Source organism: Pogona vitticeps, chromosome 2 (assembly GCF_051106095.1).
Source record: "Pogona vitticeps strain Pit_001003342236 chromosome 2, PviZW2.1, whole genome shotgun sequence".
NCBI classification, from domain to species: Eukaryota; Metazoa; Chordata; class Lepidosauria; order Squamata; family Agamidae; genus Pogona; species Pogona vitticeps.
The window spans coordinates 245,371,383-245,625,745 of record NC_135784.1 but is presented as its reverse complement, the minus strand read 5'-3'; the positions used below and the strand labels follow the sequence as shown (position 1 = coordinate 245,625,745).

General features: G+C 40.7%; 2 protein-coding genes, 1 long non-coding RNA gene, 1 other non-coding gene and 1 pseudogene across 6 annotated transcripts; 2 read left to right on the top strand and 3 right to left on the bottom strand.

Annotated features, from left to right (window-relative positions):
- Positions 1-21,839: 21,839 nt before the first annotated feature.
- LOC144586980 (uncharacterized) lies at positions 21,840-31,682 on the bottom strand. The gene is made up of 2 exons (XR_013542095.1): positions 26,734-31,682; positions 21,840-26,245 (listed from the first exon to the last, which is right to left on the bottom strand). It is a non-coding gene; the product is annotated as an uncharacterized LOC144586980 (long non-coding RNA).
- A 19,285-nt stretch (positions 31,683-50,967) lies between these two features.
- On the bottom strand, positions 50,968-155,690 carry LOC110080577 (kelch domain-containing protein 3). Of its 3 annotated transcripts, none has more exons than XM_078386187.1 (19): positions 155,613-155,690; positions 143,537-143,605; positions 140,730-140,802; positions 140,330-140,372; positions 138,773-138,851; positions 128,855-128,943; positions 125,921-126,067; positions 124,617-124,668; positions 106,727-106,827; positions 105,442-105,527; positions 100,369-100,450; positions 81,613-81,698; positions 77,911-77,995; positions 72,665-72,713; positions 65,432-65,522; positions 61,399-61,499; positions 59,403-59,487; positions 58,846-58,950; positions 50,968-51,828 (listed from the first exon to the last, which is right to left on the bottom strand). In XM_078386187.1, the coding sequence occupies exons 2-19, from the start codon at positions 143,596-143,598 to the stop codon at positions 51,724-51,726; spliced, it is 1,521 nt and encodes a 506-aa protein (XP_078242313.1). In that variant the 5' UTR covers positions 143,599-143,605; positions 155,613-155,690; the 3' UTR covers positions 50,968-51,723. The 3 variants fall into 3 exon arrangements, with proteins under 3 accessions (XP_078242313.1, XP_078242314.1, XP_020652248.3); XM_078386188.1 differs by lacking the exon at positions 155,613-155,690 and adding an exon at positions 144,082-148,130 and having other exon boundaries at positions 128,855-128,956; XM_020796589.3 differs by lacking the exon at positions 155,613-155,690 and adding an exon at positions 144,082-148,130.
- Positions 155,691-155,734: 44 nt separating this feature from the next.
- Positions 155,735-203,368, top strand: SLC71A2 (solute carrier family 71 member 2). Its single transcript, XM_020796581.3, has 12 exons — positions 155,735-156,147; positions 165,989-166,081; positions 170,446-170,508; positions 175,461-175,588; positions 175,846-175,960; positions 184,320-184,538; positions 185,392-185,505; positions 187,766-187,837; positions 191,707-191,819; positions 192,767-192,864; positions 194,043-194,194; positions 201,747-203,368. The coding sequence occupies exons 1-12, from the start codon at positions 155,923-155,925 to the stop codon at positions 201,948-201,950; spliced, it is 1,596 nt and encodes a 531-aa protein (XP_020652240.3). The 5' UTR covers positions 155,735-155,922; the 3' UTR covers positions 201,951-203,368.
- Positions 182,968-183,121, bottom strand: LOC140705198 (U1 spliceosomal RNA; annotated as a pseudogene).
- On the top strand, positions 183,355-183,520 carry LOC144587646 (U1 spliceosomal RNA). The gene has a single exon (XR_013542818.1). It is a non-coding gene; the product is annotated as a U1 spliceosomal RNA (small nuclear RNA).
- Positions 203,369-254,363: the final 50,995 nt, after the last annotated feature.

Genomic DNA, 254,363 nt, shown 5'->3' with positions numbered 1-254,363 from the left:
TTGATAACAAGAAAGCCTGGATTCAACTGTGAAGTGTTTCTTTTCCGTAGAAAATCTGAAGCAGTTTTTCTGAAACTACCTGACGTGGCAGACCAACACACAAATATATTGAAAATATTAAAACAAAGTACTACATTTAGTTAAGACAGACAAAAAATTGTCTTCAATAAGCTATGTAAAACCTTTACAAATTCAAAAAGTGACCCTCGTTCTTAATGGCCAGTTGAGGACCCTGGTTGTTATTTCCATTTTAATTAGAATTGTGATATTGATATGTAAGAGAATGTATAACCCCCATATTGGTTCTAAGGCCAATTTTAAATGTCAAAAAAGAAACACATCACTTACTGTATATATCACAGATCACTAGCTGAACTGATGGAAATACCTGCATGTGTACCTATTACCAGGAAATTCTGATTTTCAGATATGTTTGCCACAAATGTGCCTGGAGCCTCTGGTCACTTACTGTCTCGCGGAATTAAGTATGTCTGGAGGAATGAAGCAAGCACATGGTATTTCCTTACCCCTCATGACATGATGTCGCCTGGAGTGTGGGAACAGGTGAAATGTAGAGATTTGCAAAAAAATAGCTTGCTGCAGTCTGGCAACTATGGTAGTAGCTCTCAGACTGGTACCAGTCTGCAGACCACTGCTTTGAGAAGCATGATTCGGAAGGATCAATTTGCATTTTATGCATTTCAGGAAATGGAAAGAGTTTTTATGTATGAAAAAAAAGACGTGCCTTCGTCTTACATATTTTCTGGGAATAGAAAGTCTTTGTTTATGTATGAGAAAGGAGATATGTCTGTTGATATGGGGCTCCTTCCCATGAGAGGTCAGGCTTCTCTCTGTCATATTCTGCAGGCAGGCAACAACTTTTGTCTTCAGGCAGGTTTTTTCTTAGTAACTGTCTGCCTAAGAGTTTGGCTTTTTTGTTTGTTTTGCTTTGTTTTCCTCCTTCGAGTCTGTATTTTTGCTTGTACTGTAAGCTGCTGTCACACACCCCCAGCCCCTCTGTATGTTCTCCCTAACAAATAGATCTGCCTTCGGCCATGATAGTTTCTCTTGTCTCCACTTCTGCTGCCACCAGAGGAAATCCTTCTTCAATTACCAATTAGGACCACAGAATCAATCGTGTCAAATATAAGTATTGTTTATTAATAGATTAACATATTTATGAATCAAGGAAATCATAGATGGAATTGTATTTGGCATTCATTAAACTTCATTTAACTTAGAAATATGCTGGTTACTTTGTATTTAGTTTCAATCACTTTATAACAGTTGCATTCAGTTCTCTTATACATTTCTTTCCAAGTGTTTCTTTCCAAAACGAATTCTTCCAACTACCTAACTCTTTCCCTGACTCCTGACTAACTGCCCTATCTCATCACTAACCGAAGCTCCTAACTCCTGGCTAACTGAATTCCTGACTCTAACTGAAACTCTAACTGTCCTCCATTCTCTTCTTACATTCCCTGGTTCCGCCTTCCTGCACAACCATTGGCTACTTAATTAGTGTTCCATTGTGATGGACAGGTGTGGTTTCAGGTCTGTCCGTCACCGCTGCCTTGGATCCTCTTGAAGAGAAAATTGTAGTGTAAATATTTTGAATAAATAAATATGATAACTAGATGTATATATCTTAAATACATAGATTAGTATTAATACATATGTTAATTTTGTTGATTTGTGCTGAATATTTTGAATGGCCCCTAGCATGAATTGATATTTTTAAACAGTTGTACACAGACACACATTACCTGATAGCCGTTAGTCTCAGATGGCTCTTGGATAGGACCAGAGTGTGCTCCTTACCTCATCACTTCCACGGTCCCAGAACAAAGGATAATTTGAGCTGAGTATTCTTCTGTATTTGCATGCTCCCCAAGAGATAGGAGATCAGCCTCCCCCAGTTATTTGCTAGTAGCCAATTAAGTACACAAGATATGTTTTCTTACAGTGTTAGGATCACAGAGCAACATAACACTCTACAGTATTATGTAAAATCATATATAGAAATGTGTTGCAATCAGTTAAGTAACAATAATGTATACTTTTTCCATGGCAAGCTCCCTCTACATTCCATATTGTTTCTCACATATCAGAGGCTGGGTATCATCATGGCTGTGTTTCCTTTGGATGCTGCTGCTCTAAGTGCTGATGTGTTGTACCCAAATAGCCAGTAAATTCTGCTTCTTTCTGTACTTATTTTTCTGTTTATTTTTCTTTGAATGATTTGCTGTAACAAAGGGTACGTTTCATTTCTTATTAAACAGCTGAAGTAGTTCTCACTCTCTGAATTTAGCATGTTGTATTAATATACATAGTAACTTTATTGTCAGCTTAAAGTAAGCAACATTTTGTGTGGATTTTGGCATTTTCCCATGAAACATTAATTTGAACGATCCCCCCCCCCCCAAGCGTGGTTACCTTTGCTTTTTGTGTTCCTTCTATATTGATCACATATCCTAGTCTGGCTGTTCATCTCCTGTAGCATGCATTATGGAAACACTGACCTTCTACAGAGAGGTCAGGAACATCTTACGTTATTAAGATCTGGTTTCTGTCAACATGATTATGAGGATCCACTACATAGTATGTTGTCGACAAAGCACTCTGTATGCCTGTATGTGTGTATGTATGTGCATATTATGTGTCCTAGAGATTTTTGCAATGTAGAAACAGTTTGCCACAGTAATATGATAATACATAGATGACATCTGTGCTGGCTGGGTAGCTCAGTGAGGTACAGTAAATGTCAGGCTGTGACATCAGAGCTTGGGAGTTTGATTTTCCACTTTGCATCCCAGCAGAAGAGCAAGCTGCACAATGCTAAAGAACCCCGAGAAGAAGGGAATGGTAAGCTACTTCTCAGTACTGTACTTTATACCCAGAAAATCCTGAAAAGGGCTGCACTAAGTCAACATTGACTAGATCACTGGTTCTTAATCTTGGGTTACTCAGGAGTTTTGGACTGCAACTCCCAGAAGCCTTCACCACCAACTGTGCTGGCTGGGGTTTCTGGGAGTTGCAGTTCAAAAACATCCGAGTAACAAAGGTTAAGAACCACTGGACTAGATGACATGTAATTGCTATTATTACAACATTGCTGAATATCTTGGTTCCATACTTGACATCAAGTTCTTTTAACAGTTTTGAGCAAAACTTACATGCTTAGTGAACTTGAACATGGCATAACAGGGCAGCTAACCATCAACTCGTAATAGACTTATCAACCAGGATAGGCTTACTGTGAGTTTCCTACCCTTGTGTCCTCCTCCATAAGTACTCACAGAAACAATCTCTTTATTAGCAGGAGAATTTGGAGTTGATATTGTCACCACCTTGATCCTTCTTGAGCCAGTAGAAGATAGGAAAGTTGTTGATCATAAAACGTGATGGGCTGTGAGATAGATGTTGAGAACCTCTGAATCCTCCTTCCAGAAATAGGCACATTCTTAAACAGGGTGGATAATTCTTTAAAAAAATCAAATTGATTTAAATTTTAAAAATGATTTTGTGTAAATTGTCAAAAATTCCTTTACAAAATTTTTAAAATCCTTATTTAAACCAATTTGATTTAGATCGTGATTTAAATCAGATCCACCCTATTCTTAAGGCAGGTGAGTGTTTATACAATATACTTTATCCCACCTTTCTTTCATTGGGTTGAAGATTATTTATCTGATTGTCCGCCTTAAGGTGTTATCCTTACAACTCTGTGAGGTGCACCAGATTGAGAGGTGTAATTGGTCAAAGGCCATCCAGTGAATTTCATGGCTAAGTGGTTATTTGAGCCCCGGTCTCTTGAGTTCTGGTTCAGCAATTCAACCTTTGCACCAACAGGTTGTATTTGCATATGTGCTCTTGTGCACATTTGTACAGAAGAACATAGTAAATATTTTTATTTAATAATTATTTTTATAGCTATAACATAAACATAAAATACACAAACCAAAACACAATTTAACTGTGCTCGCCACCACCATAGATGGGACCTCTTGCTGTAATCATCTTCCTCCATCTATATTCTTCTTCTTCTATTGTCCTCTTCTCCAGAACTGCATTGATTCTTGATTTGGAGCTTTCTCTTTTCCTCTTGTTAACACATATTCCAAAAATCTGCTCCATATTTCATAAAAATTATTCTTTTTCAACTCTCCTTTCTTAACCTTTAAATTACAAGTTATTTTATCATTTATAGCTATATTCTTTATTTCTTTATACCATTCATCGATTTGAAATTCAGATTTTGATTTCCATTGCCTAGCTATTATCAGTCTAGCCACTGTTAATAAATTGGTTATCAATTTTTAGTCATCTTACCTTATTCCACATTCTCAAATATTGCCAGCAAAGCAATCTTGGAATTAAATTCTATATCTTTTTCACATATGTCGTTTAATTCTTTAAAAATTTGTTTCCAAAATCTTTGTACTTTTTCACATTCCTATCACATATGAAAGTATGTACCAATTTCTTTCTCACATTTCCAACAGACATTGGGATAACTAGCATTAATTTTATTTAATTTTATTGGTGTTAAATACCATCTTAGACCCAGTTTAAAAAAGTTTTCCCTTATTCTCACTGACATGAATCTTAAAACCCTCATTTTCCATATCTTCCTCCATTCTTCCTCATTTATTCTTTTTCTAATGTCTTGTTCCCACACTGTCTTCAATCATTCTTTCTCACTTTTTTCTTCCTCTAAATCAAGAAGTCCAAAAATTTTACTCACTGTACCCTTTACTGAATCAGTCATCCGAATGTCTTCATATGATAATAAAAATTGTTCATAATTTTGTTCATTCTCTACCTTTATTATATTTATTTACCCATTCTTTAGTCCATCTTTCTGTATATAATTCAACCATGAAATATTCTTATTCTGAAGTATTTGTTTCATTTGATCTATCGATCTCATTTTATACAACCAATCTTTCAGTCTAATCACTTTTTTCTTTAAATAATTCCACATACACTTTCATATTAACAGGAAAATTCTCTATTTCCGTCACTAATCCAAGTGGAGGGTTAAATTGACATGAATTCTTTCTACATTTATACCATATGTTTAGCATTGTCTTTAAAAATGGATTATTAATTTCACTTATTTTATATTTCTTAAACATACCTGTGACGGACAGTCCAAATGTCATGCCTGTCCATCTCATTAGAACCCTGATGTGGGAGCCAATGACAAGACAGGAGGGCGGAACCAAGAAAACAAAGAAGAAAAAAGGAGGACAGTTGGAATCAGGGTGACCAGTTAGGAAAAGTTAGGACAGGGGAAGAGTTGGAGAGAAGAACAATAGAGCTATAGAGAGTGATAAATAGACAGGGAAGATAAGATTTAAAAGAGAACACTTGGAAAGTTAATGTATGAGAGAACTGAAAGAAGTGAAAGTTAGAGGAATTAAACAGTTACACCATGCTTGAAAATGAATATGAATGACCCAACATATGTGTCACATACAGCACTGATGGTACCTGTCTGTCATGGGTTTGGAGGGAAAGTTCCATCCTATGGGGAGTGGAAGGCGGGACATCAGGGGGGAGGAGCTGTACTGTATATATATTTGGGGGAAGTCCATCGTAGGAGAGCTGACGTGGAGAAGTGGAGTTGGAGTCTGTGGGTCAGACTGGGTACAACCGTTCGTCAGACAGTACATACCTGATAGGTTCAGGTTTCTATCTAGGTAGCCAGAACTGATAGGTTCAGGGTCTGTGCGTTACCTTAAAGTGTTCCGTGAGAACCAATCTGTTGTATGTGTATGATTGGGACTATACCAAGTTCCAGTATCCTATTTACCTGATCCTTTTATTTACCCTGTTTGTTTTTTCAATAAACCTTGTTCTTTTGTTTATTAAAATCCATTCCTGGTCTGGGTGACTTGGTAGAGCGAATGGTTGGTGGCAGCATAACTACAGGGTGGGATACTCCAGTAGGTCTGGGGTTGCTACATTTATTGGTGGCAGCGGTGGGATACGAGTGGTCCAGTTGCCCAGTGGTCCAGCAAAGCCTTGGCTAGTGTGCCCAGAGCAAGGGGGGTCTAGTCAGGGAAAATCTGAGGGCGCGTAGGTAATCTTCTAAGCTTACCTCATGGGGAGGTAGGCTAGTGGAAGAACGTGCAAACTCAGATTGGGGGACTAGATTAGGGAGCTCTGAGGCATATATTTGAGGCAACCCGTTTTGGCGGGAAAGGGCTGAGGCAAAGCTGCGTGAAGTAACAGTGATCTAGCCTGTCTGCTGAGAGGCCTAGCAGAGGGGGTGGATTCTGCCTAGCAACAGTTGCAAGTTGGTGCTGGAGGGACAGCAGCAGTCTATAGAAGGCTGTTTCTGAGGCAAAAGGGAAAAAGTCGTCGTTTTATTTTGAGGCGTGACTTTTGAAGGCAGCCTGTTCTGGGGGGATTATGCCCTTGACTCGAAGCCAAATGGCAGAAATGGGGGAAGTGAGAGAACCACAGGGAGACCAAGGTTCTGAGGAGGAATTTGGCTCAGTGCAGGATGAGAGCACGGGAGAACTGACCTCAGAACTCAGAAAAATGCTCCTAGCCCAACAGCATGAACTGAGGGTGAGGGAAATGGAGGAAAGGGAAAGGGAGAAACAAAGACAATTTGAAATGGAAAGGGAAGAGAAACAGAGACAGTTGGAGTTAGAAAGAATGGCGTTTGAGCTGAAGAAGCTGGAAATAATGAGTAGAAATAGGAATAACAATAATAATGAGGGGAACCCAGGGAATGGGGAAGGCAGCCTGTCTAAAACTGACTTGACTGACTAAAACTGACAAGGGAGATTGCCCTGAGGTGTTCTTTTCCCTCGTGGAAAGAGTGTTTGTGGACTTCTCAGTAAGGGAAACTGAGAAGATGACCATTATGCGATCTTTGATCAGTGGCAGCCTGGCAGAAGTCTATGCAGAGATGCCAGTGGAACTGCTGAAAGACTTCGCTGAGTTTAAAAAACTGGTGTTTGCCCGGCATGGGATAAATGCTGAACAGCTGAGGCAAAAATTCAGGTCACTCACAAAGAAACCAGAGCAGACTTTTACCCAAGTGGGGGCCCAACTGGTGAGGTTGCTAGAGAAATGGCTGTCTCAGGAGGGGACAGAGACCTTCCAGCAGCTCAAAGACCTGATAGCACTGGAACAATTTTATTCAGTCCTGCATGGGGAACTAAAGTTCCATGTGAGAGAGAGGAAACCTAAAATTGTGACAGAAGCGGCAGAGATCGCAGATTTTATTTCCCAAATAAGGAAGCCCTTAGGTGCTGAGGGGAAAACTGTGGGTAAGCCCAAAGAAACCTACAGCAGGTACTCTCAGGGACCAGGGAAAAACCAGCAAGGGGGAGGGGCCCATGTTGAAGGGAAGCCCTCTGACATGAAACCACCAAGACCTCAGATTTTGGAGGGAAAACCAAAAACAGATGAGAAAGACTCCAAGTACAGCAGAAAATGTTATTTCTGTCAAGGAAAGGGCCATCTAATCTCAGAGTGTGAGAAATTAAAGCAGCTAAAGGGAAATTTGCCTCATGATTTGAGTGGAACCAAGCCAAAAGCTGTGTTCTGTGTCCAGACAGAGCAAAGCTCCTTGCCACTGAGGGAGCCTGTTGCCATGGCGACTCACTCTGGACCAGTTACATCTGCTGATCAGGCTGGGGAAAATGGTCCTCTTGTGGAGGTCAAGCGCTGCTTACTAGTGAGGACAGATTCGCAATTGTTTGAGACCGCTGGGGTGGACGTAGGAATACTTGACCATCAGTATAGGGGGCTGAGGGACACTTGTTCCCAGGTGACCCTGTGCCATCCAGACATTATTCCTAGGAAGCATATAATCCCAAATGAGAGCCTGAAGGTGGCAGGGATTGAGGGGCAGGTGATCTCACTGCCAGTAGCTGAGGTACCGGTGAGCTTTCAAGGCTGGAGGGGAGTTTGGCGTCTAGCGATTTCATCGACTCTGCCAGCAGCCGTGCTCGTGGGAAATGACCTGGCTGAACATGTGAAACGGGTGCTAGTGATTACACGCTCACAATCTACCACGGGGACAGTTCAGGGGGGTACTGATGAGCCCGAGGCTGAAGCAGATGAGGGTAGTCCCGAAGCTGTGGCAGAAACCTTAACCACAGACAGCAAATTTGGCCAAGAGCAAAAGGCAGACGCCACTCTCCGAAAGTGTTTTGAAAAGGTGACAGACACCCAGCTAACACCTGGAACCCCAGCGAGATTTCACGGGAAAAAGGGAATTTTATATAGAGAGACCCTGATGAATATCTCAAAAGGGGGAGATGGGATCAGAAGTCAGCTAGTGGTACCTGAAAAGTATCGCCCCATGATCTTACAAAGGGGGCACTCTGACATGTTTGCTGCGCACTTGGGGGTGAACAAAACACAGCAGAGAATCACACAAAATTTTTACTGGCCTGAAATAGGGAAGCAGATCAAGGAGGTCTGTAAACAATGTGATGTGTGTCAGAGGCAGGGGAATAACCGTGACAGGACCAAAGCGAAGTTGTGTCCTTTGCCTGTGATTGACACCCCGTTCAAATGTATAGGAGTGGATATTGTGGGACCTTTGCCCAAGGCCACAAAGAGGGGGAACAGGTTCATTCTCACCATTGTGGACCATGCCACGAGGTACCCCGAAGCCATTCCCTTGACTAACATCGAAACTAACACAGTGGCAGATGCCTTGGTGGGGTATATGTCCAGGATGGGATTTGCCTCAGAAATAATCACAGATTTGGGCGCATCGTTTACATCAAAGCTCATGAAACGGTTATGGCAAATCTGTGGAATTAAACACAAGGAAACCACTGCCTATCACCCCGAAAGTAATGGGTTAACGGAGAAGTTCAATGGGACTCTGATGCGCATGATTAGGGCTTACTTGGCAGAGAATCCAAACAATTGGGACCAGAAGCTGCAATCCCTTTTGTTTGCTTACCGATCAGTGCCCCAAGCCAGTACCGGGTTCAGTCCGTTTGAACTTTTGTTTGGGAGAAAAGTAAAAGGTCCACTTGATTTAATCAAACAGAATTGGGAGCAGATCACCCAGGATGACCCACAAGATGTTGTGACGTATATAGACACTTTAATGAATGACCTGAAGAGAAACCTAGAGCTAGCAGCAGAAAACCTGCAAGCTCAGAAGGTCAGACAGAAAACCTGGTATGACCAGAAAGTCAGGGAGAGGCACTTTAACCCAGGGGAGGAAGTGCTTTGGCTTAGGCCCTGCAAAGAGAACAAACTGCAGCTCAAATGGGCAGGACCATACAGGGTCATTTCCAAGATGTCGGACCTGAACTACCTTATAGAACAGGAGGAACACCAAGCACGGAGGGTGGTACATGTGAATGCCCTGAAACCCTACTACAGAGGGGAACAGAGGGTTTTATTTGCCATAAAAGCAGCTGAGAGTGAGGAAGCTGAATTGCCCTTCTGGGAGGGTGGAGGGGAAGTGAAATACAACCCAGATGAGGTGAAGATCAGTCCTGCACTCACCCAAGACCAGCAGCAAGAACTAAAAGTGCTGCTCACCAAATATCATAAGGTTTTTTCAAATAAGCCGGGGATAGTGAAGGGAGTGATGCATCGGATCCACACAGGGGATGCACCCCCGCAAGCAGTATCCCCATACCGAGTGACGGGACCCTATAGGGACAAGGTGCGGAAGGAGCTGGACGAGATGCTTAGGGAGAACATAATCGTCCCCTCTTCTAGTCCATGGTCCTCTCCGATAGTCCTGGTGGACAAGCCTGATGGGAGCATTAGATTTTGTGTAGATTACCGGAAATTAAACCGCGTAACCACTCCTGATGCCTACCCAATGCCCAGGCTAGACAACCTGATTGAAACCATAGGGGGTTGTCGGTTCATTTCATCGTTGGACCTAGTAAAGGGTTACTGGCAATTAAGGATTGATCCCAGGGATCAGGAAAAGACCGCATTTTGCAGCCCTTTCGGTCTATATGAGTTTAGAGTCCTTAGTTTTGGTCTCAGAAATGCACCAGCCACATTCCAAAGGCTGATGGACCAGACCTTAGCAGGGCTCAGTGACTTTACTGTGGCCTACATTGACGATATAGGGATCTTCAGCAATACCTGGGAAGATCACCTGAAACACCTGGAGATAGTGCTGCAGAGGTTAAGTGCAGCAGGGCTAACAGTAAAGGCAAGGAAGTGTCAGCTGGGTAGCCCAGAAATAAAATACTTGGGTCACATAGTAGGGGGAGGAGTGATCAAACCCCTAGAGGCCGAGATAGAAGCCATTCGTGATTGGCCCAGACCCAACACCAAGAAAAAAGTCAAATCATTTCTTGGGTTGGTGGGCTACTACAGAAAGTTCATCCCGAGGTTTAGCGAGATGGTGACTCTGCTGACCGATCTGACGCGGAAGAAGACTGATGACCGCATCCCGTGGACCAGCGACTGTGAGGAGGCGTTCCAGAGGTTGAAGGAGGCGCTCATCCATTATCCAGTGCTGCGTGCTCCCGACTTCGACCGGGAGTTCATCATCTACACCGATGCGTCTAACAGCGGGGTAGGAGCAGTTCTTTGCCAGGAGGATGAAAATGGTGACCAGCATCCAGTGTCCTACCTGAGTAGGAAACTCCAGAAAGGTGAGAGACATTTGGCAACCGTGGAAAAGGAGTGCCTGGCCATAGTATACGCGATTCAGAAGGCCAAACCCTACATCTGGGGAAGACATTTTGTTCTGTGCACTGACCACTCACCACTGCAGTGGTTAAAGACAATGAAAACCCATAATAGTAAACTTATGAGGTGGGCTTTAAACCTGCAAGATTTTGACTTTGAAGTGAAGGTGGTCAGAGGGGCAATGAACTGTGTTGCTGACGCCTTGTCAAGAAGACCCGACGAGTGAAGACGGCGAAGAAACCATGGACTGTGTATATTTTGGTGACCAAAAGTTAAATGTACCTGTTTATTGAACAAGCTTGGTTTGTTTTAATAAAGGTAACTTAATGTATTGCAAATCCATTCCTGGTCTGGGTGACTTGGTAGAGCGAATGGTTGGTGGCAGCATAACTACAGGGTGGGATACTCCAGTAGGTCTGGGGTTGCTACAATATGTTTAAAGCAAAAGAAGTTTAATGAATTGCAACTACAATACCATCCCTGATTTTTTGTGTGTTTCACCTGTTAATCTTTAAATAAACCTTGTTATATTTTACTTCAGTGATTTTGTGTTCAGAACTGATAACTGAGGAAGAAATTCTCTGGTGGCAGCGTAATTAGGAAGAAAAGGAACAGTCATTCCCGAATCTGTCTGTTAGGGAAAACAAACAGAGTAGCTGGGGGTGTGTGACAATACCAAATAAATATTTTTCAATATCTACCTGTAATTCTGATGATTCCGTTTTCCACCAAATTAACCTTTCTGGGTTGTATATAATTTCTCCAAAAAATCTTAACTGATTAGCCAAATAATAATTTTTTGATATTTGGTAAACCTATACCACCGTTTTTGCTGTTTTATACCTATACTTTTTATTTATTCTAGGTCTCTTCCCTTCATTACAGTACATGTTAATCATTCCTAGCCAAAATTTCAAATCCTCCTCTGTTAACTGTATTGGTAACATTCTAAGTAAAAAATTAATTTTTGGTAAAATTTTCATTTTTATCAATGCAATCCTTCCGAACCAAGAAAGTTTAAAATTACTATATTCCTGTAATTTCTTTTTAATTGCTTCCTTTCATTTATTATAAGTATATTCTTTCATTTTTTTGAATATTTTACTAAATCTATACCTATTTAACTGATTTACGTATCTTAAATCATGTTTCTCAACAAACCTTTCTTGTTCTGATTTATTATGATTAAATAACATTATTTCAGATTTTTGTCAATTTACACATAGCCCAGTTATTTTTCTAAATTTTTCCAAGTGAATTTTAATTCTATCTATACTTTCTAATGGATGTTTCACTATCAATAAGGAATCATCAGCAAATAAATTAATCTTTATTTTATTATTTTCCCCCATACCTTAAATTAAATCATCATTCCTTATTACATTTGCTAACATTTCAATAATCAAACGAAACAGAACTGGAGAAAGAGGGCAACCTTGTCTAGTGCCTCGGCCTAGAGCAGTGGTCGGGGAACAGGGTAATTTACCCCAAATGGGATAAAAGTGAAAATCCTGGGGGTAATGAGCAGAGCACTACCCACCCATCCCCCACCCCCTGCAGCCAAACCTCAAATTGTAAGCCACCTCTCCCTGTTAATTCCTTGATTGTGGCATGGCACTTGTAAATCCGTTCTTTCAGAGATGGAGGTTAGCCTGCTTGATTGTTTAGGGTTTTGCAGCCCTGGGCAATCAATGTGGGGCTTCTGAATGACTGCTTCCTCCCCCCCCCCCGCCCCCGGAGATGCAAGCAAGCAGGAGGAGGGAAAGGCTTCAGTTAATGAGGGGAAAGAGATTGACAGCTTCACCAAGCTTCTTTAAATATACAGTATGTAGAAAATGAAGGGAGGGTGGGTGGATGTGTTTGTGTGTGTGTGTGTGTGTGTATGAGAGAGAGAGAGAGAGAGACTGAGACTGAGAGACAGAGAGAGAATAACTCAAAACTATGAAAAAAGGAACAGACAAGCAAAACAGAGGGCTTGAATTAAGGCGGGAAATAGGGTGGCTTTTTAAGATGCTGTCAAAGTTTGTCATCGCTTTCCTCCCGAGAAGCAGGCGTCTTTTAATTTCGTAGCTGCTGCCACCATCTGCAGTGATCATGGAGCCCAAGAAAGTAAAATCTGCCACTGCCTTCATAGCTTCCCCTTCTATTTGCCAGGAGGTGATGGGACCAGTGGCCATGATCTGAGTTTTTTGATGTTGAGCATCAAGCCATTTTTGCACTCTCCTCTTTCACCATTAAGAAGTTATTTAATTCCTCCACACTTTCTGCCATCAGAGTGGTATCATCTGCATATCTGAGGTTGTTGACATTTCTTCCGGCAATCTTAATTCCGCCTTGGGATTCCTCCTGTCCAGCCTTTCACATGATGTATTTTGCATATGAGTTAAATAAGCCAGGGGACAATATACATCCTTGCCATACTCCTTTCCCAATTTTGAACCAATCAGTTGCTCCATATCCAGTTCTGACTGTTGCTTCTTATCCCACATATAGATTTCTCAGGAGATAGATAAGATAGTCAGGCACTCCCATTTCTTTAAGCATTTGCCATAGTTTGCTGTGGTCCACACAGTCAAAGGCATTTGCGTAGTCAATGAAGCAGAAGTAGATGTTTATCTGGAATTCTCTGGCTTTCTCCATAATCCAGTGCATGTTAGCAACTTGTTCTCTAGTTCCTGTGCCCCTTCGAAACCCAGCTTGTACTTCTGCAAATTCTTGGTCCACATACTGCTGAAGCCTACCTTGTAGGATTTTGAGCATAACCTTGCTAGCGTGTGAAATGAGTGCAATTGTATGGTAGTTGGAGCATTCTTTGGCACTGCCCTTCTTTGGGATTGGGATGTAGACTGATCTTTTCCAATCCTCTGGCCACTGCTGAGTTTTCTAAACTTGCTGGCATATTCAATGTAGCACCTTAACAGTGTCATCTTTTAAGATTTTAAATAGTTCAACTGGAATGCCATCACCTCCACTGGCCTTGTTGTTAGCCAAGCTTTCTAAGGCCCACTTGACTTCACTCTCCAGGATGTCTGGCTCAAGGTCAGCAACCACACTATCTGCATATCTGAGGTTATTTCTTCTGGCAATCTTAATTCCGGTTTGGGATTCATCCAGTCCAGCTTTTCACATGATGTATTCTGCATAAGTTAAATAAGCAAGGATACAATATACAACCTTGTCGTACTCCTTCCCCAATTTTGTTCCATATCCAGTTCTGACTGTTGCTTCCTGTCCCACTTATAGATTTCTCAGGAGATGGATAAGGTGGTGAGGCACTCCCATTTCTTTAAGGACTTGCCATAGTTTGCTGTCAAAGGCTTTTGCATAGTCAATGAAGCAGATGTTTTTCTGGAACTCTCTGCCTTTCTCCATAACCCAATTCATGTTAGCATGTATTATTAGCTGTATCTTATTTCATTATGTCATAACCACACAGCTGTGTGTGTATAAATCCATCAGACTGTGGGCTATATTCTTCCATGGCACTGAACTTAGCCCAAGACTTTCCCTACCTTCAATGTGTTCATCTGCTTATCTATGTTTCAATGTATCAGCCACTGATCACTGCTCTATGAATGACAGTTAACAAGCACCACTTAGATCAGAGGTGTCAAACACAAGGCCCGCGGGCCAAATCCAGCCCGCCAGACCTCGTCTGATGGCCCGCGGAGCCGCCGCCAGCCTTGCAGCCTCCTCCTTTTTTCCCCCGATGAATTTACTCCGTGCCTGCACGGAGTAAATTCATTGAAAAAATAGCTCAAGTTAACAAGGCTATGTCCTCCTTCCGATTGGCTGTGATGCTGTCACTCCTTTCCTCTCCCTCCGCCCCCCGCTCCCCCTCCCTCCCTCCCGTGCCTGTTCCTCGCTCGCTCTCGGCCTGAGGCGAGAGCCGTTCCCAAGGCCGCATGAGGAGGGGGCTCCGCGCCGCCTCTGTCGCCCCCGAGGGGAAGGGAAGGGAAGGGGAGCGGTGGGAGTTCCTGGCCGGGCTCCGAGGCGGAGGGAGGCGATGCTGGGGGGACGCGGGAGGCAGCGGCCAGCGCAGCCCTGAGGAGAGGGAGAGAAGAGGGAACGCGGAGCGATGCGCCGGCCCTGCAGCACAACGGCCAGGTCGAACGGCCGCCTCCGACGTTGCCCAACCGGGGCTTAGGTAGGTAAGGGCGGCCGCCCGGGACCCAGCCGCGGAGAGAAGGGAGGGAGGGCGGGAGGGCTGGCTGGTTGCTCGCTTCCCTTCCCTTCCCGGCCGTTCCGTTCTCTCTCTTGCTCGAAAAAGGCCTGATTTCTGTGAGGGGCCAGCGGGCGACATTCCTTGGCAGCAGCTTTTCCGCCCCCGCAGGGAGGTTGAAGGGAAGTGGGGTGGGAATGTCTCTCTCTCTCTCTCTCTCTCTCTCTCACACACACACACACACACACACAGAGAGAGAGAGAGAGAGAGAGAGAGAGAGAGAGAGACCCCGGCACTTTCCCTTCCTTCACACACACATACGCGTTCTCTTCCTTCCTATAACTCTCTCTGTCTCTCTCTCTCTCTCTCTCTCTTTCTCTCACACACACAGTCACACACACACAGAACCCGGCACTTTCTCTTCCTTCACACACACACACACACGTTCTCTTCCTTCCTGTATCTCTCTCACACACAGAAATACACACGCACACACAGAGACTCTGGCACTTTCTCTTCACACACGCACGCACGCACGCACGCACGCACGCACGCGCACACACACACACACACACACACACACACTTTCTCTTCCTTCCTTTTCCCACCAAGCCGGATGGGGTCCTTGCAAGGCCATCAGTACAGATACAACCGGCCCTTTGATGGGGACCAAACTGCTGATGCGGCCCCCGATGAATTTGAGTTTGACACCCCTGACTTAGATCTTTATCTGTCATCCCTAATGGTTTGCTCTGATCAACCATCAGCATGTCAGACCTCTTGCATTTTCATTACATTTTATTGCCTATCCTCCCCATCATGATATAAATGTCTCTCTACTGAGGTTACACTCTATGCATCAGGAGATGGTGGAGCTTCTAATGTCAGTGGAATGGTGAATTTGTTCTATATATTAGTATGAGTGTTACCAGAGCTGTCCAGAGAGCTTAACCTTATCCCTTAAACAGGCTCTGCACCTTAGGTAGTTCATTTAAAATTCAGACTGAAAACCAGAGCAGATTCACCCAGCTCCACTTGCTAGGTATCTGAGGTTGTGGGCTATAGTGCAAAAATGTTTATGCTGACTGAAATGTTTAAGACATAAAGGTGCTATGGGACTTTTGCTCCAACAGATTAGCAAGGGCCTGCTTTATAAAGTTAATTCCTTTTCTAAAAACAAAACAAAGAAACCCTCATGCACCAGGAGTCCATGAAAAGGAGATTTTAGTTCCCCAGAGTCATATTTCACAGCAGAATCCACCAGAACTAGACTTGCAATGTAGACATTCTACAACACTATTGCTTGTAGAGGTGACAACAGTTTCCATAAAGCAGTTGCTCTATAAAAGGTTTCAAAACAAACATGTGGGGGGGAAATACAGCCATGAGAAAATGTGTCTCAACAAATCTGCTGCTCTTTGCCATTAGGGAACCTCTGTGTTCCAGCCAATGGAAGAAATTGAACAAAAAGTATCTTGTGCTACTTTTTGATAGACTGTGACACAGCAAAATAAATGCCATGCTATTGTCAGTAGTTTGGCAACATTGTGGGGACATTAGATTTTTTTTTCTGTCATGAAGATGTAAAATTGCCTGAAATCTTGTTGAGCAATCTTGTGATGTGATTGTTAGCAGCAAATCACTGTTGATTAAAGGCAATTTCAGGATGCATGTGACTTGTACAGCCTATGTGTGCATCCCAGAATCACCAACAAAGCCTTTTATCAATGGCAGTAACTGCTACTGTTAATATCATCCCCATTGTGCATGTGGGGGCATGCAACAGGATTTCAGTCACTGAGAATGAAGTCTATGATAAACCCTAATCTTAATCAACTTTCTAACCGGGACCTGCAGTACACATTCTTACTGGGGTCTCAAAATAGGCTCCTACTCACAAAATGCTAAATAAATGAATGAATGAATGAATGAATGAATGAATGAATGAATGCTACCAGGCACAATATCAGTTGTTTATATCCCATTGTGACAAAATTAATCACCACCTTTTGAGTAAAGATCCTCTCCACCCAGGGACTAACACACTCCATTTTTGTCCTCCCTGGAAACAATTTTAATCTCCCCCACCCCCACCACTAATACACTCCATTTTTGTCCTCCCTGGAAACAATTTTAATCTCCCCCAACGCCACCCCCCATAGATGCAACCATTCAGTTCAATGGAAGAGTTGTGCTTGGACACACACAATTTTATGAAAAGCTATAAGACTTTTGGTTTCTGTTGTGCTAAAACAGACCAACACAGCTACTGGCAGGTTTTTAAAATTTAGTCTTGTAAACTGTTTTGGTTTCTTTATTCAGAACTATTATCATAGCCTCCTAGCTTGTACTCTTTCATTCTAGAACTTATAGCCTAATTCATTATAATGTAAACTGCAAGATGAAGTCTTTCATTATGAAAAATATCTTTCAAATCTCTTTGTCTGATACAATCTGCACATATTATGGAAAAATTTCAGTGACTCAGTGCCTTACTTCTTAGATACAGTCTTGAAAGTACACCAGTTATGTTCATATATTTAGACATATTTTATAAGAATGTTATCAAACTCAAAGTCCACCTGATGTAGTACAATATAATCTAAGCAGTCTCAGAGGAAATATCCTCATTTTGGTTTTACTATAGTTTTGAAAACACAGGCAGCTAGATTGGTTTTTATTAGCTGAATCTTTGTTTCAGAGAGGTATTTCCTGCATAGAATCAGATATTTTCTATCTGTATTTTGTTCTGTAATTGGGTCGAGATTGCATTACTAACAGAGTACATGACTGAGATGCAGAAAGTCCCAAGATTAATTCTTAGCACCATTAGATAAATAATAATAATAACTAGCTAGCAAGGCTCAGAAACATGCCAATCTGAGTTATTGGAAAGTTCCTGTCAGTCCATTAGACCAGTGGCCCCCAACCTTGGGCCTCCAGATGTTCTTGGACTACAGTTCCCAGAAGTCTTCACCACCACTTCTGCTGGCCAGGATTTCTAGGAGCTGAAGTCCAAGAACATCTGGAGGCCCAAGGTTGGGGACCACTGCATTACACAACCTTGGGCTGGATGAACCAATGGCTGAAATCCTGTTTGCAGAGCTATTCTACATTATATTGATGATGTCATAAGACAGCAAAAAAAAAAAAAGAAATAAAAAATGTCTGATTCGAACCTCTTCCCCGCCCCCAACAAGGGTCCTGAGGTTTCCGTTGAATCCCTTTTGTCATGAGGAAGTCATTGGGGACTGAGGGATAGGAGGAGTCATTCATTTCTGAAAATTGGGACTTTTGTGGCTGATTGCATTATCAATCTTACATGGTGTAGTACCATAAACAGAACTTCAGCCACAGATTAAAGCCCCTTCATATTGTTACAGCTATAGGCTGACCATTTCTTTATTGGGCATAGACAGATTGGGCCACCATTCTTTTGCAGCATAGTTGACTGATACGAGCTCTGAAAACTACAAATAGCCTTCTCTCATTTCTTCTCCAGTACAAATTTAAAATATAAACATTTTTCATGAGTCTTTTGCAAAATAGAGTTTGTGCTTCAAAATGAGTGGCTCTTTTGGGAAATGTTGAAGGCTGCGGGAAAAGAGGAAGACCAAGTATGAGATGGACTTCCTTCCTAAAGGAAGCCACATGCTTGAGTCTACAAGAGCTGAGATGGGCTGTTGAGGACAGGACATTTTGTGTGTGTGTGTTTTTTTTTAATTTATTAACGAACATAAACATAAACTACACAAATGAAAATACAATTTAACTGTGTTCCCCACCACCGTAGACAGGACCTCTTGCAATGATCCTCTTCCTCCATCTATATTCTTCCTCTGCTTTTATTGTTTTCTTCTCCAGAACTGCATTGATTCTTGATTTGGAGCTTTCCCCTTTCGTCTTGTTAATACATATTCCAAGAATCTGCCCCATATTTCATAAAACAGGACATTTTGGAAACCGCTCGTTTATAGGGCTGTCATAAGTCAGAGGTGACTTGACTGCACATAACAATTACACCAGTCATGGCAGCCGAACACTAGAAGGTTGTAAGCTAAGATGTGATGTAAGTAGCACAGCTTTTTGACAAAGGTTTGACAACACTATGTGTTTTGTTTATTAATTGTGATCCAACATATGCTTGAGCATTCACTTTTCTGTGATGACATGGAAACCGGGCTTTATGAACCTCAAGCAGCATTTAATTTATACATATATTTAGCATACATTTGAAGTAGATATGAGATGGGGTGATTAATAGATACCTCATCAGGTGTTTGCTGAAGTCCAAACTCCATAAAATCTGTCAGTTTTAGTTTGATTTTATATTTTAATTCTTCATTTGTTTTATGGGGAAGAATCCTGCTGCACGTTAATCCTTGCACAAGGGAAATTGCACAGGCTTTGGTAGCAAATTTGTTGTGTTTTTGAGTATCTTCCCAGGAATGCAGCCAGCATGAGCAGAAATTTGCTACCAAGATTTGCACAGGTTAGTTTATGCAAATGTCAGATCAACAGTAGGATTCTTTTATTCCTGTAATTTGAAGTGTTTTATATTTGTAACAAATTGTACAACACATAGAGAACTTGGTTTAGAGGATGGTTTAAAGGTATATTAAATTTTATCAGTCTCAAAACCATTTTAAGTTTTTGTTTTAAGTGTTTGTTGCATATCACATACTTCATTTTAAAGAAGATACTCCAGACCATCTCTGTTCCGACTTTTGCTTCATGTTCATGTTCATGATCTCACTTTTCACTGAGCTAGATTCCAAGGTACTTGTATCTGTCAAAACAATCCATGTTTTATTTTGGTTCTTTAAGAGACATTATTGGGCTACTTGGCTTTTAGTGATTACCATGAACATGTTTTTCTTAACATCTAGTTTTAGACCATATTCATTGCGTTCTTTGCTGACTTTATCAAATAATTTTTGCAGACCATCTGAGTTGTCAGCTGATAAAACAATATCATCTCCCTATTGTATGTTGTTGATAACTTCTCTCTTTATAATAAGAAGCAGGTACACTTCTCTCAATAAATAAATTAATTAATATTTCAGTAAATAATAAATAAATATTCAATAAATATTGTGACCGTGGCCACCCAAAACCAGGACCATGATTTCAACACCAAAGGCACTGAAATTGTCTACTTTTCCCCAAATACAACATATCTTGTTCAGCCTCTAGATCAGGCAGGCATAAGGGCCTTTAACACATGGTACTATACAAAAAGTCTTGTCAATGCTGTGGAAGAGAAATCCAATAGAGAGAACTGTTCTCTTTTTCTGTATGTGGGTGTGCTAAATTGTTTATGCTTTGTAGTTTTGTTTTGGAGGGCATAAATGTTTGTTGCATCCACCCAAAGTCCTTTGTTTATTTTCACTAAACACAAGTCCACCCTCTGGATGTGTTTCCTCACCTCATGCTGCCACCAGGTATTATTCCCTCAATACCACATAGATAGATCTTAGACATGTGCTCCCAATACAACAGATGTATTGATCATATAGATGTTATGCAAACCACAGGAGAATATCACAGATGTTTAGGATTATTCATTAAATATCATTTGATTTCACTTTGGTTTGTGTGTGTTCTTATTCACTTTTACAATATTCTTTGAGTATCCATTTATTCTCTATAATTTTATTTATTTATTTATTTGTTTGTTTGTTTGTTTGTTTGTTTTATATGCCGCCCACACTACCCAAAGGTCTCTGGGCAGCTTACAGCATTTAAAATACAATAAAGATATGTAATAATTAAAATACAATTAAAATATATATAAAATTGCCATCGGACCCGCAGCTAATATTATTTCAGTTAAAAGCCTTCTGGAACAGGAAGGGTTTGACCTGGCGCCGAAATGTCATCAGTGTTGGCGCCAGACGAATCTCAGTCGGGAGGGCATTCCATAGTCTGGGGGCAGCTGCCGAAAAGGCCCTTTGTCTGCAAGCCATCCCTCTTACCTCCTTGAGGGACGGCTCTTTCAAAAGGGCCCCCTGGCTAGATCTTAACTGCCGGGTAGGCTCATATGGAAGGAGGCTCTTTCCTATTCTCTCTAGCATTCCACTTTCCAATCTCTGTTTTAACTTTCTCAATTCAATCTCCTAACTCTCTCCCTTCAATTCCCTATCTTCAAACTCTTTTCTCCAACTCTCCCCTCTGTCTAACTAACTGTCTAACTGTTCTTCTGGTTCCGCCCCTCCTGTCCTCTCATAGGCTCCTGCCTTTGAGCTCACCATGATGGACAGGAGTGATGTGGGGGTTCCACCACAATGTTATAAATGGATTTTGAACTACACGGCCCAGCACTCCTAACCTCAGTGTTGTGTAAAGGAGAACTGCACTTATACAAATTGAAGAGCAGTGACCAGAGTATACATCCTTGTTAAATTTCTCTGTTACATTCATCATGTGATATTAAGCTTTTACTTCTTTTTGTTTGCCCTTTTGCCAAAAGGAACAAACATTTCTCAAAGTGGGAGTGTGACTAATGACGAGTTATTAAGTCAACCCCCTTCATGTATTACTGTCTTGTCATGGCAAAGGGGCTTGAGTAATTCAGAGAAGCTATGAGCTATGCCGTGCAGGGACACCCAAGACGGACAGGTCATAGTGGACTAAACGTGATCCACTTGGAGCAGGAACTGGCAAGCCACTCCAGTATCTTTGCCAAGAAAACACCATGAACAGAAACAAAAGGCTAAAAGATATTACACTGGAAGATGAGCCCCTCAGGTCGGAAGGCATCCAACATGCTACCGAGGAATTGCGGAGGACAAGTACAAGTAGCTCCAGCGCTAATGAAGTGGTTGGGCCAAAGCCGAAAGGACACTCAGCCATGGACCTGCCTGGAAGTGAAAGGAAAGTTGGATGCTGCAAAGGAAAATACTGTATAGGAACCTGGAATGTAAGAGCTATGAACCTTGGTAAGCTGGATGTAGTCAAACAGGAGATGGCAAGAATAAACATTGACATCCTGGGCGTCAGTGAACTAAAATGGATGGGAATGGGCGGATTCAATTCAGACGGTTATCATATCTACTATGGTGGGAAAGAATCCTGTAGAAGAAATGGAGAAGCCCTCATAGTCAACAAAAAAGTGGGAAAAGCTGTAATGGGATATAATCTCAAAAATGATAGAATTATTTCAATTTGAATCCAAGGCAGATCTTTCAATATCACAGTAATCCAAGATGATGCACCAACCACCGATGCTGAAGAGGCTGGAACTGACCAATTCTATGAAGATTTACAACACCTTCTAGAATTGACACCAAAGAAAGATGTTCTTGTCATTGTAGGGGATTGGAATGCTAAAGTAGGGAGTCAAGAGATAAAAGGAACAACAGGTAAGTTTAGCCTTGGAGTTCAAAACGAAGCAAGGCAAAGGCTAATAGAGTTTTGTCAGGAGAACAAGCTGGTCATCGCAAACACTCTTTTCCAACAACACACGAGGCGACTCTATACATGGACATCACCAGATGGGCAATACTGAAATCAGATTGATTATGTTCTCTGCAGCCAAAGATGGAGAAGCTCTATACAGTCAGCAAAAACAAGACCTGGAGCCGATTGTGGCTCTGATCATCAGGTTCTTATTGCAAAACTCAAGCTTAAACTGAACAAAGGAGGAAAAACCACTAGGTAGTCAGGTATAAGCTAAACCAAATCCCTTATGAATACACAGAAAAGAGAAAAACAGAGATCTGTTCCAGAAAATTGGAGATATTAAAGGAACATTTTGTGCAAAGATGGACATGATAAAGGACAAAAATGGTAGGGACCTAACAAAAGCAGAAGACATCAAGAAGAGGTGGCAAGAATACACAAGAGGAATTATAGCAGAAAGATCTGGATGTCCTGGACAACCCAGATACTGGGTTGCTGACCTTGAGCCAGACATTCTGGTGAGTGAAGTCAAGTGGGCCTTAGAAAGCCTGGCTAACAACAAGGCCAGTGGAGGTGACGGCATTCCAGTCAAACTATTTAAAATCTTAAAAGAAGACACTGTTAAGGTGCTACACTCCATATGCCAGCAAGTTTGGAAAACTCAGCAGTGGCCAGAGGATTGGAAAAGATCAGTCTACATCCCAATCCCAAAGAAGGGCAGTGCCAAAGAATGCTCCAACTACCGTACAAATGCACTCATTTCACACTCTAGCAAGGTTATGCTCAAAATCCTACAAGGTAGGCTTCAGCAGTATGTGAACCGAGAATTCCCAGAAGTACAAGCTGGGTTTCGAAGGGGCAGAGGAACTAGAGACCAAATTGCTAACATGCGCTGGTTTATGGAGAAAGGCAGAGTGTTCCAGAAAAAGATCTACTTCTGCTTCATTGACTACACAAAAGCTTTTGACTGTGTGGACCACAGCAAACTATGGCAAATGCTTAAAGAAATGGGAGTGCCTGACCACCTTATCTATCTCCTGAGAAATCTATATGTGGGACAAGAAGCAAAAGTCAGAACTGGATATGGAGCAAATGATTGGTTCAAAATTGGGAGAGGAGTATAGCAAGGATGTATATTGTCCCCTGGCTTATTTAACTTATATGCAGAATACGTGATGCAAAAGGCTGGACTGGAGGAATCCCAAGGCGGAATTAAGATTGCCAGAAGAAATATCAACAACCTCAGATATACAGATGATACCACTCTGATGGCAGAAAGTGAGGAGGAATGAAAGAACCTCATAATGAAGGTGAAAGAGGAGAGCACAAAAAATGGTCTGAAGGTCAACATAAAAACCCCCTAAGATCATGGCCCCTGGTCCCATCACCTCCTGGCAAATAGAAGGGAAGATATGGAGGCAGTGACAAATTTTACTTTTTGAGCTCCATGATCACTGCAGATGGTGACAGCAGCCGCGAAATTAAAAGACGCCTGCTCCTTGGGAGGAAAGCTATGACAAACCAAGACGGCATCTTAAGAAGCAGAGACATCACCTTGCTGACAAAGGTCTGCATAGTCAAAGCTATGGTTTTTCCAGTAGCGATGAATGGAAGTGAGAGCTGGACCATAAAGAAGGCTTACCACCGAAGAATTGATGCTTTTGTATTGTGGTGCTGGAGGAGACTCTTGAGAGTCCCCTGGACTGCAAAGAGAACAAATCCATCCATTTTGATGGACATCAAGCCTGAGTGCTGACTGGAAGGACAGATCCTGAAGCTGAGGCTCCAATATTTTGGCCATTTCATGAGAAGACTCCCTGGAAAATATCCTGTTGGGAAAGAGTGAAGGCAAGAGGAGAAGGGGACGACAGAGAACGAGATGGTTGGACAGTATCATCAAAGCTACCAACATGAATTTGGCTCAACTCCGGGAGGCAGTGGAAGACAGGAGGGCCTGGCATGCTCTGGTCCATGGGGTCATGAAGAGTCGGACATGACTTAATGACTAAACAACAACAACAATGATTAAGTCAAAGGAAGAAAAACCAAGAAAATATTAAATGTATAAAATTGTGAATGCTTAGAATATTTTGCTCTTCTCTATTAGAAGAAGTGCAATAAGAACTCCATGGTTCTAAAAGGCAATTGAAGCCTTAGAATTATATTTATAAGAGTAGCAAAATGTCATAAACATGGTGAGCTCACCAGAAATAGTTTTAATTGTGGAAATCTTGTAATGAACAGGTGTACTAGAGAAAATCTGTAACATAGCTATATAGTCTTCCCCAGCTATGTAGAAATGGTTGCTGAAGGAAAGTAATTACCTTCTTAGCCTATACAGAAGTTGTCAACTTATTTCTGTATTCATCCTTTTCCAGAATGGCTCACTATAAAAAACTAGCATCTGTATTTCATTCAAACAATAAGAATACTCCTGCATCACATACTTCCCCAATTCAAAGCCAACTTTAAAGGCCATTACTTTAAATTAAATAATTAATCATTTTTATGCATTGGATCTCCTTGCTTGTTCTACCTTTCTTAAACAATGACTAAGTGGTCTGCTTATTAAACAATCCTTTTTTCTGTGGTCATTTCCTTTTCTCTCTGCATATGAACAAAACAATCAAACAAATAATAACCTGAGAGCATCAAATAGGGTATCTTGCACTATTAGAACAGAAATCTAGAGCTATAGAGGAAAATAATATACCTTTTTACTATGTGTTCCATGCTTAATATACCTTTTTTCCATGTGTTCCATGCTGTTATTATGGTTCAGGCTCAACGCTAGCAATTGTTGATTTCTTATTAAAATTATCTTCCGGTTCTCTTTCCAAACAAGCAGTTTTAGCCCCCCAAAAATCCTGTGAGGTTGGTCAGACTGATACCTGTGAAAAAGTCACCTACTAACCTTCATAGTAAAGCAGGGATTAACCTGGGTTACTTATGCATTGCATTCAGACTTGCTGACGCAGGTATGGATGTGCACAGAAACACAAACACACAGTACGTAGATTAATCTTGAGTTCATGGAAATTTAGAAATGTGTTTCTATGAGTTTGGTGGAGATACTGCACCTGTCAGAAGTCCAGCTAGTTACCTTTTTATTTTCCTTTGGGCATAAAAACATAGCTATACACACTGTGAGAAACAAAACATAACAGAAGGCCTATTCAGGTGTCCAAAGATTTTTTTAAAAAAAGACCTGATTGCAGTCTTCCCTTCGTCACCTGCTTTCCCAACCAAAGAGGGAGATAAGTGAGTTACCACTTCTAGAAATCTCCAGGAATGGTCATTCATCTTTTAAACAGGTCATCGTGCACCTTTTATAACTCCAGGATAGTTAATTTTCCCAATCTGCAAATGGACTTCTATTTCATTTTTTAAAGAATTGTTGTAGCCTGTGCAGGCTGGATAAATCTTGTGGACAGAAAAGTATTCCCTGAACCTCCAAGATACCATCATCTCTATGCCAGATCTAGCGCCATTGCTTAGTTTCAGACGACTGGATGACTTCTGGCATTATGGTGTCACATGTGAAAAGAAAGATTGCTGTTTAGAAGGTTTTTTGTTTCCATTTGAGGTTCACTTTCCTGTTCTTCAAGTGTCATCTTCTCCTTCCTTTTACCGACCCTTAAGCAGTTTGTAGATTTTATGGTGGCTTTTTCTGTGACGATAGAATTTTGTATCTCCCAAAAGTAATTTAAAAGATTTGACATTGGAGGGTGCTGGCTTCTACGATTTCTTGGAAACTCTCCAGATGTGTCCAAGTGTTTGTTGACTTCAGTGGTGTTACATTACGAGATTGAGCTTGGTACAAATGTTATAGATTTTCAAAACTCTTACAGCTGCGATAACAGTATTGTTTTGCTTTGTACAAGGAGAAATGAACTTACTTGGAGTTTTTGGGTAGCAAATGTTTATTCGCGATGGCCATAAAGTCTCAGCTGTTCTTCATCAGACACAATTTCCTTCATGCTTCAGTGTTATTTCTTCATTCCAATTTTCCCAAACCTAAGAAGGGAAAAAAAGCTCTAGTATTTTCATGTGGTAATACAAGTTGCAAACATCTGAGGTGTTGACTTTAAAATGATTTAGAACAAAATGCCAGTATCATGAATCATGGAAGAATGTTTCACTCTTTCAACAAGAAAATGTTTTTATGGGAGGAAGATGTCTATGGCTACATAAATCCCCCCCACACGCACCAAGCGCAGATTAATTCAACCAAGTGAGTTTTAGAGGTGTAATATGAGATCCCAGAATTACAGATGCTGCTTTTGCATTTTGTGGGAAAGGGAGGGGGCCTTCAAAATTGGAACCAGGTTTTTATTAAGCAGGTAACATAAATTGTTACATGTAGCTCCAGAGATGCGTAAGCAGGAAGGCAGAATGCAATGGTGCAATAGTAAATTTAGAAATGCATGTGCTCTTCATGACAGCCCTCCTAGACATCCCTCTAAATAAGCTTGTGTAACAAAACAAAAACCCACACACTTTACCTTAAACTCACAGATCTGGTGGTCCCAGAATCAGGACTAGCAATACCATCAGCAAGAGTGAGGCAATTCACTGCCTCAGGCAACAGATGCTGGGGATCTGTAGTAGCAACCTCCTGGTTTTGAGTGACTCCCGAATTCTCCAGTTGTTGGTTGTTCTGGGTTTTTCGGGCTCCTTGGCCTTCGCGAATATATTCTCCAGTTGTTCTTTGCTGTGGGAGGGCAGAACTCTGTCTGCCAGCTAACCTTTGCCAAGTCCCACTAAAGATGGCTTCTGGCTGCCTCTGGTGTGACAGAGGACATTACTCCACTAGCAGTGTGCAAGGTTGAATCAACTGTTGGTTGTGCCAGTTTTTATATATATACTGGAAAGTGAGCACCGTCTTAATTTTTTTTTCTTAGCAGCAAATTATCTTGGACCCAGCCCTTTTGAAGGAAAGGTGGCTGTTACTTTTAGTGACCAAATAGCTATGCTTCACACCTAGAGAGGAGAGGAACTGAGCAAACAGAGGCAGCTGCTCTATTGCTCTCTTCCCTTTCAACAGGTCTCCAGTGTTACAATACCCAGAGAGAATTAACATGAGAGAAGAGGAGGCAAGAATAGCTGTTACTTTCTAATGCTTACACGCTATCCGCATGCCTTTCCCCATCCCTTCCACAAAACGGACAGATCTTGCAGCAAGATGTGCTATTGTTATGCATGGGCTTTCGGGGGCTGCCTGGCTAAAGGCTTCCGGTGCCACACACACACCTTTTACCAGCTTTGCTACAACATCGGAGAAGAGAGGTGAGATCGTTGTTTACTGTCTGATTGCCTTCCTCACCATTAGCAACAGCTGTCGATTGGCTCCTTTTCCTCCCAAATAAAAGTGCCAGTTTGACTACCAGCAGTGCTTGCTAGGAATGCTGTGTATGGCTTGCTAAGCTGGGAATGAAGATACTGTGAAGGCTATTTTCAATCACTTTGGGGATTAATGAAGAGCAACCAGATTAGAGGTGGGTCACTGGGGTGGAGAGAGCAGAGCTTGGACATGGCTGGCGTGAGGATTCTGGGAACTGTAATCTAAAAAAGCAATTTTTCCACCAGCTTTTCATTCTCGGGGAATATTTACACACAAGATACCTCCTACAATGAGTCTTTTAAAAAAGAGAATTGCCTGTGGACAATCCGATGAAGGCTTCTCTACCGTTGTCTTCTCCCAGTCCCCACTATTATCCTTGTACCAGACATAAATAAGACTGTAAGAACTAACCTGCTTCTGATGATTTATTCAAATGGCAGTACTCAGGACCTCCCCTCAGCATGAAGGGTTGGGAGAAATAATATGATGAGTTTCCTACCAGCTTTCTGGGAGTAGTGGAGCTATCAGTGGGCTGCCCTGGAGGCAATGCCGTACTTGGCTGAGCACTGCGTTGACAAAAGGCAGGAGTGATGCACATAGCCCTGTCATGTGTTTCCATGACAACTAATTTACACCATTTCCCCTAAGTATCTTCCTATGAGATGAGGAACTTGTTTATTTGGCATGCCGAAAGTCCAGCAAATAATGTTCCAAGAGATGACATCATCCTCCCTGCTGTTAAAAAAGGGAAGGTGCTCCATTAGTTCACTACCTTGTCCTTGCTTCATTACACCAGTAGTGGAAGATGTATAAATCATGGGCCAGCAAGTCGCATTTGACTTGCCATGAACCTAATAAGGTTTTTGATGTATTTGAGAAATGTACGGAATGATTTTCCCAGTGCCACCCTCTAGTGAGTTTCCATGGCTGAGCAGGGATTTGAACCTCCACCTCCTGAGTCCTGGGGTCACTTGTGAAAGATATAATTCCTGTGTTTCCCCCACCCCCCACCTTCCATGGTAGTCCCTGGAAAACCTCTTTCAGGGGTCTGGAGACGTCTGTATAAATTGTATGATATTTTAAGAGGAAAAGGGATTTTATCAAACAGAGGTGCTTTCCATGATTCCACCCTTCCGTTTCATTTGCTCTGAGATACATCTGAAATTCTATTTGCAACAACAAGCCTAGAAGTGCTCTAGATGAACTGTAGTTATGTTAGGTTCACAATTACAAATTTGTGCAAGTCCCTGTGGAATCTTTACTACGCTGCACTGCAGGCAGAACTTGGCTTTGGAACTATTGCAGCGGTAATCAGTCAGGATTGAAGTCAAAATGAGGTCATCCCATTTAACTCCATTTCTTTTTAAAAGTGACCACACACTTCACCCACAGTAGAAGTGCAGATGCTGTTTTGAACTCTGCGAAATTCTCACAAACCATCTGTAATTCTTAGGAAATGGGATTATATTTTCCAGTGTAGCATACTGTTTTACTTGCTAGCCAATCATTCCTTTACTAGGAATGGTTGGCTAGCAAGGCCATTAAAGCCACCTTAATGAGTAGGGTGGATCTTTGAGTTCTATAATGAGGAACTGGGTGGCACTTTTCAAGCTGAAATTATTCAAATAGACTTTCCCCCATGTGATCAATCGTTTCTTTCTGCAAAAGGATCAAGGGCATATTTATGGGGTTACACAGGCAATTGGGGCATGATGTTTAGGGACCACAGTAACACCTTCCTGTGCAATCAGTCCCCCAAGTGTTCCCATTTAAAAAAATTGAATAAATGAGTCTAGCACTGAATCAATGCATTGATACCTTATACTAGAGATGGGGGTATTAGTACACAAATATCCCCGCATGGCTGTAGTTAATTTTTGCAGACTGTATTTTTCAGTGCTGGGAGCCAACTTCCTAATGTTTCGCCAGTCTCTCTGGCTGGCATCTTCAGCGGACAGGAGTAGCACTCTGTGCTCTGGTGCAGTTTATTTGTAAAAGGTCAACAAACTCTACCCAGTCACAAGGACCGGTGATCACTACACTCAAAAGACCAGCTAACGACACCCATCAATCACAGTGACAGCTAATCTCTCCTCCTTATAACAACAATACACCCACAACAAAAACACACTGATCACCATAATCACCCATCTCCTGAAAAGGACAAAGCTGATCCCACAGCTATAAATACTCAACTCCCAAACAAACTGCACCAGAGCACAGAGTGCTACTCCTGTCCTCTGAAGATGCTGGCCACAGAGACTGGCGAAACATTAGGAAGAATAACCTTCAGAACATGGCCAAAGAGCCCGAAAAACCCACAACAACCATTAAACCGCAGCCGTGAAAGCCTTCATGAATACGAAGAGAGGGGCCTTTGTCAGGGGCTTCTACTTTTTTGGTATGAGTTGGTGTATTCTGGTTTAGTCTGTTCCCAGTGCATGCGGTTGCTGGGAATGGACTAAAATCGAACCTTGCAGCTGTTAAAGCTGCCAAGGTGCCTTCTGGTTTGAATTTCCAATATTATGAAATGGCTTAATAAAGGAGCTGCTTCAGGATATCGGCAAATTGAACATTTAAGAAAGCAAGAAAGACACATTTGTTTTCCCCCTTTATTTCTCCTCCATTTTTCATGTGAGAGAGTTGTCTGTTGCATGCAAAAAGGAGGTGGAAAAGACAAGTTTAGCTGTAAAGCAAAGTGCAAAATGGAGACGGTGTGCATGGATCCACAGCAGAGTGTTGAGAGTCTCATTTATTTTAACATGGGCACAGAGATGCTGTTCGGAAGTTCTCCTGTTTGGATGCACATACATCCTTTCCTTTTTAATCTGCTTTGCACCCTCCAAGCAATTCCTTTCCCTCCCTCTGGATAATACAAAGTGCAAAGTAGGGGAAGGGCCCGTTCTTTTGTCTTCATTGACAAGATCAGGTATGGTGGTGGGAGATTGCACACACATCCTTCTCTGTGTGTTCCACTCCTTCCTATCTGCCTCCTCCCCCCCTCCAAACTCCTTGTAGCCGAACAGAAGTGCAAATGACGGACAAATGTCTGTCTGTTTTTTCCCCTTCCACCACCGTGGGTAGCTTGCTTCTCTCTCTTTAAGCCATTAGTTCAACAGAATCGCACTAAATGACATATTACTCTCCCCCCTTCCCCAACTGACCTTATTTAGATCACATCAGCCCATACCAAAATTTATTTATTTATTTATTTATTTATTGTATTTATACCCCGCCTATCTAGTCATTTCGACCACTCTAGGCGGCTTAGAAAGGGCTGGTCTGGACATGCCCTCAGTTTTCACACCTCTAAGAAACTTTTTTCTTAACATGAGTATCTCTACCACAATTACCACTCTCCATTCCTACATATAAGTAACAAAGAAAAGGAATAAGAATGGGTAGCAAATTCTGGATATGTACAAGAAACTTTGTATGTGGGCATTCTGACCACAAATATTACTCTCAGTTCCTTTTCAGAAGTAAGGGTGATAAGCAGCATGGTGTTGAAACCCAGACTGCGTATGTCTGTATTATTCAGAGCTAAACATAGGCAGAAAGTTCTGCATACCTGAACACTTATTCCTTTCCAAAGGATGATGGTGGGGCTTGTGGTGGCAGCGGCGGGGATTATGATGATAATGCACAGCTGATGGAAGGAAGCTAAATCAAAGTCACTGCAAGATTTTGAGTGCAAAACTATGGTGGTGATTCGCATGCTATATAAAAATATTTATTTCCAGCCACCTGACACTGTTCTAAATGTAATGCATGCGGAGAGGGAAACCAGGGAGAGAGTCCTGAAAAATAAGGAGAAATAATTTGGTTTCAAACAATTAAAAAAAAGGGGGGGGGGGAACTGACCACTGCTATGCTATCTCACAGCCCGTGTTTGCTCTGTGTTGCTTCAACAAGTGTGTTTTTTAAAAGCAAGCAAACAAACAAGTAACAAAAAAGTTCTGTTGGCTGTGGCTGCTTACCTGAATGCTCATTTTCCAAAATGACAGTTCCTGCACAGGAGGAAAGAGATGGAGAATTCCTCCCTGATGTTCCACCTGACTTCTCTGGAGAGTTCAGCATCTGGATGAGAATACTGAACACATATATCCCATGTACAGTACGTCCTCAGTGGCTGTCCTAGAAGCTTCCAGAATTTGATCAGGCCGAAGTGCAGGTGTGCACAATGGCAAATGGAGAAACAGGGGACAGTGCGGCATTGAATGTGCCACATTTCCTTGAAAAAGGCCCGCTTTACCTCTTTCCCCTTATTTTGGGCTCCCTTGGCTGGTTCTGCCTGTTACTGTACTTGCCTTTTGGTTTAGGCTGTACAGTGGTGCCTCGACTTATGGACATCCCTACTTACGACTGTAGCGAAACCCTCACGTCGTGCCTGTCCATCATTGGAAGCTCAAGGGGAAGAGCCAATGAGAAGACAGGAGGGGCAGGATCAAGAGGGGTGTTGAAGAGACAGACAGGAGACAGTTGGGGATGTGGAATAGCAGTTAGGGTTTAGGTGAGAGAAGAGGAGAGTTAGGGAATTGAACTGAGAGAGTTAGGAGAGTGATTTGAGAAGATTAATATATATTGAACAAGCGAGAATGAAATTATAAGTACTATAAGATGGATGTTGATTAAAAGTATATAGTTCATTTGTTCAGTCATTCAGTCGTGTCAGACTCTTCGTGACTCCATGGACCAGAGCACGCCAGGCCCTCCTATCCTCCACTGCCTCCCAGAGTTGTGTCAAATTCATGTTGGTTGCTTCGATGACACTGTCCAACCATCTCATCCTCTGTCGTCCCCTTCTCGTCTCGCCTTCACACTTTCCCAACATCAGGGTCTTTTTTGGGAGTCTTCTCTTCTCATGAGATGGCCAAAGTATTGGAGCCTCAGCTTCAGAATCTGTCCTTCCAGTGAGCACCCAGGGTTGATTTCCTTTAGAATGGATAGGTTTGTTCTCTTTGCAGTCCAGGGACTCTCAAGAGCCTCCTCCAGCACCACAATTTAAAAGTATCAATTCTTTGGCAGTCAGCTTTCTTTATGGTCCAGCTCTCACTTCCGTACATCACTACAGGGAAAACCATAGCTTTGACTATTCTGACTTTTGTTGGCAAGGTGATGTCTCTGCTTTTTAAGATGCTATCGAAGTTTGTCATCGCTTTCCTCCCAAGAAGCAGGTGTCTTTTAATTTCGGGGCTGCTGTCAGACCATTTTTTGCACTCTCCTCTTTCACCCTTATTACAAGGTTCCTTAAGTCCTCCTCACTTTCTGCCATCAGAGTGGTATCATATACCAGTTTGGAATACAAGTACTTGCAACCAAATACATAATCAAATCCTTGTTAGTACTAGATACAGTTCCTATGTGATTTACCTTTGTGATTTACTTGACAATAAAAGAATATTTGTTAATTAAACCTCTGATTCCTAAGTTCAATAAACCTTAGCTTTAGCAGCACAAGTATATAGCATACATAATCGGTATTAGGAGGATAATACCTGGTGGCAGTTAAAAGAGAAAAGGGTGTGAGCCTTTGTGAGGGCCAAATAAACAGGGGCAACAAGGTCGACTGCCACAATGACCATTTCGAGTTACGACCAGCTCTGGCTGCAAAATTTTGCTTCTACTTGCAACCGGAGCTTCCACTTACAAATAGAAAAAGGCAGGGGGGAAAGGTGGGAAATTCAAATTTCTAACTGTAGGTGGCGATGAGGGTGCTTCGTTGTAGCTCTTTCATCCCAGAAGTTAAAGAGTGTGCATCAGAGGAGGCTTGGGCTTGGCACTGCTTCCTTCTGCTTCTGAGTGTGTGTGTGTGTGTGTGTGTGTGTGTGTGTGTGTGTGTGTGTGTGTGTTTGCAAGGAGGCTTCAGGCTGCCTTGTAAGTTAAGGTGCTGTTTTTTGCTTTTTAAAAACTGTTCTGGGTGTTTTTGCAGTGTGGCTTTGTGATGGGGGGTTATGTTTCTGTGCTGTCATGGGTCTTGGGGGTTGTTTGTTTTGGGGTTTTCCCCCCAATTTCCAATGGGTCTTGGGGGGTTTGTTTGTTGGGTCCCCCCCATTTCCGATGGGTCTTGAGGGTTTGATTGCTTTTTGGGGTTTTTGCCCCATTTCTGATGGACTTGGGGGTGTTGTTTGTTGGTTGGCTTCCCCCCATTTCCTATGGTCTTGGGGGGGTTGCTTTTGGGGGGTTCCCATTTCCTATGGGTCCTGCACGCTTCCCTTGCTTTTTCCTTTTTTTTAATTTTTGCATTTCCGACCTGCCCTTTTTGTTCTCTGTGCATTTCCAATGGGTTTTGCAGACTTGATTGCTCTCCCCCCCCAACCCCCCGGCCGGAAGGGATTAATTGCGTTTCCAATGAGTCTTGCAGTGATTTTTTTGGTGATTTTTTTCTTTTGCCGGAACAGATTGATTGCATTTCAATGCATTCCTATGGGAAATGGTGCTTCGATTTACGATCATTTTGAGTTACGTCCCTCTTCTGGAATGGATTATGGTCATAAGTCGAGGCACCACTGTATGCTATAAGGAAGAGAGAGAGCAGAATTCATACAATAGCTAGCCAGCCAGTGAAAATCTTTGCTATTTGTCTTCAGGAATACAAGGCCATAATTCTAGCAATGGAAAACATTCCAAAACTTCCTTTCTTTGGTCTTAAGATCAGATCAAGCTGAAGAAACAAAGATGTACCAGACATGAATACTAAGTGTCCACTTGTGGCAGAATTCTACCGAAGTATGAGTAATAATATTAATGCAATAGAAGTATTTTCTTTATTATAGCATTTTGATTATTCTCTGGTATTATTGTCGTCGTCATCTGCCGAGTCAATTCTGACCGATGGTGACTCTTTCCGGGGTTTTCTAGATAAAAAGTACTCAGAAGTGGTTTACCATTCCCTTCTTCTGGGGGCATCCTGGGACTGTATAGCTTGCCCAGAGCCATATAGGCTGGCTGTACTCACAGAAGGCACAGCGAGGAGTCAAACTCCTAAACCACCGAGCTATCCAGCCAGCCTTTTCTATCATTTATAACTTGAAGCTAATTTCAAGGGAAGGAATTATTTGAATATTTGCAAACTGCAGTTGCTTGCCACATCTAGGAACTGAACAATAAAATACCCATGGGTTTTTATTGCCTGTTTCATAAAACATCACTTCTCAGGATTGTGATGGTGGTTGTGTCCTGAAAAGATGTTTTGTATCCATGAACTAAGACCAGTATGTCAAGAACATACAGTAGTTGCTGTCTGAATTGTTAAGGTGGGGGATGAAAAGAATTTTTTGGAATACAGTAGTTGAAAGAAAGGAAGCCCAAATGCTCATCTCTCATTTCTAGAGATATATTCTTACATTTGTGTGATGATAGTGAGGAATCCAAGTTAGATGTCTTCTGTGTCTTCAGGCTTGGGGTGGTAGTTGTACCTCTGAAACTCAAACAACCAAGTGGGGGAGATCAGACTTGACAGGTATAATATATATTGTTAGAGTTTACTGCTGATGTGATTGACCAGAAAGGAAAAAATATTTATCCTGATGGCAGACTTTCGATGTGGTCAATTTTCCATTGATTTAGCTTCACTTGGGTAACTAGATTACAAAGGGCATTGCTCTCAGGGAGGGAAAGTTAAAAGGACAGGTGTTGCTACATAATGAAGTCATTACAGAAATGAAAGGATTAAAGCAGCACTTAACTTATTCTTCCTCCCAAAGATAAGAGGCAGCGGCAGCTCAATATCTAGTAGATGGGAGAATGAAAGAACTGAACCTAAAATGGATAGACAAGAATGTTGACAAGTTCATATTCAGTTCACTCTTTTTCAGGCCAAGATGGCAGTCATAGTTACATGGAAGGGGATTGGCGATGAAACTGTCTTAGATACTTCCATCAAGGCTGAAAAGAGGAACAATGCTTTCATTCATTCGCATGAGGGAGCACTGTCACTGATGTGGCAGAATTTACACAATTTTTTGGTCCTGAATATCTGGCGTCCCTTGACCTCTGTTCATTTTTGTTTACTGATTGAGAATACCTACAAATTTCTGTTGGTCTTCATGATATGAAGTGGAGGGAGACAGAAATGCCCTCTGACAATGGACTCTCTTTCAAGCCTTTTTTCTTATTTCTCCTTATGCAGCTTCCTTGGCCCAAATATAACCGAAGCAGTGAAGCACTTGCTGTAGCTGGTAGGCTTGAAAATCAGAAATTTGGAAAACTGATGAGCTGGACACCCTGGTCTCATCTGCCTGTAAGAGCAAGGTATGCATCCTTCCTCTGTTGGGATTTAGCACCAGTACTTTTAGAGACACTTCTCCTGATCTCTCTGATTGACTAAAGACTTTTGTGAAGAACAATGGCTGTGAGAAGAAAATAGCAAATCAGCTCTGGTTGGATCTTCTTTCAGAGTGCGAATCCAATTGCTAATTTCTGTCCTGTCAAGACTTTCTCAGCCCTACTACTTGTTCATGCACGAGTGGAGGTCTGCTTCAGCGTGCAGCTACTTTGGAAAATACTTTTCTCTGAAATTGGCACAAGGTAAATTCAAAGTGTTTTTCAGTGATCACACAATTTAAAGATCAATGTGAATCAGTCCGTCTTTTTTTCCCCTTCCAATCCAAACTTTCTGCCTCTGCCACCGGGGACTTTTTTCTAACCAAAACAATTCAAATGGTGTTTTGCCTATACTGTATTCTCATTTGTTTTGTCCTACAAAAGGACTGGAGGTGTGATTTTCTAGTAACATAGTAAGTTGGGCCGTGAGATTTTGGGACCAAAAAAACACCCACCCCTTCATTCTTTCTCCCTAGTTATCCTGAAATATTTTTATTTTTATTTAATTCTTAAAACAAAACTATTGAGTTTAATGCTAAATTCCTGCATTGCTACATTAACTTAGCACTATATCACTGCACAAACAAAAGAAGATGATAAAATTCAATATAAAAATTTTAAAAATCCAATGAACTCTAACAGACTACAGTGTTTCCATGGTATGTGTATGTGTATTTGTATGGAAAAAGGTGTTTGTTTGCCCTATCACTGGGCAACCTTTAAACAGTGCCATTGGCTTGACAGCAGACCATAAGAGGAGAGCTGGGGATTGGCAGGTGGGCAGTATTAAAGGAAGGGTGACTGTGAGCACAGATCAACCCTTATTGGATTGATGGGCCAGGGCAGACACTGGCATGGAAACAACCCGGGGTTTTCATGTAGTCACCTAAAGCAAATGCAGTCACAAGAGAGAATGCAAATCAGTCTAAGGTAAAGCCAAATTACTCCAAATTACCTTGCTAATTTCTTTGTACCCTAAGTCTGTTTGTCTTAGTACACAATGAAATATGCCAAGACAAGGGGGTGGGATACAAACTGAAATGAAGCATGGTCATAATGCCATTCATTTCTAATCTCTTTGTCAAAACCTTGCAAGTATATTGGTATGATGCCTGAAAGGCAAAAAGTTGCAAACCTTCTTGAGGACAAGTGGTGTGAAAATTTCCCCACTCTCTCTGCTTTTTAGTAAAAAAAAGTGCATTCCACACCCCAAAACAGATCATAAGATTTTCCTTTCTCCGTTGAAGTCCTTAACTAACTTAAATGATCAGGCCCTAGATAGTTGGTATCTCCTATGTTCATATAGCCATGACAACTGTGTAATATAATGACACATACTCTCATTCATCAGCAGTGATGAACTCAGCATCAACATGCCAGCATCGTCCCCTTGCTATATCTGAAGACCTGACAAATAAAAGAAGGCATGGAATTTTGTTGATTTTTTTCATAATTCACCAGCAATTCCTCTAGCTAGAATTGTGGCAGACATAGCCAGAAAATCCAAGTGCTCTGCACATAACACTTGTGGTCCAGCAAGTTTTTCTCTTCAGTAAAACCCATTAACCTGAAAAGGAAGAAAGTGGGTGGGACTTGCTAAGCTCCATGGAAGATACAAGAGATTAGGGGACTGGTGGTTTTTTGAGAGGCACCCTGTTCAGAGCCTAATGAGCAGAGAGACTACCAAATCTAGCTATAGATTTGGGTTTGGCTTTATATACCAGCTCATCTGTTTCTATTTTTATAAAAACTCCACTGACTTTAAATATATTGCTTCCTTCTTTTATCAGCCACTTTTGCTGCTAGACTCTATTCCTTGTTGGTTGGGATTTTATATTGCTCATGGGTGTTAAAGATCCAAAAGTAGAACTGTAGTTTTATAACTCAGGAGGTAAAAGCACATGCAGATTAAGAAACTTGACTATTACTGACTGACTGTTAAGCATGCTGCATAGCAAACTGCCACATCAATGACACTGCAAGCTGCATTTTATTTCCTTCCAGACTGATTTTGAAAAGTCTCTGTAGGATTTCTAAAATATAATTTACATGTACAGTATTCCAGCATTCTTGAAGGTGGCAGAGAAAGCAGTATAAGGAGTTGATTGATCTTTTAATGTAGCCTTTTAATATTGTGGAAAAAGAAAACGCATCAGTAATAAATATACTAAAAAAAGGTAGAATCTGTGTGGGAGAGGGGTGCTGCCATGGCAATGAAAAGTAGGAGAAAGTAACAATTCTTTAATAGGAAGATATAATGCTATGCAATGGATTGCAACTGAACCAAACCCTGCATGTCCCCAGACTTCTGCTACACACAATATCTACATAATAATCAGAGAAAACCCAGTTTGTTCGTTTTTTTCATTAGTGGAGATCCTGTTGTACAGTTTCACAAACAACTTAACTCTTGGAAGTGAATTGCCATACATTAAGAAATCTGATGCATACTGCGTCATGTACGTAACTTGAAATGCAATGGATAAGGACTGTGGAGATTTCTTATGGCAGTTCATCTCTAAGTTATGCCATTTGCGTAACTGTGTAATAGGATTTCAGCCATTGTGCTGTTGTGTTTGTTTCAGTCTAATGACATAGAATCATAGAATTGTAAAGCTGAAAGGAGCTCTAAGAGTCACTCAGTCCCATCCCCGGCTGAAGCAGGAAATTCATAGCTAAAACATTTCTCACAGAATCTATCCAGCCTTTGCTTTCAAACCTTCAAGGAAGAATAGTCTACCACCATTCAAAGCATTCCATTGTTGAACAGTAATAATTGTAAGGATGTTTGTCCTTGTGTTTAGTTGTTTAGTTGAAATATCTTTTCCTATAATTTTGAATTGACTACTTCAGGATCTATTTTTGAAACTGCAAAATACAAGCTTATTCCACTTTCTATATTACAGCATGTCTAATATTTGAAGATTGCTCTCCTGTCACTGCTCAGATCTTCTCCAGGCTACACATATTTAACTCCCTCAACTATTCCTCAAACAGTTCAGTTCCCAGACCCTTTACTATCTTGATCAAGTTCCTCTGGACACATTCCAGTTTCCTGATATTTTTCTTAAACTGTAGTACACAGAGCTGGGCATAATATTCGAAGTGAGGCCTGATCAAAGCAGAATAGAGTGATTCTAATTATGTCCCTTGATCTAGGCACTACACTTCTGTTGATGTAAGATAAAAACTAATAATGCATTAGCTTCCCCTGCCCCCCACATCAGACTGTTCATTCATGTTTAGTTTGTAGCACATTAAGATTTCTAATCCTTTTAATATATATTATCTGCTCTCTTGGTGTATCAGCCAATCTCCCCCCCCCCCTTTATCTAAATGTAAAACATTACTTTTTCCATGCTGGAATTCATATTGTTTATTTTGGCCCTCCTCTTCAGTTTTGTTAAGGTCACATTGAATCTTAGCAGTTTGGCATCATCCACTAAAAACTGATGAGTGTGCCCGCCTCTGCTTCATCCAAATTACAGTACTGTATTTACAAAGATACTGTACTGAATAAAAGCAGTCCCTGCAGAACTCTACTTGTCATTTTACTCCAGGATGATGAAGACCCATCAGTGAGCACTCTTGTGCTGTGGCCTACCAAACAGCTGCAGATCCACATAACCATTGCATGTTCTAGCTCATGTGTTACTAGCTTAGCCAAAGAATATCACAGGAGAGCTTGATGAAATCAAGATACATTACATCCACAACAACCCCCTCATATGCCTAGCTTTTAACGTTCTGTCAAAAAACAAAAACAAAAACAAAACAAAACAAAAACAAAAAAAAACCCTTCATCTGGCATGACTTGTCTGTGATAAACCCAAGCTGGCTTCTGGTAATCAGTGTTTTATCTGAGGGCTGTTTTGGACTTAATGAAATGGTGTGAGTAGGTGCAACACATACAGTGAAGAAACATACACACACTTTAAACTTACGTTGCCGTGCCCGCTCTGCCAAATGCAGACTGGAAAGCTATGTTCCAGTTTCCATTTCCTTTTTTTGCTGCACATTTAGGCAATAGAGCTGTGTTCAACAAGTTTTTTTGACATTCATTTTTGTGGACTACAGGTAACCCACTGTCCTCAGCTGCTGTTTCCTTACTCACAAGTAAGCTAGGTAAACCTTGCTTTGTATGGATCTGTAGCAGGGAAGAAGAGGACCTGCTTTCCTTGTCCCTCTGTAGAGAATCACGGAAAGTGTGTAATTAATGGCTGATCAGACTACAAGGGTTTGTTTGGTGTGGGGACAGGACGATTGCACCAAATGGCACATTGCTCCCCCCCCCAACAATTCACCCTGCACCCAACATGGACAGGTTGGACAGGCCATGTTGTTTTTCAGGAATATTTCAGAGTTTGCTCTTAACTGGGAATTATTATTGTCTTCAGCTTTGTAGATATTGTTGTTTGTTATTCTTATATTTCCCCTTAATACTTCCATGTTTTTTTAACCTAGTGGTAAAACTTAATTACATAACAATTAGTATGAAAATGTTGCTGCAAGTGTGTTAATAACCATTTTACCCATTTGGGTGTGGGGGTGCATACTGCATGCTCACTTTGCTGCTTTATAGAATAACAACAAAACTATGAGACTTTAAATATGACTCTGGGAAAAAGAAAGGCGAGCGCATATTAAAGCACATGAAAGAAACTGCAGAAATGGGGACTCAAGTCACAGGACTTGCTGTCAAATCAGACTTAAGTCGCACCAGTGACTCAACTAGGGCTTGGCTCGGGTGTTTTTTCAATGAGTTGGACTCAATTCATGACTCAGAAACCCAGTTACCCCTCCCTTTTTTGGGGGGAGAAGCTTGTTTTTAATAGGGACTCGGGCTTGGGGCTTGGGACTCAGGTCTTAGTACCAAAGACTCAGACTTGGGACTTGAACCCATAGACCTGCCAACATCCCTGAGAAACTTTGCCATGGTTCCGCTATTCCCTGAACAGCCCATGTGAGTTTTAAGACTGAAGGCAAATGTTTCCTCCAATTCAACAAGCAAGACTAGATTGTTCTCCCCACCATCATTTATTATCTATTCATTTTCAAAGGTTTATGTGAATTTCTGTTGAGAAAGAAAATGGGAAATTTAGGCTAGTAGGACACTAGAACACAGGTCTACTTCTCTCATATGAACTAACTGGGAAACACCATGCCTCTTCCCTGTGAAATTGATTCTTTATTTCCTTTTTTTCTTTATTGCCTTTTTAAACCATAATCTTTCTTACTTTTTCTTCTGTCAATTTTTCTTGCTGCCCTTTCCCAGCCTGAAGCATGCCAAATGTGTTGAACCACAACTTCCATTGTACCGTGCCAGCACCCTGATGGAAGAGGAAAACTGGTTTATGCCGTATACATTTTTATCAATGATTGCAGGGAAGTTGTTACTTTCCCCTCAACTTTTTAGTGAGTTTCTCCTCTCTTGTTGCAAATAAGAAGAATAATTGGGGAATGTTATTTTGGTTTGTGTTTTGTGTGTGTGTGTGTGTGTGTGTGTGTGTGTGTGTGTGTGTGTGTGAATGCACATCTAAGAATTATGTAGAAACAGAACAGTCTTATCCAAACAGCCACTACATGTAAAGAAGAACGCCATGAGGCAATCACATGCCGTTTGGCGTGGGTCCAACTCCAAAGGCAGATGTGGCGTTTGCCTCTCCAGAAGCTTGGAATCAGATTTGGATAATGAGACTTCCAAGAGCACTCTGTTAGGGAAAACAAACCTTGGAGCCCAAGATAACAAGTTACACAGAGTCTCTTATCTGGTAGCTTCAAATCCTCCCGTTTATAAGCAGAGCAAAGACGAAGATGTATAAGGAAAAACACGGAGAGAGTTCTGATAAGACTTATAGCATAATATATTAGACTTGATATGTTAGCATTGGTCAGACATATATACATGGCATTATATACATAGGCTTGTGCATAGATCTCTCAGAGCAACATAACATTCACAGAAGTAAAGTAATGATCACCTGTGACGTTTACCCACATGGCCCCTGCCTGCTTCATCACACAAGGAGCTCACACTACGTACGTACGTCCCCCCTTCTCTCTCTCTCTCTCTCTCTCTCTCTCTCTCTCTCTCTCTTTCTCTCTCTCTCTCTCTCTCAGCTGTTTAATTTATTTTCCAATTGTTGTTTCTTATACTGAGCCTTTGTTTCTGTTCAAAATATTCTCCATTTTCACTGCTTTCAGTAATTTTTCTCTGCTTGTACTGATATAATCATTTAGGCTTCTTTTTCCCCTCCTCTACTATCTGCTGTATTTGCAGTAATCCACGGTATCTGATTTTTGGTGGTAAATACAATCTGTCCACATCACCTTTTGGATGTAATGAGTGATGCATGTTCATTAGTTTCCATGTTTTTCGATTCTAATTCGTTTTGAGTCCTATCTACTATTATAGCTGCGTATCTAATCACTGGAACTGCCCATGTGTTTATGGTTTTGATTGTATTTCCACCATCTAATTCTGTTTAACATTTTCCACAGTCTTTTGATATATTTCCTTTTTGTCAGTTTTTTAACTTCTGTGTGCACGATATCATCTGCTTCTAGTATTCCAATATTAGGGTCCTTTCCAAATCTGCAGTTCTGTCGTTGTTGTTGTTATTGTTAAAAAACTCCAGGCACAGTCAAAATTGTCTCATTCTTTGTTTAGGCTTCATGAAACCCACCAAGATAAAAGCTAAAGATTTTAAGTTTTGCAGTGACCTGTGCTGTCTTTCTTAGCAGAGCTTAAAAGTAACTTAGGTTTCTCATGAGTGGGAGGAGGAACAATGACAAGGGTGGTTCGTTTTATGTTGCTGCTTCACCTGCTTTTCTTTGTGGATGAGTTGTTATGGAATAAGTGAGAAACACACAGGAGGATATGACAAGACAACAGAGAGTGAGTGTGTGAATGGGCAATTAACAGCAAAGTCAAACCTGGGGAATGACAAGATGGAAAGGGCATGTGAACTGATGTGGGAGAGGCTGAAAATGAGAGGCAGAGGTAGTTTGTTGCAGATTGCCTTGATGGAATTGAATCCTTGTCTGCCTTGGTGAGCTATTTGTATTTGCAAGCTCACCAGTCACTTTTCCCAGGGTGATGGGGAAAGAGCTTTTAGGTTTTTGCTTTTCCTTCATGTCTTCGCAACCTCCCTGCTTTCTATCTCTTGGAGTGTACTCCAGAGTAAATCACAAAATGATGATCTCCAATCATTAACCACCAAAAAATCCAGGGTAGATAGGTTGTACAGTGGTGCCTCGCTTAGCGATGTTAATTGGTTCCAAAAAATTCATCGCTATGGGAAAACATTGCTAAGTGAAACATGGTTTCCCATAGAAATGCATTGAAAACCAGATAATCCGTTCCAATGGGAACGGATAGCCGTCCTTAAGCGAAAATCGCCATAGGAAACATCGCTACGCGAAACGCAGTTTCCCAATTGAAATGCATTGAAACCTATTCAATGCATCTCAATGGGGGAAATAAATTACAACAAATTGAAAAAGAGTCGGAACAAAGTCAAATTAGTTTAACACAGGTTTTATTAAGTGCACTTATGATTTCAAGCATTCTAAACATTTTTAAAATATTTTTAAACGTATAAAAAACAGCCAACAGGAGGCTGTCAAAACCATCGTTAAGCGAAACAGGGGGACCCAAACTGTCATCGCTATCCGAAAAAGCCATCGCTAAGCGAATTTGTTGTTAAACGAAGCGCTCGTTAAGCAAGGCACCACTGTAGTTTGCTATCAATCCTGTAATGCACACTGGAAATAATAAACCAAGTGATCCCAACGTTATTCTGACAAAGGTGTGTTAAACTGTTTAAAGCATTTGAGCATTTGTTATTGCTGTTGGTGCTGTAAATGCTGAATTATTAGTGGTAGAATATGCTGGCCAGAAAGGGAACCCATCAGACATACGAATATGGTAAGCCCCCCTTAGGCCACCTTCTTCTCTTTCTAGCACCTAGTTATCATCTGAGTCCCGTGACTTTGATCATCTCAGTCATCACTCTGGCCCATTAACTAACGTACAAAACCAGGAAAATGAGCTGGAAGAATAAGAGGCTAATAAGAATCAGTCAGAATGAAGATGTTTTTAAAAGCACCTTTGAAGTGATGAATGGCTGCCTCATAATATTTCATTGTAGGAGCCATTAGACCTAATGACTATTAGCCTTGGCTGTATGTAAAGTAAACAGGCATTGAGTTTAGGAGAACTGAGTAATGAAAGAATAACCACTGGGACAGTGAGGAAAACTGACAGGAAAAAAGAAAAATCATTCATTCAAATTGTGATATTAGAAAGGAGCTTTGCAGACAGCGTGGAGTACTGAAAGACAAACAAACATGACTAAACTGGGGCTATAGTACCCCATGACAAGATGGAACAGACAATAATGCTAGGAAAACTGGAAAAGGCAAAGCGTGCTCACGCTTATGTTACCGTCCCATAGTGCTTCAAGCACTCTCTGGGTGGTTTATGAGTTAATTATGCAGAGTACACATTGCCACGCCGCCGCCCCCCCGCAAGCTGGGTACTCGTTTTACCAACCTCAGAAGGATGGAAGACTGAGTCAACCTTGAGCCGGCTACCTGGGATTGAACCCCAGGTTGTGAGCACAGATTTGTCTGCAGTACAGCAATTTAACCACTGTACCACAAGGCTTCTGGAAGACAGTAGGAAAAGCGGAAGACTGAATATGAGGTGGATTGAATTAATGATGTGGCTTAAATGAAGCCACCGCTTTAAGAATTAAGCAGGGCTGGGTGTAATAGGACCTTTTGGAGGTAACTCATTCATGGGGTCATCATAAGCTGGAAGCAACGTGACGGCAGAAGACCACAGCATCAAGGAAAGGGGAGCATTAAAGAATAGCACTCTGTTACACACTTCTTCTATCTTGGAACTTGCCCTGAAAGAATCATGCTTCTTGCATGAATATGTTACCTAAATGCCAGTTCTTTACTGAAACTGCTGTTCTGAATGTCAAAACCCCTTGAGTATTCCAGATATATCAGTAATTTAGGTATGGAGGAAGGGATAATTAAAAATTATGCTCATCAGTTGAAAGAGCGATATATGCTATTCTGCTTCACCTTGAACAAAAATTCTACTAACATATCTGATTCTAGCATCCTGAGTTACGTTTTCATGCGCAGAAAAATTTAATACTTGAACGTTATAGATGTCTGCAGTAGATAGGCAGGTCAGTATGTAATTCTGCAGTAATATACAAATTTTTTGAGTTCTCGAGAACTTTTAATTAAGCTCAGTGTTAAAACCAGAATGAAGCTGGGGAGAAAAATGGAAAAATTGGGCTGAATGTTTTAGCCATGAGGTTTACAGTTAATTTCAGTCTTGAGATGGAGTTTGATGAGTCACTGGTAAGGCTGCAGCTAGCAGGGATGCAGAGAAAACACTGGGTCATTGTTATGTTCCTTTCCCCTGGCCAGACTATTAGAATTTCCAAGAGTTTATCAAAAAGTGATTTCAGTTAAATGGTTAATGTAACTCTTTTGTTATAAATATAGTAGCCTGGAGTGTTCATTTTTTTGTGCTGCATTTGTAATGGGAGGAATGAGGCAGGATGGGGAGTGTCTTTAAAATTAGGTGTATAAGGCCAATATTGTGTAGTGGACAGAGTAGTGGCCCAGGACTCAGGAGACCTGAGTTCTGATTCTGCCATGTAAAGTTGGAGGTGAAGTGGGACTGGTGAAACCACTCCTTAAATATCTCCCTTACCTTGAAAATCCTATTAGAGCCAGTTCTGACTCGAGGGCACATAATAGAAAAGATAATAATGCTGTGAAAAGTATTTGGAAGACCAAATACAAGATGGATTGATTCCCTAAAGGAAGCCACAGTCTTGGGTTTGCAGTTGCTGAGCAAGGCTGTTGAGGACGGGACATTCTGGAGATTGCTCCTTCATAGTGTTGCCATAAGTTGGGGGGTGACTCCACTGCAAAAAAACAAGAGCAGCAGTGGCAGCAGCAACAACATAAAGCCAAGGCTTCCCTGAACAGGACAAAATGTTTGTAGCTGGTGAGTTATTAGCTTGTATGTATAGGGGATCAGTTGCATTTCTTTGGATGTCTTTCAAAAAGCTGACTCTCTGATCAGGTCTCTTACTTCTTTCCTGGTTATGGGGCAAAGATCATTAACCCGTGTTTCTGTGACCCAGTTTGGAAGATGTCTGCTGAAATTTGTAAGTTCCTGTGTCTTGGACAGATTAGGGTATATTTAACTTAAATGTGTGTTTTTCTTCTTTTTATATCCTAATATTGCAGTCCTTCTGAGTCCCTCACAGTTTAAGACACAGTCTTTGGCTATGGATGAATTGGGCAGACTCGGAGGACATAGTTTTAACCTGGCTTCAGCCATTAACTATCCTACATGTGTGGTTGCCCTGGTAGGATTGCCCTGGTGCATGGCTGAGATCTTAATTACCAAAGCAAATGTTCTGAGTATGAAATTTATTTTATGGTTGAGGACTCCCTCTGTTGCAAAACAGTTCTTTCACAACAACAATGAAAGAGCAGGCTCATCGAAGTTCCTTTTCTGAACATAAGAGACAACACCCTCTAGAAATCTGGCACACCAGAGCTTAGAATAGATTTGTGCCCACCAAAATGGTTACCAACCACAGAAGGCATGGCTTCATTTTCGTGGCTGAAGGTAGGGGTGCTCTGGCTCCATCCAAACTTTGATCGTGTTTATGTAATGTTTATGTATTTCTGTAAACGGGCTGGCACAAAAACATTCACAAAAACAGCTTGCAGCTCATCACAAACCTCATGATCAAAGTCAGCAGAAGGGTTCACCCTTCAAAGAATACATGCCATTCAACAGCCAGTAGAAGGAGAGAAACACAGGATCTGGAAAAAGATATTAAGGGGGACTAGAGGGACTGTGGAGCTACATTATTAACATGACTACTCAGCAATGAAGGAGGCGTAAGTAAGCTTAAATGACTACTTGTTCATTTAAACCCCGTGTTTCCTGCACCTCAGCCTGAAAGTTCACAGCCAACGGTTGCTCTCAGGAGACTTGAGTTCCATTCCCTGAGTTTTTATTATCCCATCCATATTGTATAAAAATATTATAAATTGCGAGATACCATACTAACAGGAGCATGACTCACAGAACAAGCTAACTATTGAAATGAGATCTATTGTGTTTGCAGTTCCTTCCTCCTCAGTGGAATTTTCTTGCCATGCAAGATCAGTTCAGTACACTGTCCATAGCCAAGCAGATGCCTCAAGAAATGTTAGATTTTCAGTAACATAGAAATGTGTGACAAATATTCACTGTTTTCTATATCTAATATTTTCCTCTGTTAAACAGTGTGAACGGTACTGTGATAGCGTGACACAGCTACTGTAATATGAGCAGATATAAATGTGGTTGAATATTGCAGAGTTATGGGCCGGTTGAAAATCAGTGGAAATCTCATGAATATAGGCGTCCAATAGAATCTACAATGGAGAGCACAAGCAAGATACAGAATGAGTAAGCTAAGTGGGCAAGCTCCTAATCTATCTACGATTTTTTAAAGCACGAAAAGATGAAAATGGCAGGCTGGCAAATTATTCATCCAGAGCTCACAGAAATTTCCGTTTCATACTCTGATGTTAGGAGAGCATATAGAAACATGGAAGAAAAGCATTCAATAACTGCTGAACATGGGGACCCAGACTCTTCAGCAGTTAAATGCTTGTGACAGAAACACACGCCTCATGGTCTGATGCCCAGTGAAACTGTTCCTGCAAGACAAACAAACAAAAACATATGAACACATTTCAGTTTAGCCGGCAGACTTCATTTTGAGATTTCCCAGGATTTAAACAGCATGATGCTAACTGTGGCTGAATAAAGGCCGGTTCAGTTTAGAGGGCTATAGCAACTGGGTTTTTGGTTAGTTGGAATTTGGTGTTCGTATATGTTCAAGGAAAGCACTTCAAGCTATAAGATCTCACCACATTTTAAGATCTTACCATTAAATATTGGTCAGATGGCATACTAAAAGCTTGGGGCGGAATTCTGTAGACATCTGGAGTGAAAACCCCACAATCTTGTATTGTACTCCTGAAAAACTTTCCAACATTTAATTTTTTTCAAACATAGCATCTGTGCTATAGTCAAACTTTTCCTTTTCATTTCTATAAGTTTTAACTTGATTATCCTCAAAATCACTCGGAATAGCTCTACTGAAGTCAATAAGGTAACCCAAATGGAAATGTTCAGAGGTGGATAGCCATGTTAGTTTGTTATCCCAAAAAGAACATAAAGTCTTGTTGCTTCAACACGTTTTATTCGGCATGAGGTTTCTTGTTCTGTTGTTCAGTTTTTCAGACACATCTGATAAAGTGGACCGCAGTAAGAAAAAAAAGTGCAAAATAAAAAAAAATCTCTAGTCTAAGATTCTATTCTTCACTGTTTTTTTTTCAAAGTTCAGTTGTATATCTTCTGTAACCAGTGTTCTGCCTTTCAAAACCTCCTTAGTCTTCAGCAATCAGAACACCTCAGTTTTTACGGTGAGTAGTGCAGAATGTGCTTTTGATTTTTCTCCAGCTGTACTGTGGCAAGAAACTTAAAGTGGTTCAACCAGTCTGGAGGTGTGGTGCCTGGGAAACCAAGATTTCAGGGTGATGACATTCCTTCTGGAGCAGAAGTTCCTTCTTTTGTAACTGTTAATGTCTGCTGAGCTTTTACGTTCCTCAATGCATTGGCCAAAATCTAGCAGTAAGTCACAATGACAGTAGGCCTTCTGAATCAATAGAGCTTAACCTAGGTGCTGACTCTCCAGATCTCCACTAATTCAATAGGTCTACTCTAGTTGTGACTTACTACTGGATTTCAGCCATTGTTTCAGAAAATTCTATGTCTGCAATGCACTCTCCTCCAAAGCAAGAGTACCCTCTTTGCCAAGGATGGCAACCTCCAGAATTAAATCTGAGGACAACACAGTCCCACATTGAACCTTGGGGAACTATCCCTACTCCCCATTCACCCCCCCCCCCCAAGTATTTTTGTTTTTAAAATGCTCTTTATCTGGAAAAAGTCCTCTTCTAGTAGTAATTTTTAATTGACCAGCAAAAACAAAACAAACATCTACAGGTGATGGGACTCCCCGGGGGTGCTGGAAGGAGAGAAGAACATGGCAAAAATATCTCCCACTCTCAAGAGAGGGTGCAAGGTCTCTTTTTTCCCTTATAATTAAAGAGCATTTAAAAAAAAAACAAGTTTATTTTTGGGCTGTGGGGAGCTGCCCCTCCCCCAGGACTGCAGGGGATGCTTTTGGGCTCCTTGAGTCTGCATGTGGTCCAGGAACTACCCTGTGCCCAGCCGTGCTCTGTGCCATATGCCTCTGACTCCTACAGTGCTTTTATATGCATGTCCATTCAGCTGTAAGTTCTTTAGACTACAAAGACCTGCCTCCCAGGTAAAAGATAATAGGATTCTAGCCTTATTGTACCTTGGCTCTAAATATTGATACCTAATAAAAAATGTCTGGATTTCAAAGCTAGCAAGAACCATATGTAGCAGCAAAAGCATCATCCAGTGACAAGAAAGCAGGACTAAGGAGAGAGGTGAAAACCAGGGTTCCAGCCTTTCCTTAGTGAACCATTCATCTGGAGAATTTTGGGCAAGCGGCTGTCCTTCCTTTGAAGCTGCCGTGGTGCAAAATAGGAACAACAATCACCTCAAGTCCATAGATTATTGTAATGGTATGGTCAGGCAGCAAGGTCTGTAAAATGCTTTGCGTACTGAAGTTGCAACCTCTAAGCAACATTACCTTGGGGATTTGTCTCAAAACTGGACGTTGAGTAGGCAGGCAGAGAATTGTAGTATCGTGGAAATGAACATGAGCAACAACCAACTTGACTTCGATAAGGCCTACTTGTTTCTCTCGGGGCATGGGTTTTTTTGGTGCAGGTTGGTGCAGTCTAATTAGGGTTGTTTGAGGAAGGGGAGGGGGGAGGAGCAGTATGCCATTTAATACATTCCAAATGTCCTAATGGCATAAAGATAAAGTGGGGAACTATGTGTGTTGATGCAAGGGGAGAACAAGCAGCCGATCAAACGCAAACACCTGCCTGCCTTTTGTGCTCCCATTTGGTTATACTGTACCAAGTTTGCACAGGGGGAGGTGGAGAGAAAGGAGTGGGACATGCACAGAAAGGGTGTGTGAAATCTTCTACCAGCACCCTGATGTCTCCAGTGGCGCAAAGCAGATTAAAAAAAGAAAGGGTATGTATGCATGCAACCTTCCCAGCAGGATCTCTGTGTAAGTATAAAAAAAGAAACGCTTGACATTCTGCTGCAAATCCATGCACACCCTCTCCATACACACATTGCGTTCCAGTCGTGTTTGTCATTTCCTCCTCTCTTTTGTACACAACAGACAAACCCTCCATGATAAAAGAGGAGAAAAAAAGGGAGAGAAATAATGTGTCTTTCTTATGTGTTCAATTTGCCCTTCCTGAAGTGGTTCCTTTATTAAGCCACTTCATGATACCAGAAATTCAAACCGGAAGGAGCCTTGGCAGCTTTGACAGCTACAAGGACCGATTTTAGTCCATTCCTAGTGAATGCACACACTTGGAATGGACTAAACTAGAGGACACCAACCGTCACCAAAAAAGCAGAAGCCCCCTGACAGGGTTGGAATACCCTGGGGACAAATTGAAGCAAATTGGGCAGCTAGCTCATCATGTGGATGCTGGAAAAAGGAGTGGACCAATCCAACCCAGCAGTGCACTAAAATAAGGGGGGGGGGGGAAATGCCTGTGTGGACATGCTCTCACTCTCTATGGAAAGCTGGCTGTGGAATAAGATGGCTGCTATTCTGATCCTCAGACTACCTGCTGGTATATACGAAGGTATATTTGATTTTAAAAAAGATTTTAAAGGCGACTCTGCCAAAAACAACCGGATAAAATTTTCAAAGATAGTATAATATAGAAAAACAAATAATCTAGCTTTTCTCTTTTGTTGTACATCAGTTAGAAGTTGATAACTCCATATATATAAAAAAGCATGAACTATTCTGTTATTCCAAGAAAATGTTTAAATCATGAACATATTTAATTATTTCAAATCAAGATGTGTACAGATCTCTGCATGGGACATGAAACTCTTTGTAGAATTTTACTGGAAACCTGAAGAATGTTCTATCAGAAAAGTAAATATGTAAAAGAAAAAGAAAACAGGATGCATACACAGAGATCAGAGATACGAAAAGCATCTACAAAGCAACAATTTCTTTATATGCACTTCCTTTATCAATCCTATTTTTCTAAAGTTATGTGTTCTCCCTAGTTCTGGGTACTATTGCAAAGTTTCAAAAATTCACAGCCACGAAATTAGGATTGAAGCAGAGGTTTCCATAATCTCATTCATAATTTCATAATCTCACCACTTAAAAAAATCCAATATTCCAAACATTTATTTTTTATAAAAACAAACATATATACTGAAGTGTATACAAGTGTATAGATAGTACTTATATTCCTTCTGGTCATTAATTTACCATATCAGGCATAAAAATATGTAAATACAAGAGACTTATTGGCTCTCTTTTTTGGGGGTGGGTGGGGGGTGGAAAGAGAACACTGACTTGGAGACATGTCATGTTTTTAAAAGTGGGTAGGAATTTAATTGTGCCATGGCCCTAGGATTGAACTTAATGAGATCAGATTGCAGTCTGTATGGGAACTGGATCTTTGTTACACTAGACATAAGAGCTCAGTGGTTCAGGTGGCGCTATGTTGTTGCTGTGATCGGGAGCATGTGATCAGGCTTTGTTCAGCAAACTGCTCACATTCCTTTGAACTGCTGCATTATAGAAAAGAGCTGCTGATTGCGTTGGTGAATGCTTTGCTGTTCATCTCTCAACCTTTCCTGGTCATGGAGAATTTCCTCCTGTGACCAAAAAAGAAGAAGAAAAGTTTATGTATACTTCATGAGTCACAGGAAAGAGCTACAAAACATACGTGTGTCTTCTTCAGATTCAACCCAGGTCTTACCTAAGAGCCTAAGCATATGCTTTATTCATCTCTCTTTGATGAGCAAACTATCATTGTAAAACCAAATTCTGTATCTCTGTCAAGGGAAATTTTTTACTGGTATTGCTATGTGCTGTCAGGTTGCTCCTGACCTAAGACCCTAACAGGGTTTCTGAAGGTATGTGAAATGTTCAAGGACAGCTATTGTCCCCCCTCAAAAAGCTTCCACAGTCAGAGACTTGAACCCAGGTCTCCTGAATATTTTTCTGACACTCCATCCTTTAGGCTACATGGCTTCTTGAAGTCTTACTGGGAAGGATAAACACTACATGGAATAATATAAATAGAAGGGAAATAGTGTTGTGGTTTTATTCACAACCTTACATGCTGTTTGTCGTTTGAGTGACTGGAAGGGACTTTTCTGGGTTAGGGAGGTTATCTATCCAGTACTAACCGATCATTCCTTCCAGTTTTTGAAATTCAAAGAGAGTCCTGCCTCTTTCATCCGTTGGTGGCAGTTGTTTGTTACAGTTGATTTGTTTGGTTGATTACTAGTATGTGTGTAGTTAAAAAAAAGCAGTATACACATCTATAATTTCAAATAAAAGTAAGTAAAGAAGTTGTTTTACTCTTTCTCCTATAGATGTCTCAGAATGCGTTATTGAGACTTTAAGTGTCAGTTAATGAAAAAGTGGTGGACTCTGGGGAATTTATAGCTATTCTCCTCTGTGGATCTCTGTACTTCTACTATGTACCAAAAGGGAGAACTTTACCAGAAATTCAAAACTGCAAAAAATAGAGGACTACAAAATTTATACTGGGCCAGACCAAGCATCTACCTGGTCTAACACAGTGGCCAACCAAATGCCCTTATGAAACCCACAAGGAGGACATTACAACACTACTTTCTTGCTTATGCTCTCTGGCAGCTAATATTAAGAAACACTTGGCCTGTCTGAAGGTAACATATAATATAGCTATCATGACTAATAGTAATTGATACTATTAATCATAGTAATTGATACTACAGTATAGCCATATTTATTTGTTTTGTTCCTTGTTAAAGCAGTTCAAATCCATGCCCATCACTGCAACTTGATGTGGAAAATTGCACAGCTTAACTATGCACTATGTGAAGAAATACCTCAATCTTACCTGTCCTGAAACTGTACCATTACTCTTAACTGGATGAATCTGGATTCTGGGATTCTGCGGGGGCATATTCAGTTGTTTTGTGATTTGGAATGATGAGCAAAGTTACAAGGGAGAAGCTACTGTACCTCTTCCCTTGCTTTGTTCTTCCTTCCAAACAGAAGTTAATTTCAAGAGAGGTTCCTGATAGTGTGTAGCCTCTAGAGAGGAGCAAGAATCATGGAAACCCTAGATTCTTGCTCCTGTGCAGAGCCCATATGGCACAAGCGAACTATGTACAGGAGTCTACTGAACTCATTTAAATAAAAAGGGGGAAGACGGTGTGGTATACGATACAAAATTCAAATGCAAGAGTAGGCAGTACTTTTATAGACCAGTAGTAGTAGTAACAACAACAACAACAACAACAACAACAACAACAACAACAACAACAATAACAACAACGTACAATATATTAGCTTTCATGGATAAATCCCACTTCTTCAAGACACAAAGTACTAAAAGTCCAATTGTTCATGGCAAGATGGATTTCACCAAGCAGTTTTTTTTCCTTTTGAGATGCACCTTGTTTGCCTTTTCTTACTGGTGCTGGTCTGTTGTGATATGAACTGCTTGGGTTAAACTACAGGAAACAGGTCTGAGTGAAAGGCAGTGATTCCATGACTAGGATTTCTTCTGTTGCTGAATATGCACGTCCATCTCAGAGTATAATTAACCTCTGCAAAATATCATGGTTGATATATATATGCCTTTGCCAGTTTCCTAATTATTTTATGACCTTTCAAAAATGTCCAAAAGGGAAGTTTGCAGCCTGATCCCATGTGTTTACTGGAGAGTAAATCCCATTGTATTCAATGGTAATTACAGTTAGACATGCTTAGCATGTCTTAGGGCACATAGGAGCATGTTGTCAGATAGGTTGTTTATTTGTCACTGTACCAAGAAATGCCTGATGAAATCACAATGCATGCTAAGTAGGACTTGCCTGGCCAAATTGTGGCACAGGTTTATGATGGCACTAAGAGGAGAAAGAGAGCATATCGTCAATGTTTTTACCTACTGTGAGCATGCCAGGGACAAACTAATGTGTTACCTCATATCCACAAGGAAAAAGAATAATTCTCTCTTAGATCTGGAAGTATATACTCTTGATTTATGCATATATTCAAGCAGGCTTACTTTCAGATAAGTCAGCAGAGGCTCACTATGGACATTTCAATTTGGTGGGTGGGAATGTAATAAAATGCAGAAAGCTTGTTATGTAGTGTTAAATTACATACGGTACTTTGTTTCAAATGAACCAAAGAAATGAAGTGCAGAGCATCGTAAATTCAAAAAACAAACAAAGCAAAACATCCTGCCCAATATACTGTTCTTATGGAAATAGGTTAAACAGTAAAAGATATAAGAAGTTTTGTTTTGTTTGCGTCTTATGTTTTACAACTGAATTCTCAAAACAGGAATTATTAAACTGAAATCACTGATAAGAATGGGTCTGTCTGTAGAGATACAGATAATGTTTATTGCTTTGACCAAAACAAATAGTTAACCTGAAACTCTTGGCAGTAAAGAAAAAGCCAAAAACTCTGCCCCAGTCTCTCTCTCTCTCTCTCTTTCTCACACACATGATGGACACAGGGGAGGGGAGAGAGACCAGGAAGCTCCTGGCTGCACCAAATTACATTCTCTAAAAACAATTTTAACGCACTGAGTCAGAACTAGCAATACATGAATCATCACTGCATTTGTTTGGGGATCATTTCATAGCACAAGGACAAAGAAAAATGGGACCCATATGAGTGGTCTACATTTTGAAGCCGAAGTGGGCTTCTTGGTGCTGTTTTTATCTTGGCAGGAGGAAAGGGGTATTCTGCCTATTTTGCCAATTATACCGAATACTGTATGAGGTAATATTAGGTAACTTGATATGATAAAATCTCAAAACAACAACTATTGCCATTGACCTTAAATTGCAGTGGCTGAGAATGGAACTTCAACATTATAAAAATGCATCCAAATACCAGAAAAGTAATCATTGCATGGATTAGAGATGCCATTCTCCTGCAGCTCATCCCTGGATGCAGTAAAACTAATGCGATGAGAGGGGAAATAGGACTGGTGGCACCTAAGTAAAGCTGGCTGTGTCCACTAAAGAGCACCTTGAGCTTTTGCCTGCACAGGTTTCTCTACTAATTTGGGTAGCAGAGCAGCTCTGCTGTATGTGAAAAGAACAAGCATTCGGAGTTACTTCTTTTATGCATTGCTCATGGCAGGAATTTGACCCATTTTAGAAGGTTTTCCCAATAGCCACAATACACACTTAGGGTGCAATCAGGCATTTATCCCATTGTTTTGTCCACTGCAGGGGAATGTTTGTTTGCTCCCTTTTTACAGCAATCACACTATGTAATTGCTAGAGGGAACCAGCCTTTCTCCAGGGCGTTCCTATCTGTGCCTTTCTGTGTCCCTGTCAGGGCTTTTAATTTTTGTGTGTGTAGGTAGGATCATTCATATGCATATACAGTGGTGCCTCACATAGCGAGGTTAATCTGTTCCGGATTAACCTTCGCTATGCTGAAGCATCGCTGAACGGGGCAGGGATTTCCATTGGAACGCATTAAACATCATTTAATGCGTTCCAAATGGGCCAAATACTCACCGTTCAGTGATGCTTCAGGATGGCCGGCAGCCATTTTCGCGCCCTCGCCTCGCTTAACGAGGGTGCGAAAACGCTGCGTGCGGCCATTTTGGGCCATTTCCAGGCTTCCGGCGGCCATTTTGGCCGCCGAACAGCTGATAGTCGGGGTTCGTTTTGCGAAGATCGGTAAGCGAAACGCTTACTGGTCTTCGCAAAGCGAATTTTGCCCCATTAAAAAAACGTTGAGCGATCGCATTAGCTATCCGAAAAAACGGATCGCTATGCGATTTCATCGTTATACGGTGCACTCGTTAAGCGAGGCACCACTGTATATATATGCATATAAATGCATATGTGTGTGTGTGTGTGTAGCATCCTATATAGTATGCAAAGAACATCCTACACACACACACACACACACACACACATGCATGCTGTATAGGATACTACACACAGAGAGCACCACTTACAAATAAATAAATAAATAAAAATCCTCTTTGCATGCTATATAGGATCTCTCTCACACACATACACACACACACAGAGCGCCACTTACAAATAAATAAATAAATAAATAAATAAATAAATAAATAAATAAATAAATAAATAAATAAATAAAAATCCTCTTCCCAAAAGTGGGTGGAGAGTTTTTTTTCCTTCTTCTTTTTGTTGTTGTTTTCAACAGGCAGGCAGACTAAATAGGGTTGCTTGCAGCACATCAAAATATTTGAGCTGTGAGAAGTGTTGAAATTTTTGCAGCCTCATATGCTGCCTTTAGAACAGTGGTTCTTAACGTGGGCGATAATGCCCCCCAGGGGGCGATTTCATTTTTCAGGGGGGCAGTAGAACAAAAAAGGGCGACGTGGGGGCGCTGAAGCAGAAGGGGGATGGTAGGGGGGCGCTGGAGCAAGCCAAACCTGTGAAGATGGCTGCAGCTTTTTTACAGTGTGCATGAATATATATTTTCCTCCAATTTTAATTTAGTTTTAGACTTTTTGTCTTGAAATTTTTAGTTCCTGCATTTGTTTTTATTCCCTTTTTATATTTCTTTTTGTGTCTTAAAATTCACTTGCAACTAAATCATTAAATGTTACTTTTGGGGGGCATTTCATTTTCTTGGAATTTAATTTTGTTTTCAGGGGTCATTGGATTTAAGTATCTTAAATAAATAAATAAATAGATAAATAAATGGATAGATAAATAAATAATTAAGATATCATCACCGCGGGGAGGGGGGCGATGATAACTTCCTCAATGGCTCAAGGGGGCGTTTCTTTCAAAAAGGTTAAGAACCACTGCTTTAGAAGGTTCGGCTGGGAGGGACCTTTCTAGGCCAGGGTGACTGTCAATCTATCCAGCACCAACCAATCATTCCTTCCCTGCCTCTGAATTCAAATAGAGCCCTTCCTCTCTGCTCAGTGCTTTTTCCCTCTCAAGAGTCTGTTGGAAACACAGACATCAGTCTGTCGAGGCCTTTGCTGAAAGCCATTCAGCCATGTTTGTCAGTTTGCTGTTCAATCTGTTCAAATGTAAATAAATGAAACTTTTTATTCTTTATCTTACTGATGTCTCAGAGTGAGTTATTTAGATTGTAAGTGCCAGGTAATGAGAGACAGAGGTGGACTGATTAGAGAAACTTAAAGCTAATTCTGCTGTGTGAATTTCTGCCAGGCAGCAAGAGGAATGTAACCAAAATTCAAAACTGCAACAAGAAACAGGGATATTCTTGAGATGGGACTCATTGCATCATGCATATGTTAAGCACTGTTCACACATAAAGAGGTGGAATGTATTCTTTATGTGAGACTGAGTGTGTAGGGGAAGTCCTTCCTGTCTCCAGCCTTACCTCACTGCAACACACAGGTTTAACATGGGAGGAGAACATGGCCTTCCAGGTAGAAATTAATGGACTAGAGTGGATGGATTGATCACAGTTTTTGGACTACAGTTTCCATCAGCCCTACCCAGCAAGGCCAGTGAACTTGCTGCTAGGGATGCTAGGAGTTGTAGTCCCACAACAGGGATGCTAAGAGTTGTAGTCCCATGACAAACCTTTGTTCAGTATATCTTTTTTTTTTTTCATTTGCTTGCTCAATTCACTTTAATTTGACCTTTAGAGGATGGGTGAAATGTAGCCCTCAGTTGTTGTTGGTTGGGCTGAAACTCCAAATCCTCACATCTGACTGTGCTGACTAGGAATGATGACAGGTGTAGCATAACTGCATTTCAAAGGCTGAACTTTGCCTATCCCTGGATTGGATACGGGATGATATTGGCACCAGCGTTGTACTCTTCGGTGAGCAGAGAAGTATTTTGCCACATAGGAATTTATTGTATACAGTGGAATATATATCGTCCTTCCCATTTAATTGAAATAACATCAGCTGTGGGTCCTGGTAGCAATTTTAATTGTATTTTAATCATTTTATCTTTTATTGTATTTTAATTAAATTTTAATTGTTGTAAGCTGCCTAGAGACCTTTGGGGAGAGTGGGTGGCATATAAGTTTAAATAAATAAATAAATAAATAAATAAATAAATAAATAAATAAATAAATAAATAAATAAATAAATAAATAAATAAATAAATAAATATGAAATGGCTTCAGGGTAGCAAAACAAAATGGAAGTGAGCCAATTACTATTCAGGGGGAGAAATGGATACTACGTGGCCTGTTCTATAGTCACTGACAGTAAACAAATGATAAATTCTGGAAGCAAAAGATTTTTTTTTTAAACTTAACCTCAGCCAATGTGGTGTAGTGAACAGATTGATGGACTATGACTTGGAAGAACCTGAGTTCAGATCTGCAGAAACTCATGAGAGGGTGGCACTGCTCAAACCACTCCTTAAGTATCTCACAAACCTTAAAAACCCTACTAGCAACTTGATGACACATAACACGCACAGCAGATACTACACTAAGACTAGCATGTATGTTATCTACCCTACAATTCTGAAAAGAAAAACAAACATGTTGCATGCTGTCCTAACTATTCTATTTGTGGTTAATGTAGCTCCCTGGAGTATCTAGGGCAGAAAATGGGCTCCTGGAACATGTTCAATTTCATGGTTATGGCATAGGGAAACAATGTGACATTTCCTAGTCACTGTCCATGCTATCCTAATATTGTAAATATTTACCCTCAGTTTGTAGAGTTCTTTCCTTTCCTTGTCATTTTCTTCTGCTCTGGCACTGAGCCATGCTTCATTTTGGGCCTTGTGTTTTTCCAGCATCTCTTGTAGCTCCTGATTTAAAGAAAACCCATCTTTATAAGCAGTTTTTGTAGCCATACTCTTAAGGATATCAACCAATATGGAGAAGCAAAATTGGGTAGCAAGCCTAACATGTATTTAGAAGCTGTATTCCTTCATCCTAGCACATGCTTTTCCTCATTCTACACTTTGCATTTTAGTGTGTAACTTCCTGTGCTTATTGGAAGGCAGACCTGCACTTGATATACAAATCTGATTGCTGAGGAATATATCTTTGAGGATGTCTCTTTCTCAGGCTAAGATGAGTTAACTACAGAGAATCCACATTTTTCTTAATGTTTATTTTGATTCTGTAAACAGTGAAACATTTAAATTAGAACTCTGGTCTCGTATGCTCCAGTGATGTTACAACCAATCATAACTGACAAATGAAGTCAAGACAGCAGTTAAGCTGTGCCAGGTAAAAAGAACAGAAACCCGCTTACCTTCCGTTGCTTTTTAAAATGTATGCTGTACTGCTCCTTTTCATGTTGGAAAGCCATTGTTGCCTGGGTTAATTCAGCTTTTGCCCTGAGAATGAGCCATATAAGAAAGTAAAAAGTCAGATTTATCTGTGTGTTTTTTGAAGTAAAAACACATGCCAGTATCCTGTTGGTAATGAGGGCATAACACTGCCTGCACAACTGAGATAATCTTGTACAAAGGAATTGGGCATCTGTTTGCACAATAGTTCACAAATGCCCCCTTGTACAAGCTCCAGAAAAGTCCAGTGGCTTAGACAATGGGCCTTTGCTGCAGCAGGAGGAACTAAGGAGATCCTAGTTACGGATTAAAAGACTTACCTGGAACTTGGGCACAGAATTGGAGCACCTAAAATATCTTGATAGGGACATATAAAGATGGAACTACATACAATAAGAATCTGTTGGGCTGATATGGGAGCCCACAGTTTCTTCTTTGATTGTGCAGTTATTGTGGCACAACATGGTATCATTCACCAAACAAGGTGGCAGACACTACACACTGCATAACAGCACTGTGGCTCACAATGAATATAGAGCTCTCTCAATGTATTGAAGACATATCTCCTCTTACCCTTGTAAAAGAAAAGCAGAAGACGATGCCTCTCTCTGGTTGATAGTGAACAACCAAATGAAACATGTAAAAATGTATTAACTGTAATTGAATGTTCAGGCTTCACAGAACACGTATTGATGAAAAGACTTGCATGCTACATACCATGCCATGCTTAGAAATTAAAACAGTAACCGAACACAGCAACTTATATTTTATAAAGATTTGATCCTGAACATTTCCCTTTTTCTGCTCACATATATGGCTTTTAAACAACTCCTCATTAAGGCAACAGTGGCTCTGAAAAATTCAGGCCTGCTCTAATAGATCTGTAACACCTCCAAAAATCTTCCTTAGAGGGCCCCCTGGGAATTGCACTCCTGTGAGGCTACAGAGGACAATGAGCATACAGCCTCATAAGGCTGCAGCCCACATGTTGGGGGCAGAGAGCAAAACCAACTTCAGTTTCTTTTGACAATGCACCCCAAGAAGGATTCTCATTCTGATGAACAATAAGACTTGATTTGTGCTGTTGGTGGTTTTATTCTGCCTTAGAATTTATATTTTTATTTCACACTCTTACAGTTGTAGATTTTTTTTACTCTAAGAGAACATTAAGGTAAAGGATCCCCTTGACAATTTTTGTCCAGTCGTGTTCGACTCTAGGGGGCGGTGCTCATCCCCGTTTCCAAGCCATAGAGCCAGCGTTTTGTCCGAAGACAATCTTCCGTGGTCACATGGCCAGTGCGACTTAGACACGGAACGCTGTTACCTTCCCACCGAGGTGGTCCGTATTTATCTACTTGCCTTTGCATGCTTTCGAACCGCGAGGTTGGCGGGAGCTGGGACAAGCAACGGGAGCTCACTCCGTCATGTGGATTCGATCTTACGACTGCTGGTCTTCTGACCCTGCAGCACAGGCTTCTGCGGTTTAGCCCGCAGCACCACCACGACCCCAAGAGAACATTAGTCATGGAATAATCTTTAATTTTTGAACTGCGTGCCCACCCACCAACCTTTGGAAGAGGCATCTTCCTCAGGTGGAGGAAGCTCCTCTGTATCCAAGAATTAGCTGTCTTTTCATTCTGCCTGAAGGCGGTTTCTGTATAAATCAATTTCTGCCTACATTATCATTATTGTAAATTGGATCAGAAGTAGTATCACCAGTAATATGCACCTCACCTATGTTTCAAATGTATGGAGAATCTGAAGAAATGTATTATCTATATGAGGTGAAATATCAGATGCAGGGAGATTCCCCTACATAGTTAAATAGTGAGGACTGTCACCCAGAGTTATTGCCAGGAACAAGCATTTGATAGCTTTCTGCCTAACATATGCCAATCCTGGTCTCCTAGTGAACCATTAGATCAAATGGCAGTTCCAATAACACTAAATAATACCTACACATCGAGCTTTTGAAATTCATTGTCCAGCAAAGCAAAGGCTCTTGTGATCATGTCCATTGCTTGGTTACGCACAGAATGGAAATCTTGGAGCTGAGCTGTCTGTGGAGAAAGTCATTAGTTAACACTGCTTGAGCTGCTATAAAGAAGCGTAAAAAGCAAGAAGGCTTTTATCATGATTAACCTCTCCACTTTGATTGAGGACACCCTTTCAAAGGTAGCCAGGTTCCCTTTCCTCATGGCCCACTTCTCAGTTCAATAGATTTCTCCTCAGAGACAAGAAGGGGATGTTGCAACAATGTTAGTCCAGATGTAAAGCAGCCCATAATCTTGCTCTCTCATTCAAGCCTGCTGTAGACCAGTGAATGTATTACTACTACAAATCAGCGTCCTACTTCTGTATTTCTACACCGGGTTATCTAATGCAAAGTTCCCATTTCCAAAGGCAAGAGGGAAAATGCTTGGCTTTGATTTAATGCATGAAGTTATTATTAATTGTCATAAGGCAACATAAGTGATCTCTGCTTTTATAGTGTAATGTCTGCTGCTTAACAGCCATTTCTCAGCATTCAGTGCTAATTAAATCATTTGCCAAAGAGTATATTATGTAGACAAATATTTAATTGGTTGTGTAATTGCTAAGTAAATTGAGTACAGAGTAATTACTTTGCTAAATAATGGTGATACTGGGGTAATCTGGGAAATCTTTACAAGCAGGTGATTTAAAGGACATTAAATGGGTCCCCGCAGCAAACATGGTTTATTTTAAAATTGCATTTGAGTAATGTTTCCAAGCAGCAGTATCTGCAGGAAACAATATATGTAGGTCGCACACTAGAGAGACAGAGTGAGACCCAAATAGTTTCTAAGGGCTCATTTACATGGCAAGCAGTGCAAGCATAGCTTGTGCAACCATGACTGCTGTGCTTTTAATTTTGTTAATAACACTTATTTTTTACCTTTAATTAGAGAATAGTCCCAATGTGTATCAAAATATGCAATCCATTATAAAAATAATAAATATGCACAGCAGCCAATCACTATCAGAACTTCCATAGGCAGTATCCATCAGCTACCTCACTTTATTTCTTGTTGTTAAGTGCCACTGAGTCATCTCCAACTTATGGCAACCCTATAAATGACCAATTTCCAAAATGTCCTGTCCTCAATAGCCCAGTTCAGCTCTTGTTGACTCACGCTTGTGGCTTCAGGTTTGATCTTCCTCTTTTCTGGCTGCCACCCATCTTTCTCAACATTATTTTTTTTTTCCAGACATACCTCCTGTGGCAAAATGCCAACACATGACATCACTCCTGTCTGTCCATCATGAAAGCTTCAAAGGGGGGAGCCAATGATAGGGCAGGAGGGACGGGGTCAATAAGGACAGTTGAGTGAAAAATGACAGTTAAGAGTTAGAGAGAGAAGGAAGATGTCAGGAATTAGAGAGGGAGAGTTAGGAGAGTAAATTGAGAAGGTTAATACATAGATTGAACAGTTGGAATGATAAAGAGAATAGAGAAAAAGTTATAAGTAATAGAGAATAGATAATTAGTAAAAGTATATTGTTGTTCTGAATAAAAGTACCATCAAACCAATGCATAAACAAATCCTATTTAATGAATGATACCGAGCATCTGTGATTTACCCATTGTGATTTACATGACAATAAAAGAGCATCTGTAATTTAAACCTCTGATTCTCAAACTCAAAAGTTCAATAAACCTGTTATACTCGGCAGCACATGTGTCTGAAATACAGAATTGGTATTAGGTAAATAATACCTGGTGGCAGTGTGTAAGGTGGAAACGCATCCAGAGGGTGAACTTATGTTTAAGGGAGATTAAACAGGGACTCTGGGTGGATGTGACAAAGTGGTGGCAGCGAAAAGAGAAAACGATGTGAGCCTTTGTGAGGGCATAATAAGCAGGGGCCACAAGGGTGAACACCACACCTGCCTTCTCATGATTTTCACAACGTAGGATAGTCTCCATTTCTACTTTTTTTTTTGCCTCCAGAGATAAGTGAGGCTTGGTATGATGTAGGACAACCACAAACTTTTTTTGGCCATGACCATAAACATAATATGAGAGCTATATAGGCCAAATCAGGATTGTATAAGCTTCCTAACAATCCTTATAAGGTGGTGTGTGAAAAAATGTTTGCAGTCTGTGGACCCCTCCAAGTGTGTTGGGGCCCTCAGAAGGTCATGTGGCCCCTGAGAGAATGGCTGATCTAGGACCCACTTGTTTCTGGCAGTCCAGGGTATCCACAAAGCTCTTCTCTAGCATTACGTTTCAAACAAATCATTTTTTCCTGTCAGCTTTCTTCACTGTCTGTACATGGTGATTGGAAATACAAGAGTGTGGATTATCTTGGTCTTGGTCTCTAGTGACATATCCTTACTCTTGATTATCTTTTCTAATTCCTCTATCGCTGCCCTTCTAAGTCTCAGTCTTCTGATTTCTTGGTTGCTGGCTCCATTTGTATTGATGATTGAACAAAAGTATGCAAAATCTCTTTCAATTTCTTCATTGTCAATGCTAAAGTTTTGTAGATCTTCAGTAGTCATGATTTTTGTCTTCTTAACATTCAGCTACAGTCCTGCTTTGGCACTTTAATATACAGATCCAATGATCAAAGTCAGTGGTTCTGAATCTTGGGTGACCCAGGTATTCTTGGACTGCAATTCCCAGAACTCTGCACCACCAGCTGTACTGGCTGGGGTTTCTGGGAGTGGCAGTCCTAGAACACCTGGGTTACCCAAGGTTGGGAACCACTTGTCTAAGTAAAAGTCTGAAGTACTAAAATCAGGTCAATGCTGGCACCAATCTAATTTCCAGGACAAAGGCCAGCATAGAGGCCACCACCAAAGAGACCCTACTGGAAGCCTAGACTTTGTTAGGTGATACTGCAACAGGGGTTGGGCAAAATGTAGCCCTACAGCTGTCCAACTGCCATCAGCCCTCACTAGGATTGCTGGTTCTCTGAAACACCAAATACTATGCATCTGCTGAAGTTGCACAAAGGTAGAAGTGAGATCACTAGCCAGTTTATCTACAATTAAGCTGCAATTGTGGTTATATATCTTTGAATGTGTTTGTTTGCTTAAAGCAATTATATACAACTCTTCATCAAAATAGACATGAATGTGGATTGGAATTATTTTATTATACCCAGTGCTTAGGTGCACCATATATTATCTACTGTGGGGTTAATATAGTGATTATACACATACACAGCCTTTTAAAAAAGAAACACTTCCCACACAGTTCTAGTTTAATGCTAAACACATACAACAGTGCCAAAAGCTGCAGAGTGGATTCTGTGTGGGACAGGAGGCAGCATCTGTCCTTGCTGTTAATTGTCCTCTACCTTTCTGCCAGGCAAAAGCCACACTGCCAATAAATGAGTGGAGGTGAGGGAGAGTGGATCAGAGATAGCAAAAACAAAACAAAAACATTGCACTCCTCCTGCTCCTATGCTACCGGACGCAAAAATATAATAAATGTTTGTCATACCCCTAAATCTGCTACTTGAGACAGAAAAGCCACCTGTCGATCACTAACAATGAGCTGGCCTAGGTGAGGGGGAGAGTGAGGTGGTGGTCTGTTATTAAACCTTTCTCTCTGAAAAAGGGGACAGACTTTCCTTATTCTTCCCCAGGTACAATGTAGGAAATTCTCCCTTTTTTCAACAAGATATTTCCTGTGGGAGGAAAAACACTTAGAAAACCTTCAAAGGAGAAATCCTAGACACAAATGACAAATCCATCTGGCAGCAGGAAGTCTTTCTTTAATTACTATGAAATATGCATGGTACAAAAAAGAACCAGTCCCAAGGGATCTGGCATATTTGCTTCTGCCTTGTTGATCACAGTATATTTGAGGTGTAGCACTGGAGCATGAAACCTATCCTGCCAACCTGCAGCAGCTTAGCTGTGAGGTGAATTAGGTTTTCTTATACACCAAAGCTCTGGTATTAGGCTCAGAAAATGTTAAGCACACAATATAGCAAAACTGAAATAAGGTACTTACTGGAACAGGAGGTGGTGGAGAAACTGATTCAGTCACCAAAGGGGAGTCTGTTAATTCATATTTCACTTTGGGGATTTTGGTGGGTGTAAACCTGTACGTCCAAATACAAGTTATTAAAAGTTAATTCAGGATTAGTCTTATTTCACAGAATGACGGGGGGGTGACTAGAATTCACTGATATGTAATGTCCAGTCTTCATTTATAGATGCCAGTTGCACACATGACTGAATACTGGACATTAAATAACGGGCTGCTTGAGGGAATCATAGTTTTGCAGAACATGTTACATCTATATATGCTGGGAATAGCTGAGCTGAAAAAATAATTCTAATAAATAACAGTACTTCTCCTAAGGAAATGAATAGTGAAGACTGTTCTTTTTTCTTTTTGGTAATCTTTTCACAACAGCTATCATTCATTGATGCTACCATTCTATCACTCACTCCTGCAAGCTTCTGAAAACTTGCGATCTCTTTTTGTGGTTTTTATCCAAGTGGGCAGTTGTCAGTGGCAATTATATAGTGAAAGTTTGAATGTTCAATCCTCTCCCTTGGAGAGATTAGTTTTTGGTAGAAAATGTGATCCTGGAACATTTCTTGGGAGAAAACTGTAAGCAGCATATTGATACCCTATATGGGGCAGATTGATTAATCAGATCTTGTAGTATATAGGATCTGTCCCTCTAAGAGACAAGTTTACATAGCAGCTTCTGCTTTGTGAATGAGTGTGGTTTTGTTATCCACATTTGTTGGCTTATTCTTGTTAGGAGTTTCACTGATTTGGTCTCAGTAGCTTAGAATAGTTTTATCAGTATCCCATCTAACCTTGGTGATTTATTTCTTCCAAGTGCTTTTAGAGGAGCTTTCACTTCACTTTCCAGAACTGCAGGTTCTCCATCACAAAGTTCCTTTTCAAAGGAATTTTTCATGCTTTTTATCTCTTCTGTATAGTTCTTCAATATATTGTTTTCACCTTTCATTTAATCCTGAGTAGATAGTACGTTTCCCTGTTATCTTTTCAGCATTTCTAATCTAAGTTTAAAATTCCTTTTGATTTCTTGAATCTTCTGAAGGCAATCTCTTGTTTTACCTCTCATGTTGTTTTCTTCTATTTCTTTGTATTGGCCATTTTTGCATTTAGGATTTGGACCCTGTTTCTGTCAGGTTTTGATTTTGCTTCTCACATGCTTCTCACAGTTTGAAGAATGTGTTCCATCTTCCACCTAGGCTTTTCTTTTAATGACAAGAATAATCTTTCTGCATTTTTCCATAACAATATTTCTGATTTCAATCCACAGTTCTTCTGATTTGTAATAAATTGAGTTTATTAGTGCAAATCTGTTTTTTATGCAGACTTTAAATCAATGAGAACTGGTTAAATTATATTTAGGCTTTATGATCCTTTAATGTTTTTTAAAACTTTGCTTTAATTTTTGATATCAGTAATTCTTGGCCAATACCACAATTTGCTCGTGATCTTGATTTGGCAAAGAGAGTATGGCTTCTCCATCTACTACATCCAATTACACAAGTCCATTTGATTTCTCAACTGCTCGTCCAGTGATGTCCATGTGTACAATCATCTGTTTGGTTCCTGAAGTATGTATTTTCAATAAACAGATGGTTGGCGTCACAGAATTTTATGAGTTTCCTGCTTAATTTCTGACTCCTGGGCCAATTCTATGAAAATATTGCATTCTGATTTATATCCTACTTTTGCATTCCAGTTACCTATTATCAGCATATCCTGCTTTGGTGTGTGATTAGTTTACTCTAGGATACTTGAATAAAAACTTTCTATATCTTCTTCTTTTGCATCTGTAGCTGGAACACAGACATGAGTGGCAATTATGCTGATAGGTTTTCCAAGAGTCTGATATTATTCAGTCAGACTTTGTATTATAGTGCCTGCCTGTGCTATCTCTTGCCTCAGTATTAGAGCTACCGGCACTCCATTTCTTTTGAGTTTGTCATTTCCAGAGTAAAGCTTTTTGTAATTATCTGACTGCAAATGTCCCAGTCCAGTCCACTTTGGGTCATTGACATCAAACATTGCAAAGTTTAAACAGTTTCTTGCTTTATGGTTTCCCATTTACATGGACTGTATGTGTTGTACAACATCACACTTTCCTTTTATCTCTGTGTATGCTGGCCACTAGATTTCCTTTTAGCTTTGATCTAGTCATGTTACTAGTGACAGTGCTATTTAGACTTGTCTTTTGTTCTTCCCTAGTAACTGATTGAGTGTCAACTGAACCAGGAGTCTCATCTTCCAACACTCTCTGGTTTCATTTTAGATTGTCTCATCGTAGAGTTTCAAGCCAAGGAACATTTAGCAGTAGTTTACCATAACCTCCTTCTATGCAGTATTAATAAAAGTTACTTTAAATGTCATTGCCATAATCTGAAAAAAAAAGTCCACTAGTGTCACATTCAATTACAGTTGTTGCTACTGCCTAGTAGCTGTCCTCCGGAAGATTTTCTGTTTCCATTATTGTTGGAATTATCCATTCTCTTCTGCTGATGTCACCATTATTCCTGAACAGGGTTGGTGCATCTTAATGTGGTATCACAGCTTTCACCATTTCAGCTTGGGTGATCTTGCTAGACATCCTCCTGACTCATAAGCGAGTCTAGCTTCCTGATGCCATTGCTCTTAGCTTCTCTGACACAGTCAAACTTCGTCACTATGTTAAGATGTACAAGTTTATGTACCTGTTCATAGGACTCTGCTGAAATTACCTGTGTGTAAATGCTTGTGTTTTATTTCAGCTCTTCCAATGAATAGTAATAAGCTATATAAGGAATGGGTTATTAGTGGCATTATGCTATAATGTGTATATAATGGTGTAACATAAGGTACAAAATAGGTGCATCAATTTGACCATGTTTAGAGACAGGGGTGCATGTCCTGTGATCTAAATTTCTTTGCTTTTGATGGTATAGGTTCAACTATCATATTATGCTTTAAACACAAGTTTTTTTTTTTTCTGCTTTATAGTTGATTTCCAATTTGGCTGTTTCGTAAGTAGTAAAACTTGAAATGGGCATCTTGCCATGATTGTCTGTGAGTATACCACCAGTTTGGCTATTTAAAAAGTTTAGCTATTGAAAAAAAAAGAGCAACACACCAGACGGGGCAAATGCCCTTCTGAATGAGCCCTTTGATTAGCTCATGTGAACAGTTCCATTTATGCACGCATTTATTTCTGCAATACAATAAAACAAACAAATGCAAACAATCTAATAAACAGAAAAGTAGCACAACAAATCAGTCAAACAGAGAAAGTGAAATACTGTTTTTCTAAAAACAATGAAATCAATACAGAGAATGTGAAAAGCAACACTGTATTCCCAAAATATCAGAAGGACAAAAGGTTATGATGTCACAGGACATGGCAGGCAAGGGTCCAGAATTGCAACTAGATCAACTGACTATGGAAACCAGCACAAGGGGAATGCAAGTAAAAACATCCAGAATCTGGGTGAAACCTATTCAGTCAGATGATGTGGTGATATTGGGGATGGGAGGGGAACTGGCAGTCAGTCAGGCTACAAAATGCAGTAAACAGTTATAGTGGCTGTGACCAGTCCATACAATAGCTCACATCCAGAGCAGTGTTACCTGTCACACATATGATGTATGGATAGAGATGGGCATGAACTTTGGGTCAGAGGTTTGCACCAGTTCGTACACACAGCACCACAGATGTTGTGTCTTCCCTTCTCCTGCCTCCCCAACTGGATCACCCACTCACCAGCTGGTGCGCGCTTCTCTCTTCCTCCTCTTCAGCTGTTCAACCAGTTATTCGGCAGGAGCACAGGCTTCTTTGGCCTGCTTCCTTGGCTGATTGTCCACTTAGACAAGGAGGCAGGACAGACAAACCTGTGCCCCTACTGGGGACTAGTTGAATAACTGAAGAGGAAGAGGAGAGGAGTGCGCTCTGGTGAGTGAACTGTTGGCCCAGGAGGCGGGATAAGGGAATGCGCAGCACCGAGATTCTCGCCCACCTCTACATGTAGAATTTTTCCAAGTCCAGCATCGCTACTGTGATTTGGAGAAAACTCAGTAGCAGCCCACAGTGAGTTTTTGTTTCCCTACTGCTGCCAGGGTTCGTTTGACAAGAAGGTTGTGAGTTGTGATGCTGTTTCTATGTGCTGTCTTTTTCCTAATTGCATAATGAGGGCAAATGGCGCTCTCTCCAGTCTCCTACACTTATTCTTGGTGTTTCTATCTGACAGTGTTGTGTAAGTGCAATACAAAAAGAGCATCGTGCTGAGAGAATAAGCCCTTGTGCCAGCTAGATATACAGTAGATGGAAATGGGTTCTTAGCATTTAAAGTCACTTGACAAGAAGTTCAAACTCTCTCCTCCTCCACTGCCTTCCACCCTGAGATTGTCTCCCTGAATGGAGACTTGTATTGCCTGAGACTCTAACGAGCACCCTGAGACTTGGTTAGACAGTCAGACTGAAGTAAAGGGTAGCAGGGACTGTGTTAAAACTCCAGTATGCAGACTCTGCCCATCATGCAAAGTGCTGCTGGCTCATCCTGCTGAGATCCTGTTGGCTTTGTAGGACCAAACTAGAGATGGGGATGAATAGAAAAAATGGTGATTCATTGTGAGTCATGATTCGTCAAGGTTAATGAATCAACAAATACAAATTTACGAATATTCACTGATGAATCAATGAATTGATTTGTCAATTCATTTTCACTTTAAAATGCTACAAAATTTTAAATGTGAAAAAGTGAAAACCAAGCAGCTAGAGAAACCACATTTGCAGGGAAGCTTCCTAAGACGGTTTTCTACAAGTCCAGCAAGTTTGGTGAACATTGGATAATGGACCCCTGAATTATATAGTCCCCCAAGTACTTAGAGAATTCTAAATCACATTGGAGCTTCCTATGTCTTTCCCCAATATGCCTGCCAAATTTGGTGAAAATTGGATATCGGACATCTGAGTTATTTACCCACAAATTGCCCCCCCCAGGATAGTTTACTATGTGGCACAGAAGCAGATGGCATTCAGGGAGTTCAATTTGTCTCTGGCAGGCACACAGAGGCATGAGGCACTGGGGTAGAGTTTGTCTTCAGCAACATCACATTTATCAGTGATGTAGAGTTTGTGCCCTGGAGGCAATGAAGTACAGTGGTGCCTCGGTAGACGATTGCTTTGCATAACGACGAATTCACTTTACGATGAGGTTTTCGGAGCGATCTTGCGCTTCGTATAAAAATGTTTCCTATGGGTGATTTTCACTTTACAATGTTAGGGACCTTGCCTCGCAAGACGATTAAATTTTAGGTCCCTGTTTTTTGCTTTATGATGTTTTTGACAGTTTGGTCTTGCTTCTCTAGATGGGTCTTTTAATGGTCGCTGTTTCGTTAGATGGCTGTCTTCGCTTGGGAAAAGCGTTTCGCTTAACGATGTTTCCTATGGCGATTTTCGCTTTACGATGACAATCCATTCCCATTGGAACGGATTATCAGGTTTTCAATGCATTTCAATGGGAAAACGCGTTTTGCAAGACGATGTTTTCGCTTAACAGCGATTTTCGCGGAACAAATTAACATTGTCTTGTGAGGCACCACTGCATTTGTCACTGAGGTAGAGTTTGGCCCCATTGGGCACTGAGGCATGCCAATCAGAAGCTGTGGTCCATCAGGAGATCCTGGATTGGCATGTTAGGCAGCCAATATCACTGCTGAAAGGGTTGTGGGGGGCTGATTGGCACCAGCAAGCTCAGAGATGGCATAGAGAGGCCCCCAAAAGGATAACTATAGACGAATATTGAAGAATCAATGAATAAAACTGGGAAAATATTCATCAAGTTGTATTAGTCGGGCCTTAAAATTTGACAATTATGGATTGATGAATATACAGTGGGGTCTCTACTTAAGAACGTCTCTACTTAAGAACAATCCAACTTAAGAACAGCTCCATTTGCTAAATTTTGCTTCTACTTGAGAACAGAAATCCAAGATAAGAACAGGAAAAAAACCTTTCCTGCTCTTTTTTTAACCTTAGGTCATCTTAGGTTAAAAAAAATTTCTCCCCCTAGTGGTAGAGTACGTATTAACCAGCTCTGCATTAGTTCCTATGGGAACTAATGCTTCAATGTACAAATGCACCTCTACATAACAAAAAAACAGCCAGAACGGATTAATTGGTTTTCAGTCCATTCCTATGGGAAATTTTGCTTCAACTTAAGAACGTTTCAACTTAAGAACACCATTCCAAAATGGATTAAGTTCTTAAGTAGAGGTTCCACTGTAGTTTCTATGGACGGAAAAGAGCAGATACGGATTAAATGGTTTTCAATGCATTCCTATGGGAAATGCAGATTCAACATAAGAACTTTTCAACTTGAGAACCACCTTCCAATACGGATTAAGTTCTTAAGTAGAGACCCCACTGTATGACAAATCGGGTATATTTGTAAAAAATAGTGATTCATTTTAATATTCATCCCCATCTCTAGACCAAACTACTGGAGACAACAACTGAGTTCTGCAACAGTGCTTTGGGTTTCTCTTGTACAGAAAATAATTTTTAAAGATCAAAATTTAAAGCATAAGCTCCTTGAGAGGACATTGCCAGCATATCATGGACTATTAGTAGTTTTATGTAAAAATGAGAATGTGCTAGAATTAAGGTGCTGATGGTTTTTAAGGTTTGTGTTTTATTTCCTTAGCTGGGTACTATTCTGACACAATCTCTGAATATCCTAAAATTATTTTTAAATATATCTTACTATTATATTATGTTTCCTACTGTTTAAATATTGGATTTTTTTTCCTTGGGGATGGAGGTTTCTAGTTTATATTGTAACTGCCCCAGGAATCTCTCTTTCTCCCTCTCCCTCTCCCTCTCTCTCTCAATACTGGATATATAAATTATTATTCTCAGCTCAGGTCTACTCCAAAATAAGCTTCATGGGGTTCAATGGGGCTTATTTCCAGGGAATACCACCTAGAATTGTAAACTAAATCATGGAAAAGTTGGAAATTGGTAAAACAGTTGTTCATATTCATTGGATGTTAGTAATATGAGATGCAGGATGAATTATAAGTTTGAAATTATATATGAAATTATTATATGTACACATTATCCTATGAGCTGAAAAAATGATACAAAAAGAAATAAAAGATATGAAATGCTAAGAGGGAAAATGGTATAACAAGTCCCTCACCTTCTGGGAAGGGAAAAAACAATGTAAGAAACAATACCTGTTACTTATTCCTTGTATTCCCAATTCTGAAAAAATTTCCTTCATTACTATAATTAAGAACAGAAACATCTATTAGTTCAGCAGCTTGTTTTCACTAAAAAGAAGATGATTTAGCTGTCATAGAACCATTAAGAAAAAATGTAGAATGTATCACATCCCGGTTGATGCAACTGTAGTTATGTACATGATGCACTTTCAATAAATTGGCAGTCAAAATTAAAGTTCATACAGGGACTGGCTTCTGCTGCTAATGGCTGAGAAAAGGAAAAACAATGTTTTCTTGCTTCTTATACCTTGCCTGTGAATAAGGCTGCAACCAGACAATAGTGAAAATGTGAAAGGATCCACTGTGAAGAGAGAGAGAGAGGAGGAGGTTTTAAGGCCAATCTACACTGACTGTCCAGATTTGAAGGAGGCTTAGTTAAACCACAGCTACTTTAAAACTTCCACCTCTCTTTCTGCCCAGTCCTTGTTCACCCCTGCCTTTGGTCACCTAGCTGCCCTAGTGCTATTTAGCAAGCCTTGAAAAGAAAAGAAAAAGAAATGGGGAGATGGAAGCTGACCCAGCCACCAGGTGTGAAGAACAGAGGATTCAAAGTAGCACCTACTTTCTCTGCTGCCCTGCCTCTCTCACTGCTGCTGTAGTCAGCTGGAACAGCTTCAGATACAACAGCTACAAACCCTTCCAAGTGGGTGCAAGTTATCACACTATCTGAACTGATGTAAATGCATTCAGTTCCAAAAAAGGAGAGGCCCCAGTGGTGGAGGAAAATAGTACAGAAGTACAGTACAGGGGAAAACTCTAGGCTGATTCTCATTTTTACATCACATTGTCAACAGAAAATAATATAAACAAGACTGTCCCAATCCTAAAATATGTTCCATATTATTTGTCAATGTAGCTGCACCCTGAATCTCACTGAACCTTTACTCTTTCCTTCTGAAGGCTTCTGAAGTCTAATTCTGAGTAGACCTAATGGAGTATGACCCATATGCATTTACTTCAGAATAAACCCTAAACTAAAAAGAATTGACCTTATTTCTGAGTAGGTATACATCACTGTGTTGTTAGTATGCAAGCTAATGCACATTTGTCTAGGTATATGTTGAGGTTAAAGATTGGGGAGGGATTGAAAACATCTATATCCAGAGACTGGAAGTAACTTGTTAGAAATAAATAAATTGTAATTGATTCTTTCATCCAATAAAAATATATGAGTACAATACAGTTATTATTAAACAGGTGATAACTTCACTCCATTAGCTACTTTTTCAATACAGAGGAGATGTGGATTTATTATATAGTGGAGAAAAAGAATCACCTAGATCAAGTTCTTCCTTGTGTAGTACTGGAGGATTCTTCATGCTCTATTTTACTTAATGAGTAAGAATTTTACATGCAGCTGTTGGTTCTTGTTTATATTTATAGTGCAGTCCTATACATACTGTATAGTTTCTCAGATAGAAGTCTTATTCAGTTCACTGTGAGATATTCCTACCTAAGTGCATATACAATTGCAGCCTTGCTGTAGTGCTATCCTAGAGCTAATCTGCCTTGCTGTGGGCTAATTCATTATTAGTCTTTTTTATATTGGTTGAATAATGAAATTTATTATTCAGGAGTGTATGCTTTGAGAAGTGCTGATGGGCTTCAGTAAGCCCATAAATGATTTTCACTGATGCATCATAGAAAGGCCTCAAATCCAATTGATATTATTTGCATCTTAGATCCACTGTGCCAACATAACGGTGCACACATTTTTAATTTTTCCTAATTTATTATGGGAGAGCAGTGAAACTTTCTAAAAAGAAATCCACTTCTAATGTTCCCAACGAAATAAAACTGGCAGTTTTTAAAATCTGTATGTAAAATGTAGTTGACCTGAGAATATCGGGAAACACATTTGGTTTTGTAATGGATTTCAAAACTAATCTCAATTTTTTAATAATTAATCAATTTTATAGCACTTTCCAGATTCAAAGTGCTGTTCAAAAATTATTGTGTTATTTGCAAGACAGTAATAAGTTTTTAGAACCCGTTTCTCTGATAATCCCTTTATCATTCAACATTCGTGGAGGACTGGATATTTGCCCAATAGACATTCATTTGTTGGTGTTTTTTTCCCTCTAGTCTGCATCTGCTTTTAAAATATTTTTATTTAAAAGTTACATGCTACAACAAGCGCAATCTAACTAACTGTGTACATTACAATACGAACAACTTTAATAACAGTACGTAAATATAATCAAATAACCATAAAACACTAAAGCAGCAAAGAGGGGAAGAAGACAAAGAAAATTCAAACAACAAACATAATGTGACCATAGCAATAAAATACTCCAAAAGAGAGCACTGGTTATGGCTCAGAAGTCTCCAAAATGCTTTGACCATCCATCCAATGAAAAGCTATTATAAGGAGGTAAAATAGACAACTGTCTAGGGGGAATTCTGAGGCTGGGTGCAGCCACTAAAAATATTCTTTTTACTGGTTCCATTGTGGCATATTTCTGAGTATTATGGGATGCACAGAATGACCTCTGACAGGGGATCTTCATATGTGAGCAGATTCACATGGGAGAAGGTGGCCCTTCAGATATCCTAGTCCAATTGGGGATGTGGAGTGCGGGGAATAATATGATTGAACAGCCCACTCAGGAAGGATAAGTGTCAAGGGTCAAGCCTGCATGAATTCTCAAATTAGTGCTTTGGGAATTTTAGGTAGATTTGATCACTGCCATTTGCCACAATTGGATGTTGGCCAATGGATGGCGATATAAAAATATGTTTGCACAGTATCAGTAATGGTGTCCAAATATGTTTCACTTTTGTGTATGCAATATGAAAACTAAGGTTACAAGTCAAAAGATAAGGGTGAGTGATACCACTAAAACGTCATATACAGACACTAGCTTTTTCTTTTATTCAGGTTACAGGTGTCAGTATAGATATGTAAAATTGTTTCTGATGGTAAATCACTCATTGAACATCTCACAAAAACTCAAGATCACCATAACATGGAAGTGATTTGGCAGCATGTAACAATAACAATTTATTCATCATGGAATTTTTGCCTCCCACGTAGCAAATCATGTGACATGTTATGCTTTTATTTTTCTGTCACTGCGTCCACATGAAAACTGAAAACATTGGGCTGGATACATTTTAGGCATAAGTGGAAACTTGTGCCTACTCACCTGTGGGGCAGTCCCATAAGGGATCTTGGGTGAGCTTTGTAGGCATATGGCCAGCATGGGGAAAATCATATCAACCTCTTATCAAAGTAGTGGGAGGAGCCCACACAGTGGCTGACTCCAAACAGTGTGCCTGCGGTTCCTCAGTACTTGGGTTAAGAACCAGTTCAGGATATTGGAAATTGAACTCTTAATTGGTTGTCTGTTTGGCTGTGTTCTGGAGGTTTTTCTTCCTAGTGTTTTGCCAGTCTCTTTGCCCGGCATCTTCAGAGGACAGGAGCTAGAACTCTGTCTGAGTTCTGATTCCTGTCCTCAGAAGATGTCGGCCACAGAGACTGGTGAAATGTTAGGAAGAAAAACCTCCAGAACACAGCCGAACAGCCCGAAAAACATACAACAACCATCGGATGCCAGCTGTGAAAGCCTTTGAGAATCCACTGAACCCCTAATTGTCTGTGGAGAGTCAGGGTAGCAAAATTATTCTTTTTACATCTTCTAGATAAGGGGTCCTCAATCTCCGGTCTGCAGCCCCATGCTGGTCTGTGGGCTTGCCGGAATTGGGCCACAGATACAGATCTCCACTCCCCTGCACATGTGCGGTGGGTGTGTCACGCTTGCGTGGTGGGCATGTCGCACCCACACAGTGGATGTGTTGCGCTTGCAGGGGGTGTGGTAACAAAAATTTAGATGGCTTCTTTGCTGCTGCAAACAAATCTATCTGATGTTATTTATTAAAGTATGGTTAACTTAGCTTTACAGTCTGTAGAAATCTAAGTCATTGAAATCGGTTTTATGAGGCTGAATTAAATTGATTCATGAGTGAAGTCAGCATAGCATAATCAGCAATGAAGCAGGGTGAGTAGGGAGGTTGTGGGTAACTTTTCCTTTGAGTCTAGAAGAAAATTAAAAAGTTGGACAATTGCAAATTACCTGAAACTAGAGAACTCACCAGAATGTGATTTTTATGATTAGTGATGACTGGTGTCTTGATTGAAAACAGTAAAGCCAGGATCACCTAGACTCTTCCTATAATAACCTAAGCAGGACACAGATTTGTATTCCTGTTCACATAGCACACAGCTACAGCAGTACCTCGGTTTATGAAATGAATGCGTTCTGTTGGAGATTATGTAAAGCAAAAAATTTGTAAACCGGAACGTGGATTGCCATAGGAACATGGCAGCGCTATAAACCTCCAGGCACAATGCATCCTGGGGAAACTTTCTTTGTAAACCAAAACAAACAAACAAAAAATGTAAACCAAGGTATTAATTTTAATGGATTTCCATTTGTAAACCAAACATTATGTTAACCGAGGCGTTTGTAAACCAAGGTACTACTATAATACCTAAAAATTGTTCAGGTATGGTTAATTTGGGGGTGCAAGAGTGAACTAAGCTGTAAAACCAGTGCATCACTGCAGAAAATCAATAATATTTACTTATCTGTGTTTTCTGAGTAAACCCCATGGGATTTTACTGTTAAATAATTCTGTTATGTCTGTGAAGAGTCTCAGTCATCTAGATGTGGTTATCTGGAAGTTGAGTCATGGCAACTGGACTTCTTTCTTGTTCGGTTGAAACATTTTCCTACTCACCCAAGTAGCTTCAGTCTGAGGAGAGTTGGTAGGAGATCCTTTTTACATCCTCCACGTTGGTTTCACTTCACCCTGGTCTGAATAGGCTCGTTAGAAGGACAAAGGACTGCAGAAGTGGCATTATCCTTCACCCCAGTCCTTTGTCCTTCTAAGGAGCCTATTCATACCAGGGGGAAGAGAAACCAACGTGGAGGATGTATCAGGGATCGCCTAACAACTCAGACTGAAGAAGCTACCTGGATGAGTAGCGAACCGTTTCAACCTAACAAGAAAGTCCAGTTGCCATGAATCAGCTTCCAGATAATTAATTTATGTGTTTAAAACTATATGAGTTTGTCAGTCTAGAAGTTCTAGCAGCCCATAACTGGTACCTCACAAGGGCAGAAATTGAGGCAGCACAATGAAAATGAGCTTCAGGTTAACTGTGGATCATCAAAAACTCAGAACAAACTTACTAGGCTGTCTGTCTGAAGGATTTATCAGTTTCATTGCCACGAGATCATTGAATTCTTTTTCATTTACTCCACCAAAGATGTAGAGCTGTGAATACAAACAAATAAAAGCAATTAGTAATATATTAATTTAACATGCATTACACAGCAAGGTTAATATAAATGACATTTATGGAATCCATTGGTCTGTAGTATATTTTTTATTCTTTGAAATCCTGAGTAATCCTCTTTCATCTTTGGAGAGGCCTTATCTTCCCAGCCCAAATTACTGGAAATCTTTATTGTTCTCAAATCCATGGTTGAAAGCATAGGGGGCTTATGGACTGAAGGGGGAACCAGCCTCCACCAGGATTTCAGGATGAGCTCTGTGAGTCACCAGTAGCTGAAAGCAAATTTTAACTGGGGCTTACTTTTTGGGTAGGGCTTATATTATGAGCATCCTGAAAAATCATACTAGGGCTTATTTTCAGGTTAGGTCTTATTTTAGGGGGAACAGGGTAGTCAAGAAGGCAGACAGAAGCACGCAAATGTAGTCAACAATAGTGGAAGTACAGCCCTTAAGAGAATGTCAGTTTTGGTAAATCCTGTGTTCTCCTGGCACAAGGCAATAGCAGCAGCAACAATAACAGGTGGCAAAATGAGGTGGAATAGATGCTACATCTGGCAGAGTCCTTGGGTTTTGACTAGGCTGCCTTACCACATGCATATTACACCTGAGTTAAAGATCTGCACTGGTTACCTTGGCAACCAAGGGCTGTTTGGGCCTGTCTTACATATTATATTACTGTATTTCAATTGGATTCTTTTATAGAGTTGTTGTAGACCACTTTGGAGTTTGTTAAAATGAGAAGTGGTATAGAATATTTCTTCTACTCCTACTACTTTCTTCTTGTCATTTGTCCAGTACCTACATACTACATTTCTTGCAAAAGCTTTCAAGGACTTGGTGTCCTTACGTTTTCACTAACTTCCGCCAAACGCGACACATTAGATATCACTAACAAGCTGTGAAGAACTCCAGAAATAAGTTCTTTCCCATGATATTTCTTAGGACTCTCTTAACACATCTGGATTTATCCATGGATTTTCACTTCCCTAAACTGTTGAATTTGGAGGGGCAGAATCTACCTATTCCTGCATTTCAGGGTTGCCTTCTGAAGAAAAATGTCCTGGAAAATCAGGGTTTTGAACTGCCAGAGGGAGAGACTTCCCACAGAAGGCTTTCTGTTGCAACAAGGACCTTCAAAGTGTAGAGAAGAGCAGCACTGGAGGGAGTCAGAGCTAACAGGCTCGCCTCCATTGGCCTTCCTAAGATATACAGCCTACCTACCTGCCTACATTAAGAATGATTGAAGCTGGTTATATTTAAAAGTAACCCCCACTATGGATACTATCACTGACTATTCCATTAAGAGAAACTCTTCAGGATTAAAATACCCTTCTGAAAATCACTTGAAAATCTTTCCTGCACTAGTATGCAGCTCCGATCTCCATCTTTGGAGTGGCTCCCATTCTCTGTCAGCAAATCCCATGTGTTCTCCATTCCCTTCTGTCTTGAAGTGAAGCACATATGGGTTATGGCTCGTTTACTGGCTGCTTGTTTCTTTATGCAGCATTTTATGTCCATGAATACACATCGCTTTCTGATTTTTAATAAGCATTGAATCTTTTTCACAATCCTGACTCACCTTTTGTTGTTCGCTTCTAAAGGTCTGTCACCTGTTAACTGTTTCTTTCGAATATCTGCAAGATTCTTTTTTCCTTTCCTCCCAGTTGGCTCCTCCATTTGACTAAGACCAACCACATCATACATTATTCTGAGAGAAAGATGCTCAAGTGGCCTTGAATCTTTTGCATGCACTCATATCTGGCATCACTCAGATTCCCAATGTCAGAAGTGGTTTGGTCTCCAATTCTCATTAAAAACCATTAGTAGTATACTAGAGACAACATCCATCAGCCTATGTTCTCAGTTCTCCTGCCCTGTGTCATTAGATGCGGTGTCATGGACTATATCTGACTTGTTTTGCCTGATTTTGGCTGAATTGGTCAGAATCCAGGTAATCCTTCTCTTTTTCTTTTTCACATATTAAGTTCCTGATGACCTTTGGAATTCATACTTTGCTATCCTGCTAAGCATACAGCAATGTGCCTCCGACTCTTCCAAATTTGGTAGATAAAAGGGAATCATTGACAAGAAAAGCTACATACATCTCAATACATCTGTGCTATCAGAACTGCATTTAAAAAATAAATCCAAAGTCAGAGTGCTATCCCATCTATCTTGTGTAATGCAGTTGTGATTAAAACTCATAATGTCCTTTTGTTTTACCACAAACGAGGATTCAGAGCAGGACCAAATTATGAGATTTGGGATAAATTTCCTTCTCTTCCATTTTGTCCACTTATTCCTCCTCCATTTATTTTCATTAGTAAAACTTACTAGTACAGTCATGCATGCCTGTATGTTTTACTAAAGAAAGTAAACAGCAGTTTGTGGATTCAGAGCCAAAATGGTTGTCCTGATCTTGACTGCCCCCCTCCATAGAAGCAACTGTTTGGGGAAAGAAGGAATACCATGGCTATAATCCAATTGGTGTCTGTGTAAGTTTTGTGTAACTTGCTGTGGCCAATTGCAGCTAATAGATGAGGCCAACTGCATCTGGGGTACATCTCAGTTGTGCAGTTTGGTTTGTGGCCAAGCGTACAACTGAGATGTGCTGTCAGTACCTTTCCAACTAATACAGTACAATTAGATGTGACAAGATACACAAACCGTATGGGAACACAAATAAGATTCTGGCTAATAGGAGCTATTACTACAACATTCCCAGAATGCATCAAACTGGATGTAGGAGAATGATTTTGTCACCATCACGTGTTTGACATTTTAAATTAAATGTTATTAGTAGAGATGAAGGTATTCATATACAAATACAAATATCGCCGCACAGGTGGAATTAATGAGGGTCCGGCCCCTGGGGCTGGACTGTCCACTCATGTGTCCGGTGGTGGAGGCCGCCCTCTCTTCCTTCCAATTGCTCTGGAGCACTGCTCGGCTAGCCACTCAGCAGCCTTGCAGCAAGACTCATCTTCCCTTCCTCTACCAGGAGTGGCTAGCTGACTGGGAAGAGAGTGATTGGAAGGATGAGTGGGGGAGGCAGGGGTGGTGGATGTGTGAGTGGATGGTCCGGCCCCGGGAGCTGGACCCTCGTTAATTCCAGCTGCACGGGGAATATTTGTATTTGTATTTGTATATGAATACAAATACCCCCATCTCTAGTTATTAGTACAGTGGTGCCTCGCTTGACAAGAATAATCCGTTCCAGTGAAATCACTGTAGAGCAAAATCCTCATCAAGCAAAATAAAAAATCCCATTGAAATGCATTGAAAACCCGTTCAATGCGTTCCAATGGACTAAATAACTCACTGTCCAGCGAAGATCCTCCATAGGGTAGCCATTGTCGGGTGCCTGTGCAGTGAAAAATGCCTCCTAAAAACAGCGGGGAGCCATTTTGAGCAGCTGGCGGCCATTTTGAAAACCCGGCGATCAGCTGTTTTGATTGTCGTAATGGGGCACCACTGTATTTGTACAGATTTGTGCTTAATATTATTTTGAAACATGGTGAGGTGTTGCAGAATCCCTGCATTGAGACAGGCTGTAAAAGTCAAAGTTTTCTGGCTTCAAAATGTTTTTCACTTACATGGCTATAAAGAATAAATGCCACATGGTTTTGTCTGCAAGGAGGAGGGATCCCAACATAAAGTGGCATCTTCCATTTCATCCGTGCTGTGTGACACACACACACACAAACCCACAAAAAAAGAAAAAGTAATAAATAATAAAGCAAACCTATGGACAACAATTTGAACAATGAGTTTTTATGGTGAATTATGTCAGAGGTACTCTGAATATATATATCTTGTAAGAAACCATTGAAAGCTTGAGACCTTCTGTATAATTGCAGGGTGTGGGAGTGAAATAATGGTAGTAATGAAAGCCTCAAGGGAATCATTTATTTATTTAAAATATTTCTATCCTGCCTTTCTCTCCAAAAGGACCCAAGGCACCTTACATAATTAAAACAGTATTCAAAAGCTAAAAACAGTATGTATGCAAATATTTAAAAAGAATTAAACAAGTGTTACATTAAAATGGTAATTAAGATCAAAAGCAAAGCGTGCTGCTTATATACGGCTCCATAGCACTTCAAGCACTCTCTGGGCGGTTTACAAGTTAATTATGCAGGCTACACATTGCTCTCCCCCCCCCAGCAAGCTGGGTTCTCATTTTACCTACCTCGGAAGGATAGAAGGCTGAGTCAACCTTGAGCCGCTACCTGGGATTGAACCCCAGGTCGTGAACACAGTTTTGGCTGCAGTACAGCAGTTTAACCACTGCGCCACAAGGCTCATATAAAAAAAAAAACCCCAATACTGAGGTAATGTTTTATTGGTACCATGTTTCCCCGAAAATAAGGCAGGATCTTATATTAATTTTTGCTCCAAAAACACATTAGGGCTTATTTTCAGGGGATGTTTTATTTTACAGTCATGTCATCTTCAGGTTGCTGCTCAATGCTGCACAATGGTGGAGGGAGGGTTTTCACTTAACTACGTCTTATTTTGAGGGTACCGCTTATATTACAATCATCCTGAAAAATCATATTAGGGCTTATTTTCAGGTTAGGTCTTATTTTCAGGGAAACAGTACTTACAACAAAAGGGGGACATTCCATTAGAATTATTGTTTTCTTTTTTATGAGTATAGTGAGGGAATTCAATATTACTACAACTTCATACTAAATGTACCTGATATTAGTGCAATGAAATAAAATTATTTGAAAAACACAGGAAACGGGGGGAGGTTTGGGAATAAATGATAAAAGCCATCTATTATGCTGTTTATTATTACAACATTAGTGTAATAAATCTAAGTGCAGTGTAAACTGCCTTTCCTTTGTTCTTTTTCTCATAATGTTCTATACCTCTCTTTAAAATAATAATAAAAAATGAATCACTAAGTAGTAAATGATATTGACTCCATAATCTAAGCAGGCTTCTCCAACCTAGTGTCTACAGATATGTCAGTCTACAGTGCCATCATCTTTAGAGAGTATTGGTCACACCAGCTCATAATTGTTGGAGATTGGTGGCCAACATTTGTATACCATGTGTACAAAAGAAGATCTAGCAAGTGGCCAAGATAATGGTACTGAAATAGTCTGCTTCTGGTTTAAAATGGTCTGATTATATTATCATTTTAATTTGTTTAACCATGCACCCTATGGACTTTCCTCACCTCACTATATACATAGCTATAACTCTAATGTAGATATTCAGTCAGAAAGTATGTAGATTTGAAAGGATGATAGTGCCAGCCTCTGGCATGCTGAGGCTATATCCCCAACTGAACATGTGTAACAGTGTTTCGGTGATTGACTACTGTAAGTGAGCTCACTTGAGCTTAGAAGGGGGACAGAGCGTATCTGAAGTCTGAAAATCACCCTCACCATTTCAGCCAAGCAAACTTTCATCCTAAATAGGGCTCAGCTAGGCCAGGAGGGCCTGGCGTGCTTCATGGGGTCATGAAGAGTCCATGGGGTCATGAAGAGTCAGACATGAATAAACAACTAAACAACGAAAAGGCTCAGTAAGATTGAGAGAAAGAGGAAAAAACTGACTGATGGTCACATAGTATTCTCCATGGCTGTGTGGGGATCTGAATCCTGGTCTCCTCAGTACTGATCTATTATTCCTGCCCCCAGATACGCTCACTCTCACATTATATATGAGTAAACAATATCCTTAACAAGTCCCTAAATATACAGTGGCTGAAATACTCTTGTATAATTTTTCATTGTGCAAGTAGGATGACATCATCATTCTGTAATGATAATATTTAACTTAAATTAATTGAAAGTTTGTTTTCCCCTCCTTCAGGTTCTGAGGATTCCCTAGGAGTCCCATTTGCAAATGGGAGAGGCATTCCATTAGAATGATGCTTCTCTATTTTTATGACTAAATGTACATAATCATTAATGCAATAAAATAAATTTATTTGCAACATACAGGAAATGAGGGAAGGTTTGCAAAGGAAAGCCATTTATTATGCTGTTTTTGATTACAACATTAGTGTAATAAATCTAACCCCAACAGAAACTGCCTTTCCTTTGTTCTTTTTCTCAGAATGCTGTATCCGTCTCTAAAAAACTCTGACAATGGAATCACTAAGTAGCAAATGATATTGACTCCATAATCTAAGGCAGACTTCTCCAACCTAGTATCTATGAACATATTGGTTTGCTACATCATTCATCCTTAGCCAGCACTGGCCACACCAACTCATAATGGTTGGAGACTGATGGCCAACATATCAGGAGAATATCAGAACAGGGAAAGCTAATGTCAAATATTGCTAATATAGACTAGAGACAGGCAAAGTGTGGTACCCCAGCACCCTCAAGGGCCCCAGTGCCACCCCAAACATTAATTTTAAAAAAACATTCTGTCATCTAGGTTGGGAAAACCTTCCCCATCTTGTCCACAAAACACCATTCTTGCAGTTCTAGTTTCTGTTTCCCCACCCCTGCACAACTGTAGTTGGGTCCTGATGGCCACAGATGCTTCCATATGGAATGCTACTACAACTAGCAGTCAAACTGCTTTGTGCAGATTATCTGGCTTTTCCCCACATAATGGATTTCTCCCCACTAAATAAAATGTAAGAACTTAGGAAGCGGCCCTGTCTGGAGTTTGACCTTGGTTCATCTAGCTCATCACTGTTGTACTGACCAACAACAGTGTATCAAGTAGTTTTTCCAGTTCCTCAAGATACCAGGAATTGAACCTGGATTCTACTGCATAAAAAGCCTGCATGCTACTACTGAGCTAAGAAGTGGAGGGGAAACCACGGACAGTGGTAAAATGAAGATAAAATTATTTGATCTCCAGTGGTCAAAGCAAGTAAATGAAACTAGAGATGGGCATGAATTTAAAAAAAACGAATCACCAAATTTGTTCAAAAATAGTGAATTTGTCGAATCATATTCATATGAATCAATGCCCCCAATGAATACTGATCAATGAATTTTAGTGATTTTTATTCATCAATGTGTTTGGCTATAAAATGGTCCCCAAGGAATCTAGAGACACCAACATTTCGTGGAAGCTTCCTCTGACTCTTCTCTATGAGCCCTGAAAGTTTGATTTAGATTGGGTTTCAGATGTTCAAGTTGTACACCCACAAAGAGAGCCCCCCAAGAAAGTTTATCCCAAGCACCTAGAGACTCCAAAATCACAGAGAAGCTTCTAGTGATACTCCTCTACAATCTCTCCAAGTTTGGTGAATAGTGGCTTTCCCAAAGCCAGCTGCTAAAAGACACTTTCCTGGGCAGCCCACTTTGCGGGTATATAACTTTGATGTCTGAAACCCAATCTTCATCAAACTTGGAGGGGATTGTAGAGGAGCATCACTAGAAGTTTCCCTGTGATTTTGGTGTCTCTATGTACCTGGGAGGAACTTTCCTGGGAGGGCCCTGCTTGTGGGTGTACAACTTGGATGTTTGAACCCAAAACTTCAGCAAACTTGCAGAGTTTGTAGAAGAGCATCAAGGGAAGCTTCTCTGTGAAATTGGTGTCTCTAGGTGCTTGGGGGGCTATTTTATAGTGTTTTATAGTAAAAAATGAATTGATAAATTGATTCATTGATTTGTCAGGGAAAAAAATCCTAATTTGACCTTGATAAATCACAAATCAAAACAAAATTTTGGAAGAAAATACATTTCAGACCATTGTCACATTCCTGCCTGTCCCTTGGTTGTTTCACCAATCAAAGGCACAAGCTACGTGTTGTGTTGCTGCCACCAGTTGATTACATCAACATTGTTTATTATTAATCACAGCGGTCCAGGCAATGTGTCTGTGGCGATCCCCCTTGTTGCCCCTTTATTTCCTTTGGGCTCCACAAAGGTAAACATGCTTTTTTTCTTCTTTTCGCTGCCACCAGGTATTTCTCCTAATACCACTACAATTCCCACACACAGGAGCTGCTCATATAACTTAGGAATCAGGGGATTGATCAAATATTCTTTTATTAATGAACAAAATCATAAGGAGAATCAAATATATAACTGTTTCAGGTGTGCATATATTAGATCATGTATTCAATCACTGGTGTTTCTCATGTTTATTTATTTATTTATTTGATTTGTATCCCGCCTATCTGGACCACCGGACCACTCTAGGTGGCTTATGTTAAACTTATGTGTTCAGTCCTGCTTATCCACTATGTTTTACTCTTTCGATTTCCTTTCTTAACCCCTTTTTAGCTATTCCTAAACCCTAGCACCCTCTCCACATCATCTTGTCCCTACCTCTCTCTATCCCTATCTGATTCCAACTGTCCTTAACTGTCTCTTCCAGCTGTCTTAACTGTCATTCTGACTCCGCCCCTCCTGCTCTATCCTCTGATTGACATGCAGGAATGACATCATCTTTTGGGTTCCACTACAGTGTCATTTTTAAAAGAACCAAATAAATGTTGTTTATTGTTACAGGTGATGAAGGTAGAATCAATGTCTTTAACTCTTAACCAAACATCCTTCTTCATACACCCTCAACCACCAACTCTATCCACTCCCAACTCCAAACTCTTCAACTCCCCAACCCTAAAACTCCAATCTCTCAATCCTTCAAAACTCCCATCTCCAAAACTCCCATCTCTAATCTAAACTACTATTCCTCCTGCAGAGAATCTTCTGTCTTGTGACTCCACCTCTCCAGCACTCTCATTGGTCCATGCAGATAGCATATGAATATTAATGACCTGGATGGACGCCACAACCATTTTCTGATTTGTGTCCATAATTAGACCATTATGCTTGTATGGTAGAAGCAGCATTTGGGAGTAGCCCCATCTTTCCTGCAAAGGTTTCCTACCTACTGGATTGTATCTACACAAGGTGTGAAAGGTGAAAAACAGGCCAACTCTCCAATTGGGCAGACTGAGGGGAGAAATGCTCATATGGTGGATTAAACGAAGTGGTAGATCACAGCCACAAGGCTGTGACTACATAGAAGAGGGTAATCACCTTGTAAATTCAGTAAAACAAAAGGAAAACCAGTGGTATTGTTTATTCGATTCAAGAAAATCCATTGAGGCCTAGAGCAGAAGGAAGGGCTCACTAAATTTATTTATAAAATTCCTAAAGCTTATTTTCATATTTTAGGCCTCCCTGTTTGTCTAGCAAAGATGGAGGAAAATGAAAAAAATGAATCAAAATCAGAGTGAAGGAGGAGTGTAACAATATCAATCTAAGCATATGTGTAGAAAAGGCTACATTTGAAAATACATCTAGGCACGGTAGCTATTTGACTGTTGCCCTTCTCCTAGTGCAAATCACTTGTTAGAGGCATTGTGCTTTGTTCAGCAAAAATAACTAGGGCAGTCTATATATTAAACAACTTGATTTGCTGAAGGATGTGTGTTTGTGACATTTGTTGTTTTACTCGGGCAGTAAAATATCTTGAGCTAAACATATAGACACTTGAGTACCATACTGTAAATGTGAAGGCAGGTAGCTTTTGTTAATGCTGGGAGTTTACTATCACAGATATTCTCAGTGAAAATAAGGTTCTCTGTTTGCCCCTCAGATAAGGATCTGAGTAACACTTGCATTTAAAGGCCTTACTGAAATGCTCCAAACAGTCCATTGGTTTTGGGATGATAGATTCTTTACCTTCATCTTTGTTTTTACTAAGTCTCAGTTCTGCAAGAAGACTGAAAATATGCAGCCTGTCAATTTGATACTGAAAGGGTTAAATATTTTTGTTGTAATGTCTTATAGGAACAGCAAATTGTTCACGTTGTTCTGAAATATAATAGCCTGTGTATCTTGTGGAGAGCCATAGGAAAATCCCAGACTTTTTATGTATTACAGTATATGTCTTCTGAGATATCTGAGCTAAAAAGTTGGGAAAAGGCTTGTATTGAAGAAATACCACATGCTTTTCTTGTACTTTAATCTTGATCTTTGCAAGCTCACAGAAAGAACAGAAAATAGTTGTTTAGGTTGAGACCTCGTAGTTGTTGATAAGAAACCTAGTGAAGAGTGGAACTGGGGGAGAAAGACCTTGCTTAGAAGATTGTGATGAGCACCTGCAATGATAAAGGCACTGAGTTGATATCTCTTGGCCAGACAGAAGCCATAACAATAATAACAATAATAGATGAGAAAGAAGGTAAATAACCTTGAGTTTGAAACAGTTGCATTAGGGAGAATGTGCAGACCAAGGAAGAGGTCTCCATCGTGGAGCTCTGAAGAAATTTTAAAGGATTTTGAAAGAGACCCCAACAGTAAGAGCTTTGGAGTAAAACTCCCCAACATTTCTCCCCCTCCCTTGTTTATATGAAAGAAACGCAAGAAGATCCCAAAATGTGGAGTAAAATGATGAGGCTACTTGGGACAGGTAGATACTTCACTTTGGCAGGTATGTGTTCCCAGCATCCTTGTAAGTTTTACTTCCAAGCAGAGATATCCACAGAAGAAAGCTGACTCACCACCACCACCATCTTCACCACAGCTTTACTGTCACTTTTTCACTCTTGATATTCGCTAGACATTGGACTCAGCAATTCAGGTAACTCTGAATCTCATTGAGATTTTAGCTTAGATTAGATCTCCCTATACTTTATGCTAGTTTGGTAATTAGACTGATTCCTCAGATTGGATCTCAGAACTGGAATTTCCAACAATTTGAGAGGATGTTGTGAATGCTGTCAGAAAATGGCTGCCATCTTCCATCAGAAATAAGTAACTAGGCCATGATATTAAGTACAAGTTGAATGTGGGATTTGAAACCCAAATGCCAAATTACATATGTTGTTATTTAGTCGTTTAGTTGTGTCCAACTCTTCGTGACCCCATGAACCAGAGCACGCCAGGCCCTCATGTCTTCCACTGCCTCACGGAGTTAGGTCAAATTCATATTGGTAGCTTCGATTACACTGTCCAACCATCTCATCCTCTGCCGTCCCCTTCTCCTCTTTCCTTCACACTTTCCTAACATCAGGGTCTTTTCCACGGAAAAAATTATGGTACATATAGGCTCCCACAAAATATCAATTTCACAGAACAAATAAGAGAAATAAATAGAGGAAGAACACTAACTCATACTGGACCTCTACATAACCTCCTTACCAGGTCAGTACCATCAGAAAATCTTACCCCACCATAAAAACAAAAGAAAGCAATACCTCTCAAAATGTACATCACATGAAAAATGGATGCATTAGGCAAAACCAATTTTGTTCAAGTAAGTAGTTATGTTAATCTTTTGCAACAAAAATAGCAATAAAGCATGATTAGTCTTCAAGACTAAAATGTTTTATGTGATTAAAAAAAATTGTTGTGGACTGAAGTCCAGTTCTTCAGATGAATGATCTGTCTAAAGAAGTTCACTGCAATCCATGCATGGAAGCTTATGCTAAATAAAGCTTGTTAGTCTTAAAAGGACTCTTTGTTGTTTTTACTGGGCAAAATAGACACATGCATATGTAGGCAAAACCCATGCCACACCAAACAAGCCAGTTAACTTCTACAAAAGAAAAAGCCATAACACATAGGAACAAAACACATAGGAACAATAAAGGTAAATCATTTCCTTCTAGCCCTCGGATGTTCCTCTCCCTATTTCACCTGTGGGACTGTAGCCATCCTCTGCACTTCCTCCCCCCCCCCAAAAAAAAAGCAGGTGGCCATGCTTGGAAAATAAAGAAATCATCTGAAGCCAACCACTTATTTTGTTTTCTAAGAATGCTTCTGGGATTAAAGATGGTGGAGCAATACAGCAGCTTCTCAGTCTAAAAATTAAAAAAAAAACTTTAAAAAATTAAAAGAATCATGGTGCAAGGAGCTGGCCTTAGGCACCATGTTGGGGACTCCATATTTAGAATATTTCTCTGAGCTTTCTTAAGATTTCTTCTTGAAATTGGGATGAAGATGGAATGAAATTTGATTAGCTCTTTGTGTTCCTTGTTAGTTCCTTGTTCCTGAGTTTATGGTTTAGGGCTAGTGGTTCCCAACTTGGGTCCACAGACATTCTTGGACTACAACTCCCAGAAATCCTGGCCAGTACAGCTAGTGGTGAAACTTTTGGGAGTTTTAATAAAAGAAGATTTCGGGACTCAAGATTGGGAACTGCTGATAAGATATAGAGTTTAATTTTAGTTTTCATTTAATCCTTTAGGCTACTTTCTCATAGAAAATTGTCCCCGTTAAATACTAGATTTTACTATGCTAACCTTTTAAATTTTGTTTAATCAGGTTTAGTACCTCAGTCTAACTTCTATACATAACTCTTTAAGTGCCAAGTTTAAGCCTTCACATACTTAACTAATTATCCTTAATTAGTATGCAAGGAGGGAATTAAGTAGAACAAACCAAGCCCAAATTAGATTAAGCATATTTTAATTCAGCTTTTTAAATGCAATTGGAGTACAAGAGAGTGTTGAGATATCATATACAGTAATTTAACCAGCTATGCTTGTGGTCTGTTTAGTTGCATGGAGCATCTCAGAAGAAAGAGACTCTTTCAACACAGACAAGCATCAATCTTATATAGATAAAAATACCTCTTGAATGAGAATCAGTTTGTTGCATCATAAACGAGAGTAATGCAGAGTTTCCAAAGTTCAGCCTCAGTGAAGATACCCTTATCTTTCCATTAATCTTCGTGGCAAGCTGTCATTGCACTAAAACCTAGCTAGCCCTCTTCCCTGCATGTGGAAAAAGCACTTCATATCAATAAAATATCTTTTGTGGTTTGAGGCAGCTATATCCGTATTTTGCTGCTTGTGGGACCAGCAGTCACCAAGTTTTTCCACAGGGCCAAGAAGCTCCTACTTTATCCAATGGCATCAAATGCTTCAGTTAATGTCAGTTAGGTGAAGGATAGATGTTGAGAGAAGGTAGGTTGCAAACGGGCCAGCAGAACTATGTCACGAGGCCTTTGTTTTCTCTCTTCTCCATATGCTACTGCTTTCAACTGTTAATTATATTGCTTAGAGCCTACAATTATCATTGTCAAAATTACTGGTTCATGTAACCACCATGTTTATAACCAAGTTTGGCTTTTTTCAAAAATTTCAAGTGCTTCATGCATTCCAGTTCAATTCTGGCCTTGTACAGGCATTCATTCAAAACTGGATATACTGTTAAGTAGGAATAGCTAGCATACATCTTGCATTCCATTGTGAGCCCGCTGTGTCCCTGCAGTTCAGACTTTTCTGCATAGAGCAGCTATGTGTGTGATTGATTGATTGATTGATTGATTGATTGATTGATTGATTGATCAGTTCATTTGAATACAAGTGGAGCTCTCTAGCACAAGGTTAGGCAACTTCCAGTGGTCTGGGGTCTGAACACATAGTATATCCCAAACACTTTAAAAAAAAATAGAGGCGGGGGAAGAGAATTAAACTGAAAAGAAACCACCTCCTACATCTTCTAGCAGAAAAAAATAGTTACAAATGTGAAGAAACTGGTAAGTTAGGGGAGGGAATGTGGGAGATCTTAAGTGAGGCAGGAATGGGTCTGAGGGCATGATTTTTAGCTGTTTCTTTTGGAATTCTCACTTGCTGAGATCCAAGGACCTGCCTTCCTATCTCCTGAAGAAGACACTTCAAGGTCAGTTTTGCTCAGCCAGTCCTGGTCCTATTCTAATTAAGAAAAAATATTTCAGCTCAGTTGTAAAGGCAGAAAGAGCAGCTATTTCTTGAAGATTCTAAGGAGGTGGAACCTGATTGGCAAACAGAGGGACCATCTAGAAAGGAACTTTTGAAGTATAAAAGGGGTTCAGGAAGTTACTTTAGTTATGCCTCGCCTCCCTGATGGCAGGAAGCTTTATTCTGTTGCTGTTTTATCGTATTTTAAGACTATACTTTTGTCTAAAATCTTTAGACTTAAAATTGAGGGTCGTTTTATACACGGATGTAAGCTGAGGAAAGAAAACAACTGGAGGGGAAAGCAGGGATCAAAGTGATCCTGCAGGGCTCTGATCCCTGCTTTCCCCTCCACTTGCTAAGCCTTAGCAAATGGAAAGCAGGGATCAAAATGTTGCAGGATGGCTTTGATTCCTGCTTTCCCCCTCTGCTTACTAAGTCCCATGGGCCTTAGCAAAAGGAGGGGGGAAGGATCAAAGCAATCCCATGGCTGTATAAGGGGGAAATGGATCAAAATAATTGTGTAGTCGTGGAATTGCTTTGATCCCTTTCCCCCTCCTTTTGCTAAGCCATGTGGGGCTTAGCGCAAAGGGAGAAAGCAGGGATCAAAGCCATCCTGCAGCATTTTGATCCTTTTTATCCTTGCAGCCCCCTTCATAGATTGCTGCCCCTTCATGGATTGCTGCCCCTTCATGGATTGCTGCTTTGTCATGGTGAAGGGGCTTGAGTAACTCAGAGAAGCTATGGGCTATGACGTGCAGGGCCACCCAAGATGGACAGATCATAGTGGAGAGTTCCAACTAAACGCGATCCACCTGGAGTAGGATATGGCAATGCCACTCCAGTATCTTTGCCAAGAACGCCCCATGATCAGAAACAAAAGGCTAAAAGATATGATGCTGGAAGATGTGCCCCTCAGGTCGAAAGGCGTCCAACATGCTATTGAGGAAGAGCGGAGGACAAGTACAAGTAGCTCCAGAGCTAATGAAGTGGTTGGGCCAAAGCCGAAAGGACACTCAGCTGTGGACGTGCCTGGAAGTGAAAGGAAAGTCCAATGCTGCAAAGAAAAATACTGCATAGGAACCTGGATTGTAAGATCTATGAACCTTGGTAAGCTGGATGTGGTCAAACAGGAGATGGCAAGAATAAACATCGACATCCTGGGCATAAGTGAACTAAAATGGACAAGAATGGGTGAATTCAACTCAGATGATTATCATATCTACTACTGTGTGCAAGAATCCCGTAGAAGGAATGGAGTAGCCCTCATAGTCAATAAAAGAGTGGGAAAAACTGTAATGGAATATAATCTGAAAAATGATAGAATGATGTTAATACGAATCCAAGGCAGACCTTTCAACATCACAATAATCCATGTTTATGCACCAACCACCATTGCTGAGGAGACTGAAATTGAACAATTTTATGAAGACTTACAACTCCTTCTAGAACTGACACCAAAGAAAGATGTTCTTCTCATTCTAGGGGACTGGAATGCTAAAGTAGGGAGTCAAGAGATAAAAGGAACAACAGGAAAGTTTGGCCTTGGAGTTTAGAACGAAGCAGGGCAAAGGCTAATAGAGTTTTGTCAAGAGAACAAGCTGGTCATCACAAACACTCTTTTCCAACAACACAAGAGGTGACTCTATACATGGAAATCACCAGATGGGCAATACCAAAATCAGATTGATTATATTCTCTGCAGCCAAAGATGGAGAAGCTCTATACAGTCAGCAAAAACAAGACCTGGAGCTGATTGTGGCTCTGATCATCAGCTTCTCATAGCAAAATTCAAGCGTAAACTGAAGAGAGTAGGAAAAACCACTGGGCTAGTCAAGTATAATCTAAACCAAATCCCTTATGAATACACAGTGGAAGTGAAGAACAGATTTAAGGAACTAGATTTGCTGGACAGAGTACCTGAAGAACTTTGTATAGAGGCTTGTAACACTGTACAGGAGGCAGCAACAAAAACCATACCAAAGAAAAGGAAATGCAAGAAAGCAAAGTGGCTGTCCAACGAGGCCTTAGAAATAGCAGAGAGGAGTAGGGAAAGAAAATGCAGAGGAGATAGGGAAAGTTACAGAAAACTGAATGCAGACTTCCAAAGAATAGCAAGGAGAGACAAGAGGGCCTTCTTAAATGTACAATGCAAAGACATAGAGGAAAATAACAGAAAAGGAAAAACCAGAGATCTGTTCAGGAAAACTGGAGATATTAGAGGAACATTTTGTGCAAGGATGGACATGATAAAGGACAAAAATGAAAGGGACCTAACAGAAGCAGAAGACATCAAGAAGAGGTGGCAACAAAACACAGAGAAATTATATCAGAAATATTTGGATATCCTGGACAACCCAGACAATGTAGTTGCTGACCTTGAGCCAGACATCTTGGAGAGTGAAGTCAAGTGGGCCTTAGAAAGCCTGGCTAACAACAAGGCCAGTGGAGGTGATGGCATTCCAGTTGAACTATTTAAAATCTTGAAAGATGATGCTGTTAAAGTGCTACATTCAATATGCCAGCAAGTTTGGAAAACTCAACAGTGGCCAGAGGACTGGAAAAGATCAGTCTAAATCCCAATCCCAAAGAAGGGCAGTGCCAAAAAATGCTCCAACTACCGTACAATTGCACTCATTTCACACACTAGCAAGGTTATGCTCAAAATCCTACAAGGTAGGCTTCAGCAGTATGTGGACCGAGAACTCCCAGAAGTACAAGCTGGATTCCGAAGGGGCAGAGGAACTAGAGACCAAATTGCTAACATGCACTGGATTATGGAGAAAGCCAAAGAGTTCAAGAAAAATATTTACTTCTGCTTCATCGACTATGCAAAAGCCTTTGACTGTGTGGACCACAGCAAACTATGGCAAGTGGGCCTTAGAAAGCACAGCTAACAAGAAGGCCAGTGGAGGTGATGGCATTTCAATTGAACTATTGAAAATCCTAAAAGATGACGCTGTTATGGTGCTACACTCAATATGCCAGTGAGTTTGGAAGACTCAGCAGTGGCCAGAGGATTGGAAAAGATCAGTCTACATCCCAATCCCAAAGAAGGGCAGTGCCAAAGAATGCTCCAACTACCGTACAACTGCACTCATTTCACATGCTAGCAAGGTTATGCTCAAAATCCTACAAGGTAGGCTACAGCAGAATGCGGACCAAGAAGTCCCAGAAGTACAAGCTGGATTTCAAAGGGGCAGAGGAACTCGAGACCAAATTGCTAACATGCGCTGGATTATGGAGAAAGCCAGAGAGTTCAAGAAAAATATTTACTTCTGCTTCATCGACTATGCAAAAGCCTTTGACTGTGTGGACCACAGCAAACTATGGCAAGTCCTTAAAGAAATGGGAGTGCCTGACCACCTTATCTATCTCCTGAGAAACCTATATGTGGGACAGGAAGCAACAGTTAGAACTGGATATGGAACAACTGATTGGTTCAAAATTGGGAAAGGAGTACGACAAGGCTGTATATTGTCCCCTGGCTTATTTAACTTATATGCAGAATACATCATGCAGAAGGCTGGACTGGAGGAATCCCAAGCCGGAATTAAGATTGCCGGTAGAAATATCAACAAGCTCCGATATGCAGATGATACCACTCTGATGGAAGAAAGTGAGGAGGAACTAAAGAACCTTGTCATGAGGGTGAAAGAGGAGACTGCAAAAAACGGTCTGAAACTCAACATCAAAAAATACTAAGATCATGGCCACTGGTCCCATCACCTCCTGGGAAATAGAAGGGGAAGATATGGAGGCAGTGACAGATTTTACTTTCTTGGGCTCCATGATCACTGCAGATGGTGGCAGCAGCCACGAAATTAAAAGATGCCTGCTTCTTGAGAGGAAAGTGATGACAAACCTTGACAGCATCTTAAAAAGCAGAGACATCACTTTGCCAACAAAAGTCAGAATAGTCAAAGCTATGGTTTTTCCTGTAGTGATGTATGGAAGTGAGAGCTGGACCCTAAAGAAAGCAGACTGCCAAATTATTGATGCCTTTGAATTGTGGTGCTGGAGGAGGCTCTTGAGAGTCCCCTGGACTGCAAGGAGAACAAACCTATCAATTCTAAAGGAAATCAAACTTGAGTGCTCACTGGAAGGACAGATCCTGAAGCTGAGGCTCCAATACTTTGGCCATCTCATCAGAAGAGAAGACTCCTTGGAAAAGACCTTGATGTTGGGAAAGTGTGAAGGCAAGAGGAGAAGGGGACAACAGAGGATGAGATGGTTGGACGATGTCATCGAAGCAACCAACTTGAATTTGACACAACTCCGGGAGGCAGTGGAAGACAGGAGGGCCTGGTGTACTCTGGTCCATGGGGTCACAAAGAGTCGGACATGAGTAAACGACTAAACAACAACGATCCTACATTTGCTAAGCCCCACTTAGATTTCTTAATTTTGGATTAGAAAAGTGGGGGGCATCTTATACATGGAGCGTATTTTTCATGGAAAAACATGGTACTTTGCTGGATAGAATTGAACTTTGCATGTACTTAGAAGCTGTGCTGTCCTCAAGCAAGTACAGGAGTTCATTTAGCTTTATTGTTTATGTTGTATCTAATGTAGTCCGAGCTGGTATGCACATAAAAGAACACAGCCTTGCAGGTTTTGGCATCCCTGGAAGCAGATCCTGGTCAAAGCCAACTTGGGTGTACTTGGAACGGAGGTTTCCCTAAGGGTTTTTAGCCAGAACCTGGGTCTCCCTGCCTGAGACTCACACTTCAGGAAGTGAAAAGTAGTGCTGCAGGTTGGCTAGAGCAAACTATAGGTTCCCTCACAAAAATATTGAGGGGCATGGAATCCCCTAGGCCCACAAAACATGCAGTAATTGCCCTCATGGCAGACAGGGATATGCTGAGGGGCACATTTGGGCCCCTGGGAGTGGAAGTAACCTGATGGCTATATTTTGTCCACCCTGCCAAAACAGAGTCTGTGATTGTGTATGGAGTCCTCCTTGTATTCCAGAGAATTTGAATGGAACTCTCCGATGTTGCTCTTCAAACTGACAAGCTCTGAGCAGAGAGCACTAAGGCTAGTCCACACATTGTAATATGGGGTAGGCCAATATGCATGGTCTTGTGCTCCACTGATGTTTTTGCTTATAGTATAGCTCGATTAGAGTATTAATTTATGTTGATACTTGTTACTATTTAGACTTCGTTTGGTGACTGTGAGAAGCCTCTGTAATTCTACTGCAACTCTGTAGTTCTGAGAACCCTCATAGGTCATACTTTGAAACACAGAACTCTGCTCAAAGAGGTAACGTGAACTTGGTTATGGTGACTTCATTGATTTTATTTGAAACACTGAGTGTTGCATTTTTTCTCTCTTTCCCTTTCCCACCAAATTCTTTTTATACTTGAACATTTGGCTATGTTACCAGAAAGTTCTCACCAACCCTCCTTTATGTGAAGGACAGCAAGATGACAAAGCTACCTCTTGTGTTCTTGGAGCTGCAAAGAGGGCAACTCTTGGAAAGATGCAGTCAGGAAAGTCATCTTTCTCTAGATCCAAAGAGGTCACCTGGAGTGATTATTGTGGTCCAATTGGTCTAAATTCCTTTTGTTAATGTACAGGCTTCATACAGTGGTGCCTCGACTTATGAACGTCCTGACATACAATCATTTCGTGTTACGACCAGCTCCAGCTGCAAAATTTTGCTTCTACTTGTGACCGGAGCTTTGAGTTACAACCAGAAAAAGGCAGGGGGGGAAAGGCAGGGAATTTAAATTGCTAACCGTTGGTGGTGAAGAGGCTGCTTCTTTGTAGCTCTTTCGTCCCAGCGGGTAGAAAGTGTGCAATCGGAGGAGGTGTCGGACTGCCTGGTAAGGTGCTGCTTTCTACTTTTTAAAAACTGTTCTGGGTGGGTTTTGCAGAGTGGTTTTGGGCTGGGTCGTGGGATTATCTTTTTATGCTGTGATGGGTCTTGCAGAGTTTGTTTTTTTGGTTTGTTTTTTCCCCATTTCCAATGGGTCTTGCAGGGTTTGTTTGTTTTGGGGGTTCCCTCCCATTTCTGATGGGTCTTGCAGGGTTTGTTTGCTTTTGGGTCCCCCCCCCATTTCCGATGGGTCTTGCAGGGTTTGTTCACTTTCTGCTTTGCTTTTTTTGCATTTCCGAAGGGTCTTGCACGGTTTGTTTGCTTTTCTTTACTTTTCTTCCGCTGGAACAGATTAATTGCGTTTCCGATGGGTCTTGCAGTGTTTTCTTTTCTTTCTTTTTTGGTTGATTTTTTTCTTCAGCCCGGAACGGATTAATTGCATTTCAGTGCATTCCTCTGGGAAATTGTGCTTCGACTTATGACCATTTTGAGTTACGACCGGAGTTCCTGAACCAATTAAGTTCGTAAGTTGAGGCACCACTCTATGACTACTTATTCTGTGTTATGGTATCTGTTGCAAAAGACTGCTCCACAGTGTTGGGTAGGATAATTCGTGACAACCAGAAGATAAATATGTCATCCTCCAGGAGCTCACAATGACTACTCCTACTCTTTCCAAAAGGAGACACCTGCCAGTGGCTTTACCTGAAGATAAAACATTTCCCCAATAACCAATGAATGTTCTACTGGCAAAACATAAAGCTTGATCCTGCCCCCACACTGAGTCCTGTCTGTAGATAAGACGGCACATTAGAGATTTGGCATAATACTGTAAATGTACTATGTAGACTAATATGCAGAATTTAATGATGATAAAATCATTAATAGCTGTGAATAGATAAATTAAATAGGCAATTTATGTGCCTTTCTAATGCACTGCCATTTATGGTTATTAATTTATAAGCTTTATCTAATCTACTTAAATGGGAAATTAAAGGAAATCCCAGGAAACTGCCATCTCCGAAATCACAGTATCTATAGACATGAACATTTTCAAACAAACAATAAGTCAGTTATTACAATAATTCATAGCACATTTAATATATAGTACTACTTGAATTATTTGAGCTAGAGAACTTGCAATGCATGCAATTAGTTGATTAGGGTGTTTTATGAAATTGAGAAAAATGTTACCACCTTTCAGTTGCTTGAGACTAAGACTGAGCCGATGACAAAGCTGCAGAAATCAAGAAGTTAGCAGTGTTAGGGATTCAGGATGATCCCTCAAGCTGGCAAATTTGGCCCAACTAAGCATTGAGAGTCCCCTGTTGAAGCTTTCTTAACCCTTGTTATAAGCACAGCTTTTAGCTTAGTATCCTGAATTTCCATGATGTCCACAATCCCTTGGTCCATGTCAGAGCTCATAACAGTTATTTTTCTGAACTCTGGTCTGCAGCAAGTAGACTGGACCTGGGAAAATCCAGGTTGTAGTTCCCAATAAGTCATGAAACTCACTGGTCAACCTCAAAAATCAGTCACTCTCTCTCACTCTGACCTCCTGCACAAAGTCATATGAGGATGGAGTAAGAAAGAGAAAAGAGAGTCATTCAAAAGCTTGGCCCAGCCACTAAGTAATTTTTTCTTTTGCTGGCTAGACCACTGACATGAGTGCCTTGACCTTTGCTTTACTCTTCCTCAGGAGGGTCAAGATATGTTTAAAGGTTGCTAATTAGGAAACACTCATAAGAAATGTAATCATACTGAATCCAGAGCCAAAGTAACTCTATTCAGTGCTTGCAAAAAGGAACATTAGTGCATAGGTGCATCTTTCCCATGGTTAAACCTCCCCTTCAAAGAAATGAGTTGCATAAAGGAAAAATGATGATGTGAGAGGCACAAAAACATGGAAAGACACATTTCTGTGTTCACAAATTAAGCACTCTGTGCGATTCAAAACTCAGTGATTAATTAGACTATTTATAGAACTGTAGTTCATCTGGAGGCTCTACTGGGACTACTGCACCCTGGAAGCCAGTGACCTAAAGGTAAAAGGTGAAATCTGGGCAAGCACAACCTGGTAGGCAACATGGACCAATATGTTGGGAACCCACAGCCTTGTTGGGCACTGACATAGCTGTGGTCCCTCTGAACAATGGGAACTTTATTCCAAAGTGATTACCATCCCCTGAGAATCTGCCTCAGAGCCAGCCTTAAAGCCAAAGTCACGGTGTTTACCAACAAGCCACATAGGCTTTCATACACAAAGAAGGAATAGGATGCCACTGTTCAAATATCCTGCTTCCACACACTACTTTTCTTATGCAGTCACCTTTCGTCATTCACAGAAGGAGGTTGTGCATCTTTCATTTGTAACCTAGTTCTTTGCTTCTTTTCTCTACCATGTCAAATTCATTAAGGAAGGAAAGATGGAATTATCCTGTAATACAGTTTGATTGGTAGCACCAGCAGATGTGTGTATGCCAAGTACCCTAGGCCATACCTTTACAGAGGAGGAGGAGGATAGAAAAGGTGCCTTTTTTGCTGCTGCTGCTTAGAACAAAGATTCAAGAACAATATGTTAAGCAGTTGCTAAGTACTGGTTGACATGAAAAGTTATTACAAAACAAAAGATCCCTTGTACTATGCATATAAAATGTTCCTGGATTACTGACTTTTGTTCTTAGCAGCATTTTAAAAGAGAGACATTTCAAAGGAAAGCATTCAGTATAAGGAATAACAGTTGTGAACTGATGAACAGAAACTAAAAGAACCTATTGCGTTTTTAGGCTTAAGGGGTGTGTGTGGCAATTTTCAAACATAACAGCAAACACGTCTCAAAAGTATTAGATTGCACATAGGTCTTGGTAGACAATGTCTCTTACACTTCCCTTCCACTTTTTCCCTACTCACCTAAACTTAACTTCATAATATCATTCTTTAGTATTTTACTACCGTCATTAGACACAGACGTTCCTCCAAACAAGTAAATGTCCTGAAAGGAAAAACAAAAGCAGGTGTATCAACAGTAATGAATGTAACTCTTGAGATTTTTTCCTGTTGTATTCTTTCATAGCTACTTCAGTAATTTTTTTTAAAAAAATCCATTACTGGCTCTTTTCTGATTAACTGTTAAGGTACCAAACATCTTCTAACACCAAATTGTTTCTTCACAACTCCTTCAGTTGTTCAATGTATTTCAGTGCCTTTCAAATTATTTGTCTGTTTTACTTTTGGAAAAATAGTGATCTATTAATCTCTGTTTCTTTACCAATTTAAAAGGCAGATTGTTCTACACTCAGTTCACCCCACAAAACAAGGCACTCAGGAAATATCTTGATGGTTTTTAATTGTCAGTGCCTTGGGGTCTCCTATAAACCTTCCTCCTACCCTGCAAATCTTAGAAAACTCTGTGGAGACGCATGTGGTCCATTACTGCTGGTTGCCTTGGAAATGGCCAGTGTCTGCTAATTATGAATCTGCTAAAACACTTGAGATTGGAATGCCGCCAACTCCTCTGCCTATCTCTTCACTTCCCATTTCAAATGATTCAGAATGACAGGTGCAGTCTGGCAAACCAATACAGAGGCTTCTCTGAACTTGGGCCCAAGGACATCATAAAATAACAACTACATAACTGATCAAGGCAGCAAATACTAGGGAAGAAGGTGGTGGTGGTGGTGGTTCAGAAAAGGGAGCTGCCCTGGCCTTCTGCAGTCTTCCCATCATTCTATTTTAAATAGCAAATCACTATTTTTCCAGAAGTAATGTGTCTACACTAGATAGTTACAGCAATCTAATCCTGTTCTAACTTCTATAAATCCATCCCATTGAATCCTGAGTTTGTATTTTGGCTTCAACCCACGGAACCATACCAGGTCAACAGATGCATGCAGTGAAGTAGGAAACAACTTGATACAACATAATTTTGAGATAGTTTTAGCTTAGTGGATTGAAGTGTCATTGAGTTCAAATTCCCCACTGTGTTTCCCAGGAGACAGACCAACTGAGACTTCCTGGAGCATGTATGGCTGATGGGGTTACTTCTTCTGCTACCTGGGTAGCCCTGGGCAAGCTGTTAATCTGTGTTTCTTTGCCCAAACTACCCCCAAAGAAGGAAATACTGTAGTAAACAGTTTCTGAGTACTCTCTGCCTAGAAAATTCTGGGGGAGTTGCCCTAGGCCAGCCACTCTTGGCAGGGAACATATGGCTCCCTAGGGGGGGCCCTGGTACATTTGAAGGGGGCCACAGGCTGGAAACAGTTCTGCACACATCACATTATAAGGTTTGTTATGGAATTTATGCAATATTGGTTTTGCCTATATTTCTTTCCTATTGCGTTAATGTTCATGCCCCCCCCCCAAAAGAGGATAAAAATGGCTGCCCTAAATGATTTCACAGCACATTATGAAGATTATTATGTGAGGTACTGGTTGTAAGATGCAACTTGAGTAGGCCTATTCAATCAGTGGAGTTTCAGTGAGTTAACGGCTATGTGAATTCCACTGATTCAATGGGCCTACTCTAGTTGTGACTTACTGCTGGATTTCAGCTGTACTGTTATAGAATTTATCTGCCAGAATGCTATATTGCACTGCCTCGTGTTGCCAAGATTTCAGAGTACCTCAGCAAATGACAGATCCCAGGATGTCATAGGATGAAGTCATGGCAATTAAAGCTGCTGTAACTGTGTAATGCAGATATGGTCAAAAGACTTTTGAGAAGACTGAAGTTGTGGATGTGAAGTGGGACTACAACTTGCTCCCTGAAGGCTTCTTGAGTCCAGAGCTCAGTATTCAGTGAACTATCAGATGATGCCTCCTGCTTTTTTGGTCCCCACAACACAGGCTCTATTCCCTGTAGGAAGTGAGAAGCACAGAGGGCAAATCCATAATCTTTCTACATTGCCTTACCCCCTCCTTTTTTTCCTTATTTTTTTAGTATGGGTAGTAAATGGAATGGATCTTAGTGTGCCTTCACCGTTCTAAGGCTAGGGATGGAGGAGAAAGTAGTGCATGGATTGGCCATCTGCAACCTGGCTCCTGCCAGATCAGTTGGATTACAGTGTCCACCACCTCCAGCTATTGTTCGGAGATTGGGAAAACTGGAGTTGAACATAGCTAGAGATCAACAGGTTGGGCCTGCATGTCCTTCCCAGCATTTCTTTGAAGGACCACTTGCAGGCAAAGTTAAGGTAAGTAACACACAGTATAAATTAAACTGTAACCTAGAGTTATTTCTGGTAAATTAGTTTAAGATGTTGGAATAGCACGCAAGAGGCCTGGGTTCAAATGCCCACTTGGCCATGAAACTACTGGGTGAAGTTGGGTGAGTCACACTCTCTGAGCCTGACCAACCTTACAAAGTTGTTGTGAGAATAAAATGAGGAGGCGGAGAACTATGACTACGTCCTTGAGCTTACTGGAGAAAAATGTGACATAAATATAACAAATAAATAATGTAAAAAGGATCAAGTTCTGCCTGGGATGCAATATAAGTTAGAGCATAAACTACAATTAATATCTCGTTCTCCTCACCCCATGGAACACAGAGTCACCTTTGTCCCCAGCACTGCTTCTGCTTAGGAGGCACCTTTCTGAAGAGGCTCTTCAAAACCGTTTCACTTTGCAAGTTCTGCTGAATGTTTCCTCTTTGACCAGGGCTGGGCATACATGTTTACCCCAAAGAGCAGTGTATGATGAGGGATGGGAGGTTAGACACAGTGGAGGCTTGTGATTTCTATTTCATGGAAGCAGCAAATCCATCCCAGGTTTTAGTCCAAATTTTACAGGAGCTGTCCAAGCTCTTCAGCCCAGTCCCCCCAAGCGGTTCTGTATTCTAGCAAACTACTTTAAATTTCAGACTAAAATCTGGTGAGGATTCACCTCCTCTAAGAAGTTAAAGTCACCAGCTCTCGCTAGGCCAGCTGGTCATGATCCAGGTTCCCTCTCCTCCCCACAAACACATACAATACACATAATCTCACCACTCACTGGCTTTTTATCTGTCCAATGCTGCACACCCACACTCTCTTATCTCCCTTTCACAGGGGCATTTTCGTTAAGATCTTCAAATTCCTCCTAGGGGACATGACGTCTTTCTTCCCTTTCTTGGGAAAGGCGGCATGACTGGGCCACTTTACTCTTTGGCTTTTTTCTCCCCACCCCTTAAATTGTGTGAGAGAACCAACAGTGGATATGAGGGTCTTTCCTGATCTATCCAACTGTACTTCATGATGGCCATGTTAGTCTGCAGTCCAATTACAAAGTCTTGTGGTACCACAGAGATTAATACATTTTGTTTGGCATCTGAAAAAGTGTCTGGACCTGATAATGGACTGGATGAGGGTTAATAAATTGAAACTCAATCCAGACAAGACAGAAGTGCTGTTAGTGGGTGCTTCACCAGACAGGTTGGAGGGCCATTGCCCTGCCCTGAATAGGGTTGCACTCCCCCTAAGGGACAGGGTCCGCAGCCTGGGGGGTGCTCCTGGACCCCAGTCTAACTTTGGAAGCCCAGGTGGACTCGGTGGCCAGAGGCGCCTTCCTTCAGCTGCGGAAATTATACCAGCTGCAGCCCTACCTGGACGAGCAAAGTCTCATGACAGTTACACACGCACTGGTAACATCTCGTATAGATTATTGCAATGCGCTCTACATGGGGCTGCCTTTGAAGACGGTCCGGCGACTGCAACTGGTCCAGAATCGAGCTGCATGGCTGGTGAGTGGTGGAGCTGCTAGAGATCACATCAAGCTGATTCTGTTTAATTTACATTGGTTACCAGTTGCTGCCCGGGCCCAATTCAAAGTGCTTGTTTTGACATATAAAGCTCTAAACGGCTTGGGCCCTGGATACTTGAAGGACCGCCTCCTTCCATATGAACCTACCCGGCAGTTAAGATCTAACCAGGGGGCCCTTTTGAAAGAGCCATCCCTTAAGGAGATAAGAGGGAGGGCTTGTAGAGAAAGGGCCTTTTCGGCAGCTGCCCCCAGACTATGGAATGCCCTCCCGACTGAGATTCGTCTGGTGCCGACGCTGATGACATTTCAGTGCCAGGTCAAAACCTTCCTGTTCCAAATGGCTTTTAACTGAAATAATATCAGCTGTAGGTCTGATGGCAATTTTTAGAATATATATTTTAATTGCATTTTAATTATTTGCCCTTTTATTTTGCCTTTTTATTGTATTTTAAATGTTGTAAGCCTCCCAGAGATCTTCGGGTAGTGTGGGTGGCATATAAGTTAAATAAATAAATAAATAAATAAATAAATAAATACTTTCATCAGATAAAACTTGTTAATCTTTAAGCTATCGCAAGAATTTTGTTGGTGTTGTTCTGTCAATCCACTTGTGAGGAGGTGGATCATGAACCATTAAAACACATATTGAAATGACTCTGTCTCAAAGATTCTAGAACTTATTTTTCTTCCTTTGTTCTGTTTGTTATACAAACTCAGACAGATTAACATGGCTATCTCTTTGAAAATCCCCTCAAGAACGTTATTCTTGAGAAACTATGGAACACAACACACTAGAACAGCAATAAGATGTTCTAGCTCTCTGTACTAATGCTCTTCTGAACATTTTTCCCATGGGAATTTTTGCCATTCCTCAAAGAATTTGACAAAAAATAAATTCCCTCCAAAAAAATAATTTGGAGCCAGGGATGTAGCTCAGGGTTCTTGCAATTACCTTCTACGAGACAGTCGACACTGACTGGGTGCATGTTTTGTGTTTAAATTGTATAATTCTCTCTGTGGCAGCCAACAGGCTCCTCACCCCCAATTCCCACACTCCAATTAAGACTTCAATTAAAGCTTTTCAGAACAGGAAGTGTGGGCAGACAGTCAAGCTGTAGACTGATGATGAAATGTGTAGTAGAAAGAAGGAAAACACAGTCTCACCAGCCAAAACAGAGAAATGAAACTTGCGTGCTCTCTCTCTCTCTCTCTCTCTCTCTCTCTGTGTGTGTATATGTGTATTACCTTATCATGATGTGCTGTAAATGTATGATCTGACCTTCCAACAGGCTGTTCTCCTTTGACTTCACACTTTTGCCATGTTAAAGATACTTGGGCAAGGGAAGAAGAGAAAACAATGTAAACACATCTTGCATTCTTTGCTATTTTTCACTATTTGCGAAATTAGTTATTTTTCAGAGCCTTTCATACTTGGATCCATTTATTCTTATCACAACAGGAATGCCACACTGTGCAGCCCCCAAACTAGGCTGTTTTATGTAATTCTAAATGTTTCCTGACAGGACTCTTAATCTCTTTTATCTTTAATTTCACAGCTATAGCCTCTGGAATAACAGAACAGAGTGCAGATTTGTGGACAATTGTTAAGAGAAACAACCAAAAGACTTGTCAGTGCTGGCATTATTAGGAGAACAGATCCACATAGCCCTATTAGGCAAAATGAGAGCTGGGAAGTAATATCTTTTCATAATGTGATGCCATTCTGAAAAACATAAACTGTAAGAAAAGCCAAGATATCATTCAGTGAAGGCCAATGAGATAAGACTGAAATGAAAAATTGTATGTCATTTCACATGTTAACCTCTGAGAAAGCACATTAACACAGCATGGAAGATTGCCAGAAAGAAAGAAAGAAATACCTGAACAGGAAATAGCATATGCACCTATATATAAGGGTTTAGATCTGGACAAAATCAGTCACACTAAGCTTCTATTGAAATCCATGAGGCTTCAGTTATTTATGGCTGAATTTTTATACTGATTTAAGAGGTAGCTAAGCCAAACTAAGCAGGTCTAGACCCAGTCTGAAATGTCTACTATGTTTAATTTTAAATGAATTATTTCACTAATATACAACTTTAATGCTTTTAAAAAGCAAAATGATAATAACAAAGTGCTCGTCACTTATTCAACTACTGTTGCACTATCAGCCAGAACAGTGAGAATTATTAACAGCTTGGCTGTTACTGAGTAATAGAATGCTACTTTTTTTTCCTCTTTAGATATCCATACATTAACTTATTTTCTAGTTGAAGAATGGAATTAAAAGTTAATTTCTGTCTTCCTGGGTAGATAACTATCTGAATATCTCTGTTTTTCTCTGGAATTCTCTGAAGGTTGTTTCTATGATAGTCTGGGTTCATTACATTTACTTTCATCTATTTTTTAAAAAAACAAGTCACCCTACAACTAGCTCAAAACTGTAATTCAGTATAACTAACTCACAACATTTGCTAACTCAACAGGAATTCATATGCTGAGAAAAATTATCTTCAATAAAGATAGACACCTGTGTCCAATGCAAAGGTATCAGTACAATACTCATCTTCATTGGAGCAGCCTCCAAACATGTAGATGACTTCTCCAATAGTTGCAAAAGCATGGCCTGACCTGAAAAATTAAACAGCATTTGAACCAAATGGTGTGCCTTGCAGTTCATTTAAATAAATGTTCCTGAAATCAGTATACTATAGTGGGGTCTCTACTTAAGAACTTAATCCGTATTGGAAGGTGGTTCTCAAGTTGAAAAGTTCTTATGTTGAATCTGCATTTCCCATAGGAATGCATTGAAAACCATTTAATCCGTATCTGCTCTTTTCCGTCCATAGAAACTACAGTGGAACCTCTACTTAAGAACTTAATCTGTTTTGGAATGGTGTTCTTAAGTTGAAACGTTCTTAAGTTGAAGCAAAATTGCCCATAGGAATGGACTGAAAACCAATTAATCCGTTCTGGCTGTTTTTTTGTTATGTAGAGGTGCGTTCGTACATTGAAGCATTAGTTCCCATAGGAACTAATGCAAAGCTGGTTAATACGTACTCTACCACTAGGGGGAGAATTTTTTTAAACCTAAGATGACCTAAGGTTAAAAAAAGAGCAGGAAAGGTTTTTTTTCCTGTTCTTATCTTGGATTTCTGTTCTCAAGTAGAAGCAAAATTTAGCAAATGGAGCTGTTCTTAAGTTGGATTGTTCTTAAGTAGGGACGTTCTTAAGTAGAGACCCCACTGTATAGACATTAAGCTCAAGGAAATAAACATTGGGTTCACTCATCCGTAAAGATACTTCCTCTTTGATGGAGAAAGACTGAATGGATAATTCCTATCCATCTACTTCCAAAAGGTATATCTTCAACAGCAATACATTCTATCTAAGAGCAACCTCCCTAGTTTTGGAATGGGCTGAATCTAGGAAATGATTTTTACAATTTTAAGCACTCAAAAAATAATAATAAAAATCTAGCAATTACAGGAGTGCTACTTCTGTCCTCTGAAGATGCCGGCCACAGAGACTGGCGAAACATTAGGAAGAAGAACCTTCAGAACAGGGCCAAAGAGCCCGAAAAACCCACAACAACTAATTACATGAGCTATTTGAAATCCCAAGTTACTACATGATATTTGGCTGAAAAGGGAAGAAAAAGCAGAACACAGATATAAGGGAAAGAAACAACAGAAGAATCATCATCTGGAACTGAAGAAGTAGTCTACAGCCCACAATTCTACTCCAAATAAAACTTGCTAAATTTTAAGGTGCTGCTAGACCCTTTGCTGTTTTAATGACATAAGAGGGGATCTAATTATTCTAACTTAGCAGATACTCATCTAATCACCTGCTAACTAGAACTACGCCATGATAGACAAAACTGGGCCACAATATTGTTACCTTCAAGGAACTTCCATCAAAATATTTCCCTGCTTCAATTGATGAATGGTGGAATAGGGATCACCAAGGAACCATGTCTCTCTTCATTCCAGACAGAACTGACTGTGTTATTCCTGATACAAGACCTGTTTTATGGCTGTAAGCAGGGTATTATTTGTGTGTGTGCGTGCGCACGCGTTCTGCAGCACACTGTCATTCGGTGTGCACATCTAGTATGACATCCCTCCCTTACCCACCAAGGGTAGCATCATAAAGTATGCAACCTGAACAACAGGTAGAGTCCAAAGGTAAGCACTCTCCTTTGGATAGTTGTTTGCTGTCCAAAGCCTTTGAACTGTCATTTAGAGTTTTTTGAGCACAAACAGCAATATCAAGTACCCTATAAGAGAAACTGGAAATAGTAACCTTTTTCTCAGTAGATACCAGGAGTTGGTGGATTTCAGGGGTTGCACATTATTATATGCTTGATACCCAAATTGACCTCTTCCTCAGCCTGTGCTCAATATTTTTTTTCTCCAAACACGTTCCTAGTGTTTTCCCCTCTTCTAGGCTCATTTGCTCACTTCCCCTGTACCAGGGCTGAGGTGTCTCTGTTTTTTCCCCCCATCCTGTCAGCATAACCTCCCAACCTCTTCTCCCAGTGTTACTAAGAGAACTGGCATAACAGGTAGGCAGAGCAAAGTGAGGGGGCAGCTAGCTATTGATTTGGGAGGTGGGAGTCTTGAATTGACAAGTAGTAAATCCATACATTTTGAAATGTGTTGCTGCTTTACCTTTTTTATTCTACAAAAGGAACAGTATGAAGAAATAGCAGGAATAGGTTTAACTCATTAAATGAGGGGTAAACCAGGAAATCAATATGGATAGACAGGAATGCATTTGCAATATTCAGATCATTTAAAGCAGGGGTCTCAAACATGCGGCCCGGGGGCCATTTGCGGCCCCCCAGATGATAGTTTGTGGCCCTCGCCTTACCTGTCCCCCCAAAGCACCCACACATCCTCTACTGTCAAGAGTAAAAAAAAAAAGCCTTGCCTCGCTCGCCGGCTCTCTCCCAAGACAGCACCTCTTGCACCCTCCATCCAGAACTGCAGCCTGCCAGCCAGCACACCTGTCAGTCAGCTAAGGAAACTCCTGGGTGGCTTCCTCGGGCTCTTGCTCCGCTTGGCGGAAAATCTGATGCGGCCCAGCCTCACCCAGACTCTGCCTCTAGCGGCCCCCAGATAAATTGAGTTTTAAACCCCTGATTTAAAGCAAGACAGAAATGGCAAAGGTAAATGGTAGCAGTAGGAGATTTCATCAAAAGGATAATTCCATGATGTGGCATGAGATTCGGGTGACACCTTAAAGAGCTTTGTTAAAAATTGCTATAATTAATAGAAGGATGCTGTATCTTAAAATAATGTGTAATCTGTCTGTAGATTTCTTATTTTCTGAAGTCTCTGTGTTAATTTTTCCACAGGGACCAGATGCCAATGTCTAGATTTTTTGTACTCAATAAAGTACACCTCTTTTCCAATGAATTGTTCTTTCTGATCTTGCGACCTGACGTGTGAAAATAATACTTTATGCTGCAAGTTTTGATTCTTATCTTTAAAAAACAACAAAAGCACTGGAGGGAGGTAGAGAAAAGCTTATTGTCTGCTCAATTATTTTCTTTATTTCACTGAACATTTTCATTCAAAACAAGGAATTAGCAGCCAAGTAAGATTGCCAAATATTGGAAATCAGAATGAATGCTTTATACTCCATCTCTTGCTTGGTTTTCAAACTCTTGTTGAAATAATTAATTTTGAGCCAGGCAAATACCAATCATGTATCAGCTTGATGATATGTTTGTGAACACTAGAAGAAACTGATTTCATAAAAAAAAAAAAAGAATTGTACAAGGTGTAGTGCATAACTCATCTTTAATTTTGCTCTTGAGCTCTTTTTACCCAAATGTTTTCAATCACTAATATTGTTCCATAAGTGCAATCAAGCATTGCATTATAAATTTTAGATAGTTGATAATTTGAGGTCCAGTACACTTTGCTTCCGTATTCTCTGCCTGGAAAACTTTGAAAAGGGTCACCATAAGTCAGAACTGACTTGATGGCACATTATTATTATTATTATTATTATTATTATTATTATTATTATTATTATTATTATTATTATTATTATTATTATTATTATTATTATTATTATCATCATCATCATCATCATCATCATCATCATCATCATCATCATCATCATCATCACCACCACCACCACCACCACCACCACCACCATCATCATCATCATCATCATCATCATCATCATCATCATTATTATTATTATTATTATTATTATTATTATTATTATTATTATTATTATTATTATTATTATTATTATTATTATTATTATTATTATTATTATTATTATTATTCCTAGCTTCTGAGATGGGAATGTGGAGAGTACTTGAAAAACGTCTTTTTCTCAGCTATTTTCCAGGATTCCTTATGAGGTTTCTCCCTTCATTAGAATCTTTCCTAGCTTCCCACACAAAAAAAAGCTATGTCATCCCTCCCTCCCTCCCTCCCTCCCTCCATCCATCCAACTTTTCAGTGGTTTTTTTTAATGCAAGAAGCTGCCAAATTCAATGCAACTCAATACCCTTTCCAGGGAATCTTGCACAGGAAAGATGTCACTTTGTGTAGGAATTGTAATCATACCATGCAGAAAGGTATTTCTTCCAGAAAAAAAAATGACCATGAAAGATCGAAGAAATTCTACAAGTTTTCCTGTGGGATTTCTCAAGAGAGAGAAAAACTTACATGGAGAAATCTTTCTTGGGAAATTAAAAAGGGGATTTGTTTCTCAATTTCTCACTAAGTGAGAGGCTGCAAGAGTCACATCTCTAGCCAGGTATACCAGTTAATGGGAGGAAGATTTAAGGATGCTGTTCTTTGCTGATGACCTGGGTATGGTTGTCTCCGGTTACCTTAAAGAAATTCTCCATAGTCTTGAAATGTTGGAATTTAGAATTGGATATGAATAAGAAAAAAATTCAGTATCTTTGCAATTAACTGGGGTGACAAAAATAGAAAGTGTTTCACTAATTTACAACTGTTATGATTACCTCATCTTTTAAAAAAATCTAGGAATCATCCTTCCCACTTATCCCTCTAATATTATTTCCTCAAACTTTAAACCTTTCTTGCAACATACTGAATGTTGAAAAAGGTGGTATGAATACAGACTCTCCAAGTTTCAGCACATTGTCTCTCTTAAAATGTCTATTTTCCCTAAGTCTTCTTACCTATTCCAAACCATTGCAGTGTCTATTTCTGAATTCTGATTTTTACAATGACCAGATCTACTTTCCCACTTCTTTAATAAGCCCAAACAAAACAGGATCCTTCTGTCTATATTGTACAATCTTTGTCAATGTGGTGGCTTGAAGATTCCTAAAACCTTCCCATATCATCTTTCAGATTAGGTGGATGATTTAGTTAATTTACAATAATCAAGTGGAAGCAGGTTCTCCTTTTGAATACCGTATGAGTGAAATATGGCCCCATTACTGCCATATAAAAATATTAATGCAAACAGATCTATCAATCCCTTTTTGCATAATACATTCTGGATTTGAAAGCTTTGGCGAAAGTAATTTATCTCCTCCTCCCTCTTTCTTTGTCAACTTTTTTCATGGGACAAGATAAATTTAACCAATTTAAATTTGGGGAAGCCCAAGGTCTATTTCACCTAAAAAGCCTTTAGGACAGCATCTCTCCTAAATCAGAAATGCTGTTTGCTCATAATTACAGTCTTTTAGTTTCAGATTGGTTTCATCCAGTGCTCCCTCAAGTTAAAGCTCTTAATTTGTTACTTTTGTTCTGAAAAGGGATGAGACTCTTGTGGGATCTTCTGCCTCAGGGTCCAGTAATATGGCCATCCTTGGTAATTTGCACCTTGAGTTGAGGGGCAGGGATTGTTTGCTGCTCTCTCAAACAGCAAAATGTCTTGAACCAAACATATCCTCCATTAATTCTCTAATATTAATGATTGTATCAGAGTTCTACCCCTGAATAGTGCTGTAAAGAAGAACTGGAGCAAAGAAACTGAGTGGGATGGTTAAACTTGCTCCCCTTTTAACATGGATGACTCTTACAGTTCATGTCACATTTTATTGTTTGGGTGATGGGAGTTGAAGACCAGAATGTCTGGAGGCTACCAGGTCACTCAGATGCATGGAGTCATGAAGATGTAGGCTACAATCAACAAAAACATATGCCAAATAAAACATTTTAGTCTTAATGCGCCACAAGACTTTTTTTGTGGTTGCTGCTGATACTGGCTAATATGACTAACTCCTCTGGTGAAGTTATGGTCTGTGCCAAGTCTACTACAATATTTATGTTCAAATATTAAAGACTCAAAAGTATTTACTGGTTCCTTACCAATACGACCAGAGATGGGGGTATTTGTATACGAATATCCCCCCCACAGGTGCAGATAACGAGGGTCCAGTCCTCTGGGGCCAGACCGACCACTCACAATTCTGCCACTGCTGCGAGCTCCCCATGGAGCCTTCCTATTGCTCCACTGGTCATGATAGATTAGCCACTCATCCCACCTTCTGCCAGGAGAGGCTAATCTATTGCGAGCAATGGAGCAATAGGAAGGCTCTGTGGAGCCGGTGGCAGAGGAGAAATTGTGAGTGGTTGGTCTGGCTCCAGGGAGCCCGGCCCTCATTATCTGCATCCGTGGTGGGATAGTCGTATTTGTATATGAATACCTCATCTCTAAATACAACAGAAAGAAACCTGAGTCCTAAAATAAATGAACTAAACATGATTACCACATTTTTCCATGCAAAAGATGATACTTTCCCCTAAAATCATTGGAGGAAAAATTGAGGGTCGACTTTTACATGGATGTAAGCTAAAGAGAAAACCGTGCGGTAGCAAAACTGCCTACCCTATGCTCATCAGTGGGGTCTGGAGGCACCTCCGTGCCGGTACCCACCCCCTCCATTTCTGCTTCTGGCTGCTGCTTCACAGATCTGAAGCAGCGGGCGCTGTTCCTCCTCGCCTGCAAGTGGATCTGGAGTGGGGTGTGTCGGGATCTGCAAGATGAGAGGAAGTAGGGATCTTGCAGATGAAGCCTCAGGGCAGGGATCTTTCTCCTCAACCAGCAAGGAGGAAAGGAAAAGACGGGACACTCGAGTGTGGTTTGCAGGATGGGATCCGGATGAATACAGAACAGCCTGCCGTGAGGCACCTGTTCAGTGGGAGTTCTCTTCTTTTCGATCCAGCCTCCCCTCAGTTTATTGTATCCCCTACCTTTGAACAAGTTAATCAATACAGAGGTAACTAATTTCTTGAATACACAAAAGAATAACCAGAGTTAGAGGCAGCTAATTTCCTTGAATACACAGGCATCAGTAAACAGAGTGGTTGGTAAACAGACAGGCTGGTAAACAGACAGTTAATAGTAAACAGACACAGATAATGGTCAACAGATAATTTCCTGAGTACATAGACAAGTTAGACAAGTTCTTGAATACACAACAGTGTAGAGACTGTAACTACATTATCCAGAGACAATAGACAGCAGGTTAATGATCATCCTTACTGGAAACTAGTGACTTGCAGTTTTAGCATGAGGCCTGCCATTGTCATAGATATACATTTGCTACTGCCACAGACATATACATTGTAACAGCATAGCAGCATAAATTTTCCCCACATCCCAACCGTTTTTTATTTATTTTGTTGAAGACAGGCATGAAGTCAGGCTCATCTTCAGCAGAGGGCGGAATAGCATATTCCAGGCCACTGCAAATAAGGGAAGCATTCAAATAGCCAAACCTGCTTCCTTGTTGCACTGAGAGGCAAAACTTTTTCTTTACAACTTTAAAACATTGTTCTGATGGAATAAACCTGGAATCTTGGCAAGAGAATTAGATGGCATATTCTGATGACATCAACATTACAGTGTAGATTAAAGAAAACACAATATTGGATAATTAAAATTACAATTACAATAATGTTTGCATAATAAGAGTACTTAACAATTTTCAGGAAAAGAAAACATATTGAAAACATATTATGCAGATATATAAGCACAACATACTGCTAATGGAAAAAAGCAAAAAGTTTTAAGGTATACAGATTTTTTGCATAGAAATATGTGACACAGACAACTTCCCCACTGAAGATACACACACTATGAATTTCTTGTATGACACTTGACTGGAGGGATACATATAGAGCTTGGCAAAAGAACAGCAACTTATTTTGAGGGATGAGTAGTAAAGAATGATGCTGGTATGCATCTGCTTTGCCCTGGGACAAAGTTCTTAAACTGTACAACTGACTGAATTAAAAAAGTTGCCTGCTAGTGCCCTTAAATTTCCCCTGGACTGAAAATACGTTTCTATAGGCAAGCATGCCAGATGTATCAGCATCACAGTGTACAAAATTGCCTACTGTGGGGCCTACTTGTAGGGAATAATATGTTTCTCTGTCTCAGGGATAAACAGACAAAGTTTTCATATTACATTAGAAAATAATTTTCAAGGAAAGCTTGTGACATAGGAGAGAGCTGCAGTGAGATAATGTTAAATCACATGTTTTAAAGTCTCTCCATGAAGAAACCCAGAAAATGTAACTACAATCAAATATAAGAGAAGAATATAGATATTATATATGCATAACATACCGTGTCTACAACAGAATTAAATTCATCATTAAAAAAGCTCAAAGGCTAACTGCAGTTAATTCTGAGCAGTAAAACTAAAAATTGCTTCTTTAAAATTCAATACTTTAAGATCTGGCTAACAGAGAAAACACATGTTATGCACTCTTATCCTGCAGAAAGAAACACAAACATTTTTGACAATTTACAGCATTTGCAACAAACATTTTCTCAGGGATGTGACACTGTTACTCCTGGAAGGCAGAGACAGGAATGCAGGCTTGTATGAAGTCCCATATGCTCACAGCAATGCAAGGTATGATAGGATTTGTAGTTCTAAGAACATGGAACCTAGAGTGTGCAGGACATCATTTGGATCCTTACAAGTGGCTTGAGTGTAAACAATGCTTTCTCCAAATTGGAAGGTGATGGGGGAAAACTTTCTGGTTCACCTCCTCCCACCCCAATATGCAGCATTAGTCTCTCTACTGGCCAGGTGGGAGGCATTCTTTGGTGATTTATATAACTGCCATGTCCAGATGAGTAGGACTTTTCATTCAAACAGGATTAGCACATGGAAAAAGCAGTTCAAAACAATCTTCATGTTGGGTGTAGCAGCCACCCCCCTTAGATTCTGTTCTTCCTCCCCTTCCTTATATGATGCATCTAATGCTTGTAAAGCTGCTTTTGTACCCCCAGTCTATGATATCAAAGAAATCTGGGCCTGGGTCCCAATTCGCTGGGACATAATGCAACTTTGGCTGAACCGGCGGAGATACTGAGGTAGCTGCTGATTCTTTCAGACCAGCAAGGAAGGGAGTCAGGCATGCAGTTTGATTTGCTGATTGGAATGCGTTTATAGATACTCCTGCTGCTTGAGTTAGAGCTGTTGTCGTGAAGCTTTGCTGAACAGCAGTAGAAAATGCAGCTCCTCCCATAAACATTAGAGGACCATCAGGGGATGCACCAGCATTAATTTCTGTTTGCTTAAATGCTCTATCTTGAAGGCAAATGAGTCCTTCTGCTGGTGGAAAGGAATCTTTTGTCAAGGCCTTGCAGTCGTTAGACCATGGGGCAGATAAAGAGTCCATCCCATTGTCCTGGTTACTGCTTTGCAGTTTGTGGATGCCTTGAGCTGGAAACAATTCACAACTAGCAGAAACAGCTGGCACATCTCTCTGTGTTTCTGCTGCGCCCTCAATGACAGGAGGGGCAGAAATGACACCAGTTTCTGTACAAGCACCTGTTGTATCCATTGAAGGATGGTTATCACTCTCAGTTGCCTGAGGTGCCAATGCTTTTAATTCATCAGGCTGGTCCAAGGAGTTGTTCTCATGTTGCTCCAGGCAAGCCAAAGAGGCTGAAGGGAGTGGAGGCAGAATTTGAGGGAGTTGTTTGATTAGATTAGCCTCGAATTCTGGATCAAAAAAGATGTTACGTGTGTCTTGGAGGCAAGTACACACTACAAATTGTTCCTGAAGATTTGATAAAGAAGTTCCCATGTTGCTAAACGTGTAGGTGTCTTACTTGACAAATTCCACTCACCCGAGGGATCCTTGCGGATGATTGACGCGTCTTGGGGCCTGTGCCAGGCGAGATGAGTGCGAATTGTCGAAAGTTGACCTCAGTCCTACTCATCGGGATCCAGAGGATGCGTGCGCGCGCTGTAGCCCTTCCACACCGGGCGTGATGAGTAGGATGATAGGTGAATTACCTCAGAGAGGGCACCATTTTGTCGGGATCTGCAAGATGAGAGGAAGTAGGGATCTTGCAGATGAAGCCTCAGGGCAGGGATCTTTCTCCTCAACCAGCAAGGAGGAAAGGAAAAGACGGGACACTCGAGTGTGGTTTGCAGGATGGGATCCGGATGAATACAGAACAGCCTGCCGTGAGGCACCTGTTCAGTGGGAGTTCTCTTCTTTTCGATCCAGCCTCCCCTCAGTTTATTGTATCCCCTACCTTTGAACAAGTTAATCAATACAGAGGTAACTAATTTCTTGAATACACAAAAGAATAACCAGAGTTAGAGGCAGCTAATTTCCTTGAATACACAGGCATCAGTAAACAGAGTGGTTGGTAAACAGACAGGCTGGTAAACAGACAGTTAATAGTAAACAGACACAGATAATGGTCAACAGATAATTTCCTGAGTACATAGACAAGTTAGACAAGTTCTTGAATACACAACAGTGTAGAGACTGTAACTACATTATCCAGAGACAATAGACAGCAGGTTAATGATCATCCTTACTGGAAACTAGTGACTTGCAGTTTTAGCATGAGGCCTGCCATTGTCATAGATATACATTTGCTACTGCCACAGACATATACATTGTAACAGCATAGCAGCATAAATTTTCCCCACAGGGTGTACATACACACTTGCGGGCCTTAGGAAATGGAGGGGTAAAGCAGCGATGGAAGGGCTGCAGGATCAAATAGCTGCTTTCCTCCTCCACTTCCGCAGCCCCTTTGATCCTGCTTTTGCGGGACTTGGGAAGTGGAGGGGAAAAGCAGCAATCAAATTTTCTTATTTGGGGTTGGAGAAGTGCGGGTTGCCTTATACAGTGGCCTGACTTATACACAAAAAAATATGGGGACTTCCAGCTTCTTGTTCCAAACTGGAAGTGCCCTATTCCAGCACTTTAGTCAGAGAAAAATGCCAAATCAGTCTTGGCAAAGGAAAGGCATAACACCGTTTTGTACATGACCATGTCAAAGCAATGTGTCCTTGAAAGCTACTTATCTACAGTTGATAAACATGGTCCAAAATGCCTCCTGTTAAGCATTCCAGTAGCAATATTTGGCATGATTCATATTGTCCAGATTCCTGCTCTTGTATTTTCTGTCTAACTTCTGGGGTACGTGCAAGAATCCTGGCTCAAGCTCAGACTGCATCAGCTCAGTGGAGCTTCCTTAAGAGGTCACAGATGTTTGTTTATTCCAGCACTAACTTTCTTTAACCCCACAAACTGCAAATTAACAAGATTTGTGTGTGTGTGTGTGTGTGTGTGTGTGTGTGTGTGTGTGTGTGTGTGTGTGTGTGTGTGTGTGTGTGTGTGTGTGTGTGTGTGTGTGTGTGTGTGTGTGTGTGTGTGTGTGTGTGTGTGTGTGTGTGTGTGTGTGTGTGAGAGACTGACCATCAGGAGATAATCATAATCTTGGTTTGCAGCAGTGATCAGGCAGGCATAGCTGCTTTGAGGTATATGTCTCTGGAGGCATAATGTTTTATCACCATCTAACTGCAAAGCTGGCATCTTGAAAAGTTTAGTTCTCTGATCTTGCCACTGATTGATAGAACACTTGATAACTTCAGTTGATCTATAGCTAAACTCTTATCTGTACATATTTGTGGCCCCAAATTTAAGTATGGGATCTATGGCACGCAAAGTTTTCTCCATCTTTATTTCCGTTGATCTGGCGGTGTCCATTGCAGGTATCGTTGTAGGAACTTCATACCGGAAATGATTAATTATATAATTGCAAGAAACTGCAATGCACAACATTTTTGATCAGGAATGCCATAGTCTCAGCTTTCTCAGTCTCTTCCCTCCCTCCCCCATCCTGATAGAAGATACAATTTATTTTCCTCTTTTCTCTCTCCCCATCTGCACCACCATACCCAGCTGCCAGCTCTGAGTTGTGCCCCTAACCTGAATATCTCTTTCCCTCCTTCTCAAGTTCTCGCCTTCCTGTTCCAAATCATGTTTCCAACAGTTCAGTGTTCATGGTGGCTCCCTCCTTCCCTGGAGCTGTGGACATTCAGGTTCAGTCTGAAAGAGACAGCCAGCAGGCATCTCTCCCCACAAAATATCAAGAGCCTCTTGGATCAGGGGAAAGGCAGGTAGGCAAAAGAAGAGGCAGGCTCACCCAGAAGACAGCACTGGGGAGGTATGTAGGCTATGGGGAGCCATCCTCACCAGATGCCATTACCACTCTCAGCTGATTGCAATCAGAAGGTCCCTACCAAGCCATTGACCTGTGCTGCCCAGGACTACAGCCATGGCTGCTGCTGTGTCACCAACTACTTTCCACACACACCCAGTGGCATATCACTTATTTGACACAGAGGTGATCATACATGTTAGAACACAGACAAAAGTGATCTCAGCCAAACTGGAGCCAAATAAAACCACAATTTCTGACTGAACAAAAGAGATTATTCCCCCACTGGGCTCCCCTGTGCGAAGCTTTACGTCATGTAGTCACATTTTTACATTTGATTTTATCTATTGTCAATTCCAACGCAAACAGCAGAGTAAATGACCCATGTAGATGCCCCTTCAATCTCATCTGAAAGGAGCAGAGTCACTGAATACGAAATTCAGTTGCTGGAATTCAGTAGAAAAAAGATACACTGGCATACAGTATCTCTATCAATATATATTTCAGGTGTGAAGCACTGCAAATAAAGAGATCAGTGCAGGCAGTTGTTGTCATGTGCCAAGTTACACAACTAGTGTGTGACAACAAGTGTTGACAGAAACTTCTAAACTGGTGCCAATGTACAGCTGAGATTTACACTGGTGTAGATACACTGCCAGGATCCACAGGCAATCGGTTCCAACCCCCTGGTCCCATGGATGCCAGAAAGCACTGGTATAGAAACACCACAAGACATCACTGCTTTTTAATTTTACACTTGTGTAGCCAAACTGAGTTTTCAGGTATTTGTGATCATCCCATACAGGTAAATGACACATTATTTTAAAATGTCTATTTACAAAACAACACACACAAAAAATGAAAAAAATGAAGATTCTCATGCTTCTTTTGCTTACAGGGATGACATCCCCTCCTGCATGTTGCACTTCTGTACAGCAATTCCCTTTTGCCTGCCAGGATTATATATCAGAATTTTTTGAGGGTAAGGGAAAACAGCTACTAATTTGTCATACTTGCATTTTGTGCTTCAGCTTTGTGTTCTGTAATGGTTTTAAGTTGGGTGTAATTTGTCAATTTGAGGCATCTATGCATACTCCAGAGATTAATAAGCAAAGAATATTTCTCTGTACTCTAAGTGAGCAAAAAATAATTTTGTAAGTTTTCATAACCTGGGTTTAACACACTTTATGGTGGGATCACTGGAGGCAATTGATCAAGTGAAAACCACTTAGAGCTCTTCCAGATATCCTCTTTACATCAGTTAGAGTCATGGTTTCCTTTCTCATCTCCCCCCCATCCACATTATATTCTTATGTTCTTTTATATGAGGCATTCCCTTGAAATTCTGCAACTTTTTGTTCCTTTTGAGATGAGTTTCTTCTCTTGTACCAGTATATTCCATGGTTTTTGTTTTTTTTTTTTTTTGGCCATCGGTACCTACACAGCTACTCATTCAATATTGTGCTGGGTGGATAGTTTTTTCAAATTCCCCAATGTATGCTATGAGGGTGTTCTTTCTCCACACCAAGTTACATTCCACAATTTTCAGTTCTTCCACTCCTCGGCAGCAAATTTTCCTCCCTCCCTCCCTCTTTCTACCTTTTTCTTCATTTGACAAAGGTATGTTTCTGATTTTTTACTTTTCCAGATCGTTTTCCTACCCACAAATATGCTTGTCAGCTGCTCTGTGCTACTTCCCTTTTAAAAACAGTTTCTGGGCAAGTATAGATTATTGTTAAGAGTGTTATTGTTAAGATGTGTTAATGTTGTATATCATGAGATCTTGCATTGGCTCCCCTCTTCCCAAAATGGCAGAGTCCTGGTTTCCTTGCCCTGCCTCCTCCAGGCGTTCCCTCTGAGTGGGCGCCTGCCAGAGGAGGCAGGGATGGAAAGTACTAAAAACACATTTGTCCAAAGGATGAACTAGCAGAAACTGCCCATTCAGCAGTTTGTGCCCATCTCTAGTTCTAAATATTTCTACCAGTTGCTTAATTAAAAAAAATCACCACATCATTTGCTACATTAGCATATTCTTCGTATATAACATTGAAAAAAAATGTGAGAATGACAGTTCAAAGCCTTATATGGATAGAAGGTAATATTTGAGAAAATGTTAAATCTATCTTGATAAAGCAGATATCTGAACAAGTGTTATTTCAGATTTTTTATAACTATCTGTAATAAATATTTCAAAAAACCACAGATGACCACTGTAACTTGTCAAATCTCCAGTGTCCATTTTGATGCCGTAGATCTGCCCTATTAGAGATGTCTTTAGGGTACCTTAAGACTGGGATGTATGATTGGCAAGGAAAGCCTAGAATTTTTTAAAATATTATGTTAATTTATTCATCTAACAAGTTTACATCTATCAGCATCACTCAAAAATATACACAAGGCTTTCCTTCATGATTTCTTTGTTACTGAAAACAACAAAATTGTTGCTTATCTTTTTACTATACCCATTGATGTTCACTTATAGTTAATCTTGAAATCCTGGTACCCCAAACATATAAGGCATAAAATTACATATTGCTTGGTTCTCAATCGGAAACATTTTCAACACCAAAAAAAAAAACAAACCAGAATCTGTAAGCTGAGAATGACTAGCTTCATACAGGATATTTTTTGTGTATCATTGATTCTGTCAAGTAAGCACCATCTTTTCAAGGGAAAAATGTTCTCTGTCAGAGTTATTATTCAAGTAACAATGAATAATCAATTCTATTTGTGGTGGAGTTTTCATCCAGCACCTCCTACCTACAACAGGGCACCTAGGAAAATCTGTCCACATTTACCAACAAGCTTCCTCTGATACTATCCTGACAACCTTCAGATCTGTACACAACTCATGTGATTCTCAGAAAGACAGTCACCTTTAAGGGCAAAGTGACCAATATTATTATATTAAACAGAACATCATCTGCATGTCCCTTAGTCAGGACATCAGTGGCTGAAATCCTGTTGGTAAGCATAGAAAATCACAACCAGAGTAAGCCCACTGAATCAATGGAATGTACAGGCAAATTGACTCATCAATCCCCACTGATTCAATGGGCCTACTCTAGTTGCAACTTACTATGATAGGCAACTAGATTTCAGCTAGTGAATGCAAATGCCTAGGCTGCAATCTACCAAATGTAGGCAAAACAACAGCAACAACAACAACAAAAAACCCACCAATGCATGGTTCAGGTATCAGAGGTCTTCAAAAACCTCTAGGCACTTTAATTAATGACACTGCAGTCTATTTTGTCCCTCTATGCAACTCAAACATCTCAGATTCTATTCCATTAATAGAATGGAATAGCATGCACACCTTCATATGGTTTTCTTAAAGAACTGTAGCAAATATTTCTCTCACATTCACCTTCTCCATAAGGTCATAAATGCATCACCTTCATTCCACACAATCAAAGGCTTCAAGCGCATGAGGTGAAAGTATTGCCATTTTGTTTCTTTAACACAGTTATATATGCTTTGTGTATTGTATCAGACATTTGCTTACTTGGCATAAAGCCATATTGTTTTGGTTTTGGTTTTGTAAAATAATTGGCCTACATGCAAAGATCAGGGTCTTTTTCTGATTTTGGGATTCTAGCTATTTTCCAGGACTCAGATACCTCCCCTCCAGCTAGTTTTCAATTATACATTTTTAAAAGGTGTGGGTGATCATGGAACAAAGGAAGGCACTTAGCCTTCAGAGAAAGTGCAGGAGGTTGACAAGCAGATGTCCGAGCCAGCGGAGCCTCAAGGTAACGCCCTGAGAGCTCCCTTTATTGACTTAGCATGAGTTACATAGTATGTTGTGAGGATTCAGATAGGATACCAGTTACCTAATCGTAACCAGGATTGGCTGAGAAAACTCTTTGATCTAATGCTCTACCTCTAAGCGAAAGGGCAGAATGAGGCAGCTGCTGCTCCTGCCAGGAGTGTGTGCACGTCACTGGAACAGAATGCAAGCTACAACCTTTAGGCAGAAGTTTCCCACAAAAAGGTATGTGGCAACATCATCTTTCTATATCTTATAAAAACCAGCTGCAAAGCCACTGTACCCTTTTCTTAGATTTTTAAGTGCTGTTTTTATTTCACCAAGAGTTATTGGGGACTTAAGCTCTTCAGAGACGAGTAATTGATAATGAGCTTACAATTTTTTTGTATCTGTATCTGATGTTATTTATGATTCATACAATTCTTCATAGTGTTCCTTAACAATTGTAGATATCTGTTGCAGTCAGGTTACCATTATATTATCCTTTGTTTTTATAGAAAAAAATGTGTCAGTTTAGTGCATAAGTTCCTTTTTACTGCATGAGATGGCAATTTAGAGTTTGTATTTCTGTATTCATAAGAGCTTTTACCTATGAAGCCCTAAATGGCTTGGGTCCCAGCTTTCTCAAGGACCATGACTCCCTTTATGAGCCTGCTCAGGTGTTAAGATATTCAGGAGAGGTCTTTCTCTTTGTCACCACCACCTTCACAAGTGGGTCTGGTAGAAACATAGGAGAGGGCTTCCTCTGGCAATGCTTCCAGATTCTGGAATTCTCTCCCATGGGAGGCCAGGCTGGAAATGACATATTTGCTGTCATTCCGCAAGCAAACAAAGACCTTTCTCTTCAGGCAGGCTTTCCCTGAGTGACAAGCTGCCTGAGAGGCTTTTCAAAATATATGTTTGTCCCTTGCAGCTTTGAATGTATTTTTCCTTGTTGATTTTGCTTACTGTTTTAGTATGGTATTTATTTGTTCTTTTTAAAATATTTGTATACTTTCTATTTTAAACATTGTCTGTTACTGATGTAAGCTGCCTTGGGTCCTTTTTAAAGGGAAAAGTGCAGTAAAAATATTTTAAATAAATAATGAACAATTAAATATCTGACCTGCCAGTGATTAGGATAGAAATACCATCAGATCCAGTAATAATTGGAAATAAGGGAGAACATCTGGATTAAAGGCTTGGTATCCAGTGAGGTAGAAATGCAGAAGATTTTTGTAATACTGAGAAATGTACAGTTTTATTTTTGCAGCCTGGATTATTTCAGCAGCCATTTAATTTTCTCTTGGTTATTGTCTTCTAAAAGCAAGCTAGGTGTTAAAAATGGTAAGGCTTAGAAATGTGTTGTTTTCTTTCAGATAGTCCTGGCCAGAGTTCCCAGACTGGCTATCTGATCCAAGAGTAGCTGGATAGTCACTTTGCTATCATAACTGGGTATTTGCCAAATATTAAGAGGAACACGTGAACTGTCTCAGTCCTTCTTCTGTATTCTTTATTTGCATTAGTCATATGCCTTGGCAGACGGTCTCAGCCCTGTCAGGACCACTCATTCAGGCAATTGTGTGACTGTAAAAATGTCTTGTCTCATTCTTTGAAGGGCTCTCAATACTAGAAGGAACATTAGCATTGTAATCCTGACTGTGCTTTGCTAGTAAGTTCTTTAGTCTTTACCCTATTGCCTCCAAATCCCCCTGCCTTTTTTGGAAAAAAAATATCTGTTTCTTGGCAATAGACCTTGATGCTTCATGAGTTCATCCTAGAAGCCAATACTTGGCATTATCCATCCATTTTAGATTGATCCGTTTATTTATTCTATAAGGGCAAGCTTGGAGACAGTATGCTTTTTTCCAGAGCAACTGAGGAAGTTAGCAGTTGGACTGTGTCATAATAATATTTTAATATTTCTGTTTCTTAATCCCTAAAAAGAGTAGATTAAGAGAGCGAGCACTGTGAAGGGAGATATCAAGCCACTAGAAGCAATGAGGAAAATAGCAGGAAAAAAAACTCTAAAAGGACAGAGTTGAAAAAGAGGGAAATATTGATTTCTTGCACTGATACTATTTACATCTGTTTTTCCCAATGGGAAAGATTAGCACTGACAAAAGTGATAGTTAAGGTCAGGCTTATCCTGAACAATGGGGGAAAAGTTTGGCCTACTGAGCATAAACAAACAAACAAATAAGCAGTAACTAACCTTGCTCCAGGGGCCAAACCATATGTTTTGACTGGGGTCCAGCTTTGGGATACTGAAAGATAAAATGAAATATAGCAATGACAAAAGTACATTATGATGCTACAAACCATCATAACATGTTTTGTTATGAACAGTTATACAGTATATAAAAGTGACTTGAGTCATGCATATAAAGTTTATTCGAACATTTCTAAACCAAATAGAAAATGGACATACTGTATTCTTCTGCATTGTCATCTGAACTCTTTTAAATAACTTAAATTTCAGCTGTTCACCATGTATAGTTTTCTTTTAAAGAGACCAGCAAACTGCAGGGATCAGAAATATATTCCAAAAGCCTATTGTTTTTATGCCTCTGAGGTACTTTTTTGTTCCTATCAATGTACCATGTCAGGCCCAAATAGTCCTATTCTGTTTCCTGACAAACTGTGATGCAGGGAATTTGAAGTGGTGTACTTTGGTTTTCAACAGTTTGGCCCCATGTGGGAAGAGAATGGACGTCTTGTTGGTTCAGGGAATACAAGACATGGCATTGTAATAATAGTCCTCAATACACTGAACTTTTCATTGGGGTGAGAAAACACCTCATTACTCAAATTGATTTAAATTTTTTTTTTAATCATATTGTATGAGCATTAAACCACAGTCAAAGCCACAACAAAGTCCTTCCCCACAGGAACAGTGGTTTCTTTCGTTCTTAAGTACACACCTAACACCAACCATTTAAAAGCCTGCAAATATGAAATTTGGCATATTAAATAAATGACTATATCAGGAAGTAATGAGGCCCAACTTCTCCAGTCAAAGATAATATGCTGCATAGTGAGACAGCAATGAAAAATTAAATGGCAGCCTCTACATGTTTCAATCTGTACAGTGGTGCCCCGCAAGACAATGTTAATTCGTGCCATTGAAATAGCTGTCTTGTGAAAACATTGTCTTGCGAAAAGCGTTTCCCCATTGGAATGCATTGAAACACGTTTAATGCATTCCAACAGGGAAAAATCGTCATCGTCTAGCAAAAATTGCCCCTAGGGAAGCCATTTTGTGAAGCCGACAATCAGCTGTAAAGATCGTCGTCTTGTGAAAAAATGGTCCACGAATCACGGACCAAATAGTTGTCCAGCGAAATTCCCCCATAGGAACCACCGTTTTGCAAAGCAAAATGGCGGTCGCAAAACCTCATCATCATGCGGATTTGTCGTTTTGAGGGGTAATCGTCTTGCGAGGTACCACTGTATTTGTTTACTGGATGCAGGCCACATTGTTGTATCATTTTGGCTTGACTGCCCATCAATACTCACCTGTATTGAACACATAGAGGTCATCAACAGCTTTTCCACACTGTATGCCACCATATATGTAGATGTTTTCACCTACTACAGCTGAGCTATGTTTGAGAGTCTGAGGTGCAATACCATTGGTTGTTATCTTCTCCCAAGTTAAAGAACCTTAAGAAAAGGAAATAATTGTGAATTAGTTCCCACTTGTTTCTCAATGTGCTGGCAGGGAAATATACTCCCTTATTCTCCCTCTTCTTTAGAATACAACGCAAAGTTCACCTTTAAAAGGTTCTATAAAGTAGATATGTGCTTTAGATCCTTGCATGTCTCCCATAAATTGGATATTTTAAAGATTTATTTATATCTATTTATTTGCATAACTTACAGCTCACCTTTCTCCCAAGAGTGACCCAACATAGCTTAAACATAATTTTAAAAGCAAAAGTAAATAAATTATAACATAAAAATTAAACACATTCATAATTGTTGCTATGTGCCGTCAATTCATCTCTGACCTATGGCAACCTTATGAATGAGCAATCTTCAAAATTCCCCATCCTCAACTGCCCAGCTCAGGTCTTGTACACTCAATTTAGGGACTCAGTCCATTTCATATTTGGTCTTTCTCTTTTCCTGCTGCCTTCCACCTTTCCCAGCATCATTGTCTTTTCCAGACAGTCCTGCCTTCGCATGATGTGCCCAAAGGAGGACAACCTCAGTTTCAACCTTTTATTTCCAGAGATAGTTCAGGTTGAATTTGCTCTACGACCCGCTTGTTTGTCTTTTTGAATGACCGAAGTATCCACAAAGCTCTCCTCCAGCACCACATTTCAAACCAATCATTTCCCCCCCCCCATCAGCTTTCCTTAGTGTCTAGCTTTCACACCCATAAATGGTGATCGGAAATACAAGTTCTAAATAAAATCACTTTAAAATAACTTAAAGATAAATTTAAAAGATTCAAAAAACAAAACAAAACCAATAATAATTAGGTGCCATCAAGTCAAGCCTGACTTATGGCAACCCTTTTCAGGGTTTTCTAGGTACCATGTTCCCCAAAAATCAGACAGGGTCTTATATTAATTTTTGCTCCAAAATGCATTAGGGCTTATTTTCAGGGGATGTTTTTTTTTCATGTACAACAATCTACATTTATTTAAATACAGTCATGTCATCTTCTTCTGGTTGCTGCCGAATGGCGGAGGGCGGGATTTCACTTAACTAGGGCTTATTTTTGGAGTAGAGCTGATATTATGAGCACCCTGAAAAATCATACTAGGGCTTATTTTCAGGTTAGGTCTTATTTTCGGGGAAACAAGGTATACGTATAGTACTCAGAAGTAGTTTACTGTTCCCTTTTTCTACGTGGCCTCTTGTGCAGCTTGCCCAAGGCTATAGAAGCTGCCTTCCCCCCCCCCCCCCCCAAGATGCATACTGGGGAATCAAATTCTCAGTCTCAGACTTTGCAGGCAGACACCTAACTCACAGAGCTATCCAGCTAGTCTCCCATTAAAACTCCTTTCTGGCAGCAATTTAGTTATTAAAAGCCTGCTTAAAAAGAAAGGTCTTTGCCTGCTGGCAGAATGACAGCAAAGAGGGAGCCAGCCTGGTCTCTCATGGAGAGAAGTTTCACAACCTGAGAGCGGCCAACAAAAAAACCTCGGTCTTGTTTCCACACAAAGTGTGTTTATGAGGATCGCAGAGCTGAGAGAAACGCCTCCCCTTAAGATCTTAAAAACTGGGGAAGGCTCATACTGTAAGTCACTGCTGGTAAAAAATGTTGAAATCATGCTCTTGAAATGAGAGCCATTTGGATGAGTCTGAGAGATTCTCTAAAATCCTCTTTAAACCATCCACACTTAGAACACAGCACAGGTCTGGGGAAATGAACATTTGCCCTTCAGAAAGTATTTGTTTTTTACTGTAAAAAAACATGTAACTATCAAAAAAATAAGGCTGTGTGCACTGAAGTGTTTTACCTTCTGGAACTAATCAGTCTGAAGTAGGATTTAAAATATGGCGCATTATGAACTGGCATTCAGCACTGAGTAAGCCTTTGATTTGGAATGTTCTCAGCAGGGACTCTAACTAAGGAGCCAAATCACCTTCACCAAGGGAAGATATATATGAAAAGGAGCTGTTTTCAATACACTGCATTCCTGTACCTTCTGTAGGTGCCACAGGAAAGCAAGCCTCAGAGCTCCATGGCAATAGACTTAATCAAATGCTATTCATGGTTCATACGTTCAACCATGGCATAATATATCTGTGCAAAATTAGCTCCAGTTGTCCAGGAACAGAATATAAAATAAAGGTACCAGAAGAATATTATAAACCATGGAGGACAAGTCAGATGCCTAATAAGAGTGCTCACTGGAAGGACAGATCCTGAAGCTGAGGCTCCAGTCCTTTTCCATCTCATGAGAAGAAAAGACTCCCTGGAAAAGCCCCTGATGTTGGGAAAGTGTGATGGCAAGAGGAGAAGGGGACGACCAAGGATGAGATGGCTGGACAGTGTCTGCGAAGCAACCAACATGAATTTGACACAACTCCGGGAGGCAGTAGAAGATAGGAGGGCCTGGCGTGCTCTGGTCCATGGGGTCACGAAGAGTTGGACACGACTAAACGACTAAACGAACGAACGAACGAACGAACGAACGAAGCTTTTTAGTTCAACATTTATAATTTTCGAAGGGATTACAGCTGTAACCAAAGTTAGTTAAATTCCCAAGCACTGTTGAGGTAAAGATACTACTGCTAAGACAAGTTTGCTACTTTCAGGCCAGGATGGCATCATCAGATGCCATTGTTATAAGCTGACATGGTTGATTCTAAGCAGTAATAAATTAAGATAACAAATGCTACTTATGTAACACCAGCGAGAGCCCTTTTGACTTGCTATTAACTAAATGAACTATAAATCCCTGGCAATCTAATTTTATATATTTTACTCACCAAGATCAAATGTATAGATTCCTGGAAGGCAGCATTCAGCATTCTTGCTTGAACAACCTCCAAATAAATATATCTTGCCTTTTACTATGCTGTAAAGCAAAACTGAAATGTTAATAAAGAGACATTAAATATTTTCCCCAGTGCTTAGAATCTGGTATAGAAGAATATACACTTTGTTTCACAAGGGACCTTATGACGCTCTTATGTCCTTCTGTATCTACAATATAGATTGAGTGGGCATCCTTTCTGCTTTCCAGAGCTGCATAGGGTAGTGAAGTGATGGTGAACCTTTTTGAGCCTGAGTGCCCAAACTGCAACGCAAAATCAACTTATTTATTTCAAAGTGCCCATACTGCAATTAAAACCTGAATGCTGAGGTTTTAGTTTAGAGAAAATAACTGCTCCTGCACTGCAAGGGTTAAATGCTTGCCCCCCCCCAATGGGCGGTATTAACAAAGAAATACTTACTGGTCCTCCAATCCCCCACTGGGTTAGACCAGTAATGGTCGCCATTGCACCCCTCTGCTAGACCACTGCACCAGCAGAGGGGAGTGCCAAAATCCGGGATTGGAGGGTGGGTAAGTATTTCTCTATGGCAACTAATGGCTCGTGTGCACACAGAGAGGACTCTGTGTGTCAGCTGTGGCATGCATGCCATAGGTTTGCCATCACATAATGGGACTTCTTTGTAAATGCTCTCCTGCTGCCCAATCAAATAGAGCCAAACACAGTTGAAGAACATGCCAGAGGGTGCTCTTTTCAGCTGTTTCCAAATCTTAGTCAGCTGGGAGATGGAGCAGTAAGGAAGACAGTTGGGAGATGTATATGATCTGCACCGGGCTGTCCCAAGGCATGACACAGGACAGCAAATATCCCACTCCAAAAAAATGAGCACATTAATTATAGTGGTTCCTAAGGCAAAAATCCCACAAGTGCTCCACTTCTGGCTTTTCAATAAAAATACAATAACAACATATTTGATTATCAACAATTTGCAGTGAATTGAGTAAATTAATCAGTATACCAAAAAGTACTATAAATGAATCCAGTAAACCTTTGCCCCTCCAGATGTTTCAGAACGTAACTCCAAAACATCTGGAGGATAAAATATATTCTCCACTCCAGGTCTATCCTTACCTCTCCCCATTAAAAAGTCCTAAATGTGACTCAAAAGAAGCAAGATCAGCCAGAAGCCATTGACATTAAATCTTATCCTAGGTGTTGGGATATGGCGGGATCTACATTCCAGCCATTACGAAGTTAACATGCTTGTCTTAACTGAAGTGGACCTCACCTGGATGTATGACCTACTTTAGAGCCAATGAGTTCTGTCTCTCCTCTTGGTAAGGCTCTGCAAAAGGGTTAATTGCTTTTCCCTGACCCAGAGACACAACACACTGATGCAGATCAACAGAACAAGGCAGAGACTGCGCTTGCCATGGGTGCTGCCTGAGCTGCCACCAGCCTACTTGCTTTTACTATTTTGGAATGTTTTGTTATGTCGTTTTAGTAGTTTGTTGTTTTACTAGGAATGTCCTGTTTATTCTTTCCTAAGAGTCTTAGATAGCAATTATTACTTTTTACTTCACTTGCATCTCTGTGCCTTTAATATTTCCCATACTAGAAAAAACAGCTGATGAACAGCGGCAAATAATAAATAGGGCTGATTTATCAATGGAATCCAGTTTTGACAACTGGAAGTGGCAGATGTCAAGGCCTGGTGAGATATTTCAGTGTGTAGTTGTTTACTTCATGGATAAGGGTCATTCCTCTATGTTAGTGCAAACTCCCACCCCAAGATATGTTTGCAGTGGTGTGATGAAGATCACACAGTCTGCTTTAGGGAACTGATGATGCAGTGAGAACTGCCATGGGGAGCTATTTACAATACAGAATTTTTTTTTCAATGACAGCTTCCAGAATCTCCTGCTGGGATGTCTAGTCTGACCATGGCATTCTGTCATAGTTATTCAAGACTAGGTCTCCTGAGTCCTCGTTCTCTCTCTCTCTCTTTCCCTCTCCATGTATGTACCTGTGTTAAGGGTATGTGCATTAAGGGTGTAGTTAGACAGCTGGAAAGGTGTGCACCTGAACATATCAGAAAGATTCACGTAAATGGAGAAATCCCCTTAAAGCAGCCCTTCAATCTGTCAGGGAATTCCTCCAGTCTGGTCCCAAAAATTAATAGCCCTATAGCTCCAGCATGAGCTCTGATTGGAGTCAGGCTAGAGCACATTTTCCTACACATCATGTGATTGCTAGGAAACAGATCACCCTGGACAACTCCACAAGAGATATGGAATGCAATTTATTTCCCTGCATGATCACACCCTAATACATTTTTCAATAGTAGGAGACATTCTGTTGGATAAAACAAAACGTATGTTCCAATAAATCATCTATCTAAAGATACAAATGTAAGCATTCATGTAAAGAGAAACACACTGTTGTTTTTGGGATCAGTGAACCTTTTGGAGGAGATTGTCAGGTCAGAGAGTCTGATGCCTGAACATTTTCCTAACAGCTCTGCAGAACTTTATAGACCACTAGGGAAAAATCAGAAGCCCGTGTTAATCACAGCTGGTATTTATCCCTCAAAAGAGTTAATGAAATCAGACAATCATTTCCAATCATATCAAAATTCATTTGGGTGTCAAAGTTTTTTCATTCTTGCAATAATTCCAGGCAACATCAGATTGTCGAATTATACAAGCTTTATTTATCTACTTTGCTTCTATGTTCCATAAGCACAAAATAAAACCCCTTCAAAGTTGTTATAAAATTATAAAAGGCTTGCAGCTATGGAAAAATCTGTAGGGACAGATGCTTAAAAATATATGCAAACTAAAGTTAACTTACAGGCAAATACTTAAGTCAGAATTCAATCCAAAACACAGGAGCAGAAAAAATACAATAAAAATATGTAAAAAGAATGTTTCAGTTACATTTCTAAAATGCAAGAGCTTATAACCTCGAAAGGCACATTGAAAAAGCAGAGAATACAACTCTAAAACACATAATTTCAAAATAAAAAGCATTATAACTTTGAGCAAAGCCTGTAAGCATATTATAAATGACACATAGAAAATTATTCTAAGTGTTCACCCAGCCAAACCAGTTTGGATCTTCCCTTCTGCTAGGCTTATAACTACAGGATCCTGAATCACCAGGACATTTTGATAATCAAAATTTTTATCACATGTACTACTTCTAATCTTATAGCTCCTGCAAATCAGAATCTGACAAGCTGCCTCCATGGTGATAAGCATCATTTTTTTCAGAGCCTATAGATTTCAGTAGGTCAAAACTTACAGGGGTCTAGTAAAATACAGCAAAGCAAATCACAGGATCTGAAAAACCTTGGATCTGTCATGTTAATACTTTATATATTAAAAAACTGTTATTGGAATACACTTTTGACCCACTCCTTTGCTTACGGGTCTCATTTGTAAACATGTTCAACTGACAGGAATGTTATTATATAGTGACCTTGCTTCTAGACACAGCTGGAGAGCTGTCTAATTGTTTTGCAGTGGCTTTTAGTAAACTGCAGTTCAAACCTCATTTTAAAAATACTATGTATATTTCCATTTCTGCTTGTTCTACACTTTTCTTAATTATTTTAACACTCTACATATTCAAAATTTCACATCGTGACAGGATGGTGTGAAATTCTCTATGTGGCGTTGACAGCTGTCAGCTCACAAATGTTTGTAAAACTTTACACATTCTCATTTGTGCCATGATGAAGCTGGCAAAGATATGCATTTGATTTTCAAACACTCAAACCAAGAAACAACCAAAAATTGTAAAAAAAAAGTTTTTAAAACTTTAAATGGAAGAAAAATAAATAAATTGCCCAGTGCTAGAATATCCATAAGTGAAATATTGCCCAGTTAAGAAATGTTTTTCCTATATATTTTTTAATTGTGCAAGGAAATGAATCTATTGTAGAGGCAGTCATATAGTCAAAAGCCATAACTGGCTTTTGAAGAAGAGAAAAGGATTCATTTATTCTTCCTTAGAAAAAAGTAAATAGTTGATTTTCAGAATATTTCAATATCTATATATTACAAAGATACTGTATGTACTTATTAAAATTGCACATACAAGCCCCTTTATAGACCTGATACAACTGCTTCCTCACCTCCTTACTATGCTGCTAGATTCCAAGCATCACACCTGTGTCACGGGAATTACATTTTGACACTTTTCAGCTCTAGAGCTAAAGCACTGCAATGTTTGTTGTTGAAAATAGTGAAGATCCTTTTATTATACAGCAGTAAATACCTACCGTTGATTATCTAGAAAGTCCAAAGAAGGACAGTATATGAGGAAAGATCTTTTAAACTTGTTATACTAGAGTGGAATTAGGAAGAAGTTGGAAGTGATCTCAGAGAGAGAAAAGGTGAAAGGAAGCCTAACCGTCTCAATGTAGATGGGGAAAAATGAGAGGGGGAAACGTGTGGGACTATTTATCTGCTTCTTTCCTCCTTACCGCAACTGGTGCACATCGCTGGCTACCTGTTTTAGGGGTCTCTTCCAGCACCTCTTTCATCAACATTGCAACAAACTACAGGTTAGATTTAGCCATGAGAGCCCAAAACCTGAATGCCTAAGTCCAATCGTAGGCACTACTGCATTGATCTACAGTTACATATTCAGTGCCCTGTCTGTGAATGGAGAATACTGTACCAGACTTCTAAATCAGGCTCAGGTTTTTTTTAATGTATTGTATATTTCCTTCTTTAAACAGCAGTTAACTATTATTTCTTTGTGTTGGACTTGGTGCCTTAATTGCAACTGACAATGCAAACAGACTTCTGTGTCTCTCTTTATTATTTCCTTCCCCTAGCCTTTGCTGTTGCTCTTGTTTTACAAAATTGATATATAACTAAAGTGGTATCCATAAGGGCCACTGCCTGCATGGAAGGTAGCAGCATAAATCAGAGGCAATGTGAAAGACGTTTTTAGGGAATTGAACTGTTTAACATATGGGTTCAGTTAAATATGCATACGAGGGTGGACACAGTGAGTGATGTATGTTGTGTAAAATGGGGACATGGTGACTTGATCCTCTTTTCCTGAGTTTGTGAAGTTCTATCCCTGTGAGCCACCCCATGGTGAATATAAAGATGTGCAGCTGGAGTCTATGCACATTTAACTGGGCAGGTGTAAAGTTTTAATGAAACTCATCGTACTTCCAGACAAGAGTTTGGAAATGTAATGTTCCCCCAGGAATTTTAAGTCTCAGAATCTTCCAGCCAGCATGGCCATTAAAAACTGATAAATGTTGTTCTGTGGGGCTTGTCTATGCTGTTCATTTTAGAGCAGGCTGGTATGGGCATGATAGGGTTGCTTGGGACTAGGTGGAAGGGGAATATGCCATTTAGAGTGATCCTCACATCCAAATGGCATATCAGAGCTCAAGTGGCCCTATTTGGTCCAGCTCTTTCTATTTTGAATTTCTGGATTATTGGAAATTCAAAACAGATGCTGGGAGGCTCGCTTTTGGTTCATTCCCAGCATTCACATGGCCTGGAAATGGATCACGCCAGAGACATTTTTCCTGCACCAAAAAAGCAGAAGCCTCAGAAAGATGTGGGAAGGGAGGCTCTGTGGATGGTCTGGTTCACTCCAGCAGTTACATCATATGATCACCAGGAAAAAAAACAATGAACCAAGCTGTTCCTGAAGTGTACCAAAATGTGAGACAAATATCTGTCTAAATACTCTCACAGTTCTCATTGATTATTGATATGCTGATGTTCTAATAGTCATTGGCAACCTTGTTAATGTTTTAAGGAAGGTGGTACAGAATTGCACATGGAAGTCTACACCTCAGACCAGGAAGGGCAACCTCTGTGCACCTGGGAGCCAAATTTCTGCTCCTAGATTCCCCTGTGGGCTGCATAACTCCTATACATAGACATTTTTAGCACCCTTTTGGGGGGGGGGGGAAACACAGGAAGTATGTGGACAGGCATTTTCATTTTCATTTTTTAGATTTTTGGGAGGGAGGGACTTAGAGAAGCCATGCCAGAGATGATAGTGTAAAACCTCCAGGAGCAAAAATTGTTTGCTTGTTTGCTTGTTTTTTTAGAAAACAAGGGACAGAAACTTTTGACCCAAAAAGTCAAAAGGGAGGGAACTATCAAATAGTTTTGAGGGCTGCAAAGTCAGCCTAGCCTTACACTAGACTGACTTTTTCACTGAATATCATTACCTTCTACAACTCCATGTTTTTCTGTTTGATTGGTTGGTGTACTCATATAAGCTGTAGCTGTTTTAAAATTAAGAACTTTTGAAAGTGGAGGTATCAGGGTTTTAATTTGTACATGTATAGAGTGTTAAAATACAGTGGTACCTCACATAACGATGTTAATTGGTTCAAAAAAAAAGCGTTATGTGAAAACATTGTTATGTGAAGCACCATTTCCCATAGGAATGCATTGAAAACCGGTTAATCCGTTCCAATTGAAATGGATTATCCGGTTTTCTCCCTCCCCCCGCGGCTTGGATCTGACCCATGGCGGCTACCTCAGCCATGGCCGGACTCCCTAGAGTCCGGCCATGGCTGGGGTAGCCGCCGCGGCTCGGATCCAAGCCGCGGGGGGAGGGTGGTGGGATTGGAATGCCTTTCAGGCATCCCGGGCTTGGATCCCACCCGCCGCCGGTTACCCAAGGGTAACTGGCGGCGGGTGGGATCCAAGCCTGGGATGCCTGAAAGGCATCCCAATCCCACCACCCTCCCAGTCTCCCCCCACGGCTTGGATCCAAGCCGTGGGGGGAGTCTGGGTGCGGACACCCCCCCATCCTGCAGCCGCTGCTTCAAGCCTCCCCGTGTCGCTTTCCCCAGCCGTTCTCGGACTTCCAGGCATTCGAGAACGGCTGAGGTAGGCGGCGTGGGGAGGCTACCGGCATCGGGGACAGGGTGGGGGGGATCGGGAAGGCTTGAAGCCTCCCCGCGCCGCTTACCCAGGCCATTTTCGGACTTCTGGAAGTCCGAGAACGGCCTGGGTAAGCGGCGCGGGTAGGCTTCAAGCCTTCCCAATCCCCCCCTGTCCCCGCCGCTTAAAGCCTCCTTGCGCTGCCTACCCCGGCCATTCTCAGACACCTAGGTGTCCGAGAACAGCCTGGGTAGGCGGCGCGGGGAGGCTACCGGCATCGGAGACAGGGTGGGGGGATCGGGAAGGCTTGAAGCCTACCCGCGCCGCTTACCCAGGCCGTTTTCGGACTTCCAGAAGTCCGAAAACGGCCTGGGTAAGCGGCGCGGGTAGGCTTCAAGCCTTCCTGATCCCCCCCACCCTGTCCCCGATGCTTGAAGCCTCCCCGCGCCGCTTTCCCAGCCGTTCTCGGACACCTAGGTGTCTGAGAACAGCCGGGGGAGGCGGCGCGGGGAGGCTGCCGGCTGCGGGGACAGGATGGGTGTCCGGAAGCCTTCCAGGCAAAGGCCTGGAAGCCTTCGACACCCCCATACCCTTCCCCCGCCGCCGCTGAGAGCCTTCCGAGCTCTCAAAGGGCTTTCTCCAATATCGGAGGGGGCCCTTTGAGAGCTCGGAAGGGAATTGTCCGCAGGGGACGGTGGCTTCTGGGTCCTTCCGAGTACGCAGTCCACTGCCCACATTTTCCCCCAGCTGAGCGGCAGGGTTTCAAAGCTCCCGCCGCTCAGCTGGGGGAAAATGGTGCCTATGGGGAAAAATCGCAAAGCGATTTTTCCCCATAGGTAAGATCGTAGTGCGATCGCAAAAGCGATGGCAAAAAAGCCATCGCTATGCGATTTCTTCGTTAAACGGGGCGCTCGTTATACGAGGCACCACTGTAATAAAGGGGGTATATAAGAACTAGCCCTGAAAAATGTGCTTTTAAAATTAAGGCTTGAATAATAGTTTACTGCAGTCATTTCAAAACAATTAGTCAGCTCTCCAGCCAAGCAAGGCTACTGTACAATAACAATCTTGACAGCAGAACTGTTTATGTTGCAATGTGTAGATATAGTTTGCAGGTCCTACAGCTTCAACTTTTGGTTGTTCCAATATCTTGGAGCTTCAATAGTCTGGCATTCCAGGACCTTGCCATGATAATATCCAGGTGTTCCAGGACTCTGGTGCAACAAGTCTTTATTCCTCCTAAGCCAGTGTTTTCCAAGTTGGAACCTCCTTTTATAATAGCCAAGTAACATGTGATCCCACTGCCACATTTGCCAAAAAAAAAAAAACCACAACCCTACATTTTAATGGGGTAAACACATTAAAATAGATTATGTTCATAATATAATTCTAACCTAATATATTAATGTTTAATACCTAATGAGGGAGGTTGTAAATCTGCCTCTACCAGATAAAATTTGAGGGGAAAAGTCAATACACTTTGAGTTAATTTACTGTTTGGGGCATGGAAACAACCTTCCCTTCATGTCTCCTTCCCCACAAAAAAGCCCCCCTCAGTGAGGTTTCCCTCCCCCTCAAACTCCCCAATGTCCCCTGGTTCTCCTCCCTCACCTTTTTGCCCCTCTTGCCCTCCTCCTCCATGATTCAGACCGGGCCTCGAGGCATCTCCTCTCCTAGGTCCCTTCTCCCTTCACTGTGCTGCCATTGTCACACCCAGAAGAGTGGGAGACTCAAGTGGAGAGAAAGATGGTACTACAGCAGCAGAAGCAACTGTTCAATCCTGCCACAGTCTTGGGCATCAGCATTCCCAGCGTGCACTGCGTGTTCGCCTCACTCAGGCCTCTTTGAGCCAGGCTAATGCTCGGGTCAAAAGGGCTGACATCAATCCTCAAAAATGGATGTGAAGGAGCAGAGAAAAACAAGTGAGAACGGCTGTTCTGGAGGAGATGGTTTGCCGGCATAAAAGGAAAAAAAACACCCAAAGGGATACAGAAATGACTAAGAACATTAGGTTGCCCGGAATTCTGGTTCAGATTAAATTTATCTGTGGGCCAAGAGGATTAAGATAAAACAGCATTGTGGACACCATATTTAATATAATAAATATAAAAATAATTGCTACTAAAAATAACTGTGATGCCCAGTACTAACCAATTGTTCCCTCCTGCTTCTGATTTCAAAGACAGCCCTCCTTCTCCGCTGAGAGTTTTTCCTCTCTCTCTCTCTCTCTCTCTCTCTGTCGAGTCTGTTGAAGTTTGTTGCTGAAAGCAGTCATGTTTGTGAGTTTGCTGTTAGATCTGTTCAATTATAATTAATACAATATTTTATTCTTTCTCCTACTAATATCTCAGAGTGAGTTACTGAGATTGTACTGTAAGTGACAGCTGATGGACTAAGCTGGGGAACTTGAAGCTCTTCTGCTATCTGAATCCTTGCACTTCTGCTGTGCAGATAGAGGAATCTAACAAAAAATGCAAATCTGGGCAACAAAATAAAGCTTGTAGAATTAGACAAGCTGAGATTGCCTGGAAGCACTGCAAATATGAAAATATGTATACCTTGATATTGGATGAATTTTGGAATTGATTGTCTGATTTCATTCTGGCATTGACCCTTTTTGGGGATAAACTTCAGCTGTAATTATTTTCCCCTATATAATTCTGTAGGTCTCTTAGGGGTATGTTTAGACACCAGAATCCCTGGCCTGACAAAGGGACCTCATGCATGCAATTAGAGGGCAGTGAACAGTAAGGAAAAAGTTGGAAGGAACCCTGGGAAATCAATGGTCTTAAGTGGAGCATGATGATGCCAAATGAAACTGTCAAAATATTCAGTGAATGAGGCAGAGTGATGGCTTACTTGAGGTCCCCTTCGCAGGTTCCCTCAACCTCACTTCCAGATTCACAATAATTTTCCCTTGAGAAGATCACCCAAACTATGTCTATCCCTTCTTGTACCTTACCTCCAAAGCAGAATTAGTAATTTATGTATTCTATAAAATATTTGTCTTGCCAAAGTGCTTCCTTACCAAAGTGAGTGTCCTTGTCTTGAAGAAGGAATATGTCCATCCTGTGGTATTCTTTCCCAAGTCAAATCAGCAGGTGTAACTGAAAATGAGAATATTTTGAATATTTATTGTGGGGTATGGACCCACACCTACATCGGACAAATTCAAGGACTGGTATTGGTAAATTAATGAAAATTTCCAAACCCATAGCAGTTTGGTCATATGTGGTTAGTTCTTATTGTTACTATCACTGCTTTTCTTTGTATATTGAAGTTTTACCATTCCATGTATTCCTTTTATTGTGCTACTTTGAAAAAAATATTGGATTAAATATCTAATATTTTGGGGAAATACTCAAATTGTCAGGTCTGTCTGGCAGGTAGGTTCATCTCATTTTAGACAACAGGAAGTGACATTATCACTGCAGTCAGTTCCTCTGTACACCAAGAAAGTTTTTGGAAGACTTTGGAAAGACTACTTATCTGTACAACAACTCCCAGAATCCTACAGCTAGTCTGGCTCTTGGCCATGCATCAGCTGTTGGATGCTGGGAACTATATTCCACCATAAGGATTTTTCTCCTGAGCTCTGAGAGGCACATCAGACAAAAACAAACAAGCAAACAAAAGGAGAGAGAAAAAATATTGAGGCACTTTAAAGACTAACTTGAGGATGCAATACAAACTGAATTTCTGCAGGAAATACCTCAAGTATGAACATTGGTAGTTTTGCACAATTTATGGGAGGATTTAAATTAGCAGGGAAAAGTCTGAACCACATTTATTTGACAGAAGCATGTGTCTGAAACAATATACACATATAATTAACCTTGCATAAAATCAGTAGGTGGCATCACCATATCTCCTTCTGAATTTATTTCCTTATTTAATAGAATTTATAAAACCTTCTATGTCATTTCATAATGAGATGCAGTATATGAAAACAACCAAATAGAATAAATATATATTTTTTAAAAACCCTCAAATAAATTAACTGATAGCTGAAATTTATCATTTGGGGAAAATTTATGGAAATGGCTGTGAAGAATAATTAATAGTAGTAGGTGTTTTCATATCTACAAAAAGAGCACTCAGGTTTTGTACTTCTTCATTAGCCCACTAACATCCAGTGTTGGATATAGACCTCCCTTTTTGAATTCCATAAATTTATGTTGTGGTGTATTCTAATTCATGCCACTCTTGCTGATCGTTTAAAATCAAACCAGGATGGGTGAAGAAAAATAGCCATGTGGCCACACACACAAAATAATCTCAAGTCACTCTAGTCTTATTCTCTGTATCAAAAACAGTTCCGAACAGGTAGCAGTGTTTGTGTTCGTCTGTTGCATCAAAACCAACCAAGAGTCCTGTCATGCTGCAATGATTTGGTCTTTAAGATGCTACAGGACTGCCTGTTATTCTCTGTTTGGTTTAGAATGTGCTTCCTCAGTTTTATGGTGATAGCCCCTTTTTTGCATTACAAATGACTGGCCCCATTATAGTGAATTATGTACAACTCTAAAGGGAGGAATAAACCCAGGAACAAGCTGCCTGCAAGAAAAGATTAATAGCATCTCACTTGTCAACATGTAGAAGTCATTGAAATATGTTGGCTGATCATCCTGGGGGAAAGAGAGAGAGAGAGAAAGAGAGAGATTGAAGTTGATATTTTTATTTACATGGCATCAGTACTATCATCTAGATAGGGAAAGCTTTTAAAATAAAATTCAAGTTTAAGCTATCTCAAGTGACTACTACAAAAATATAATAGCTGAATAGTTATGCAAAGAAAAATGGCAATGTCTTTCAGGTGCACATTAGTAGACAATAACTGGAATGCAGTAATTCTTAAGTAAATACTTTTACACAGTGGAAAAACAAACAGCAGTATCTAAGGCATGGCACTTATGTTACAACAACAAAAGGTTGAATAGTAATTAAATTAACAAGGGAAAATACATGAAATGGCTGGTACTTACAGCAGTGTTATGAAAGGCACATCCTCCAAATATAAATGCAATATTTCCTGCAATCGCAAGTGCATGCCCATGTCTAAAGCACAACATGATATAATGGTGAGTAATTTAGGATATTGAAATAGCAGTGACTTTTTTCACCCACACTTGATTCTGGCCTCTCTACTATAGGTATTAGTAGTGATTTCTGATAATTAGTCTAACATGATAGGGTTTTCAAGGTTTGTGAGATGTTCAATGAATGGCCAGCGAGTTTCAATGGCCAAACAGGGATTTGAATCCAGGTCTCATGAATCTGACATCCCATCCATTACACCACTCTGGCTCTGAAACTTTGTGTGAATTAATATAGCTCTTTTAATACACCACAAGGTCGAGTTAAATCCAATTTCTAGTCCCAATAGTACTGTAGCTTCTATTATAAAATTATCCAATGGATTGTTACTACAGATGGACATGAACCACTTAGCGGTTTGTACCAGTTCGTTTCCCAGACAAACATGTGTCCAGCACCCACCTCCCAGCCCTGCCTTCTCTAGTTGGCACCCACTCAGAAGCAATAATACAGAACACAGATTATGAAGGATGGTAGCATTTGTGCCAGAAGCACTGCCTTGTTTCACCAAAATAGAATGACTTCAGTGCCCTCCATTAGAAGTTCATCAGTTTTGCCTTTGATATCAAAAATAATAAATTAAAGGAAATTGTGCCCATTTCAATATGTACTGTACTTGCTTGTGAAGGACTGAGGCCCATTAAATCAAATGTGACTTACGGTACATCTTGGTGTAGATGCACAGGAGTGCTTAGCAATCTTTACATTTCATTTATTGGTTTTGTTTCTAAATTTGGAAACATGAATGTTGCTACGTAGTAGAGGAAAACACACAGACCTCAAAGTGCCCCCCCCATTAGAAGAACAAGGAGGAGGAGCTGTATGAAAATGGGGGAAGCATTATTTCTATGTGCTCCTTTGGAATTGTTAAGATGACCTGATGCGAGAAGGAAAAATAGTGCCCTAGCAGTTTTAGTATCTCTGTAAATGCAGGAATTTCATTACAGTATACAAGTTATATTTGCTAAAATTTACTTTTCTACACTACTATTACAACTACAGAAGCCCTGTCCTCTTTTACACTGGCCATCTTAGGTTGCTTTTCCATTTCATTACAAGCCTGTGGCTTTTGCTTCTGGCTGTACTGGTCAGTGGTGGCCTATGAAATTTTATAACGAATTAAATAACTATCAGTTTCCTGCTCTTTCATGAGACCCATAATCTGCTGCTTGAGGCTGCCATCTCACTCTACCTAATGGTAGAACAGGCTTGTGATTTTGATTAGTTATCTTGCATTTGGTGGGCTTTGTTTTGTGACTTTGTTTTGTGACTGGAAGGTAGACACAGCCTTAATTAGCAAGTCTAAAGTCTAAGGCATTTTCTCAGAGAAAATCCTGTTGTGGGAGGGGCAACTGGTTAGGAGGAAATATGCATTTCCTTTAACAGATACTTTGATCCTCATTCTACTTTTCCTCCAGAACTGTTATGTTTTCTCATGGAAGGCTTATGCTACCAAACACAGAAAGGGGGTTAGAAAAAAAGAACTTTAGAGCCCTGTTCAGTTGTCATCAAGCCAGTTGTTACCAGCATACTTAGAAAGTATGTCCACAAGGAAAACATGTCTGAAGAGAAACAAGTCCTGATCTCATGAAGGCAATATGTTTGAGCAAAACCTAGAGTTTACATGAGAACAGGAGTCCCTCATCTTCAGACACATTACTCTCCAGATGGAGAAAGCAACAGAGGGAAGAGGCTAGTTGTGATTGTGATAACAATCAGCTGGATGACTACTGAGTAGGGTTTAGGAGTGATTCCAGGGTTATATTTGCTGGGTGAGGACAGGTGAAGGTAAAGATAAAGGTTCCCCCTGACATTTTTAGTCCATTCATTTCCAACTCTAGGGGGTGGTGTCCATCCCGTTTTCAAGCCGTAGAGCCAGCGCTTGTCTGAAGACAGTTTCCGTTGTCACGTGGCCAGCGTGACTAGGGAACGCCGTTTTTACCTTCCCACCGAGGTGGTACCTATTTATCTACTCGCATTTACATGCTTTCGAACTGCTAGGTTGGCGAGGAGCTTGGACAAAGTGACGAGAGCTCACTCTGTCGCGTGGATTCAATCTTACGACTGCTGGTCTTCTGACCCTGCAGCACCGGCTTCTGCGGTTTAGCCCACAGCGCCAACACGTCCCTTGAGGACAAGATCATTGTTAAATGTGCACTGGCATAAATGCATTCTGCCAGGATAGAGATTATCATTGCACAGATATTACAAAACACATGCACACTATATATGTAGAACAGATGTGGTCTTTCACATCGTTTTTCAAAACAGCTGTACAGTAAATAAATAAATAAATAAATAAATAAATAAATAAATAAATAAATAAATAAATAAATAAATAAATAAATAAATAAATAAATAAATAAAACAAAACACAACAACCACTTTTAAGGTAAAATTTACAATCTCTTAAACAGAGCTGGCAGAAAATATTTAAGCTATTATATGTGAAAATAACATGGCCATACTGACAGACTTTTACTCAGAACAGACTAAATAATGTGAAACTTAGTATATATCTTATGTGAAGCATATCCTGTTTATAGCTATGTTTTGTGGTTGTGCAAAAAAATAGCTGGTGTTCTCTAGAAAATAAACAAATATAACAATGTAATGAGTATTTTTATATTACATGTTGTTAAAATACAAACATTATGCAAGACAAAAGCTCATCAGCTCTATAAGGATGACATACCTAGGATTTGGAGGTTCCCCAGTCACTTCTTTCCTAATCCAATGTCCACTTGCTAATGCCATCTTAGAACTGGTAAAAAGATTTTATCAACAGAAAAAAGGTGTAATTTGTCTTGCTATGACAGATTTTTCGCAAGATTTTTAAATGGTTATTTATTTTGTATGGGACCCAAACTGCCTAATGTGCAAATGGAAAACACTCCATTCGGATGGCGGTGGAAAAGAGTGTCAGTTCTGCTTTTCCACTGCAAATCTTCTTAAGGTGTTTACCCAAAGTTTCAGGAACAGGTTTTAGAGGACATAATGACCTGTAGTAAGACACAGGGGATCACAGATGTTCAACTGCACATGAAGCAATCCTGTGGGGTTGCAGCCTGTTGCCCATCAATATTATCATGTTTATAAAAATGGTAAACTTAACAGTTCTATCATTATTGCAAGCCCTTTGAATGCTACTTCATTTTAAAAAAGTGCAAATAATAATACACAGCATGAGTCACAATCCCCTGCCCTCCCCCAACTTTATTCTCATCATGTTTCACTCACCTGGAGTGCCTCAATATTTCATTACAAGCTCAGGAAACAGTGTCCCTCCAAGCTCAACAAGCCGTCAAATATTAATTCTGCTGTAATTTATTCACTGGCTTCATCAGTGCTACCTTGATAACAGTTGCTATGACACCGGAATACACAGAGAGGAAGGCAGAACTCAAAGTCCCCCTTCTTATTTCACATTACTTCCGGGTTACTTGAAGTCATGGCAACACAAGCAGAGACAGATCTCATACTGTATATCCCTCCTATGCAATGTATAATGTTTCCGTCACTATGCTTGGAAAAACCAGGCGGATTTCTTAAGAGTCATAATACAGTCATTAATAACAGACTAAGAACAGAATGATACTTAGTGTGGTGTGACAGACTAGGACTTAGGAGAGCAGGGTTTGAATCCCCACTTGGCCATGGAAACCCACTGGGTGTATATACAGAATGGGTAGAACAGCTCTTTAAATATCTTTAAATATCTTGTTTCAAAATCCTCCCTTTGCACCGCCCCTTCTCCACTACTACTACTACTACTACTACTACTGCTGCTGCTGCTGCTGCTGCTACTACTACTACTACTACTACTACTACTACTACTACTACTACTTCTTCTTCTTCTTCTTCTTCTTCTTCTTCTTCTGGTCTCTTAGAGCATAAAGGCATTTTTGTTGCTTATGTTTTTCAACAGGAAATGCAAAACAAAACAAAAGCAGATTAAAAAAAGGAAAGAAAAAATAAAAATAAAAAGAAAGCTACAGTATTGTGGCACCTTAAAGACTAACTGCTATATTTTAATGTAATTTTTCTTGGAAAATGACCACTTTATCAGACATAAGAGTTAGAATATAGAGACTACATGAGAAAGGGACAATGGTGTTTGGCTGCATTTCATACCTAGTTATGGTTTACTGTTTATTTAATGACCACTCTTTGGTATTCAGTTCTTTTGAAGCCTGGTTCTGTTTTGTTATAGTTCAATTCTTCAAAACCTCTGGTTTATGAATGTGAGATATTGTGTTTCTGTACCTCTGATTAAAAAATCCAGGAAATGTCCCAATATTGCTGCACAATATCGTGCCCACTGAGCCAGCAGGAAAAAGGATGCCAAGCTTTACATAGCAAAGGGCAGCCTGAATGTTAGCAATATCAATGGCAGCACTCAAAATGATCTACAGGATACCCTCTTCTGCTAACTACCATTCACACTTGTTGAAAAGGGAGTCAGCTTTTAGGATTTCCCCTTGCATGGTGTCACTTTGTGAATGGCAGCGTTACTGGGGGACTCTTGTTCAACACCTTGACTATTAGTCTATGGAGTGTCTCGGGGTTTCATGATTCGCCATACTATTTCACATGTACATGAAAAACCTGAAAGAGGCTGTTGAGAATTTTATGGTCTGGTACCACCAGGGTGCTGACGACACCCAACAACATCTGCTTTTCAAGATCTTCCAGGAGATTCTTCTCTCAGTCTATTAGGTCCCCGTGTGTGGTCATCCAGACTTTTAAAACAGTCTTTATACCACACCGTGCAGAATATTATACTTGCAGCCACACAAACATTTTCTTGCATCAGTTATGTTTTTCTAGCCCCTTAGTACCAAGCTCATCATTTATTTCTTTTGTTATGGAAAACCACTGTATTTAAATGACTCTTTCTTTATTATGTCACTTGTATCTTTTTTGGTGCTAATCTCATTTCAACATGAGCAACTCCATCATCATATTCCTCTCATCTCAAATCACACTGAATTAAACTGGTGTATATGTCCCGCAGATTTATTTTTAATAGTATTACTCCTTGCCCTTAGAGAAATGTAGCACTACTTATTATTGTCTGTCATAATACATGGAGCGAAAACATTAGACCAGCCACAAGAATGGAGTTTTTTGGATGCAGGCCAGTGCATGATTTTGCATTTACATCCAGCCTTTTGACTGCACATTTTAATTTCCCCCCCAAATATGAGTCACAGCTTCAGCTATGGAATCATAATGGTAACATTTAGGAGATTAAGGTGCAGTTGTAAAATTAATTTCATTCTTAAATATTGGAAAATATCATTGTGTTGTTATGCTGAAGCAAGAGAAAGCTGACGTTTGCAACAAAAATAAAACTAAATGTTAGCTCTAATTAACATAAGTGTTAATCAAAGCAGTGGTCAGGGTTCTCTCCTAAATGGAGACCACTGTTCTCTGTGTAATGGAGTAATATTTATCACATGACTTTCCTCTGTGGATCCTCTAATTCAGCTGACCCCTGTGGGTGATCATGGAACAAAGGAAGGCTAATCGTAACCAGGATTGGCTGAAATAACCTTTGATCTTATGCTCTACCTCTAAGCGAAAGGGCAGAATAAGGGGTTACCCCACGTGCTGGCAGCTGCCACTTCCTGCCAGGAGTGTGTGCACATCACTGGAACAGAATGCAGCTACAACTTTCAAGCAGAAGTTTCTCACATATCCCCTTTTTCTTGTTTGTTAAGCAAAGGCACATATTCTTTCATATATTTGCGAACTACATATAAATCTTTTCAGCGAAGGCCTGAGGGCGAAGCTTTGAGACAGGTAGTTATTATGGAAAAGAAGATTGGTATACTTTGAATAAAACAACAGCAACTTATAAGGAGTATGAGGAGCATAATTCCAAGAATGAGAACACAACACAACAGTGTCATGGAGTTGGCATTCAGCTGTGAGATAATGACTGCTAGAAAAGTTTCAGGAGTATCTTGGATGTGATGCTGATTTAGAGGCTTTTTTGCATCAGCACTCAACTTCTTTATCATCCCCCAAATAAATTTGGACTGCGTGCCTTCAGGTCGGGCCAGGTGTTTCTGGTGACACGCAGTCATCTGGTCCCGCTCCAGAGCCATCGCTGGGTTGAAATCCGGAATCGGGTTTTGCAGGTTGGATGCCAACTCATTCTTCCCATGATATGGTCTCACACACTGAGCCAGGATCCACAAAGGACCTGTGGGAGTAAGCACAGCAGCGTAGCCATGCCCCCATGTTAGTAAAGGGGCTGGACCCTCCCACTGAGGGTCAGGAGACTGCTTATAAGTCACCAGCGGCCACTCCGTGAGGATTTCTTTACAAAAGTGTTTCTCTACTCGTAACAACTCATGCTGACCTGTAGATACAGTTAAATGATTTAATATGAATAATGCTATTGATATTACATCGGGAACATCTTGGGGCTTAATCCCTCTGTTTTTTGTTTGTTTTGAAAGGAGAAATTTAAATGAGTGGTGTGGTTGTTCTACAATAGCCTGTCCTGTGCAATTATAAGGAATACCATGGGAAAGTCGAACGTCCCATTCATTGCAGAAAGTGGTAAAGGCATGAGAAGTAAACAATGTATGTAAACAATGTTGTATGAGATGGCGAGAGGTCTTGCCACAAAGAGGGGTAGCCCAAATGTATCCTGAATAAGTATCAATAGTTAGACGAACATAAGAAAGAGGAGCAAGAGTGGGAACATGAGTGACATTCATTTGCCAAAGCTGATTGGCATCCATTCCTTTTGGGTTAACAGCATCAAACGGAAAGGAAATGGGAGACATGAAACAGGAAGAGCAAGAGGAGATGATGTCTTGAGCTGAGAAAGTGGAATAGAAAATTGCTTATGGATTTGTTTAGCACTCTAATGAAAAAAGGAACGGCTGTCAATAGGATGGAAAAGAGGGGACACAAGGAATGAAGAACAGAGTCAGGACAATGATTTCCCTCTGAGATAGCATCTTGAAATCCAGTATGAGATTGGATGTGAGCTGTTCTCGACATTGTACATTTAAAAACAGTCCTTTAATGGAAATTTTAAAAAGAAATATAAAACCTAACCACAACAAACAAACAAAAATAGACAACATAAGATCCAAATGGTGCAACATAACTCATAGGGCAATCCTATATATCAGGGGTCCCAACCCTTGGTCCGCAGCCTGGTAGAGGACTGTGACTCTGGCAGGACTGGGCTGAGGAGACAGATCTACTGCATTCCTCCACACACTCCCCTGCCCCCTGTGCATGCATGTGAGGATGCCCTGCCCCCTGCGACCATGCCCCACCTACCTGCGGGCATGCCCCCACCCCCCACACATGTGCTAGTGCACCCCACCCCATGAGCATGCCCAATGCCCCCCATGCATGTGTGCAAGCGTGCTCCTGCCCCCGTGAGCACCCCCACCCCCATGTATGCACGTGAGTGCCCCCCTGCCCCACATCCCCGTGAGCCTGGGGGGTGCCCCCCTGCATACAAATCCCACTCCCCTGGTCTACAATTGGGGAAAGTTTGGGAACCACTACTATTCTCTTAGTGCTATTTTCTTGTTGAAATGGTGGAGGATACTTGCCGACAGATACTCATAGTATTTGGTAGAGCAACAGGCATTACACAAGTAGGCAGAACCAGGGCTGCTATGCAGAATCAAAAACAAAAGTGGGTATTTACACTGAGTCAAGCAAAAATTCAGATATGGGAATACAGGTTAGGCCCTAGGTCTCTATCTCTCGTTAGGAGGTAGGCAGGAATGGAGTGGCTAGAGTGGCCTGAGCATGTGTTGGGGAGGACTAGCTGCCTTATAGCTCAGGTTATGCAAATCACATGGCAAACACCCTAAGAGATGTATTGTAAGTTATGAATTATTCATAGTATATGTTAATGTGGTTAAGAGGTGGGGCCAAGGAATGTTAAAAGGCGGAGCCTGAGAGGAGGAGTTAAGTCAATTCAGTTGAGTTGAATCAGAGTTGGTGTTAGGAATCAGAGAGAGAAGGAGGGGTCTGAGGAGTGAATAGTCTGAGTGAGAACTGTAGTAATTAATATAGAAGATTAATATTGAAGCTTAATGAAACTTAAAGAATGTGCTTATGAATTGCTCCAGAAACCAACTGTAATCAATAAACCTGTTATATTAAAAAGTCAGTACTGAATGGACCTTCATCTTTTCTAAGTAAAGTACGTTGATAAGGAGATCAACTGGTGGCAGTGTGTCAAGAGGTTTTGGTTTGCCTTTGTGAGCTCTGTGTTTGGGGAGACAAACAGTGGCCACGAGGGTGAATGTCACAATTGGTGTCCAGCGGTGGAATATGAAGCAATCCAGTAAAGTCAGAGTTTTGAAGGTAAAATTTTTTTGAGTCGTTGATACCTTTTTAGTTAGAGGTCTGTGGTGAAGAAGTGGGTGGCCTGCTAGAACTTTTGTGGAAAAGCTTAGTGGTGGGGCTTCTGATCCCAGATCTGGGGGAGCTAAAGTTAGGCAACGACTCTGAAGGAAAAATTCCTTTTATTTACCTCAGAATTTGAGAGACCTTGTGGCTAGCTTAAAATCCAAGGCTCTGAGAGTTAAGGGAGCACTTGTGGATAAAAGCGGAAGCCAGAGGTCAGAGCAGATCTGAGGGGATAGAAAAATCAAAGCAGAGGCTTGAGATATAAAATTATTTCAGTGACTGGAATTGCAAGCAGAAAGACAGGTCCTTTAAAAAATCAGTACAAACATTCAAGACTAATTATCTCAGAAGTAAACACACACCCCAAATGTAGCCAAAAGGGGAGTTGTGAGGCAGAGAGTTTACCTCAAGAATTGTAGGGAAATGGAGACCCTTTAACTCCAATGGAACAGGAGGAAATTGATGAGGGTGCCTCAGAGACACAAAAGGAATTAAGCTCACAAGAGTTTGAAAAATGAAAACTGGAAGAGGAGTATAGACTCAGAGAGAAAGCTCAGGAACTACAGCTCAAGGAATTAGAGATGAGAGAAAAAGCTGAGCAAGAGGCCAGACAAATAGAGTTATGACAAAAAGAAAGGGAATTAAGACAAAGAGAAATGGAATTTAAAATACAGATGAAACAATTAGAATTAGCTTCTCAAAATAACAATAATAACAGTGCTTTAAAAGGCAAAACTGTGACAGCAATAAGAGACCTTTCAACAAAAATTACAACAGTAAAATGTCAGGGAAAGAAGGCCAGAGTAGTGCCTCACCTGAGTTGCCAAGGCCTAGCCCGCGGAAGCAAATGAACCCTGAGGAAAAGTTTAATAGGTCTCCTCAGAGTGAGAGAAGGACTTTTAAACAGTGTTATAACTGCGGAGAGTTTGGGCATTGTGACGTTCCCCTCTATGAAGCACCTACTTTTTTGAACCCTCACAAAGGTTCCCTCACTGCCACCAGTGGATTACCTCTGTCCACAATATAAAAGACGTCCAAACACTTGTTTGGTAAATGCAAACAGAACTTATTTATTGAAGTGTAGCGAAGTTAATAATAATCACAGGTGTTCTTCGGATGATTAGTGTACACAATCAAATCAGTCACAGGTCTCTCTATACATACTTTCTTCTTGCCATATAATTAATTACTACCTTCCCTATCTATTTATCTTAACCAGTCTGTAACTCAATCGCTATCTCTTCTGCCTCTGACACTGACTAACTCACTCCTGACTCTCTCTCACTCTTGACCAACTCTCCTCCTCTCAAGCTCCAACTTTTTAACCTTTCTGTCGGCTCCGCCTCTCCACCACATTTACATAGACATCAATAATACATGACTTATTTTGCATAACAAGGCGTGAACGCTACAAGCATATTCAGTCAAATTGTACTAAAAACAAGAATAAAAATGGAAAAGATGATGGACAGACCAAAAAAGTATACTGCTTAAAAACTGTAGAAGCCACTGAGGGAAGTTGTAACAGTGGTTCTGTCTCCATGGCAACTAGCATGATAGAAAATTCTGATCTGCCACTAGCCAAGGTAATTCAGTGTTTTCTTGTAAAGACATAAGATATTTTAGTACAAAACCCTGGTGAAAGGATTCTTATTAATGAGAAGTCTTAAGTGGGAGTGGTTGATACCTGCTCCAACATAACCCTGTGCTATCCAGATGTGGTTCCTAAAGAACAAATACTTCCAAACCAAACTGCTAAAATCAAGGGAATAAGTTCTACTCCAGTGACTTTACCTATGGCTAAAGTAAAGATGACTATAGAGATTGGGTCGGAATTTGGGATGTGGCAATTTCAGATCAAATTCCAGTATCTTGTTTAATTGGGCTAGATCTCATTAAGCATGTGCAGAGTGCTTTTGGAGTAACATGTTCCCTGGGAGAGCAGTTAACAATCCCTGAGGGAAGAATGGAATCCCTAACCTCTGAATCAAACAAGAGATGCCCCAGGTTAGAGAAGAACCCTGAGGTAGCGGAAATGGCTGATGAGGTTATATTGAAAACCCCTAATGGTACTTCCTGTATTGGTGAACAGAAGGAAGATAGTACTTTAAATGATTGTATTACAAAAGCTAGCGAGAATCCCATTCCACTGACCCCTGAACACCTGGAAAGGTCTATAACTGATAAAGACCTGATTTATAGAGAAGGGTTAAACTTGATAGAGCATGTTAAGAGCATGTTGTACTTACACGCTCACAAGGGGGCCAGAAATTACCCACTGAAGCAGAAATGGATACTGTAGGAGAGGGAAGCCTGGAAGGAGAACAATTCCTGGATAGTCAATTTAATAGCTGTTCAGAAACTGATCTCATGCTGGAAGTGTAAAAAGAATGCAGGAACTTATTATCATATGTGGTGGACATGCGAAAAAGTCAAAAATTACTGGACACAGATATTGGATGTAGTAAAAGAAATTACCCAGCAGAAATTAGATATAAAACCTGAAATGGCATTATTGAATGTCATATCAGGCATTAATGATAATAAATTGAAGCATTGTATTATATATACACTCACAGCAGCTAGACTACTCTGGGCCCAAAAATAGAAAACCGAAGAGGTTCCAACGATAGAAAAGCTATTAAAGACATAGCAGAACTGGACACCCTATCAGAAGCACTACGGGAACAACCAAGAGACTATGTAAAACAAAGCTGGGAACTAATATATTCTTGGGCCCAGAAGAAGACAGGAGTGTAGGGCAAAGTTTATGATGTATGTATATCTAATTAGCACATACTGGAAATGAAATCGGGGGGAGCAGATAGGTTTACGAAGCTGGAGTCTCGGACTCCAAAGGGGGGGTGGGGTTAGTTTTAGGAGTTAGTTCTTTTTCCTTTTCTTTTTTCTCTTTCTTTGTTTTCTTGTCTCTATTTGCTTTGTCTGCATTCTGTGTGAATAAAAAAAATTTAAAAAAGAAACTGATCTCATGCTTTTAAAGAACTCTAATAAAAATAGTTTTGCCCAGGAGCAGAAGGAGGACACTAGCTTGGTGGGTTGCTTTGAAGCGGCCAGTACCCCCACTTTATTGTCTCCTGAGTGCCCTGAGGGACTTTGCTGAGATAAGGATCTTTTGTAGAAAGAGAAGTCCTTAGAAGAGGCAGAGCCAAGCTTGGGAAGTACTCCTGAAAAGGAGAAAAACTTGTATGAGGCCCAGGAAAGATCCTTCTGTCCTGAGGACAAAGTAGTGGAATTGAGATCTATAGAGCGGAGCAAATTGCCTTTGGCAGGGTCAGAACCTATAGATGTGTTGCACCAGCACTGGAGGGAAAAGTCTCGTAGCTCTGCAGCTGAAATAGACCCTAAAACCTTGCAAGGCAAACCTCTACCTAGATTATCAATGAATAAAGAAACAGAACCAGAGGAGAACCTCTGTGCATCTAAAATAAACCAAGTGTTTGAGAGTGCACTTAAAGGAAACCTGCCTGTGAGTTTGGAGATGACCCATGGTAGTACTTCCCCACATAGGGAAAACTTTGCAATGAAAGTACCTGTGGGTGAATTTGGGTGTGAGGAAGAAGGCGTAAGCCCTGACTTCTTAAAGAGGGACACATCCAGAGATGTTCGGGAGGAGGAGAGGGAACTGCCTACCCATTCCCCAGCTGAGAAAGTGAACCCCTAAGCCAGAATGAAAGCAGGCTTCACTAAGAAACGGCAAGGAGAGGATGTCCAGTGGACAACAGAGGGCCCTATGACTGCTAGTTGGCTGAAGATAAGATGGAAGGAGATAGAGATCATCAGAGGAACCCCTGAGTGCCAGCATTTGTGTGACCAACTGAAGGAGGCGGTAACGACTGGACCAGACCACAGCGTACCTGACTACAGCAGGGAGTTCACCATCCTCACAGATACATCGAGTGTTGGACTTGGAGAGGCGCTGTGTGAAGATGACAACGGGAGTGTGCAAGATTTGGACTTTGTAATTCACAGCATAAAAGGGACTCAGAGTGTGGATGCTGGTACCTTGCCTCGAAGGCCAAATGACTAATGGGGGAAAAAACCTGAATGGAGTAACCATTTAATTTATGTAACATTTTCATGAATATGTTATATTTCTGTAGGATTGTAATATTAAATGTTGTTAATATAAATTAAAAGGTAAAGTATGTAATGGAACTGCATTGGAATGTTTAGAGTGAAAAGATCTTGTGGTTGATATATAAGATGTTGTATTGCTTGCAGAATGTTGCCAGAGGGTAATTAGAGTTTTTATTCACTGAGGCCTGTTTGTTTAGGATGGAAAACGTGTTTCCCCTCCCAAACAAACATATTTAAAGGGGGAGGTATGTGGCAAACACCCTAAGAGATGTATTCTAAGTTATGAATTATTCATGGTATATGTTAATGGGGTTAAGAGGTAGGGCTGAGAGAGATGTTAAAAGGCGGCGCCTGAGAGGAGGAATTAAGTCGAGTCAATTGAGTTGAGTCAGATGAGATGTAAATAAGCAGCGGCTCCAGAAGAAGGAGTGGATGGACCATCTTCTAATGTTGATCAGAAACGATCAAGAAAAAGTATCATGCTGATGTAGGGAAGTTGTTTTTTTTATTAAAGAAAGGGGAGAGGAAACACAGTACAGTACATTTTTTAGGACCCAACAAAAAGCTATATTGTCTTGTTTGGTGTGCATGCAAAGTTTGCCTGTAGAAAAGGGGATGCTAAAATGGAAAATTAGTTCTTGAAAAGAGAGAGGGGGGAAAAGGTGACAGTGAGAATAATGAGGCCAAACCCTGCATAATGAAGATGCTTCCAGACAAGGCTTTTGACACACTGTTACTGTTACAGACAGCTATGACATCACCTGCCCGTCACTGCTGAAGCTGTGTATCATCTACCAATGGTGTGATGGAGGGTGGGACAGAAGGGGTGGAGCTGTTGTATATAAGGGGAGTGAATGGTGTGAGAGATTCAGATAGGGCCAGATAGGGCTTAGAGATAGGGTTGATATAGGGAGATAGGGCTTGGAGATACTGAGAGATAAGAACTGTGCTACATAGTGAGGGTCTGTGAGAGTGTGTGTGTTGTTATATTATTATAGTGATTGCTTTATTATTTATATTCAAGTGATTTGCCATTCCTTTTGTTTGTACACAATAAACCTAAGTTTTTATTTTGAAATCACACTTTGGCCTGAAGCTTTATTTGAGGGAATGGTTGGTGGCAGTGGAAACGAAGAGTGATTGAGTGTGACATAACAGCCCCTTCGTGAGGTATAAGGTGGCTGTTACAGTTACCTTGCCTGTTGATAGAGCTTAATGGAGTGGGGGGGGCAGCCCAGATGGTGCTTTTTTTCCACTTGCACTTTCCTTCCACATTTTCCCACTTGTATCTTTTTCTCTTCCTTCAGAAAAAATGCTTTTGAGAGCTGCTGCTGCTCCTGAGGCAGCTCCCAATCTGAGGAGGGCAGGACAAACTATTCCCCTTATTCAGACTAGGTAGACAACTAACAGTGAGTGTCCTTCCCCTCAACATTTTCTTTTTGCTAGGGAAAGATTGCATAAGCAATAGGAGAATACATGGGGTATATATTGAAGATAACATATGTAATTTTTTTTTTTTAACTTGCTGTGTACAATTTTGTTTCAGGCAGGGTAAGTGTGCAGAAAAGGTCTAGTCTGGAAGGACCATCAGTTTCTAGCTCTTCTATCATACATTCTATATTCAGTACAGTTTGTGCCCCGTTTCATTGCATCACCTTGCACAATATTGACAAACCACTGGCAGAGATTCTAACAGAAACAAAGATTTGTGCAATAACTATGTGTTTTCATAGCAGATTCCATGTTTGAAAATATTCTGAATCTTCTTTCTCTTTAATTTTCAACGTAAGACTGTCCATTTCTGCACAGTCCAAAATCTTCTTAATTATTTCTTCATCTGTAGGTATTCTTTCATTTTTCCAATTTTGCGCCAGTACAATCCTCCTTGCTAGGACTTTTTAAGTGTAGAGTACTCAGTAGTGATTTGCCACCGCCTTTTCCCGGTGTGTGTGTGTGCGTGCGCGCCCTGGGACTGTGCAACTTTCCCTCAAGGCAAGAAGATCATGTTGGCCCTTCTATAAGGCAGACCGGGGGAATTGAGCTCCCATCCTCACTAAGCTATCTGCAAACATAATATAATTAGAAATATAATAGAAAGTGGTTTCCTTAGTGCTTAAAATGAATGGCCAAAAGAGAACTTGGAAGGCGCCCCCCCAAACTTGACGCCTAATAAAGAAATTTTAACAACTCCATTTTGAAAGCGGGCCCCTCCCAGCCGGAAATGTTTCCACCCAAAACAATAGTACAATAAAATGACAATACCTTACCTATGCCCCCCCGTCAGCCTAGCTTTGCGGGAGCCCCGCCTCCCTGTGTGACGTAGTTTCCGGTGTGAAGTCCCTTGCAAAGGGCAGGTCTCGGGGAAGTCACGTGTGCCAGGAGGCTTCTTCGGAGAGCGCGGAGGAACGGCGGCGCCGCAGCAGAGGCTTTTCCCGTCTGCCGCCTTCCCTTTCCCGCGCGCCTCGCCGGGTCTCCGCGACGGTGGCAGCAGATGAAGGAGCCGGCGGGAGGCCGCCTGGAGCCCCTGCCTCGCCGCCGCCACCGCCTCCTCCTCCTCCGGGGAAGGATGGCGGTGCAATGAGTCCCGAGCCGGAGCCGCCGCCGCCGCCGCCGCCGCTGCTTCTTCCTCCTCTGGCAGCTTCGGCCCGGGAAGCGGAGGTGGTGGCCTTGACAGTGGCGGCTGTGGTGGAAGGCGAAGCGGCGGCGGTGGCGGCGGCTGCAGCGAGTGGCGGCAAAAAGTGGGGCAGCCGCATCATGCTGGTGAGGAGGATCGGCTTCAAGCCGGGTGGAGGCACCGCCTCGGTGAGTGGCCGGGCAAGAGAGGGAGTGGGGGTCCCCCCCTCCGGTCCCCCCCCACCTGTCCTCCCTGCCGCCTTCCGGAGCCTTCGGCCGCGGGTAGCGCAGCTGGCAGGCGCTGCTGGCCTTGGCTGCTCTGCAGCTTCCCCGGGAGCCGCGAAGGGGGTGCCTTGTCGCCCCCCTCCCTTAAGCGCTGACCAGCTCAAGCAAGCCTTGGAAGGCCCTGGTCCGCGGGGGCCGCCCTTTCCGTTCGTGCATCCCGCGGGGTTGGTGGGTGGGTGGGGGCTGGTAGGAGGCATCGGGGCTGGTGGACGTGCGCTCCATCATCCTCTGAACCTTTAGGCTTGTTCAAGACTGAAGGTGGTTTGCTTTGGGACATCCGATAGGGGCGATTGGCGTGGATACATCCGATGAAGTAGACTCAGGTCCAAGGAATCGTGTGGGACTTGTGTCCCACGTTTCCTCCTTTTTTCCTCTTCTAAGAGACTAGCATCGAATTCTTCGGTCCGTCCGTCCTTGTTGGTTATTTTATATATTTTAAGGCTTGACCCTGGCATACAAAACAGACTGTATTTATCCTTAATACAGACTGAGCCTTGATATGTACATACACGGTACCTACAGAAGGTCTTTTAGGGTTTCTAAAAGTCTCTGCTTTTCTGTCTTCTTTAAGAACTTCCTTAATGGAGAGTGCCAAATTATTTCTTTCGAAGAGCTAACACTGCAATTAAACCTAAATTGAAACTTTACAATGGCACTTTTCTCGTAAAGTTATGTGATTCCTGAAATCTTACATCATGTCTTTGCAAGTCAGGCTACTTTTTAAAAAAATGTGTTTCATTGTTGCTATACATGCTGTCTCCTGTTATCTAGTGTAATAGGTATGCCCTGCTATTTTCTAAAATTTGTTTCATTTCCACATTTTGCTGTTAGATGTTCTGCTTTTCTAGGCTCTCCTTAAGGTAAATTGTTTTAAGAGCATTTAGTGTTAACCACCCCATGATAGTTGTCCATCTTACTTCAGACCAAATCTCTGCCTCCTCCCTGGGCCTTTGCAATAGTTCATGAAAGACACAATTGGTTGAGATCCTGTGACAAAGCTCTGCATGTGCAGTGGTGATTATGTCATTGTTGACAAATCACCACAAATTAAAGCTTCCTTTGGCAATTTTGGGGTGCATGTGACTTAACTGCATTATCTACAAGTCACATGCACCTTGATTTGCCTTTTATCAGCAGCAGTTCGATGCTGTTGATACCACAACATTGCACACACAGAATTGCATAACAGGGTTTCAAGAATGGTTCTACTTTGGTTGGTTGACTGTGATATAGCATCAGTAGTATTAGGAGTATAGGCTGACATTTTCCAGGAGTGGCAGAAATTCCCTTGAAGTGTAGAAACTGAGAGGCAGTCTCATTAGCACATTGTTAATGAACTTCAAATGAATGTGTCTTGGAGTTAATTCCTATGCCACCTCTGTGGTGTGGAGTCCATTAGGATTGTGTAAAAGCTGCTCATGCAGCTTATTGTGATTTTGATATTGAATATATTGCGTTAGTTGCAGCAGAGATGTGGAATACTTTCATGTACACTCTGGGCATTTTTGATGACAGTAACAGAATCAGAAACAGGTTACTCGGGGTACTTCCAGAGATATGTGCCTCATACTATCTATTCAGCTATACGCCCAAATGGTACAGACAATTTATCTTGTGTCACTGTGCGGCTGACCTAAGTCAGTGATGGTGAACCTTTTTGAGCCCGAGTGCCCAAACTGCAATACAAAACCAAATTATTTCTTTCGAAGTGCTAACACTGTGATTAAACCTGAATACTGAGGTTTTAGTTTAGAAAAAACAACTCAATGAACTAATGAACACATTTTCTCTTAAAATAAATACACAATAACAGAGTTCCTCTTACGGAACTCTAAAAATCTATTCCTAAAATTCTCCTTTGCAGCTGCTTGTAGATTTCCTAATGGCATGTAGGATTGTCCGTAAATGTTGTAGAATTTTCCAAATGCATTTTTACATTTGGAAAATATTTCAGCTACCCATTTTCAAGTTCTCTCTCAAAAACCTGCAGTTTTCTCTCAAATGTTCTGATCTCACAAAACATCCTTTCTCCTATTTTGCAGTTTTTTGTTCAGTACATTGAAGCGTGCTGTAAAATATGTAAGAAGCATGAGGTTGGTAAGCAAGGCCATATCAGTGAGCTGTGAATATTCTTACTCCTTTTCAGTCATAAACAACCTAGTTTCATCCAAGCAGGCTACAAATCTCTCCAGGACTTGACCTCTGCTCAGCCACCAGACATTATTGTACTTAAGTAAAGTCTTATACTGTGCCTGGATCCCATCAAGAAGTGCTTGAAACTGTCAAAAATTAAGAGCACAAGCCATGTTGTAATTCACCATTTTTGTGACATCTCTGAGGATATTGTCTAATTTTTTGCTGTTTTCCCTGGCACAAAGAGTTTCTTGATGTATAATACAATGAAACTGCTTGACCAGATGTTTTACGTCTTTAACAAAGAACTGTATGAAATCAGATGTAACCCCCACCATGCAAAGTGCCCCGTCACTAGTAACTGCAACTACTTTTTCTGCTCTTATATCTTATGACAAAAAAGCCTCCATCACAGCATTGTAGATACAGTGGTGCCCCGCTTGACAACAATAATCCATTCCAGGAAAATCGCTGTTGAGTGAAATCGTTGTCAAGCAAAAAAGTCCCCATTGGAATGCATTGAAAACCGTTCAATGCGTTCCAGTGGGGGAAATACCTCATCGTCCAGCGAAGATTGCCCATAGAGAACCGCCAGTCAGCTGTTCTAATTTGCTGTAATGCGAAGCTTCTGTCCGGAAAGCAGCCATTTTGAGAAGGGAGGGACGCCATTTTGCAGAGCCAGAAAAAACATCATTTTGCGAACAAACGGTTCGCGAAGCAGGCTCCTAATCAACATAATGCGAAAAAACCCCATTGGAATCATCGTTTTGCGATCGCAATAGCGATCGCAAAAATGTCAGCATCAAGCAATTTCGATGTCATGTGAGGTAAGCATCAAACAGGGCACCACTGTATCTTTCCCTTGTGTTCCTCCAGGCAAAGACAACAGTTTCAGCAGCTCTTCTCTCATGATGTTGCCAGCAGCATAACGCAAAGTTACTGCTGTGTATGTGTTGGTATCCTTCAGTCTCAAGAGACTATGGTTGCATGCTCTGAATAGAGGTCTTGGAATAGCATTTAGTTTGTCTGAGAAGGCCAATTCAAGAATGACAATCCCTTCCACACTGAAGACAAATACAATCTGTCCCCTATCCAGCTCCCTGATTTTGCTGGTTTTGGGACTGCCTCTTTGCCTCGGCTTGCTGGACAACTATCTCTTCAAATTGGGAGAGGCTGTGATGCATCGCCTGCCTCCAGACTGAATAGTCAGATGTCAAGGTTTCCCATCTGTTGAGGTCCATTCCTAACTTTGGAAGATTCCTTTTTTCATGGTTTTATGAAAGAGTCAGACTCACTCACTCACACACACAAACACACACACACACACAGACACACACACTTTGGAAGGTTCCTTTTTTCATGGTTTTATGAAGGTCAGTCTCTCAGTCACATAGACACACACACTTTAGAAGGTTCCTTTTTTAAATGGTTTTATGAAAGAGTCTCTCTCTCTCTGTCTCTCTCTCTCTCTCTCTCTCTCTCTCACACACACACACACACACTCTCTCTCTCTCTCTCTCTCTCACACACACACACACACACACTTACACACACTTTGGAAGGTTCCTTTTTCATGGTTTTATGAGTCAGTCTCTCTTGTGCATGCGCACAAACACACCCTCCCTCTCTCCTTCCCTAAATTTTCTACAGTCATTTGCTTCAGCTCACTATGATCCCGTTTCCTCTTAATACATTTAAACAAGCTTGATGAATTCACCTGTCTCCCTCTCTCGCACGTTCCTTCCCGCCTTAATTGGAGCCTTCCCTCCTGCTTCCAGGGGAAGTAGCAATTCACAAGCTGGATTAACTTTGGTGGGCTCTTCTAAAGCAGTAGACAATAAACAGCTTTATCTCTGATCTTCAAAAAAACCTGATTTACCAGTGCCACAACCAAGGAAGGTAGCAGGGAAAGGTGGCTTATGATCCTGAGGTTTGGCTGTGGTGGGGGGAGGGGTAGTGATCTGACGACTTATGGCTTGCATGCCAGTGGAGAGGCCTTTGCGTGCCAGCTGTGGCATACATGCCATTGGTTCGCCATCACTGTCCTAAGTCACTGTTGATTTTTTTTTTTCAAATGAGGGTCTTGATATTTATTTTGATTTGTGGGGAAACTTACAATATGATGCCAGTTTAGCAAATATAGTGCTTATCTGTGTTTGCAGATTGTGTTGTCGTATACAGCCAATACAAGTTGCACAGTTGAATTTTGGTATACTTGAAAGCACTCTTCTGCTGTCATTTGGTCTAAACTGGTCTTAATCTGAGAACAGCTGACCCTGCAATGTAGACAGCTTGTATGGTGGGCATGTCTCAAGTCATAAATCATACTATATTACTGCATCACATGTTGCTGTATACTGAAGCATCTTCCAGTGATTTCTTGTGTTCTTCTAATGTTTGTCTTGGCATCAAATACACAATTTGTACCTATGAAGTGCCACTCTGGATGTAATTTTATTAACGCTGGAAGAGAAAGTATAGGGTAGTTCGTCCTAATTGCACTTGGTTCTTGCAGATCACCTTGACAATTGAATCTGGCAGACTGCTTGCATGAAATAAATTGTTGCTTGCCTTGCATGTTTAACTGTAAGGCACTGTAGGTGTGTCAGTTGCCAAGTATTAGAAATGAAATTAAGAAGCATAGTTGCAGTGAGTTTTTCGTTAAAACTGTCATACAGACTGCCTGCAGTATATTACAGTCAAGGGTAACTTGTCTGCTATGACTGTTGGGGTTAGAAGCAAAGGGAAGTAACAACAGCATGCCATTTTTTCAGGGTGTTTCAGAATACAAAGGAAAAGAGCCAAGAGCCTAGGTGAGGAATCTGTCACCCTCTAGATGTTGGATTCCAGCTGTCACCAGGTTCATTGGTCAGGATATCTGGAGGGAAAGGGCACAGGTTATCCACCCCTGTTCTAATGTGTTAGAAATCATACAGTATATGGACTGTTTCCTCTCTTGAGAAGTGTATTTTGTTGTTATTGTTGTTTTTAGCAGGCCTGTGTGGATCATTTGAGATCTAGGCATCAAAACAAAAAGGCAAGGGGATAATCTGGGTTGAGTCCATTACGTTATGATGTGAACGATAATCCCAATCTCTGAGAGAGAAATGTCATTTGTTAGCATAAAGATGGATGTGGGCTCTGCGACATCCTTTTTTTCCTAAAATGCAGTCACGAAGAAGATTTGGCTTTAAATAATATTTGTTACTCTGCCAAAGTTGTTTCTTGATTCTTTCAGTATTAGTTTCAGTCAGCGAAGAATTCATTGTGGATAACTTTTATGAAGAAAATGAAAATGAGAAACATTGTATTTGAGAGGAATTGTATTAGTGAACAATCTTGTCATAAAGGAAGAACTTGAAAATTGTTTCTGTGTGTGAAAAAAGCTTCATATATTAGGAAAGTTGGTACAACTATTATTTTGTCTTTGTTACAGTTCTAATTAAAAGGTTAGGGTGCCAACCCACATTGTCAAAATGAAGCTTTCCACTGTAATCTGCATTATATGGTTAATTTCCATAACAATCAGAGTTTCAATGCAAAATTTCATCTTCAAAGGTAAATACCTCTGTGAAATTTGATTATATTCTTTTTAAAAAAAACTTTTTAGCATGTTAACTAAGATAAGAAGAGGGGAAGACATAAGCACAGTAGAGAAATTGTGTGCACAAGATAAATTGTTGCCTTTCTGTTACCTGGCTGAAACACTAGCCCTTCCCCCTCCTTTTGCTTCCCTTAGTGGCCATCTAACACGTATGCAGATGAAGACAAAGTGAATTGTCACCACCACCATGTGAGAGAGGCAGGGTGGATGAAATCAATTATTTTTTTAAAAATTGATAAAAGTCACAATTTAAATCACATTTTAAATTTAAAAAATGAATTTTTAATTTACATTGTCAAACTGATTATTTAAATTGTGATTTAAATCAAATCCACCTTCAGAGTGAGAACTTAAGCTTGTCAGAGATCTGGCATGTGTGTGAATTTTCTTTTGCAAAGTAAGATTGTCAGTTTATTTAGTAGAATTAGGAAGAAGAGTAGATTGTCAGACCTAGGGGTCGGTTTTGAGAACAGTATTCTGAAAAGAGGAATATAATAGGGCCAATCGTGTTAATAGAGAGGTGTACTTTTAAAAATTAAATATTTGAATATAATAGTTATAGATTGCCATGTTGATTCTGACTTACTGCAGCTTTCCCAGGGTTTTTAGGTATAAGGTACTTAGAAGTAGTTTACTGCTCTTTCCTTTTGGTGTTGCTCTGGGTGGCAGGCCATGTAACCCCATTGTTGATACATTCTCCAAATGATTTCAGCTGGCTGCTCTCCTGTGAGACACAGTGGGGATTCAGATATGTGGCCCTCAGCTCTGCACTTAGGTCTTCCAACCCAATAAACTATACCAGCATATATTTTAAAGTTTACACAGTTTTCCCCCCCAAACCATTTAGGGCTGTTACTTAAATTCTGATTGAAATCCAGATTGTGTTAGCAGAATTCTGTGTGTAACTAGACTTTGTTCTGTACAGTGGTGCCCCGCATAGCGCCGATAATCCGTTCCGAAAAAATAGTCACTATACGGATTTGCTGCTGTGCGGGGCAAAAAAGCACATAGGAACGTATTAAAACACGTTTAATGCGTTCCTATGGGGAAAAAACTCACCATTCTGCGAAAATCCTCCATCTGGCCGCCATTTTCGCTGCCCGGTAAGCGAGGAAAGGGTGCGAAAAAACTGTGGGTGGCCATTTTATTTACCCAGTGGCCATTTTGGAACAGCCGATCAGTTGTTTTTAAAACATTGCTATGCGAAAATCGGTAAGCGAAACACTTACTGATCATTGCAAAGCGATGTGTTGCCATCGCAAAAACCTCATCGCTATGCGGATTCATCGTTAAATGAATCGCTCGTTATGCAGGGCTCCACTGTATATCATGTCGCTCCTAGTGATATCAAACCTAAAGGTGGCCTAGCCCTTCAGGGTGGATTATGAAGATGTCAGTAGAGGAGGGGAGATCTCCCCATCTTAACAGGAAGCAACATTCTGTCAGCAGGTTAATATAGTTGGGGAGTAACCTTTTAATACACATAACTTGATGTAATTGCTGCAGCAGATTTGTATCATCAGGTTAGGCTGGAATGTGCTTAAAATTTAACATAAAGATAACTCATGGATTGTTGATGAAATTTCAAACTGCTTTCTCTTTGAGGTAGCTTACAATTTGTAGAATATACTTCCCTTGCTTCCACTCAAGTGCTTCTGTACTAGATTAAATAACCTGAAAGCTTAGTTAATAGCATATATGGTGTATAAAAACATCTGCCATTGGCACAGATACCAAAAAAATGTTTTTATCATACAAATTTTGATGTATTTTATGCATCAAAGCATTTAATTTTATGAGAAGAAAAACACTGAATATCATATAGGTGGTCTGTGGTGCTGCAGAGCATCATGTCATTATTGTTGACTGCAGCATTCTGTATGCACAGGAAGAGACTATACTGTAGATTACTAGAGATGGAGTTTGTCATTGTTGATAAGGGGAGAATGTTACAGCCGAAAGGAAACATTTTGCAAGCCATTCATAGGCAAAACTATGTTCATGTTCAGTACATGATTAGAAGAACTGGACTTTGTTCAGTTTCACAGGATAGAGTGTGTAGTAAGCTATACTTAATTTGCTAGTATTTGTTGGTTTTTTTTATTACATCTGTGTCCCTTTTTTCTTCTGCAAAGCTCAAAATGATATATGGTTATCCCTTTCTTTCCCTGTGATCCCCACAGCAACCCTGCAAGATGGAGAGAGTAGATGTACAATGATAAATCCTTTTCTAGGCTGGTCCTTTAACCCAGCAGTTACCATGGCTGGGTTGCTGAATATTGTTGTATGGTCGTGCCAAGAAACCAGGACAATTTGCCATGGTGCCTCTGGCTTCTGAGAGTTGAAGTCCAACAATACAGTGGTGCCTCGCTTACCAATGTTAATTCGTTCCGCAAAAATCGCTGCAGAACGAAAATGTCGCGATGTGATATTAAAAGGCCCATAGAAACTCATTGAAACCCCTTCAATGCCTTCCTATGGGCTTAAAACTCACCATTGAGCGAAGATCCTCCATAGCGCTGCCATTTTCGGTGCCTCTAAAGCGAGGAATCTGTCCCAAAAAACAGGGGGCGGCCATGTTTTTTTCCTGGTGGCCATTCAGCTGTGCGAAAATGGGGGCTTTGCGATGATCGCTTCCCTGCGATCATCGCAAAGCGAAACTACCCCATAGAGAACATTGCAAAGCGATTGCTTTTGCGATCGCAAAAACAGCGTCGCTAAGCAATTTCGTTGCTAAACGGAGCGATCGCTAAGCGAGGCACCACTGTATGTAGTGGTCCAAGTTTGGGGATCACTGCTCTAATCCAGCCTGCCTCATTCAAGTTGCCCCCAGTTATGTTATACTACAGTTCTCTTTCTCGTCCTTCTGTCATCAGAAAAAGATCTTCCTTGTCAGCCTGGCTTTATAGGTGAGGTGTCTCAGGAGTGCTATATTTTTTGAATTCAGAATTATTTAAAAGTGTTTTAAAATGCCTTTTAATTATAGTTTTAATATTAATACATGTTTAATTGCTTTCAATATAGTTTTTTATGGCATTTCTAAATTGTAGTTATTGTATAGTTTAATTGTTGTGAGCTGCCTTGAGTTTCCTTTGGGGAGAAAGGTGGTGCATGAATATGTAAACAAATAAGAAAATTCCATCACTCTAGCTAGCAGGGTCATATGAAGCAATACCGCACTGACTCTGACATTAATGACTATTTCATTAATTTAGTGGCTAAAATCATGTTATCTAGTGTAGTAAATTGCAACTGGGGTAGCCCCATTGGATCAGTTGACTAACCAAATTCCAGTTTCCTGGCTGCAACGTAATAAGCAACAGGATTTCAGCCAATGAATGGGATAAAGGAAATCTGCTCAGGAAGCTGAATAGTACACTCTGTAAGCTAACTGAGCAGATGCTTGAAATAATTACTCTAGTACATCCTTCTTGGAAATAGGTCCTGCTGAGATTAATGTAACTTGCTGAAGGTAAATATGCTTATTATTAAAGCCTGAGTATTTTCACTTTCTAAAAATATCATTGAATGTTTGAGCAAGTTTCTTGAAGAAATGAAATACTTTCTATTAATATGCATTTTCTTCCTATTAACTCCCAAAGATCCAGGGGAATTTTCTTTATATCTTGAGGGTTTTCCAAAATCTGACTGTGTTTAGATAACTGTGCATAGCTTTTATTTGGTTGAAGCTCAGTTACATTTGGATGATATACTAGAATTTTTACATCTATAAGGATGTAATTGATTGGTTAAGGAAATTATTTTGAACTGAGAGAGTATGTTTAATTATAAATTTTGAGAAACATAGCGAGTTTGGATGTGTTATTACTGTAGTAATTGGCATATCCTCTGTAATTGTTCTCTAAATTTAGCATATGATTTGGCAAAGAGCCGTTAGCTGCATATTCAGTTTAAAATACAGTGCTCTCTCCTAACAGTTAAAACATTTTCAGAAGTGAGTTTCTAAAAATTGAACTATGTTAATATAAATATTTTTTTTCTTAACAGCAAGGCATTGGCCGACCAAGTGTGTACCATGCTGTTATTGTCATCTTCCTTGAATTTTTTGCTTGGGGGCTGCTCACAACACCCATGCTTACAGTAAGTTTTCTAACCTGGAGATTTTAATTACAGTTGATGTCTTTAGCTTGTATTTATAACTCAACAATATTTTAGAGATCTGTTCATACTGATCTGGATAGATCTGTACTGGAATTATGCTCAAAGACCTAGGTCTGTGTTTGCAAAACTGTTCTGTCTTTTATATGTTGCTATGTATATTGCATGAAGTCTGGAGAAAGCTGTAGTAATCATCCAGAGGGAGAGTTAAAACAGCATCCATTACACTTGGCTGCATCAGAGGGAGAAGTGAGCCTATGAAGCTCTTGCCTATCAACTTATCTGGGAGTTGCTGCTATTTTGTTCCTTTCCCTTCAGATTATCCAAAGTTGCTATTCCACCTATATGCTATATAATATTCAAGAGCTGTTACATAGAGTTATTAATTTTTCCTTTCCCTACCTTTTGCAGTGCACTGATCAGATGGCTCAACAGAAAGCACAGTCAATACATTGCCAAAAATAATACATAAAGGTAGTCAGCTGATACAATAAGGAAGTGTGTGAGAAAAAGCAAAATGTGCTTCTTATAGAATGCCCCATTGTGCTTAAAGCGCTCTCTGGGTGGTTTACAATTTAAATATGGTGGCTACACATTGCCCCCCACCCCAAGCTGGGTATTCAGTTTACTGACTTCCGATGGATGGAAGGTTGAGTGAAACCTCCAGGATTGAACTCAGGTCATGAGCAGAGTCTTTACTGCAGTACTGTAGAACAAGCTGGCCAGAGATAAATTGGTTCATGTAATACACAGGAAGTTTTAGAATTCTGCCTGCCAGGAGTGGAACAATGAGCTAGTATGTATTGCCCCATCCTTCCCATGCTAAGTGGGAATGACTAAAGCAGGGGCCAGGGAACTTTCTTACCTTCCCCCCCCCCCCAATTTATATACGTTGACATTACCCCCCCTTGGCTCTTGCCGTCCACGGCTGACCCCCCCTGCCTCTGCGCTCACCCGGGACCTGTGGCCACCACCCAGGCAGCCAGTCTGGAGCCACCCCACCGCTGGGAAAGCGCGTCCTTGGCAAGGGGAGGCGGGCGCCATGGGGCCAGCTCAGGTAAGGCGGGGTGGGAAGGGGGCCTCCTCACCGGCGCACTAGGCGGGTGGGTGCGGCCAGGAAGGAGAGCCTTGGTCAGGGCTCCACTGGGCAAAGAGTCCAGCTGGCCTGGTACGCCGCCCTCCCCTGCACTTTGGAGGTGAGGAGGGCAGGCGAGTGCCCTGTGCAGTTCCTCTCCAGAGCTCGCTCTCCCCACGACAGAACAGCCACCTACACATAGCATCATTGGAAATAAAATGGCTGGGGGTAAAATGCCTGCCGCAACTGTCCTCATTACCCCCAGGATTTTAATTTTTACCCCATTTGGGGTAATTTACCCCTGTTCCCTGACCACTGGACTAAAGAGAACAGGGAGCTTCTGTCTGTGGTTGGTTTGTTGTAAATCAGAACTTGACTCTGACTTGTCTGGGTTCATGTTTCACACATCACAGTAGACAAAACATGAATGAAAAATGTAGCATATTCAAACAATGGAATTAATTAAGTAGTATATACTGGTATGCTGTGTTATCCCAGTTAAGGTAAGGAATGCTAAAGAATTATATCTTATTGTGGTATCTGAATATGCCTAGTAAGAGTCAAGATGGAGCTTGGAGCTAGGCTATTCATGGTGTGGGTGGAGTTACCCAGCACTTTGAACTAGCTCTTTCATGCTTCCATTTTTCACAAGGTTAAATGAGTCTTCCAAAACAAAAGTAATAATTTAAAAAATCATTTTGCTCTAAGGTTGAGCCCTGCTAAAATGTTACAGAACACTTTTCCGTAGTGTTAGATGACTCCAGTGTCATTTTCCAGATGGGGGTGTGAACTTACACCTAGGCTGGTTCACTGAGCATGGTCATTTCAATATCAGCCACCAATTGTAACTCGGTTATTGTGTGGGAAATGTTTTTTTTCTCTGAGATTTAAAATATAAATCAGCAAAAGATTGGTTAAGTAGTAATTGATTCATAAAAGTAAGCATCGTAACCCTTTTTTAAAATTTCTGAGATACTATTATTCCTCTCTGCCTAATCTTTATCTCATTGAACCGCCTCCTAATTTTGGTTTCAAAATTCAAATTGCAATTGAAAAATATAAATAAAAACAATTTAGTGAAGAATGATTTTTAAATTAAAGATAAACACGGTTTTCTTGAGAAATCTTCAATTGTAGTAATGACACTGCAGAATTTTGTTTAAGCAGATAAAATGGTTTGCATTTGTGAAAGCTTCATACTTTTATTATCCTCTTGGCAGTTCTTTGTGCACATGGGACAAGGCAGATTGCCCCCTTTGGGAGCCAGTGATTTGGATGATTATATAATGTACTGATTAAATTTGGTTTTCCCAGAGCAAGATAAGCATCCAAGAAACTGTGATGTAAATAAAAAGTTAAATGAAATATATAACTTGGATTTTAAATCTTCAGTTTTAATATTGCTTCTGTCAGGGTGGTTAAATATGAATGATTTTTTTTTTAAAAAAAAATCAAATTCATTTAATAATGATTTAAATTACAGTTTCAATTTTAAAAAAATATTTATACAGTAGTGTCAAAATCTGATTTATTTAGATTGGCTTCTTTGATTTTTGCTTTTGGTTGTATAGTATTGCTAAACATTGGAAGATTTTTTTGGATCAGAATCAACTTACCCATCCTCTGTTCTGCATAAATTGTGAAGTGGAAAGTGTTTCAGTTACAGAATGCAGAATATATAAAGTGGAACTTGATGCAGCTCCCTTGACTTAAGGTTTCTTGGGGTTTATTTGGAATATAACAATTTGCTGACTCCTCCAATTAATTCCAAATTTCTTTTTGCCCTCGCATGTCACTCCTTTCTAATCAGTTGTTCTCATGTCAGGTTTACAAATACAGTGGTGCCTCGCCTGACGATGTTAATTCGTTCCAGCGAAATCGCTGTAGAGTGAAAACATACTAAAGCGGGAAAAAAAGCCCATTGAAATGCATTGAAACCCGTTCAATGCGTTCCAATGGGCTGAAAACTCACCGTTCAGCAAATATCCTCTATAGGGGTGGCCATTTTCGGGTGCCTGTATAGCGAAAAATGGCTCCTAAAAACAGCGGAGAGCCATTTTGTACACCAGGCGGCCATTTTGAAACCCAATGATCAGCTGTTTTTAGATTGTCGTAATGCAAAAATCGGTTCCCGAGGCAGGGAACCGATCATTGCGAAGCGGATTTTTCCCATTTAAACCATCATTTTGCCATCGCTTAAGCAAGGCAATCGTTAAGCGAGGCATCACTGTAACTTCTAGATTTGAAGTACAGGTGTGATGTGTGTATAATTAAGGCTTAGGGGGGCCCAAAGAACTCTGTCCATGCATCAGGAGCTTCAGTTTCTTGTACAGATATCACTTCCTCACTATTTAGATGCTTCCCATAGAGGTAAACTGAATTTTGGGATGCAGAACTGTTATAGGAACAGAAGCACACTACGTTCATGGTGATTCCTTGTGATGTTTCAGGTCCTCGTTAGAGATGGTGCACTGAAAAGTTAAATAACATTCAAAAAAATACAAATTCTGCAGTTTTCCTATTTTTCCAGCATCCTTACTGTAGTTACTACAGTTATCATAAATGTATTTTAAAGGCTGGAACATGCAAAAAAGTCTCAGGTTGCAGTTGGAAAAAAAATTCAGCTTGCAGATTGTATGAAGAAGCATAACTTTGCTAATCCCCCCCTCCCGAACCAGATAATGTGTTTCTTTTTTATTTATTCAATCACATCTGTTGTATTCCTGGACACATGAAGTATAGGAAAAATATATTTAAAGAAATAGCTGCTTCATTGCTAAATGGAGAAATTTTAAGGTGAAATTTTAGAGCTGTTTGAAATAGTAGAGCCAGTTTTGGCAACTGCTCAGAATATGCTACTGTGGGCCTTGGATGTTTATATAAAATGGTGATTGAATGATACATATATTTGGCCAGAATGAGTTCTGTGACAGTCTGGACGGTTCTGTCATTACAGCGCATTGGATCCAGACTTGCAGTTGATGCAGTTCTGCTCATGCTAGAGGAAGGGAACAGGATGATCTCTATCATAGAGAGATCCACCTGAGCAGAGTGTCACTTGCAGCAAAGCTAGAGAAGGGGGGGATTTGAGAAACATTGCTCCCCTTCTTCCTACTGTGGGAGACCTCCACTAAAATCCCATTTCCTTCCATAAAGGGACGAAACCCTCCTATTTGCAGAGAGGCATGTCTGGATTCACTCCCATGCATTTCTTTTACTATACGCTTCTTTGAATTGGTAGTCAGTTTTACTAATGTATATTTCTTTTTAGGTTTTACACGAAACATTTCCTCAGCATACGTTTCTAATGAACGGCCTCATTCAGGGGGTTAAGGTAAGAATGCTTTAAAGAGTGTCCCAAATGCCACCCCTTTGCATTTGAATAGTTGAGTAGCCCAATGGACAGAGTACTACGATGTTTCTGAACTCTCCTTGTTACCTTGTGTAACAGGAATAACATCAAAGCAGGTAATGGGCATGAAGATTCTGAACTGAGAACACGTGTCACAAAAACATTTTATGTTACTAAGGGTGTGGTTCTACACGTATTTTTTACCTATGAGTTCATTGGGGCTTAATTGAGATTAGCTTTACCCCAGAGTGCAACTCAAACTTGCCATTTGGCCATAAAGCTGATTAGGTGCTGATTGGGTCGAGTAATGGTCTGGCCTACCTTTCAGGGACATCATAAGTATGGAGTGTGATGAGGGAAAGCAGTTTGTATTGCCATGAACTCATTGGAAAAAGGTGGCCTATGGATAGTTCAGTGAGTTGGATACCTGGCTGCAGAGCCAGAGATCAGGGGTGCAGTTCTCCGCTGTGCATTGCAGGAGAAGAGCCAGCCTGTATAGCCTTGGACAAGTAGCACAGGTCCAGAGTATTCCCAAAAGAAAGTAAAGGTAAACTATTTCTGTGTATTCTGCAGCTAGAAAATCCTGGAATGCTTCATCTTAAGTGAGAATTAATTTGATAGCATAAAATTATTATTATTATTCATTTAATTAAATATAAATTGGTGCAAAAAGATAGTGCAAGAGATGTGTCTGGAGAGATTCTACTTAGTACTCTTCCCCCATAATTCCAACCCTGGCATTTAGGTTTTTGGATGTCTCATCAGTGTGTGATTTTTAGGTTCTTGTGCAAAAGCCTTGCAATTTTTCAACACTAAGAAAGGCTTTGTGGAAGAGTAAAGTTAAGGATACGAAAACTTGGGAATGAGGAATTACTTCAGAATCTCATTCTGTTGATATGATGATCACCCTGAGTCGAATTCTGTTTAGGGAGCTACTTCTCTGTGGAAGAGATGGGTTGCGGTAGTGATTTCCCCTCATTTGCCTCTTCACCCATGACCCTCCTGAAACTGCACTTCAAAGGCTTGGTGAATACTCTAGAACAGGGGTCTCCAAACTACGGCCTACGGGCCATGTCTGACCCACATTGCCATTTTGTCCAGCCTGTTGCCTTCAGCCCAAGCATGAGGGGGCGTGTGTACGTGTGGGCATCTGTCCATGAGGGCTGATAGGGATCTGTGTGTGTGTGGGGCATGTGGGTATTTGTTCCGTGGGGATGGCATGGGGCATGCGTGCGTGTGGGAGTGGTTGGTTGGGGCGGTGGCCAGTGTGCGTGTGTGTGTGTGTGGACTCCTGTTCCTTCAGCCCTCGAAACTTTGAAAATATCGAGTGTGGCCCTCACTGTAAAATGTTTGGAGGCCCCTGCTCTAGAACAATTGAGGAATGGTGCAGGAGAAGGATTAGCATAAAATGTCTTCCTTTCCCTTTCAACTAGATTATGGCTTTTTCCTTGGCTAGAGAAGACTGCTTTCACTTGTGAAGGGGCAGCTCTTGAGTCAGGCAAATTGGATACCTATGTATAGTGTAGAATGGAAGGCAGAAGACAGCAGTTCATGAACAGCCTTAATCTGTTGGAATATTCCTGTTATCTTGCTAGGAAAGATACAACTGTGGATATAGTTTCTTTCACGCCAGCCGAATGGCAGTTGCCTGCTGGTAGGAGCTCACATTTAAAGGGTTCTTTCGTTGCTGATCCCCATCTGCTGGGATCTGATTGCTGGGAAGAAAGCAGCAGTTTGCTTTGACAGGGATCATTCCAAGGATCTTTACAGCTGCGTATGTAGATACACGGCATCTTTAATCTTGCTGGTACCAATAATGAGAGTCATCAATTGAGCATTGATTGGAAACTATGTTTAATAATCTGGGCTTGCATTCTGGAGAGACTGTGTGGAAGTAGAATTAAGAAACTAGAAGTAAAATTAAGAAACCAGCACCATTCTTTTGTACAAACATTGCCTAATTCAAAGAGATACAACATCCTGATAGCTATGAGCACAGTTTTAACAGTTTCATTAGGCTTAACAGTTTCATTTTAAGTCCTGCAGAAGCTTCAAGCAACACCTGCTTTCTTCCCTTTTTTAGCAGTACAAATTTCTGCTGTGTCCCTACAGCCCAGCCTAAAAGAATCAGGTTTTTAGGCTTCACAAATTATGTCTAAAGATTTGTTTTGAGTGGTATGAAAGAGGAACAGTGATTCCATTCAAACTTGAAATGCTATCACAAATAGTTGTACAAATATTAATCAGAGGGATAGGCAAGTGAAATCAGTCTGAATGGAGAGGACATATGCATTTCCTGCTTGCAACTCACAGTGTATTAAAACTTTTAATATATGATAGCTTTATGCCATGTATAAGCTTTTATAACAAATGGCTTTTGCTCTCTGATGGTTAAACAGAGATGATGTGGCAACTTATTCAGTATGGGTGGTGACCTCTGCATATTGGAGGAATCACTAGAGGTTTGTCAATATAGTTTATAAATATACTGTGTCACTTGTCACCAGCACAGTTATCTGGTACAAAAGATGCTTGGGTGAAGTATACCTGAGTAATGAGGGGCTATTCTGCACAAAAAACATACAAATTCTCTCTTCAGAATAAACTGAGCAGAACTACCCAATGTTTGCATGTTTGGATATGTTGAAACACTTTAAGCAATGTTTGGAAATTGGATGAGTGGCTGGAAAACAGGGACAGTATATTTGATCATGATCTTCCATGAATGGATTGGTGCTGTGCCCTCTAGGGCAGTGGTCCCCAAATTTGGATCTCCAGATGTTCTTGGACTTCAACTCCCAGAAATCCTGGCCAGCAGAGGTGGTGGTGAAGGCTTCTGGGAGTTGTAGTCCAATAACATATGGAGGCCCAAGGTTGGGGACCACTGCTCTAGGGCACATAGGTCACTGTCATAGATACCTAGTCAGCTTGCAGTAACATTTACTTTGCAGAGTTAAAGAACACTGAATAGTTTTGAGAATGATTCTAGGCTAAAAGGAGGAGACAGTTTTCATGACAAGTCAGACTCCTGATGTTGTGAGGATCCATTAGATAAATGCAGATAAGTGTCAGATAGCTGTCATTGCTATATATTAGTGTGGATAATACTTGGAATTCTAAAACACAAATGCATCAGTATGTAGCATTGAAATGTATTTGCTGGCTTCATATGTGTAATTTAACTTGAAACTCTTCAAAATAATCAGTGCACTGGCACTTGGAGAAACCACAGGTATTATGCCACTTAGCATGGGTTTTCTTCCAGACATTTGTGATACTCTGGTATTGCAGCAATGCAGATCTGACAGAAATTGTACTTTAGATGTCTGACTGTTGCTCGCTCTCGCTCTTTCTCTCTCTCTCTCTTTGCTCCAGAATGTAAGGAAATAAACTGCTGCTTTGTCTTTAGGGTGAATGTAGGTTGTTCTGTGTTGAATATATGTTTCGTGTTGACATTCCTAGTTTTGCACTGGTGGGAGGTAGTTCATCTTTTGCCTTCAACTAGAAGATATAGTACATCTCTGTAAGGTAGTTTTTTTTAGAGAAAAGAGGTTGATAGGAAATATGAAAAACTCTTAAGGGTTGAAAGTATTGGAGGTAACCTGTGAATAGCGGGAAATAAAATGTCTTAATACTGTATACTGGAATGGCAGAGTTCAGTGAAAAGCTGGAATAGGAGCAGATATTGTTTAAAGCTGCAAAATGAGATGTTGAAAATTATGTTTCAAAAGTCTGTTCATCACACAGACTAGGCTTTTATAAAGAGAAGTTCTTGGTGTTGGGAATCTGCCTTATTGGGGGTGGCTGCAAATCCCAGGTTTTCCCCAAGAATTAATTCCCCAGGCAGAGTTCTGAGAGTTCCAGCCCACAAATATTCACCTCTAGGCACCTTCACTTCACTCATCCCTTGGCTTCTTACTTTTACCTGTTTAAGCTAGCTACTGTCCTGTGCTACACGCATTTGAATAATTGCGGCTGATATTACTTTGTATAGATGTACTGCATTTTTCTGTTTATAAGATGACCCAGTGTATAAGACAACTCCCTTTTCTAGCCCCCAAATTAGAAAATTTGAAAATTTGCGCGCTCACACCCCTTTGGTCCTGAAGCCCTTTCATGGTTGCTTCAGGATCAGAGGCGTGCGATCCTGCCGCCCTTTCACAGCTGCTTTACCCTGTGGCTTTGCAAAAGGCAGGGAAAGCTGGTGCCTTCCATATATAAAACGACCCTCAAATTTTTGTCTAATTATTTAAGCAAAAAGTGTCATTTTATACACGGAAAATATGGTAAGTTTAATTTTTAAGCATATGTTACATGTTTCTTCTTAAAACTTTATAAGCTACCCTGGGAATCTGAAGGATGGGATAAATACTATTTGGAATGCAAGAAATTTTGCCATGGAGGGCATGGGGAAAAATAAACTAATTTGCGAGTAACTCAGACTTGTTTTTTTTAATGAATAATTCCCAAATTGGGTGCAGGTTGGGATGTTTCCCATCTTTTGCTTCAGTTTACCAATTTTTCCTCTATTGTTATTTTACTTTTCTCCATGCTGCTATCTGTGGCTTCATTGTACTGCATTCTTCATTCTGTTGAGGTGGATCCTCCCATTGGAATGAACAATTCATCTACTTGTTTAGCATAGTTCACATTTGCTGCTGCCATGGAAACGGCCTTCCCTTGCTGTCCTTGGGTATGGCCAGATTTCAAAAGAACTGTTTCAGCCTTCCTTGCAATGTGGCTGGCTGGGTAGCTTGCCTTGTGAGTTTATAGCAAACACTGCCTCTATTCCAAGTCTTGTTTTCTTTGATCCATTTAAATTGTGCTTTGTAAGTGAGTAACACCCCTGGTAATGTAACAATGCTGGATAATTTATCAGATATATGTATATGTAAAAGACCAATGCATTTAAAAATCTATTGTTTCTTTCTTAGGGTTTTTTATCCTTCATGAGTGCGCCACTAATTGGTGCTCTGTCTGATGTCTGGGGAAGAAAGTCTTTCCTTCTGGTTACAGTTTTCTTCACTTGTGTCCCAATTCCATTAATGAAGATAAGTCCATGGTAAGTGGCACAAATGACAGTAGGGGTTTTTAGTGTACTAAGGAAACTAGAAGTGATTTTAGAACGATATAGTGAACTAGAGTGATTTATCCTAAGGCTCTTGTAATTGGGAAGACCCTTTTAATTGGGTATGTTCAACATTATCTTCTTAATTAAAGGCGATAAAGTAACTTAAGTTGGTGTTTTTCACAGTTTTAGAATTACAGAAAGTTTTTTTTTCACGTTTACATTACAACAATTGTATCTTCATTTTGCAGGTGGTATTTTGCTATGATTTCTGTATCTGGGATTTTTGCTGTGACCTTCTCTGTGATATTTGCTTATGTGGCAGACATAACACAAGAGCACGAGAGAAGCACTGCTTATGGACTGGTAAGAATTTTTTTTAAGTTCTTTCCCATCATTCTAGGACTCAATGGCTTACTAGTGGGGTGCAGTGGTGTAGTATAAATCGTGATTTAAATTGGCAAGGGAAAAATTCCAGTTTAATTTTGATAATTTCCTTCTCAATACCTGGCATACTAGAATGCAAATTTAATTGCTAGATTATGTTAATTCACAGCTCAGTAGCGCAGTTTGCAGACTCTTGGATGGTATGGTATTTAGGGTCTCTTTATTAATATAGGAAAAAAAATGCTGCATAGGGTAACCCTTATCTGTTTCAAACCATATCTGCTTAATCTGTATTATTTAATTAATTAATATACCGCCTCTCTGGCAACCCAGGCCACTCTGGGCAGTTTGCACAGTACAATAAAACAGAGAATAAAGACAAAACAATAGAGTAACAGGACAATAGTATAATCAATACAATATAGACAAATGAAAATAATATCAGTAAGACATTAAAATAAAAATAAGGAAAGCATGGCGGGGGTTGAACATTAGTGATTATCTGGATATTTTAGCACTGTTGTATCAGGGTATAGTAGAGTCTGGGAAGATCTGTATAAATAAAACTGTTTTTAATAATCACCTAAAAGTTCCCAATGAAGGCGCCAGCCAGATTTCAGGTGGAAGAGCGTTCCACAATTGCTGGGCTATCGCCGAGAAGGCCCGGTTTCTGATCACTGATTTCCGAGCCTCTCTCGGGGTCAAAACTCAACCACCCAGCCTGGGAAAATCTTACGGGATGGGCAGATCTGGTTGAAAGGAGGCGTTCTGCCAGATAACGAAGTCCCAAAACATTTAGGGCTTTGTATGTTAACACCATTACCTTGAAGTTGGCACAGAAATGAACAGGTAGCTAGTGTAGGGCGGCCATGTTTGGGGAGATATGTTAATGTCCTCTCAGGAAACCAGGTCCTGCACTGGGCAGTCAGCTGTGTCATGTGTAATACAGTGGTGCCTCGCATTACGATGTTAATTCGTTCCAGCGAAATCGCTGTAGAATGACAACATCGTAAAGCAATTTTAAAAAGCCCATAGAAATGCATTAAAACACGGTTAATGCGTTCCTATGGGCTGGAAACTCACCAGCGAAGATCCTCCATAGTGCGGCCATTTTAGCTGCCTGTGCAGCGAGGAATCCGTCCCAGAAAACAGCGGGCAGCCATTTTGTTTACCCGCTGGCCATTTTGAAACTGCCAATCAGCTGTTAAAAGATCATCGCTTTGCGAGAATCAGTTCCTGAAGCAGGGAACCGATCATCGAAAAGCGAAATTCCCCCATAGGGAACATCGTTTTGTGATCGCTTTTGCGATCACAAAAACATCGACGTCAAGCGGTTTCATCATTAAACGGAGTGCCCGTCTTGCGGAGCACCACTGTATATCTTCTCTTAAGATAGTGAGCTGGATGAGGTTATATACTGGATTGCTTGCAGCTCAGATTCTTTAGATCAGGAGGGAAATGATACCCATTCTAAACAAGGAGCGGGTATCAGGATTTAAGGTTAAGCTGTAATTGAGCATCTGTAGTTGGTATTGGTAGCTGGTACTGACCAAAGTCTGGGAGGCAGTGGAAGACAGGAGGGCCTGACGTGCTCTGGTCCATGGGGTCACAAAGAATCGGACATGGCTTAATGACTAAACAGCAAACAGCAGCTGGTACTGGTGTTCCTCTTTGCAATTTTTCCACCAAATGAAGATTTGGATTTTTTAGAGTGTGCAAGCCCCTCCCTCTTTGAATAAAACAGGAAAAAATAGGCAGCTTTCCACAGTTTGCCAAGATAACAGCACTGTGGTCAGTTTCCCACATAGTACATGCTGATTAACTCATTCAGGAGAGTGATTATTGTGTGGTTGCAAAAGATCTAAGTATCCTGTGGCACTTTAAAGACACATATGCAAATTATAGCATAAACTTTCATGTATTTCATTAGAAGCATGAGTATTATGCAGCATTTCAGATATACATGTGACTGAAGGTGGTATTTATAGATAGTGAAGGAAGAGGAGAATTAAATGCTGAAAGTGCTGATTTAACTAAGCTGGTAATTCACCAAACAGTTGCTAGTAGTGCAAACATCATTGTAATGGATGAGCCAGTTAATCCATTATCTTGCATTTGTGTACAAAAGGTATGTGGAGAGGACATTGCTTCTCTGTCTTTTGAATCTGCCTTCATGATGATTGGGAGTTTCCAGGAACTTGCTTCCAAAGACACTTGTTACAACTTGTCTCTCAAGTGATGTGTTGTAGAAGTCTTTTTCCTCCTAGGGAAAAAAACAAGTGGTGCTTAGTAGAGAACTCTTTTGATTCATTTCAAATCTGTGGGAGGTTTTCTTTTCCCCTTTGATAAAAGTATCCTCCAGCTATTCCTGCTCTTGAAGAGAAGCAGCAAGAGGACTTCAGCACAGCAGTTACCTAGTAGTAGAATGTGGTGTGATATCTGGATGTCTGGCCCTTTTAAAAAGGTGGTCCTACTGAATGCTTATTATGATGGTTTGTGAAGCAGATCTAATTGCGAAGATATAGTAATGTGCTTTTGATGTGTCAAAATGCTGTAGAATCATTTCCCTTGCTGCTTCATTAGTACATAAGCACCATGGCAACAGCTACAAAATAGAATACTTAGATGTCTGAAAAACACCTTGATAAAATGTATTGATGGTATCTTGAGCTTGTAGAAAAGGAGAAGGAGTTATTTTATGATACTGTATTTCACATTGTTGCCTTCAGGCTTTTAGAATATTCCAAGTAACTCCCATATTTCTGCCTTTATTGAGTGTTCTTTTTGATTCACAGATAGTTTCATCAAATGTTCAGACCTGAAACAAACAATATTTCTTTCTTTCTGTCATGATAGGGTCTGTGGCATTGAAATCTTTCTGTGTTATTTCAAAAAAGATATGTACTGTTAAGAAAGTCATATAAACTCATTGTTAGGAAAGGAGATAAAGCTGAGTCACAAAGCCTCAGAGCATGTTTCTTATTCTTGTCTCTGTCTCCATCTGCATGAACATTAAAGGGCTACTGATAAAAAGAAAAGAGAGATAGTAATGCTAGTCTCAAGTAGCTCCTATGACTAAGCTCTGTTTAAAAAGTGTAGTGGTATGGCACTTTCATATACTGTATTTCTGTAGTCACAATTAGTGCCTAGATGAGTGGAAAACTGTAGAAATGCAGCATTCTCACCCTCTTCAAGAAAACATTGAGGTGTTCTCACTGTTGTTGAGGGTGTTAAGAGTATGTATAACTCAGCAAGCTATACTAAGAAAATTGCAATCCGTAGTACCATGGCACAGTGAGGAGAAAGTGAGGAAATTGAAAACAAAGGGAGAAATTCTAATTTTGAAAAGAGGATAGAGAGATAGATGTTCATAGGAAATTAAAATGAAAGACAAATCCAGTATAAAGAACAGAAAAGAGGTAGATATGATTGGATCCATGTGCTGAGTAAAAAGAAGCAGGTGGCAGAGTTATGAGCAGAAGAAAGTTGAACATAGGTAGAAGTAAAAAAAATAGTATTACTGTACAGTAATATGTTTTAAGAGTGATTATGGTGGTGAAAATGCCAGAAATACTAAAGAATTGAAATTGTCAAGCATAGGTATGGAGTTAAATTTAAAAGAGATGGATTGAGTTTCATGCCCAAATTATCATCGCTGTGAAAGTGCTTAACATTTTAATTCAAATATGACACCAAAAGAAAAAGAGAGAAATGAAAAAAGAATGAATGAAAATATTATAGGGCCGCCTGTGTTAAGGCTGGGCCTAATGAATTGCATTCCTCTGTTACAACCTTAAATTGAATATGGTGCTGGCAGTGGGTTCTATGTCTTAGGTTCTGAAAGGAACTCAACAGATCTGAAAGTAAGGAATGTAGGAAAGATTTGAGGTAGAAATGTTTAGAGGATTTCCTCAGTGCTGTTCATCCATTTTGATAGGTAGCATCTGTTTCTTTGTAGACTTTGTAGTAGTTAAGTTGTTGGGTGATTTCTCTGATTTTGCTGCATCTTTCAGGAAATAGTTGTGTATATGTCATCTCCCTGACATAGTAAAGGCTCTGTGTGTGTGTGTGTGTGTGTGTGTGTGTGTGTGTGTGTGTGTGTGTGTGTGTGTGTGTGTGTGTGTGTGTGTGTGTGTGTGTGTGTGTGTGTGTGTGTGTATATATATATATATATATATATATATATATATATATATATAATAAAAATATGGTTTTGAAGCATCCTATAAAAGCTAATCCTGAGTCTGTTTAGTAGAAACATATGTTGTCCTCCTAGAGGTTTTAATGTGGGATAGTTTGGTTGTTGGGAGAAGAGAGTTATTATGTTCATGTTAGTTGGGGAAAGACTGAGGACAAGTGATGAAAATAGGAGATGCTGTATTCATAGTACTTTAAATATATGCATGATGCATTGTTATACTGAGTTGTCTACATATTTCTTAATTATCCTAAACATGATAAGTCTGTTGTTAGTAAACTCCATCCCTGTGCTTGGGGGAAGTCCAGATGTAGAAACATTGTTAGTGTTGGAGTCTGACACATGACTCCTACACAAACCCACTTCTCTCCTTTGGAAATATAAATATTGGGCAAGTGAATAATTGTGCAACAAACAACATCCACTTCCACTTTAAAAAACTGGTGTTTTTAATCTCTCTTAGGGAAAAAGTCTCTGTAAGAAAGAAATCATGAGAAGAAGCTTGTGGGAGGGAGGAATTAGGAGTTCCGTTTGAGTCTACTACACAAAGGTGCTTTTGGTTGGAGACTGCCCTGATTATAGCAATTTATCTTCTGAGTTCTTTTTTGTTTCAGAGACTTACAAAGGCTACAAGAATTTGTGGCACCGATGCTGAAACTTGGATGAAAGCTGAACCCGCTCACTGACCCTAAATATAGGGAAAAAAATGCCACAATTTAGCTCCACACCAGGAGAACACAGCATCATATTATGTCCATTGGCGTTGTGCTGGTGGTAACACAATGTTAGTCTTTGTCCTGTGTATTCTTTAACCAACTAAAAGGAAACATTCTTCTCCTATGGCAGAGCTCTGGACTAATTGACCTTTAAGGTTATCTCCAACTTTGTCTTTTCATGTGGCTGGTGTTGGTGGGTGGTTGCGGTTGGGGGGCTGTTTGTTTCAGTTGCCTGTGTGCTTTTGTGGCTCTGTTGTCTGAATTCCAGTGAGTGAAAATCTTGGAGTCAGGTCCCACTACTCTGCTACTGACTGCTTCTGGGCAGCGGTGTAGCTTCAATGAACAGCCTGGTGTACCATATTGATATTGCTTCAATAGTGAATGTGGCCCTCAAAAGCTACAGTTTCCTTGTGCTCTGGAGCATGAATGAACTTGGAGAGTCACTAACATGTAGAGTGTTTGTTTTCTGTGCCTCACTGATAGAGTATCAGTCTTGCATGCAGAAGGCCCCAAGGGTCAATGTCTCCAGGTAAGGTTAGCGAAGAAGTCTACCTGAACTGCAGGAGAATTGTAGATATTCAGTATGGATGGGATTTGTGGACCAGTCAATGTAAGGCAGCTTCCTAATTCTCCTTCTGCCTGAAATTGCCAGGAGTCATTAAGGCAAAAGGGAGGCAGAGCCAGCTGTGCACATACGGCATAAAGTGTAGTTTCTTGGCTTGATTAAGCTGTGCAGCCCTGATTCCTTTCCTGGGGGAGCCTCACTGCTGATGTCTGGAGCTTTTGGTGCTTCTATTGTCAGAAGCATATTTGCATTGAAATACAAGGGGTGAGCTATGTGGCCTATAAAGGTATCACCTATTGTAAACATAATTGCAGTGGGTCTCATAGGGAGGCTCCCAGAGGCATCTGGTGCGGCCACTGTGGGATACTGGAAGCTGGACTAGACGGGCCCTTGGCCTGATCCAGCAGGACTCTTCTTATGTTCTTATGAGGCATTTCAAGAGTCATGGTGTAGACTTAAGAATGGAACTTGGGAGATCCCAGGCTCTTCAGGTGTCATCTGGGAAAGCATGTTCACCTAAACATAAGGTCAGTGGCAAAATTAGAGTAGATATTCTCCAAATCAGCTTTGTGGCTGTCAGTGCCAGTTTTTGAGCAGCAGCTGGTTGTCTAAGACGGGGACAGTTTACGAGCTTGAGAGAAATGCAAGTTTCTGTGCAATCTGCTGGTTCTTCACATAAATCACATGCGTGATCTTTGGGCACAAGTCTCTATTTGCCTCTCACTGGAGGGGAGGATAACCTGTCCCTGGATTGTGGGTTTAAATGGATGAAAAATTAAGACTATTTTCTATTCTGATTCCAGAAAAAAAATAGTTATCTTGTTCATTACATTTATTTGCACCTTTCCTCCAGAGAGTTTCCAGCAGTGTAGGTAGCTCTCCTCTTCTCCAGTTTATCCCAACACCAGGTAGGTCAGTTTGAGAGAGAGTGACATACTCAGGGTTATAAAATGCATGCCATTGCTCAGAGGGATTTGAACCAAAGTGTTACCAGTCTGTAGTCAAGTGCTAATCACTGCATCACATTGGCTATACAGTAGAACTGCCATATCTGCAGAAAAATAGGTTCCAAGCCTGCACTCACCATGGATGCTGAAAAGCGCAGATATCAAAACCCTATACAGCGGTGCTTTGCCTCGCATGTTTCACAAGATGGTTTCCCCCCACTGGAACACACATTAATTACTTAAGACCTACATTTATCCTAAAAAAGTGGGGGAGAAAGTGTATGCTGCTGGCTTTCCAAGGTCTGCCTCCTGAAAAAATAGCAACATACACTTTCTGCCCCACTTTTTTAGAGAGGCTCCCAGAGGCATCTGGTGGGACCACTGTGGGATACCAGAAGCTGGTCTAGATAAAAAAAAGTAGATCTTATGTAATTAACGTGTTTCAATGGGAGAAAAAACCATCTTGCAAAACATTGCCAATGGGGCTATGGTTGCAAATTTAAATGATAGAGGATGGTGAAAACAGCCAGGAACCAAAGGGTAAAGAGATTGTAAAAACACAAGGGCAGTCCCCTATTAACATAAATTTTGCAGTTGAGTTCCCCACATTTGGGGAAATCATAGAGATCAGCAGCACACCCAAAGTGCAATGGATGAGCCTCCCTCTGGGAAAACCACTTTTATGACATGGTATTTCCCCTACAAGGTATGAGCTAGAATGGCCCTTGCAACTCCTACCCCCTTCTGTCCCCTGACACCCCAATGCATGGTGACCCCCTGGCTGCACCTCCTACTCAGTTCGGGGCTGCACAGCCCCAGTCCTGCCAGAGGCCAGAGAGCTCCTCGGTGTTTTGGGGTGCCCTGTGGGACCCCCATCAGGGGCTAGATGTTCCTCCCACAATCCTCTAGTGCACAGGTAGGAGGTAGGAGAGGCAAGGGCCATTCCAACTCATACCTTGTAGGGGAAATACCATGTCATAAAAATGGTTTTCCCAAGGGGAGGCTCATCCATTGCACTTTGGGTGTGCTGCTGATCCCTATGATTTCCCCAAATGTGGGGAACTCAACTGCATAATTTGTGTTAATGAGGGATTGCCCTTGTGATTTCCCCGGTTTTCCTAAATTCCTTTTTATTTCTTTTTCTTCTCATCAGGACCTATTGCAAAGGCAGCAAGTCCTGGTGATGTCCTATATTGCTTTCCTCTTTTTCTCCCCTGTGGTAAAGGATCAGGGCAAAAGGAGTCACCATTATCAGGAACCGGGGGCTGCTTTGACTCCTTTCACTCTCTTTGCTAGCGAGAGAAAGAGGGGGAAGGCCATCTGAGACCCACTGCATTTCCAAAGGCAGTGCAGGTGAGGGGATTGCTTTTCCCCAATATGGTATGGGGAACTGTGTTTTGCAAGATGTTGTCTTCTGCTGGGTTTCGCAAGACAGCGATTTCCATGGAATGAATTAAAATTGTCTTTGTGAGGCACCACTGTATATAGCATAGTCTCTGGTTCCCTCTAGTTTTGGTAATGCACCTTGGAAATGCATATTTCTGGGAGAGGGGTCTTATATCATGTTTTCAGGCAGCGAATAGTGAAACTCTGAGTTCCGATCCCATGTATATGGCAGTCCTACTGTACTTAGTACATGCACAAAGAGACTGTGCTATTAGATATAAGTAAAGACATTTAAACTTCAAAGTGATGACATTGTTTGGCATGCATATATTCTCTGTACTTTACAAGTAGTTCTCTTAAACTGGGATCAATAATTTTTTTGCAAGTGGTTTGAAATAACTTATCTTTCTTTGCCATTTTGTCACATCAGTAGGGGGACTGATTGATATTTTTTTTTCTCCGTAGCCAATTAGCATTCCAAATAGTTTCATTGCATTTGGTATTACTCAGATGTCTTTATCCTTAGGTATCTGCCACATTTGCAGCAAGTTTGGTAACTAGTCCTGCAATTGGAGCACACCTGTCTACTCTGTATGGTGATAATTTGGTGGTGTTAGTTGCAACAGTAGTGGCTGTTGCAGATATCTGTTTCATTTTGCTGGCTGTACCGGAATCTCTGCCTGAAAAAATGAGGCCACCTTCATGGGGAGCCCTTATATCATGGGAACAAGCAGATCCTTTTGCAGTAAGTTACTGTTTTGTGTTCATTTTCCTTTACTGTTAAAGAGTGATGTGCTTTAGTTTGTTGAAGATAATAAATGAGCAGGTTCATTTTCAGCAAAACGTAATTTTAATCCACTGACTAAATCAGAATCGCATCTTGCATGCCTGCAGTACTCTTCCAACCCTCACATGTGGGTGGAAACAGCTCTGAGCTGCCAGAGGCAACAGGCTTGAAGTTTGTATACAGTACATAGTTTTTTGGAACCCGGTTCTTCCACTCTACAAGGATCTGAGCTGATCCCAGGGCTGCTATTTGTAGTTCAAATGGGAAACTAGTTGATTATTGTGGTTATGTTGGTAGAGTCCTAATTATGGTAAAATCCTGAGGAACCTTGCACTGCTTAGTACAGCGTTTTGTTTCAGTGCTGAGTCATGCAGTGAGGAATGCAGGGCTGCCCAGACAAATCTAGGCACCATGTGGAGACAGGGAAGCTACAGAGAAAATGAGAGACCTCAGGCCCTCTTGGCTTGTGTTCTTCAGTATCATTTACCTGATCCTGATGTGTAATTCAGAAGAGATCGTGCCTGCCATCTTCACTAGTGTATTATGGAAGACAATAAAACAGAGAGGCACAACATTATCCGCAGCTGCTACAGGCTGGGTTTACTGGCTAGGAGTAGCGGGACCTCCATGAGTGAGTAGAAGATCCTCTTTTTAGTCTAAAGGGGCTTTGCAGAGGATAGTGGCACCACTATAGAAGGATGCGGTTCATTTTTGTTTAGGTGACACAACAGAGAAAAGAAGTTACTTTGTTGAAATTTAATCCTTTCCAGCTCCTTCCAGCTCACAGTGGTTTTCTTCAATCTTTTGACAGTCTCTAAGAAAAGTTGGGAAAGATTCTACCATCTTGCTGACTTGCATTACCGTCTTTCTTTCTTACCTGCCAGAGGCTGGCCAGTATTCAAGCTTTTTTCTGTATTTGAGACAAGTGAGTACATTTGGGATATTTTGTTTATGCTTTTTTTCCTAAACTGTCCAATAGACCCCGATGTGTTCTTAAATTCAGAATGCACCCAGGGAGCAATTGAAGCTTTAAAGTATCATAATTATGAAGAATAAATCACCATTATACCCTACAGTTACAGCAGTCTTTATCAAAGAGTCAGTCATCAGTAAAACTGCAAATATTGTGAAGTAGTAGTTAGCCAAAATGGAGGCTTCATGGCTAATTGTATTGCAGTGAGATAATCCCACTGGCTTTTCATACAGTGCCCTATTATTGCCCCTCTCATTGGCCATCAGTGCCACCCAAGCTACTTTCGGCAACACAGGAGGTTCAGCTTTGGTTTCTTTTCAGCTGAAAAAAAAGGAGAAAGGTTCCTTTCGGCTGGCCTGGTACAAGGACCTTAAGGGTATGATCATAGGCACCCATGGCAGGCAATATTATGTTCATCATATTTTGAAAGGCTGACACACATTCTGAGTTTTAAAATTGCAAGACTTTTCACCCCACTTACAGACAGAACTCTTCCATGCACGTCCTACTGAACAGAACAAAATACTACCGTATCCAAGATGTGTGTTTGTTCACTGTTTGAAAGCACTTGCAGTTATCCCAGAATTGTTAAATTCCATTTTTTAAAGAGAGAGCAAGCTGGAAACAAGTTCTCATCATTGTTAGGCACAAGCAAAAGTTTCAGAAAATACCAAGCCTTCTAATAAGTGTGTATGGTATGTTCCAGATAAACAAAGTAAATAGAAAGTCAAATCTCCTTTTTCAAAAGATATTTAATACATATGCAGGATCCTAAGCTAGAAGCAGAGAACAGCATGAAGGTGACTTAAATAAGGTGCTAATACATATAATTAACTTGAAGGGAAAGATACTTATGTGAGTACAGCTGTCATGGCCTGCTTTAGAACTACAGCAGGTATGAAGGATTGGAAGAGAGGAGGAGAAAGCAGACAAACTTACAGGCTTATTTTTAGTTCTGAAGGAGGGGACTAAGCTTCCTGTGTCTGGTACATCTCTAGTCCAGGGCAAAAGAGTCTACTGTTCATTATGTTGTTTCTCAGAGGCAGAAGGTGAATTCTAACAGCCCTTGTTCCATGGCTAATGATAGTGTGTGCTGATTTTCTCTTCTAAAGTCTCAGAACAACCAGAAAGAGTAGATTCTGGTTGGTGATGTAGAAGTTAAGTTAGAGGAAACAAAAAAAATGAATAGGAAGTGATGAAGGGGTGTGAAAGGAATGGGACACATGTTTGTAGGGTAAAAAGTAGATATAAGGAGCAGTCAATGATATCTCTCCAGTAGCCTGTACAAGATAAAAGAGGATATGACATAACCATTTGAAGAAAACTTAACAGTTTACCAGTGACTGGTTGCCCTTTGTCAAATTAGAATTAGATTAAGGTAGAGTATATTTCGCTTCAGTTTTCATTTAAGGCCACGCATCTGGCAGTCTTTTGACAGCTGGAAGATTCCAGCCACCTCCCATCCAGTAAATATTGTACAGTAGTTGAATATCATTTTAGGAGAAACATGACTTAAATGTTCACATTATTTTAGTGGAACTATAGATGTGTGCTGATGATTCTCCTTATCTCCAGCTAGGGAGCTACGTTTATAATCTCATACAAAGTGTGACACATCTTACAGGCTATATCATTAAGCAATCTGTTGTAACTTTTGTATTCTCAAAGGCTTTCACGGCCAGGATCTGATGGTTGTTGTGGGTTATTCGGTTTCTTTGGCCATGTTCTGAAGGTTGTTCTTCCTGACGTTTCGCCAGTCTCTCTGGCCGGCATCTTCAGAGGACATGGACAGAGTTCCTACTCCAGTCGTCTGAAGATGCTGGCCACAGAGGCTGGCGAAACGTCAGGAAGAACAACCTTCAGAACATGGCCAAAGAACCCCAAAAAACCCACAAAAACCATGTTGTAACTTTTGTTTTACTAAACATTGACTTACTGCCTGTACTTAATCTCAACTCTTTTCTACATACTTATAGTTTATATGTAATCTCAGTTCTTTTGAATCACGTTAAGTTCTGTGGTCAAAGCCTCTGAAACCACTTTTGTCCAGCTAGCATTTCAGATCAGTTCTTATGAGAGAAATAATCTTTTTCCTACTTGCTTAGTTTTATAAGTTGACCTATGATGCTAACCATGTTACACATCTGCTGGAAATAGCAGCTATCTTTAAGCTTCATATACAAATTGTTTTCCTATTTGCGTTTTTCTACAGGTGATAAAATTTGAATATGCCAGCATTGCAGCATTTATAGCTGTGATTGGAATTCTGTCTATTGTTGCACAGGTAAGATACTTGTGGTAAGATCTTAGAAACATAACTTTTGAAGAGTATTTATAGCAAAAGACAAAGAAGTGCTTGCACTAATGGGGTGGTAAATAAATGAATATTACCAGTTAGTCTTCAAAATTAAGTATATGTGACACAAATGTTTGTGTAGAGTCTAAATAAAGAGTGGGATTTCTGACATTCAAGGACTCCCATAATTTGTCAAAACACTCCCCCCAGGCTGATTTATGGAACTGGGAACCCTCAGACTAGCAGGAGATAGAGCCGCTTCCTCATCTCCCTCTACTTGGACTGCTTCTTCAAACAGTTAGAAAGATGCCCCACAGCACTGTGAGCATCATGAGGATTCCCTGTGACTCACAAAAGTGCACAGAGGGAGGGATGGGTTCTGACACAGCCTGCCTCCTTCTAACAGTTTGAAGCAGCAACATGGGAATGACATGCCAATGAGGGGGTCTGTCTGCCTCCTGCCAGCTTGGGGGCTCCCAGTCTCATAATTTCTCCTGGGGTGTGCATGTTTCCCACTGAATTGTGGGAGTCCTTGAAATCCAAAAATCCCATCCCATTCTTAGTCTAAAATACAGCTGCTGGGACAAGGGGCTTGGGTATGTTTATTTATTGTGAAAATTGGTACCATACATTGTTTAAAATAGCTCATAAACACCAGTGCTACATGATACTAAAAGCAGCGGATTATATTCTCATTCTAAAGTAATTTTAAAATCACATATTTAGAATTTTTTTAAAAAGTAACTTAAAAATAGCATTTGGTTTAAACAAAATTATCAAAGCTTAGGGGAAAGAAAGGCGTTTTGAAAAAAGATGCTGGGAGAGCATTCCAGATTTGGGAAGCCACCCTTGAGAAATTCTCTCCCTTCCATTTCATATGGATCATTAAACAGACCTTGCATGTTGTACAATGCTTACTTTGATACTGGAGAGATGCTGTGGATTTCCAACATTGGCAGGAAGTTGTATGAGTCGCTTTTGATGTCACTTTCAGTTCTATGTATCTGTAGCATAAATTATTTTTTTTACTAAATACAGTCATAGCCAAAAATTGCAAAATCTGTCAGAAAATGCAACCCTTCTCTCAGAAAATTGTGGCAGTTGCAAATGTTTTGGTATTCACATGTTCATTTCTTTAGTTTGTGTTGGAACAACACAAAAAACAGAGAAGAAAAGTCAAATCTGATATAATCCCACACAGAAACATAAAAATGCACTGGCCAAAATTATTGGCACCCTTAACATAATATCTGGTTGCATCCCCTTTTGGCAAAAATAACTGAAATCAGTCGCTTCCTGTGACCATGAATGAGTTTCTTACACCTTTCTACTGGCATTTTGGACCACTCTTCTTTTGCAAACTTGCTTCTTCAGATTTGAAAGACGCCTTCTCCCAACTACTGTTTTGAGATCTCTCCACAGGTGTTCTATGTGATTCAGATCTGGACTCACTGCTGGCCATTTCAGAACTCTCCAGCACTTTGTTTGTAACCATTTCTGAGTGCTTTTTGAAGTGTGTTTCAATTCATTGTCCTGCTGGAAGACCCATGACCTCTGGTGGAGACGCAGCTTTCTGATACTGGCCACTATGGTGCATCCCCAAAATTCTTTGGTAATCATCAGATTTCATGATGCTGTTCCCATAGTCAATGCATCCAGTGCCAGAAGCAGCAAAGCAACCCCAAAACCATGTTTGACTGTAGGGACTGTGTTCTTTTCTTTGAATTCCTCATTTCTTTTTCTTTAAACAGTGCCATGATGTCATTGACCAAAAAGCTCTACTTTTGTATCATCTGTCCACCATATGTTCTCCCAGAAGGATTGTGGGTTTGTCACATCAGTTTTGGCATACTCCAGTCTTGCTTTTTTTTATGCCTTTGTGTCAGCAGTGGTGTCCTCCTGGGTCTCCTACCATAGTGTCCCTTTTCATTCAGATGGCGTCTGATCGTGTGAGCTGACACTGTTGTACCCTGTGTCTGCAGATCAGCTTGAATTTATTTAGAAGTTAATCTGGGTTCTGTATCCACCATTTGAACAACCCTTCGTTGTAATATTTCAGTAATTTTGCTCTTCTGTCCCCATCCAGGGGGGTTAGCTACAGTGCATGTAAACCTCTTGATGATACTGCGCACAGTGGACACAGGAACATTAAGATCTCTGGAGATGGACTTGTAGCCTTGAGATTGTCAATGTTTTTCCACATTTTTTCTCTCTCAAATCCACAGACAATTCTTTACACTTCATTCTTTTCTCCAAGCTCAGTGTCACACACAACACAAAGGTTGGGTCAACTTTTCTCCATCTTAACTAGTTGCAAGTGTGATTACTATATTGTCCATACCTCTTACTTGTGACAGCTGTGTCTAAATACAAATTAAAGGAGCATCACATGCTTGAAAAGCAATTATTTCCTACAATTTAGACAGGGTGCCAATAAGTTTGGCCAGTGCATTTTTGGGTTTTTGTGTGGGATTGTATCAGATTTGACTTTTCTTCTCTGTTTTTGTGTGTGCGTGTTGTTCTAACGCAAAACAAAGAAATGAACATGTGAGTACCAAAACATTTGCAACTGCAACAATTTTCTGAGAAAAGGGTTGCATTTTTGACAGAATTGCAAGGGTGCCAATATTTTTGGACATGATTGTACCTGTCTTGTGGTTTTCCACTTGGGCTGAAAGCTGAACTCGGTTTCTCTTTGATTGGAGAGGACTTAAAGAAATTGACCTTTGTGAGATAAAGTACATGGCTGTCATGAAGGGATAGATAGCTGCAGAATTTAAAGAAATGTAAGGAAATGGGATGTGAAGAAGGATCGAAAATAAATTTATGTTAACCAAAGTAATCTATGTTGCAGTCTGCAAGATGCTTTAAAAAGTGTGCCTGTCTTTGAAGGAAAAGTTTAAATAATATGCAGATAAACATTCTCTTTATAAGTTGACCCATGACACTAACCATCATACACATTTGTATTCCATCTATGTGGCATTCTTATCTCCAAAGACACCCAAAACTGTGCACAAAACTATACATATATAGCACACACAATAATAAAATACTTCACATAAAGTAAAAATGGGTATCTATGAAAAATGCACAAACGTGTTAGTAAACAGAAAATAATGTTAAACATATGTTAAAAATATGTATTCAAATATACATGAATGCCCTGGCAGAAGGGGCAAAAAAGACAAAAGTCCCTTTTGGTACAAGGATGGAAAGAAAATGCAAGTGGAATGTGGAGAAATGCATTAGAGTCAAAACTAAGATTTTAATATTTACATAATATATGTGAAATGAAATAGTATCAATAGGGGTTGTTAGAAGGAAAGGTATAAATAAACATTGTTACAACAGTGCTTCTGGTTGTTTTGGAAAGAGCTACTATAACCATAAAAAAATAAATTAACGAGATAGAAGTGTTTAGTGGAATCTGCCTCATTCATAGCCTCATCTGGTGGAATCAGGAAAGTTCCTAAATCGTTTCACTCTTAAGTTGTCAAATTGTCTTGGAGTTATGGCGACCTTATGAATGAGTAACTTCTGAAATGTCCTCTCATGAATAGCTCTGCCTAGCTTTTGCAAACTGGCGACTGTGTTTCCTTTCTTCTTATAATACTTTCTTATCTTAAGACCTAGCTTGTTTCAAGACTCTTGTCAGAAAGTGCATGAAGCAAAGAAGTTGTTACACAAATAGTGTGATTCATTTGAGAAATATTTTGCTTCTGAAACGATATATGAGACCTTTTAAAAACAAGATTTTTGTTAAAATGCCAAGATTCTGATGTCGTACTGATTTATTTATTTATTATTTGTTTGTTTTTTAAAAATCAACCATAATATGTTGTTTCTTTTTGTAGACTGTCTTTCTCAGCATCCTAATGAAGTCTATAGGGAACAAAAACACAGTGCTTCTTGGCCTCGGGTTTCAAATGTTCCAGCTGGCGTGGTATGGTTTCGGTTCTCAGCCTTGGTAGGTGTAGTGCTCTTTGTACAAATAAATCTGGCAGCTGGGTCTTTGTTGGATGCACTGCACTTTCAATTATTGTAGGCCACGTTTGATGCCCATGATGCTGAATGAAAGGTTCATTTACTTCCTATAAGTAAATCTTCAGTGGGCTGGCTCCTGTGAGTTTCATACATCAGCTGAAGTGCAGTCTTGTAACGTACAACAGCAAATTGCTCTTAATTAAGCTCCTTGTGGCATGATGAGGAAATATAAGCCTTGACTCGTCAACTAGTGGTGTTTCACCTCTGAGGTTTATGCCATTACAGTTACATTTCATGAACAAGTCATAGGATTCTGGCCAGTGTGTTTAAATATTCTCACTTTAAAGGGGTTTTGGTCTGGGTGGCTTCTAAAGTTAGCGTTTCTCACTGAAGCCCACAGTCAAGTAGATAAAGAGAAAAATCATGCCTTCTGCAGCTCAAGTGGTAGCAGTAGATGGTTATTTGAGGAAAATTGGGATGCAGTAATCTCTGTTTTGGAAGTTTTAGTCATTTTAAAGCACTTTGCTAACATTTTAAACCTTTTATGTGGGAAAGGATTAAGAGCATGGCTACAGATTATGCTCGTAGTCACTTTAGCTCTTCACATCCCCACAGTGTTTCACATGTGAGCCGTAACACATTGTAGCATTTGCCACATAAAATGGGACTACCACCGAACAGCTGTCCCTGCACGTATGTGGAGAAACGTGCTGATTGAGGCACCTTGTACATGGGTTAGGTAATTTCCAAATATTGCGGTTAGAAGTACTTCCCGTGGGGATACAAGTCCTCACATCAACAATATCACATTGCCTCGCTCTAAATGTAATCCTACCAGTAAGATACAGTATCAGCTGAGGGCTGTTTTTTTGTTTCTGAACAGTGTCTTTATTTCAGATTATATAATGACATTGATTTATGTCTTGTTAGGATGATGTGGGCAGCAGGAGCTGTAGCCGCCATGTCGAGCATTACTTTCCCAGCAATCAGTGCTCTTGTGTCACGAAATGCAGACTCGGACCAACAAGGTGAATACTTGTAGAAAATTCATTTTTCTAGAAAACTGTTCCATAAAGCCATTCTCTTTCAAAAACCAACATGCCCAGATACCTTTGTACTGTAACAAAACATCTGCGTTTGGAAAGCAACACATTCTGTATCTTATATGTTCCTGTATATATGTAACAGAAAGCCAACCTATATGTACTCTCTTTCCAAGGATCACATTTGAAAAAGGTAATCCATGGGTTAGAGGAATCTCTCTTTACGTGAAGGGCCACATCTCTCTCATAGATAATGCATAAATGGCACACCCTGGAGTTTGTGGGGCTTGGATCAAAAGACTACACTCTGGATCCAGATTTGCCATGAACCGGATTTTGTCCACTGGTGGTCTGTTGTCCATCCCTGTTGTAGTCAGTGCAGCCATATCTTCCTGTGATGACTTGTTTCACAATTTTGTAAAAAGAGGGAAGTGAACCTCCCTTTCACACTTTGTTTAGATAAGCATAAATCTGTTTATCAGCTGGTACTGTTTTTGGGCATCAGTGTCTGTTTCCCAGGAATGACTAACTGTGACACTGATGATTCCGCTGTGGGAGGCAAATGACTAGCTAATCTTCAGCTTCTGAAATCTTTCTCCTGTTAAGAGCAGGATGTGCTCTCAAGAGATGACTGGGAACTAAAATCATATTTAGTATGGTCAGCCCTGCAGGGTCAGCATGATTATTGAATAAAACAATTCGCAGGTCAAAGAGAGTTGCAGACTTCACTTATCTGTGTGATAGTATCTGAACAGATTATGTAGACTTCAGTCGGTCATTTCCCTTTCTTGTAAGAGGACCACAATTCTTTTGCTGTGCGGTACACCTTGTGGTTCTTGTAGATTGTGGAAGTTACTGCCATCTAGTGGTGATGGAATACCAGAGCATCCTTTTTTTTAATGGAAAGTGCATCATCTAGTCATTTAAGAACTTGGAAACAATGAAACTCCTACTTCTGAGAGCATATTTATGCTATTCCTGTCTACAGTATTTATTTGCAGTCCACCTAATCTCTCTTGAAGGCATGTTTAAATACTTTATCATCTTGAAATAAGGTCAACCTGGTAATTAAGAATCATCAGACTGCAAGTGCGAATTATAATTTTAAATGAATTGGCAAATGGAAATGATGTGGCCTTCATTATTAACTTGCTTCCCTACAGGTGTCGTTCAGGGGATAATAACTGGAATCAGAGGCCTGTGCAATGGTCTTGGCCCTGCTCTTTATGGCTTTATTTTCTTTCTGTTCCATGTGGAGCTAAATGAGTTGGCACCTGTTCAGGATAAAACAGTTATGCAGGATCCAACTGATGAGGTAATTATTAATTGGTGTATTGTTTTAAATTGTTTTTGAGCAATGTAGTCTGTGACCTTTCATTTCTGGTTTGAAAACCTACCATCCTAGCTATATGTCAAAGGAATTTTAGAGGTCTGTGTGGGGTTTTTTCATATAGTGGTAATATTCTATGAGAGAGACATTTCTAGCCCAAATTGCTGCTTAAAGGCTGAAAAACAGTGTTTTTTCAGTCATAGAATCCTGGGCCATGAGGTCTAAGAGATGGAGACATATTTTTCTTGCAGTCTTCTCCTAATGTTTCACTTGGAACAATTCTTGACAGCAGTGTCTTGAATTCCCACCCCTGTTTCAAAACTTGGTGTGATAGGAAGTCAAGTGAGGAAACTTGTGAATTAGATTACTTAATTCTGGTTATAAACTAGGGGTGGGGACCATGAGGCTCTCTAGATGTGGGACTGCAACTTCCATCACCCTTAAGTAGACTAGTCAGGTAGATATAAGAGATGATGAAAGAAGTGGTTCTACATTCCAGATTTCTACAGCTTAAGTGGGAAAAGCTGTACTGGGATATACAGTTGTGTTCAAAATTATTCAGCCCCCAATGCTGTAAAGGGGTTTAGGGACTATAGTGTACATTTGGAATTGTATTCAGAATGAAATCCTACAAGGACGTTTTAAAGAACCAAATGCAACTAAAATAACATCAATTGTTTATGTAATACAGTAGTAAATGTTTCTTTTGTGGTTTCTTCATTGCCACAATTATTCAACCCCTTAAAGACTACCACTCTGAAGAAGAGAGGTTCATTCAGGTGTTTTCGATCAGGTATTGAAAACACCTGTGGATGTCACTGAGCACCAATCAAGCATAATAAGCACCAATTAGGCAGCTTTAAAATGACTGTGATACTCAGCTCCTTCTAGACATTTACTGGTGTGGTTACAAACATGGTGAAGTCAAGAGAATGGTCCAGGAAGACAAGAGAAGAGGTGATTTGTCTTCACAGGAAGGGCAATGGCTATAAGAAGATTGCAAAGAAGTTAAACATACCAAGAGACACCATAGGAAGCATCATTCGCAAATTCAAGGCAAAGGGCACTGTTGAAATGCTACCTGGTCGTGGAAGAAAGAAGATGCTGACTTCGACTGCTGTGCGCTACCTAAAGCGTAGAGTGGTGAAAAGTCCCCGTGTGACTGCTGAGGAACTGAAAAAAGATTTGTCAGATATGGGTATAGAAGTTTCAGCTCAGACAATAAGGCGCACACTGCGTAATGAAGGTCTCCATGCCAGAACCCCCAGGTGCACCCCCTTGCTGTCTCCCAAGAATAAGAAGAGTCGACTGCAGTATGCCAAAAGTCATGTGGGCAAACCACAAAAGTTGTGGGATAGTGTTCTGTGGACTGATGAAACAAAATTAGAACTGTTTGGGCCCATGGATCAACGCTATGTTTGGAGGAGGAAGAACAAGGCATATGACGAAAAGAACACCTTGCCTACTGTGAAGCATGGCGGAGGGTCAATAATGCTTTGGGGCTGTTTTGCTTCTGCAGGTACAGGGAAGCTTCAGCGTGTACAAGGTACCATGAATTCTCTTCAGTACCAGGAGATATTGGATGAAAATGTGATGCAGTCCGTCACACACCTGAGGCTTGGGAGACGTTGGACCTTTCAACAGGACAATGATCCCAAGCATACCTCCAAGTCCACTAGAGCATGGTTGCAGAGGAAAGGCTGGAACATTTTGGAGTGGCCATCGCAGTCACCAGACTTAAATCCGATTGAGAACCTCTGGTGGGACTTAAAGAAAGCAGTTGCAGTGCGCAAGCCTAAGAATTTGACTGAACTGGAGGCTTTTGCCCATGAAGAATGGGCGAAGATACCCGTAGATCGCTGCAAGACACTTGTGTCAAGCTATGCTTCACGTTTAAAAGCTGTTATAACTGTAAAAGGATGTTGTACTAAGTACTAAGATTGAATGTCACTTGGGGGTTGAATAAAAACTAATAATGATGTGAGCACAGAAAAGACATTTGTGGTTATTTCATTATAAACTTAAGGTTATATTTCTCTGACCTACAAGTGCCTCTTTCATGTAAATGTAAGCAAGATGACTGAATGATCAAAATCAATGTCAAAATGGCCAAAACATTCAGTTTCAGTGGGGGCTGAATAATTTTGAACACAACTGTAATCTCAAAAATGATAGAAAGATTTCAGTACGAAACCAAGGCAGACCTTTCAACATCACAGTAATCCAAGTTTTTGCACCAACCACTGATGCCGAAGAGGCTGAAATTGACCAATTCTATGAAGACTTACAACACCGTCTAGAACTGACACCAAAGAAAGATGTTCTTCTCATTCTGGGGGATTGGAATGCTAAAGTAGGGAGTAAAGAGATAAAAGGAACAACAGGTAAGCTTGGCCTTGGAGTTCAAAATGAAGCAGGGCAAAGGCTAATAGAAACTTGTCAAGAGAACAAACTGGTCATCACAAACACTCTTTTTCAACAACACAAGAGGAGACTCTACACATGGACATCACCAGATGGGCAATACTGAAATCAGACTGATTATATTTTCTGCAGCCAAAGATGGAGAAGACCTGGAGCCGATTGTGGCTCTGATCATCAAGTTCTTATTGCAAAATTCAAGCTTAAACTGAAGAGAGTAGGAAAAACCACTGGGTAGTCAGGCATAAGCTAAACCAAATCCCTTATGAATACACAGTGGAAGTGAAGAACAGATATAAGGAACTAGATTTGGTGGGCAGCCTGAAGAACTATGGATGGAGGCCCGTAACACTGTACAGGAGGCAGCAACAAATATCATCCCAAAGAAAAGGAAATGCAAGAAAGCAAAGTGGCTGTCCAACGAGCCCTTACAAAAAGCAGAGAAGAGAAGGGAAACAAAATGCAAGGGAGATAAGGAAAGTTACAGAAAATTGAATGCAAACTTCCAAAGAATAGCAAGGAGACACAAGAGGGCCTTCGTAAAGGAACAGTGCAAAGATATAGGGTAAAATAATAGAAAGGGAAAACCAGAGATTTGTTCAAGAAATTGAAGATATTAAAGGAACATTTTGTGCAGATGGACATGATAAAGGGCAAAAATGGGAGGGACCTAACAGAAGTAGAAAGCACCAAGAAGAGGTGGCGAGAATACACAGAAGAATTATACCAGAAAGATCTGGATGTCTGGGACAACTGAGATAGTGTGGTTGCTGACCTAGAGCCTGACATCCTGGAGAGTGAAGTCAAGTGGGCCTTAGAAAGCATGGCTAACAATAAGGCCAGAGAAGGTGATGGCATTCCAGTTGAACTATTTAAAATCTTAAAAGACAGTGCTGTTAAGGTGCTACACTCAATATGCCAGCAAGTTTGGAAAACTCAGCAGTGGCCAGAGGATTGGAAAAGATCAGTCTACATCCCAATCCCAAAGAACAGCAGTGCCAAAGAATGCTCCAACTACCGTACAATTGCACTCTTCACACACTAGCAAGGTTATGCTCAAAATCCTCCAAGGTAAGCTTCTGCAGTATGTGGACCGAGAACTCTAAGAAGTACAAGCTGGATTTTGAAGGGGCAGAGGAATTAGAGACCAAATTGCTAACATGCACTGGATTATGGAGAAAGCCAGAGAGTTCCAGAAAAAGCATCTACTTCTGCTTCATTGACTAAGCAAAAGCCTTTGACTGTGTGGACGACAGCAAACTATGGCAAGTCCTTAAAGAAATGAGAGTGCTTGACCACCTTATCTATCTCCTGAGAAATCTATATGTGGAACAGAAAGCAACAGTTAGAACTGGATATGGAACAACTGATTGGTTCAAAGTTGGGAAAGGAGTACGACAAGGCTGTATATTGTCTCCCTGCTTATTTAACTTATACAGTGGTGCCTCACTTAAAGACGATAATCCGTTCCAGGAAAATCGCCGTTAAGCAAAAACATCGTAAAGTGAAATTAAAAACCCCATTGAAATCATTGAAACCCTTTTCAGTGCGTTCCAATGGAGTAAAAACGCACCCTCCAGCGAAGCTCCTCCATATGGTGGCCATTTTTGCTGCCTGTATAGCGAGGAATCCATCCTAAAACACAGCAGGGAGCCATTTTAAGCACCCGGTGGCCATTTTGAAAACCCATTTTGATTGTCGTAAAGCGAAAATCGGTTCCCGAAGTAGGGAACCGATCATCGCTAAGCGAAATTCCCTCATTTTGACCATCGTTTTGCGATCGCAATTGCAATTGCAAAAACATCATCGTAAAGTGGATTCGTCGTAATGCGGGGCAGTTGTTAAGCGAGGCACCACTGTATGCAGAATACATCATGCAAAGGGTTGGACTGGAGGAATCTGAAGATGGAATTAAAATTGCCGGAAGAAATACCAACAACCTCAGATATGCAGATGATACCACTCTGATGGCAGAAAGTGAGGAGGAATTAAAGAACCTCTTAATGAGGGTGAAAGAGGAGAGCGTAAAAATAGTCTGAAGTTCAAAAAAACAAAAAACAAACCTAAGATCATGGCCACTGGTCCCATCACCTCCTGGCAAATAGAAGGGGAAGATACGGAGGCAGTGACAGATTTTACCTTCTTGGGCTCCATGATCACTGTAGATGGTGACAGCAGCCATGAAATTAAAAGACGTCTGCTTCTTGGGAGGAAAGCAATGACAAACCTAGGCAGCATTTTAAAAAGAGAGACATCACCTTGCCAACAAAGGTCAACATAGCGAAAGATATGGTTTTTCCAGTAGCGATGTATGGAAGTGAGAGCTGGACCATAAAGAAGGCTGACCACTGAAGAATTGATGCTTTCAAATTGTGGTGCTGGAGGAGACTCTTGAGAGTCCCCTGCAAGGAGAACAAACATATCCATTCTAAAGGAAATCAACCGTGAGTGCTCACTGGAAGGACAGATACTGAAGCTGAGGCTCCAATACATTGGCCATCTCATGAGAAGAGAAGACTCCCTGGAAAAGACCCTGATGTTGGGAAAGTGTGAATGCAAGAGGAGACGGCAAGAGGTTTTTTTAAGAGCCAGTTAAAGACTTGGCTCTTTAGACAGGCCTTCCCTCCTGTCAATACTTGACTTTACTTTCTACTTAATCTTTTGTTTCATATTTTCCATCTTGATTAATACTAATATTGTCAAAGTAAATCATTGTTTTAATTGTTTTTATGAATAATTTTATCGTGAGCCGCCCTGTCTTGAAGGGCAGGATAAAAATCAAATAAATAAATAAATGGGGACGACAGAGGACAAGATGGTTGGACAATGTCATCGAAACTACCAACATGAATTTGACCCAACTCCGGGAGGCAGTGGAAGACGGGGGGCTGGTGTGCTCTGGTCCATGGCATCACGAAGAGTCAGACATGACTTAACGACTAAACAACAACAACAGCTTAATTTGAGGAGGTCCATTTCGAAATGTACATACCGTATCTTCTCAAGAAATAAATGAATGTAGTGTAGTGTAGGACATTTTTTTCTGTTTATTCGTATTAAACCCCTTCTGGTTGCTGGTCAGTTGGATTTCTATAAGAATTATTTTGAAGCTTATTCCAGACATGATTTTGTTATTGTTTTGTATGAGTCTTCTTGCATTTTTATTCTGTCAGAAAATCTGAAACTTCTGCTATGCAGAAGGATTTTTTTTTTCACAGTACCAAAAAAGTGTCTTTCCTGAGATTGCATTCAGGCTCATGAAAAAAAAATCATTCCAAAGTAAGCAACTATTTTCCTGGGAGAGTGAAAGCTTTGATGGAGGAGAATATTGAGAGTAAATGTTTATTTTTCTGTCTGTATTTGTCATAAATAGACGATTCATTGTCTCTCCTTGTCACCACAGTGCATCTGTTTTATATAGAATTTCCTCTTTGCCCATGTGCTTAGGCTGCTTTATAATGGGATTGTTAGAATTCTCAAACATTTATGGTTGAGTCAGTGCTTCTGTTTGTAGGCCTATATCTTTAATAATTTACAGTTTGTGATCATCACACCCCTGAAGCCTATTGTTACTGCTTTCTTGGGAAAAACATTTTACAAGTATCTGAAGATTGATACTTTGTTCATCAGGCCTACCATAAAATTAATCCCATTAGACATTCAGACTCACTGTGGCCTGAATAAATGTACTTTTTCTACCGTACTATTCTCATTTGTTCATTAGCATTTCTGAGTCCTTTTGGGAAATGAGATATAAATTATCACCAATGGCAGGCTCTGCATTTCCTTCTTGTTGCTTTCTGTTCCTTTGATAATGTTTTTAAAAAGTTGATAATATGTTTTTTGTTTTGAATTAACTGGTGATTGATGCTGCTGTTTGTATATTCAGTTGTTCATTGTGTATACTTTACTGTGCGGTTTTAGACCATAGGGAGGGGAACAGTCATCCCTTACCATACTCCTCCTGTCGTCCCTTCCAGAATACCTGAGTCATGGAGAAATCTTTTTAAAAGTTTGTAAACCACCTTGAGTGCTATTGGAATGGCAGGGTATAAATGTATTAATCAGTTTGCATCCCAGTTCCCCTCACACTAGGATTGTCCTAAAACGCATCATGGTGTCTGCAGCTGGTGCAGAGGCAAAAATACAGGATGGTGTTCCTGTAGTGTTGCTTGCTTCTGGTACCTTGCTGAGTAGAGGATTCTCTGCCCCAAACATACCGTATTTGCCAGCGCACAAGGCGACCTGCCGTATAAGACGACCCCCCCAACAGGAGGAGGAGGAAGAGGGGAAACGGGGGGGTGACGGCGGGCGAGCGAGCGCCGGCTGGCTCAGCGGCGCGGGGCAGCGGGCAGTCCAGTGGCAGCTCAGGCATGGCAGCGAGACGGCGAGGAAGAGCAAGAGGCTGAGGAGGAAAAGGGAAACGGTTGGGGGCAGGCAGGTGAGCGTGCTGGCTCATCAGTGAGAGGGAGAGGAAGAAGGCAAGAGGCTGAGGAGGAGGAGGAAAAGGGAAACGGGTGGGGGGCGGGCGAGCGAGCGCGCTGGCTCAGCAGCGAGAGGGAGAGGAAGAAGGCAAGAGGCTGAGGAGGAGGAGGAAAAGGGAAACGGGCAGGGGGTGAGTGAGTGTGCGGCTGGCACAGCGGCAGCGGCGCGGGGCAGCGGGCAGCCCGGCGGCAGGCTCTGGCTGCTCAGGCATGGCAGGCTGCGCTTCCCTACCTCCATACAGACTGAATGCCTGCCTGCCCGCCTGCCCGCCTGCCTTCCTCCCCGGCCAGCACAGCCCCACGTCATTCAGTGCACCCGGCATACAAGACGACCCCCGTACTTGGAGGCATGTTTTTTGGGCCCAAAAAGTCGTCTTACAGGCTGGCAAATACGGTATATTGTGGTTATGTGCTGCCTCTATTTTGCAAGGCTTCATCAGGGATGAGACCTATAAATTGTGTTTCTTGACTGAATTTAAATTGGCTTGCCAGTTTAATAAGGTGACCAAGAGAACTGTCTTGGCAACATCTGCAAATGGCCATAAATAACTTGGATGCAGTTTTGTTATATTTCTGAAATTCTTCTGTGAATAGCTGATTTCTCTCTCTCTCTCTCTCCACCTCCCCCACAGAGTTCCATTATACCTGGTCCGCCTTTCCTGTTTGGAGCATGTGCAGTCCTTCTAGCTTTTCTGGTTGCCTTATTCATTCCTGAGCATAGTAAAGCCAGCAGTACCAGGAAGCACAGCAACAGCATCAGCAGTATCCAGAGCAACAACCCAGACCGAGGCAGCGATGAGGACATTGAGCCACTGCTGCAAGATAGCAGCGTATGAAAACTGGATTTTTCCTAATGGCAATGTTGACTGCAAGCAAACAGAATCCATGCACTGAGCTCTGTATTCAGAGCAGGACTTTATCGGAGTGAGCTTTTGATCTATCAAAAGCTTTGCACATTTCACCCACCTAAGGTATATTATGTAGTAGGTGGCCACTGATGGGGGCAGATTTCCACCACTTACTGTGTATTTTGTATAACAGTCTGAAGTTGTTATTTTTATGTATCTGTGCAACTGCTATGAATCCCAATACTGAACTTAGAATATGGAATAGAGTGTCTTGAAAAATACATTATACTACAGTTGAACACTGGGCATCCAAAGTCATTGTGAGCGGACCACGTTTAGTACCGAAGTGGCAAGAGTTCAGATTTATTCCTTTTCATTGGGTACCTACTCCCTTATTAGACCTCATGAGTTTGAGAAGATATTTTATATGAATACATATTACTGATGAATAGAGATCATTATGAAATCTCTCAGTCAGAAACCTATATTTTCTCTTCTTCATGTGTTGTCTGGTAGATTGGATATTGCAAAACTACTTAGATGAAGTGTTACCAGAGAAATTCAAGCATTGTAATGGAGCCTGTTTGCCAGTCCTCCTCTTCCTCCCTCATTCCCAAAGACTTTAAACTTAGATGTGTATAAAAAGGGCTCCAGTTGGAAACAAGAGGAGGAAAAATAATTCCCTGCTGATAGAAGGCATTAGTGATGCTCGCTGAACGGGCTAGCAACCCCAATCTGGCCAGTTCTAGCACAGAAACTAATTAACTGGAAGCTGAGGCAATTTACATTGACTTGTGTGTATTTATTGCATCGTCTGTCACTTTTTAATCTGCCATATGAAGCGCTTCCATCCCTGTTAATTTCACTCCTGCCTTAAGTGCTAGTACACATCTGTTATCACCTATATTTTCAACTGTATTTAGCCCTCATATCAAACTCTGAAGAATCTCATGGAAGTATAATTAAGTAATAATTTTTCCAAAAGAAACATTAAGGATGGTTTAGTTTCTACAGAGCATCATACTATAATTTGTAGAGTCATTTTTATGAAATTGCACAGATTTCTATGTATTTTGCAGCAGTGGAGATGGACCATTACACAAAAATCTAATGAAATACTCTTATGAATGTTTTATATGTATTGAAATATATGTAGATATTTGTAAGAAGTTTTAATTTTTTCCAGATGAGGTACTGTGTAAATCTTGTATTTATAAATGTAATGAGGGTGTTGACAGATATACAGCTTTTATAAAGGATTGTGTAATGACTGAACAAAATTGAAATATATATATTTTGAAACTTGTTCCGCCTTAAGCAAAGATATCAAACCTTTTGTACTATGCAGTTTGGTTTTTAAGTTAATAAGCTTCCTAATGCATAATAAAATTGCAACCTATATTATACATGCTCTAGTTCTCATTTTACTATATACTGTGTATTTTGTTCTCCCCAGTATCAAAGGTGTGTTTGAATAATTGGGCAGAGCATATATTGTTAGGAAGTTGATTATTATATACTGAATTTTGTTTCCTTGCTGCAACCCTTCAATAAATTTAACGTAAAGAGCATTTAGTAATTATAGGATTGATATGTAAAGATGAGCCAGTCATAAATTCTCGGTCATCTTTATATAGCAATTGTTTATTCATCAAGGGAATGTTTTCTTACTTTATAGCTAGCATTAAGTAAACTTGGAGGACCTCCAAGGTGTCAGTGAGCTTTCCCAGGAAAAAAAAACAGACCTTTTGAGATGAAGAGCCTGTATTTCTTAGAGCATAATTATCAGGACACACCCTGCCCCTAGTATTTAGAATGCTGTAGTGTTATTCTGGCTCTCAGTCTGAACAGCACTTCCTCTAAGATGTAAAGGAAGTGTTAACCAGGTCTGGATCTTTCTTACTTATCTCATATTTTTATCCCACCTTTCTTCTTACAAGGACCCAAGGCAGCTTACATTATGAGGGAATGAGGTGCATAATGAAAAGTAAAAAATGTGTGAATGAAATATGTTTTAATGCACACTTTTTCCTGAAGGAGTTTCACAGAATCATACAGTGGTGCCTCGCTTGACGAGGATAATCCGTTCCAACAAAATCACTGTAGAACGAAATCGTTGTCAAGCGAAAGTAAAAATCCCATTGAAATGCATTGAAAACCAGTTCAATGTGTTCCAATGGGCGAAATACCTCAGCGTCCAGCAAAGATCCTCCATAGGGCGGCTGTTTTCCGGTGCCTGTAATGCAAGGAATCCGTCCTAAAACATAGTGGGGACCTATTTTGCACAGTGGGCGGCCATTTTGAAGACCCGACGATCAGCTGTAAAGATCATCGTTAAGCGAAAAATCAGTTCCCAAAGCAGGGAATCATCGTAAAGCAGTTTTCCCTATTAAAACATTGTTTTGGGATCGCAAAAGCGATCACAAAAACTTCATCGTAAAGCGATTTCCTCGTCTAACGAGGTAATCGTCAAGCAGGGCACCACTGTAGTTGGTAGGGATATCTAAGCCCTTCCAGTTCAGGAAACCCACAGCTGTGTGTGACAGATGGCTATGGAACATAGATTTAAAATTTTCAATGAAAGAGAGAGCCTGTCACCTTCCGAAGGAGGTGCCAGTAAGTTCTTCCTATTCTTTTTTAAAAAATCTCCTTTTTTCCTAATTTGAAGCTGTTGGTGGCGGGTATGTCCTAGGGAAGCAGAAAACAAGTTTGCTCTACCATGCATGTGTCAAATGTCAATATTTCAGGATAGCTATCCTATTGTCTTAAATGTTTTGTTCCTTACCTAAGCATGCTCAGCTCCCTCAACGATTCTTCACAGGGCTTGGTATCCATACCCATTAAATATCTGTCACTCTCTGGCAATCTTCCACCTCTCTCTGATAGAGGAAGGAAAAGGCCACTTAGGTTGTGGGTTGTTCCCATTTCTTTGATGGCAGGAGGAAGAGCCATCCCCTCAGTATGTCCAATTTCAGTTTTCTGCTTTGAAGATAAAGGGAGCTCTCAAGGTCCCAGGAGCTCAGATCTTTTTCCTATTTATTAAACTTGTCACATAGCCACTGCCATTTTCAGACGCCTCAGTGCCTGAGGCAGTATTTTCAGCCTCATCACCAGTGAGAGGAATGCATGGCTCCCAAGATGACAGCATTGCTTGAGCAATGTGACACATAGAGGCAGAGCAGAGAGTGCAGAACTCATCCCTTAAGAGCGCTGGTATGGATATAAGCACGACACATAGCAGTGACAGTCACCCTCTGTTTCTCCTCTCAGTAGATAAACAGTCATGCATTTTCTGCAAGGCCAAGATGGATTTCAGGCCTTTTTCATGAAGGTGAAGACCCCATTTTCAAGAATTATAAGAGCTGATCTTCTCCATCAGTCCCTAGCTCATGATCATATGGGAGAAGGAGTGGCACTACCTTGATGTCCCTAGTTATATTAGATTATGGGCAAAAGCTATAAACAGCACTGCTACTTGGTCATGTCATAAAACCCTTCAACCCTAAGCAAGAAAGCTTTCAAGTCCTCCTTAGTCTGATGGCTCAAGGAATGCCTTCCTAGCTAGATGGCTTTCTTAGTCACGAAGCAGCCTACCAGTCCTCAATGGAATCTTAGCTTCCTTTGTTAAATGCATGGCTGCCTTGGGCACTTTCTGAGACAGGACTTCCTGGAGACTTGCTACTCAGGCAGCTCATCATTGGTGCACACCTTCACCACAGGCATAGCAAAACAGATACCTTCTCAATGGAAGGTGCCTTTGACTGGCGTCTTCTGTGGCAAAATGAAGTGTGGGAACAGCAGATCTGTCCTGCAGAAGAATGAAGGAAGGGAGGACATTGGGCATATGGAAGCCATTTTGATAGCCACTCCCTCAGATTCTAATGGTTCCTGCAGATGCATCACATTTGTATATCCCAATGCTACCTGGCGTCCTTCCACTGTTACTGAATTTTCAGTCTTTCTGATATTGTGGAGACCCTCTATAGTGAGTTAAAATTCTATCTGTTCAGACTATTGATTTCCATGAGGTGAGAGCAAGAGAAAGGCACAAGGAGGAGGAGTGGTGAGGCCGGTGTTTTCTCCTCCTATTTTATGTTTCATCTACTGGGCTTTAATAACATCTGAAGAGCTGAAGCCATGGAAGCTGCCAAAATCAGTTCTGAGCTTAGTTAGAACTTTGTTGAAAGCTTTAGAGATTAAAATACAAGAAAATCCAGACTTCTCCATTTTCTATGTTAAAATGTTCCCAGTAGAATCTCAGGAGTACATTAGGTTGTCAGCATATCTGTAAAGGGTTGTTAACATTTCTATTATTACAAAGAAATGGTCATGGGAGAAAATCCTTGCTGAACTAGTGCATCTGTCTGTACTCCTTAACACGTTGTTAAGTCTGACTTTGCCTCAGGCAATGACCTTCAAGTATTGTTAAAACATGAATCTTGAGCATTAACATCTGAGAAGAATGCTCTCATTTCTTTGAAGAAAGAACACATGCATACAGCAAGCCTTTTTGTCTGCATAATAATGCCTTGTGTTTCAATATTGCATGCTGGTCTCCAAAGATTGCTTTTTTTGGGGGGGGGGGGAAGAGGCCTCACATGAAGAAAGGAAAGAAAAAACGGCAAGTAAAATCTTTATAATGGAAAAAAAAAATCAAGCCTTGGTAGCAAATCTTGCTGAAATTAAAATGTGTTGAAGCAATAAAGTGCCAGAGATACAGATTGCATTCCATTCAGTGTTGACAGTCTGGCCTATGTTTTTGAATTCTTATTTTTCCAATTCTGTTCTTTCTCTGTAGTTTCACATGTCCTGTTTGCTTTTCATAAAGATTAATTTTATATTACTGTATACTGTAATACAGTATTACTGTATACATATTGGCTGCAATATGTTTTCTCAAATCATGACCAATGAGTAGCTATCCTGTGTTCTAAATTCTAATACAGTTGCCTATCCACTGCTGTTTGCGTAGCAAAAGCAGTAAAACACATGTTCAAGAAGGCAAGAGTTTTGACATATCTCTAATATTTGCAGAAATATGAAATGCTTACAGCAAAATTTCCCTCAGGAGGGTGGAGTAACATTCCCCCCCCCCAGCTCAGTAACACTCAGTCATGCTCAGGTTGTTGGTGGTGAAGGCCTGAACACTGGCTCCAGGGAGGAATGGAAAGGAGTGGATGGAAAATTTATTCTTTATCAGATTTTTATCAATCTTCCAACAAGCTCAAGCTGATGAACATGTGTAAGATTTTTCCTTTAGCCTACTGTTTTATGAGCAGACAGACGGTCATACTGTCAGTTATTCCCTTGGTATTAGAAAGCTGCTACCAATCCTTTGTCTTCCTTCTCCTGCAACAGACCAGAAGGGAGCTGCTACTGTAGAAAATATATTCACCTTCTTACAAATGAGAAGCTCAATAACAGGACCACAAGTCTGAAGCTTGGCCCCATTTCTCATACATGCACAGAGCAGATGAGACGACAGGCAGAGTGGATTTTATCTAAGAAAGCATGTTTTATTGCCCATTAAGAAAGTGAGTACACGATATTGAAGAAGCAAAAAGATAAACTACAGATGGAATCTCCTCAAAGGGCCCCATCTATGGGCAGAACTTAATTAAAGAATCCCCTTGTGGTCAAAGGGAAGGGCTTCTGCCTAAACGGTAGAGTTTTCACCTTCCTGCTTGCACCACAAGCCTACTATGCTTAATCATAGGAGCCAGATGTGTATGCTGGAACAAATGTTGTGTTCTACCATATACATATTGTGTATGAGCTCATGGGACAAATGTTGCTATTGAGCAAAGAGATGTTGATCTTGCTGTCCCCATACAGTCACATAAGAGAGCAGAATGGGAGTAAAATACATTTTTTTAAAATCCTGTTTTGAATATTTAAAGGAGAATGATCAGCCACTAGTTAGCAGTAAACTAGTTTTTCCGTCCACTTTCTTGCAAAGAAAGAAATTTTGGGTTGGAAAAGTGGGGGACGTCTTATACATGGGGGCGTCTTATACAGGAAAAAATATGATATTTAACAAATCGGCTATTTTAGTCGAAAAAGCCGATCCATTTTTATATTTGTCCCCATCTCTAATTATGACTGCTAAATATGAGAAGAGTGAGTATGCACTTGCCGCACATTCCTACTATTTTTAGTTGTAGGTTGGTGAACAATCATAGATATCTAAATTTGTCTGTTCTGGCAATAGCTGTCCTGGATTTCAGCCGCTGTGCTCTCAATGCCAGGGAATGAATATGAGACTCTTTGAAGGCTCCATTGCTGGGACAAGGCCCCGCCTTAGTGCTGTATTTGCTGAGGTTGTTAAAAAGATAACACTCATTTTTCAATAGCAAATGCAATACCAATCTAATTGAACTATGAAGTTTGTCTATAATTTAGTCTACGTTTGCAGTTTGTTTATAACTTCTACCCTGTTTCCCCTAAAATAAGACCTAACCTGAAAATAAGCCCTAGTATGATTTTTCAGGATGCTTGCAATATAAATAAGCCCCAATTAAGTGAAACTCCGCCCTCCACCATTGTGCAGCAATCAAAATAAGTTGACATGACTGTATTTGAATAAATGTAGATTGTTGTACATTAAAAAATCCCTTGAAAATAAGCCCTAATATGTTTTTGGAGCAAAAATTAATATAAGAAACTGTCTTATTTTCAGGGAAACATGGTACCTTGAAGGTGGAATAATGAACGGCATTCAAATATAATAAATATTCCCATATTCTGCCAACTAGCTGGCATTTATGATTCTGAAATACATTTGTGTGCTTGAAATAAACTCATGTACAATGTATCTGAATTTTAGCATATATACAAGGACTTGCTGCTTTACATTGTATTGCTGAAATGAATTATTGCTAATGGCCATAAGGCGCATCCTATAGAGAAAGGTTTTGAGGTAGCTCATTGTGAATTATTGTGTTTTACAGTCAAGTAGCCACTAGCTGGCAATGTTATACAGCTCTTTCTAGAGATGTACAATTCCTTATGATGGGTGGGTAGGTCCAGAGTTTGTTTTGATTTTAAAAGGTGGAAAAGATATTGGATTTTTGTGCAGTTAGGAATTTTTCAGTATTCCACTAGTGGATTCTTGGTTAACTTGCAAAAAAAAAGGGAAAGACTATTTTATAAAAATGTCTTCAGTATAATGACTAAATGTCTTATTTGTTTATTTGATCTCCTTTTAGAAATTGGCTTAGCACAGAATTAACTAAATATGTACAGATCAAAGCACAAAGAAATTATAATATAACACAATTTAAACAGGTTCATACATTAATACACAACTTAAGGGTCAGGAATGCAGAAGCACTTCAATTTAAATAGTATGGTACAGCATCCACCAATTACAGTATTAAAGAAGATCCCCATATTCTGCCAATAAATTGGCTTCTATTAAAAGCTCTTCTCAGTAAATCCTACCTTACAGGGTTTTTTAAATGGCAAGCATGTAATGCCTTTCTCAAAAACCTCTTCTTATAGGGTTCCTCCTCCCAAGAAATACTCTTTTCAGTAAACCCTATTTTATATCGTTTTTAAAAGCTCTTCTTAGTACCATAAAGATTTTCTTTTTTAGAACAAGTAGAAAATGTATGCAAAATACCCTGAATGCTTCACGTGCTACACACATTTTCAGCATTATTATTTAAATTTGTTTTCTTACAGGTTCCTATAATTAGTACTTACCATATTATTTAAATTACTACCATGTCTCGTAATCTACCCCTGTAGGGCATTAAGCAAAACAACTCATATTAGACATCTATAACCCAAAGCAGCAACTAGTGATAGATTATGGTTGATGAATACACTGTCTATTACAGAAACAGAATAAATATAGGAGCCACATTCAGGTAGAACAGCGACTCTTTGGTTAAGCTTATAGGATGAGTGAATAAGGAGAAGAGCAAGTGAAGTGGGATGGATGATGGAGAAAGGCAAAGGAGACACAACTTCTATCAAACAACCTCTGCCCTGGCGTGACCAGCTGAGTGGGATGACAGTGGCGCTCCAGGCACCATTGGCGGGAACAGTGGGACCTTTGTGGCATCGGGATGCATGACTGAACAGTCCAGTCCTGGGGGCCAAACCCTCATTAGGTCCAGCTGGGATGGGGATGTCTCTATCTCTCCTAATGATCATGTGGATCTTGAAAACAATACTGAATGGAGGAAACGCACGCAAAACCACTCAAGAATGGAAAAATGAAACAGGAGGATATTTTTTTAAAAATCCGCAGTATATGGAGAGTCTTTCTGAGGGCTCTGCTCATGATTCAGAGTAGCTCAAATGTGTCATTCATGAGTTAGCAACCAGAACCTTAGCTTTTATCCCAGAAGAAGGTAGCGATGTAGGAATTCAAAGTGTTGTCCAAAGCCCACAAGGAGGGATCAAACTTTTTTTGCTGGCTGAAGGCCAATTTGGCGCAGTGGATCAAACAGTGGGACAAATACCTGTCTGATCGAGCCCTGTGTCTACTGTATGCAGCTTTGAAATTTTTTTTGTAAATATGTGTGTAAATGTTTTAAAAATTAAAAATGCACAATAAAATTTAAAATTACAAGAAATATGGGGAAAGTATGGCGCTTCGATTTCTTCACAGAAAAAAAGATTTTGTTTCATTCCCATTATGTTCTTTTCTTTAACAGGGATTTAGAATATTAAACTGCATCTCAATACTTTTTCATTGGAGTAATGAAATAGTTCCAACCGCTTACAGAGAAGTTTAATGCACTTCAGTTTAACAGTATAGATTTTAGTGCCATGCTCTCTGAATTACATGTTTAGAAACTCCAAATTATCTCAGTATATAAAAAGGACAAAACCATAGGTTTTTTTTTAAAAAAATGGAATACTTGAAGAAATGATTTGCACAGAGAATAATTTTTCATTAATAGACATTGCAGTTTTGAAACTCAAGGAAAAGCATACCTATCTAATAAAATTGGACAACACAATCACACTTTAGTTTCCTTCTGATTTCAATTATTTGGTGCCATCTTCCTTACTGTTGCCATCACCCTCATTGTCCACCTCAGCCATGGAAACCCCCTCAGCCATGGAAATGCACTGGGGGTTTAGAACTAGTAAAACTATCTCTTTAGTATCTCACTTACTTTGAAGGCTCTATTAGTTGGCTTTGACTTGATGGCATGTAACAACAAAGCAGAATTTGGTTATCCTTTTAGTGCAGAGAAAAGCATGGAGAAATATGTCAAATCTCACTCTTTCCCTTGGGAAAAGAAAAAAAAGATCAATCTGGATGCTTGTTGGATAAAAGAAACAAACAGACAATATTTACTTACACTTCATGGCTTTATTCTTTTTTTGATTTCTCCCTTTTCAAACATGTGTCAGAAGCCTGGTCTCAGAAATCCTGATAATGTTTATTGAAAGTACTTAGCACTGAAACAAATACAACTGCTCTTTTGCAATGCAGAAATACGTTGAATACGTCATTGTATGCTAATTCACTGGAGATACAATGTAAACCCCCCTCCCCTTACTATCTTTAAAACATAGGTCGGGGAACCGGGGTAAATTACCCCAAATGGGGTAAAAGTGAAAATCCTGGGGGTAATGAGCAGGCTACCCCCTCCCTCCCACCCACCCCCCACCCTCTGGAGCCAAAGCTTTAATTGTAAACCACCTTGTCCTGTTACTTCCTTCGTTGCAGCAGGGCACTCCTAAATGCTCTGTTCTGTTAGAGAGATCGGAGAGATAAACCTAATTGGTTACAGGTGGGGATTAGCCCGGGCAATCAGCCAATCCGGGGCTTCTGAATGACTGCTTCCTCCGGAAATGACTGCAAACAAGCAGGAGGAGGGAAAGGAGCAAGCAAGGGAAGGAGGGAAGAAAGAAAGGTGCAAGAGACTGAGGACTTCATCAGGCTTATTTAAATGTATGTAATTGTAGAAAATGGAGGGAGGGAGTGCGCGCGTCCATGCGCACGTGTGTGTGTGTGTGTGAGAGAGAGAGAGAGAGAGACTGACTCAAAACTGAAAATGAACAGGCAGTCAAGCAAAAGAGAAACTGAATTAAGGCGGGGGGGGAAAGGTGGCTTTTTAAGGTGCTGTCTAGGTTTATCATTGCTTTCCTTCCAAGAAGCAGGCATCTTTTAATTTTGTGGCTGCTTTCACCATTTGCAGTGATCATGGAGCCCAAGAACATAAAATCTGTCACTGCCTCCATATCTTCCCCTTCTATTTCCCAAGAGGTGATGGGGCCAGTGGCCATGATCTTTGTTTTTTTGATGTTGAGTTTCAGACCATTTTTTGCACTCTCCTCTTTGACCCTCATTAAGAGGTTCTTTAATTCCTCCTCACTTTCTGCCATCAGAGTGGTATCATCTGCATATCGGAGGTTGTTGATATTTTTTCTGGCAATCTTAATTGCGGCTTGGGTTTCCTCTAGTCCGGCCTTTCACATGATGTATGCATGTAAATTAAATAAGCAGGGGGACAATATACAGCCTTGTCGTACTCCTTTCCCAATTTTGAACCAATCAGTTGTTCCATATCCAGTTCTAACTGTTGCTTCCTGTCTCACATATAGGTTTCTCAGGAGGTAGATAAGGTGGTCAGGCACTCCCATTTCTTTAAGAACTTGCCATAGTTTGCTGTGATCCACACAGTCAAAGGCTTTTGCGTAGTCAATGAAGCAGAAGTAGATGTTTTTCTGGAACTCTCTGGCTTTCTCCATAATCCAGCACGTTAGCAATTTGGTCTCTAGTTCCTCTGCCCCTTCGAAATCCAGCTTGTACTTCTGGGAGTTCTTGGTCCACGTACTGCTGAAGCTTGCCTTGTAGGATTTTGAGCATAACCTTGCTAGCATGTGAAATGAGTGCAATTGTATGGTAGTTGGAGCATTCTTTGGCACTTCCTTTCTTTGGGATTGGTATGTAGACTGATCTTTTCCAATCCTCTGGCCACTGCTGAGTTTTCCATTGATGCTGATAAAAAAAGCACACGGGTCCTTTGATATTGGGCTGTGGCACCAAGGTGGGTGACATGACCTTTAGCCTGGTTTGTTCCTTTTTGCACACCGCACATAGAATGATTAAAGTGGTAGGGAACCCCCCCCCCCCCCAATTCTGTATTGCCTGTCTCTAGCAAGCATGTCATTGCTCGAACCACTCTGGCAGCCACCTCTGCGAACTAGCAAAAATTTAATGCAAATTGCTAAGCACATTGGACGCCTTACTACTCCCTATGCCACACCATGGCTGTAGTGCAATGTGTTCCAGCAAAAATAGTGCACATCTTTATCAAATTTGGTGCATCCTGCTAGTTTGGTACACAGCCTCTGTAGATTGAATAATATTTTTAATTCAAATAATGTATGATTTTTTTCCTTTCGAATCAAGGGGGTAATGTCGGCGTATATAATTTTTTTGCGGGGTAAAAGGTAAAAAAGTTCCCTGACCCCTGCTTTAAAGGAAGCTTGTTTTTTGATTCCTCACATAATAGCTGTGAACATTTGTTGATCTGTGATTCTCCCTCATCCATATTATCTGCCTGACAAGCCTTTACCATGCATGCTCAGTTTGTAGCAAAGTCACTGTTTTTTCCTATTTGAAACACCTCTTTTGAGGATAGTATATTTCAGCCCCTGCAGCCTGGATTCTTTCCAAATTAAAAGAAAGTGGGTGGGGAGAACTATTCTCTTTCAAAATTAGCAAGACTGGTCTTTTCAATTTATATGAGCTGGGAACTTTAGGTTGTCTATTTCTGAACATGTGGGTAAAGCAGTTTCACTTTTTAAAGAATCATAGCTTGAAAACTCTTCCTGCAAACTTCTACAAATTTGGCCCCAAGCAAGGGCAGTCTGCCTGCTACACTTGTGCCAAGTTTGGTGCTGATCCAAAGTCCAGTTTCAAAGTTATAATCTTTTGTTTGGGCTGCTCCCATTTTTAGAATTGCCCTGTAGAATGTTGATTTGATCTGCTGCACAATAACATAGTGGCACTATTGAGCAGCTATAATAGAGTTATCAGCTTGCTGGTTTAGGTCTCAGGTAATAGCTTTGCTTCCCTGGTTCCCAGATATGGAGAGAAATCTCAAGCTGAGCAGACTGGGGGAGGATGCTAATTGAATTTTGCAGCTTTAAATAATGGGCACTCATCTCTGCATGTTCTCAGCTGACATCAGGGCTCATTGGCCCTGCAAGAATGTGGTTGTATGTCCAAAGAGCAAGGGCATATGAAAGCAAGGGCATGTATACACCAGCCAGTCCTACTATGGTCTGAACTGGTGCCTCCTAAACAAAACTAAATCTTTCAGCATTCTGGTTCCTCCAAGTATAAACACAGAGTGAAATTTGGCTTCAGAATAAGAGTGTCTACTCAGTTTATTTGTTACATATGAGACCTTTTGCAACACAATACGGTTAGCTTTTTGCATATGTTAAGCGTTAAATGATTTTAATGAAATTAATTTTTTTATTAATTTAAAATTTATGGAATTGGTGTTTTGAGTATTCTGACATTCTTCTCTGTACCTGCTATATAACTCAAAGCCATCTGAGCATTCCACCTATTTGAAAGCTGTTTGGATTATTATCTCTGGTCCTGAGACTTCAGTCATACCAAATGATTTGTTAGCTGACTGGACTGAAAAGCCCTTTTAATTTTCTCAGTAAAACCCTACTCATTCCAGATTTACATCACTGTTGATTTTTAGGCCTTGAAAATAAATATCTTTCCCAAGTTTATGAATCTATAAACACCACCCACACCACCAAAGAGAGAAAGCAAGTGGTAGTGAGGAGGATAAAAGGTCCACTAAATCCTTGAACATTTATGAAGGTCTTGATATTGGATGGAATATTTATTGTCAAGATTAAAAGGTTTGGCTTCAGATGTGGCCTTTCTAAATCACTGATTTCTTCCTTGTCTAGATATTGAGCTCAAGAGGCCAGTTGAGGGGTGAAAATGCAAGGAAATGGAGCTGAAGCCAAGGCTTGTGTTAATTTAAAAACAATAAAAACTAGCTTACTAAGCAGAAAACACAAAAGATGAGAAAATAATGCTGAGAGTTATGCCTGTGCCTTAAAGTCTGCAAAATGGTAAATTCCGAAGGACAATGCGTGCATCCATTCCATATTCCTTCCATATGCCTCCTGGTTGAAACAATGGCAGATGGTGTCCATTAGAGTTGACGGGTAGAAGGACCCTGGATGAAGCTAGGGGTAATGGGCAGAGCTGGGGCAAATGTAGGCACAGACAGAGCCATTTACTCTTGACTGCCTCAGGCCCACCCCACTCTTTCACTGTGCATCTTTACTGAGGAGTAGAAAAACCCTGCCCCCAAATTAGGAATCTTTCTGCCTGCTGCTGGCTCCCACTTTTCTCCCTCGTAGTGAGTTGGATTCAGGTGGTGTGAGTCTGGTCTGGGACATGTCCTATTTACCCTAAAAGGGCAGCCTCCACTGCTCTGAGGAGAAATGTTCAGGAAATATATATTTTAAAGGCACCTTCTGATAATACCTTCATGTTGCTGAAATCACACAAACGTGCTTTCTTCTCATGCCGTAAATGTCATGTCAGAAGTTCTGATATGAACATACAAACATCTGTGCCCCAACACTCTGTTACCTTTATGGATGGATGAAGAAATGCTTAACTTTTCACATTTCAATGTGAAATTGTGAAATTTAGAACTCTGGGAACCGAACACACGGTTGAACACAATGTAGGACTGGAAATCTGTACACTCCAAAACTAAGATTCTCTCTCTGTCTCCCTGGAAGGCTGAGAACCAAGGAGGTGGGACCTAATTTTTGGTGCACAAGAGTGCAGCAATGACTTTGTGCTGGTGCTGGCAGAGTAAATCAACATTTTATAAGGCAATTCTAAAAGTGGGGATAGCCAAAAAAACAACACTATAACTTTAAAACCAATCAGCACAAAATTTCTTGTAAACCATCTTGACTGCTGACATGGATGTTGTCAACATTTAGGCTGCCCTTTGCTATATAAAGCTCGGCATACTTTTTCCTGCTGGCAACACAGGCACGATATTGTGCAGCAATATTGGGCCATTTCCTGAAATGTTGGATACAGAAGCACAATACTCCACATTCATAAACCAGAGGGTTTTTTTAAAAAAAGAATTAAATATATGAAAAGATATTGTAACCAGGGCCTGCCTCTCTCTCTCTCTCTCTCTCTCTCTCTCTCTCTCTCTCTCTCTCTGTGTGTGTGTGTGTGTGTGTGTGTGTGTGTGTGTGTGTGTGCGTGCGTGCATGAAAGAGAGAGAGAGAGAGAGAGAGAGAGAGAGAGAGAGGGATGCCAACTACACTTTGGTCTTTATGCAGGTTCAGCAAAACTGATTTAAGTTTGTTTTTTAAATACCTGTGTAAATGTGAGATAGACTAAATAGGCAAGCAAAGAATACGTCACTATGGCTGAAGTTCTGTCACTTAGTAGATTAAGTTGAAGGCCCACTGTATATGCAATTGATTCAAATGGGACTACTCTAGTTGTGAGTTACTATGCTGAAGTAAATTTCAACTAGAGTAGGTCCATTTGAATCAGTGGAACATACAAAGGAATTGATTCACCAAATCCCCACTGATTCAATGGACCTACTCTAGTGTGACTTATTGAATATGAATCATTGCAGAGTGTGTAAGAGCAGCTTCCCTTCTGTCACTAATTTCTTAGGGTTGCCTTGACATCTTAGAGCCAGGGTCACCAACCCACGGTCTGCGGCCCCGTACCGGTCCATGGCCTTAGCAGGACTGGGCTGCAGAGGCAGATTTCCTGCCCCCCAACATCCATGCCTCCCCCCCACATGCATGCAGCCCCCCACATACACACACGGACACCCACCCACCCTGCCCACCCATACATGGGTGCTCTGCCCACCCCACGCATGCACACACAGGTGCCCCACCCAACCATGCACATACACTTCCCCCTGCGCGCATGCTAACCTGGTCCGCTGTTCAGAAAACGTTGGGGACCACTATCTTAGAGGATGCAGATAGTCACCATAACTTCCATACTCTGGTGTCTAAACCAAAGCTCAAGTAAAATGTTATATATAACAACATTACCTGTATGTGTGACATCTGCCTCCTGGTTCAATGCTCCTGGGCTCCATCCCATATCCATGTCTGTACTTTTTATGTGTCTAGGGATAGCTTGTGTCCTATGCAATGCAGGGTGTATCAAACCACCCAAAGAGACGCCAAATTCCTCTGTGAACTACCCTCCAAAACTTAATTAGCAATCTCTTTCCAAGTTGGGGTGGGCAGCATTTTGTCTGTTAAAATTGTCTGTTTATTGTCTAAGATTGTCTGTTTATTTTGTCTGTTTATTGTCTTACAGGTGACAACCTATCAGGGACCACTGCCGCTGCTGGACAAAGGAAGCCCATGGCAGGCAGAGCTAGAGCCAAACATCAACCGCCACTTTTGTGTTTTCCCACTTCTCCCTGTGCTCTGTTTCTTTCTCTCTCCCCACCACATGCTTGGGATACAATTTATGAGAAAACCAGTATTTTTCTCTTTTCCTATCCACTCAGTAGGCTGACAAGCTACAGACAGATCACTCCTACCAGACATTTGCACTGCTTGAAAAGGACTTTTGAAGGGATGCTTATGATTGTAAATGACGCAACTCAGCTTAAAATATAGGTATTTTCATGGCCGACCTTGGAATTTTGGCAAATTCAGCTGGTTGCCTAGTTTGCTTTTATGGCTGGCCGCTGAAGATGTCCAGGGTGAACCTGATCCTGTTCTGTTGCAAGGTTTTAAAGTGGTCTGTCATACGTGAGTGTATTTTTCTCTTGGAGGTCAGAACTATTCCTCCTAGACTGAAGGAATATTCAAGAGGTATCTTGTACTGAAAAGATCTGTCAGGTTATTGCCAAGACATTTTCAGAAAGTGCAAAGTATATTGTAGAGGCTTTTCAAATGTTGCGAGCTTTTAAAGCCTAGAGAAGTGTATAAGCCTTCTTTCCACAGATCATATTATGGCAGTATAAATGGGAAGTCTTTCCCTCCATCTGAATTTGGTACCCTGCGGTTACTTTTGAGGGAAGAAGGGAAAAAAGAGATGACTGCTAGCTGTATCTTCACTTAGTTGTTTGACTCATGCTGCAGAAAGAATGAAAGAAAAGCCTACATTTCTGCAGGCCTTTTTCTGAGTATCTGTATAGTCGGATATACACTCCACTTTTGGAATATGGTACTTTTTTGGGGGGGGGAAATGCTGCCTTGGGCTGTTTGGTAGCTTTATACCGTGATTATGAGCACTGTCGCATAAAAAAGTTTCTGGGACATTTTTGTTGCTGTGGGGGATGGGTAGGAGGACTAGTACTGGACACTATTTAACAGCAAGTATTCTGTTGCGCACTACACTGGATTATAAAATATTTTTCCAGAACTATTTACTAGTTACTGTAACTAATTACTTCTAGGGTTAGGAAGATGTAACACCGTAATTATGCACTAACTGCTTGATTTATTCTCATTACTCGCGAATGTTGCATTTAAATAGATTTTAAGTCATTTCATTTGGTTTTAAAAATGTTTTATGTCATTTTCGTTTCAGTCCTAAATTGCAGAGGAATGGTTGTTTCATTTTAATGTTTTGCAGTTTTATATTTGAAGAGTATTATTGGGATGGGCCACTAGAGGGAACCAGAGACTATCTTCCAGCATAGTTCCAGTTTTGGAGGAGGTAGGCCTGTTAATCTGTGCAAGCATATTAAGCAAAATCCAAAGAAACAAAATAAAACAAGTTTCTAGAACAAAGCGGTTTCCAGAACACAATATAAATGCAGGAGAAGGCACCACCTTTATTAGACCATTAAAAAAATCAAAATAATCAAACAATTGGTCTAAGGGTTGTTCTGGGTTTTTCGGGCTCTTTGGCCGTGTTCTGAAGGTTGTTTTTCCTGATGTTTCGCCAGTCTCTGTGGCCGGCATCTTCAGAGGACAGCAACCTCTGTCCTCTGAAGATGCCGGCCACAGAGACTGGCGAAACGTCAGGAAAAACAACCTTCAGAACACGGCCAAAGAGCCCGAAAAACCCAGAACAACCATTAGATCCCGGCCATGAAAGCCTTTGTGAATTAGTGTAAGGTTTCATTAATTAAAGTTAACTTCCTTAAGGTATTCACCAATATCTTGTACAGAAAAAGTATAAATGAACATCTCAAATAGTCATAGCAGAGTGATCTGTCTGCACATATCTTCTTTCGGTGAGTTTAAAGCTGGTGACAATCAGGCTTTGGGGCGTGGTTTAATGCTTCACCCCTGATAACATATGGTTGGAGTTGTCCAACAAGCTATTCAGACAGAACACAAATATTAATAATGAACAGTGCTACAAATCATTGTTGAAAATGGGGCAAGAACAGCAGCCTGGGTATCTCAAAGTAAAAAAGCAACACAGCACGCTCCTTTAGAGATAATGTTCCAAGCTTGGGTTTCTTTTGGACATGTTCAAAGAGGAACAAATAGTATTGGAGATCTGCTGTACAGGAATAGAAAATAAATTCACATTAACTCAGATGTTTAACTAATTTATTCAATTTGTGATCTATATGACTTTTTGAAAAATGCAGAAACATATACAGTATTTCATTTTTCAGCTTGGATGTGGGGAAATGCCATTGAAATGAATTTGATGGACCTGTACGTCCTCATTTTTTAAACCTGGGGGCGGGGTAAATGTTTCCTTTACCTCTGGACGGATATATTTTCAGATCTTAAAATCTTTTCTGTATCCACACGAATGGGCCACCCTTTGAAAAAGTCCCTCGGACGGCAACATTCTTTGATTAGTTTCAGAGAGGGGAGGAAATATCCTCTGTGTATCAAACCATTACTTTCCTTTGAAATCACACTGAGGAGAGCAGTTGCTGGCTTGAAACTTCTCAAGATGACACACAGAGTAATCATTTCTAAACAACAAATAGTGAGACTATGAAAGCAAACAGGCTGTCAGTAGTTTCATTTTCTTCTGTAATAGGAGCACATCCAATATGATATCCTGGCACAGCAAAAAACTTGAATGTGACCAAACGGCAACATTTGACACAATGACAAGTGCAATATTTTCCTCCTTGCTTTCAATTTCAGTTTTGTTTTCATCTTCCCTTTTCTCTTGTCCTTTCCACATAGGAATGAAAATAAACTATGGAAGCTTCTGTGCCACAGTTTTATCCAAAGCGAATTTAGTCTACTGCTTGAATAAGCTGGCCTCTTTTAAAATATAAATACAGAAGCCTTTCACCTGGGGATCGGGGTGCTGGTGGCTGCCACCACTCCAGGGACCACTCTCCACCCACATGCCGGACAAGCAAGCCCTGTGAAGGGGGAAGGGCTCTCTCATTCAACCACAGAAGAAGCCCTATTGTGATTTAAAACTCTGTGTATCGGGCCCCATTTTAAAGTGCAGTAGGGCTTGCCTCATGTGACGTGAAGAAAGTTGCTTTGCATTCCATACAGTTTTCACTGGGTGTGTAGTTGTGGCCCTTGTGTATTCTAAATGATATCATCCACTGGGGATGGGCCATTCACATTTTTTGGACTTTGATCCACCTGAAAGACCCACACCTAGAGACACCTAAATTTGGCTCACATGGAGAAAGGCCTAGCTGAAAGGCTTGAAGGCTTAGCTTAATGGCCTAAGGTAAAGGTAAAGGTTCCCCTTGACATTTAGTCCAGTCATGCCTGACTCTAGGGCGCAGTTCTCATCTCCGTCTCCAAGCTGTAGAGCCGGCATTTGTCCATAGACAGTTTCCGTGGTCACGTGGCCAGCGTGACTAGACATGGAACACCATTACCTCCCCACTGTGGTGGTACCTGTTTATCTACTCGCATTTACATCCTTGCAAACTGCTAGGTTGGCAGGAGCTAGGACAAGCAACGGGGGCTCACTCCGTCGTGTGGATTCGATCTTACGACTGCTGGTATTCTGACCTTGCAAGCACAGAGGCTTCTGTGGTTCAACCCGCAGCGCCACAACGTCCCATAACTTAATGGCCTAGCTTCCTGTTTAAAAAGGAAGCCATGCTGATGCTTATTGAGAGCTGGTTAGAAGAGGAAGACACTTCCATTGTAAATGGGATGGAAGAACACAGAATTAATATGACCATAACAGTGTACCATAGGCCATGTGTTAGTTATCCTTTGCCCAGGAAACAGAGAAAATATTGCAGCATTAGGTTACTTCATGTACTGATGAGGCCACAGCAAGTGCTGTGGGAGAAAAATTGGCTGCTAAGTCTGCCGGAGTTGCTTTAGCTCATATTAATGACGATTTCCCCGTCAGCCTTTGGCCCAATGTCTCTCAGATACACTAGGCCTAACTGCAACATTTATCTTCATTCACTCAGTTCATCAGAGATGTAAGTTCTGGAAGTACAGTATAACAGTTTTAGATTGCTGAAGTTTTAGGCTGTTGGTCTATGGCAGTGGTTCCCAACATTGGATTCCAAGGTGTTTTTGGACTATAACTCCCATAAATCCTGGCCAGCACAGCTACTGGTGAAGGCTTCTGGGAGTTTTAGTCCAAGAACATCTGTGGACCCAAGGTTGGGAACCACTGTTCTATGGCATCACCTTACAAAAAACATCTATAGTAGCTGGCATCTAAATATGGTATTTGAGAAGTATTTAAAACTGCCTTTCTTGAGCATGACACAAAGGTTGGAAAACAGATTGACTCTGCTCCACCGGCCAGAATGGGTTTGCTGCGTTTCCAAATTGCTGCTTGTATGAAGCTGACAAATTTCTTTTCGTTCAATTTTCAACAAGTATATTGAAGATTTTAATGCTTATTTTGATTTGCCCATTTTACTGGCTTGCACTGTTAATAGTCCAAGAATCCAGTTCTTTAACGTGGGCAAAATACATAGAAATGTCAAAGGACGCTTGGAACACACATTATTCCAAGATTTCTGATTGAAATGGCCTTGACAAACAACTGGGCCTATGACGATTCTTTTTTCAATGTGGAACAAATTTAACTCAAGCATAGTGTGTCCCCATGGTTTGGAATGAGGTTGTCACTGCCACCGGTATGGATGCTCTTTAGAACAGCCACAGAATGATTTTAGAATTGAAATCACTGGGGTGTTTTTTGGCAACCTGTACTTTTCCTACAACAATCATAGTTTTAACAGCAGGTATCTCCACATGACTTCCACTTATTTTGTTGGCTATACTTTCAAAAAGCTTAAAATATTTTGAGCAGGCAGAATTAAAGTCTTAATAAAGAGGAAAAGTTTCTTTCTTATTATAATATCACAGCTTTGGATTTATTTACTATAGATTGTAGCCCATGCAGTGCGAGTATACACATGCTGGGTTAATTCTTCTCCAGGAAAGAAGGACCCTCAGGGATGTGCAGTGGGAAGAAAGAACAGAGGGAAATTGGACCGAAGAAGCTTGCAAGATCAAGCTTTCTTTATCTTTAGGAGTGGCTTTGGGGCAGATACAGGGCTTCAATGGAAAAGGAAGGGTAGAGGCTTCTCCTTGTATTCATGCTGCTTGGAATTTTATATTTCTATGACATGTTTCCTCCCTAAAAATCAAAACCAGCTTATATGGGGTCATAAGAGCACTGCCAGAATAGACTAAAGGTCTGTTTAGCCTAGGCTCCTCTTTCCTGCCTATCATAGCCAGTTGCCTATGAGAAGCCCTCAAACAGGCTGTGAGCATAATAGGAGCCTCCCTCTCACGGGATTTATGAAAAGCTGCCTTCAGGTAATATATAGCTATCATAATCAATAGTGCCTTGACTCTGTAACTCACGACAGACACAGACACTTCTGATGCACTTCCATCTCTGAAGATGAGCTAGTCAAACCAAGGAGGGATGGAGCAGCACTATTGATCTTTTGAGGTGCTGTTCCATCCTCACTTTGGCCAGTTTTTCTTCAAAGATAAAGGATATACTTTCAGACATGTATCTATGTCTCTTTGAGTCACAGGATCAGGCAACTGACATAAATAAAATAGAATAAAACAGTTGGATGAATGGGACTCGTGAAGTCAACATATATGTCCGGTTCATACAATGTGTAAGGTCTAGTTGGGGTTTAATAACTGCATTTAGACCGTTGCATTTTTATTGACCCCATAACTAAATGGTCTACCTACACATACACTCCACGGCGGGAAGTGGTTGCATGTCATAAGAATTCTGCCTTTGTATTCCTTACCTTATCCCTAGCTTTTAAAAATAATAAATAAATAAGAATCATGCTTTTCAGGGTTTGTTAATGAATATAATGTCAGTGTTTGTGAATGCCTTACATCTGATGAGCTGCTGGTGGTGAAAGTAGTGGCAGGTAAGAATTAAAATTGTTTCAATTTTTTCCCTCTGCCATGTATGACATGGTGATCTGGAAGGTCATGGAATCCAAATCTACATTTCCCTACTTGATAGAATAATCTCATTAAATAATGCAACTAATGTAGGGACACACAGTAGCACGTGCATTTCCAGCAGAGCATAGCAGGACTTCTAACCTCCTGAGGAAGTGTTAATAGCCTGAACACTTGTTTGCCAAATGTGAGAACTTTTTGTGAGCTATAAAACTGAACTGCAAAGGGTACCTGCTTCCTTTTATTGTTATTTTCGGATAATGTCCAATTGTACATCTCTCTGAGAGGTCTGCCAACTTCAAAACAGGACTAAAAACATTCTGTGAAATACGTTTCTGGGATGACAAAGCAAAAGAAATGGCTCATCCACTGGGAAGCAGCTCAAATCAATAAATATTGAAGTATTGCAGCCAGGCTGATCCTCTTGTGCTGCTTGGTCCTCTTGTAACCTTACAAGGTGTGTCAAAACGGCATTTTGGGACTTGCTGAGGCTACCTGTAAATTGATATAACATGCCCTAGAATAATATCATGGAGGCTGGAAAATAGCAGCAGGTAGCATTAGGCCGAATTCTACCAGTACCCCTCCACTATGGGAAGGCTTTTAAGTGGGAGGAGGGCTATCTCTCTATCACCCCCTATCTCCCAACCCCCTTCTTTGCTTCACAGACCTGCTTCTCAGTATTAAAACAATGGAAACACAAGGTAAAGGAACATTAAACAGAAATGCAGCCCCAAATCATTGAGAGCATTTCTCACAGTCCGTTCCATCACCAAAAGCCTACCTGAATAATAAGGTATTTAGTGATGGATCCATAGATATTTAAAGTGCTGCTTCCTGTGGTGAGTAAGGCTACTCAAAGAGTAAGGGCATGGCTGAGCAGGATCTGTTGTGGAGGCTAGAGCAGCCTGACATGGTAACAGGTACATTTGATATGGAGGGGAGCTAAACAAAGTGAAGAATTGTTTCTGAAGGAAGCATTCCTGCCTTTGCTTGCCATTCAAAACACTTCTGTTTATGGAAACCACATTGGCAAAGAATAAAATTTATTTATTTATTTATTTATTTATTTATTTATTTATTTATTTATTTATTTGTCAAATTTATACCCCGCCCATTTAGACTGGTCTACTCTGGGCGGTTAACAATAATAGAATCCATCAATGACAGTAAGGCAGCCAGCTGCAAGTCCAGCACTGAGAAGAACCTAAGAAGAGAAATGGTGTTATCTAAGGCATATAATTTCATTTATGCTTAGTCAAGTGCACATGTTTTAGATGATACTAATGTCTTCCTCGGAAGATGATCTGCTGACTAGTGTATGCCAAATTAGGTGCAATGCAGTGCATGAGAAAGCCCAGTAGAATTTAAGCAATTAAAAAGTAAATGTAACTTCTCATTGATTATAATCTTTCCCCAAATTACCCAAATGGCATATAGTCGCCTTCTAAATTCTTCTTAATTAGCACCCAATTCAAATTTAATAAGGTTAGTTATTCTATGAATATAATAATTCACAAGCAAAACATTGTGCAATAATCATCATTAGGAAACCTTCAGTATGAAAGGCATTTGCGATACTCAGGATTATTTAACAGGCTCCAGTGTGGAATGGATTGTCTGAAAACCAGACATTGCACACCACATTGAGAAAAACTGGGTGCTGAAAAGTCCCTTTAAAGAGAATTTGACCTCCAGGCAACTCAGCTTTCACAGGCCTTACTTCTACCTGCTAATATCCAGCCAGTCGCTTGTACAGTACTTAGCAGAGCTGAGGGTTGGATTTCTAAAGTGCTCTAGTCTATTTCTAGGCAGAAAAATTGGTGTGGGATGAGGGAACAATTTCACCCCATTTGTGGTAGTTGGTGAAGCTCAGTGAGTTGGAGTGCCTAGCTGCAAAACTAGAAGTCAGCACTTCAAATTTCCACGGCACCTTCCGAAAACACATGGGACATTAGTGGCTGACGGGGGTCACATGCCCTGTCGTCCATGTGGCGTCAGAAAAGGTGTGTGATTCCAGAGAATCAGAAAGGCCATTGTACATATGTTTTGTCTTTGTGGCAGATAATTATAATGAAGTTCCTTGCTTGTAAGCCCTGTAGCAGGTATGCAGAAGGGCAGTGTTATATCCAGCTCTTTGGGGGGGGGGAGCTACTTCTGTGCCAGAATTTGTCCTCTGTCTCCCCAGGGTATTATTTCCCTGTTTAAAAAAAATCCCATGCCTTATTTTCAGGGCCTGTTGGAAGCTCTTTTAGTGTTTTTTGAACTTACCATAATAATGCAAGATGGCCAAAGGCATTGCATTTCAACATTTTCGCATTTTATTTTGTTTCTCCATTAATTTAAAATTTTCATCATTATTCACACTTCCTGATCTTGGCGGCTGCCTGGTGTAACGAAAGGTGCTGAAGTCTTAGGAAGTTGCCATACTTTCTAGCCATACTAGGCAGGGAGAGAAATCTCAGAGTAGGCAGCTGTAGAAGAGGAGAAAGTTTGATCTAATCATAAGTGGGTGGGGGGGATTTGGTGCCTAGTTACTTATCTCCTCCCTGCTCCCAGCTGGGGAGGCTCGCAGGTTCCAAACAAATGTATATTGTGTATGTTGTACAGATATTTGTTTACATCTGTATTGTCTGTCTCACATTTTTCCTCTCTCTCTTTCACACACAAACATGGAAGTGCCTGCTTACTATTTTTTGCAGTTGATACAGGGCCTTCACCCTGTCACATCACAAGGGATCAATCCTTGTTCTTGAGATTTGGCCTTGAAATCTCAGAGAAGTGGAAGTTTGTGTGTACATTATGTGTGGAGGATGGAACTGTAACAGCAGGCTTGGCTTGACCTGAACCTGTGTTGATGTGTGTTAAATGTGTTGAGTAGGCTTCAAAATGAGGCATTTGCTTTTTTAAAGTAACAATAAAGCAACAATATAAAGGTGTTTATATAGCAGACATGCTCATACCCTTTAGACAGGAGTAAGCCAGCCATCCTAGGCAGCACATGGTGGCTGGCTCACTCTATCAAATGGTAAAGCCAGGCCTACTGTACAGTTGCAGAAACCTCTCTCCCCCCTGCCCCAAAAATATGTTGAGTCATCTTTCATTTCAACACCTTTCATACTAATGTAATAATTATTACAACGATTCTCTGAGGTTGGTCTCTGGTTATTCTTATTGCCATATTGAGGAGCTTGAGGTAAGACAGACATAAACACTTATGAAGATTTCCAGAGAACAGGGTAACACCCCCCCCCCAAAAAAAAAACCTATTTCTCAGTACTTATTACAATGCTTTGTGGCATCTTACATCCGGAGAGCTTCTGGGGGGAAAATTAATGACAGTTAAAAAAAAAATTCACAGATGTCGGGCTGATCGTAAATGGCCTTGACCTCTTGTTACAGGGTGATGGTTGTTACATGGCCTCTCTTTTCGATTATGTTCCCAAATGTGTCTAGTCTTTCAGAAGTAATTTAGATGGCTGGCAAACTTCTCTGTAGTCAAGCAATTGAGACAGCTGAGCGTTCTGTTTGTGGCAGCCCCTGTAAACATGGCACAAAGCATTCTCTTGTGTGCATCTTATCAGCTGCCTGGGAGTAGCTTTGTACCAGGGACCTAATTTCACACAGAGCTGTGCTAGGTAATAAAACCGCTCAACTCCCTGCCTGGTACAGTAAATGGCAATGATGGTGTACTTAAAGATTTTCAAGCTGCTATTGTCTTCATCAGCTCATGCGTTTTCATGGTTTGATGACAGTCAATGACCTTAGGTGTCACCCATGGCAGGTAATTTTTGATATATGAAAAATATATCTGTGTGACACACACACACACACACACACACACACACACACACACACACACACACACACACACACACACACACACTTTTCCTGTTAAGTCAATTGACTCCTCTTCCTCTTTTCCATTCTCTCAGCTCCAGGTGTTTTCCAAAGAAAAGAGAATAATAATATTGGCACCAGAGTCTGCCTTTCCATAATCAAGGTCCTACTGAGTCTTCAATTAATTACCTTGTGGCTTGTCTCTGTTAGCTTTCAGAGATAAAAATCCCTGCAGGACTTCAAAAAGCATGAAAACCAGTCCAAATATACCTGCTCCTGTTTTCGACCAAATCTAATGTACATTCCTTGTTAATACAAATAGAACCATACATTCAAGTAAGGTATACTGTAATGTGTCCTGCATGTGAATCCCCATTTTTTATATGGAACAAAAGGTTAGTCAAGTCAAGTCACCTTTAATACAGTCAAAGACCAACCTCTAATTGTACAAATAAAACAAACTACAAAATACTACATTCTCATATATTAAAAGTTTGAAGTACTTAAGATAGTTAGTCAATTCCTAAATTTGGCCACAGATTAACTCTTAACATTTCCATGGGCTTATCTTAAAGATATTGTTTTGTGTGTTATCTCATATAACATGTTTTACCATTAGAGGGTGCCAAAGACTTTCCCAAGTTGGGTTAAAATATTTATGTAAATATAGACAGGTCTTTTTTTAAAAGTCAGAATCAGAATAGTATTATACTAGTCTAATGTGGCAACAAGTGCAAGTAAGTTTTCAGTTGAATTTGCCTGCTTCAGTCCTTAACTAAGGAGTTGAGGGAGAATTCTCACACCAGAGTTGATCCCTTCAGTCTGTCATGGAAATGACAACAGGTTTGGGCTTGGGGCACATCAACGTGCTTTGCCTAGCTGCCACCTGCTATAAGTAAAAGACGAGGAAAAGACGAACCTCTCAACTGAGGAATTGCTTTCTCATTCATTTGGGTGGGCCTGTTCTAGATATGACTAAATCTGGATACTGTAAAACCCTGCCTTTTGTCCTATGTGAATGATAATACGTCCTTCTGTCCAGAAAAAAATAATGTCTAATTTGAACTTCAGCATAGTTTATGATGCCCTCCTATCCACTAAGCAGAGTTATTAGCTGAATACCTCAGAACCCATGTTCCTTTCATTCTGCTCTTTTCTAGGTGACTTTTCCTCATATTAATTTGTGTTAACAGTGTGTCTTGAGTCATGATCCAAGCTGTGTATACCATTTGCCTGAAAATATCACAATTCCATTCTGAGTTCAAGAGAACACAGTTGTTTCACTAAAATAAAAATATGCATGTAGATGAAATATTTCCACATGTTCACCGGGACAAATCAGTTTTCATGATTCTGGGATTCTGAAGTTTACAGTTGAGTGTGGAATTCCACAGAGAGATGATGGGATAATAGTATTTCTGAGACTGAGGTTAGATAGCTGGTAGGTGTGATGTGCTATTTGCATACAAATGGCATATTGGAGTTCAAGCAGCCTTGTTTGGTTTAGCTCCTTCCAGTTTGAATTTCTGATATCATGAAATGGCTTAATAAGCAAGCTGCTTCAGGATATTGGCAAATAGAACACTTCCTCTACTCCTTGGAAGAGGGGTATGGAAAATGAAATTTCCATTAAGACTCTGGTAGACTACTGCTGAGCTAATGCACCACTTATTTTAAAAAGAAACCTATTAGATTTGGTTGCAGGCAGTATCTTAAGTGGTCCTTTAAGACGATATATTTTTAAAAATGTATGAGTGATGCAGTGCATTTGCAATGTTACTCTGGTAAAAATGTTTTTACCAGAGTAAAAGAAAAGAAAAGAAAAGAAAATCACTTTTCCTGCACGTCTGCCATGAAACAGTGGAAGTGTTCAATTTGCCAATATCCTGAAGTGGCTCATTCAATATACAGTATATTTTAATATGATTGATGCAGTGCATCAGTGATGGTTTACTAGAATCTAAAATTTCCTTCCTTCCTTCCTTCCTTCCTTCCTTCCTTCCTTCCTTCCTTCCTTCCTTCCTTCCTTCCTTCCTTCTGGAATAATTAATAACAATTATCATCATAATATAGTCTGAAAATGGCTGTTGGTATCAAATGTCTCACAGATGCTTTTGTGCAGAAAGGTATGATACAAGCATTTAAAGGAACAATATCCATAGGAAAGTGCAAACAGATATTAGCTGCTACAGCCATCCTCACACATCTGAGATGAAAAAGAATAGCTTTTAGATCCCAGATCAGGACTTCTAAAGCAACTGGGCAGAAAAGAGCTTTCTCTCCCTTTAGAAATCATGGCTCCATAAGCAGTCCGTGACCAGGATGCTGCTGCTGCATCCCAAAACTGAACCTTTCCCCAGCTTAGACTACAAGCTGTCTGTATGTGATCCCCTGTTTGGAGATTCAGATGAGAAGGGATTCAGATCTTTCAATGTAATGGTTATCAAAATGTACTGATGAGAAAACACATAAGTTTAAAATATCTAAATGCAATATGGACAGTAAAGAACAACATTCTGTTGTTTAAGGGGCTGGATATCAAACAGTTAATATGAGTTACTTAAAATTTAATTTAGCTGCCATTTAAAATAACACTTAATAGCATGTAGTATTGTTTTTACAGCCTGAGCAATCATAATCTGGGAACATATGCTATTTACATTATCCCTCTGGTCTTCACATAGTAATAGTAAAGTAATTTGTGTGATGCGTTAAATTGCTTGGTGTAATTGAATCAATTGTCTTTGTGTAGACAAGCCTGTTGTTAGCTGCAGGGCCCCATCACTTCCTAGAATCAGAACAAATGAAGCCAGCTGATTTCCCTGGACTGTAGTGCAAATCAGGATTAATAAATCTACAGAACATTCTTAGCCATAGGTCTTCATAGACATATACATATAAGGAAGTTTGCATAACCATGGTTATTTATCATATATGAACGTCTTGCTATTTATCAGATGCTAATCATTAAAAAGGCACCTAATGACTGCATGCAATGGCTTTTGCTTAAGGATCAGGCAAATCGATGGTGCCATAACAAATAGCAGGAATGCACATCCCTTACTAACAGGTAAACTCTTTCTTCATTTGGGGCAAAGAATATTGCAATTGTATAATCTTGAAGTACCTGTACAGGGCATGCAATAGAGCATTGACTTCCAAATGGATGTGGGTGGGAAGCTCACTCAGGAGTCTATGAAGAAATTGTGGGGGAGAGGGGAGATACTTAGATTATTATTTTTCCCTTCTATACTACAGATTTAATCTTTTGCTAAAACAAGGTTGGACTGTTGGAATTTTTACAACCCCGTATGCTGCCTGAAGAAGGTGGCTGGGAGGGAGCTTTCTGGACTGGAGTGACTGTCAAATTACCCAGCACTAACCAATCATTCCTTTCCTGCAACTAAATTCAAAGAGTCCTGTCTCTCTGCTCAGTGCCTTATCCCTCTCTAGAATCTGTTGAAGTCATGTTTGCCAGTTTGCTATTTGATCTGTTCAGTTGTAAATAGTGAAATATTTTATTATTTCTATTCATGTCTCAGAATGAGTTATTGAGACTGTAAGTGCCACTTAATAAGAAAAAGGGTGGACTGCTCTAGGGAACCTGAAGCTATTCTGCTGTGAATAGCTTCACGTTCCCTAGAGTAGCCCACTCCTGCACTTCTGTTGCCCACCTAGAGGAATTAGACAAGAAATCCACAACTCTGCAACAGGATGGTAGAGTAAAGGAATGGAGAGAACATTTGAGAGTTTTTCAAAATCAAAAAGGGGCATGATGCTGGGTGTGTTCCAGGACCCTTTAGAGATTCACCCTGCCTCCCTGGGGGCCAGAGGGGGTGAAATTTCCACCTTCTGGGACTCTTCTGAAGCATCCCAAGCCTCAAAAGAGTCCCAGAAAGTGGCAATTGCACCCTGTCTGGGCCCGTGGGGGGTAGGGGGAGAGTCACAAGGGTCCTGGAAGGCTCACTCGGACCCTTGCGACACTCCCTCCACCCCCCCACGGGGCCAGCGTGGGCAAAATCACCAGCTTCCAGGACCTTTTGTGAGCCTTTCAAGCCTCACAAAAGGTCCTGGAAGCTGGCGATTTCGCCCGTGCTGGCCCCATGGGGGGGTGGGGGAGCCTCGCAAGGGTCCTGGAAGGCTCACTCGGACCCTTGCGAGGCTCCCCCCACGGGGCCAGTGGGGGTGAAATTGGCAGTTTCGCTCCATAAGATGCACAGACTCCCCCCCCACTTTTTTGGGGGGAAAAAGTGCATCATATGGAGCAAAAAATACAGTAGATTTGAGTATTCAGCCTCTGGGCTCAGAACGCTTGGACATTAGGTGTCCCTGTTGCATCTGAGCCTACAGGCTCCACCTTCAATGAGGTGTGTTCCAATTCAGTATCAGCTCACACAGTTCCATAAGGCTCGTGATTGGAGGAAGCTAAGTCTCCTGACTGTAGGAAGTTTAGCCTCATGATTGAAGAAAGCCTGTTTACAGAGGCAAGGTTACAGGCAGTTTTGTTCTCTCTGTATTCTCAGTTTACATCCATGTATAAGACACCAATTTTTAGTGTAATTTTAGGAAAAAGTAGTGTCTTATATATGGACAAATATGGTAAATTGCCAAGAATGGAGAAAGGTATTCATCGGAATTTCTGCTTTTTGTGCCAAAATAACTCAGCTGGCTTCAGGGACTATATCCTTTGACCAGGCTGGGATAGGAAAACACTGTTTTTTGTGTTGCCTTTAGAAGCAAAATGTCTTGTGCCCATCCTGCTGGACCATTCAAAAGGCTAAATAAACCATGTAGGCAGCCATGCTTAAGCTGCATTTTTTTTTTGGCTCTGTTGCAGTGCTGGTTTTATGTGTAGAGTTCATCCAACTTTGGGAGGTCTCCCAGTCATTTCACAATTCTCCATAACACAGTACTGTATTGTTGTTGTCGTTTTGATTTATATGCTGCCTTACATGCTAAACCGCTCTCTGGGCAATAATTATGTAAACAACACTTTGCCCCAGGGAGCTGAGTACTCTTTTACCAACCTCAGAAAGATGGAAGGCTGAGTCAACCTTGAGCCAGCTAGTTGAATTTGTTGGGACTGAAGTTGGGCAATGAATGGAGGCTTGACTGCAGTATTGCAGTTTAACTATTGTACCATGGGGCTCCTCAGTGACTCTAACATTCTAATCAGAGCTTGAAAATAACATGCTAGATTAACAAATTAATATTAGATTTGTATTCTCGAAGGCTTTCATGGCCGGGGTCTGATGGTTGTTGTAGTTTTTTCGGACTGTTTGGCTGTGTTCTGAAGGTTGTTCTTCCTAATGTTTCGCCAGTTTCTGTGGCCGACATCGTCAGAGGACAGGAGTCAGAACTCTGCCAAACAACTTGAAAAACCCACAACAGCCATAATATTAAATTGACTACTTTTGCAATTAGTGGAGAAAATAACCTTTTGAAACTATTGTTAAAGTATTTATTACTTTAGATGCATCTAGTTTAATGCTAACATGTTAAATTAGGACATTAATTTCAAATTCAAGTCCTGGTAATTTCTACTTTATCACTCCAGAAGGCTAGTGGAAAGATCCAAACCTGTTTACACCTTTGTGTTTTTGTCCCTCAGTGAGTGATAAGCTGCAGAGATCTGGCTGGGATGAAATGAAATTGCAGCTAATGGCTTTTCTGCATGAATGGTTACACTTGAAGTCCCCACATTGCAGTCTCATTTTTGTAAAGATTCTCTTATATTTTTGAGGTGATCACAGCAAATGTCTGAGTTGGCACTTTTTCTTGTGCTGAAAGGACTACAGTATATATATTCTTCAAAAAGGTGATTACACTGCACTCATACCTTGGAATTTTATGGTGTATAATTTTATACACCAGCTCCACACATATTGTTTAAGAGAAGGAACTATGCATTGCGGCAGAATATATTAACAAAATGGGGAAAGTAAGGAAAAAGCATTTGATTCTGATTTTGGGTGTGTGTGAGCAAGCCAGCGAGCAAGCCAGCGATTGCTGAACTAATGGAAAAAAGTTGTTTAAGGGCCTGGTTCCGCTGATTAAATAAATCAGGAGAGGGATTATTGCTTTTGAATTTGCTGTAAAACCACATGTAACTCACGTTACCTGGGGGTCAGTGTGTGTGTCCTCACTGCTCCCTCTGCCCCTTCTACCACTGCTGCAGCTGCCACCACTGCCATCATCTTCCCCAGCATCCAAACAAGGCCAGTCAGCTCATTGCAGCTTCAGGAAGCAGGCCACATTGTTTTCATTTTTTAAAAGTTTTACTCTCTAGTATAGCACTGTATCAGAGAGCAGGAATTTATTTTTTTAAAAAATAACACAGATTAAGAGGCATTCACATATGTGGAATCAATTTCAATGAATCGATTCCACATCTACTGAGAATAAATGGATCTCTGGCAGACGAGTAAAAAAACCTCACTCTCCTGTCACATTACTCCGCCGTTGCACACACCTTGTGTAAACATTCAAATTTAAATTGATGCAAAACATGCTAAACTTGATTTAAACAGAGTGTTTTTAGCAGTGGAATCAGACTCAAGTTCAACAATTGTGGTGCTTTGCAGCCTCAAGAGATGTAAGTGTAATGGGGAGTAGGATAAATATTTCAAACAGTCCCCCCCCTGCTATGCCTTCTAACTGAATTATTAGAGTATCTCTTCAGATTTCTTCAAGTGCATCCATGTATACTCACTGTGAGTAGAAGAGAGTATTCTCCCCTGATCCCTCAATTTCTGGTGCTATCCTATAAGTGAAGGGTAATAAATCTGATGATGGACAGTTCTGCTTCTCCAGATAAAGGTACAACTACATAGCAAAGGAGACGCAAATTCACTTACACTCATACACTCTGAAATTGGACTAGGGAATTCAGGTTTTCTGGGTCTCTCAGCATTAACTGGTCTCTCTCTCTCTCTCTCTCTCTCACACACACACACACACACACACACACACACACAGAGAGAGAGAGAGACAGACAGACAGACACACACATACAGAGAGAAGGAGATTTGTTTGTAGCTTGCTTGTAGTTGTACGGATAGCCCACCAGGTGGTATGGTTAAAAGGCCATTGCCTAATAAGCGGTAAACAAGGGCTTCCTGAGTGTGTGTTGACTTCCTCCTCTCACTAGTTTTGCAGTAAGCTGTTAAAAGAGAGGTGCTTTGTTCGCCCTTAGCTGTTAAAAAAGAAAGAAGGGAGAGAAATCTTGCTGATAAGCTTTGCTTGCTGTTCTCTAAGTGTGTTCTAGTGTGGTGGCTTCTCCACATTGGTTCAAGTGATCACATGTGTAAATCAATGCAAATAGAGCCTTTAAAAAAATAGAAGCCCCAGAGCAAGAGGAGAAAAAAATCTACAGGTGAAGGTCATGGCCTTTGAAATGATTCACATTTCTCTTTGTGTCATGTGGTCAAGGGGAGAAAAAATAGAAATCAGCTTGCCTCATTTATATAGTATTTCTCACATTTTTCCCATTGCAGTCTCACCTTAAGTCAAGAATGTGGAAAATCAGGGTTCTCACTCATGTGAACAGCATCCATGGGATCTGTGCTCCCGATTCATCATCCTTCATATGCAGGAAAGCTACTGAACTAGAAATGGAAGGGACAGAACTGGAGCAGTCAGGGTGACTATGCAGTATACAGAGTCCTTCTCCACCTGCGAACTTTACTTCTTTCCCAGTAACAAATTGATTAATGATGGTATTGAAATTGTCTTAAGTACCAATGTTGGGTAGAAAGGCTGACTCTGGATGAGAAGGGATTTTTTTTTCATGTCTATGGTTCTCTGCTTTTCTTCCTTAATGGATATTTCTGGCAGCTTACAAATCCTATAGAACAACAAACAACACATGTCAAGAAACTGGCACAAGAAGGGATGATAGTTTTCAGTTATCCTATGAACCCTGGGCCTGCTAGCTTGGGCCTGAAAAAGCACCAGGAAAGGAGGAAGAGAGAGTGTTTATTAATTGAGAGATTAAGACAACTGTGTTATCTTGCTGGAAGGAATCTCCAAGGTCATTAAACATTTTCTCCTGGCACAGGCTAATTAAGTGTTTCAGCTGAACAGCAAGGGAAGTTACTTTACCAAAATTTACTTCTTTCTGGAAGGTTATGGGATAACTAGAGATTGTGGAATACCCTCCAAAGATCTGGAAGGGTGGATGATATGTATAAAAATGGCATGGAAATTGTTTAGTTGGCTTAGCTTCTCTGAGGAGATAGTTATGCTCATCTGCTGTCTTGTTTCTTAGTTTGTGCTTTACATATGCTCTGGACCTATGCTTAACATCTATTGCAATTTAAGTATTAGCCTAGGAAAGATAACATGATTTTTTGTGGGAACTATTCTGGAATTTCCTAACCTCAAGCTTTTTGAACATGAATATGTTCAAATGTTTTTGCTCATTGTTGAAGTTCTGAAGCTGCGTTTTGAACTGCTTTTTGAAAGTGCTTTAATTTCTGTTTCTTTTGCAACATCAATAATAAACATTTACTTAATAGTTTAATCAATTTGAGAAGAAGGGTGCAGGGGATACTGAGGAAGCCATTTAAAAAGAGGATATATGAAAACAGTGGATAGTTTGTAAAGAAGTAAAGCTCTATAAAACAGTAGTACATGCAGAAGAGAATTCATTTGGTCCTCCAATTACTTACTTGCTTCCTGTTTTGTATATGAGTTATATAAATGAATTTGAGAATAAATAAATACCCAAATCTTCTTAAATCATTTTCTGTGAGCATTTACTTCTTTTCCTTGATGGATGTTAACACCCTGTCAAAAGACATCATTATCACTGAAATCTGTGGTTTATTTTTGTAAGTCTGGTAGGCTTTCATGATTTCTACTATAATTTCCCCCCATAAAAAATTAGCCCCTTAGATACTTTCAGATGGTATGGAGGAAGATAACTTTCCTGTCCATTTTGATTCTTTAAATAGTAATTTGGTTTAAAGTATGAACAAAAGATAAAGAAAAGGGTTATTTGATCTTTAAGTGCATCGTAACTGGAGAGACTCAGGACATGATGTGACATCGTCTGTTATGCTGGGCAAATCATGATGTGGCATGTACAACTATATAGGTCATGAGGGAAGCTATTTTCCATGATAGTTCACTGCTGTAATACAAGTACTGTGGATGTAATGATAGCCCCTGTGTTAATGGATAAATTTCAGCGTTTGCAACCTGATGATATGGGCAGAATCCTTGGAGAGGTGAAGACTACTGCTTGTCTGCTGGACCCTTGCCATTCCTGCAAGAGAAAGACTGGGTGGTGGGTCTGAGGAACGATGAATGCCTCCTTGCTGCAGAGTATGATCCCAGCATGCTTAAATGAGGCAGTAGTAAGACCACTATTGCAAAAAACCTTCCTTGGACCCCACAATATTGGGTAATTATCAGACACTCTAATATCCCATTCTTGGGCAAGGTGCTGGAGTGGGTTGTGGCTTCTCAGCTCCAGGAATTCCTGGATGAGACAGATTATCTAGATCCATTTTAACCTGTATTTAGATTGATTTGGTTGCCTTGGTGGACGAACTATGCCAGGAACTGGACAGGGGGCTTGTGTCCCTTTTGGTTGTGCTGGACCTCTTGGTAACTTTTGATACTATTGACTATGGTATCCTTTTGGCCTATCTCTCAGAGATGGGATTTGGAGGCACTGTTTTGCAATGGGTCTGGTCCTTCCTAGAGGCGAGAACCCTAAGGGTAGTACTGGGGGACTCCTGTTCAACATGCTGGTCATTGGCCTGTGGTATCCCAGGATTCTGTTTTGTCCTCTGTGCTATTCAACATCTACATGTAACCACTGGAAGACTTTGTCTGGAGTTTTGGGGTCTGGTGTCTCCAGGATGAGCATGACACCCATTTCTATCTCTCCTTGCCATCAAAATCCGAGGAAGCTGCTTCGGTTGTTGGTCAATGTCTATTATAAGTAATGGACTTAATGACGATGGATAAATTGAAACTTAATCCAAACAAGCCAGAGGTACTTCTATTCAGCTGAAAGACAGATGAAGGAATAGGGATTCAGCCTGTGCTGGATGGGTTATATTCGCTCTGAAAACACAGGTGCGCAGCTTCCAGGTACTCCTGGATTCGTCGCTGAGCCTGGATGCCCAAGTTTTGGCGGTGGTCAGGAGTGCCTTTCCACGGTTAAAACTACTGTGCCAACCGCATCCATTTTTGGAGAGGTCTAATCTGGCCACAGTGACACATGCCCTGCTTACATTCTGTCTGGACTACTGTAACACACTCTACATGTGGCTGCATCTGGAAAGTGTCTGGAAACTTCAGAGCATCCAAAATGCCACAGCCAGATTGTTAACTGGGGCTGGATACAGGGAACATATAACTCCTCGTTATAGCGGCTCAAAATGCTGATTTTAGCCTATAAAGCCGTAAATGGCAGGGGTCCAAGTTATCTAAAAGAGTGCATCTCTCTCTATGAGCCTGCCCAGCAATGGCCTTTTTCTTGTTCTCATCACCCTCACAGGTGCACTTGGTGGGGACGCAGCTGAGAGCCTTGTGTATGGCTGCTCCCGGAACCCTCTCATGAGAAGCTCGGCTGGCCCCCTCTATGCTGTCCTTCTGCAAGCAGGCAAAGACCTTTCTCTTCAGATGGGTTTTTCCTTAGTGAATGGCTTTCGGAGAGTTTTTTTTAATGGACGGTTGTGCTCCGTTGTTTAAATGTGTTTTTTAATATTGATTTTACTTACTATTTTAACATCATACTACTTAAATTCTTTTTAAATATTGTATATGTTTTGCTTTTTTAAAATATTGTCCTTTTAATGATGGGAGCCAGCTTTGGCCCTTTTAAGGAGAAAGGTGGAGTAAAAACATATTTTAAACAAACAAACAAACAAACTGCAGAACTCTCTTTCAAACGGGGCCACCAAGGCACTTCAGGTTGCTTAGCTACAAAACCTCTCAGTTGGAGTAGGTCTCTGTTGATCTTACAGAATGGAGAAACACAGAATTAATTTTTATTTCTCTTTTTGTATTTCAGTCCATACTCCCAGATATATTTATTTGTGGTGTTCGCATGCTGTCCTGTAACAGAAGGTTCTCAGGGGGCCATATGCAGTAAAACAGAGTAAAGACAGCAATAAGATAAACGATACAATAAATAATGAAGTGGTCTTAAAACATTTAAAAAGTAATAAGCCTCAATAATCTACAATACCCAGAAGAAGAGAAATCACTTTGCTTGGTGCCAGAAGGGAGACAGCCTGGGTGCCACACACAGTGTCTTGGAAAAGTGCGCCAGAAATGTGGCACCACTTAGGAGAATAAATGCGGGCCCGTCCAACCCCCTTTGGCAGGGCTGTCTGGAGGAGGAGGCCCTTCAAATACAGTGGTGCCTCGCTAGACAGTTACTCCCCGCATGACAGTTTTTTCGCTAGACATTAACTTTTTGCGATCGCTATAGTGATTCACAAAACAGTTATTCCTATGGGGGAATTTTGCTGGACAATGTTTGGTCCCTGCTTCGCAAACCGATTTTCTCTAGATGACGATTTTGACAGCTTCCTCCGCACTCGCAAAACAGGTGTTTTTGGGACCTAAGCTTTGCAAGACCGCGATTTAAACAGCTGATCGGCGGTTTGCAAAGCAGCTTTCCTATGGCCGATCTTCGCTAGACGATTCTTCCTCACTGGAACACATTAAACAGGTTTCAATGCAGTCCAGTGGGGAAATGCTTTTTGCTAGACAATGATTTTGCTAAACAGAGATTTCAGTGGAACAGATTATCATCGTCTAGCGAGGCACCACTGTATAACTGAAGGATCCAGAGATGGGAGGGCATGTTCCTCCAGCGCAGGAGAGGACCTGCCACTCTACAACCTGCTGGAGGGTTCTAAGGAAGCCCCTCCTCCTTTCTCTCTCCCTCCTGGTGCAGACAGATCCTTCTTCTTGCCTTTCTTAATAGGGAGGGTGAGAGATATGTAAGGAAATTCTGACGTCATCTCTGATCACAAATGACAATGGGACCTAACCCTTCCCTCATTACTAGACGTCTGCTAGGAAGGCCAGGGGTATGCAAGGTTATCCCCACTGTTATTACTGATATAAGGTAACAGTGGAGATTGCCATTAGCTGTGTTTTGTTTGCCCTATGTCTTTCCCAGTGACCAGTTTCCATGCTCTTTCCACAGCCAAGAAAGCTTGCACTCAGTGAAACTAACTCCTTGGCTGATATGTCAGCAGCTAGAGTCTTTCTGCATGGTGCCTTGATTGAGTTTCCTTTACACATATGGACTTTCCACTGGGGAGGAGATAAGGCAGACAAAGCACAGCTGATGGAAGTTTTCTGTTGTTATCTTTTATCAATGAAAACAATTAGGAATGGGATACCTCATATGCCACTGGCTTTCCCAATTGAGAGTTGGGGGGGTCACCCTTTTCCGAATTAGGAGAATGTAGGAAGGCCAATTTGCCTTGGAGACTTCAATTAGGAGAAGGACAGGAGAAATCGAATTAGTCCATCAATAAGGGGAATCCCTATTATTATCTCAGATCAGATTAGAGATTTCCCTGTGTCTCCCCAGGTTTCCCCAGTTTGATTATTCCCATGTATCTTTACTTCCTGTTCATATTATATATTCACGTATGAGTGCTATTTGTCACCAGGTTGCTTCAGACTTATGGCAAACCAACTAGGGCAGGGGTCTCAAACTCAATTTACCTGGGGGCTGCTGGCTGCTGAGTCTGGATGAGGCTGGGCCGCATCAGATTTTCTGCCAAGCAGAGTGAGAGCCAGAGGAAGCCACCAAGGAATTTCCTTAGCTCGGCTGGGGCTCCAAGGAGGAGGAGGAGGAAGAGGAAGAGGGGCGCCGGCCATGACCCCCTCCAGCTCCTTCTTCACTACCACCAGCAGCAGCAGGATGAAGAAGCAGAGGAGGGAGCGCTGGCAAATACCTAGCGGGGGGAGGGCACAACATATTTTTTTTAAAACCCTCAAAGAATTGGCCTTGCCAAAGGAGAAAAGCCCCCACCGATACCTGCAAAATTAAACAGAATGGGGCGGGGGCCCCACAGGTGCACGTGCGCGCATGCACACAAACACACGCACACACGGTGGTCCGGCAACCTTCCTCTGAGGGCCCCCCTCAAAAAAAGGCACACTCAGCAGCAGCTACCCCCACGACGACAGAGGAGCAAACTTTGCGAGGTGAGCGGTGCTGAGGCGCTGCTGGCTGGGCTGGTGCTGGGGGTGCTGAGAGAGAAAGAGAGCCAGAGAGCCGCTTCCCTGGAAGAGGCAGAGGCGGTGGCAGCTGCTGTTGACGGCTTGGAGGTGCTCTTTGAGGATGGGCCAGAAGCGAGCTCTGCTCGGCGGCGGCTTGGGCGCTTGGGGAAAAGCACTGGCAGCACCCCTCGCTCGCCGGCTCTCTCCCAAGACAGCGCCTCTTGCACCCTCTATCCGGAACTGCAGCCTGCCAGCCGGCAGACAGGCGGGATGGCTGGCAGGCTGCAGTTCCGGATGGAGGGTGCAAGAGGCACTGTCTTGGGAGAGAGCCGGCGAGAGAGGCAATGCTTTTTTTGACTCTTGACAGCAGAGGACGCATGAGTGCTTTGGGGGGGGGCAGGCAAAGTGGGGGCCACAAACTGTGATCCAGCGGACTGCAAATGGCCCCTGGGCCGCATGTTTGAGACCCCTGTCCTAGGGTTTTCACAGTATGTTTGTTATTTAAGTGGTGTTAAGGAGTGGCCCCTTCCATGAGCCTCCATTGCTGAAAGGGGATTTGAACCCAGGTCTCCTGAGTCCTAGTCCTACATTCTATCCACTATACCACGGTGGCTCTTTGTGTATACCTTTATTGATATCTTTACTGACGGCTTTTGCTCGGAACAGACAGTAGCTGTTGCAGAGAACTGAAGACAGTTGTAATTAAAGGTTGCAACTTCTTGATGTGTACTTCCATTCCATTCTTGATTCTGATAAATATGAAAAAAAATCTGTTGGCTAGAGGTCACAGCAGAACAAAACAAAGGCATGCACGTCTCAGGAAGAGAAGCTTTTTTTCAAACCACCTTTTGCTTTCTGAAAAAAATTACTGGATCTCTCCAGTCCTGTTGCTTTATAGAACATTGTCTTACTGATTTTTAATAAGAATGTGAATGGATTTCCCCCCTTGCCTTTTCTTTATGTTGCTTTTAGACATTCAGAGGAAGAAAACCTTTCGAGTGGACAAGATGAAAGCACTTAGATGCGTCAACACTATACTGAGGCCCTGTTCAAATATAATAGAAAAGGAGGCACAAATTGTTGATTGTTCATCCTAACTAAGGTAGACATACTGAATCAATATCACTTCCATTAGCATTGACCGAAGAAGTCCAATTTGTTCAATAGATTTGCTCTAGGTGGGACTTGGAATTGTATCTAGTCGTGTAGTTTTATATTATGAAAATATAGTATGAAGGGCCTTGGGCTGGCTTATTTTCTTATTTGGAAGGTAGAGAATGGGGAGATATGGGAAGCTGAGCAAACCAAGTTTTTTTCTAAAACAAACCATCATTTTCAAATACAGGAACTCCCTTTGTCTGAACAATAGCAGTTACGAAACCAGGAATCATGGGCTGACCCTTTATGTTGTAACTGTGGTTTGAACAAATACAAACAGTACGTTTCTTCCCATTGTGTGTGAAAGACTTGGAATAGGAAGATGAGAATATGTAAGCCAGAGGCACAGTTTGTAACAGGAAATATATATTTTGGCTACAATCCTATTGGTTAATTATGCCAGTGTCAAGTGCAGTGGCAAAAACCGCACCAGTGAACTGCTCCTAAATAAGAAGTGTTTGCTTATATCCTTCACTGCATACCAACTCACCCAATGGGTATATGAAGAGGGATACAAGTGGTAACTGGGTTAACTAGGAGCAGTTCACTGTTGCCATTTGCGCCTCTGCATTTACACCAGTGTAACTAACCAGTGTAACTAACCAGTTACATCTGGAAGAACAGATCCTGAAGCTGAGTCTCCAATACTTTGACCATCTGATGAGAAGAGAAGACTCCCTGGGAAAGACCTTGATGTTGGGAAAGTGCAAAGGCAAGAGGAGAAGGGGACGACAGAGGACGAGATGGCTGGACAGTGTCTGCGAAGCTACCAACATGAATTTGACCCAACTCTGGGAGGCAGTGGAAGACAGGAGAGCCTGGCGTGCTCTGGTCCATGGGGTTTGGCACTAATTAACGACTAAACAACAAACTAACCAGTAGGATGCTGATCAGCCTTTTCCACCTTTTGAGACAGGCAGTTCACAGAGAAAGAAACGGAGACAATAAAATCTAAAATATGATCAAATGTAAAAGCACAAAGTGGAAAATGCTGGGCCTACCTTAATTAAAAACAGTGTGGGACAACCAGGTCTTTTGAGGCTCATTAGATGCTATTACAATTTTCCATTCAGACCTCTACTTGAACCTGCCCTCAAGCTGTACCAAGAGCTGCCACGCTGCCTCAGCAAGCTACAATCCTAAATCAAGGACCTTCTGATTTCTTTTTTGGGGTCAGCAATCTGTCAGTGCTATATGTATTGAGAGGTCAGCAAAGCTGAGTGGATTTTATTCTTTGCGGGAGCTTTTGCTGGCTAGTTATGCCTGAGTCCCATGTGACTGCTTCCCTCTTTGTCATTTTCCTAAAAATGTAGGCCTTCTACATCTCACAGGAGGGCAATTACAACTGTCTTCTGCAGTGCAAGTGTTTCTCATCAGTTCAATGAAGTGGCTATTATTCCTTTTCTAAAAAGCTTTCTTTTGTGGGGGAGGGGAGAAAGGCTGATTAATCATTGCCTCTGTCCAATCTCTCCTTCTTGACAAAGGTGATCTAAAAGGTCATGTCTCAACAGCTGCCATTTTGTGTTTCCTAGGGTAAAAAAAAGAAAAGCAAAAAAAAGAGAGCAAAACTCCAAGTGAATGAGAATTTTTAGTCTAAGCCTTAAACTGTGAGTCATTGCTTTTAGGTCTGCAGTGGCTAATTCTTGATTGGGCCCTTTTTAAAGTATGAATAAAGCTGATGGTTTCTTTTGATGAAGGGGAGGTCATTTAAAATTCACCTTTAAATGTAAATTGACCCAAGTGCTGCATTTTGCATTTCTATTAAATTGATTTTTGTGAAATCAAAGTATAAGAAAGGGCCTGCTGGGTCACAAGGTTGAAACATGTGCAATGTGAAAAAAGTTGAAAACTTGCTTGATAGATATTGGGATGTATTTCTGAGAGTTGCAATGGAGCAACATGGCTGAAGTCAAAGTTTCTTTTTCTATTAATTTTGGCTTCTCTCAGGAAGTGTTGGATACCTGGCCAGGGAGCCAGCGGTTGGGGTTTTGATTCCCTGCTGTGTCTCTTGAGACAAGAGACACAGTGGCACAGCCTCGGAGCTTCTGCAGAAGAAGGGAATGATATATCATTTCTAGTTATGTTACAACTAGAAGAATTTAGAAAGAGTTGGCATAAGTTGGAATGGACTTGATGGCATGTGATTATTATTAGGGAAGATTCCCTTCCATGAGAAATGTGTGTATAAAGGAGGTGGGGAGCAACCAGAGTGGGAAGAATCCTCACCAGACCATACTGAATTGGGGAAGACAAGGTGTCCGCTGATGGACATGGTTTTTCATGACTTTGATTTCCAGTTCCATGATTATCATCTACACCAGTATAGCTATATGTCTGAATCTTCCTTTCTTCTGCTGTCATAGCTTATTCTGTCCCTTCTGATTGGTCAGAGTTGTGGTGGAACAAGTGTCCTATTAGGATGTGCTATTTAATGCCAGTGTGAGGACCAACATCATAGAGCTATCACTCTGGAAAGAGTTAGGTATATAAAGAGTTATGTAGGCTTGTAATTATCCTGCTGTCAATGAGCCTAGGCACTTAATTGCTGTGAGTGGTCTTTCAGTCGCAAGATAAGATGGAAGCATTGGCCTGTAATTGGCTGGGCCCATGCTGCTCTGATGGCAGTCTATGGATTATCAAATGGCCTCTAATGCTCGCTCTGCTGTTGCTTACTGCTGCCTCCAGCTTCACCGATAGTCCTTTGTGGCCATTATTTATATATATACTGTATATACAAATAAATGTTTTATTTTTAGCTGTTTTAACACTGTGAGCCACCTTGGGTCCCTTCACTATATATGTCTGAATCTTCCTTATAATATACTCCTTTTTTCTCCTTTAAAAGGATCCAAGGTGACTTAGATCAGCAAAAGACTATACAGTGGTGCCTCGCATAGCGAGGTTAATCCGTTTCGGATTAACCTTTGCTATAGCGAAACATCGCTGAACGGATCAAAAAAACCCCCATTGGAACGCATTAAACATCGTTTAATGCGTTCCAAATGGGCCAAAAACTCACCGTTCAGCGATGCTTCCTATGGCCAGCAGCCATTTTTGTGCCCTTGTTATGTGAGGGGAGGGTGTGAAAACGCTGCGCGCAGCCATTTCGGGGCTTCCAGCGGCCATTTTGGCCGCTGAACAGCTGATCGTCGGGGCTTCGTTTTGCGGAGATCGGTAAGCGAAACGCTTACCGATCTTCGCAAAGCGAGTTTCGCCCTATCTAAGCGTCGTTGAGCGATCGCATTAGCGATCCCAAAAAAGGGATCGCTATGCGATTTCGTCGTTGTACGGTGCACTCGTTAAGCGAGGCACCACTGTATTTAAAAACTAAAAACTGTAACTATGGTTTCTCACTGTTCCATGTTATCGTACTTTAATTTAGTCTGTTGTGGCCATTGGTGGTTTCTTTTTTTCTTGTCGTTTTAATGATTTGAGTGTTTTCTGTCAGTGAATGGGTACATGGTGCTTTTTGTACTTATTTGTTGTTAGCTGCACAGAATAGCAGCTTTCCATTAGATGAGGGGGTGGGATATAAATGTAATTCATGAATAAGAAAGAAGAAATAAATAATTAAACAAATATTAAAAACAAATCAAACAAATATCACACTAAGACGATAAACAAAATTAACACCAAAAACACATTCAGAGGAACAAAGCACAACAATCTATTTAGAAACCTCTCGCATAGAACAGCCATTAAGGGAAAGCCTGCCTGTAGAGAAAGCCTGCTTGCAGAAGGAGAGCAAAGGTGAGGTCAGCCTGACCTCCAGTGGTGAGGAGTTCCAGAGTCTGGGAGTCATAACAGAGAAAGCCCTCTTGCACAACACGTCCATCCTTGGTCTGCAATGGTACTGTTTACCCATGGATAGCAGCTGACACGGGGAACTGAGGGGTAACCATTATGCTCAGGCACATGTGCAGTGTGGAGGTGCTGTGCTAGCAGTCATTTTTTTTCTTGAGCTCTAGAAGGTTCCAAAAAGGTTTCAAGCAGATGCAAAAACATCCACATGTGTGAATTCACATATTTCCACTCAAAGAACTACAGTTTTAGATACGTACCCTGTTCTTCTTAAAAGCCAATCTGAAGAAGTGGGTGTTCAATTGGTTGTTCTGGGTTTTCCGGGCTCTTTGGCCGTGTTCTGAAGGTTGTTCTTCCTGACGTTTTGCCAGTCTCTGTGGCCGGCATCTTCAGAGGACAGCACTCTGCTGTCCTCTGAAGATGCCGGCCATAGAGACTGGCGAAACGTCAGGAAGAACAACCTTCCGAACACGGCCAAAGAGCCCGAAAACCCCACAACAACCATTAGATCCTGGCCGTGAAAGCCTTCGTGAATACATTGGGTGTTCAATTGCTGGTGGAAGGAGAAAAGAGAGGGGACTAACCTAATCTCCCCTGGAACAGGATTCTACAAACTGGGAGCAGCCACAGAGAAAGCGGTCTTTCACGTCCCCATCAAATATGCCTGTGATGGCAATGGGATCGAGCCCTTAAGGGCCAGAAACGCTCATATGGGGAGCCTAGACCAAAATTATATAGGACTTCATAGATAATAACCTGAACTTTGAGTTAGGAGTCTTGTGGTGCAGTGTTTACATTTCAGCATTCCAGCCCAAACTCTGCTCACAACCTGGGTTCAATTCCAGGTAGCAGGCTTAAGATTCACTCAGCCTTCCAAGGTTGGTAAACTGAGTACTCAGCTTGCTGGGGGAGGGGGTGATGTGTAGCCTGCATAATTAAATTGTAAACTATCCAGAAAGAGATTTAAACCCTATAGGGCAGTATATAAGCAACAATATTTGCTTTTGAATTAGGCCTGGAAACAGACTGGCAGCCAGTGAAATTGTTTTAGCAGGATGTTCTATGCTCCATATAAGTGGCCTCAGTCCATAGTCTGACAAGCTTGATTTTGGACTAGCTGAAGTTTCTAAACCATCTTCAAAGGCATCCCCACGCAGAGCATTCTAGAGTATGGCATGCATCACTATAGCCGAACCAGACAACTCAAGGAAATGGGTGCAGCTCATGCAGATGCTTCATGCCTTAAAATGTCTACTGTCACTTTGCTTAGTTCCTTCCCCTGATACTGCTCCTTATATAGCCCCTTGAATGGCCACAGCAGCAGTGTTGGACAGGGGAATCCCATCTGATCCCGTCTTCCCTTGAAATAGCCAGTTGCTGAAGAAGACAGGTGGGCAGCGGACCAGCAAAAACTAAGGGGTTCACACTCTGGCTGTGTAAATTTGTTGCAGTGAACACATCAAAAAGTAAGTTGGCTACAAACTGTGAAAGCTTATGCCAAATAAAATATGTTTGAATTCAAGGTGTCACAAAGTTCTTCACTGCTTTCTCAATCAGTAAATCAGTACTGCCGGATGTTTATCCTCATTTACTCTTCCCCTTCACATTTTTCTCTAGATAATTATTAAATAAATAATAGATACCCCTTCCCATATCTATTCCCCCAGTCCCTTACCCTCAATCCTATCCCCATTGAAAATGAATACTTAAAAATGGGAATAATAGACTTAGCACAATACTGCACGAAACTGTGGTTCTAAATCTCATTATTTTAAAGTAAATTATCTTACATTTGTAAGCTCTTCATGGATTCCTCTCAGAGGTAGTTTAAAAGCATGAAAGTATGTCTTTCCTAGTTTTAACCAGTGTAGAATACACACATCTCACAATAAGTGGCTTGGGCTTCAAGGACTATCCAATCCTACATAGTGAAGTGCTAGAGAAAAAGATAATGGATTTTCTTGTTAGCATGATTTCTTTTTCTGTTGATGGATTTATGAACTCCATCTATTATGTTTAAGTTCCGAGACCTCCTGCAAACTCATGTAGAAGAGAATGCTGCACTTTGCTTTTGATCATTCTCCTAGTTTAACACTCCAGCTTAACAGGCAATTTGGGGCGGGGAAGAGGGTGAAGTTAGCACACTTCATGACTCAGTTTGATATCTGGTTCAAACTGACTGATTCTCATTTGATGTTTGTTGTATTCATATAAGGTTACAAAAGGCTGTGGGATAAGTCTGCCAGTTACTGTATTTTCCTTGTATTGGATTGTGCCTTTGAGAAAGACTGGAGAGATGTTCTGACCCAGTCAAACCCAGAGTGCAACTAGACAGTCATATTATCCCAGGCTGAATCAGGCTAAATAGATTTGCTTCAAAGTGCAATATGCCATGTAAAGTGATCCTTGAATCCAAATGCAAGTACTGGATGGTTTTGGGACAAGAAACTACATCACACCTCAGAATTACCCTATTTAGCCCCTTTCTCCCTCTCTGTCTACATGTCCCATGTCCTCTCCTATTTCCTCCTCCAGGGGGAGCAGGGAAAAATTCAACTTTTAAAAAATACTGATAAGTGGCAGAGCGCTAAACTGTTGGGGTGCTTGATTGCTGGCTTGCTAAAATCTAAGTAACACAACACTGGACTCCACAAAAAAAGAAGAAAAAGCTTGGAAGATGAGAGAGCATTCACACTACAAATTGCAATGCAAGACCCAGCGGAATATGCCACCATCACTCCTAGGAAACAACATATAGTGCTGCTATGGTTCGATAGCAGTGATTACATATGCTGCAAACTGAATTAAAATGGAAAGATTCTGCCCGTGCTAAAGAGGAAACAGAACATAACAGTGGCCTCTGCCAGGGATTCGAAAAAATGCATCTCCTGACATGGGAGCCAACTGGGTTCTACTCTAGTAAGGGGAGAGTTGATATACATGTATCAAAGTAGGGAGAGAGAAATGTTTGTCTTCCTCCCTCATAAATCTAGAGCTTGGGGCCACCCAAAGACATTGAAACTAGTTTTCCCTTGTTCCCAGAACTTTGCTCTGCCATTTGCCTTTACACACATTAAATGTGATTTTCCTTCATAGCTTCGTTGTGTAAAGACTTTATCTTTGTATGTTATGCCTTGCACATGTTTATGAAACCTACTTTGCGAAAGTGAATGGTTACAAATCAAACTGCTGCTAGTTCATGAATTTCAGAAAACCAAATAATGAAAAGCAAATGACAAATTGATGACTAACAGAGCGACAACACTTTGGTGAGCAGTGAATGCAAAACATCGTACTGCAAAGTGGGTTGCATTTCTGCATTCTGAATTTGAATCCAACTACTTTGCTTAGTTTTCTTGTTCATGGTTGTAATTGGTTTCTTTGCTTTAGGGCTGTTATCTAGAAATGTGCCACCTATAATGTGTGTGTCCTATTTTAACACAGTCCAACCCTACAGGGCAACGAAAAAGGTCAGTTCAGGCAATCAGGACAGCCCCAGTTCAGTGTTGCAGCACAAAACTGTATATAAAGATCTCATATTCAGGTATGTGGAAAGTCTTACATCCCAGGCATGCAGATGGCCACATCAGTGTCCAAGGAGGGCCCTAAAAGAATCTTGTTTGAAACCCTAAAGGGAGTCATTAACAGTTGCTGTCCAGAACCTAGAGAGCCTCATTTCCCCTCCACTAGGGACATACATCACACAAACACACACACAAATGACCATCACCTAAACAGAGGACACCAATTAGCCTTACAATCCATTTGCTAATTCATATGTACAAGTGCAACATTAGAGACGTCTTTTGTTAGCAGTTAGACAAAATGACAATACATCTCAACTAAAGGCGGAAGGCTGTGACTGGGTGCTGTGTGTTCCAGCTGAATCTACCGTCCAGATGCTGCAGCTGGATGGGCACCTTTAAGGTTTCCAATAGCCTTCGTTTGTTTTTAGATTAAATTTGGGCTGGATGGCCCATCAAAATGAGGGCATTTTTAACAAGAGAACTGTCCTCTGGGAGCCCTTCAAATGAAGGACTGTTGTATATAGAAGAGGTCACAGGGCAACCATAGGCTGCACCCTAGCTCCACAATCCTACTGACTGTCATACCACCACCAGTGTGCACATAATTTCCTTTGAAGATATGGTACATAGGGAGTGCAGAAACAGAATGGTGTTTCTGATAGGCTGTCCAATCAAAGATTTTGTGTTCTCCCTCCTTGTTCCCAAAGGAAATTGGAGTCCTGTGCTTCAGTTGCGTTGAGTGGGTGATTGACACGCAGCCAGAAAGTTGTGAAAGCTGTGCACCCAGTTCTCTGTACATGCACAATATTTTGCCATAGTATTTTAGCTAGTATTGCGATTTCTTGTATTCTGGAAGTTAGTCATTGAAGCAGGCAAACAAATGAATAAAACTATACACCAAGGGAAGTATGGGCTTTTCTGAAATCATCATAAATTCTTCCATGGGACATAAAAGTTTCTTTTTAAATAATCCATTTTCTTTTCTGTTTTTATATGGCTTAAAAACTAGCCCTTGGTTCATGATGCTCTTAGTATTTTGGAGACATGGCAAATCCAAGATGTGGAGCCGTATTGCTAATATACTGGGAGATGACTCCCTTCTCTTCTTAGGTTAGAGGCTACCATTTTCGTCGGTCAGGTGTTTTCCCGCCTTCCTTCCATCCTCCTTCCTCTGTTTCCAAAATCTTGCTGTTTGCTCACCCTGTTTATGAGGAACAGGATTTGCTCCTGCTCTGGTGTCTATGGCCAGTCTACACAGGCAGTTCTGTGTCTTTACTCTTAAGCAATGTAAAGTATCCAGAAAGTCATTGTCTGAACTTCCAGAGTTGTATTCTCTCAGTTTCCTGCATCCTGTGATGTGGAACAAAATCTGACTGTTAAAATGACTTGGTTGTTGGCATACTGCCTACTGAATGAGAGATAGGGACTACTTAAAATGTGTGAAATGGCTATTATCTTTCCAAGTGGGCAATGATGGATAGATAAAAGAATGAAGGTGTGGATGAGATCAGATGCTGAGCATGATTCTTCCTTGGCATAGAGATGTTAGAGCTTTGTGTCAAGGAATAGGATGAGGAGAACAATGGCATTATATTTTTCGTTGATTTCATGTGGTAAAAAGATTCTCTGTATAGCAGAGAAAGATGATTTTCAAACAGCACTTGACTAACTACCCAGAGCAATCAGAAGTGTGGATTTCTTACAATGTCTTTAAATCTGATGTGATATTCATGCCTGTCTGCTTGCCAGGGCTGCACTTTCCTCCCTTGCCCTTTCCTTTGCAGTCCTGTGTACCATTAGAATACCAGCTCTGGAGGGTTTTCCATTTCACAGGGAAGGGTAAATTACCTTCTTTTCAGTTCCACAGAGAGGAGCCAATTCATTTTTGGACCAACCCATGGGTGTATTGTCATATTGCTTGAATTATATGTTGTTATGTGATGGCTTGTGAGGTTTTATGTTTTAACCTGTAAACTGCCCTGAGTATTGTTTGCACTAATGGGATGGTATATCAATCAATCAATCAATCAATCAATCAATCAATCAATCAATCAATCAATCAATCAATCAATCAATCAATCAATCAATCAATCAATCAACTGTTGCAAACTTTATCAAATTTAAGTGTGTATTTTGTTTTCCTCAGGATGTGGAGAAGTTACTTTCTTGGACTACAGCTCCCATAAAACCCAATTTTAAAATTTTAAAATTTTAAAACCCAATTAAAAACATGGCTGTTTATTCAGGCCTTCCCTCCAGCCAACTCTTGATTTTTTCTTACTTTTTCTTTTTCTTTTTACTGCTGTCCTTGTTTGATTATTATGTATTTGTCTATGTTTTATTATTTGATTTTATATTTGGAAGCCGCCTAGAGTGGTCCGGTGGGCTAGATAGGCGGGGTATAAATTAAATAAATAAATAAATAAATAAATAAATAAATAAATAAATAAATAAATAAATAAATAAATAAATAAATAAATAATCCCCCACTCACATCAGCAATAGCCATGGTGGTGATGGAGATTTTTAATATAATCTGATATAAGTCTCAGAAAAATACATTGCAACCAAACATATGGAATGAAATGAACAAAGAGAGAAAATCATGGTATCGGTAAGCAGAATTCTTTCCTAGAGAGCTACTGTGCACTCTCCTCAGGTCATGATCCCACACAGGAAATTATAAATCCCAGGATTATATAGAGTGGAGCCAAGACAGTCAAAGAGGATCAGACTGCAGTAATTCGTAGTACAGCATGAGTATACCCACAGATCCTCCTGCACAAAAGCTTTTCTCTGTCTTGAACTCTGCATATGTTCAAAATCTTAAGAATCTACACATGAGACATAACAGATAAGTAGTTACGCTAGATTGTGTTGACTATTTGGAAGTCTGAATGTATAATTATTGCTTTTTCTTGTCCTCTTTGTTTTATTTTTAGAAAGAAATGTGATTTCTCACCAGACCTTTCCCCACAAGAACGGCATGATGACAAGGCTGCTGCTTATGTTTTTAGGACTTTTATTAGGTTTTTCCCCCCAGTAGTGTGATTTTAAGGTTTATGAAAGAAAATCCAAGACTTTTACTTCTTACCTAAAGCTGAACTAAAGGAGAGGCCCTTGGCAGAAATGCTCAAAAACTCTCAGAGCAGCTGGACAGATGATGGCCCATCAAGAAGCTCAAACGGATTACTGTGGTGACTATTTGTTTTTTGGGGGGGAATCCAAAATGGGTTTCCTCCATGGGCAGACTCCCTCAATGGGCCCTTCAGCCTCCCTTTAAAGGAATCATCTTCCCTTTAAGAGTGTGCTTCTGTGCACACATAAGTGAAAGCAAGTCTCTTTGGACTGACTAGGATTTACATCTAGGTAAGCTTGCAAGAGACAAAGAGAGAGGGATTCTCAGTTTGATAATCCTGCCCTATGTATTTTTGTCACACAGGGATCTAAAAAAGAATAAACAGACAAATTCTTCAGTACGTGTATAATGATGATACCAGATACAAGGGAGTAGAGATGCGAAAAGGAATTTTTGCTTTGCACAACTGCCAAATTACCATAGTCAATGAGGTGAGTGACCAAGTTAGCTATGAACACTCATCCAGAAAGCAATTTCCCCCATGCCTTGTAGATGCCTGTGACTCTAAAACTCTTCTGTGCCTAGATTATAAAGTGTTATGCTTGAAAGGTAGGTAGATTACAGATGTGTAGCAGAAACATGGTTTTAACACTGTTGTATGGCTAAAACTGCCCTATGCCTAATTGATTTTCTTTTGTTAAAAAAAATAGAAATATGGATGTATATTTTTGAGGATCAAAGAAATGGTAGATTCTAAGGAAGATTACATTTTAAACAACCATATATGACATAGGACTGCCTTAGAGTTTAACCTCTTATCCCTCTTGAGGAACATCTTTCATTTTAAAAAAGGCCCCTTCTAAGAAATTCTTTCTGTCAGATTTTTTTTTTTTAAAGGTGAGGTTGGACATGTCACATACTTAGGAAATGGCCTCATTTTGTAAAACATTATGGAGATAAAAATAACTTCTCTGGCAGGTCTTCTCTAGAGAATTTTCTATGAAGCAAATAATATGCTAATATTTTTAAATAATTGGCAGAGACTTATGTCAGATTCATATCCTATTGCACAAATGAGCTGAGTTTGTTAGGGTTCTTTTAGAGGTTGGTTTAAGACGTTATAAGAGCATACCATTCTTTAACTGTTAAAGTGAAAATGAGCCTGCTAAATTAAGGAAGCCTTGTAAGTTTTTCCCCCTCATTTTTTCTGCAACTTGATGTCATGAAAAGAGAAGGATGAAAAAGGTGGTATGTGACATTTTGCAGCATTCAAACAGTGCTCGAAGAGAGAGTTGACACCTGGTTACCCAGCTAGGTGTGGTCAGATACACCCAATCCACTCTTGTGTATGATCTATTCAGGGTATGACGCTACATACCAGCATGGAGCATCATGTAACCGATGGGTCATATGCACATCTAGTTTTCAGCTGCCATTACCCCATCATTTGAGTGGGATGGTTGCAAATATGTTCTAAAATAAAGTGCAGCCTTCATACCTTGTTCTAGTAACTCTCTCTTTATAAAAGCTGATACAAAAGGAAGGAAGGAAGGAAGGAAGGAAGGAAGGAAGGAAGGAAGGAAGGAAAGAAAGAAGGAAAGAAAGAAAGAAAGAGAAAGAAAGAAAGAAAGAAAGAAAGAAAGAAAGAAAGAAAGAAAGAGTATAAGCTTCCTTCCCCAATGTTCGTGGAAAATAGCACATTGCCTGGCCATGCTGCTCATGCTCAACTGGAAATAAACCCCATTAGATCCAGTGCGCTTTATGTCTTAGTGAGCCTACACTTACTGTGCTATTGAGCCTTTGTCAAGCAGTAGCCATTTTGCCATTTTGCCAAATTGCTGTTGTAAGCCCATGCAACAAGGGAGCAACGATCATTGGTTTGTACAACAACACAAAAATCATTATGAGAAATCAAAACAAAATATCTCGCCATCTCACAGGCCATTTTCTTTAGATAATTTCTTTAACTGAAACTTCTGCAGATATTCTCTTTGCTTTATTGTTGATTTCCCTAGTTCTTTGTATAGTGCTTCTGCTCCCATCTACTCTCTCCTTCCTGGGCTTTAAGGTTTATAATTTGATTTCTTTTTTTTTCTCTCTCAGTCTATAGGCAAGCCATCTGCCTGGTTTGTTTGCTTTTTCAAAAAAGTTTGCGCCCCCAGTCCCGGAATAAAGACGCGAGACAGTGATATGGATTAAATACGTGCCACACTTTATTAAATCAAATCACATCAATCTATATCTTCAAACATTATCAAAAGAGGGGGCCTGCTGTAGTGTGGAAACAGGATAAGGCGGGGGTATCCAAATACCCCCTGATCCGCCATTGGCCGAGTCCCCGGCCCCAGGTTCCAGCGGTCTACCAGACAGCAGGAACCCGGCAAGCTGCTAATTAAACACCCCCGACCTCAA

Coding starts and splice junctions, on each gene's coding strand:
- LOC110080577 (XM_078386187.1), bottom strand. CDS start 143,598: ATGGCATTAGCAAGTGGACATTGGATTAGGAAAGAAGTGACTGGGGAA. Junction 124,669..125,920: donor CCTCTATGTGTTCAATACAG/GTGAGTATTGAT, acceptor TTTATCTTTCAG/TATCCCAAAGCTGGACCCCA. Junction 58,951..59,402: donor ATTTTAAAAAGCAACGGAAG/GTAAGCGGGTTT, acceptor TCTTTAAATCAG/GAGCTACAAGAGATGCTGGA.
- SLC71A2 (XM_020796581.3), top strand. CDS start 155,923: ATGAGTCCCGAGCCGGAGCCGCCGCCGCCGCCGCCGCCGCTGCTTCTT. Junction 187,838..191,706: donor TTCTGTCTATTGTTGCACAG/GTAAGATACTTG, acceptor TTCTTTTTGTAG/ACTGTCTTTCTCAGCATCCT. Junction 191,820..192,766: donor GGTTTCGGTTCTCAGCCTTG/GTAGGTGTAGTG, acceptor ATGTCTTGTTAG/GATGATGTGGGCAGCAGGAG.